Genomic DNA, 287,180 nt, shown 5'->3' on the forward strand with positions numbered 1-287,180 from the left:
GTTCACTTGCTCTCCACTTGCGCAAGTGAACAGGGAGGAATACACGTGAATTTGTTCACTTGCCATTCAAGTGTAATTCGTCACTTCTAGCTTGGCCCTACTATGGCAGTTTCATTAATCTGAAGAGGGCCTTCTGCAGGTGCCACTCTTCAAATAGGCAAAATCAACAGTTGCCCATACAGGGGCTTTCTCCATTGTGCCCTCCATCTTATCCTTCCTGATCTAGTTAGGAAGGCACCCAGCCTCCTGGCTATAGGTGAGCTATGCAAAACCGAATTATTTAGAAGGGCTTTTTTAACACAGATAATTAGGACTGAACTGTAAGGAACAGTTCAAAGAAATGCTTTGATAAAGAGAGAGAGTCTACAGAATATACGGCTGTGCACTGTGTGCTGTTCTCCTGTATTATGTCATGCCAAATTGCTTATTTTTTCCCCAGCATTGCTTCAACTCTGTATCAGATTTCTTCTTGTTTTTAGATCTCCGCAATCAGTGCCCTGTTGTATTGCTTATCGAATGCCCCAGCTGTCGAGTGTATTGAATGACACCTGAGTCTCAGTGGGAAAGGCCAACTATAAATAACATAAATGAATGAATAACGAAAGAAACGGCTCAGATGATAGGGCGCGTTGTCATACACGCTTGGAGCGACTTTGGGGGTGGCAACTCCAAAGGAAGGGCACAAAGCACAACCGTGGGACATTGAGCACAAACAGCCATGGGAGAGAACAGTATAAATGTAGAAGACAACGCGGAAAAAAACAGGGCGATGCATGCAATAAATACCGCCTTAGATTACAGTCCCGCTCCTTTATAAAAGCCTCCTCCCGAGCTGTTCCGTTATAGTACCATTCTAACCTGTGCCCGCCTAAATGTTTCTGTTTCGCACATCCTGAGGAACAATAGAAAAGTTGAAGCCTTCCCGACCTCCTCAGGCAGGCTGTTCCATAAGGTGGGGGCTGCAACAGAGGGTGTGCATGAACAGGGTGTTGGTGACATGATGTGCACGAACAGGCAGGGTGACATCCTCAGGAGGCTTTGCTCTGGTGAGTGAAGCTGTCGTGCCAGAGCACAGTGGGAGAGGCGGTCCTTCAGATACACGGTTCCAAGGCCATGAAGGGCTTTGTGGATGATGATCGGTACCTTTAATTGAAGCTGGTAATTGTTCAGTAACCAATGAGGACCAGGTTTTCACAGATAATTCTGGTGCTTTGCACTCTTTTCAGTCTGGTTTCAGGCCGGGCTATGGGACAGAGGCAATTCTGGTGGTGTTCGTTGACGACCTCTCTCCAAATGTAGACGAAGGCCATGTTTCTTTGTTGCTCCTCCTGGATCTCTCTGTAGCCTTTGACACAGCAGCTCATGCCATCCTGTTGAGTTGTTTGGAGGGAGAAGTATATATCAGGAGATGTGCCTTGGACTGGGTTAAATTGTTCTGCATAGAGCAGGTTCAAAGGGTTGCTGTTGAAGACTAGCTGTCTTCAGGGTGGGAATTATCTTGTGGGTTTCCACAGAATGCAATTTTCTTCCCCGTGTTACTCAGCATCTATGTAAAGTGTTTAAAAGAAATCGTTCGTAGCTTTGGAACTAGATGTCATCAACATGTGGATGACGCCCAACTAGACAGACAGACAGACAGACAGACAGAGCGACTGCGGAATGGGTGTGATGTTCATGTTCCACCAAGCTCCCAACAACTTCAGTTGGAGTTTCTGAGTTGACTTTAGGGACAGACCCACATGAGTACATTGCAGTAGTCTAGCCTCGAGGTTACAGTGACAAGAATCCCTGTGGATTCTTAAGTAAGCAAAACACACTCATTTTACAGGGAAGGTGACAAGTGAGACAGAGAGAGAAATGTTTTAGATCGGACACCTAAATTGGCTTGAAATAAGATACTTGTCAGCTAAGGCTTGTTATTTCAGATTAATAACAGCAGGTGTTCTAGGCTACATCTTGATAATCACTACTCTAAGCAAGCTTTCAGGCTAAATTTAGAACTGCCCATAATTAAAAAGTAATAAATCTGGTACTTATTCGACGACGCTAATGAGCCGTCATGTTAAGAACAGTCTTGAACTTTTGGGCGCAATGTCTGACCAGCCACTGAACCTTAAACAGATTATGAAACTGCCTAAAAATATATGGATTAACAAGCACACAAGTGATTTAAATCAAGAATATGCTACGGGGCTAGGGCTAGGGCTGACTCCAACAGGCCACTTTCAGGTGGGGATTGGAGTTCTCCCAGAAGCACAACTGATCTCCGGGGTACAGACATCAATCCCCCTGGAGGAAATGCAGCTTCAGAGACTGGACTCTCTGACATCACATCCTTCTGAGGCCCCTCCCCTCTCCAAACCCTGCTCTCCACCCCCAAATCTCCAGGAATTTCCCAACTCAGAGCTGGCAACCCTACATCCATTATCTGGAAGCATTTTCACTGTGCACAGCAAGCATAGCTTAGACCGTTCTACAATTACTCTCTTGAAACATTTTTGACAGAATGCCACACTACATTTACAGCTATGTGGTTACTTCTCCAGGAAAATATGGGCTCTGCTCCTGTCTTACAAGACAGTATATATGCAAAGGTCCCATTGCCTAAGAGCCAAGTTAGAAGTGACGAATTACACTTGAAGGGCAAGTGAACAGACTCACGTGTATTCCTCCCTGTTCACTTGCATTCCACTTGCACTCCACTTGATCACAAGTGAACAGGGAGGAATACACACGAGTCTGTTCTCTTGCCATTCAAGTGTAATTCGTCACTCCTAGCTTGTCCCTAAGTAAATCTCCCCCTGTTGTTTGGGGTTGATTGGGCCATTACTACATGATCGAGTGGAGTGCAAGTGGAGTGCAAGTGAACAGGGAGGAATACACGCGAGTCTGTTCACTTGCCATTCAAGTGTAATTTGTCACTTCTAGCTTGGCCCTAAGCCACGCAGGGAGATAAGAATGCAGGCAGGCACAGCTGCGGTTGCTAGAATGGGCTGGGAATGGTGGTTGCCAAGTGATGCAAGCAGGTGAACAGGGCTGTGTCAGCCACTGGGCTCTGTCAGGTTTACCAGGGTAACAAGAGAAGCAGCTGAGGTGAAGAGATCTGGATTTCTAGCAAGCCTGGCAAGGCTAAGCCCCAGTCCATTTGAAGAGTAATCTGGGTCCAGAAACCTGAGCAAACACTGATTGCTCTTTTCTGAAAGTCAACTGGGTAAGGACAAGCCAGTTCCCTCATAACAGTGATGCCCCCATCACAGCCCTGGTTTCCCTGAGGAAGCTCTGTGCAGGAGCACATCAGAGTCCAGCTTGGTGCCACGGTGTTGCCCAAGTGCCACAAAGTCACACTGCTCCCTTGAAGACTCCGTGGGGCAGGCCACCAGTCTCCCCAGCTTCCCACGGCCATTCTATTCCACACAGCGTTCTTCTGTCGACACACCACTGCCTAAGATTAGGGTTCTTGTCTCCAACAGGAGCGCAGGGTACAAGGTGTCAGGCTATGGATGACAGGCTATGGCAGATTGACCCCTGTACCCTCACAGCAAGAATCCAGGTTCTTGGTTGGAAGGTTTTATTCAGGAATCAGATCATTTCCACAGATATGTCCATAGGATTACTCAGAAGCAAGGTAAGCAACTAAGCAGTAAGAACAGGTTGACAGGAATGACAACATGTGGGAAAATAATAATTCTTCACGAACACATTTACTCCTCCCCGCTCCCATCGGTAAAACAGGACTTTTGGCACAAACCCGTCCTGAGAACGTTTCACATATTTCTGCTATCAAGTCTAGACACTGAGAAAGCAGGAGATCAAAGCTGAAACCTAGTAATTCATGGGAGCGAGCAGTGTACGAGGTCAGAAGCACTGAGAGCTTCCACAGTCGTTAGATAAGACACCTGCAGCTTCATTAAGCCTGTGAAAGCAAAGCAGCTATGGCACTGGCAATATGACATCAAGTTATAGCATGAAATATTGGTTCAGAACAACAGGTCAGCATCAAATAATGGCATGGATGGGGCACAGACATGACACAAGGAAAGGAGGACTCACCATTTGGCTGGTCAACGTGCTCTGCTGGCGGGGAGGCTCCCTTCTGGCTCCAGCTGGGGGTGGGGAATCAAGGAGGCAAGCTAGGGTGCAGGACTGCTCCTGTTTTGCCGCATGGAGACAAGAGACGGACGCCTTCGCCTGCACAGAGAGGAAACGGAATCAGGTGGGCGGGGCCACTTGAACACGTGACTACTTTGCAGAGCTGCCAGAATGCCGTTCCGGTGTGTTCCAGCAGAAAAAAAGCCCTACCTGTAGCAATCTGGGTGCTCTGTGAGATCTCAGAAGGGCTCCCACACAGATCTCAGAAACACCCCTGGTTTTCCTCTCCCCTCCTGCTCAACTGCCGCACTCCCCTCCAAAGTTCCACCTTCCACATCCATGGCAACATGGGCCTGCAGTGATGCCCCCTCCCTGACCCCTCACATCCGGGTATCTCTTCCTGCATCAGCCACAAAACAGCAGCTCCTGGGCAGCTATTTCAAGTGAATGAAGGCCAGGGAGGAACAATCCTAACTGCGTTCTGGGACTGGAGTTCCTTACAATCCCTCTCTCCTACCAGCCTCAGGCGCTTGGGACGAGCACGGAGAAGACTGACAGTGACAGAGCCTAAAAGAACAAGTTTTCCAGATGGGTCCACCAGATAGGGACTGATCAACCATATGTGGAAAATATATGTGCCACCGAAACCTCACTGGTCTGGATTTGAGAATCGCATAATAATATAATAACCATTGATTTATATACTGCCCTACTGGACAACTTAATGCCCACTCAGAGCGGTTTACAAAGTGTGTTATTATCCTCACAACAATCACCCTGTGAGAGCTCTGAGAGAGCTGCGAGAGAGCTGTGATTGACTCAAGGTCACCCAGCTGGCTTCAAGCGAAGGAGTGGGGAATCAAACCTGGATCTCCATATTAGAGTCCTGCTGCTCTTAACCACTACACCAAATGGGCCATCAGGAAGAATGCTCTGCTTGGCTAGCGGCAGGCCTGGCCCGTGTCTCTGAAGCCTTGGGTGCAGCTGAGCTTAAGGACTAGACCAGCCACTTCATTCTCACTCTGCTCACACCCGCAGAACGCCTGGCCTGCTGCTCAAGAGCACGTGAACATTTTAACGCTCACCCCTGTCTTTCTGAACAAGGATGTGCTTCCCAAGAGACTTGAGGCTGCTGTCTCACCTTCTATTTTAAGTGCATTTGTGTTTTTTTTCCTCTGCAGAACAACTGCTGCATCAGGGTGGAAGTGGCTATGTATGGAAACCTATTCTGGCTGCCTCAGCGTCTTCAGGTAATTGCTTTCTGTAGGAAGGAACCACTGGGCCGGGGAGCCTCAGCATCTTTTGGAGCCACCGGCCTTGTTTTGATCAGCAGGTGGAGATCAAAGAGGGATGGAAAATGGATGTAAATGCCAGCAACGTAACAGATGCACTTATGAATTGGTGTTCAGTATCGCTGACGTGGAGTGCCTGCACTTCCTCGGCAGAGGCCGTCTTTGCTCCGTAGGGGTGAGAGAGGGAGAACAGCTTCCTGTTTTTCCCTAAGCTTCATCCATGTGCAGGGCCGGATCTAGGGTTCCCGACGCCCGGGACAACCCAAGTCTGGCCGCCCTTGTGCGTGCCCGCAGCGCGCATGCGCTGCTGGTGCTGCATGATGACGTCACTTCATGATGTTATCACGCAGGGTGGGCGTGCCGCTAGCGGAGCGGCGGCAGCGCCAGTGGCTGGGACGCCACCCACACCACTCGCTTGCCCCGCTGAGGGGGTGGCCAGCTTGCCGCGCGCTCCCTGTCCTGCGGGGAAGGTGAATGGTGCGGGCGGCCTCCCAGCCCTCCATGCCACCCACTTGCCCAGCAGGACAGGGAGCGCGCAGCAAGCTGGCTGCCCCCTCAGCCAGGCAGGTGAATGGCACGGAGATCTGGGAGGCCACCTGCGCCATTCGCTTGCCCCTCAGGACAGGGAGCGCGCGGCAAGCCGGCCGCCCCCTCAGCGGGGCAGGCGAGTGGCACAGGCGGCCTCCCTGGTGGCTGGCAGCTGTGCCCGGCATCCGCTCTTTGGCGGTGCTGGGGGCAGACTACCCCCCTGCCCCCCCTTGATCCGGCCCTGTCCATGTGGAGATGTTAGTTTATCTTTTCATAGCTGAACTGTTGTAGCAGAACTACCTTCTTTAAGTTAGTATCTAGGATGCCTAGAAGAATTTCCTTCCTTTTGTATACAGAAGCTGGCCTTGGAAAGGGGAGCATTGCACCCGTGAGTTTTGGTTGCAAACATGTCTTCTAGCCCAGCACTAGCAGTGTGCTTATGCTCAGGGCATGAGAAATCAGTCTTTCTAAATCCTCACTCCCTTAACTACCTGTACAGCAGTTAGTAAAAATTGTGCAATGAAGCAGGATGGTAAATTTTTAAATTGTCAGTGGCCCTAGCCTTGACCCCGAAGCCTGATATTGTATAGTCAGAAGTGTATTTCGTGTTTTGTCATTGTTCCAAGATGGATGTCCAGAATGAAGGTGTTCCAGAGCACAAAAGCTCTTGGGGCTTCTGGTAAGCTGGTTAGGCAACGAGCTGTGAAGGATTCCGGTAGGCCTCATGTTGGCTTCTTCAATTCAATTCAAATACCTTTAATGGCATATATGTTGGCTTCTTTGTTTCTTGTGAATAAAGTTACATTATGTTTACATAAAAAAGTCCTCAGCATGTTTCTGAGGGATTGCAGCATCTCACAGATGCCGGTACAGCACCCGTGCTGCTAGTCCACCACCGACAACGACAACGACGACAATGACAACAATTTATATACTGCCCTTCAGGACAACTTAACGCCCACTCAGAGCGGTTTACGAAATATGCCATTATTATCCCCACAACAATCACCCTGTGCGGGCCCTGCACGGCAGAGATGTTCCACCGGGCATATGGCTGAGGCCAGTCTCACATCCATCTGCTAAGCCTCCCTACAGGTCTCCTGTTAAGGGGGGGCTATATAGTTATTTCACCCCTCCTTGAGGAGTCACTGTTTGACCAGAACAACCGAGGCCCCCTCTCTTACGTGGTTCTGGCAGGGATGAACAGAATGAGCCGCAATCTTGGGAAACTGTAGCTTCTGTAGAATGAAGATGTGGTTTGTATTGGTTTCTATTGTTTTTCATGCACTTATATTTATTGTGAGGTGGGTGGGGCTGAGAGAGCTCTGAGAAGCTGTGACTGACCCCAGGTCACCCAGCTGGCTTCAAGTGGAGGAGTGGGGAATCAAACCCGGCTATCCAGATTAGAGTCCCACCGCTCTTAACCACTACACCAAACTGGTTTCCCAGAAACAAATTATGTAACAGAGACACCCCTCACCAGGTGCAGAGAGTCTAGGGATTGCAGCAGGGACCATGGCAACCCCGCTGATATCCACCGATCACAGAGTGCCATGCCACCAACACTCCCATGAATGGCATAGAGAGATGCAGACAACTGACAGTGACTGGTGTGATCACAGCTCTCTGATGTCTGGCAGCCACCAACCAATAAGGACTGCACCAAGACTGTGAAGCCAGGGGACACAACACCATCTTCTGTTAGGAGCACCATGGTCTGACTGGTGGGAGGGAGCCCTACAACCAGGGCTTTTTTTTCAGCGGGAACGCCGTGGGTCGGAATTCCGGCACCTCTTGAAAATGGTCACATGGCCGGTGGCCCCGCCTCCTGATCTGCAGACAGAGGGGAGTTGAGATTACCCTCCATGCCAGTGGCGCGGAGGGCAATCTCAACTCCCCTCTGTCTGGAGATCAGGGGGCGGGGCCACCGGCCATGTGACCATTTTCGCCGAGGGCGATTTAAACTTTAAAAAACTCCCCCCTTGTTCCTGCTGACCCAAAGTGACATCCTTGGGCGGTACTGAGTTCCACCACTGAGTTCCACTACCTCTTTTCCCAGAAAAAAAGCCCTGCCTACAATTAATGTGGTTCTTGCATCCCTAGGCAGAGGGCCGGACTTTCCTGTTTCATAGGCTGTGTAATCATAAAGGCTGTGAGCAGGGCATTGGCCGTTTCCACACTTCTTACCTTTTGCCAGCACATTGCAGAAGACAGCGTCTTCTTGTGCGATTTCAGCGTCTTCCTGACACGATTTCGCGTGCGAAGACGCTGTCTTCTACGATGTGCTGGCAAAAGGTAAGACGTGTGGAAATGGCCGTTGTTAGAAATGTGCAAGAACAATGCCTTGAGTGTTTGTAGTCGGTGCCCCCTTGATGTGCAAAGTGCCAGGGTGAGGCCAGGGTGATTTAGTTCCAAGTCACATCTACTATCATCTGAGCTATGGATGTCTTGGGTGGGCTTTACATAATGCTTGGGAGGGCTGTGATTGGCTCCAGACTTACAGTGAAATCCTAAGCAGAGTTACTCCAGTCTAAGCTTCAGCATGTGTTTGTCAAGTGCAGGGAGATGCAATGTTAGCCGGGAAGCGTAGTTTAAAAAGACAGAGCCAGCAGAGATCGCTCCTCTGAGGTTTGTTAATTTCCTCTTTGCCTCCTGGAAAGCTCTATCAGTTTCACCTCTCCAGTCTAAAACTGTGGGATCACAAAAGAGGGAGGCAACAAGGAATGGAAATGGCCTGGAGTTGTTTTCCTGAGCTGAGCTTAGACCTGGAGAGGTTATAATGAACTGAAGTTTCCCTTCTGGCATTTCACAGCCCCTTCACGCAGCTCCAGTGTATAGCAAAGCCTTTGCCCTGCTGCCGGCTCTGTCTTTTTAAACTACCCTTCCCTGCTAACATTGCATCTCCCAATACATGCTCTTCAAGTGTCAGATGTCTCATGTAGAGAGACTCTTAATTAGCTTCCTAAGGTGTGCTGGAGCTTAGGGGTGGGGGCCAATGAGTTTTCCCCTTGCATGGGCCTCTCTGGAATGCTCTGAGATACACTCCGGGGTAACCTCGTACCGCTGTTAGGGGTGAGTCTAGGGCTGGAGAAGCCTAGAAAATTCCATTTATGGCTGGCATGCTGTTTACACCAGTGCGGCTCAGCACAGAATTGCTACTGCTGCATTTCCAAGATCTCTGTGGGCCAAGCTACAAGTGACGAATGACACTTGAACGCAGTGATCACGTGGAGCGCAAGCGGAGCGCAAGCGAACAGGGAGGAATACACATGAGTCTGTTCACTTGCCGTTCAAGCGTCATTCGTCACTTGTAGCTTGGCTCTGTGATACGCTGAAGCCCTTTCAAGTCAGAGTTAGGTTTGGGCTGCTGGGATCTTTAACCTTTAACCTAAGTCAGTTCTTAAAAACATTTGCTTGAGCAAGATCACAACATAAGCAGCCTTGGTCTTCCCCAATTTTAGGTATTGTGTGCTGCAGTCTTTGATGGCCCCGTATCCTAGGAAGCAGGGAAGGAGGACCTTTTACCTGGAGTTGGCTGGGATGAGGGCTGCTGTCACAACCAATGAGAGAGGCAGAGAAGGGAGAAAGGGTGATTTGGCCAGCTTTCAACTTCCAAGCCTCTGAGCACCAAGGAGCTACCTGGACAGAAATGTTGAGCCAACAGCTCGGAGGATGTCCCATGCAAATTTCACCTTTGCTCTCCATTCACTTCGTGGCCTTGGGCAAGCCTGAATTTTCTCAGCCACGATCTGCAACAAGGGGGCCTGCTTTAGAGAGCTATCATAGGGAACACTGAGAATCTATCTATGCAACCTGTTGAACATATAAACGCTAAGTAATCACATTTTTGCTTCATTGGTTTGGTTGTCACTGGCTGGAGAACAAAGCCCACAGGGGAAAACCAACCCCCTTTTTTTTTCTTCCCAGGATAAGGAATGCATTTTCCTCTTGCATCTTCTGTTCAAGAATGACAAGGAATTCGTGAGCCACAACATGATCACAGTTTGGAATCTTGGGAATGTGGGCACTGTAGGCATAAGCCAAAGATTTGCTGGGAACCCCTGAAGGGGCAAAAACGTGCAGCAACGGGCACTGGGGGGATCCAGTCACTGACCAGGAAAATGCAGGGTGTTGTTTGGCAAGAAATGATCCAGAAGCCAAAGGATCACTTGTATGTGAACGTGCCGGATTGCTAAGATCCTTACCGGTAGATCTCCTGTTGCTGGGATGGTGTTCCAGAGGTGGGGTGGCTGTCTACTGGGCATAAGGCATAGCTGTGGAGTTGCAACTTCCTCCCTAAATTTATTCAGATTTCAACGGGCTTAGAACGGCATAACTCTGCTTAGGATTGCACTGTGGTGTGTGTGTTTGTGTGTGTGCTTATTTATGGCTATAAAGCATCCACATTCTAATTATCTCCTTAACAATATAATTGTCATTTGTGTAATATTGCTTCTTTTTCTCATTTACAATCAGTCATTCCCGTTTTTTTTAAAAAAACATGAGCATGTTCAGTCAAGAATAGATGCTCAGTATTATTTATCTGTTTTGCTAATCAGACCAACAAACGGCATAAAATTTGTTACCCCAAACTCTTCTCTAGTCCATTTTCAAATGTACTAGCTCAACTGACCTATTTTTTCTTGTAGACCGTATTAATTCCTGTAGTTCCTTCCATATCTGCGATGCGGCATTTATATTTGAATGTTTTATGTGTGATGTACGTGAATGTACATTGCAAAGCCACAACTGCCTATCACTATAATTTGTATCCCTCCGTGGATCTCAGGATGACATCTAGGAATCTCCCCTTGCCGATTTTATTCTCATCTCTGTGAAGTAGGTGAGGTTAAGAGCCAAGCTAGAAGTGACGAATTACATTTGAATGGCAAGCGAACAGACTCATGTGCATTCCTCCCTGTTGACTTGCACTCCACTTGCACTCCACTCGATCATGTGTATTCCTGTTCACGTGCACTCCACTTGCACTCCACTCAGTCACGTAGTAATGGCCCAATCAACTCCAAATAACAGGGGGAGATTTACTTAGGGCCAAGCTAGAAGTGACGAATTACAGTTGAATGGCAAGCGAACAGACTCATGTGCATTCCTCCCTGTTGACTTGCGCTCCACTTGCACTCCACTCGATCATGTGTATTCCTGTTCACGTGCACTCCACTTGCACTCCACTCAGTCACATAGTAATGGCCCAATCAACCCCAAACAACAGGGGGAGATTTACTTAGGGCCAAGCTAGAAGTGACGAATTACACTTGAACGGCAAGTGAACAGATGTGATTGAGTGGAGTGCAAGTGAAGTGCAAGTCAGCAGGAGGAATACGTGTGAGCCTGAGAGCCTCAGGGAATGTGGGTGAACCCAGGTCTCTCTGCTCCTGCTCAAAACTCTCACCAGCCCTCCACATCTGACTTAAAGCCATGATATAAATATCTGAAGCATGCAGAATGTGCTGGGCATCCAGCTCCACGCATATTGCTGTGTGTTAATGGATGCAGAACGGCCAGGGAGCAGGTGGCTGGAAGGGCTGAGTCAGCTGCCATGAGGAATCCCGGCATGGGCGCCGCTTGACAACAGTGGTTGAGCTGCCTGGTCATTTTAATGGGAGCCACAGCGCCCTGCTCCTCTGTTATGTAAAATGTTATGCAAACAAATGTGGTTTTCAGAGTCTGGATCTGTTGCCTTCCGGGTGCGATCAGCAGCGGTCCTGGAAGGGGAGGGAGTGCAGCGTTCGCAGCAGTGTCGCTGAAGCTCTGCAAGAGTGAGCAATTCTTCCACCAGACTTTGCACAGCCACTCCACCCAGCTTGAGCGGTTTGGCCAGCCCCGGTTCTGCTGTCAGCCCAGAGACAGGGAAACTCTTAGGCAAGATGGCCTAGTCAAAAAATGGAAGCAGGGCTGTAAAGGAATTCAGGTTAAGACAACCCTGGCTTGTTGTGGAATTTCAGACCGTGGCTGATTCCACACACATTGGATAATGCACTTTCAATGCACTTTATCAATCGTTTGAGGTGGATTTTTTGTTCTGCACGCAAAAAAATCCGTTCTAAATGATCTGTAAAGAGGATTGGAAGTGCATTATCCAACGTGTGCGGAATCACTCCATGACTACTGAAGAACTGTTGAGCTTCTCATTTGTGTGTAAATGTGGTCTTCAGGGCTTATCTATATTCCATTCAATACTGCAAGGGGTGGTCTCTGCTGAGAGACAGAGAAACAGACAGACCTGCTTATAGATCACATTGTTTTAAGCATTGCGCATCTTTCAGCGCATCCTTCTTTAATTTCTCCCCATGGACTGAAATTTCCTGGCCTTGCTTTGATATTTATGAAACATCCGGTCCCTGCTTGTTTGCCTCTTTTTCTACAGTGGTGGAATTTCCTATTGATGGGTTTAGTATTCAGACTGTGTGCTCAGCAAAGGACAGGAACTGGGGCGGGAGGGAGAGTCCGTGTTTTGGTCTCCTCCTCCCGCTGTCCAGACCAGGCTGGTACCCTGAGCCTTTTGTTGATTCTGCCTTTTCTGTGAGCCCCAACTATTCTGCTACCTCAGCTGTTTCCTGGCTTGAAATAAGCCACTTTTTCATGGTTAACAAAACAGCCCCGAGCAAGTAACATGTTGGTTCACAAAGGCAGTCAGTCCCCTTGTTTAGAGAGGACCAAAAAAAATCTAACTTGGGGCATTAACCCTTATGAAAAAATTGGTTGCGTGGTATTTTAAATTGAACTTCTTTCGTATCCCAGAACACAGATAATTCCTTTGAACTTGTTGACTAGTGTTGGAATTGCTGCGTTCTGTCTTTTCCTTTTGACCTGATTGATTAGGCTACCATTTTGCTAGTTAAACATAATAAATCACATACCACGTCTCTAGTCCAGGTTCCCAATATGCCTGACTCTCAGGGTTTTCTTTGGCCAAAGACCTACAGGAATATTTCTGTCAGGGCCAAGCTACAAGTGACGAATTACACTTGAATGGCAAGCGAACAGACTCACGTGTATTCCTCCCTGTTCACTTGCGCTCCACTTGCACGCCACTCGATCACGTAGTGACCAGGGAGGAATACACGTGAGTCTGTTCACTTGCCATTCAAGTGTAATTTGTCACTTCTAGCTTGGCTCTCAGACACCTCCTTTTTGACTCCTCCGTGCACATAGGATAACTGGCCTGAAAATGTTTCCTCCTTGGAACGTTGTCCCATGCGTCTTTCTCCTTTTAAATGTGTGACTGACTTCTGCTTCAAAGTTTATTAAATCATTTGTTGCGTAAGTGTGGCTGGGAGGGGTAATCGAGGGGCCCTGGGGCCTAGTTCCACGGCTAGATGCTCAGAATGCCAGCTGAGCCCCGCAAGGTGATTATACCATCTGTTTCCCATTCCATTCCTCCTGGCCCAGCGACTTGCCATCTGTTTGCTGTGGGAAAAGCTTCTTCCCTCACATGGACACTGCTATACATAGCCATAGGAAAGAGCAAGAGTCCAGTAGTGCCTATAAGACTAACATTTGTGGTAGGGTATGAACTTTCATGAATTACAGCTCACTTCTTCAAATAGCTGGTATCTGAAGAAGTGAGCTGTGACTCACAAAAGCTCATACCCTACCACAAATGTTGTCTTATAGGTGCTACTGGCCTCTTGCACTTTCCTACTGCTACAGACAAACACGGCTACCCGTCTGGCACTATACACAGGCTGTGGGAAGTTTTGTGAATGCTGTATGTGTGAGGTCAGGTCACAGCAAGACTCCAGCCCTTTTCCACAGGAGCCTGGAAAGCCTTTCCTGCCCTCTGGCTCTTTTGACAGGAATGAGAGCCAAGCTACAAGTGATGAATTACACTTGCCTGGCAAGTGAACGGACTCACGTCTATTCCTCCCTGTTCACTTGCCATTCACTTGCACTCAGTGGAGCGCAAGTGAACGGCAAGTGATCAGGGAGGAATACACGTGAGTCTGTTCACTTGCCAGGCAAATGTAATTCGTCACTTGTAGCTTGGCTCTCAGAGTCCTTCCTGGAGTGTTTGTGGCAGCCCTGTCCACTCAGCCTTCGTAACCTCTGGCGGGAGAAACCATCGACTCTTCTTGCATTGTGCTTATGAATTCTGGGTGGGAGGGCATTTAGACGGGGCAGCATTGTAGCATTTTGGCCTTGGTTACATGCCTTGTGGAGAGAGTGGGCGGCCATGTTGCTTGGTCTGTGGCTGGAGCAGCACTTCTGGTATTTTTTGTTCCAAATATGATTGTCTCTCTCTGTTCCCTTGGGCTAGCAGCCTCTGGCACAGCTGGGCCACACGATCTGCCTGTCCATCTGTTTTCTGAGTTCACATATAAAGTTTAAGCTTCTTATGACTTGTACACCCTCTGCCCCCCCCATCGCCCCACTTATTTTTGGACTGTTACTTACAGTGCAATCCTAAACCGAGTTACTCCAGTCTAAGCCCATTGCTTGTTTAGTAACTCTGCTTAGGGTTGCACAGTTAAGATAGGTAAACTTGCTTGCGGTGCCTGCTGCACTCCAATACTGAGAAACAGACTTTGGAAATGCAGCACCTTGGCAGCACAGGACCAGCCAGGCCATGTCCTGCATGGGGTGGGTTATTATTATCCAGAACAGAGGCAGGAAAAAACACACACACTTCCTTATTGTGATTTCTTTATTTGCTTCAGAGGCCGTTTTCACACTGCTGACCGGCCACAGAACATCGCGCCCAGCTTCCGGAACGATAGCGTCTTCCTGGCACGATTTTGCACGAGAACTGCAGTAAGCTGTGTGAAAACAGCCATAGCCTGCCTTTCTCGTTGAAACTCAATGTGGATTACATGGTGTAGTCAAGCCACCCTTTTAAAAAGATGATGTCCCTTCTCCTGCAGCAGTTTGATTTTGCCACTCTATTGTATGTTTCTAAGTTAATTTTGGCCGATTCCAGACGGCCCTCTGCAATCCAAAACGTTGCGCGTTGTCGCGCGTCATCGCGTGGAAAACGCGAAATATCGCGTTTTCTCGTGCGAGTTTTGCGCGAGGTCACGCAAAACTCGCGCGAGAAAACGCGATATTTCGCGTTTTCCGCGCGACGACGCGCAACAACGCGCAACGTTTCGGATTGCAGAGGGCCGTCTGGAATCGGCCATGGTATGAGAACATTCTGGTTTGAAATTTTAGTTTTGTGCATATTTGTTGTGAGTGACTCTGTTTCCACTCCTTCCATGTAGACCACAGATAATGATTTTATTTAGAATGTGTCCACACTGCAGGGAGATGCTTCTGCTAGTGGCAGCTTCAAAAGGCACCCTGACAATGTTAGATAAATACACTCATTAGCTTGGACTATGCAGAGAGCTCCATAAATGTGCACACGAGAATCCTTGGGAATTCTTCACTAAAGCCCATCCGGACACATAAGGATACCTTTTTTGCTTCCCCAGCAACATCGATTGCCACTTGCAAATGCACTGCACAGGATTTGTGCATTCAGCTAAAATAGCACTTCTCTCCTAAGAGGTATGCAAACTAGTACCGCATTCAGCTTTTTTGTCTGTCACACTTGCCTGCAGAAGAAGAGTGATGCACACCCAGAACGATTATTTGCTCACTGTAGACACACACACAGACACACACACACAGACACACACACACATCCCATATGATCCTGCAGAAACCCCTAGGTTCCTTCCTATCAGTGAATTTCCCTACCCAAGACGTTTTTCATGCGTAGGATCAAGTGAAAGATTTTACACTTATTCTCCCATTGTGGATACACATGCACTGCTAGGGAGACAGAGTACACTTGAATATAAGACCACGCAGAAAGTAAGGGCCAAACTACAAGAGACGAATGACACAGGTTGGACGCTTGTCAGCTTCCCTCAAGTTTTGTTGGGAAATGTAGGCAGCTTGGCGGAATGTTGGACAAGTGACAGTTGAGAAGTCCATTGGACAGCAGTCAGAGAGCCAAGCTGCAAGACCAGGATGCCTACATTTCCCATCAAAACTTGAGGGAAGCTGACAAGTGTCCAACCTGCGTCATTCGTCACTTGTAGCTTGGCCCTCAGTCACTTGAGCATCCCCGTGTAAGCTGTCTTGTCTAGAGAGACTCTGTGCCAATGTGTTTAAATAAAAAGAACAGAAAATATACCACGGCTCGGAGCTGCAGATTTTTGATGGCTGAAAACCATTTCGGACCTAAATACGGACCAGACCTGCCACCCTGAGGTGACACAGGAGGGTCCAGCAGCTGAGAGAATCTGGAGGGATTCTTTTCTTTCGTCTTTTGTTTTGTTAATTGCTGTGGGAGAAAGAATCTTGCAAACAGTAATGCAGTGGTGATAATTTGCAGATTATTTTCTAAGTGCCCATAGCCGTTTTCACACTGCTTACTGGCCACGGAACATCGTGCCAAGCTCCTGGAATGACAGCGTTTTCCGGGCACGATTTCGCACGAGAACAGCTGTTCTCGCACGAAATCGTGCCAGGAAGACGCTGTCATTCCGGGCGCTCGGCACAATGTTCCATGACCGGTAAGCAGTGTGAAAACGGCCCATGACTCTTGGCTGATAAATAGTATTTGATATTTCAATGGTTTAGTAAAATTAGATATAAAATTTCTGAAATCCAGATCGGTCTCCAACTGAGAAATAGTCAAATTCATTCAAACAGAAGCAAATTGGCCTTTATCTATCGGAAGCCAGTTTGGTTTACGTGTTCATAAACACGTACAAGTATATTTGCAGTTAACAAAAATTTCAACAGATTTTAATTTTGGTCAGGTCTTGGGAAGGAAAAACATTTTCATGCTCCCATGGTCATCTTCATATACTTTGCCACATAAACAGTGCAATCTTATGTACAGTTATTCCAATCTAAGCCCATTGAAATCAAAGGAGTAACTCTATAGGATTTCACGGTACAGCGCTCAAACATTTTCATCAATTTTCTTTTGAGGACAAAGTACATTTTATAGGACCGTGTTTAAGGAACATATCAAGAGATCTGAATGTTTATTCTTTCTGAATTTACAATTTACTACGTTGCTAAAGAAAAACTTGTTTACCCTGTTCCGATGTTAAAACTTGATGTCTGTGTTCTTTCCCCCGTTATATTGTAAACCATATGAAACAATATTATATGTTGTAAATTCTTTGAAACTTTAATAAAAAATAATTTTTAAAAGATTAATATTTCAGCCACTATTGGGTTGTGTCCAAGGCTCGACAACTTGAATCTCACGACAGAATCGGCAGCACCGATAAGCAGTAGCGCTGTCTATTGCATAACATTTTAGAAAACAAGACACTTTATTCCCATCTTTTTTAATTTGTTCACACAAACCTCTGTAGGAAAGCTACATCAAGTTGCTCGTAGCCTCCTGAAAAGGGCCAAAATAGTCTCTTTAACAGCTTTGGTTGCCCTTTTATATACTTTACTTTAGCGGCAGAATGTATCATTTTTCACAAAGCCCTGCACGGTGCAATGGAGTGCCTTGAAATAGCACTAACACGCAGCTGACACAAGGCAGGCCCCCAAGTGACTCCTGGTTGTGCGTGTCACACACATACCCTTATCAGTTCTCCGTCCAACGGTTACAATGAGAAAGCTGGCAGGAAAAGTGATAAGGATATGGGAATGGCTTTGGGAATCTTCGAAAGATACAACAAATTAAAGCCAGCAGGAGAAGACGAAAAGAAAGTTTGACATCACCAGCGGCATCTGGAAGCATCCGGAGTGTCTTCCCCACGCAGAAGGCAACAGGGTGAGAGACCAGTGGCCTCCATCACAGCTGCAAGAGTGAGCAAAAATCTTCTGGAGACAGCAGATGTCTTTGCAGGTCCTTCTGCTGGGGGCGGGAGAGCAATGGAAACAGCTGCACCCAACTATGTCATGTGGCATTAATACTTTGCATTCTTCCTAGCCTCCTTCTCTCCAGTTGAACGGGATCAGCCCATTCATAAATTTCGTAACCCTCAAGTCTCCTCCTTAACTCCTGTGGATTGGACCACCAAGTCCCCTCCATGCTTCGTTTATCGCAATGCATGGCCTGACTGGCTAGACTCAACTTTTTGCCCGATGGGAAGTTGGATTCCTGGCAGTGGGTGGAGTTTTGACTTGTCAGGCATGCAACAGATGAGAAGCTGGATAGAGGTGGGGTTGCTCGAGCGTTCTCTGGCCTTTTCAAATGGATGTCTGCCTTGGGCCACCTCTAACCCCACCATGATTACATTTGACTGTAAAACAAGTGGAGGGAAAACAATCCAGAGCAGCCGATTTGCGTCACTGTATTTGGGAGAGAGGAATACCTGAATTTCCAAAGATAAGACAAATGGAGAACAATTTGTGCCAAAGTCTTTCTAAAGCCTGAGAACTTGCTATATCAGGGTGGGGTGGGGGGTGGGAATCTATATTACACTACAAGCATCCAGACTAGTTTTCCTAAGTTATCCCATGTATTCAGGTTTTTTTTGCCAGCCCCCAAATGGATGGTTGAAGACCATTGGGATAAAATGGGATCCTAGAGTTAAGTGTTCACAAAACTCTTGTTGCCCTTTTTGTTGTTGTTGTTGTTGTTGTTGTTTTTAAAAAAATTGCTACAAAAAACCCCCCTCTTTGTTGCTGCCACCTCTTTCTAGAGGCTTCTGTTCAGGCATTGGTGGTTCCTTACAGAGCTGAAATCGCTGCAGCAAGAGATGTGAATGCAATGCTGGCTCCTGCAGCTCAAGCCCACTAGGGTTGCCAGCCTCCAGGTGGTGGCTGGAGATCTCCTGGAGTTACAACTGATCTCCAAGTGACAGAGATCAGTTCCCCTAGAGAAAATGGAGGATTTAGAGGGGGGACTTTATGGCATTATACTATGCAGAGGCCCCTCCCCTCCCCAAACCCCACCCTCTCCAGGCTCCACCCCCCAAATCTCCAGGAATTTCCCAACCTGGACCTGGCAACCCTAGAGCCCACAGTTTCACTGAGTCATGCCGCTCAGTTCCAAAGGGCTTGTTCATAAGTCCTGCTTCAGTTTCTGAGCGAAGAGTAACAAGGGGGGGGGAGTTGACCTGCTTTGCAGCAAGCAGCCTCTTCCCAACGGCAGCCGGAGAGAGACCGCCGGAATGTGAATTGGGGTGCCTCTTGGGCCTGCTTGCCTGGCGCTTCAGTGGTGCATCCTCTCCGCTGTCTCAGCAGATTTTGCCCGGTGCAACAAGGCGAGGAATGTTATCTGTGCAATGTTCAATGTTTTATTAAGCCTTTTTCAATGTACAGCCCTCTTGCTCCAGGCAACAGTTGGAGCAAGCACCAGCTCAGCAAAGCAGCGTGACTCAGTGGCCAGCAATGGGATTACATGAAAGGGGGGCAGGGCAGAACAGGCTGGTCCTCTTTTAGGTCACACAAACACCGGCCAGGCCAAACAAACATGGAATGAAGCAACTGACCCTCAAGCGTCCTGGAGCACTGATTGTTTGGTATTTTGCATTCGCCAAGGAGGCCTTTTTTACGTTGATCTGTAGCCTAAATTGACCTTCGTCTGAACCTGGCTTCCCAGATACTTTGTAATGTGGCCTCGTCCTTTACCTATACAGTCTAAGAGCCAGGCTACGAGTGACGCCTGACACAGGTTGGACACTTGTCAGCTTCCCTCAAGTTTTGATGGGAAATGTAGGCGTCCTGGTCTTACAGCTTGGCTCTCCATTTCATTGAAGTTTACAGAAACCTCCCCCCCCACATACTCAGCAGAGGGGAAGGGGGCGCCCGGCCTGCACTCCCCTCCTGACCGCATGTTCTCCCTCCCAAAGACTGCCGCTCTGTAAACTTCAATTAAATGGAGAGCCAAGCTGCAAGACCAGAACGCCTACATTTCCCATCAAAACTTGAGGGACGCTGACAAGTGTCCAACCTGTGTCAGGCGTCACTTGTAGCTTGGCTCTAAAAGTGCAACTTTAGCCTGTCTTTCGCCAGCCTCTTTTGTTTCAAACGTTTGAATGGCCGAGGAAGCAGAAAGCCTTGCTGAAGGCCTTGAGTTGCAACATTTTGATGGAGGTCATAAGGAAAGGAGTGCATGAGAGTACCACCCACTCACCCCTCCATTCCGGGCAGTGAGAATCTCTCACTGTAAAGGCACAGAAAAATATATGGAAGACGGATCTGAGCCCCAAAAGCAACTTCCTTTTTTTAAAGCACAGCTCTGACCAACAGCTGGTGATGGCTGCCCTGCTCGGAGCTTCCTTCATACGAAAGCAGGCCGCCACTGCTAGCCAGTGGTCCTTTCCTGTGATCCAGCGGCTTTTTCATATTGCTGAATCTCCTGGCCACGGCTATGCAAGAATCTGCACTGCTGCTGATTGGTTCCTGCTGATTTTGTCTGCCTCAAAATACACCCAGGTCATCTTCTTCGCCTGCTCCTGCCTGTGATTCTCTTGAACTGGACTGATGTCTGTGGGGAAATGCTGGAAAAACCAAGAAGGGAGCAAGCAAGCAAGATAGGGAGCGCCATTGTTAACTTCCAGGGCAAGTGGGATGCAAATGAAACATAGAATCATAGGGTTGGAAGGTACCTCCAGGTTCATCTAGTCCAACCCCCTGCACAAAATTCACAACTACCTCCCCAGTGACCCCTGCCTCATGACCAGACAATGGCAAAAAACCTCCAAGATCCCTGGCCAAACCGACCTGGAGAAAACTGCTTCTTGACCCCAAAGTGGTGATTGATATTACCTTAGGCATGTAAGAAGGGGCCATGAGAACTAAGCACTGGTGTATCCCTTCCTGCCCTCCCTCCTATGATCTGCCCAAGTTCACAGAATCAGCATTGCAATCAGACGGCCATCTAGCCTCTGCTTAAAAACCTCCAACAAATAAGAGCCCACCACCTCCCGAGGAAGCCTGTTTCACTGAGGGACCGCTTTCACTGTCAGGAAGTTCTTCCTAATGTTTAGCCGAAAACTCTTTTGATTTAATTTCAACCCATTGTTTCTGGTCTGACCTTCTGGGGAAATGGAAAACAACTCCACGCCAATGTCTATATGACAGCCCATCAAGTACTTGACGTTGGTTATCATATCACCTTTCAGTTGCTTCCTCTCCAGGCTGATTGTAAATTGATTTCCTTTCGTGTAAAAGAAGTGAGAGATTGTGAGTTCACTACTGTTCACTGCCCTTGTCACTTCCCTAATATGAGTGGCTCAGTTTCCACTGTAGTGGAAATGGATTCCAAGATATCTGAAGCTCTTCACCTGTTCAATGGAGTTACCTTGTACAGTCCAATTAAAGGGCCTCCAGCTTCGACCAAATACGATAATTTTGGACTTCGCAAAATTTAGGGAGAGCTTGTTCTTATCACAATAATCTAAGAAATGCGTCAGCATCTTTTTCATCCCGACTTTTGAGAGTGAAAGGAGTACAGCGTCATCGGCATACAACAATAAGGGGATGTGTCTTGTTTCCAATTTAGGGAAGTGGCGATTGACAGAGCTCAAAAAGGGTGCCAAATCATTTAGAAAAAGATTGGACAGTAAAGGGGCCCGAGTACAACCCCTGGCTAAATGCTCAGAAAGCAGGCAACCTCAACGCAGGAGTGTGATGCCAGTTGCGCCGCGAGTCCAAGACGTTCAGGTCCTGTCCTTGGAAGACAGCTGATGGTGGAGAGACCAGTGCTGCAATGGGGATTGGTTGTCTCCTGGGCCGTTTCCAGATGGCTTACCTTCACCCGGGACGTCATGCCTCGTTGCGGGGAAAATGCAAAATATCGCGTTTCCTCACGCGAGTTTTGCGCGACGTCCTTAGGAACCCTCCTGTAACCCCTTAACCATGGCCGTTTCCACACGTCTTATCTGCCTGTGAAACATGGCGTGAAAGACCCGTAAGACAGCGTCTTCTCACGCCAGGAAGACGCAATTTTGCACAAAACTCCCGGATAACATGGTCTTCCTGGAGCGATTTCACATGAGAAGACGCTGTCTTCCGGGTCTTTTGTGCAATGTTCCGCAGGCAGGTAAGACGTGTGGAAACGGCCCCTATTTTAGCAAGCTGGACCACCCCCCCAGCAACAATCAAAGATAACAACAACTACAAAGGGAGCACAGAACCCCCACCCAATATATGAAGCTGTGGGGGGAGAATGCAATTCTCTTTACTGTATTTTTGCAAGCTTGCTTAGTTAAGTCACGGCGTAGTTCCCCTTTCTCTTTGGGCTGGGGGTGGGGGGACCAGCAGGAGTACAGAGATGGCTGGAAGATAAGAGCTCCAGTGCTAAGTATAGAGATTAGAGAATATTTTGAGAAGAAGCAGAGACTTATGTACTATTAAATACTCTTAACAATTAAATGGCATTTTTAAAGGGAAGACTATTGTTATTTATGTAACCTCTTAGGATTCCGTTGCAAAAACCCTTCGTGGACATGAAACATGATACAGGCAAAACGAGGCATTGTAATAGCCTTTTATTCACTGCCTGATGAGAAAAGGATGGCGAATACTGTCAGTCCCGTATGAGTCTAAGGTGGGAAATATATACTTGGTTGCTCAGTTACCCACAACTTTTATTTTCTTTTAGAATCTAACTTCCCAGATAAATCTTTTGAAAATTGTCGATCTCTGAGAAATCTGCTCTTGCTACCTTCCATGCAAATGCAGAGTAAATCCTCCTGGGACCAAGAGGAAATTGCAAATACCTTGTATAACCTGTCGCTAAAATCAGCCTCATGCTGGAGGGCTGGAAAGTAGCAAATGTCAAACCCATTTTCCGCAAGGGGTTTAGAGGCGATCCAGGGAATTCCAGGTCAGTTAGCCTAACTTCTGTTCTATGTCAATTAGTAGAAACTGCCATTAAAGAGAGAATTATTAAGCACATCAAGGAACAAAGCCTGCAGAGGGAAAATCAACGCACTTGTGTAGAGAAGAATCCTGCCTCTAACCTCTTGGAGTTTTTTGAGCGGGTTAACAGCATGTGGATAAGGTTAATCCAGTATACACTAGAGAGTTGAACTTCCCGAAGGCTTTTGAAAATGTACCTCATCAAAGACTCCAGAGTAAGCTTAGCCTGCCTGGGATGAGAGAGGCCTAGTCCTCTGAAGGACTAGAAATTGCTTTAAAAACTGGAGAGTAGGAATAAATGGACATTTTTCATAACAGAGGGAAGTAAGTAGTGAGGTAACACAAGGATCAGTATCGGGGCCAATGCTGTTTAATCAATTTATTCATGATTTGGGATTGTGGTTGTAGTGGCCATTTGTAGACGATACCAGAGCTTTTTTTCTGGGAAAAGAGGTGGTGGAACTCAGTGGGTTGCCAGCACAAGGGGCAACTCTTGGTGGGAGGTGGTGTCCCTGATACCACATGTGCGTGCGGGCCAATGACGTAACTTTTGGTCAGCTGGAACAAGGGGGGAGTTTTTAAAAGTTTAAATTGCTCTCGGCAAAAATGGTCACATGGTTGGTGGCCCTGCCCCCTGATCTCCAGGCAGTGCGGAGGGCAATCTAAACTCCCCTCTGTCTGGAGATCAGGGGGTGGGGCCACCAACCATGTGACCATTTTCAAGAGGTTCTGGAACTGCGTTCCACCGCGTTCCAGCTGAAATAAAGCCCTGGATGATACCAAATTATTCAGAATGGTGAAAGCCAAGATGGATAGTGAAAAGCTAGAGGATTTCAATGTATGAGTGAGCAACAACATGGCAAATGAGGTTCAATGTTAGTAAGTGTAAGGTGATGCACATGGGAACAAAAAATTCCTAATTGAAGTATATGATGAAGGGGGTCTGAATTGGCTGATACCAAGACTGGAAGAGATCTTGGGGTTACAGTGGACAGCTTGATAAAAATGTCCACTTTGTATTGTGCAGCAGGGAAAAAGGAAAACATGGTGGGGATTACGAGGAAAGAACTGAAAATAAAATGGACAATATTATAATGCCCTTGTAGACAGTAAGTACCTTTATTGGCATAAAATAAAGTCAAACAAAAACCATATTTGAATTCATAAAATGGAAAATACAATCCAAAATCAACATCTCTCCGGAGTTTAAATCTTGTAATCTCTAGTGTTCATAGCAATCCAGAGAGATCTCACTACTGAGATGGTAATACAGGGACACTGGTCCGATGGAGGGAAACAAGCTTCACTTCTGGAAGGCTAAACTTGTTATACAAAATAGGATTAATTAGGGCTTCCCGTATTTGGATGTAAAACTCACATTGGAGCAATATGTCAGCAATTGGCTCTGGTTCCCTGTTGTTGCATGGGCAGGTTCTTTCATGGTAGGGGCAGGGCTTTTTTTCAGCAGGAACGCGGTAGAACGGAGTTCCGGAACCTCTTGAAAATGGTCACATGGGTGGTGGCCCCGCCCCCTGATCTCCAGACGGAGGGGAGTTTAGATGGCTCTCCACAATTGGCTCTGGTTCCCTGTTGTTGCATGGACAGGTTATTTCATGGCAGGGGCAGGGCTTTTTTCAGCAGGAACGCGGTAGAACGGAGTTCCGGAACCTCTTGAAAATGGTCACATGGGTGGTGGCCCCGCCCCCTGATCTCCAGACGGAGGGGAGTTTAGATGGCTCTCCACAATTGGCTCTGGTTCCCTGTTGTTGCATGGACAGGTTATTTCATGGCAGGGGCAGGGCTTTTTTCAGCAGGAACGCGGTAGAACGGAGTTCCGGAACCTCTTGAAAATGGTCACATGGGTGGTGGCCCCGCCCCCTGATCTCCAGACGGAGGGGAGTTTAGATGGCTCTCCACAATTGGCTCTGGTTCCCTGTTGTTGCATGGACAGGTTATTTCATGGCAGGGGCAGGGCTTTTTTCAGCAGGAACGCGGTAGAACGGAGTTCCGGAACCTCTTGAAAATGGTCACATGGGTGGTGGCCCCGCCCCCTGATCTCCAGATGGAGGGGAGTTTAGATGGCTCTCCACAATTGGCTCTGGTTCCCTGTTGTTGCATGGACAGGTTATTTCATGGCAGGGGCAGGGCTTTTTTCAGCAGGAACGCGGTAGAACGGAGTTCCGGAACCTCTTGAAAATGGTCACATGGGTGGTGGCCCCGCCCCCTGATCTCCAGACGGAGGGGAGTTTAGATGGCTCTCCACAATTGGCTCTGGTTCCCTGTTGTTGCATGGGCAGGTTCTTTCATGGTAGGGGCAGGGCTTTTTTTCAGCAGGAATGCGGTAGAACGGAGTTCCGGAACCTCTTGAAAATGGTCACATGGGTGGTGGCCCCGCCCCCTGATCTCCAGACGGAGGGTTTAGATGGCTCTCTTAAGATGGCTCTTAAGGTCCCATTTTAATTGTATTTTATTTTTATTATTTTAATAACTGTATTTTATGCTTGTAAGATAGATTTCTATTTTTATTGTTCTTAACTTTGTATTGTGACGGCCTTTGGCCATATACAATTAAACCTACTACTACTACTGTAGTTTTTCCAGCTCTGTAATATCCTTTTTGAGATACCGCCATCAGAACTTGTCAGTTTTCCAGGCTGTACCGTAGCTCTGTACAAGGGTATTACCCCTACCCACGGCTTTTTTTCTGGGAAAAGAGGTGGTGGAACTCAATGGGTTGCCCTCTGAGAAAATGGTCACATGTGTTTGAAAGTGCAGGGAGGTAAATGTGCTGCAAAACTGCTGTAAAGTTGCCCAAGTGCACACTGCTGGAAAATTATAACAACATGGGCTTTAAGAATGTGACACAAATGGGAATCTATCACCTGAGGGGTTTTCATAGAAGCCTGGTTTACAAGTAACCGTGAACACATGTACAATCAATGAACACTTGATTTTTAAAAAGGTATGTGATGAGTAATTTTCATGTTACACCAAATGCCTGTACAGCTCAGTCTGTGATAATACCCTCATATTTATCCCTGTACTGGTGCCTGGTTTCAGTTGCAAAGTGAACACATGTTGGCTCTTTGTGAGCAGCAGATATATACACAGGGTGTAGATATGTTCACTGTAACATGTGAACAGAACTAGAAAAGGCTAATTCACTACTGCAGTAGAAGGGAAAACTAGCTGTAATGGGACTCAGGGCCAAGCTACAAGTGACGAATGACACTTGAACGGCAAGTGGATTGAGTGGAGAGCTAGTGGAGGGCAAGTGAACAGGGAGGAATACACTTGCCATTCAAGTGTTATTCGTCACTTGTTGTTTGGCCCTAAGTTACAGGAGAGTAGATTTATTTATTTAGGAAATTTACGTATCTCCTCTCCTGAGTCCTGCTGTAGGCAGTCTACAAGTAACAACAGTTTCAGTTAAATGTTAGGAGAAACTTCCTAATAGTACAAGCATTTTGCCAACTGAACCAGTTCCTGGGGGAAAGGACTGTCCCTTGCTAAAGACTGGACAGATGCCTGTCAGGGATGCTATTTCCTGCACCGAGCAGGGAGTTCATCTGGATGGTCTATAAAGCCCTTTCCTTTTTTTTCCAGAATACTTTTGTATTAATAAGATTAAAAGCCCAATAAAAAGGGTAGAGAAAAGAGAAAGTAAAGAAAAAGGAATAGAAAGAGAGAAAAAGAGAAGAACAAAAATGAAAAAAACAAAGAAAAATAATACATATTTCATTTTCCATTTTTCTCTACAATACCTGTCATATCTTTACAAACATACTTGTAGTTTTAATACCTCCAAAATTTACCTTTTCAATACTGCCCCTCTTCTATTTATTTTTCCCAAATTTATCTTCTTAAAAATCAAATCCACAAATCATCAATTCATTTTTTCCCATCTCATGCAGAAAGTCAATAAGGGGTTTCCAGTTAACCATAAAGGTAGACAATGTTTTATCTCTGATCCGAGCTGTAAGTTTAGCCATCTCCGCTAACTCCACCATTTTCACCATCCAGTCATCCATTCAAGGCAATACTGTACTTTTCCATGTTTGTGAGCCTAGCCGCCGTTGTCATATATAGAAACAGCATACCATGTTTATTTTCCAACTGTTTGTCCATTAGTCCCCAAAAAAGGCTGCTGGTTTAAGTTGTATATTGATCTTCAAAATTTTCTGTATTCATCATATGAGTTTGTGACCAAAATTCTTTTGCATTAGGACAAGTCCACCAAACATTATTAAATATTCCTTCATGTTGCTCACATTTCCAACATTTGTTTGACATACCTTTACTCACTTTTGCTAATTTATCAGGAGATGTATACCACTGATACATCATTTTATAAAAGTTTTCTTTAAGTGTGGAACTCAAAGTGAATTTGAGCTCCTCTATAAACCCCCTTCCAAGCCTGTGGTTCTACTATCTGCGCTATGTTTGCACGAGCTCCATGTGTTCCACCGCTTAGCACATGGGCAGTACAATCCCTCGCCATGGTGGAGGCGGCCAGCTGCTATTCTAACTGTGATGCTGCCCGTTCTCTCCCAAAGGGGGAGGTTGGAGTCCAACTGAGAGCCAAGCTACAAGTAATTCGTCACTTGTAGCTTGGCTCTGAGACCAGCAGTGTACTTTGGTTTGGCTGGTTGCACGTAAATATGTCTATAGCTATGTGGTGCTGAGGAAATGCCTTCCACCTGTGGCCCAAGGCCGCCTGGCTTTACAATGTGGAAAATGAGTTCTTGAGTGAGGTTTTGGGGGAGGTTGGGGTCCAACTGAGCCCCGCAGTGCTTGTAGCCTTCCTTGTGTCATGTATGCCTGCCTGCATACCTGCCATTTAAGTGTTTTGCATTTTGTGCTGATCATAAATGTTTGCATTCTGTACACTGTGTTCATAGATCCAGAGGAGTTAGCCATGTTAGTCTGTAGTAGCAAAATCAAAAAGAGTGCAGTAGCACCTTTAAGACTAACCAAATTTATTGTAGCATAAGCTTTCGAGAATCACAGTTCTCTTTGTCAGATGCATGGAGGGCAAGAAGAAACTGGTCAGATATAGAGACACTGTGTTGATCCTCTGAGAGTGTGTAAACTGCTAACATGAAATGTACTGAGCCAGTGGGGGTTGTCTGTTATCTGTTGAAGGTATTTACTTTCACTTCTACAGTAAGTGTTCTTGGATGCAAGCTGCAGGCAGCGAGCGATGTATCTTTTCTCAGAGACTGAGATGATTTCATTCTGTACTCTGTCTAGCCTAAACTAATCAGTTCCCATGTAACTCTTTGGGGTTTTCGCGCCAGAATGTTAATGGACCCAAAGAGTGGGAAGTTTCCCTATAATGAGCACTGCTCATTTTTGAATGGCCACTTCTGGCAATTGCTACCTTTGTGCGAACACCTTGAACTGTATGGATCTTCAATAAAAGTGACTTCAACCAATGCACCTGAGCGCTTGCTGTGAGGGACTTGGGGATCTAGCAGCCAAGGACTGACACCTTGTCTCACAAACTTTATTCTTCTGACTAGTGTGATTGTGTAAGGGAGTCGGGCGAGAGGCAGGGAGCAAGATCTCTCTCCTTCACTGGGTTTGCCTGCTGGTGTTGCAAACGCAGGAGGCCAATGGAGAGGTTGCATTAGCTTGGCACACACCGAGAGATCTGTGAAGTGTTTTAAGGAACTGCACAGCAATGCCTTTTGGGGTTTTTTTGCAGCATTGTGAGCGAGGCGGGTGGGGAGAGAATTAGAATTAGTTGGCTCTGCCTACCGCTGAGTGCTCTGCCCTCTGCCCCATCAACCTCAGTGGGCCCCTGGTGTGGTGGTTGCAAGCAGGATTCAGGCTAAGTCAATGGGGAGGCCTTTGGTTTTCATTCTCTTGCATGCACTTAATTTCTTGTTGGAGAGAGAGAGAAGCTGAAAAAGCTAGTCTTTTGAAAAGTGGAGGGAGGGGAATAAGCTTCTCCTCTGATTGCTGTGGCTTAGGGCCAAGCTACAAGTGATGAATGACACTTGAACGGCAAGTGGACAGACTCACGTGTATTCCTCCCTGTTCACTTGCACTCTACGTGATCAAGTGGAGTGCAAGTGAACAGGGAGGAATACACGTGAGTCTGTCCACTTGCCGTTCAAGTGTCATTCATCACTTGTAGCTTGGCTCTGTCTGCTGTATGTGGCAAAGGGAATGATGATGTGGCTGAACTGAGCCTCGAGACTCAAGAAACGGTCTGTTCTAGTATCCATCGGGGCAGGAAGAGATGCAGGGCAGGTGAGTGACTGCATGAGACGAAAGTGCAGAATTTAGAGGCTGGAAGAGAGACAGAGAGAGAGAGGCAGACAGGCTGGTGCTCTGCCTGCATATTTTAAAATCAAGCCAAGAGTACAAAATGCCATAGGCCTCCAGTGCACTCTCCTTCAATTGCATCCAACCTGGGGAGCCCCTGGCATTGGAACAGCGGAGTGGGCACAAGACACACGTTGGCCCGTTTTGTATCTTTTGCATTTTAACGGCTTTGTTTGATTAGTTGTACACTGCCTGAAGCAGGTCTCTGGCAAGGCAGCAGATACATTTTCTAAATAAATAAACAAATAATACACTCAGCTGACAGGATGGCGCACTAGATGGACCAACTGATCTATGAAGACACCAGTCCAGCTCACACTTCCTTAACGGACACAGTGCAGTCAGGTGCCTTGAAGCCCGAAGTAGCTGGCTGGTGTTTGCTAAGGCATTTCATCAGCATCCTCTGTTAAGAATGAATAGACTCCCTCCTGCAGCTGCCCACTGGGTCTCCAGAGAGACGAGGGTCAATCTCTAGGCAGAGACAATCAGCCATAGCATCATCTCAGAGTCTATTCAGGCTGTCTACTAGTCTGATAAACACAGGAAAGCCTTTAGAGGCAAACTGCATGCATGCTTATAAGGATAACTGCTTCCTTTTAAAAAATGTAGTGTACTGTAGTGGAGGGTGATATATAGCCCCCGAGAGAGAGCGAGAGCGAGAGCGAGAGAGAGCCATGAGGATGTTGACCTGAAGGATTCCCAAGGCATCATTACCAATACAACTGTGCACCTGGAACCCCATAGAAGGAAGGCAGTTTGGGTTGTGTGAGGAAGAGAGATTTTGAGTAGGCAAATTACAAGCAGGGAAATGGCCAATTATAATCTCTTTCCTGAACTTGACCATTGGGGGTCTGCTGCCTGCCTTTGCTTTGAATTGTTTTAAAAAGTGCTTTGAATTTTCTTCATCTTCTTCGAGGCGCGGAGATTCCGATGAAAAGTAAATTGACAAAATGAAATGACATGCGTAGATGTTTGCAAACTTTCCCAGGAAATTCCACTCTGGGACAGTAAAAAGTCCAGTAGCACCTTTAAGACTAACCAACTTTATTGTAGCATAAGCTTTTGAGAGCATACATGCATCTGACAAAGAGAGCTGTGGCTCTCAGAAGCTTATGCTACAATAACGTTGGTTAGTTTTAAAGGTGCTACTGGACTCTTTTCTCTTTTGCTACTACAGACTAACACGGCTAACTCCTCTGGATCTATCACTCTGGGATAGTTATACACAAAGCCATTCTGTAGACTTTGGTTTTCTTTCACTTGGTGCTGCCTCCGATAGCGGCCAGTCTCAACAGCTCACCAGCAAACAGGACTGTGGTTCATCTCCAGCGGACATGGATATCTCCTCTGGCGTAACCTGGATTATAACCATGACATTGCGATGGTCACAGTATCTTATATTCTATAGGTTTCTTGCAATCTTCTACTCGGGAATAAATCGGAAGCTAGTTATTTATTTTTACGATATAGCAAGTTTCCCCAGCCTGCTACACCTCAAGTGACTCTATCATTATGGCATCATTTCGCCATCAAAAATTCTTGTATGCAGCCCTGCAGGATCCAACTTCTGAATCATAATTACACATAAATGATTGGATGACTGGACCTTCTCCTCTGCGTCTAAAACTCTTGGAAGTAATGACATGTGGCATTCTGGTTTTCTTGGGGTTTGAGGAAATACAGCATAAGGCATCTTGAAATGCAGCATATATTCAGTTTGTGTGGTTGCTAACAGAAAGGCTTAAATAGCTTTCTCTAGTAAGCACTGTTGGAAGAGGAGGACTCAGCAGGGTCCGGGGGACAAAGCAAAGAGTTAGAAGGATAGAGAGGTCAGGGTACTCTGTTTACTGCTTGGACGGTCCTTTGATATGTACATTGCTATTCTCAGGATTTCCTCCTCCTGACTTCCTCCCTCTCACTTCTTCTCTTCCTGGCATTGTTTCAGGCAACCTCTCTCTCCTCCTCCCTCCATCTTGGAAGCACGGATGCAGGACTTGTCCTGGCATCCATGTCCATCTTTAGGCTAGATAAGTAGTTAGGATCTGCCTCTCCTCCTTTCCTATCAGAGTATGAAGTTCCTACAATAAAGAACTCTTATTTCTTTTCTAAATATAAAACAAATATATATTTGTTGTTTTCTCTCCTGCACACACACCAGACAGCAGAACCAGCTCACAATCACCTATAATCACGCTTCCTATGCCAAATGATAGACTCTGCTAATGGCCCATACATGGAATCCTTTAGTTAAGTTTATTTTTTTATTTACTTTCAATTTTTATTCCGCCCTCCCTGCACAAAGAGGCTCAGGGCGGATTACACAGGTAAAACATTTGTAATAAAACTTACAGCTGAAAGCAATTTAAAACCAATGGTATAGTATAAATATTTTAAAAGTACAAAATTAGCAGCAATCAGTTTATCGGAAGCACTCACTCTGCCACTTAAACTGCCACTCAGGAACGAAATGGGGCAGAGATATCTCTAATTCCTCTTGAGTGACAGTCTGCCACTTTAAACTGCCGCGTAAAAATCCTGAATGATGGATGCTTCCAATAGGTATTCCCTTCTCTTCCACTATTTTAGGCTGGTGGGGGCCTAGCCCAGCCTCAACCACATGCCTGGCGGAACATCTCTGTCTTACAGGTTTGACGGAAGGATAATAAATCCTGTCAGGCCCTGGTCTCATTAGACTTAGGACCCAAGCTACCAGTGACGAATGACACTTGAACAGCAAGTGAACAGACTTGCATGCATTCCTCCCTGTTCACTTGCGCTCCACTTGCCCGCCACTCGATCATGTAGTGATTAGAGATGGGCATGAACCGGAAAAAACTCGAACCATGTGGTTCATCAAATTTCAAGAACCACGATTCACGAACCTGCCCCTGGTTTGCGAACCGGTTTGTTTGGTTCGTGAAAACGTCACAGCCAGGTCAGAAAATCATCACTTCCGAACCAGCAGAAGTTCACTTCCGGGTCAGCAGAAGGTCTGCAGGAAGTCCATCCCTTGTTGCCCAGGAAGCTGATTGATTGGCACCAGGCTGTCTGCAGTGACAAACCAAAAAACCAACTAGCCTAAAAGTTCATGGCAGTTCGTCAGAAATGGGATCTGACGAACTGTGGTTCACGAACCACGAACTGGCCGGTTCATGCTTAATTTTGGTTCATGCCCATTTCTAGTAGTGATCGCGTAGAGGGCAAGTGGAGTGCAAGTGAACAGGGAGGAATACATGTGAGTCTGTTCACTTGCCGTTCAAGTGTCATTCGTCACTTGAAGCTTGGCCCAGAGAGTTCCACCAGATTGCGGCCAGGACTGAAAAGGCCCTGGCTCTGGTCGAGGCTAGGTGGGGGCTACATACGATTTATTTATCAAGCACAAACTAAGTGCAGTAAAAGCAGCCATTTGGTTGGTTGACAAAGCTCAGCTACAAAAGCAGTTATGAATGCCTGTTCTTAACAATCATGTTTCCTTTTGCTCCCAAACCTATTTGCATCACCTCCCATTTTACTGTTGGGAATTCTTCATTATAGAAAAAGAAATTCTGGGTATCTGGGTGGCGGCCAGAGCAGGACTGCAGGCAGAGGCACAGATTGGTTGGCTCTAGTTCTTCAGAAAGGTTTGAAGGTGAAGCCCAGCATTTAGATGAAGACTTGACAAGAGAGCACAGCACAGAATATAAAGCATATAAAATAGGGCAAGAAAAAAAAAACGGCTGGGCAGAGAAAGAAACCTGGCCTTGCCTCTTGCTTGGCTAGCAATAGGGTTGTGCATGCAAAGCTTGGCCGCATTGCAACGCAAAGCTTTCTCTGGGAGTTATTCTACAATAACTACAACATTTTGCTCAATGATTATTCTTTTGAAACTTGGGAGAGGGGGCTTGCTCTGGAAAGCTTCAGTGTGCCCAGAGGACCTCGGGTGGTGAGGTAGACCGGGAAAAGCCACTGCTCTTCCAGGACAAAGTGGTGGCGTGGAAAAGACCCCAACTCACCTGGCAGGTAGGGAGCAGATCTGCCCAACCGTCACTGTGCTTCGCTGGTTATGTTGTGATCATTAAACCTGAATGCTTCATTGATACAAAAGCTATTTCTGACACCCTTGTGTGAATTCCACAGATTTAAGAACTGGCAAGACTCCTGGAAACACATCTCAATAAGAACTAGTGTTATCAATATCTTTTTAGAGCTGTTTCACTTGGTGCTCTGTTTTCAGAGGCAGCACCAGTGTCGAAGGAGGTATTAGCAGAGTTGCACCATTTCAAATCCATTCAAGTCTTAGAAGATTAGGCTTGTCCTGTAGACTGCATTTGTACTTTACATGTTGCGGCTTGTGGCTGCTTTTGCACCTGCACAGCCAGAGAGCAAAATCTTCTCCATCACCGGATAAGGCGGCAGTGCATATTTCTCAGGATTGGGGCTGGGTCGTTAAAGAGACGTCTTTGTTCAGCACTCGCAGTTCCTCCTTCCTTATGCATGTGCAGTTGGAGGCATCCTTTATGGCTGTACAGCTTTCTTTCATCCAAGAAAAAGAAGAGATTATCAACAGAATGAAAGCAGACCTGGGCAACACTGTTCTCTAGACAGAGCGATGACGCCTAATTTGGCTTTAATTGAGTCTATTACCTCGTGCAACATCTCAGATTGATCTCCAACACTGTTAATACAAAGACTATAAAATCCCCTACCAAAACTGAGGGGGAAAGCATGCGCGCGCACACACACCAGGACTCCTAGTCATAAAGAAGTCCCTCTAGCAGAAGGGCTGTCATGCCTCAGGTGGGGTGAGCCACCTTACGCTGCCACCACTCTGGGATTTAGGGTCCCTTGGGAAGGCCCAGAGTACCCTCCCAACCCTTTTGACCTCCCTAGCTTGGCCAATAAACAGGCGTGAGGACCCGGCAGAGTAACCACAAACAAAATAGTTTATTTACAAGGAGGTCAGTTAATAACAAACAAGCAAGATGCCTTAGCAACAATAGATGGGTGAAAGCAAAATAAACAAAAGGCCGTAGCACAACTGAACTCACTGTCCCTTTGTTTGCCAGGCCTATCTTCTCACCCTACCTGGATGAGGGCCTCTCCCCCTAGCAGAAACCTCCTCTGGCCTCCTCCCTGGGAGAAAGAACCCTGGCTTTCCCCCCTTGCTGGCTTATATAGCACAAGCCCCATGTTCTGATTGGCCAAAAAGGGCGCCAAAACGGCCCAAGGGCTCCTGGGAAACGTAGGCAGGCCCACTCCCACTGCTAACAGGCTTATGAGGCCTTGCTAGGCCTTCCAGGCACAGCCAGATCATGACAAGGTCTGTCACAGCAACCGGAGGCCTTGTCTGGTCATGCCATATGCAGCCAGATGGTCTACCCATTCATGGCTAGGGAAGCCATGACTGGCACCTGTCGGTGTTTTTCCTGCTTCCTTGAGTCTTAGGGATAAAAGTGACAGGAAAAGAGGGGAGCTGCTGACTGACTACCAAGGTGCTGAGCTCCATTCAGGTAGGCAAGCCACGGCTTACCTTGGCCATATGCATAGATGTCCTTATGTCTCTGGGCTTGTCACTCTCTTCCTGTGGCCGCAGAGGGAGAAAACTCAACACTTTCTTTGGGGGAATGGACCCCAATAGCATCTCTTCTCCCCAAACAAAGAGCCATTTGCAGCTTCCCACCGCTTCCTTGGACAGGGAGTAGCTTCAGGAGAGTCCTCCTGAAGACATTACCTTTATATTGCACGTGATGCTAGAGTTGTCAACCTCCAAGTGGTGTGGCTGGAGATTTTCCCGAATTACAACTGATCTCCAGGCCACAGAGATCAGTACCCCAGGAGAGAAATGATTGCTTTGGAGGGTGTACCCTATGGCATTCTACCCCACTAAGGTCCCTTCCCTCTCTAAACCCTGCCTTCTCCAGGCTCTACCTCTAAAATCTCCAGGAATTTCCCAACTTAGAGCTGGCAACCCTAGGTGATGCCCATTCAGAAGTAGCTGCCACTACTATACAAGGAAGCTTGGCTTGGAATGTCCTGACATTTTGTGATTAGCTCTGCCCCCACAACAGCCATGTTGTGATGGCATCCGCACCCTTTCTCAGCATTCCCAGAGTCCCTGCAGGCTGAAAAAAACTGGGCTCCCTGTTGGCACATCTCTTGGTTGCATTTTAATCTGGCCCTTTCTCTGAGGAGTTCAGGATGGTGTGCATGGATGCCCTTTGTCCTTGCAAGCAGGTGACAGCTCAAGTGTTAGCGGAATTGGTCTCCTTGTGAGTAATAGAGAGTGCGGGAATTAGCAGCAAGGAAGACAGCTATGCGAGAGGCGGTAACAAGGGGATCTCCGCCAATGTTCCCTCTAAGCTGTGCAATGTCGTGAGCCCCCCCCCCCAAAAATTTTGTGAGCTGAAATTTGCACAAAAATTTATTTTGTGAGCTGATTTGCATCAAAGTTTTGAAAGCGCCTTAAAAAAAAAAAGATTGCAACCTACAAACATACAAGAATACAAACATACAGTTGACCATCATGTAAAAGTTTTGAGTTTATAACCTCAACCTTATTAATATCTGAGAATTAATTTTTAAAATGTATTTTAAGCATTTTTAAAGCATGTTTTATGTGTTATTTGTAGACAGAATCAAGTCACATAAGCTGTTTTCTGGACTTGCTATGTTCAGATACAATGAAATGTTTTGGGGACTCTTTGGACTTTTCCTGCAATGATATAGGAAGGAGCAGAAAGTCCAATCTCCAGACAGACATGTCATGAAGATTGTGGCCATATTTTGAAAGGGGAGGTAAAATCTGAGTATTCCAAAAAAAATTCAGGTATCCTGAATTTTTACCAACTGTTCAAAAAAAAAAAAGAAGTAAAATCCAGCCATTGTTTTCTACTGGGGGGGAAGGTCAAAGCAAATATCCACGGCAGAGTGAAGAGTTGTTGGCCAGACTTACATTTAAAGATGAGTTTTTCACACAGTATACCTGCCCAGTTATGGACCATTGATGAATATCAGTACACGCATTCAAATTATCTTGTGAAGTGCTGAGAAAAAATAGATGGGGGAGTGAGTAAAAGCCGGATCCAGATGATTTTAAATGGATCTCCATGAATTCATATGATTTTTATATTGAAACGAAACAAAAAGGCTGTCATATTATAAATCATGTCCTAGTCTACAGACAGCAACAAAACAATCATGCATCCACCAATCAGTGGTGCTGCCACGGCAGAAAAACAAGCTAAAAAAGCACGGATCCTCATGGATCCTCTTGATTTTTATGTGGGGCCACCCAATGGGACACCCAAAATACACCATACAATACCAGATCATGTCCATATCCACAAATAGGACCAAAAAATTCAGCCATCCACCATTTCGTGGCACTGCCATGGCACAAAAACTTGGTTCAGAAGCATGGATCCTCTTGATTTTTACATGGGGCCATCCAAAATCCACTATACAGTCCCAGATCATGTCTATTGCCACAAATGGGACCCAAAAATTCAGCCATCCAACGCTTCATGGCACTGCCACGGCGTAAAAACGTGGTTCAAAAGCATGGATCCTCATGGATCCTCTTGATTTTTACATAGGGTCACCCAAAGTCCACCATACAATCCCAGACCATGTCCATTGCCACAAATAGGACCAAAAAATTCAGCCATTCACCGCTTCGTGGCACTGCCATGGCGCAAACACACGGTGGGCATGATTTGGTATTGTATGGTGGATTTTGTGTGGCCCCACATAAAAATCAAGAGGATCCATGAGGATCCATAGTTTTTATGCATGTTTTTGCACCATGGCAGTGCCACAAAGCAGTGAATGTCTGAATTTTTGGTTGCCATTTGTGGCAATGGACATGATCTGGTACCGTGTGGTGGATTTTGGGTGGGCCCATGTAAAAATCAAGAGGATCCATAAGGATCAGTGCTTTTTGAGCATGTTTTTGTGCTATGGCAGCTCCACGGATTCATGGATGTGTGATTGTTGTGTTGCTCTCTGTAGATCATGATCTAAAATATGACAGGCTTTTTGTTTTGTTTCAGTATAAAAATCATATGAACTCATGAGGATTGATGTCTCAGATTAATGTTTTTTCACCGTGGCAGCGTCAAATATTTTTGGATCTGTGTTTTTTATATTTCAATCGGTGGACCTGGCTGTGATATGTGATTTGATGTTTCATTTGTGTTTTTCCTATTTAAAAAAAACATAGGATCCATGAGGATCCGTGTGGATCCTGGTTTTACTTTCTTCCCCTAGTACCTTATGGTAACAATTCATAAATGTAATCTTTTAATATCATCGTAAGTTGACAAATATACAGTGCAATCCTAAACAGAGTAACTCCAGTCTAAGTCCAATGACCTCAATTGGCTTAGAATGGATTAACTCTTCATAGGATTGCACTGATAGTGTATGAACCATCCACCCACCACCTCTCATTTTTATGTTAAATGAGCTGTTGGCTTATATTCTTGGAGGAATGCCTCCAGCATGGACGCTGATCCACACAACTGGACTCACCAAATCAATAGAGAAGCTGCTTGGTGGCCCTCTCCTCCAGCTCCCACCGCAGCTCCCGCTGGGACTGATGAGGAGATTTCTTCACAGCAAAGAAGGCGCACGCGCAGCAAGTGCTTCTCCGGCTCCCGGCCAGCAAAAAAGCCGCGCACGCCGCTGCCTCCTCCAGCTCTGTCCCCAGCCGGCAAAGGAGCCTCATGGGAAGCACCAGCACATCCTTCTCCAACTCCCGCCGCTGGCACAGAAGCTGCGCAGGCCGCTGCTTTCTCCAGCTCTGTCCCCAGCCGCCAAAGGAGTTGCGCGAGAAGCACCGCACATGTTTCTCCGACTCCGGCCGCTGGCAAAGAAACTGCACGGGCTCCCGCCTTCTCTGGCTCCTCCCCGGCTCCTCCCAGCTCCTGCTGCTGGGACAGAGAGTCTGCTCGGCGGCAGAGAGACCACGCAGGACAGGAAGTTTGCTTGGCAGCCTGCCTTTGCTTCCAGAGCTGGGAGTCCGGGACAGAGAGGCAAAAGACAACTCTCTGTGCTCTGGGCTTCTCCCGTGTGCGCTGGCTACTAAAAATTCATGCGCCATTGCGCACGAACTCACATTCGTGGGAACGCTGATCTCCACCAACAATTTATGGGGTCCTGTCCCAAGGATGCACACGAAACCGGTGTTCTTAATTAAAGGGTAATTTTATTCAAGGAACAAATTCATACATACACATACAAGATTGCATACAAACACACAAAAGGCCTAGGAAAAGCAGTGGTGAAGGTGGAATAGATTTGAGGGATTGCAAGGTGATTATTACCTATCTGGAGAGCAGGGAAGTCTGTGGAGGGAGAGTTTCAAACGGCAGCATTCTCAGCCAGGCGAGTGAGAGGCTCAGGGTAACGTCAAGGGAGCAGCACTTTGGATCTGATAAGTGTGCACAATTTGAATGGGGCCAGGGCACTACTCTTATAGAGTGATATGTGCCCTGAGGTGGGAGAGCCCACCTAGCTGTTGGAACAAAGACTCCAATGGTCAATTCCTGGGAGTAACAAAAGGTTTGATTACCTTGATTGCTAGCTGCTGGGGCGTGTGAAAGAAAATGCAAAGTCTCTCCTGGGACTGCACTAAAGGGGCAGTTTGTTAATGGAGTCCACCGGAGCAAAGTTGATGAATTTAGTTGGGGAATGTACCTTCCCAGGAATGAATTATAAATACTTATGAATGCCAATTGATTTGTTCCTCAATCATGGGCAGGAGATCTCATCACGAAAGGAGGGCAAGGAAAGTGTTAAGTGGGGTGACTCTGCAGGACCTTTGTTGCTCTGGATTCCTTTTGAAGCTGGGGAGACTGTAAACTAATCACCATTAGTTGCTCTGCATTCACATGCAGCATTCCATTCATGCCTGGATCTCCTGGGCGGGACTCAGCAACTACTAGCTGGAATTTCTCCTGGCTGTAATCCAAACTGCCATTTTAATCCAGGGGTCTTGTGTTTTTATATCACAAGTAGCTTTATTAAATAGCTATGAAAGATGGCAGAGGCTGGGCCAACTGCTTACACAAGGTAAGCAGGGGGGCTCTGAAGTTATAGTATGATGGCACTCTAACCTTTAAAACATGCTGCACAGTTCCTTATGTGGCTATTGTGCCCTTCTGTGTGTTGATGGAACTGCTCTCCCACACCAGCTGACCCTGTGCCAGTTGCGACGGCTATCCTTGCTTTCTCCCCCCTTATGTCCCACCACTTGTTTCAGTAGAATTGGCTGGGCAGGCCTTCTGCTTTCAGTGCTGCAGGCCTCTGTACTAGTAGGACTCACCCGTGCTTCATCCATAGCATTTATTTTTGGCTTGGAGGCTGTCAGAAGGTTTTTGAATTCAAGCATTCCTGAAATGTGAAATCCAAAAAGCTATTTAAAGCCATGATGCAAGGGGAGACGCAGTATATTTTTAGCAGCGTCGCTGTTTAGCCCGGCAGAAACAGTTACCTCTACTTTGGCTACACAGGCTGGAAATCAGACTTGGGGAGGGAGGCGGATAGGGAGGGGGACTGGTTGGTGAAGTGACGCTGCTGACATCTCCTTGTCCTCCCTCCCTGGTTTACTAAAGTGAAGTCACGCCGTGGAATTAACGGCAGGACCCTGGTGCTGTCATGATCCCATTTTTGTTGACTTTCTCTTTCCCCTCCATTTTATTGTTGAAACCAGCTCAGTTATCTAATACAAGGGGGGGAGGGGCGAGCCAACAGGGCACCAGCTAGGCAGAGGGCAGAGCTAGAGAACAGAGAAGAAGGGCAGGCCTGGTACATGCCTGAGTCTGCCTGCTGTTCTTGCCTCTTGCTTCACTTCTGTTTCTGTCAGCCTTTCTCCCTTTCTCTACTAGTTCCAGTGAACCTGCACAAACCTGCACTGCCATCAAATATGAATTAAAGCCCCAGAAGATCTCTACTGTCTCTAGCTTTTATCATATGCCCTTTCAATCATTCCCCACCCACCCCCCATCTTCAAGAAGTATCGTATTACTTGTACAGACATTTGTGAACATTTTCTTTTGGGCCAATATGTACTACCTGTCCATGTTAAATCCCTGCAAATACAATTCCACTGGGAATCTAAAGACCCAGTTTGCATATCCCACTCCTAATTTATTTCATAAATAAGATATTTTACTTTCAGCATCATCTTAGTCTCTCTACACGAGAAACTACAAGAGGACGCTCAAGTGAAGTGAGACACAATGTTAGCCAGGAAGCGTTGTTTAAAAAGACGGCGCCCAAAGCTCAGTCAGTTTCACTTTTCTAGAGCCTGCAGATGTCCCTCCTGAGAGGGTTTGTTATTTATTTCCTCTTTGCTGCCCCAAAGGATAGGTGAAATTGACAGAGCCTTGGCTCTGTCTTTTTAAACTACGCTTCCTGGCTAACATTGCGTCTCCCTTCACCTGAGAGTTCTCATGTAAGAGGTCTCGTGTAGAGAGACCCGTGGTCCCTCCCTGTGGCTGACATTTGCTCAAAGCCCATTTCCCATCAAAACTTGAGGGAAGCTGACAAGTGTCCAACCTGTGCCTTTTGTCACTTGTAGCTTGGCTCTCAGTCCATCTGTGTTGTTTGTGAGGACATTTGGAGGAAGTCCAGATCGATGCTTTTATTTGGTCTATGTGGCCTCTTGTTTCTTAATGTGTTGCTGTATGTTGTTGTTTTCTGAGCTTATCCAGAGGAGCTCGGTATTCTCGATTTATAACTTGTAATTAGGAGGGGAAAGGCAGGGTAAAAATATTTGAACAGCTACAGTGACTGCGGTCCACCTAGCTGCTCTGCTGCGCCCTCTCCTTGCTTGGCTCTGACCTCACTGCAAGCTACATCACAGACAGGTCTCTGAGCCACATGACACAGAGCTCCCACCCATCACAGGCATGCAGGAACAGGGCCGCTCCCTCAAGGCAGCTTTCAGAGGCACAGGAAACCTGCCTGAACAAGGGAATTGACAACCCCATTTCTGTGCCTTGGATCCAGACCCCTGGTTCTGATCTTGTATGGAATATTTCACAGCTGTGTCCCTGTTCAATAGATAAGAGTCATCCCCTCTCTATACTGCCTTGGTTAGGCCACACCTGGAGTATTGTGTGCAGTTCTGGAGGCCTCACTTCAAAAAGGATGTGGACAAAATCGAGAGGGTGCAGAGGAGAGCGACAAGAATGATCAGGGGTCTGGAGACTGAGCCCTACGAGGAAAGGCTGAGGGCCTTGGGAATGTTTAGTTTGGAGAAGAGGAGGTTGAGGGAGGACATGATTGCTCTCTTTAAATATTTGAAAGGCTGTCATTTGGAGGAGGGCAAAGAGCTGTTCCAGTTGGCAGCAGAGGGTAGGACGCGAAGCAATAGGCTAAAACTACATGCACAAAGGTACCGGCTGGATATTAGGAAAAACTTTTTCGCGGTCAGAGTAGTTCAAAAGTGGAATCAGCTGCCTAGGGAGGTGGTGATCTCCCCTTCACTGGCAGTTTTCAAGAAGAGGCTGGATGAATACTTGTCAGAGATGCTTTAGGCTGATCCTGCACTGGGCAGGGGGTTGGACTAGATGGTCTGTATGGCCCCTTCCAACTCTATGATTCTATGAGTTCCCACTTCAGCCAAATGGAATTTTATCTTTAAAGCCAAATGGAATTTTATCTTTAGAGCCAGTTTGGTGTAGTGGTTAAGAGCGGCAGGACTCTAATCTGGAGAGCCAGGTTTGATTCCTCACTCCTCCACTTGAAGCTAGCTGGGTGATCTTGGGTCAGTCACAGCTCTCTCAGAGCTCTCTCATCCCCACCCACCTCACAGGGTGTTGTGGGGATAATAATAACATACTTTTTAAACTGCTCTGAGTGGGTGTTAAGTCATCCTGAAGGGCAGTATATAAATCGAATGTTGTTGTTGTTGTTGTTATTTATCTATCATGGTTTGAAGCAAGGTAACATCATTCTAGAGCCTCTATTTATAGATGAAAATGAAATCCTGCCATAGTTGACTGATGGCAACCCCTGGTGAGATTTTCACGGCAAGAGACTAAGAGAGGTGGTTTGCCATTGCCTGCCTCTGCAACCCAGGTCTTTGTTGGAGGTCTCCCATCCAATTACTAACCAAGGCTGACCCTGTTTAGCTTCTGAGATCCAATGAGATTGGGCTCACCTGGGCTATCCAGGTCAGGGCAAAATGAAACGCTGCCCTCAAGTCACAGTTGACTTATGATGACCCCTGCTTAGGTTTTCAAGACAAGACACTGTTACACAGAGCTGTGCACCTTTGCCCCGACCCAATTTGAAACAAAGGAATGAGACCAAACAAGGGCTGGAAAAGTTGGTGTATATATTGCAATATAGAGAACATGACCTCATAGCAGGCCTCCATGTGTTCTAGTAAGACAAAGAAATACCTGATCTTTTATACCCTTTGCTTACATCACTAAGAGAATCACTTCACAGTGGTTAATTATTGGTTCTCACATACACTTGACCACCTATATACCCACTGGTTAGTTTTGTTCACTTCACACAATTATTCTCGTGAGATTTCTGCAAGCATTGGCTTCCAATACTCTAGTTTTCTTTAAATCTAATGTAGATGCTACATGTAGTTTGCACATCCTCAGTCATAATTCAGAAGTTTTTGTCCTCCGTGTGCCCAAGTGCTAATGAGGAATTTCCATGATGAATCACTGCCATAACCGACACAAAAGCTGTTGCTGTTGTTATTCAGTGTGAAGGCCTGGCTCTGGTGAGATGTTTTGAGATGCATCCATTTTGCTAATCTATCCGGACAGTGGAATGCAAGCAGAAAATATTATGAACTCGTCATTAGAGCCCTGACATATTGATGTGGCACTTGCACCTGCCTGTGGGGCTTTCCAGAAAATGCTCTTGAATGTGGCTGACAGTGAGGTGGTGCTTATTTTCAGCCATGAGCCGGAGCAGGGCTTGTCAGCAGCCTGGCCCGGCCATTCAGGCAGGGCGACACACAGCGTGCAGGAGGGGCTAAGTGTCACCACGATCGTCACTTTCACCAGCTCCATTCTCATCCCTTAGGTAAAGGTAGTCCCCTGTGCAAGCACCGAGTCATTACTGACCCATGGGGGGACGTCACATCATGACGTTTTCTTGGCAGACTTTTAACGGGGTGGTTTGCCATTGCCTTCCCCAGTCATCTACACTTTACCCCCAGGAAACTGGGTACTAATTTTACCGACCTCGGAAGGATGGAAGGCTGAGTCAACCTTGAGCCGGCTACCTGAACCCAGCTTCCGCCGGGATCGAACTCAGGTCGTGAGCAGAGCTTGGACTGCAGTACTGCAGCGTACCACTCTGAGTCAGGGGGCTCTCATCCCTTATTTACAACCAAAACCTAGTGGGAAAATGGTCTGAGCTGTAGTTGAGTCTAGGTGAGCGCAGGATGGCTTTGCACCAGTGGAATTTATGTACACCTGAGTTGCTATGCTAGCCCTTCTAGATTTGGCCACGTGCAGATACTCCATGGCAGGCCTCACAGGGTCTCTTTGGATCTTCTCCCTCCATCACTTGCCTTCAATTGTCTGAAACAGAGCTAAACTACAAGAGACGAATTACATGAGGACGCTCACATGAGGGAGTCACAATGTTGGCTGGGAAGCTGAGTTTTAAAAGAGATCGGAAGGCTTTGTCACTTTCCCTTCTCTACTGAGGCTCTGTCAATTTCACCTAAGGCTAAGAGGAAATAAACCCTCTGAAGAGCCAGCTTTGCTGGCTCTGTAGAGAGGGGAAATTGACAAAGCCTTCCGATCTCTTTTAAAACTCAGCTTCCCAGCTAACATCGTGAATCCCTTCATGTGCGCGTCCTCGTGTAATTTGCCTCTTGTAGCTTAGCTCTGTGATTTCTGACCTTTTTGAATATGATACCTTTTTAATGTAAAAAAAAAATTACAAAAAAATTTCCACTCTATTCCACACAGCTCAGAGTTTTTCTGTCCTCATGCGGTCCTGGCTCCTACCTGGTGGGACTCTCTGTCTGTTGATACATGGGCCTGCCCAGGCCTTCTGTCTTTTTGACGGGCCTGCAAGATGGAGATGTTCCCCAGGCATATGGTTGAGGCCACTCCTATGTTATCCGGTGAGTCTCCCTTCCAGTCTCCTGTCGAGAGGGGGCCAGAATGTCATCTTGGTCTCTATATAAACAAACTTGAACCTGCCCCTCCATCCCTCTCCCCTCCCCCCCTTCCAGGTGTATTAGGGGCAGGGGATTGCTGTTGGTGAAGACCCCCAACTTGGTGACTGTGCTCTGTAATTTTATGGTTGTATATTTTAAATGTTGATTTTAAATTGTAAATTTATGCTTGATGTAACCCACCCTGAGCCCATTTGTGGGGAGGGTGGAATACAAATCAAATAAAACATAGACAAACAAACAAACATGCCACTGCCTAGGATTAGGGTTGTTGTCTCCAGTGCAATCTGGGTGCTCTGTGAGATCTCAGAAGGGCTCCACACAGATCATAGCGCCAAGCTAGAAGTGACGAATTACACTTGAAGGGCAAGTGAACAGATGCACATGTATTCCTCCCTGTTCACTTGCGCTCCACTTGCATTCCACTCGATCACATGGAGTGCAAGTGCAAGTGGAGTGCAAGTGGATTGCAAGTGGAAGGCAAGTGAACAGGGAGGAATACACATGCATCTGTTCACTTGCCTGTCCCAATGCAGACTCACACTGGCAGCAGGCAAGGGAAAACTCCCAAGTTGTCCAAGCAGGGCAGCACTCAGTTCCAAGGTTCAGGCACCAATTGGGCACACTCACAGCTTCAAGTCCAAAGGAGGATTCCAGAAACACATCCACAGGAACAGGCCAAGGTCAGGGACAAGATAGTCAGTTCCAAACACAGCAGCAAGGTCAGGAGTAAGCAGACTCGTTGCTTCCACACAGCCACTCCCTCTTCGGCTGCTTTTAACCCTCACAGTGCTCAGCTGCCTGTGCTACAGCAAGCACCAGCCGGCTGTCTCAGTCCTGCTCCTGCGAGCACTCATCACCACTAATGATGCTGGGCCGGTGCTGTGCTGCTAGCCTGGCACTGAGCCTTCTGGCTTGGAGGGCTCTTCTAGCCCTCCTCTGGCAGCGCTCCCAAGGCTCTGGTGATGAAGGGGGAGAGCTGGCCTGCCCCTGGCTTTCTGTTGCCAGCCCAGGGCTGGGAAGCTGAGGAACCGATGTGCTGGGACCTGGCTGTGGATCAATATCTGAGCCTTCGGGGCCTGCCTCCTCCTGCAGTGCCTCTGCCACTGGCTGTGGATCTGGGTCAGGTTCACCAGCTGCCTCTTCCTCAGAAGAGTCCTCTGAGTCTCTCTGCTCCGCTGGGCCAGGTTGGTCCATGACATTGCCCTTCAAGTGTAATTCGTCACTTCTAGCTTGGCCCTCAGAAACACCCCTGGTTTTCCTTTCCCCTCCTGCACAACTGCTGCACCCCCTCCCAAGTCTCACCTTCCGCATCCATGGCAACAGTCGCCTGCAGTGATGCTCCCTCTCTTGACCCCTCGCGTGCAGGTGCCTCTTCCTGCATCAGCCACATCCATATCTGTCGCGTTCTCTTTGCGAGGCCTGTTGGAGAAGAACTTCCTGAGGGTTGGTTTGTATCCTGCCTTATAAGGGTCTGAAAAGACAAGCATTGGCAATATGCTCTTTCCATGTTGGTTGCTCGCACGTAGTTCCTTTTCACCTATGTGCCCTTTGCTGTGCTCTCCCAAAGTTCCCTGGATTTGGGGGACAGAGGGGCAGTCTGTGAGGGTTCCCTGTCTGGGGTTTACATTCTAATATTGCTGTCCTGCAGTCAATTGCAGGGATATTCAGAGTCCTATACTTTGGTCGAATCCACATTCACCCATTACCCGCATGTTTATCGAATATCTTCCGTTTGCCTCCAATCTGCGATTTTTTCCTCTTTGTTCACATTCCTGCTTCCAATCTGTCTTTCTCGTGAATTTCTCTGGTCACACGGCAGCTCGAAAACTGCTTTTTTGGGCGGGACCTTTTTTCCCGCCCATTTTTTAAAAAAATTTTTGAGCGCACTTTTCCGTTATTTCGATCTTGCCTTATAAAGAAACATCATTGAAGATAATGATGCCTCTCTTTCCCCCACTGATAGCACAGATGGCTCTCTCCCATTTCCTTTTTGGAAATTTGGAAGCACGTGGGAAGCTTTCGTGGGCATTTCCTATGCAGGACAGTTCAGTGCCTGAATTTTACTGAAGTTTCACTTTCTTGGAGTGTCATTATGTTCCCAATAGTCACTGGCCGAATCCGCATTCACCCCACACCCGCATTTTCCGCTTTTGAGGGAGGGAACAAATCTTCCCGCCTTTTAACAAAATTTTTTCCTGGTATATGCCAAGGTAGTACATAGAAAAGGTACGTCAACCTAGGAACTAAAAACATTTTAACCATAGCATTCCTTGTACTAATTGAATCTTTCCTCCTCCCCCAAACTCTCATTTTATCTTGAATTCCACTCCAAATTCTTTTAAAATTATATTCAAATATTTTTTATCATTCCTAGGAATATTAACCCCTAAATTTTTCACCATTTTGTTTGCTATAGGAATCCCCAAGGTTTTGGAAGCTGCTAATTGTATTTTTGGTTTAACATTAAAACACATCATTGAAGATCCCGCCTTTTTTTTAAAATTACTTTTCTGTTATTTCGATCTTGCCTTATAAGGATATTGTATTTCCTTATAAGGATATTGTAATTTCGATATTACAGTAATATAAAATAAAAAAAATAAAAAACAGTTAAAAAGGAAGTTTCGCGAGTCCTTTCTGAGGATGGATTCACCCCAAAATGATTTTTCAAACTACCAGATTTGATTCAGAAACAGCATAATCAATAAATCCAATGCTGTGAAGTCAAAAACAGTCTTTTGCAGACTACGGGGCACTTGCAAGTTGAATCAGCCAATAGGAACTCTCGGAACGGCCGGAGAGACAGGAAGGGGGGTGGTTTTTAAAAAAACCGCGTGAATTGCGCATTGGCCCGTTCACGGCCACCGTGAAACTCCCGTTGAAAACCTGTGACCACATATTCGGGAGAAATGCGAATGAAATGCGTCTGTTTAATGAGGTAATGTGACCGGCACTCGGGATTGCGTGGGGAATGCGGGGAACATGCGACTTAGAATGAGTAATGTGGATTCGCCCTTTGTCATGATTGCGGAAGAGGTGGTGGGACGTTTAGTTTTGACTCTCCGTTGTGTTCAATGGGATGGAAGACAACCTTGTTTGCCGGTTTGGTGTAGTGGTTAAGAGCTGCAGGACTCTAATCTGGAGAACTGGATTTAATTCTCCTCTCTGCTTGAAGCCAGCTAGGCGACAGCTCTCTCAGAGCTTTCTCAGGCGCACCCACCTCACAAGGTGATTGTAGTGGGGATAATAACATAGTTTGTAAACTGCTCTGAGTGGGCATTAAGTTGTCCTGAAGAGCAGTATATAAATAGAATGTTGTTGTTGTTTGAACATTGTGCCGCTTTTAGGACATGTAGGACACACACAAACTTGTCCCAATTTTAGTAGTGAGCAGCAGCCCTCAGCACACCTGAGAGACATTTATGCAATGTAGAATATAGGTAATTTATAGTATAAAATAAGTATGAACCACATTTGAATCCTGTTTTTTTGACCTAACTTTCCTGATACCGGCCCTTTTCACACTACTTACTGGCTTCCGAAACATGGCGAAATGTAGTGCAAAAAACACGGAAGATAGCGTCTTCTTGCAAGAATTTTGCACAACATCACGCAAAACTTGCTATCTTCCGCGTTTTTTGCGCTACATTTTGCAATGTTTTGGAAGCCAGTAAGTAGTGTGAAAAGGGCCACTGTTTCTTGAAGCCTGAAATGTTAGCACAAAATTGCCTGTTTCACTGAAGGGCACAGTCCTGAGTAGTAGAAAGAATTTATTTATTGCCCCTAAACTAGCCCTGTAATGGCTCCTCTGGAAAAGATAAATGCGCCATCTCCTGTCACATATGAGTTTGCTTGGAAATGCAAATGTGGCCAGATCAAACCACTTGTTGCAAAGAATGCATAGGAGATTTCCTCCTACAGGAACCTATATCAGCAAATGAGACAGATTTACAATGGCTGTTATGTTAAAGCATAAGAATGGCTGAACAATTAGTTTTGAGTACAGGGCACATCCATGACAAGATCGGTCTTATTGTTACAATGGTGGCAAGGGAAGAATTATCCGTTCCTTGATTTGGTAAACAACCGTTTCTAATGATAATTAAAGGATGGACGGCCCCTAAAAGAGTGACCACCAACAGATGATCGCCAAGTCGTATGTACGCTTTACCTGTCGAACCAACTATTCACTGAATGTATAATTTTTGGCTAATGAACCAAGGCGATCAAAGTTGAGGCACAGGCCTGGAGAGCCCTGAAGAAGGCTTGGGACTGAGGGGTTTTGAAATTCATTGTATCCCTTTCCTTCCTTTTATTCGAATAAAACGAAATGAACCTTCTCATTGGACTCCCAGAGTGCTCCCTTAAGAATCTGGCCAAGGGAGCACTACTGTCCACATGCAGAGGAGTTAGCCGTGTTAGTCTGAGGAAGCAAAATAGTAACAAGTCCAGTAGCACCTTTAAGACTAACCAACTTTACTGTAGTATAAGCTTTCGAGAATCACAGTTCTCTTCATCACATGCATCTGACAAAGAGAACTGTGGTTCTCGAAAGCTTATGCTACAATAAAGTTGGTTAGTCTTAAAGGTGCTACTGGACTCTTTTTGATTTTGCTACTGTCCACAGGATTTGTGGAACAGACACAATTCTCTGGAGCTTCAAATATCAGGGCAGACCCTTATAAAGCAGTCCCCCCTTGATATGCTCCCAATGCTGGCTGCTCTTGCATTGTTGCCGTTACACCAGAGGAGGGTTTACAGTGGTGCAATGAGGCCAGTGTGACACCAGCATCATTCCCCAGCACAGAGACGTCTTTCAGATGTGCTGGTGCAAGGGGGACAGCCAGTATTCCACAGCTCTGAAGCCCGCGCAAGTGGCTTGGGCAGTAAATCTGGTTGATATATTTCAAAACAAGAAGAAGACTTAAAGAGCGTGGCAAGCTTTTCCCCCTTAAAAAACTAAACAAAACTCCTCTGCCTCTCATTTGTTCTTATTTGGGAAAAATAAGCTTGATAGACAGATTCACTTGCTGAATGCCTGCAGTGATGCTGGTCAGTGAAAACTGCCGTTGTTTCTGTGTTTCTGTATGGGGGAAGCAGTTAGGCTCTTTATGCCCTGCAGGTTGCTCACTTCAGCTATTGTCAAGAGAGTGCTTGGGAGCGCCAGTCCCTCCAGGTTAGCCACAGAGGCTTTTCTGGCTCCCTGTCCTCTAGCAAGGGGGCAGGGCGAGCTGCTAAGGACTGAGCGGTCCTGCTTATAGATATTACATTGGTCTCTCTGTCTTGTTCCTCGCTGCTGCAAAAATGCTTTGCTCCACCACAAGGCTTCTGTGTAATCCAAAAGCTTGCTCCTAACACTTTAAATACCTCCGACATGTCACTTTATCGGCTCTTATTTGCATTAACTGATCACCTCTCTTCTCTTTGTTCAGCCCCACCCTCCTACTCAGATTTTACACCATTCCTGTTGCTGTGAAATGCAAACCTTCATTGTTCTCCATCCCACCTCCACCCCTAGGAAGGCTAAAGGAAAGGGGCAACACATTCAGTTCTGCCACCTGGTGGCTCAGTTGGAGGAGACTGAAAAGGAGAGAATAAAAGGACTCAGCAGATACCCCTCTTATCACAAAAACATGGGGGGAAATGCCTGTTCTTGGCAGGGGGTGAGGGGAGATAAATACCAGGCTTTCATAGCCATGTCCAATAGTTTCTACTGGCTGTCCATGGGGCAGCCTGCAAAGAAAGAGCCCAAATATATTTAACACAGATTGGGTGTATTTCAAGCCATCCCCATTCCTGTCTGTGATTATGGCCGTTCCTGACACCTCTGAGGAAGGGGCAATACAGGGTAATAAGGATAATAAGGATGCCTGATAGCCTGGAAGCACAGCTATAAAACATTAGCAGTCAGATTACTGACTCAACCCACATGTTCGCTGCTTCTCCTGGCATGCCTCTTATATATTTAAAAAGCTTCACAACAAACAAACATTGCATTTTGCTACTCTTGAACCTTTATGTCAGGAAGCTGAAGTGATGGGAAAAGCTGTGCCTGTTGAATTTGAGCCTTGGAAGTGGCTGTTAAAAGCACAGGCGCCTTGTCAGGGGAGGTGTAGCAATCTACTTGCTTCTCCTCCCTCCACATGCAACTCAGAATAAATGGACATTTGTGTCTTCAATTCCCCCATATCCCACCTGGCTGTACTGAAAGTCTTCCCAAGAGTTTAATTTAAAAAGTCCTTTTCATTGTGTCAGACAGGGCTTTTTTTCTGGGAAAAGAGGTGGTGGAACTCAGTGGGTTGCCAGCACAGGGGGCAACTTTCGGTGGGAGGTGGTGCCCCTGGTACCACATGTGCGTGCACAAAGTGCGTGCATGCTCCCAGGGCCAATGATGTCACTTTGGGTCAGCTGGAACAAGGGGGGAGTTTTTAAAAGTTTAAATTGCCCTTGGCGAAAATGGTCACATGGCTGGTGGCCCCACCCCCTGATCTCCAGACAGAGGGGAGTTTAGATTGCCCTCTGCACCGCCAGCAGTGTGGAGGGCAACCTAAACTCCCCTCTGTCTGGAGATCAGGGGGTGGGGCCACCAGCCATGTGACCATTTTCAAGAGGTTCCGGAACTGCGTTCCACTGTGTTCCAGTTGAAAAAAAGCCCTGGTGTCAGCATTTGGCATGCAAGGGTTCTTCTACTTTCTAGGGCAAAACATTTCACTGTTAGATCACAAAGGGAATAATTGGTGCAGACCCTCACTATCCGTACTGAATATATTTGAAGGCTGGCTGAGAAACTGAGCATGCCAAGACCTTGTAGGCTCTTTCATCCAGTGGGAATTCTCTCTGTAGCCTTATTTTAAACTTACATTTGGTATCAAAGGGTCTAGGATCCAGCAACCATTGAAAAAAATCCACATTTCAAATATGCTCATTTAAAGTCAAAGTCAGTCCTTGTACTAACTTTTCTCTGTTACTGAAAATAATTTCCAGGGTATACATATGGTCAGATCTTCAAAATATTGTGAAGCCAGCAGCTTATTTAACATCTTTAGAAATAAATAGATTCAGAAGAGTGTTCACCAATAGCAAGGGGTTTGGCCCTTCCTTCTTCAGTATTGGAAGGCAGATGTAACCAAATTCCTTATCTGGAAAGGCTTTGCTCCTGTCTGCTAAGAGAGGTGGAAATTGTAGAGCACATGTTCTTTAACTGCCCATATTATAAGGAAGCACGTGATGAGATGATCACACCATTATTCGGTAAAATCTCTGGTCTCACTGATAAAGTTAAACTCTATTATCTCCTATCTGATAAGAACGCTGAGATTACTCATCAAGTAGCCAGAGTCTCGGAAATATAGTGTACTGTAACTAGGTCCTAATTTTAAATTGTTTTATTTGCTCCATTGTATGCCTTGAATTTCTTCAGTGTAAACACGTTAAATGATTAAATGGTCAAATGATTATAAACAGGGCTCATTTCGAGGGGGAACGCACAGGAACCCAAAGAGGTCACATGACAGGTGGCCCTGCTCACCTGGCTCTCAGCCATTTTGGGCCTGTTTCGGCTTGGATTGGGGCCAAAACAGTCTGGATTGGGCCTCTGACAGGTGGTAGATCACTCTCCCGCTCAGCAGCAACCCAATCCTGACCATTTTGGGCCCCTTTTCAGCCATTTTCAGCCCCTTTTTGCCATTTTGGGCCCAATTTCAGCCCTGAATGGCCAGGATTGGGTCCAAAACAGTGAGGGTAGGTGATGTCAGGGGGTGTGGCATATGCAAATCAGTTATGCTAATGACACACTTCCAGTGCTGTCAAGGGGCATGGCATATGCCAATGAGTTATGCTAATGAATTCCTCCCATTCTTTTTCTATGAAATGACCCCTGATTATAAATAAATTGAGTGAATGAATGAAATTCCAGGGTATATCAACATCTTAAGTTTACTTCTTTTTTAACAGGTCAAAGATACAATTTTTTTGTATTCTAAATGACACGTCTGGTTGCAGCTTAAAAACCAACGCAATTTTAAAAGACTACAGCACAGTGGGTTGAGGTGTATTGTCCCCCGCCCTCCCCGCAGTCTCTTTATCCCAGGTGTCAACTGAAAACATTGTATCCCAGTCAAAATCACTCAACTTTATCTTTTAAGATTTTAAAAAAATTAAAATCAGTCTAATCGTTCTTGAAATGATTAAATGTGAAAGTATCACAATGCTACAAAAAGAAAGAATATTTTAAAGGATAAAACACAGTTTCTAATATTCTCGCGGATGTGCTCTCAGATACCAGAGTACCCAACCACAAATACTCTATTGCTATAAGAAGAAGTGAGCTGCGGATCACAAAAGCTCATACCCTACCACTAATTTTATTACTTATAGGTGCACAAGGAAAAAAGGGGAAACCCCCATGGTACACAATAAACAACCTTTCTAGACTCTGAACGAACGCTGTAGCTGGAGTGTGATTATTGTTTGTATCAGTGTATATATTGTATCTCCTGGTCATCATAATTCTTTTTCTATTGATTCTCTATTTATTAATATTTGTATATGATATTTAAGATATTTATTAATTGTTTTTGGAGGACCTTTGCACATTAACACTTTTGCACTTTATGAAACAAGTTTGTTCAGAGTCTAGAAAAGTTGTTTATTGTGTACCACGGTGGGTTTCCCCTTTTTGCTTGTGCTTCTGTGCTGTGGTAACTTCTCATTGCATAGTTCCGTCTCAGAGATGCTACTGGACTCTTGCTCTTTTCCACTGCTACAGACAGACTAACACAGCTTACCCAAGTTAAGGTTGACTTTATAAGGCATATAAGCCTGCGGTATCTGGGCCTTCTGGCATGAAGGGCCCTAAAACATTTCGTTCTGATTATCTGAAAGTTTTCCTGTTGCCATTTCTGGAAAGAAAAGGGGTGGTAGTGTATTGATTAACCAGATGAAAACTCAGGTCGGGTTGTCAGGAATAGCTGGGGAATTTCCTGGCTATTTGGAGGTGGTGCCTTGGGAGGGTTATGTGTAGGGTAGCTGGAGATCTCCCGGAATTACAGCTGATCTCCAGGTGACAGAGATCAGTTCACCTGGAGAAAATGGCTGCTTTGGAGGGTGGACTCTATATTATACCATTCTGAGGCCCCTCCCCTCCCAAACCCCACCCTCTCCAGGCTCCACCCCCCAAATCTCCAGGAATTTCCCAGCCTGGACCTGGCAACCCTAGTTGCGTGTGTGTGTTTTTAAAAATTGTATTTATTTCAACTTAAAGGTTACAATACCAATAACAACAATATATACACAGTAGTTTCCACTTATATTTATACACAGTACGCTTCTGTATATTGTAGTGAAATCTAAACGTAGCTTTTCAAGAGATCTTGATTAAAATGAATTCCATATGTTCTTATATATCAAATTGGGTGTTGCATTTCATTTTCTGTTACAAATAAAAGGCATCCACTTTTTGTGAAAATGTATGTTCATTCTGTTGTTTGTTGAAGGCTCTCTGTAATTTTGTCAATAATTACCCTGGTCCCAAATTTTAGAGAACCAACATTCTATACTTGGAGTATATTTTGCATTCCAGTTGGTCAAAATTACATTCTTAGCTTGAAATAAGATCTTTTCTTGTGGCAGGAATATTTAAATCCTGTCATAATTCCAAGAATATAATTTGTGGTTGTAGAGGAATTTCATCCTGTAATTTGTTGTATATTCTTTATGATTTCCTTCCAAAAAGCAACTATCTTGCGGCAGTTCCACCAACAATGTACGTATGTGGATATCTCTCCAAATTCTCTCCAACAATATGGACAGTATTTTTTTTGTGGTAAGAGCCAGTCTATGGGGGGTATAATGCCAAGGAGTTAAATTTTTAAATGTTTGTAATCTAGTGCTAATAACTGGTGAGTTGTAAAGTTTTGAGGAGAATGAGACCCAATTTTTCAATGTGTTATACCCCAATTCTGTTCCCATTTTATTGTATAGTTTGGGTTTTTTCTTATTTTCTATTTGTAAAATAATATTATACATTTTGGAGATAAGGCCTTTCCTATTCATAGAGAGTTCTAATATATTTTCAAACTCTGTTTTATCTCCTTTCAAAATTGTTGAAAGATGTGTTTGATTTGCCATATGCAAAATTTGCAAATATTTAAACCATGGAATAGGTTGTGAAGTTTTGTTTTCTAATTCGCCCTTTGTCATTAGTTTTGAATCCGATGAAATGTCTACCAATCGTGTAAGGCTTAATTTCTTCCAAAAATTAGCTCTATGGTTTGTTTTCCCTAGAGGAAATGGATCCTGTAATGTAAAAGTAGAGAATCTCGAGATTTTAGGGAGGGTTGTGTTTGAGGAAGGGAGGGAGCTGAGAGGCAACGTGATGCCTTTTGAAGCTGTTATTTCCTCCAGGGGAGCAGGCCTCTGTAGTGTGGAGATGAGTTTTACCTGTCAGAGAATGCCAGGAGGTTGGTAACCTTGGAGGTTGGTAACCCAAGACCCAAGTCTTAGATGATTACATAAAATATTTGTAGACCATGTTTAACATACATAACATACATAAAAGTCAAAGTCAGTTTAGTACTAGCCCTCAATTGATCTCAGGCCCTGCTTCTGTTCACAGCATTCCAATGTGTGCCAAGGGGCGATAAGATCCAAGGGGCAAGCACTTACCTGGGTTGGTTCCCTTTGAAGGAAAAAGAGTGCTGGAACATCTGCTTTATTTACAATATACAGACACAGCACATAACAACAACAACAACATTCGATTTATATACTGCCCTTCAGGACACCTTAACACCCACTCAGAGTGGTTTACAAAGTAAACAACAATCACCCTGTGAGGTGGGTGGGGCTGAGAGAGCTCCGAGAGAGCTGTGACTGACCCAAGGTCACCCGGCTGGCTACAAGTGGAGGAGGGGGAAATCAAACCCGGTTCTCCAGATTAGAGTCCTGCTGCTTTTAACCACTACACCCAACTGGTTCAGTGGAGGTTCAGAGGAGAGAGAGAGAGAGAGGCAGAGGGAGAGAAATGGTCCCAGGAAGGACTCCTAGAGCCTCTCCAGTCACTTCTAGTGTGGCCCTTGCTCCCCTGCTTCCTCCTAAAACCGTGACCTCCTGCAACACCTGCAGCCAGCAGGGCATCAGGGAACAGGCTTGGCGCAAGCAGAGCCCCTGACGCAGGTTGGCACCCCATGTCAACCATCTTCTCTGCACACGGAGCTCAAGTGAGCAAGAGGAGGCTGTTGACATGAATTATCACCTTGTCATCTCAAGTGAGGAAAAAGCCAGAGAACACTTGAGCTGCTGGAATAATTTTGCACAGCCGCTTAGCAGGTCTTCTGTGATCCATTTCAGGGCTATTTTGATCCCCGCCGTTTCCCTGGCCAGCCGTGAGGCAGCAGGCGCTCAGTAGCGGCCACGGATAGGTCTCCACAAACATTTCTGTGCAGTGACTTAATGGATTACAAGAAAGGCAACCAATCTGCAAGTAACAAAACAACTATATTACATTTTGCTATGAATTTAAATGTGTCACAAAAGCAGTTGTAACAAACAAACCCAGGCCTGAATCACTGTTCTTCGTACAGTTGATCTGCTGTGCCTTCAGAAGTCCTTACAAGGGCCGTTGTTTTGCTCCATGTCAGCATTCCTTCCTCTTGCTGACGCTCTCTGCTCCTCTTCTCCTCTCTTGTCTTCCGCTCCAGTTATCCCCGACCAGCTGCCCACTCTCTTCCCCCCACATTCTGTGTCTCCTTCATGTGCTCTGTGTAACCTCTTTCCCTCTCTGGCTGGCTTGCAAAGATTCCCGTTGTTCTTCAGCAGGATCTGAAGGGCACGTGGACATCTGCTGTTGAGTCATCTACCTGGGCAAAAAGATGGTTGTTACTGGAATCAGGATGTTGCAGCATTCAGAGGGGCAAACAGCCACTGGCCTTGCACTTCATATTGGGGAACAGCTCCCAAGAAGTGACTGGCAAAGCCATTCCAGGCAGTTCCGCCCTGGATCCAGTGACTCAAATAGCACCTGGGAGCAAAGCCACTTCAAACATTGCATAGTTTTCCCAACTGGACCTCGTATCCAGGGAGGGAAAAGAAAATGTGTGTAAGATGCAGGGCTTTTTTTCAGCGGGAATGCGTTGGAATGGAGTTCCGGCACCTCTTAAAAATGGTCACATGGCCGGCGGCCCCACCCCCTGATCTCCAGACAGGGGAGTTTAGATTGCCCTCCACGCCACCGAGCTCCCCTCTGTCTGGAGATCAGGGGGCGGGGCCGCCGGCCATGTAACCATTTTCACCTCAGGCAATTTAAACTTTAAAAATCTCCCCCCTTGTTCCAGCTGACCCAAAGTGACGTCATTGTGCGGTCCCGAGTTCCACCACTGAGTTCCATCACCTCTTTTCCCAGAAAAAAAAAGCCCTGGTAAGATGTATTCACTTCGTGAGCTTTTCATGATGTCAGGACATGATGTGAGAAGCTGCACGGCACCTCAGCTCAGAATCTTCAAGCAACAAATAGGTGTGTTGAATATAGGAACTTAAGAAGAGCCCTGCTGGACCAGATCAGCAACCCATCTAATTCAGCATCCTGTCTCACCCAGTAGTCAACCAATTACTCTGGAGGGACAGCAACAGGACAGAGAGGACAAGGCCTTCTCCTGATGCCGCCTCATGGCACTGCCATTCAAAGGTTGACTGCCTCTGGATATGGAGGTGCCCCTAATTTACCATGACCAGTAGCTTTTCATGGATTCATTTTTCCATAAATCTGTCTAATCCTCTTTCAAAGCCATCTGTGCTTGTGGCCTTCACTGAATCCACCAGCAGCGAATTCCACAACTGAATTACTCCTTGAGTAAAGAAGTATTTCCTTTCATCTGTCCTGGATCTATTGCTGATCAACTACATCGGGTGCCCCCAAGTTCTAATATTATAGGAGAACACCTCTATCCGTTTCCTCTGCCCCATGCATAACTTTATTTTTTGTTCTTTTTTTATTAATTTTTTATTTGAAAGTAAAGAAAAACAATAAACAACAAAGACAATAAACAATGGATAAAATAATATAAGCAAGATATATAACAATACACAAAAACAATAAAAACAGAATATATAACAGCCTAATAGTAAAGAGCCTAGTAGCACCTTTAAGACTAACCAACTTTACTGTAGCATAAGCTTTCGAGAACCACAGCTCTCTGTTAGATTGCATCTGACAAAGAGAGCTGTGGTTCTCAAAATTTTATACTACGGTAAAGTTGGTTAGTCTTAAAGGTGTTACTGGAATCTTTACTATTTTGCTACTACAGACTAACACGGCTAACTCCTCTGGATCTATAACAGCCTAGTACACTACAAAACTATTTCTCCTCTCCATCCCCTTACTTACATACACTCCATATTTATAATCGAAGTTTTAAAATGTTAATTTTACAGTTGGTCTACTTTACTAATAACTATTCTTAATTTTTCTTCATTTTAAGCTACGTAGTCAAAAAAGACTTTCCATTTTTTCTGAAATTCTAAGATTGGTCTATTATGTATATATGAAGTTAATTTGGTCATGGATGCATATTCAGATGGTGCAAATAATCTTGACAGACACACTCGATATGGGAAGTATATTGGCATAATTTTCCTCAAACCGAAAACAAACATTAATGCCCCCTCCATTTTCCAGACAATTCCTAGACGTTACCATGGTGATTCATGACTTAGCCACATTTACCAGGTGAAACAAAATTAATTGACACAATTTCCCAGACATTCTTCAATCCTGTTTAAAGAAGGTAGACCTGGGTCAGTGAAGGGAAACGACAAAGACTACAAATAAATATTCCCCACCTTTCTTTGACCCCGAAGGTGATTTGGTCACTCTCAAGGGATCAGGGATGAATTCCAACCCTGTAGTAGTAAGTTGTAAATTTTATTATGGTCGATGACCGGATTCAAGCTTTTAAAACAAAACATAACTTTATCTGGTATACAATATAAAGGTTAAAAGAAACTTCAGTTAAAATTATACTCTGTACATAATGTCAGCTTCTCGTATTTGGAGATTACTCCCCCGCCCCTTCCATGTTATTTTTTTCCATACAGAGACTTAAAGGGCACTGAAATCCTGTGAAGGCATTCTGTTCTGTATGTTACCCATACTTGCTGCTAGTTGCCATTGGCCTAAATATCACACTGCAAAAAACAGCACCTGTAGTATTAGCTGCCAATGTTTCCCCATGTCACTTCCTGCATAATGTAGATATGAGACCTGAACACTGCCAGCATTTTTAACGGCAGAACAGATCAGAGGTGAATGGGGGTGGCATTTCTGCTGTTCCCGTCTTCAGCACAAAATGGACCATACAGGCTTTAATCAAGGAAGCACATGTACGTTTCCCTTTATCCTACACTACGCTGATCCCAGGTCTAGAGCAGTACAACCTGGGTCACCTTGCATCCCGGGACTTACAAAGGCCACTGTCAAAGGAGAAAAGAGCAAGAGTCCAGTAGCACCTATAAGACTAATAAAATTAGTGGTAGATTATGCGCTTTCGTGAGCCACAGCTCACTTCTTCAGATACCTGAAGAAGATATTTCAGTTATCTGAAGAAGTGAGCTGTGGCTTACAAAAGCTCATATTCTGCTACTAATTTTGTTAGTCTTATAGGCGCCACTGGACTCTTGCTCTTTTCCACTGCTACAGACAGACTAACATGGCTACCCATCTTGATCTGTCAAAGGGGGACATTCAAGCGAAGATGGGATCTGGAAATTCAGGCAAGGTGAACGCTTCATCTCAGGAAGACGGGATGAAGAAAGGCCAAACCTTTGCCCCTTCAGCCTTCTTTTTGTATTGATATAAAGACAGCTAAGTGTCAAGAAACCACCCTAGAAGAAATTCCTTCCATCCACAAAATACCCTTACGGTTCCAACTGTTGGTAAACTACTGCATCCACAAACACACATCCTCTGCCTCTCCATTCAGCTTCTGATACATAATTTTCTTCTGTGTTCCTGATACTACTGAATACCAAGATCTCTCTCTCCCTTTCCCTCTCCTGCTCCCACTCCGGATCTCTCTCCTGGCTCTCCCTCTCTCCTTGCTTTCGCTCTCCCTCTCCTCCCTCTCCCACTCCTGCACTCTCTCCTCCCTCCCTCTCCTACTCTGGATCTCTCTCCTCACTCTCGCTGTCTCCTTGCTTTCACTCTCCCTCTCCCACTCCTGCACTCTCTCCTCCCTCCCTCTCCTACTCCAGATCTCTCTCCTCACTCTCACTCTCTCCTTGCTTTCGCTCTCCCTCTCCTCCCTTTCCCACTCCCACTCCCTCTCCCTCTCCTCCCTCTCCCACTCCTGCACTCTCTCCTCCCTCCCTCTCCTACTCTGGATCTCTCTCCTGGTTCTTGCTCTCTCCTTGCTTTCGGTCTCCCTCTCCTCTCTTTCCCGCTCCCTCTCCCTCTCCCACTCCTGCACTCTCTCCTCCCTCCCTCTCCTACTCCGGATCTCTCTCCTCACTCTCGCTGTCTCCTTGCTTTCACTCTCCCTCTCCTCCCTTTCCCACTCCCACTCCCTCTCCCTCTCCTCCCTCTCCCACTCCTGCACTCTCTCCTCCCTCCCTCTCATACTCTGGATCTCTCTCCTCGCTCTCTCGCTCTCCTCGCTCTCCCTTTCCTCCCTTTCCCAATCCTGCTCCCACTCCCTCTCCTGCTCCTGTTCCCTCTCCTCCCTCTCCCATTCCCAATTTCATTCCTCCCTCTTCTCGCTTTCCCACTCCTGCTCTCCCACCTTCTCCTCCCTCTCCCTCTCTTCCCTCTCCCTCTCCCCACTGTCCCTTTCCCCCTCCATCTAGCGATTCAAAAGGAAATCCAAACATTGCAGTTTCTGTCTAATAAAAATCTATATAGCCTTTGCACTAGGAATTGGCACAGAAGCTTTTATTTATACTTGACATTCCATAAGTGGGTTGATTAAACCTCCATATGTTGAGATTTGCTTCCAGCATTAGAAAGGGAATGTGCAAGTTCCATAGCTTGGGAATCTGGACAAATTCCAGAACCCAGTTCTGAGACACAAAAATGCTGGGGGTGGGATTTAAACTCTGAGGGGAAAATGGACAAGGAAGAATCGTGTTGAGCCTGCGCCATAACAAGCAGCAATCATAGAGACCTGTTCATTTTGCCTGCACCTGAGAGATCAAGAATCATATTGAACAAACACGCATAGGATAAAGGTGCAATAGATGCTTGGGAGGCACCGAAGCCTGGGCTGTAGACAAAGCAGGCCTTTATCCAGGAGCGTTTAAGAGCTGGAGCTCCGTCTCTGCAGAAGTTCACCCAGTGCTGAATGTACAAGTCTGCAGCACCCACGTTTGCTTTCTTCCCAGACATTTAGATCTCCTTTCCCCATGAAGGGATATGTGTGCTTGTTTGTGTGTGTAGTGCTCAGAGGGGTTTGTGTGCCTGTTTGTGTGTGCAGTGCTCAGAGGTGTTTGTGTGTGTATGCCTGTTTGTGTGTGCAGTGCTCAGAGGTGTGTTCATGCGCCTGCTCATGTGTGCAGTGCTCAGAAGTGTGTGCGCACACCTGTTTGTGTGTGCAGTGCTCAGAGATGTGTGCGTGCACCTGTTGGTGTGTGCAGTGCTCAGAGGTGTGTGCGTGCGTGGAGGGGGGGGCTATGTAATGTTACCCCTGTCGTCACTGTGAGTAATTAAATGGCTGCCACGTATTGGCTCCAGATTCCTGGACTGTCAGTAGAAATCTCTGGCCAAGCCAGTGCGGAGCCAGAGGGCGAATGGAGCCCGAGGGGCTCTAAGTGAAGCCAAGTCCTGCAACTCCAGGCGTTCTTTTGTGTCTCCGAGGAAAGGCCCTTCGGCTTTCCCAAGGAGCCCAAACACACACACACAACAGGCAGGACACGTGCAGCTGGAGCTGGGAATGGCACCCATTCCCGTCCAATTCCAGGGAGTGTGTAGGAAGCCGAGGATGCAAAGGGGCGGCGGTGCCCTGCGGTACCCTACGGCAGCCTGCCTGCTGCCCAGGTCTGGCTACCGAGGCTTCTGCCACCGGCGCCGCCCAGTGGAAGGGTCGCCCGCTCCTCGGCGGCAGGCATTCCGGGCACTGGCCGGCGAGGCGGCCCCGGGAGCAGGGGGGGCAGGCCGGCCGGCCCGGTCCGTGCCGCGGCCGCCGGCTGCGCTCCTCGAGGGGTGGCGCGGATGGCGCGCCCCTGCCAGCGCGCCCTGACCCCGCCAGGCGGCGCCGAGCGCCCGTCGGGGCTGCGGTTCGGCACGACGCCCATTGGCCCCGGCTGGCGTGGCGCGGCCGGCCGGCTGCTGGGCGCTGCTGTCCGCGGTGCTGAACGCGGGTCGGCGTGCCGCTGTCCGCGGTGCTGATCACATGACGCTCGGCGGCGGCTGAAGCGCGGGGCTGGCGGCAGCGGGCGCGGCGGCGGCGGCGGAGCGATGAGGAGGCGCCAGCCGGCCTGAGCGCCGCGGCGGCGGGCATGCGAGAGGCAGGGCGGCGCGGGGGGCGCCCGGCTGCGGCGGCGCGGCGGCGCGGGATGCGGCAGCTGCTCCTCGGGCTGTGAGCGCGGCCCCGCCGGCCCCTCCGCCCGGCCCGGCCCGGCGCCATGCAGAAGGGGATGCGGCTGAACGACGGGCACGCCGTCTACCTGGGGCTGCTGGCCAAGAAGGACGGCGCCCGGCGCGGCTACCTGAGCAAGCGGAGCTCGGACAACACCAAATGGCACCCCAAGTGGTTCGCCCTGCTGCAGAACATGCTCTTCTACTTCGAGAGCGACTCCAGCTCCAGGCCGGCCGGCCTCTACCTGCTCGAGGGCTGCGTGTGCGACCGGGCGCCCTCGCCCAAGCCCAAGGACCCCCTCGAGAAGCAGGTGGGGCGGGCGGCCGCGGGGGGCAGAGGCGGCCGTCAGGGGGCAGCTGGGGCTCCCGCCGCTCTTCGCGATCTCTCTCCGGCTGCCTCTTTCTGCACGGACCGGGAGGGGCGCGGGGACCACCCAAGCGCCTGGCTGCTGCGGGTGATGCCCGCGGTGGGATTTCTGTCTTTGCTTGTGGCAACCCTCGTTGCTTTCTTTCCCCTCTAGAGGCACAGGAAGCCCCCCTCCCCCGTCCCCAGCTTTCCGAGTTCTGCAGCCACGGCAGCCCCCACCCCACTCACCCCTATTTCTGGATCTAGCACTAGATCATGCGGATCCAGCAGAAGGATCCTCTTTTCAGCGCCTCTCCCCACCCTTCCCAAAGAACCTGCTCAGGCCAATAAATGAATTAAACTGAGCAGGAGATTTTGGGGGGCTTGTTGCTACATTAGGGGTAATCAGCCGTATTAATTAGGTGGCTGGTTGGAACACAACAGCGCCCCCAGTGGAGAAACATTGGAGGCTTCTGCAGCAACCTGCCCTCCTTCCCTACAACTTGATAGCTGCACAGGAGGTGACGTTTATGTTGACCCAGGTGGGCACTTTTGCACTCAATCCCAGAACCTTCTGTGGAAAATCCAAAGCCACTGGGGATGCATTTGAGAAGGCCTACAGAGCTTTGGGAGATGAACTGACACCTTGGCAGGGCCCAGGAGCAATGATTTGATTGTAGCGATGAGGGATGTGATCCTTTAGTGACCTGGTAGGTTTTTAAATACAGAGAGGCCTCCTTAGAGTAATGCAAGGACAGCATTGCTTGCTGTCGAACTAGTGGACTCTGCTTCCTGGAGAGGGTACAGAAGAGCATTGCCCAGTCTTCCACAGGGTGATTGCTGACCCTGCTTGGACTACAGCCGGGATTTTCAAGTACAAGGGCAGGTTTTTCCAGAGAGGTGCTTCTGCCTGATCCAGTTGTTGTGTTGCGTGTAAAACAGTAAAGAGTCCAGTAGCCCCTTTAAGACTAACCCACTTTATTGTAGCATACGCTTTCGAGAGCCACAGCTCTCTTCATCAGATGCATCTTAAAGGTGCTACTGGACTCTTTACTATTTTGCTACTACAGACTAACACGGCTAACTGCTCTGGATCTGTGTTGTGCGTGCATCCAGTTTTGCAGCTGCTATCAGTTTTATTAATGCCTAGGCTGGCATTTCAAAAGCGGTTTTTGAGGCACCTTCTTGTGCAATTCTTCAGTCACAGAGAACTCTCCCTTCACTTGCATTTTTAGCAGTATTATTCAGCATTCATTGAGTTTTCACAGCATTTCCCATAAATCGCACGCCATTTCTCAGTAAACTGCCTCTGTCCTGTAAAGGGCCTCTCCCTATCGGTCCAGAGAATGGCCCCAAGACGTGTGATGCTGGACCTGAGCCGTGCCAGTCCTGGGCCAATATGCCAGGTGCTCTGGAGGGAGAGTGTGGTACAGTGTTAACAAATATTGCGGAATGGGAGGCTGAGATTTTAGGTGTTTGGTTTGCCACAAAAAGAGTTTGGACCCCTTGTGGTTTTCTTGAGGAAGAGGTTGGGCCTCTCTTCTCAAACTTCTCCAATGGGATTCCTAACAATCTTGCTTTTCCTGGGTGGCTGCTGTGTGGATAGCCTTTGCTTTGTTGACCGTGAAGCCGCGCAGCGTCTGGAGCCAGAGGATTTTTACGAGTAAATGATAGGCAGAAATCTTGCTCTTTTGTGGGCCTGATGAAGACCCATATCAGAGCGGTTGGTGGAAGAGAGCATGGCTCAGTGATTGAAGAACATGTGATTCATGCGAAGAAGCACATCTAGCTTGCCAGATAGTCAGTGGTGGTCGAGAAGTCCTTCTCTTCCTGAGACCCTGGAAGCTGTCAGTCAAACTGAACAAAACTGAAGATGATAGACCAATCTGCAAATGGCAGTTAGTGATGTGTGTGTGTGAGATTCCAGAGTGTGTGATTGAGGCTGGATTGAGGTTCTGGAACTTATTGGCCATCCTTCTGTCATCCATGGGTACCTGAATCCTGGCTGACCTCTATCAGTTGAACGTGCTGGAGGAAAGAGCCTTAGCCTACAGCATCTCTTCCTCAGCTAGCCTGAGAGGTGGATTAGCATTCAGAAATATCTTTTGCCTGTTTCTGATTAATGTGGCTGCTCATCTAAGTTAACTGCCTTCAGTCACATCTAATGGAGCCCCAACAAGTGATGTGTTTATTGTTGCAGTCATATTTTTTAAAAAAGTATTTAAAATATGCCCTGACCTGGATAGCCCAGGTGAGCCTGATCTTCTCAGATCTCAGAAGCTAAGCAGGGTCAGCCTTGGTTGGTTAGTTATTGGATGGGAGGCCTCCAACAAAGACCAGGGTTGCAGAGGCAGGCAACCTCTGTTAGTCTCTTGCCATGAAAACCCCAACCGGGGGTTGCCGTAAGTCAGCTATGACTTGAGGGTGCTCTCCGCCATTTAAGATATAGTTTGTTGCTGAATCTCCTAGAAAGATGGATAAGCTTGGAATTGGCTGTGGGCATTCAGAAGGGAACTCAGAGTAGCATTACATTTTTGTCAAGACAGGAGGCCTTGGATATTAATTCATGCATTTCATATCCAGATCTGTGAGAAGATAAAATGTTCTGGTGCTTCAAACAAAAAAAAATGCCTTCTGGTTGTATTTTGTTCAGATTTTACCACCACCACCCTCTTAACCTGAAATGAGAAATGTTCAGTGTGATGCTCTAACTTCTAGCAGACCAGTTATGTGAACAAGGAAGTGTTTTCCCCCTCCCTCTTTGAGCATGAGCAGCAGCACAGATCTCCACGGAGGATTTGAGACTGCTTGACTGCAGGCATACCTGTCATTCCCACAGCAGTGCTAAGCTGCTGATATAAAAGCGCGTGCGCACTGAGAAGCATATGAGAGCAGTTAACCCTCCAGGCCCCCAGAGGAGAAGGAATGCTGCATGCAGCAAAGGGGGAGGAATAGATGAGGGTTCCAGCCCCCATCCCAAATGTGCCAATAAGAGATTTTTTACTTGATTATCATTCTGCAAAAACTCCTTTAGCCAACCAAAAGGCCCATTTTCATTGTTTTGAAGAAAAAGGACTCGTTTTTGTCCCAAGCATTCATTGTCAGAAAAAAGTGACCTTTTGTATTTTCAAAGGAGTTAGCTGTGTTAGTCTGTAGTTGCAAAACAGTGAAGAGTCCAGTAGCACCTTTAAGACTATCCAACTTTACTGTAGCATAAGCTTTCAAGAACCACAACTCTCTTCATCAGATGCTCTGATGAAGACAGCTGTGGTTCTCGAAAGCTTATGCTACAATAAAGTTAGTTAGTCTTAAAGGTGCTGCTGGTCTCGTTACTTTTATATTTTCTTTCATAAAGCCTGGGCTATGGAACTTTCCCTAAGACAGTAACAAACATCTAAGTCGCTTGTACCGACATGATGGGAAGTCTTGTTCAAGACCTGGCTGCCCAGAAGTGTCCTTTCATCGGTAACTTCCACCCAGCCCAGTCTGCTTGATTTGTTTGTGGTTCTTAGTCTTTGAGGAAAAGCAATAATTGCTTTCCACCAGAATGCAGAATGTATATATGATCTTTGGAGGCTGTGTATAAAATTGATCACTGGAGCAGCGTAATATGAGGGAGGTAGAGAAGCAGGCAAAGGGCCTGGAAGGAGAAGAGCTTTAGATGTCTTTACCCAGCTGTAGCGCAGTGGTTAAGTGGTTTGGCTGCGAATCAGCACTCTGCTGGTTCGAATCCCACTATTGCTATGAGCTCAGTAGGTGGCCTTGGGCAAGCCCCTCCTCTCAGCCCCAACTCCCCAGCTGCATTGTGGGGATAATAATAACACTAACTTGTTCACTGCTCTGGGCAAGGCACTAATCTGTCTAGAAGAGCGGTATATAAGCACAGTGATGATGATGATGATGATGTCAGAGGAGGCTTGGGAGGACCAGATTACAAGGTGTCATTGTACTCTGTGCAGCTTGCAAGCTAAGGAGACTCCAAGAGAGCAGGGAAGACGTGTGGTGACTGGCCAGAGCAGGTTTGGGAGGCCAATGAAAAGCTGCAAAGGAACATTTTGGTTGACACCTGACTCTATGGACCTTAGAGGGGCGAGTGCACAGTGTGCTGTTGTAGAGTGTGTGCTCTTGTACCTGAAGCCCTGTGGAGCCCTCCTCGCCTCCTTTGACTTGAAAGGGCGTCATGCAGCAAACTGGTTCCAGTGACTGGCCAGATCTCTAGAGTAGACAACTGGCCGCTCTTCTGACTAGCAGGGGGCTGATCTGTTTTACAGACAATGTGCCCCTTTGGGGCTTCCCTGTGCTTTGTTGGGGGATCAGCATAAGCCAAGCAAGGCATACAGTGGATGGTTCTCTCCAGGACTGGCGATGTACAAAATGCTGCGCACACAGAAGCGCCTCCCCCCTCTGCCCCAGAGCGCCATCTCCGGAGCTCCCACTGGCCCTGGGCCTCCCAGTGCTCTGTGTGTATGTGTGCATGCTGTGCTTCCTTGGTTCCCTTTCTTGCTGGGTTCTGCACGTGGGTAGCAACAGTATGGTGACAGGGGAGCGTCCTTGGAGCTATTGCCTCGGTGGTCTGCTTCCCTTGATGGAGCACTGTTGGCACCCTGCCCGATGATTGGGGAGTTTTGGGGGACTCTGGTGCAATTGCCATGCCCTCTGCACCTTGGAATAGGGTCTCTTTTGTACCTATTTGCCTGCTGCTGAGCAAACAGAGGCAGTGCCAGCGCCTGGGGCTGACAACAGGGTGGCTACTTCCTACTGTGCATTGTCTCAAAAATTATTCCTTTCAAGCTGCCTTCTTAGGGAATGGAGAGGGGAAGAGAGACAGGGTCACAGTAGCTTCTCACTGCAGGAAATAAAGGAGCTTGGCGGGGGGGGGGCATGGACAAGTTTGTATGAAAAAACAGCCAAAGGGTTAAGCAGCTCCTCTTGACCCAGCCTTTACCTGTCCTTGTGTGGCTTTGAAAGAAAGCTGCTCGTTTTATGAAAAACAGCTGCTGTAGCACAGTGGTGAAGTGGTTCGGCTGTGAATCAGCACTCTACTGGTTCGAATCCCACTGCTGCCATGAGCTCAGTGGGTGGCCTTGGGGAAGCCACTCCTCTCCGCTCCAGCTCCCCAGCTGCCTTGTAGGGATAATAATATCACTAAATTGTTGACCACTCTAGATGGGGCACTAATCTGTCTAGAAGAGTGGTATATAAGCGCTGTTGTTGTTGTTGTTGTTGTTGTTGTTGTTGTTGTTGTTGTTGTTGTTGTTGTTACTGTTGAAGAGCTGTGGTGGGCTGCTGGCTTATCCTGAGTTGTGGCACAGCTTAGAGGCAGCACCGGAGACTAAGGAGAACATGACTTCTTTATGGGAATGTTTCCAATGACACCAGAGTTGTAGCAGGTGTAAAATAATACTGGGTGCTGTAGCACAGCGGTTAAGTGGTTTGGCTGCGTATCAGCACTCTACAGGTTCGAATCCCACTACTGCTATGAGCTCAGTAGGTGGCCTTGGGCAAGCCACGCCTCTCAGCCCCAGCTCCCCAGCTGGATTGTGGGGATAATAATAACACAAACTTGTTCACCACTCTGAGTGGAGCACTAATCTGTCTAGAAGAGTGGCATATAAGCACAGTTGTTGTTGTTGTTGTTGTTGTTGTTGTTGTTGTTGTGATGATGATGATGATGGGTAGGGGATAGGCTGGGGAAGTTTAGGATGCCAACGAAGCCCCACTCCCCCCACCCAAATGTGTGCCAAATGCTGCCTAATTCTATACAGGCATTGGGGTTATACCAGTATAGTGCTGGCATTGGCACCAGTATATCTTCAGCTATGTTGGCATCTCTCTGAGTTACGCTGGCATCACAGCCACAGGGTTTAGCCAGTATTATTTCTCCCATTCGGAGAAAGGGCTTAGAATTGCACCGTTAAACAACTATCTACACAAGGCCTCCGGGGTGTTTTGGACTCCCCACTGAGCCTGGCAGCGTAATTACAGTTGTTGGTACACAGGCACCTGGTGAAAAGGGAGAAAGGCATCTTGGGGCATTCTGGCCTGGGGATCAAACTGGGTGTGTTCCAGCTTTCCTAGGCTGCCGTGTGCAAGCCCCTGCGTCTCTGCATCTTTCTGGCTGGTTTGCCATCCCTACCAGCATTGCATTCCACGTAGCAAGGGAAATAAATGGCTGTTGGGATGGGGGGAAGGGGCAACAGGGCCTAGCCTAGTGGCTGCTTGGGAAAACGAATGGCCAGCAGGACGTCTTCCCTGCTTCTCCATGGCTTTGAAGAGTGCCATCCTGTATCTGCTGGTCCCAGCCACTGCCAGAAATCAATTTAACTGAGAACAGAGGCCAGAGGGACAATGGATGGGTGGAGCGACCTGTCTCCTTATTTATTTTCCAAGTTATTCAATTCAGGCTCTGGCCTTAGAGAACATTGCTTGTTTCCTAGGAGACTGAAGGAAAGGAGAGCAAGTGAACCGCACCAAAAAAAAAAAACCATTCTGCTGGGCTAGAAACCTCCTTGATGAAAATTAACACAAATGCAGTAAATGCCAAGGGAAGCTAAAAATAGCTTGCGAGCTGAGCCCCTTTCTGCTTCTGTCTGTGTCCGCCTGCAGTTCTGCATGTACAAATGCTCACAGGCCTGTAATTCCCTGGATCCCTTCTGGACCCCTTTTAAAAAAAGATCATGACATTTGACACTCTCCAGGTCTCCCAGAGGCCAATTTGGGCGATGTTACATATATGGTTAGTGAGTCAACCATTTCATATTTGGTGTCAGGGATGAACGGAGGAGTCCTGCTTGGAGCACGAGGATGCCGCGATCATGGGCCCCACGGAGGTCAAAGCCTTCCAGACCCTATAGTCTGTGGGTCCTCTGTCTTCCAGGGGCCATCGGAGGATATACCTCCCTCTGGGAGGCCAGAAGCCCGGGTGGGCCCTGCCATGAGCAGAAACCACATCAAAGACTGGGACAGCTGAGGAACCCACCCAGGAGAGGCAGCAGTTTTGCTAAGGACCCCCTCTTCAGTCACCCCAGAACCTCATGAGTAGAGGTGGTGGAAAGCCCAGGGGGAGATTTAAGTCTGACAGCAGAGTGCATGGCTAGCCACCCAGGGCCTACGCTATGAGGCCTCACCTTGAGTCTTTACAGCCCTGCTGTGAGTGCTTGCAGACATCAGGCCGGAGCTATAACTGTAGGCAGGGGTCATTTTGTAGAAAAAGAGCTGGAGGAACTCATTAGCATAACTCATTAGCATATGCCACACCCCTTGACAGCACCAGAAGTGTGTCATTGGCATAACTGGTTTGCACATGCCACACCCCCTGACCTCACCTATCCTGGCTGTTTTGGACCCAATTCTGGCCACTCAGGGCTGAAATTGGGCCCAAAATGGCAAAAAGGGGCTGAAAATGGCCAAAAAGGGGCCCAAAACGGTCAAGATCGGGCCGCTGCTGATTGGGAGAGTGACCCACCACCCGTCAGAGGCCCAATCTGGGCCGTTTCGGCCCCAATCCAGGCTGAAGCGGGCCCAAAATGGCCGAGAGTCAGGTGGGCGGGGCCACCTGTCATGTGACCTCTTTGGGGATCTGCTGGAACTGCATTCCTGCACGTTCCCCCTCGAAATGAGCCCTGACTGTAGGCACTCCCTCCTATTATTAGCCTCAATTCAACCATGGTGTTGTGGGAGCAACCGTTCCGATAGTGCTCGCTAGGCCTTCCTTGACTGTGCTTGTGCGACTGCCCACCCCTTGGTGCAAACGGAGCTTTTGTGTTCCTTAAGAACCCTTAGATTTATGTTGTCTGAACCTTCAGACTTTCTTGTCTCTGTTTTCCTAGTAGTTGTACAGTGCAATCCTAAGTAGAGTTACTCCAGTCTAAGCCCATTGATGTCAAAGGGCTTAGACTGGGTTAACTTAGAACTTCAACTCAAATTTGATCCAGTTCTTCAGACACCCTTCCCAAAAACAGCACCTCTAAAGTAACGAAAGTAGCAGAGTTTGATATTAGCGCATTGGAAATAAGTAGATAGACTTCTGTGGTTTTAGCTCTAGAAAAAGACTTTTTACTACACATCAGGGAAAAGAGTACATTTGGTAAGAAAATGTACTAACTAGCTACATCTTGATGGCTGGAGAGAAAGACTGAGATAGACTTAGAACTGAAACTGAACTGAACAAAGAGCAATAAAACCTTAGTATATGTTGCTAGTTAACTGCCCTCCAATAAACTGGATCATCCAACAGACAATCCTAGATTCCTTCATTCAGACTAAAAACTCCCCTTTCTATGGTGGGAACATTACTCAAGGCCTAAGTGGTCCTATGCTAACTAGCTATCTGACTAAACAGAATAACAATTTAACTTTTTCATGACTGAACGTAGGACGCTTGCAAAATCGACAGTACCTCTAGCATGGGTACGGGCCCCGCAGTCTTTCCACTGTGGATACAGAGGCAAAGGATTCATTAAGTTTTTCTGTCAATCTTTTCAATCTAGTCTTTTCAATCCTTGGTCATCCAAAGGCCTGAATGCTTCACTCGCTGATATATTTGAAGAAATGCTTATAATTTGTCGTGATGTTTTTTAGCCATCTGCTCCTCAAGTTCTCTTTTTGCTCACCTCATTATCAACTTACATTTGTTTTGCCAGGACTTGGTTCCTTTCTGTTTACATCAAACATGGAAACGTTCCACTATTTAAAAGAAACATTTTTGCCTTTTATGGCTTCCTTGACTTGAGTCATTAATGACGCATGGAGCCGTGATTCTAGGCTTTCCTGATTTGAGGCGTGCATTCTATCTGGGTCTCAGTTAGTATAGTTTTAATAGTTTCCAAGGTATCCTGGGTCCTGACCTGAGTCCAGGTGAATCTGATCTCATCGGATTTCATTGGGTTAGTAATCGGACGGGAGGCCTCCAAGGAAGACAAGGGCTGCAAAGGAAAACCACCTGTTACTCTTTTGCCATGAAAACCCCACTAGGGGTTGCCTTACGTATTATGTAAGCAAGCACCGAGTCATTACTGACCCATGGGGGGACGTCGCATCATGACGTTTTCTTGGCAGACTTTTGTTACAGGGTGGTTTGCCATTGCCTTCCCCAGGAAGGCCCAGGAAACTGGGTACTCATTTTAGCAACCTTGGAAGGATGGAAGGCTGAGTCAACCTTGAGCAGGCTATTTGAACCTGGCTTCCACCAGGATCAAACTCAGGTCGTGAGCAGAGCTTGGGCTGCAGTACTGCAGCTTACCACTCTGCGCCATGGGGTACCTACTTGCCTTACATATTACCTGTTGCTTTAAATAGGTACTCATATGTACTACCTGTGCTTCATGCTGTCTAATGTCAGTCCTAGAATTGCTTATGTTCTGTTTCAGCATTTCTTTAGCTCTGTATTGGATTCTTGCTAATGCTGTCTTTGTAAACTTGTATTTGTTTACCCTATGGCATCATTTATGGAAATGTCCTTGACATTATATGGAAATATCCTTGATATTGTATAGAAATACTGATTGTACTAATCTCACACTACGTAATCCACCTTGAGTCTCTGTGAGACTGGAGGACTATAAATGATACAAACAAACAAACAAACACTGATTTGAGGGTAGGATTTCATTTGCCTTGACCTGGATAGCCCAAGAGAATCTAATCTTGTCAGATGTCAGAAGCTAAGCAGGGTCGGCCTTGGTTAGTAATTGGATGGGAGACCTCCAGTGAAGACCAGGGTTGTAGAGGCAGGCAATGGCAAACCCCCTCTGTTAGTCTCCTACCATGAAAACCCCACCAGGGGTCGATGTAAGTCAGCTATGACTTGACAGCACTCTCCACCACCGCCGCCAGGTATCCTGGAGAGATTTGACTCTTAATTCTTCCTTTTGACTTACCTCATTTGTGCAAAGTTCCTATTTTGAAACCAAAATTGATTGTTTTGGCCACTGAGGGCAACTTTGGCCAATACCACTGTTCCCAGCAGGTGCAACAAAATTTACATCTCACACCAGGTCTTGAGCCCCACTCCTAACTAAGTCCAGAGTCGCTGCATTTGCACGACAACTTGTCACAATGAAGTTTGTAAAGTTGGCATGAAATGAGCGCAATCAGTGTGAGAGTACTCAGACTCCTCGTATCACAACGTTCTCCTCTTTGGTCACTTCCCTTGTTTCCCTCTCCATCTTGAGATCTGCCACATGGTTTTCATTAGGAGTGGGTGGGTGATACTGCACTCTTGCTTTTAAGTAATCCCTAGGGCCAGATAGCTTCACCCATAGTGATTATGTGGGGGAATTTCTTCCCCTGATGTTTTCCAGCTTATTTAACTCTGGTAGTGGAGAGTGCCCTCAAGTCATATCAGACTTATGGAGACCCCTAGTGGGGTTTTCATGGCAAGAGACTACCAGAGGTGCCTGGCCATTGCCTGTCTCTGCAACCCTGGTCTTCCTTGGAGGTCTCCCATCCAGTTACTAACCAAGGCCAACCCTGCTTAGCTTCATGAGATCTGATGAGATCAGGCTCTCCTGGGCTATCCAGGTCAGGGCTATTTAACTCTATGCTGGATTTATTATGGATTTAATACTCCAACATGCCCCTGCCTGTTCTGCCAACAGAACTCACACCCAGGGATAGTTTTTCTCCCTTTCACCAGGTTTCTGAAACGCCCACTAAATTTATCCAGCTGTCTGAGCACAGAAGAGATTCCCTGCAGAAAGGGCTCGTGTGGTTTCCCCATTGCTGGAGCAGCTGCAGATAAAGTACAGCGGCACTGAGATTTCCCCAGAGCAGGTTCCACTGCAGTTCCCCCAGCAGCAGCCCTCCTGGCCACCAGGGCTTTTCATTTTAAAGAAGTTGACACTCGAATATTGTGATTTCGATATAACAATATGCCACTATTTGTACCAAGTTGTGTGAATGCCCAACTTTCAGTTTTTTAAAAAAAAGACTCTAGCCCCTTCTGTTGTGGAGTTATACCTTTCCCCTTATATCTCTGCAAAGGCATGGGCCAGAGGCTTACTTATTTTTTTAAAAAAAATAAAAGCTGGGACTTCAGAGGATCGGTAACACACAGTGGCACAATCTTATATTGATATAAAAATACTCTAGTGCTGATTTTAAAAAAAAAATCCTCCTGGATGTAAGGGGAAGGAAATGGCCACAAAGTTAGAGGAAATGGCTGCCATGTGGGCAGGAAAATCCTCATTTCCTCTCCGCACAGTAGCTCTCCAGGCTTTACTGCAATCTTTCCAAAACTTTGGAATAAACCAGGATTGAGAAAGATTATAAAAAAAACTGGGGAAATGCCAGGAGGTGCATAGTAGCATGGGAAAGCAGAGAAAAACATCTATGTCCCTGCAGCATTAAACCTGGAGCACATAACCTGTGTAGAGATAGCAAAAAGCACCTGTAGGCAGGCCAAATGGTATGAGTTCAAGGTGCTAGTGGCTGAAGACATGAAGGTACCTGAGACCCAATCGGACCCTTGGTCCATCAAGGTCAGTGTTGTCTGCTCAGGCTGGCAACAGCTCTCCAGTCTCTCAGGCAGAGGTCTTTCCTTTTAGGTGAAGATGCCAGGACTGAATCTGGGACCTTTTATGTGCAAAGCAGGTGCTCCAGTGGAGAGTTCAGTAGAGCGCCCTGGTCTTGCATCCTCTGTACCCACATGGCCGCATGCTAGGCTGAGGGAGGGGGGAGGGAGTGACTGCTGACTTCATTGGCCATATAACATCTGGCCAGAGGCTGGGTCCAAAGGTAGAGAGCCAGAGAGGTGTTTGAAGTTGCTGACTCTGGCCTGGCTCCAAAACATTTCAACTCCAAGTTGGTCTGTGCTTCTACTACGTGCCTCAGAAATGCTCGGATGGACTGACACCCATCCATCAAGAGTTGTTGAATCAGCTAGAATTCAGCTGAGCAACCTGATGAGAGGGAGGGCAGGAAGGGTTACATCCGTGTTTGGTTCTCGTGGCCCCTTCTTACATGCCCAGGTTAATGCCGATCGCCACCTTGGGGCCAGGAAGCAATTTTCCCTAGGCCAGTTTGGCTAGGGATCCTGGAGGTGTTTTGCCACCTTCTGGGCATGGAGCAGGGGGTCACTGGGTGTGTGTATGGGGGAGGGATTTGTGAATTTCTTGCATTGTGCAGGGGGTTGGACTAGATGACCCTAGAGGTCCCTTCCAACCCTCTGATTCTCTGATCATATTTACGCTCTCTCAGTCTCCACTTTGCTCAATGATGAGCTGTTCCAGTGGGAGAATTACAGGGTTTGGTTTCATTTGGCTGAGAGAGACGTATGGCCAATACACCAACTGGAGGCCAAGAAGCCGCCTTGTGTGGCAGCCGGTCTGCTGTCCCACCTCAGTACCCCAGAGGGTCCCTGACCCTTGCAGGGCTTTGCTTCAGCCAACCCAGCAGGGTCTCTAGTTGGTCTCCCTCTCTTTCCCAAGGTCAAACCACCATTTCTTCCCATTCACATGCACACACACTGCCTCTGCCCCTCAACTAACACCGTCTTTAAGCTCTGCTGGGTAGTGGAGTGATGTTATCATGAGACCATCTCTAATAATTGAATGCCCATAGAGGAAGCATCCACAACCCCAGAGAAACAGGAACAATCTTTAAACTGGAGGGCTCCCAGAAGGCGTGTGTTTCAGTCAAATCATGGCGATACACACAGTCTCAAGAAGTCAGATGGCAAATTCCCAATGCAATCTTTCCCCTTATTTTTACAGCACTATTTTACTGTCAACTTTAACCATGAGAACCAGAAAAGCCTGGAGCTGAGGACAGAAGATTCCAAGGACTGCGATGAGTGGGTGGCAGCCATCAGCCATGCAAGGTAGCTCCTCCGGGCAAGGCCTTCTTCCACCCCACCCCCAGCTCCTGGTAACAAAAATACCGTCATGAGTTCTGAAGGGTGGGGTGGAGGACGGGGAAATCGGAAATGGATCATTCTTGCCTTAAGAAGCAAACTTAGACACTTGAAAAAAAGGTTAAAAGGACCCTGCAACCTTCAAGGTGTTTGGTTTGCAGGGCAGTAGGCCTTCCTTCCAGAGGCAGATTCCTGGAAGGTAGCAGGACAGGAGGGCCAGTGCGTACGGTTGCCAACCTCTAGGTAGTAGCTGGAGAGCACCCGGAATTACAATGGATCTCCAGGCCAGAGAGATCAGTTCCCCTGGAGAAAATGGCTGCTTTGAATGGTGAACTCCATAGCATTATACCCTGCTGAGGCCCCTCCCTCTCTAGGCTCCACCCCCCCCAATCTCCAGGAATTTCCCAACCTCGTGCTGGCAACCCTCCAGGCAGGAGGATAATACCCAAGGATGGAAGTAGGGAAGAAAACAGAAGGGGGGAGAGCTGCAGCTGGAGCTGGAGCAACTTCTAGGCTCCCTTGACGGTTGTGTTTCAATGTCGTTATTTGATCTTATTTCTCTTTCTTTCACCATTCTGTTCCTTCCCCGAAAAATGCTCTTTTATCACGGACTAAACTGAAAGAGGATGTTTTTCTCTCCCTCCTCGTTCACAGGTGATACCTGGAGGTTTGGGTTCTTTGACGAAAACTGGGATGTGGTGCATGATAAAGTACCTGAACAAAGCCCAAAGTCAGCTTTGATACACTTCAGACATTTGAAAATTCTGAGCTTTGCTCCTAGCGCCCAGTTGCATATTCTGGCACTGAAAGGGATAAAATGGGACCTTAGGTTTCTCCTTCTGTGGGTTTAGATCCCCAGATTGGCAGAAAGCATATGGGACATTGAAAGAGCAACTCCAAGCAAATCTATTCAAAATCCTAGGTTTATTTATACTTAAGTGTTCTTGGTAGGGTTGCCAACTCCAGGTGGGGAAATTCCTGGAGATTTGGGAGGTGGATCCTGTGGGAAACCCTCAGCAAGGTATAATGCCAACTCTCCAAAGCAGCCATTTTCTTCAGGGGAACTGATCTCTGTTGTCTGGAGATCAGTTGGGATTCTGGGAGATCGCCAGGCCCCATCTGGAAGTTGGCAACCATAGTTCTTAGGAGGGCACTGTCCATGTATCACAGATGGGATCACGGCGATTAATTGCATCTGGGTCAATTGTGATTCCTGTTGCATGCTAAAAATTGCATGTATCATGTGCTCAAAGCTAATGGTGAACGGTCTCTAAAGGTATAGAATGTGGGCTGCTCTTCTTCAGAGTATCATTCGAGGGTGGGATGTTAGGGCCAAGCTACAAGTGATGAAAACACTTGAACGGCAAGTGAACAGACTCGCATGCATTCCTCCCTGTTCACTACGTGATCGAGTGGAAGGCAAGTGGAGCGCAAGTGAACAGGGAGGAATACATGCGAGTCTGTTCACTTGCCGTTCAAGTGTTTTCGTCACTTGTAGCTTGCCCCTTAGACAGTCAGATTCAAACAATCCCATTAGCTATAATTTCATTGGCTGGCATTGCACTGGGCTCTTAGCCTACGCGAATAACTTGAGACAGGAACTGAAAAGTCATCTCTTAAAATAAATAAGGGAAATGGTGTTGGCAGTGTGTTTATTAAAATAAATTTTGAAGTAAGAAATTCCAGCATGACTGACTGAATGTATGAAGCTGCCTGATCTAGCAGAGCTTTAGAATAGCTCGTCTGGACAGGTCCTCTTGGTGGAAATCTTACCCAATCGTGGAGCTGGAGCGCCATTCCTTCAGTTCCTATGAGCTAAGAAATGCAAGTCTCAAAATGTACACTGACTTGTGACATTGTGGACTAGAGTCCTACGTTAGTCTGATGCCTGATATGAAAGCTGGGTCTGCAGCAATGTGGGAAGGTGAAAAAAAATGGCAAAGGGTGGGTTTAAAGACCATGATATACAATGGATATAGCCGGTTACATTTCTATGCAAAATTCTTGGGCTGTGATCACTATGCCTCAGTTTCCCAACCAAGTACTGCAGAACCCCCCAGGTTTCTGCAGCATATTGTGAGAGGTTCCTCAGGAAACTGGAGTAAATAAATAAATTGAAATACTGTGAAAAATTCCAAATATCCCTTGAAATGTTGCAGTTATTAAGGTTATATAAGCTGATATCTGTCTGTCTCTAGCTAGCTAGAGATAGATCTCTCTGACTCTCGCTAAACAGGCAGGCAGGCAGGCAGGCAGGCAGGCAGGCAGGCAGGCAGGCAGGCAGGCAGGCAGATAGATAGATAGATAGATAGATAGATAGATAGATAGATAGATAGATAGATAGATAGATAGATAGATAGATAGATAGATAGATAGATAGCAGCTCTTTTCAAATACATTTTCTTGACAACAATTTAGCAGTAATTGAATTGCACTCCCTGCCACCAACTTTTTCTCCTGCAAATGTTTTCATAGGTAGGAATTCCTCAGGGTTTGAAAAATTAATTTAGGGGTTCCTCCAGGGGAAAAAGGTTGGGAAACACTAGTCTAGGCTACATGACAGAAGGAACGTTTCTGAACACCTGTGGCTATCTCCCTGCAGTGGGCCTTAAAACAGCCATCAGGGCTTGGAGGAGGTATCCCCTGGCTGAACAGAGTGGGCAGGTGAAAGTAAAAGACAGCACTTTAAGATGCTGGATGGAGTAGGCGGCGTCTGCCTGGAGATGGCACAGACTCTTTCTCTTTAGGGCTCTGATGGGGGAAAGTGGAGTTGCTAACCTGTGGTGGTGCTGGGGAGCTCTTTGCCTGCTGCTGTATATTTGCAAAATATAGGGGCAAAAATGTTGTAAGGCTACAAAAGAGAGCCAGTTTAGTGTACTGGTTAAGAAGAGCAGCAGGACTCTAATCTGGAGAGCTGGGCTTGATTCCCCACTCCTCCACTTGAAGCCAGCTGGGTGACCTTGGGTCAGTCACAGCTCTCCGGAGCTCTCTCAGCCCCACCCACCATGCAGGGTGATTGTTGTGAAGATAATAATAACACACTTTGTAAACCACTCTGAGTGGGCATTAAGTTATCCTGGAGGGACAACACATGTTGTTGTTGTTATAACAATTTGTCAGATAAGTGACTTCTGTATTAAAATACCATAAACGATACCTCATGGATAACATGGCTCTTTAACTCTGCTGGTCACAATTCCCCCCTCTCTGTTTTTTCTGTTTGTGTGTGTATATATATTTCTTCCACTTCATTCATCTGACCAAAATGGGTTCTATCCAGGGCTTTTTTTCTGGGAAAAGAGGTGGTGGAACTCAGTGGGTTGCTTAGGAGAAAATGGTCACATGGCTGGTGGCCCCGCCCCCTGATCTCCAGACAGAGGGGAATTTAGATTGCCCTCTGCACCGCCGAGTGGCACGGAGGGCAATCTCAACTCCCCTCTGTCTGGAGATCAGGGGGCGGGGCCACCAGCCATGTGACCATTTTCAAGAGGTTCCGGAATTCCATTCCACCACATTCCTGCTGAAAAAAACTCCTGGTTCTATCTCACAAAAGCTTCTGCTTGGATAAACCTCTTGGTCTTTAACAAGCCACAACCTGTTTTTAAACTGCAGCATGGCTTGCCCCATGGAATTTATAGGACCTGGCTAATTGCATCTGGTGGGGGTGTCATATGCCTGTGTCCTGACCCAGTTAGCTCAGGTGAGCCTGATCTTATCAGATCTCAGAAGCTAAGCAGGGTCGGCCTTGATTAGTAATTGGACGGGAGACCTCCAACAAAGACCAGGGTTGCAGAGGCAGGCAACGGCACCTCTGTGAGTCTCTTGCCATGAAAACCCCACCAGGGGTCGCCGTAAGTCAGCTATGACTTGAGGGCACTCTCTACCACAATTGCATGTGGTGGGGGTGTCATAAGCCCACCTTCAGGGGGATGCCAAGCAGGCAGGCAGGATGATGGGTCAGGAGACAAAGTTTAATTGTTGTATTTGTAAAACAGTTATAGGACTCTTGCTACAGAGCATGAAGCGTTAATGCAGAAGTACCTCCATTTACTTCAGATTGTGGAAACCGAGAAAACGGTTGCCAAGCAACTTAGGCAGCAAATTGAAGATGGAGAAATAGAGACGGAGCGTCTGAAATCTGAGGTAACGGAGCCCTGCCCACCAAATCTGCCGATATTTTAAAGTGCAAAAGAGCTTTGTGGATGGTTTGTTTCAGGCCCCTTATCCCCGTATCCGTAGGCAAAACCACATTCTTCTGAGCTGGTAGTTTTGTGCCAGAAGATGTTTCACGTTGGCATCATGCAAATGGAGAACACCAAAAAGATGCCTGATTGAGCCGCTGATTTGGCACCTGGATAAAAATGTAATGGGAAACTTCTTAGGGTATATTCACACATAGCAGCCCAACACTTAACATCTCACAGTCACAGTGGAACGTGTTGGCAATCATTATGTCTGATATAAATCTCTAGAATTTGAAATTCAATATAACAGTCCTTGGAAGATGGGCATGCATAAGAAGTCAATGTTTAAAATGTTGTAATAGCTGCCAGTAGGAGGGCAGAATGGGGTTTTCTCAAGCTAAACAAATGATAGCCAAAGATAGGAAAGGAGCTTTATTGCCCGTGCCTAGAAGATTTCCGTTTAGAAAGTTAGCACAGAAGGGTGGTGCAGCTGGGCGCGAGGAAGTGGCGCAGCCGGAGTGAGTTCTGTTGTGCCCCAAGTTTCAGCCAGGGAGCCCCAATGTCATGATGTCAGAGACGCAGTGGAAAGGAGCCCCGTTTAAAAACAGTGAGCCCTCTAAGCCAGGAATGATACCCACAGCCCGATGCCAGAATTATGCAGACCCACAAAACGTTTTATGTTGGGGGGAAATCAGTGAGGTATCCTCAAACACACATCCTGCCACGCTATCACTCTGCTGGGGGTTCATCCTTTATCCTTGCTGTTTAAAAGAAGGAGGGATAGATTTTTTTCTCTCATAAAATTGGAATGCTGCTTGAGTTCAATTATTTTCTCAGTGTAATGTCTTCATTTTGCTTATTTTCTCTCTGTCCTACTACTGGCAATATGCACTTTGCTTTATTTTACATAGCTATAAGCATACGCATCTATTTTGGGGATGGGAGGAAATGCCTTGATAATCAGAATGTTTACCCACCACACACACACACACACAGAATGAGAGAGAGGGAGGGAGGGAGAGAGAGAGTCCTTTATATTGTGATGGGCATTGTGCCTGATGGGATACATGCTGAGACCCCCACATTCCCGCCCCCCCCCTCCAATAGATTCTGAATTTCTGAATTGGCTTCACTCTTTTCTGGATTGCACTTCACTTTGTTGCCCCTCGTCCTGTCCATTTCCACCTCCTAGCATGTGCTATCTCACCTGACTCAACCAAAAAAACAGAAACGGAGTAGAATGGCCCCTGCATGTATATTTATTTTTTTAATTTATTTATGTCATTTATAGCCCACCCTTCTCACTGAGATTCAAGGCGGATTACACTGTGCGAGATTAGTACAATCAATATCAGGAACATTTCCATAAACAATGCCATAGGGTAAATAGATACAAGTTCACAAAGACACAAGCATTAGCAGGAATCCAGTACAACATAGTGGTGAAGTCTACGGTTCCTAACTCATTAGCGGATCATCTGCGATCCCCTCCCTACGGCCCTCCTATCTGAGTAAAAAGCCTTTTTGAGTAATTCGGTTTTGCATTGCTGATGACCCTTCTGATCTGAGCTCTGGGGACAACTTTCCTTAGAAGCTTCAAGCAGATGTTAAAGTTCATGGAGTGCAGAAGAGATCCCTGTGAACCATGGCATAGACTTTTATTTTTATTTATTTTATCATATTTGTATTCCGCCCTCCCCGCAAGCAGGCTCAGGGCTTGTTTAGAAGACCACAATTTCAGATCTGGAAAAATCCAGAAGGTTGATTCTGCACCTTGAGGCCCTGCCTAGATAAGCTCTTTCTCCATTGGCCACCACCCCAATAGACCAAAAAGCTCTCTGTACTCAATCTTGAATAACGGAGAGGAGAAAAGCAAACTGGAAGCGTAAGCATGTCAACCTCACTCAAGTTTCTTGCCACTGATGCCAAGTTGCAGAGAGTGAGGAATGGTGAAGCCTAAAACAGGGCTTGCCCTTAAGAGATCTTCAGGACTGTCTTGGCCAAGGAGCAAGGAGGTTTTGGAGTTTCATGGAACTTCTCATCAAGCAGAATTTTCTGAAATGCAGAAGTCCCTCCTACCTCCACTTAAACAGCTCCACTAAAAGATATAATTCTACGCCCTCGCATTTCTTGTGTTCTGAGAAGCAACACAACAAAGCAGCCACTGTCAACAGCTTTCTAATCTAACATGGAAGGAAGTGGAACTCCCTTTCCAGGAGGAAATCAGATTTATTAGTGGTATGAAGCGGAATCTATACCTCAAAGGTTCAGAACACATTCCTGATGCTGAAACTCCAAGGACCAGATTCTGCCACAGACTGACAGTCAACCCACATTGCTTGTGCAAAGAGCATTCCATTTGCTTTGATGTTAGGCTCTAAGACTGCTGCCTTGATCCCAAGATATAGGAAATGCAAAGGGTGTAGAATTTTCCCTTCCACTATTATCCTGCCCTGATGTTGGTTGGTTGGTTGGCCATAGGCTAGCCCCAGTTTCTTTACGTATTTGTTTTCTGTGTTCCAAGATCGCTGCTTTGCTGAAAGAGAATGAGCGCATCCAGTCCAACCAGACAAATGTCCCCAGCGACGATGACAGTGACATCAAGAAGATCAAAAAGGTGGGCTGTAGCATTTTGGAGACCTTAGAGGAAAGCCAGGGCATGCTAAATGGTCCTTTTGACTCAAAGGTCACCGGGGCACAGACGTGCGTTGGCATTCATTCTCTGACTCACAGCAACGGTGGGTCAATTCTTGAAATCCTCAGGGAAGTTCTAGAAAACTGTAAGGAGGAAAGGGGAAGGTTGTAGCAAAACCTTGGCTGATCTCTCTGGGGAGGAGAATCTTTTCACCTGGGAAAGACAGTGGCTATTTTCACACGTCTTACCGGCTGCGCAAAATCGCACAAAACTCCTGGAACGACGGCGTCCTGGCGAGATTTCCCATCATGACTTCAGTTTGTAGCGCGTTTTGCGAAGTCATGACGGGAAATCGCACCAGGAAGACGCTGTCGTCCCGGGAGTTTTGCGCGATTTTGCGCAGCCGGTAAGATGTGTGAAAATGGCCAGTCTCTTGCCCCCTTGACAAAAGACTGCACATCCCTGATTCATGATGTACTTCAGTCCTTTCTATTTTCTTTCTTCATTTGTTTGTATACGTTGTACTCTACTTTAGTGCACACGTGAACATTTTCAACAACTAAACTAAGTAGTCTGTGTGTGGGAGTACCACCATAAAATCATGCATGATCATTGTTTAAAATCAACTCAGCTACAAATTCATTAGGGGATCTACCTTACAAGGTTGTCCTGTTGCAAGAATTATAAATGCATTATTGGCGAAGTGCTTTGAACACTGAAAGCACCATATCGAATCCAAATTAAACCCTATACAGTAGATGAATTTTAATAGGCGCTAGACAGGTGTTCATGTTTATTTATTTACTTAATTTATGCCCCACTTCTCTCCTCAGTGGGAACCCAAAGTTGCACACAACATTCCCCCTTTCTTCATTTTATCCCCACAACAATGTGTGAGGTGTGTTACGCAGCGTGTGTGTGACTGAACAAAGGTCAACCGGTGAACTTCCATGGTGGAGAGGGGATTCAGACCTCATTCTCCCTGATCCTGGCCCAACACTTAATTCCTACGCCCCTCCGGTTCTCATATCCTATTGCCTTTTTCATTGGTCACTGTCAGGGCTGACTTTAATTCTATTGACAGGAGAGTAAAAGTCAGTCCACAACAGGACAGTTTTGTTAAATATATAATTTTATTTACAATTGCCCTGAAATGGTAACATTTAAGAAAAGACTGAATCATAGAATCTTAGAATCATAGTGTTGGAAGGGACCTCCAGGGTCATCTAGTCCAGCCCCCTGCACAATGCAGGAAATTCACAACTACCTCTCCTCCTCACACCCCCAGTGACCCCTGCTCCATGCCAGAAGATGGCAAAACACCATCAGGATCCCGAGCCTAACTGGCCTAGAGAAAAGTGCTACCTGACCCCAAGGTGGTGATCGGCTTTCCCCTGGGCATGTAAGAAGGGGCCACAAGAACTAAGCACGGGTGTAACCCTTCCTGCCCTCCCCCTCTTGATCTGCCTAGATTCACAGAATAAGCATTGCTGTCAGATGGCCGTCTAGCCTCTGCTTTAAAACCTCCAAAGGAGAGGCATATTCTTTATTTTCTTTTGTAATGGAAAAATTTAGTCTTCAAAATTCGTTTAAAAATATTAAGCATAGAGGCAAAAGATACCTTTCAGCCTCAACTGGGGCAGTCCATGCAAGGGTGGGGGCCTTGGCTGAGGGAGACACCGTCCCAGTCTGATGGAATTTTGTGGAGGTGGGTGGTGTCGCCCCCAAGTTTTTGCTGTGCGCCCATGCGCTGTGAGCCTCCTTCTCTGCCAACAGGTCCAGAGCTTTTTGCGTGGCTGGCTGTGTAGGAGGAAATGGAAGACCATCATCCAGGACTACATCCGCTCCCCCCACGCAGACAGCATGCGGAAGAGGAACCAAGTGGTCTTCAGTATGCTGGAAGCTGAGGCGGAGTACGTGCAGCAGCTCCACATCCTGGTGAACAATTTCCTGCGCCCGCTGAGGATGGCGGCAAGCTCCAAAAAGCCACCCATCACCCACGATGACGTCAGCAGCATCTTTCTGAACAGGTGAGCGGGCACCAGTCCCAGCTATGGCTCCCTGGAAAGGAGCAGCTCCTCGAGAAGGGGCCCGTGTAGAGAAGGAGAACTTGGGCTTCGCCCCTTCTGTATGCTTGTCAAAGTAATGAAAACCGAGAGGTGTAACCAGGGCTTTTTTCTAGGAAAAGAGGCGATGGAACTCAGTGGGTTGCCAGCACAGGGGGCAACTCCTGGCAGGAGGTGGTGCCCCTGGTACCACATACGCATGCGCAAAGTGTGTGCATGTTCCCAGGACTGCACAATGACATCACTTGGGGTCAGCTAGAACAAGGGGGGAGTTTTTTAAAGTTTAAATCGCCCTCAGCGGAAATGGTCACATGGCCAGTGGCCCCGCCCCCTGATCTCCAGACAGAGGGGAGTTTAGATCGCCCTCCAAGCCATGTGACCATTTTCAAGAGGTGCCGGAACTCCATCCCACTGCGTTCCAGCTGAAAAAAAGCCCTGGGTGTAACCATGTATGAGCAAGTTCCATTCAGTGCACAGCCTGTGATGCCAGTCGCAAGTAGGTGCTGATTGTTTGGAGAGCGGTTCAGATGTGCCCACTTAGGGCAACAGACCTGCTTTCCCCTACTCTTGGAAAGCGCTGCACTGGTTGTCAGACTCATCCAAACTGCTTGCTTTGGTCTCTGTTTTTCAAAATGGAGCCTGTTGCTATTAGACTCTGCTAGTGTGTGCAACAGCACCGATCATCTTAAACTTGAACAAATCATGAGTGTACGCTTCCACAGTGTAAATAGACAGTGCAAGATGGTTTGGTCACCCGTTACAGGGCTTTCCCCCCCCATAGCTTCACCCCATATGTCTGCCACTGCACCCAGTTTTTAAAAGTACATAGTTAAAAGGCAAACATTAGTTTTGAATTAAGTTTTAGTTTAATACTTAAGTGTCCTCCTATAACTCCTATGAAGAGTTATTTCAGTCTAAGCCTACTGAAATCAATGGGCTTAGACTGGAGCAACTCTGCTTACGATTGTACTGCAAGTGTCACTGAATGTCCTTACGGCCGTTCATTATTGTACTCTGCTCAGTGAATGTTCTAGCTGTCAAATATATTGAGAGCTGTAGCACAGTGCTTAAGTGGTTTGGCTGCGAATCAGCATTTTACTGATTCGAATCCCACTACTGCCATTATTATTGTTGTTGTTGTTGTTGTTGTTGTTGTTAGCTTCAATTTATATTCCACCCTCCCCACACCAGCAGGCTCAGGGCGGATTACACTGCGTAAACATTTCAATAAAACATTACATTTCAACCACAATAAATACAGTATAAATATTTTAAAAAATTACAAAATTACAAGATTACAAATGAGCTCAGTAGTAGGTCAGCCACTCCTCTCAGCCCCAGCTCCCCAGCTGTATTGTGGGGATAATAATAACACTAACTTGTTCATCACTCTAGTTGGGTCACTAGAAGAGCGGTATATAACTGCAGTTGTTGTTGTTGTTTTGTATTTTCACTTCCACTGTTGTAACCTGCTTTGGATTTCAGTTAGAAAGCAGATGATAAATAACAACAACGACGTTTAACAAGGTGTTATAAGGAGGGTGGTGGTTACCTATCAAGGCAAAATCGAGCAATCTTCTATAACTGGCTTTGAGACTGGGGGTCCCAGGCAGTGCTCTTCAGATGTCACCCCGTGGGGCTAATTATTCATCACCTGTCTGTGCAGTTTGCCATCAGCCACGAGATCCAAAGACCTTGAGGCTTTTAAAAAGTGAAGATTCGCTGACTCCTCACCATACAATGGTCTTCTGCACGTGTGCAAGCTGGATCAATCTTATCTTCCTCCCATAAGCCAAACAGGAGTGCAGTTTTATTCCTGGCTGATCTGGGATCACACAGCATCAGGGCTTTTTTTCAGCAGGAACGCGGTGGAACGGAGTTCTGGCACATCTTGAAAATGGTCACATGGCTGGTGGCCCCACCCCCTGATCTCCAGACAGAGGGGAGTTTAGATTGCCCTCTGCGCCGCCCAGCGGCGCAGAGGGCAATCTAAACTCCCCTCTGTCTGGAGATCAGGGGGTGGGGCCACCAGCCATGTGACCATTTTCTCCGAGGGCAACCCACTGAGTTCCACCACCTCTTTTCCCAGAAAAAAAGCCCTGCACAGCATCAATGATGAAGCAGAGGAAATAGGGACGCTGGCACATGAATCTCTCAAGAGGTGGGTTGCAGGTTACGTGAACGACCAGCACTGATATGTCTGACCAGCACTAGAGGTCAATGCTCCATCTTGCAATCTTGTTGATATGCATGGAGGTGGAATTTGAGACCATGTGGGCAGGCAATCAAATGAGTACCAAGGGACAGAGAGATGCGTGGAACCACAAATACACAGGGATTTTGTAATGATGAGTCCTCTGAAAAGCTTCCTGCCTCTCTCTGCTGTTATCTTCCAGTCCCCAGAGACACTGAAATACTAGTCCTATCCAACATCCTCCTCCAGTCACAAGCCAATGCTAATAAAAGTCACCCAACATCTGGCCAGCTCCAAAGTAGCCACAAAAAGCTTATACAGGATATCAGATGCACAGAACTGGGTCAAAAGCCCCCTTTTTTGTTAAAATGATGATAAATTTAACAATGAATGTTTTCCACTTTGCAGAATTAGATTTTTCCCGAGGAACAAATTCCTATGAAAATGGGGGATTAGACATGGCAGCCCATTAGTTTGCTGATTCCAGTTTCATTTGTTTTTTTTTGTTTGTTACTTTTCCAGCGAAACGATTATGTTTCTGCACCAGATCTTTTACCAGGGCTTGAAAGCACGCATCTCTAGCTGGCCCACCTTGGTGCTGGGTGAGTAAGCACTTGATGTGTGTTTCCCAATATTCCTGAGAGATAAAAAAGCATCTGACAAAATGGGTGGTGACTCCTGTAAGCTGCAATCACAATGAATGGTCAAGTCTTTAAGGTGCCACAAGGTTCTTCGTTATTCTGGCTGCAGCAGATGGGCGGCCTCATCTGAATACTCTAATGCCCGCACAAACCAGGCACCTGCGGGCAGTGGGCATTCTCATTGCTAGAACAGCTGAGGGAGGGGGATTTGGGGGGCAGTGTACAAAGCAGGACTGGGGAGGAGGTGTGGCTGCTTGTGCCTCAGTGCCCTTTCTGTGCACTCCCTGCCAACATGTGTTCTAAGCATGCCTGATATGAAGTCAGAGAGACACAGCCCCGAATCACACAGCTGAGCTATGGGTGTCCCGGCTGGGATTTATATATTGTTTAGGAGGGCCATGGTTATCTCCAGAGTTAATGGGCGTCCTAAACTGTGCCGTGGCCTGAGGCTGTGTCAAGAGGCCAGACTGGGGCATTTGCATTCTCATTCTGCATAAAAATCTTCTTTGGAGGTTTTAAAGCAGAGGCTAGATGGCCATCTGACATGCCATGTTCACATGCTGATTCTGTAGGAACCTAGGCAGATGAGAGGGAGGGCAGGAAGAGTTACATCAGTGCTTAGTTCTCGCGGCCCTTCTTACATGCCCAGGGTAAGGCCGATTGCCAGTTTGGGGTCAGGAAGCAATTTTCTCCAGGTCAGTTTGGTTAGGGATCCTGAAGGTGTTTTGCCATCTTCTGGGCATGGAGCAGGCATCACTGGGTGTCTTTGGAGTGTGTATGTGTGGAGATAGTTGTGAATTTCTTGACTTGTGCAGGGGGTTGGACTAGATGACCCTGGAGATCCCTTCCATGATTCTATGTGATTAGGTTATTTTTTAAAAGATACAGTGTGGGTGACACTGGCATAAAGTACTAGGCACTGGGGACGGCTACGCCCAGCTCTAACATGGCTTGCCCTGATGCCAAAGCCCAAGTTACACTGGTCTGGTGTTGGCATGGTGCTGGTACTGCTTTGTACCAGCATATCTCCAGATATACTGTTGTATCTGCAGGATATGCCCTGGCATTCTTCCATTCTGCCAGCCGGACTAGGCCTTACTCAGGCTGCTAAGCCACTCAAAAGTCACTGGACAGTGCCCTAGAGCAGCTACTCCTCTGGAATGCCTGATTAAGGCAAAGACAACACACACCGCCCCCCGTCAATGTCCCTGTCTTCTGTTCCAGAGGAGTTAGCCGTGTTAGTCTGTAGTAGCAAAATCAAAAAGAGTCCAGTAGCACCTTTAAGACTAACCAATTTTATTGTAGCATAAGCTTTCGAGAATCAAGTTCTCTTCGTCAGATGCATGATCCAAACTGGTCAATGAGATAATCTAGGGGAGAATAGAACATGATGCCATGCTTTGATCCTGGTTCTGTCCAGACCAGGCTTCTTGGGCCTTTAATAACTTCAGGCACAATTTCTCTTTTCACCAAGAGGTGGAAGCTAATGTTCAAGCTGGTGCTGGAGGCCAGCCAGAATGAGAACCGAGTCTGAGTCAAGCAGGCATGGACTGTCTCTGTGTTGTAGGGACTACAGAGTCCAGCTGGAGAGAAGTTCACTTGAGCCACCAGCTGCTCGATAGACAGGCCACGTGCATGCACAGAGACGACATGCAGGGGCAGCCGATCCTCCTCTGGCAGCATGGAGAACCCTTGCATCTCCCTGTCAAAAGCTCAGAGGCCGCTCTTCATGTAGCTTTCTTTGATTCTTGTCTTCTGCCGTGCCCCCTGGATGGTTGACCGTAATGGCCAGCTTGTCCTGAGTGAAAGGAGAGACCTCAGGTGCATTTGTCCCCCAACCTGGCCAGAGCTGCTTCAGCCCCCTGCCTCTTTACTTGCAGCTGATCTGTTCGATATCCTGCTGCCGATGCTCAACATCTACCAGGAGTTTGTCCGGAACCACCAGTACAGCTTGCAGATTCTGGCGCACTGCAAACAAAACCGGGATTTTGACAAGCTACTGAAGCACTACGAGGCAAAGCCAGACTGCGAGGAGAGGACGCTGGAAACCTTTTTGACATACCCCATGTTCCAGGTGAGAGGAGGATCCCGCTGCCAAGATGGCATCAGGGTGCCACGGACAGCAGGGTGCCCGAGATGTTTTGCCATCCTGCGGGCACATGCAGGAACCTGTTGACGCAAGGAAGGAAATCTGCAGGCGTGGGCTGAGTGTGTGAGGGTGTCCTGATGCCGTTTTGTCTTGCATCCTAACCCAGATCCCCAGGTACATCTTGACACTTCATGAGCTCTTGGCACACACGCCCCATGAACACGTGGAGAGGAACAGCCTGGATTATGCAAAGTCCAAGTTGGAAGAGCTTTCCAGGTTAGAATAGTCAACTTCTGTTTCTTTACAGTGTGCATCTGGGGGGCCGGGGACATGCAGCTTTTGAAGAACCCACTCCAATTGACAGTGAATTGTTCCTCTGGTGCTCTTGGTCAAACAACAGTCTGTTAAGCAGCTTGCAATGGCACAGGAGTAGACATGGGCACGAATGGGGGGGAAATTACGAACACCCTGTTCGTTGTTCATTGCCTTCCACGAACAACAAACAACAAACAGTAACGAACATGTCCCCTTAACGAACATGTTCAGTGTTCGTTTGTGGCCCTTTAAAGATCCCTTTAAACCAGGGGTCATTTCGTAGAAAAAGAGCTGGAGGAACTCATTAGCATAACTCATTAGCATATGCCACGTCCCTTGACATTGCTGGAAGTGTGTCATTGGCATAACTGATTTGCATATGCCACACCCCCTGACATCATCTATCCTGGCTGTTTTGGACCCAATCCTGGCCATTCAGGGCCGAAATTGGGCCCATAATGGCAAAAAGGGGCTGAAAATGGCCAAAAAGGGGCCCAAAGTGGTCAGGATCAGACTGCTGCTGAGTGGGAGAGTGATCCACCACCCGTCAGAGGCCCGATCTGGGCTGAAACAGGCCCAAAATGGCCGAGAGTCAGGTGGGCGGGGCCACCTGACATGTGACCTCTTTGGGGAACTGCTGGAACTGCATTCCTGCGCATTCCCCCTCGAAATGAGCCCTGCTCAGGGGGGGATTCCCCATTGCCACCTGCTAGCAGATAGGTTAAAGGGCCCTTTCCTGCCACATGCAAGGGACAGGGCCCTTTAAAACTGCTGTTGCCAGGGGAATTGATTGAAAGGCACCAGACTTGAAAGGCTTGATGAACGGCTGCCGAACGCAATGAACAAGGCTTGCGACGACCACCTGTTCATTTGGAATGGGGACTCACAAACGGCTTGTTCGCTAACAGATGAACAGTTTGTGGGTTTTTTTCCATTCATATTGCTGTTCGTGCCCATGTCTACTCAGGAGTTAGGCCAGAACAAGAGAGCTGGCAAGCACTGGCATAAGGTTGCACCAGAGTTAGCAGCATGGCTGGGGTTGGGAAGCCACCCCACTAACATTCTCCAGACTCCACCCATTTGTATGGCAGTGCCAGAGTTACACTAGCCCAGTGTTGGTGCAACCACTGTGCAGTTTTGCACTAGTAGTGTATCTCCAGATATACGGATGTATCTCCAATATGCTGGTGTATCATTGAGATATGACAGCATAAGTTTTAGACACCATAGGATTTAGAGGCAGGGTATCCTATGTTAGATGACCCATCAATGGACCATTATCTGGGTAGAGTATGACCATCTCACCAGGGGATGTTCTGCTAATACACTCTTCTTTGCTCCTGCAGAATAATGCATGATGAAGTGAGCGAGACAGAAAACATCCGGAAGAACTTGGCTATTGAACGGATGATTATAGAAGGATGCGAAATCCTCTTGGACACCAGTCAGACATTTGTAAGACAAGGTAGCCTGTTTAGGTGGGCCCCCAGAGAACATATCCCTCACAAGGCCTTTCCTGAGCCTGTGTCTAAGATTCATAGCACACTGCAGTCCGGTTGAGTCTTATTTCCAGTTGGAGAGCAGTTACCCCTGACGCTCTGCACTTCTGCCTTAGTCTGGGGGTACCTGAAGAGGAAGGAGGGCCCAGATTACACCAGCAAAGCTTGATGTTTCTTCTCCTACAGGCTCCCTCATTCAAGTGCCCATGTCTGAGAAGGGGAAGATCACCCGGGGACGCTTGGGCTCCCTCTCCCTGAGGAAGGAGGGCGAGAGGCAGTGCTTCCTGTTTTCCAAGCACTTGATCATCTGCACTAGAGGCTCTGGGGGGAAGCTACACTTAACAAAGGTGAGTGAGAGGAAACTGTGCCACTCTGATGCGGAGCAATGATACTGGAATGTGCAGTACATCACACGCCAGAACAGGTGCTCTGACAAAGTGTACACATGTATGCCTTGGATAGGTGTTGTTTGTGCAAGCGCTGCAGGACATGGAAATCACACACACATGTACGCACATGAACATGCCTTAGACTAAATTAGACCATTGGTCCATCAAGGTGAGTATCTAAGTGGGGGTCTTTCCACATCATCTCCTACCTTGTCCTTCTAACTGCATGACAAAGCAGGTGCTCTCCCCTGCACTATGACCCCTTCCCCTACCAAACTACCATAAAGTGCTACAAGTACAGCATTTTGAGTGCATTGATTCCTATGTGGCCCCAGGAGGTTAAAGGTACACTTCTTGTGTGGAACCAGGGAGAAGTCCTAGAAGACAGAGATCATCTAGTCAGCCCCCCATGCTCAAGGCAGGAAAGTGCAGCAACAGCATCTAGGACAGATGGCCACCCAGCCTCTGCTTAAAGACTTCCTTTCCTTTCCTTAAAAGTTCATTGATTCATAAATCTTGAGCAGCAGAAAATACTTATTCCTTGTTTTTTGGATGCAAGAGCTAAAAACTGAGATATATTTTGCAATCGCTAAGACGAATTTAGGATCCTTCCTTATCACTAAGCAAAAGAGCCAGCGTTTCTGGAGTATAAGGGGACAGTTGGTTAATTAAAGGCTTAATATAACGATCCCTTATATTTTCGAAAAACCTACATTTGAGCAGGGCGTGAAAGGGTGTATTGATCCTATTAAGGCTACAAGGGCAAATTCTGTCCAAATAGGGCCTATTCAAAAATCTCCCCTGTAAAACCATTGTGGGTATAATATTCAGACTTGCAAACAAGAAATCTTTGCAGTGTCACGAGATGGTAAGATAGTAGTTTGGTGTAGTGGTTAAGAGTGACAGGACTCTAACCTGGAGAACCGGGTTTGATTCCCCACTCCTCCACTTGAAGCCAGCTGAGTGACCTTGGGTTAGTCACAGCTCTCTCAGAGCTCTCTCAGCCCTACCCACCTCACAGGGGGATTGATGTGAGGATAATAACAACACACTTTGTAAACCGCTCTGAGTGGGTGTTTTGTCTTGAAGGGCGGTATATAAATTGAATGTTGTTATTATATAGTGGGGTATTGATTTTGGGAAACTTAAAGACTTCCAGCAAAAAAGAGCCCACAGCACTCCCAAGCCGTAACATGCTACTCTTGAGCCCTAGATTGCACTGCTGTTTGACACTTACTTGTGGAAGGGCAGTTTGAGAACGTTACTTCTCATTTCTGCTATATGATTATTTCCCAAGAAATGTATCAAGGTCTGCTTTCAAACGCTGTGCATGTTCTTATTAGACACCAATCACAACAAATCTGTAGGCTTTTTCTGAGTTATCTGTAAAGGCCTCTGTACTCTGGGGGTGAACCAGAGGAAGCTTCGGTGCCCTGGAGGAAGTCAGGCTTCCCTTTGAGGTCTCCTGTTTTGGGTTTCTAAAGCAAATCACGGCCGACAGATAAGGTTGCAGACTTCATCACTGGTGAATAACCGAAGAGATGAGCTGCACGTCAGATGCCTTTACATTTAATTTGATGCTTGGTCCATATCATGACATTTAATTGTTTTAAGCAAACAAGGCCTGCGTCTTATTGAACTTTGTACTCTGCTATAGGCTGAAAATTACAGGTTCCAAATGAGAGCTGCTTTTCTTTTGGAGGATGCAGGGGGTGGGAACGGCATCCAGAGCATAATCTTGAGCCTTTGTTTCTCTTTCAGAATGGTGGCGTCATCTCCCTCATAGACTGCACTCTGGTGGAAGACATGGAGAACGCGGAGGAGGAGAGTAGGTCTCAACCAGTGCTTAGTAGTCCACATACGAGATCCGCCCCCCACGCAGCATGCACCCTTTAGCTGATGGCCCCTGGGCCACTTCGGAGCCACCTGGCTCCTCTCTGTCTCTGTCTTCTCCTTTCCAAGCACCTTCACCCAAATACTTTTCTCTGCTGGTGCTGGTAGCAGCATACCAGTCACCACGTTTCTTTACAATTTTGCAAATGCCTACAGTTGTGTATAGGATCCTAAGGAAACGGTGTGACCAGCAGCTGTTGCAAATAGCGCACACTTTAATTCAAACCAATGTCTGAATAACAACAACGACAACATTTGATTTATATACCGCCCTTCAGGACAACTTAATACCCACTCAGAGTGGTTTACAAAGTACGTTATTATTATCCCCACAACAAAACACCCTGTGGGGTGAGTGGGGCTGAGAGAGCTCTGAGAAGCTGTGACTGACCCAAGGTCTCCCAGCTGGCTTCAAGTGGAGGAGCGGGGAATCAAACCCGGTTCTCCAGATTAGAGTCCTGCCGCTCTAAACCACTACACCAAACTGGCTGAAGTTCATGTAAATTTAAATTCAAGACGGCCAGTCACTGATAGTCTCTGAACAGATACTGAAATTGAATTTACCGAAGTTGTGGAGGTTTTGCACCCCTGTGGCTTCATCCATCACTCATCTCAAAAAAGTTGCTGTTCCAGAGTCAAGGCCAAAGCGTTTGCCCAAGTTGCCTCCCAACTGCTGGGCTAGCATCCAAGATGCCCTCTTGGCCTTCTTCTCCCCCCACCACCATGGCTCTGAACCCCGCCCTCTTCTTTCCCTGATTCCCATTCCTTTCATCTCTCTCTTATCATTCGTAAAGCAAAAGGGCAAGACATGGACCATCTTGATTTCAAGATCATGGTGGAACCCAAGGACAGCCCATCATACACCGTCATCCTTGTGGCATCTTCCCGGCAAGAAAAGGCTGCGTGGACCAGCGACATCAGCCAGGTAAGGAAGAGTCAGCATCTGAGCAGTAGCAAAACAACAAAGAGTCCAGTAGCACCTTTAAGACTAACCAACTTTATTATAGCATAAGCTTTCGCAAGCCACAGAGCTCTTCGTCAGATGCATCGTCAGATGCATCTGATGAAGAGAGCTGTGGTTCTTGAAAGCTTAGGCTACAATAAAGTTGCATCTGATGAAGAGAGCTGTGATTCTCAAAAGCTTATGCTACCATAAAGTTGCATCTGACGAAGAGAGTTGTGGCTCTCGAAAGCTTATGCTACAATAAAGTTGCATCTGACAAAGAGAGCTGTGGTTCTCGAAAGCTTATGCTACAATAAAGTTGCATCTGACAAAGAGAGCTGTGGCTCTCAAAAGCTTATGTTACAATAAAGTTGCATCTGACGAAGAGAGTTGTGGCTCTCGAAAGCTTGTGCTACCATAAAGTTGCATCTGACAAAGAGAGTTGTGGCTCTCGAAAGCTTAGGCTACAATAAAGTTGCATCTGACAAAGAGAGCTGTGGTTCTTGAAAGCTTATGTTACAATAAAGTTGCATCTGATGAAGAGAGCTGTGATTCTCAAAAGCTTATGCTACCATAAAGTTGCATCTGACGAAGAGAGTTGTGGCTCTCGAAAGCTTATGCTACAATAAAGTTGCATCTGACAAAGAGAGCTGTGGTTCTCGAAAGCTTATGCTACAATAAAGTTGCATCTGACAAAGAGAGCTGTGGCTCTCAAAAGCTTATGTTACAATAAAGTTGCATCTGACGAAGAGAGTTGTGGCTCTCGAAAGCTTATGCTACCATAAAGTTGCATCTGACAAAGAGAGTTGTGGCCCTCGAAAGCTTAGGCTACAATAAAGTTGCATCTGACAAAGAGAGCTGTGGTTCTTGAAAGCTTATGTTACAATAAAGTTGCATCTGATGAGAGCTGTGGTTCTCAAAAGTTTATGCTACAATAAAGTTGGTTAGTCTTAAAAGTGCTACTGGACTCTTTGCTATTTTGCTACTGCAGACTAACACGGCTAACGCCTCTGCATCTGAGCGGTGGGAACTGACGGGTCATGTGACTGCCCTTCAAGTCCACTCAAGCTAGGAACTATTAGTACTATTAGTACTATTGAGAAGCCAACTTGAGTAAACTGAAGGATATTCTCACAATAACGGTTTGGGGAGGGGACGGTTAGTTTCAGAACAGAAACAAAATTTGCCCAAGAATAAAAACATGAGTGACCTTTCCAGAGATTAAGCCGGCACAGGCTGATGTCTACAGGAAGACTCCCAAGAAATCCTTTGGAAAAATATGCACAGAATTGTGCTGTGGATGAATGTCTTCTTTATTCGATGTCCTGTGGCTTTCATGCTGCAAAAACCTGTTCCTTGTGTGTTTCAGTGTGTGGATAACATTCGGTGCAATGGCCTCATGATGAACGCGTTTGAAGAAAATTCAAAAGTCACCGTTCCCCAGATGATCAAGTAAGCACTCCTCTAGAGTGAGGTTGCAAGTACTGAGAAAGAGCTGGCGTGGTGGAGCGTGCCTCTGAGAAGGCTGAGGCCAGGGGATCGCTTGAGCTCAGGAGTTCGGGGCAGCAGTGGCCTAACCCTGTGCAAATCAGAGGTCTCACTAAGTTCGGCATCAGTAACTGAGAATGTGCACAGATGCTTTGACATTATCACATGGGAGCGCTCTTCCCCATCTTGCGTGCCGGTGAAGTCCCCTGAAATCTCAGGGGATTCTTTGCAGCCGAAGGTCTACCAGCAGATCTGCTATGCCAGGCTTAGCCAGGTTGTCAGAGAAGTCCTCTGCAGGTGGAGCCTAAAACAGTCTCATTCAGCCGCATGCAGATTAGCTGCCAAGGGCATCATATCCCGTCTGTGCTGTCTCCCCAGGTCTGACACCAGCTTGTACTGCGATGACGTCGACATCCGATTCAGCAAAACGATGAACTCTTGCAAAGTCCTCCAGATCCGCTATGCCAGTGTGGAGCGGCTTCTGGAGAGGCTGACTGACTTGAGGTTCCTCAGCATAGACTTCCTCAACACCTTCCTGCACTCTTACCGGGTCTTCACCTCTGCTATGATTGTCTTGGACAAGCTGATCACCATCTACAAGAAGCCAATCAGTGCCATTCCGGCAAGGTGAGCCCGTGGAGTCTTCTCCACTGCCCTGTTAGGAGGGGATGCATTGTGAAGTCGGGACTAGAGATGGGCACGAACCAAAATACGAACCAAAATTAAGCACGAACCAGGCTGGTTCGTGGTTCGCAAACTGCGGTTCGTCAGATCCCATTTCTGACAAACCGCCACGAACTTTAGGTTGGTTCATTTGGTTCGTTTTTTGGTTCATGACTGCAGACAGCCTGGTGCCAATCAATCAGTTTCCTAGGCAACAGGGGATGGACTTCCTGCAGGCCTTCTGCTGGCCCGGAAGTGACCTTCTGCTGGCCCGGAAGTGGTGATTTTCTGACCCGGATGTGACGTTTTCACGAACCAAATGAACCAGTTCGCAAACCAGGGGCAGGTTCGTGAAAGTTTGTGGTTCATGAAATTTGATGAACCACGAACCGCATGGTTCAGTTTTTTCCCAGTTCGTGCCCATCTCTAGTCAGGACAGGTGAGCACAATGAGGCAGGAAGTTTGAGGATTCTGGCTATTGATGCAGGAACAGAGGTGGCAAGCTGCCCCCTGACCTCATCAATCACCCTCTTTCAGCCAGTCATTGACCACTGGCTTTCAACTTCAACCATAACCTTAACTGAGCCAGAGCGACTGGCCTGATTCTCAGTAACTGCCTAGAAAGCAACCGTGCCCAGCAAAGGACTGCGTTTTTTGCTGCAAAACCCAGATATGTATGACTGGTGAGTGTGTCCGTAGGAGGGGACTGGGTGGAAATTGCCAATGACCAAATCGTTGCCAGGAGACTTGTAGTGGCAGTGGACCATTGGTCAGGCATGGCCAGCCCACCACCTCGGCTCGATCCCATTGTCCAGAAAGGTGCAGGGCAGTTCCTAGTTTTTGCTCACTCCAGAAGAGCCTGGAGGCAAGACAGCTTTGCCCATTGGTGCTGAAAGAGAGACAGGATGAGAGGAAATGTTCGAAGCAGTAACGGGACATCTGGTTTTCTTTCCCCCCAAGATCACTGGAGCTGTTGTTCGCAAGCAGTCAGAACACCAAGCTCCTCTATGGGGAGCCTCCCAAGTCTCCGCGTGCCAACCGCAAGTTCTCCTCTCCACCCCCTCTTTCCATCACCAAGTCCTCTTCTCCCAGCCGAAGGAGGAAGCTGTCCCTGAACATTCCCATCATCACTGGGGGGAAGGCCTTGGACTTGGCTGCCCTCAGCTGCTCCTCCAATGGCTATGCAAGCATGTACTCCTCCATGTCCCCCTTCAGCAAAACCACCCTGGACATTAACAAGCTCTATGTGTCCGGCAATTATTCCAACAAGCTGCCGGATGAAGGGGAAGGGCCTGCCGAGAAGCCCGAAGAAGCGCTTCAGAACAAGCCCGGTGAGTGTTTTCTGCTCCAAGGAGGCTCCTTTTCAGAGGGAATCAGAGCAGAACTTCTTTTCTGGGGCTCAGAGCAGATGGCTAAAGCCCAATTATCCCTCAAGGGCTGTGGAGAGTCCGGCATGCGCTCTACAGGATCAGTCTTTGGGTTTGGAAGGGACTTGGAGCAGATGGGGAAAGGCTGCCGGGGAAGCCCAATTATTCCTCTAGGATGAGGAGCCAAGTGGCATGGTCGTTAATCCAAGAGCGAGTCTGGACAGCCATGTCCGAATCCGTTTTCTTGAGCCTCTCTTCATTCTTGCCTCATTTGAATTGCTGCTTTTTGTTTCCAGGCGCCGAGGCGTCTGTCCGAGAGGAGTCTGACACTGATCAGAACCAGAGCGACGAAGCCGAAACGGAGACTTCGCCAACCAAATCACCGACGACTCCTAAATTGGTCAGAGGCAAAAACAGCTCAGGTAATGTGAATGCAAAACCCGCAAGTTTGCAACGTTTCAAGTATTCTAAATGTCTGCGTTGCTGATTTGATACTTATTTACCGGAATAAAACCATTACTGTGGTTGTTGTGGGTTTTCCGGGCTGTATAGCCGTGGTCTTGGCATTGTAGTTCCTGATGTTTCGCCAGCAGCTGTGGCTGGCATCTTCAGAGGTGTAGCACCAAAAGACAGAGATCTCTCAGTGAGATGTTAAATATCTTTAAATATCAACAGACTGAGAGATCTCTGTCTTTTGGTGCTACACCTCTGAAGATGCCATGCCAAGACCACGGCAATACAGCCCGGAAAACCCACAACAACCATCGTTCTCCGGCCGTGAAAGCCTTCAACAATACATCGAAAACCATTACTGTTGCTGTTGCATAACTGGATTTTGTAACTTTTGATCTTTGCTGTATGTTGGAGGCAGGGGTAGGCATCCAATACCTCCAACTTTTAAAAAAACCATCCTCCGTTGTATCACAGAGTACTATCTGTCTTGCGAGGGGAGCCTCCCTTTGAAAACAGACACGTGGAAACTAATAATCGCTTTCTGTCTATTTCAAAGTAACTCTTTAATCGCTAAACCACAGAGCTGAATAGAAATTACTTTTCTGCTTCTTGGCCTGTTCCTTACAAGCTGACAGGCCTCTGACTAAAGAGAAGCCAAAAAGTTTTTTTTTTAATTTTCTAAGAATCAGATGAAAACCAGCCAATAATCACTCAATGTTGTCTTTTAAGACTTTTATTTAAAATCAAATTTATCTTGAAATAGTCAAATATACAAAGATCACAAAGATACAAAAGATATCAAAGATATCAGAAGCAGATATGCATACATGTCATGTTCCTTTATTTTAGATCTAAAAGATAAAATACACTAAGGTTAGTTAGAGAGGGGGGGCTCCTCTGAAGGATTTTATATGGGAAGGTATTGATGTGTTTCCTTGTCCTTGCACAGAATTCCCTTTGTTCTCATATAACAATGGAGTTGTTATGACCTCTTGCCGAGAACTGGACAACAGCCGCAGCGGCCTCTCAGCTGCTTCTGCTTTTGCGATTGCAACAGCTGGGGCCAATGAGGGCACTCCAACCAAAGAGAAGTACAGGCGAATGTCGCTAGCAAGCACAGGTGAGTGGCAGGCCTGAGCAAAGGGCCAGGCTCCAGTCAAGGCAGATGTTCCAACACTGGGGCAGGGGGGATGGGAGGACTCAGGCTAAAAGCACAAGCAAACCATATTCCAAAGCAAGCAATGCCCAACTCAGGCACTGCCAAGACTTCCAGTGTCAAACTTCAGATAAGGCCAGGTAGGATAGAACTGAGCCTTGAGTGTTCTCTGGCAGAACAACATGCTGCCTTCGAAGCCCACACCCAATTGCAACAGGGCCTCATGCTACGGTGCAGGAGGCCAGGCCACTGGAAATCCTTGTCTGAGGCCTGTCTACTCCCAGGGCCTGACAGCAAGAGAACTGAAGCTGCTCTCTCACTGCTTTTGCCCTCCATTCTGGCTTCTTTTGTGGAAAGAGCAAGCGCTGGATATTTGTTAAGTCCTTTGCAATATGCAGGTCGGTGGACGGGGTGTGTGAGTGCAGCAAGCACAGCCCTGGTCTCCAAGAGAAGCCAGGTTCACCTTCAGAATCCCACAAGCATAAAACATATCCAGCTTCTCCCAAGCAAGACTCAGAAGTTGAAGTACCAAACTAGACGTTCGCTTTTTAAAAACGGTTGAGTCCAAGTTTTCCAGACCCAACTTGGGTTCCCTGCAGCCACATAGCAGCTGCAGAGAATGGCTTTTTAAAAATAAAGGCAAGCCTCAACGGGCTCTGAAACCTGCCACGGGGGGAGGAAGGGCTCCTTCCCCTCTCACCCAGCCCTTTTCCATGCCAAAACAGAGTTGGGGAGGAGTTATTTCCCAGCTTTTGCTGCTCCGCATGCACAGAATGTTCCACCCCTTCTCCAGTGTTGTGCTCCAAAGGCTCCACCCCTCCCGCAACGGCAGTGTTCCCAGCCCAAAGGGCTCTGCTTTATTTTTCAATAGCCATTCCCTAGAGCTGCTGTGTGGCTGCAGGGAACCAGACCCAATTCTTTTTAAAAAGCAAAGGTCTTGTTTGGTTCAAACTCATCTTTCTACCCAGAAGAAAAAACCAGGAGCAGAAAGTACTGTAGCAGTTAGATCCGAGCAGGGGAACTTCAGTGTCCCAACAGTGCCACCAATTGGCCCAGCAAGGGATATCTTATGCCCAGTCGCTCGTTCCACTGACGGCTCTTGTTCCTCCTCGATCTTGTGGCCTGCTTTGAATTCATTCTCAGTCAAGTCTGTGGCCAGTGCTCGCCGCAGCTGCACTTCAGAATTGACCTGGGAAGCCATACACCTCCATATCTTCATGGAAGGGGAGGGGAAGAATCTTACACCAACTTTGCAGCTTTGAGGCCAGCATGGCCCCTGCTGTCTCCTTGGCTCTTCTTTCAGGCTTTCCTCCTGACCAGAGGAACGGTGACAAAGAGTTTGTGATTCGCAGGGCCGCCACCAACAGGGTGTTGAACGTCCTCCGCCATTGGGTCTCCAAGCACTCCCAGGTACTGCCAGGCAGCCTTTTGCACTGGAACTGCGCTCCAGAGAGCCTGGGGGGGGGGCTGTTGGGTGTAGAATGGTCTGACCTAGTCTGAGACACAGCACAGCACAGCTTCTTGTTCGGTGGGAGGAGAAAACTCCAATACTCAGAGACTGGGTATTTGTCTTTCTTTTAAGTTTTCGTACCGCACACACTCAGCCACGTTTGTGGCTGTTGAAATGGAGAATAGGCCTGTGTGGCACGTCCTAAGCATGTTTGCTCAGAAGTAAGTCCCACTGAGTCCAATAGAACTTCTCCCACAGGGTTGCAGCCACAAGAATGCTCTTGTAGTGTCTGCTGCTGCGAGGGCCCCATTTCGCAGAGCACTTCCTCCTCTGTTGCTTGCTGCTTGGCTAAGGGACAAGAAGGCCCCCTCCTCATGACTTCCTGGGCAGGATCAGTTTGGGACACGTTTGTCCCAGTGCTAAGGGGCCCCTTTTGCTCAGGGCTCCTTGCTTTCCCAGGCTCTTCAGCTGCTATTTCTCTGCTGAGAGATTTCTATTGGTTTGCGGTAGAATATTTAACATTTTTGCTGAATCTAGTTTAATGTAAAACACCTTGAGCCTAGGAAAGGAAATATTTTAAACTAGCAACAGAGTCCATTGTAATAAATACAACGGGCTCCAGCAACAGGGCCTTGGCCCCACAGCCACTGTGGAGATGGTGGGAAGGCTGCGTGGTGGAGGTGGGGCTCCCCCACACTGCGCCTCTCTGCCAGCTCTGTGGCCCCTCAGAAGCCTGCTGCCGACAACTCTCCCTTTATCCTGGCACAGGTGCATCCACAGGGCTGCAGTGTGCCTGTACCAGGATAAAAAGTGAGTCGTCGCCAATACGGCTCGGGTTTTATGAATAGGATAAACAAAGCCCTCCTTCTGCCACCCAGGGAGGGTTCTTCACAGGCTGCCTCTGGTATCCAAGGCATAAAACTTGTTCCCACCTCTGGAACAGGCTGTCAGAGCTGTGGCTAGATAATGTCCTTACTCCAGACTACCTTCTGCAATCAGACAACAGTCCATTGTTTCCAAAAGGTTTTTACTGAAGAATTAGTTCATTATAGTCCACTGGCCTGAATACAATATTCAGGATGGTACATATGCATTGTTACCAATGACAGGCAAAGCATGAGGTACAAAGTAACAGATCCCAGCAAGCCCAACCTCCCCCCATAGTTCTCAAAACAGTCCCCTTTGAAGCTAGGAAAGCGAAAGTCTCTCAAGGCCGGTTCTTGGTGGAACAGCGGTAGCCAAAACAATCCTTCTCTGTGAGATAGCTGCCTGGGAACCTTGGCACCTGTGAAGAAAGCACTTAAACACTGAAAGGATTAAAGATGGAGTCGGTTAGGCAAGAATATACATGAGAGCAGTCTGAACCTGACATTCTGCCCCCTCTAAGATGCTCCCCCCCCCAGGTTTATGTGGGTAGCGAGAATGGAACGCCTTAACTAATCTAGGAGCATGAACATGTACAGCATTCGCCCATTCATCAAACCCAGAGTCAAAGTCTTTCCACCGGATAAGATAAAACAGCTGGTTTCTTTTCACTTTAGAGTCCAAAATTTGCTGTACTTCGTAATGGGTTTGATCATCAATTAAAGTTGGGATAGGAGGGGCACGGATGTGCCATTGGTCTGCAGGAGGGGTTCTTTTCAACAGACTAATGTGAAAAGTATTGTGTACGTGGCGCAAATTCTTTGGCAACTGTAAGGCAACAGTCACTTTGTTGATCACCTTAGTAACAGGAAAAGGTCCAAGAAATTTTAATGCGAGCTTACGGCTGGTTTGAGTCACTTTCAAATTCTTTGTGGAGAGATAGACAAGATCACCTGGTTGTAAATCCCAATCAGCCGCACGGTGACGGTCGGCGTATTTTTTGTAATCCTCTTTGGCTTTGTCGAGATGTTTCTTAATTTGAGTCCATTGTTGAGCAGCTTCCCCCCACCATTCTGTTACGTCTCTGGAAGCCGTCGTAGGAGGGGGGAGCGCTTCAAACGGGAAGGGTTTGAAGTGGAAGCCATAAACGACTTTGAAGGGAGTTTCTCCTCTGGAGGCGTGCACACTGTTATTATAAGAGAATTCTGCTAGAGGGAGCAAATCGACCCAATTATCTTGTTGGAAGTTAATATAACAGCGAAGAAACTGCTCCAGGATTTGATTAGTTTTTTCCGACTGTCCGTCGGTTTGAGGATGATGGCTTGAACTTAAACCTTGTTCAATATTTAGCTTTTGTAAAAGCTCCCGCCAGAAGTTGGCAACGAACTGTCCGCCGCGATCCGAAATCACCTTAGATGGAAAAGAATGTAATTTTACAATGTGTTTCAGGAAAATATCCGCCAGTTTTCTAGCTGAAGGTATAGTGGTGCAAGGTATAAAGTGTGCTTGCTTGGAGAATAAATCCACTACTACCAGAATGCAGTTGTGCCCTTTGGAGGGGGGTAAATCAGTGATAAAGTCCATGGAAATTACTTCCCACGGTCTGCTTGGTGTTTCTAACGGTTGTAATAATCCGGGAGGTTTGCCTTTGCGGGATTTGGCACTGAGGCATATGGGGCATATGGGATTTATTAAGTTATAAGAGGGGCTTATGAAGTTACTCCCTGACTCCTAAACTTCTTGCGCACTACTGACACAGACACATGTATGAATCTGTGTGTGTTTCGGGCAGGATTTTGAAACTAATGAAGAGCTGAAATGTAAAGTGATCAGCTTTCTGGAAGAAGTGATCCATGACCCAGAACTCCTGACTCAAGAGAGGAAAGCTGCTGCAAACATCATAAGGCAAGTCATTAGACCATGGAAGGTCATGATGGCAGGGGGCTGGCACCTGATTGGAAACTCACGCCCCCCCCAATCCTATTTGCTGACATCTGCATATTTTTTTGCTGCATAAGGCTGAAAGTCAGAGACCCAAGGTGGGGAATTACCTGCCCCAGCCCCAGTTTCCCACTCCCAAAGTAGTGAAAAGAAACAGGAAAAAAGGCCTTCATATAGTGACGTTCTAGGAATTTCTCCTAGTCTTAGAAACAAGGGCCATCTTTTCCCACGCAAACCTACCTAGACATTTCTTGGGATGTCCCCTACATGTAACTCCATTGATATGGTTTATTCAGCAGTAGCCCTGACCTGGATAGCCCAGGTGAGCCTGATCTCATCAGATTTCAGAAGCTAAGCAGGGTCAGCCTTGGTTAGTAATTGGATGGGAGACCTCTAATGAAGACCAGGGTTGCAGAGGCAGGCAATGGCAAACCACCTTTTGCCATGAAATTCCCACTGGGGGTCACCATAAGTCAGCTATGACTTGAGGGCATTCTCCCCCACCAGCAACAATATTGTGGAACTTGCTTAGCCTTTAGAGAAGTAATAAGTCTGAAGGAACATGAAGCAGCAACTTTGTTGAAGCTAATCAGGTCTGTGTCCGCTCAGTGGCTGGATGGAGACCTCCCAGCAAGTTTATTAGACCTGCCTTGAACTTCACAATGGAGCTGAGACCAGATATAAACGTAATGAATATCAGTAAGATGGAGAATACAGGGACGCACCCAGTATGTAGTTATCTGCTGGTATTTCTTCTAAGGTTTGCACTGTGCTGCAATGCTCTGTTTTTATTTGACCTGCTCATGATCTCTCTGTTATAATTTTGATTGTTTTGTTGCATTGCAGTTGGCTTTTTAGACATTTGTAAGCCACGGTAGGTAGCTGGCTCAAGGTTGACTCAGCCTTCCATCCTTCCGAGGTCGGTAAAATGAGTACCCAGTTTCCTGGGGGTAAAGTGTAGATGACTGGGGAAGGCAATGGCAAACCACCCCGTAAAAAGTCTGCCAAGAAAACGTCGTGATGCGACGTCCCCCACATTGGTCAGAAATGACTCGGTGCTTGCACAGGGGACTACCTTTACCTTTACCTAAGCCGCAGTTAAGGTTCCAACAAAAGAAAAGTATTAATTATAACTAATAGAAGTTAAAAAGCACTCACACCTTCACAAAATTGTGAAACACGAGACAACTGAAAAATGCTAATCCAGTCTTGAGTGGAATTTGAGGCTGAAGGGGCTAACTAAATTGTGCCACCCAGAAGGTCAGAGACAGATACAACGAAACAGAAATGTCAGGCTTTTCTTTCCCAGTCCAGAAGAGATTAGCTGGGAATCCCAATGGCTTCATATACTGATCGTGCCCTGCCTGTATTTTGTGCACCCAGGACTTTGACTCAAGAGGACCCTGGAGACAATCAGATAACGCTGGAAGAGATTGTGCAATTGGTAAATGAATGAATGAATGAATGAATTTATTGTATATGGCCATAGGCCCTCACAATCCAAAACCATCAAAAAGCAAAAAAAAAAATACAAGAATACAGATATAATTACATACATATAAATAAAATTACTATAAAATGCTTTTTGCCTAAAATGTAAACGTTAACATTAAAACCAAATAATTTCTAGCAGCTTATAAGACAATCTATATCAGGTGTTTACTCTCCTGGTTGCCTCATTTGCCCTTATTTTCCTAGCAGCCCGGGGCATTGAGGGCCATCCTGTTCGAGATAAAAGGGTCTGTATCTGAAAGTATAAAATTTAGTTTATCAAAATCAGACAGAAGATGGAGACCAGCTAAAATATTCGCGAGAAATTTTCCCTTTGGTTCCTGGTACAGGGGACGCAATTGGTAAATGCCTCCCACCCACCTTTCTAATCTTTCTCCTGAAGATGACAGCTAAGGGCTGGGTTTCCTTTTCCATTTGTCCTGTCCAGAGTTCCTTTTATTTCACAGCAAACATCTTGCTAATTGTCCATGATCGGAGCCTTCCCGAGGGCTGGCTGAGCCAACAGCCCCATAATGTGGTCGTGACATCAGCACTGTGTATCTGGTACGCCACACACTCCTAGCAGAGGCACAGAAAGACAAGCGTCCCTCTGAGCAACACAGTGTACAGCAACACCTGCAAAGTCCAGGCGGGAGGGAGATTGCCAATACGCACACTCATGCAGCCAACAAGCTGATCACACCCTTATAGTAGCCATGCATGGCCAGAGCTAATCTGCACACGGCCTCCCTGATGCTTCCCTGATGTCTCCACGCCCACCTTGCAAAGCAGAACCTGAAACATCCAAGGCAGTGCCCCCCCACCACGCCTCTGTCACCACAGCACAGACAGTCGGAGCTCTGCAGGTGGACAGTTCATATCCCCTTATGCTGCACAGGCTAAAGGTTAATGGCTGCCCTTTTGTCAAGAAGTCAAGGGGGTTGGTGAAGAAGGAGCAGGGAAGGGCAAACCTCTCACTTGGGGGAGAAAGAAAGAAGCCCCTAGGAGAAGCCCAGACTGCCAGGCAAGGTTTCAGATCCCAATGGGAAAACAATGACCTACACGGTGGGGGGGGGGGGAGGCAGTGGAGGAAGAGACCCCAGGGCAGGCAAGGAAGAGAAAGAGCTTTGAGATGGGGGATGCTGGCCCTTGGCAACTCCCAGGAAACTGGAGGCAGGGGAGAAATGTATCAAAACTGCTTCCCACAACACTGCAGCGGCAGTTCTGGCTGTGTGCTGGAAGTGCTCTCATTGCTTAGAGTTTCAGGGGAATCCTAAAGCGTCCTGTAATTCATTGATGTCGCTTCATTTCTCCCCCCCCCCCGCCCCTTTACCCTGCTGCCCTATTAAGCAGTGGCAGGGGACGTAGGCTGAAGATGGGCAACCTGGCCGCTGGTGGAGAAAGAGACCCCAGGGCAAGCAAGGAAACCAGCCTGCAAGCAGGGCCTGGAAGCCAAATGCTCACAGCACAGAGTGCCAGCCTGACTGCCAGCCTCCGTCCCCGTTTTCTGCACGGGGGCATCCTTGCTGGCGACTGTTGTGGGAGGCAGAGTTGTTGAAGTAATACCCAAAGCACGTTTTTGAGAGGGGAAGGGAATGGTCGTTGAGCAGCCCCCGCGGCAGACTCCCCCTCTTCTAGTTTACCTGTGTGGGGTGCATTGGCCTTGCACCACCTTGCCTCACCCCCATTGGGCAGCGTGGCATCCCCTTCGGTGTCTGTGTCTTGCAATGGAGAAAGTGTCCTAATCCCTTCGTAGGATATTAGTTCATTGCAGGTTTTGCTGCTATCCTAAGCTGTACCAGTGAAGGGGGGTGAGAGCTGGGAGCACTTGCTTGTTTCCCCTTTGTGTGTGCCTCTGTGGGTTGATGTGAGCTACGCAAAGATTCAGCAGCAGAGTATAGCACTGGAATGAGGGGTATGCTCAGACTTGGACAGGCTTAGGACCAGGGCTTTTTTTCAGCGGGAACATGGTGGAACGGAGTTCCAGCACCTCTTAAAAATGGTCACGTGTCTGGTGGCCCCGCCCCCTGATCTCCAGACAGAGGGGAGTTTGGATTGCCCTGCGTGCTGTTGGAGCGGCGCAGAGGGCAATCTAAATTCCTCTCTGTCTGGAGATCAGGGGGCAGGGCCACCAGACATGTGACCATTTTCGCCAAGGGCGATTTAAACTTTAAAAAACTCCCCCCCCCTTATTCCAAAGTGATGTCATTGGGCGGTCTTGAGTTCCACCACTGCGTTCCACCACCTCTTTCCCCAGAAAAACAGCCCTGCTTAGGACTATACCCTGCTCTGCCCATGACATGTCCCAGACCTCGCCCAGTTTGGGGTGGGCACTGCAATTGCACTGGCTGGTGGGGCTTGTCACATCTTCAGGATATGATGGCATATCTCCAGATTATGCCAACGTAGGATTTAGTTGCCATCACTCACACTCAACCTAACCTACCTCGCAGGGTTCTTATGCGGATAAAATAAAAGAGAGCCCGCTTGAGGTCAACATTGGGAAGGAAGGCTGTGTATAAATGGAGTATTTGTTTGGTTATGCCCGCCCTTTGCTATAATAAAAAACGACACATTTGGATGAACGCCAGTCTTGAACCATGTTTTCATTTATTTATTTCATTTATTTTTTAAATTTATTTGTTAAATCTATAGCCCATTCTCCTCGCCAGCAGGCTCAGAGTGGGTAACATCAAGCAATAAAATCACATTAAAACACAATAAAAACATACAATTCGGTGCAAGAAATCAGTGCAGCAACTCTACACAGCAGCCCATATTACCAACCCAGCTCAACCCAGTGTATCCCGTGGGGTGGGGGATGGTATACAACATTAGGTGAGTCGGTGGACAACCAGGGACTCAACTGGTCAGTAAGGGGGGCATTTTGGACAAAAGGCCTCTGTCTTTTTTTTAGTTGTCTCCCCTGAAGTTTCAGGGGGACGGTTCCGTTAAACATCCTCTCTGTTTTCCTCTGTAGGCAGAGGGAGTCCAGGCAGAACCTTTCGAAAATCACTCCGCTCTGGAAATAGCTGAACAGCTCACCTTGCTGGATCACTTGGTCTTCAAGAAGATCCCCTACGAGTAAGTAATCAAGGTCTCCCTGCATATTGATGGGACTTGTGAGCCCTTTGCCAGTGTCGTGGAAATCACTGATGTGGTTTTTGCATCCCGTTCGTATGAAAACTTGGGCACCGACACCCACAGGCACAACTTCTTCCCCCACTGTCCTGCGGTTTATAGACACGAATAAAGCCCATATTCTCCTTCCCAAAAGGGCCCTTGTAAAGTATCAACCCATACAGCAGTAGGACAGATATGAAAGGGAAACCCGCAGGTGGGACAGAGTTGATCCATACCTTTCTTATTTGCAGAGAGTTTTTTGGGCAAGGGTGGATGAAGGTTGAAAAGAATGAGCGGACTCCATACATCATGAAGAACAGCAAGCACTTCAATGACGTGAGTTTGGGCACGGTGCCGTTGGAGGTGGGGGGTGGGGGGTCAGCAGCAGAGGGGGCTGCTTGCAGTTTGGAGCGAAGGAACCACAGTGCAGGACATCAGAGGACCCACTTTTGTTCAGTTCTGCCTAGGACTGCATCTTGGGTTGCCAGCTGCCTGGAGAAAAAAATGTCCTGTCCTTTTAATGGAGGCTTAATGGGACCTTGTTCACCAGGTGATGCTATTTCTTATCTCCGTGCTATCTTCAGCTTCTCGATTACATTAAGCCTTTATTCAAGGGACAGAACATTTTTCTCCAGGCCTTTATTATTATTTTATTTATTTATTTTAGACTTTTATTCTGCCCTCCCCGCCGACGGGCTCAGGGCGGATTACAGCAGTTTAAAAACACATCATATAATTTATGCACCATAAAAATGGTAAAAACATTTTTTTAAAATATCCAACAGCACAGCATACGAGACAATATAATAGCTCAATGGCAGCCTCAATAGGCGCTAATTAAAAAGCTGGATGGTGGACAGCCCTAAAAGGGAGGGTTCAGATCTTTCACTTCTCCTCTTTTCGGCCGGCGGAGGCCTAGCCCAGCCGCAACCATATTCCTGGTGGAACATCTCTGTCTTGCAGGCCTGGCAAAATGATAGCAAATCCTGCCAGGCTCTGGTCTCACTAGACAGAGAGTTCTACCAGGCTGGAGCCAGGACTGAAAAAGCCCTAGCTCTGGTTGAGGTCAGGCGGGCCTCCCTGGGGCCAGGGACCACCAATAGTTGTTTCTCTCCTGACTGAAGTGTCCTCTGGGGCACATATGGGGAGAAGCGGTCCTGCAGATATGCTGGGCTTTATAGGTTAATACCAAAACCTTGAATCTAATTCGATAATCCACTGGCAGCCAATGCGTCTGGTGCAATATAGGTGTTATATGTGCTCCACTTGGCACTCCCATAATGACACACGCCGCTGCATTTTGAACCAGTTGTAATCTCCGGATCAGACTCAAGGGAAGCCCCGCGTAGAGCGAGTTGGTAACCCTGTTGGGTAACCCTATTTACTTCTCTCTTCATACAGTTCTGAGAGCTGTGGAAGAAATGCAGTTAAAAGCTGGCCTTGGCAGGATTTCAAGGCCTCCTTGAAATCAGAGAGCAAGCTGAAGGGCACTGGTGTGTGTTCGGTAAACACAAAACTGGTCAAAGCAGTCTTAACACTGCTAGTCTATTGTTCACATTATTTTAATTGAGCGGCAGAGATTGCTGTTTAATGTCCAGTAGGTGGCAGCAGCGGAGGTCTGATGGATTCCCCAGTCAATCTCTGCACTGCAGGGCTCTTCCACGAACGAGCCTTGGGGAAATTTCTGTGCAGCAAAGTCATTTCATGAGTGCCATTTCTGCAAGGGGTTTCCTTTCTGGAAAATCTACAATGGATTACCACCTCTTCTGACACCATGCTTCAGGTCTCCGTGGTGATCCCCTCCCAAAGAAATTTCCTCCAAGAGGCCAAATGTTACACTGGAAGTTTACCTGGGGACTATCCTAACCTGGAAAGGTTAGGACCAGGGCTTTTTTTCAGCTGGAAAGTGGTGGAACGGAGTTCCGGAACCTCTTGAAAATGGTCACATGGCTGGTGGCCCCGCCCCCAGATCTCCAGACAGAGGGGAGTTGAGATTGCGCGGAGGGCAATCTAAACTCTCCTCTGTCTGGAGATCAGGGGGCGGGGCCACCAGCCATGTGACCATTTTCCCCGAGGGTGATTTAAACTTTTAAAAACTCCCCCCTTGTTCCAGCTGACCCAAAGTGACGTCATTGGCCCTGGGAGCATGTGTGAACTTTGCGCGTGCACGTGCACTCCCCCCAGGAGTTGCCCCCTGTGCTGGCAACCCACTGAGTTCCACCACCTCTTTCCCCAGAAAAAAAGCTCTGGTTAGGATTGCTCTTTTTGTATATCACCACACGCTTCTTGACACTTTGATCACTGAGATGTTGAAGGTGGTGATGATACAAAACTGTGGGGTAGGAGCTGCTGGTCATCACGAAAGCCTCCTCTTCTCTTCTGGGCTGGAAATTCTCTAGGAGGTGCTGTCACCCTTGAATGGCCTTTAGAATCTGGGAAGCTTTGTCTGGCATCTGCTGTGACTCCTTCTCCCCCCTCCCCGACTCCCTGCAGATCAGCAACCTGATCGTCTCTGAAATCCTGCGCAATGAAGATGTCACCGCGAGGGTGAGCACCCTGGAGAAATGGGTGGCCGTGGCTGACATCTGTCGCTGCCTACACAACTACAACGCCGTTCTCGAGATCACGGCCGCTTTCAACCGCAGCGCCATCTTCCGCTTGAAGAAGACTTGGATGAAAGTCTCCAAGCAGGTGCGGGCTGAAGGGCTCAGTCATGACTGTGGTTTAGCTTCAGACTTCTATAAAGGCACATGGCTATTTTATAACCTGCCTTGAGTCCTTAATTTGAGGACAACTGGATATATATTTGTGAGCATGTGTGTCTCTGTATATAATCCTCCTTGGTGTGTGATCTCCTTTGAATACAATCAGTGCTTTTGCATACTTCTGCGTTTTGCTGTTACCGCACAGTCCTTCCTGAAAGAAGAACTGATACTTGACATTCTCGCTGCAAATAGCTGCCGCACTCAAAGATGGTTGTAGCTGCTGCATACTTTCTTCCTTCCTGACACAAAACATGGAAGTGAAACCAGACCAGCTGCAGTTGACACTCAGTCTGACCATGAGGCTGAAGTTATAACATCCAATTTATATACAGCCCTTCAGGACAACTTAATGCCACATTCAGAGCAGATTACAAACTGTGTTATTATTATCCTCAGGACAATCACCCTGTGAGGTGGGTGGGGCTGAGAGAGCTCTGAAAGAGCTGTGAGTGACCCAAGGTCACCTAGCTGGCTTCAAGTCAGGGCCAGATCTACGTTTGTGGGCACCCAGGGCAACCGAAGACCGGCCATGCGCGCGCGCGCAGTGTGCACGTGCTCCCAGCACTGAGTGATGATGTCACGGAAGTGACATCATCATGCAGGGCGGCGCATGCCACCCCATGGCAAGCTGGCTGTCTTGGTGCGCTGTGGAGCTGGCGGCAGCAGCACGAGTGGCTGGGAGGCCGCCTGCGCCATTCACCTGCCCCGCAGGACAGGGGGCGGCCAGCTTGCCGTGCCCCCCCTGTCCTGTGGGGCAGGCGAATGGTGCAGGCAGCCTCCCAGCCACCCGCGCTGCCTTTTACCTGCCCCACAGGACAGGGGGGGCACGGCAAGCACACACCCTGTCCTGCCACCCGCGCGCTCCCAGGGCTGGCAGCTGCTCCTGGTGCCCCCTCTTTGGCGGCGCCGGGGGCAGACTACCCCCCTTCCCCTCCCCCCCGTTGGTCCAGTCCTGCTTCAAGTGGAGGAGTGGAGAATCAAACTCGGTTGCTGCCATGCTTGATTCTCCCCACCCCCACCCTCAATATTGGATTGATACCCGCACATTTATTCCAAAAATAAGGAAGTGCTTTACCCCCACTAGAAACAAAATGATAAAGATAAATTATGCTGGAAATCATTTTGTGGGATGTTTATGATGGAATTAGAAAACGAAACAGTGCGGGATAGGCCAAAGATCAAGCAATAGAGACAGATTATGGGGCACTGTGGAAAGTCAGGGTATACATATTTTAAATAAACAGGTAATATGGTGCTACATGTTGAAGTGCTTTGTGGAGAAGCCTTTTCAGTTCTCTTCCAGACCGCTCTGGGAAGGTCATGAGCAGCGCAGAAGTATCATAGTGTGGACGGGAGATCGGCCAAAGCCTGAAAGAAATTTCCTGCTCAGTAGAAACCTCTGAGGTCCCTCTTTACACATGGCCCGCAGCCAGCGTTTCTCACCTCAGGCCCACCTGGTTTTGAATTTCAGTGGTGGTTGAATGCTTCGAGGCAGGTTGCTTCATTCCCCTCCAGGGCAGCAGGTTTTGATAAACTGGCACGACTAATCTCGGATGAAATTTCCCCCCTCTCCCAGTTACTGTTCAGCACAAGTAATTCCAAATGAAATCTTTGAATTTGCCAGCTCTGTAAATGGACTGCATTGATGACAATAACTGTTTGATTTCAAAGGGACAGGTTTCCTGACTGTATCTCATTAACAGCACACTAAACAAAGGAGAAAATTCCTAAGAGACCTCCAATACAATAATGAAGATTGTCTCCGTATAAATAAATACAATTTATTTATGTATTTACTCGGAGAAAATGGCATAGAGAGTCACCATTGCCTCACATAAAAAGACCAGGAATAATGGAGCAGTAGAATTGTTGGCTTGAAAAAGCAACTGCGAAACGGGCTGTCTAAAGAGCTGGCGCACCCGTTGCCAACTGCCCAGGAGATTTGGGAATTTTTCCTCCTGGAGCATACTCACTCATCGTTGGATGTCAGCGGAAATCCTGCCTAAAAACAGAAGAACATATTATTGAAATCAACAGATGATTGATACTTTTGTGACAATTGACTAATAATGCGATTTCTCCAAAGGCTCTGGTTGTGATATGAACAAACCATTGCTCAGTTGTAGTAGAAGGATATTACCTTATTATATATGTTTTGACCAAAATATTGCTATACTTGGTTTGACCTATAAATTGTATTTATTTATACTGAGACCATCTTCATTATTGCATTAGTGGTCTCTTAGGAATTTCCTCCTTTGTTTAGTGTGTATTGGGGACCACTTTCCCTCATCGTTATTATACTTTCTCATTAACAGCATTCAGAAGCTGCTCGGAGTCCTTGCTGCGAGCATCCTCGGTTCTCCTGCCTCTCGCTGGTAAAATAACCCCTTTTCTTTTCTAGACCAAAGCTTTGATTGACAAGCTGCAGCGACTGGTGTCTTCAGAAGGTCGGTTTAAGAATCTGAGGGAAGCCCTAAAAAAGTAAGTTTGCGCTGCTGATCCTCTGTGGCGGAAAACAAGGGGGTCCTGCCGGACAACTGCTGCCCACCTGCCGGGGAAGCTCGGCATCCCCCCTCTCACATCTGGGGCTGTGCATGTCTATGGGGATTCTGGGGTAGTTGCCAGAAACCAGCCTTTTAAACACAGTTGGGCTATGCTGGATCCAGAAATGTTGGTTACCATGCTGATTTTGAGATTTAGGGCTTAGGAAAACTGGCTGATAAAGCTGGAATGTTGTTCTTTTCCATATATATTATATCCACATAGGGCTGGCAACTTGGGAAATCCCTGGATATTTGGGGGTGGTGCCAGGTAAGGGCAGAATTTGGAGAGGGGAGGAAACTCAAGAAGGTATAATTCCATAGAGTCTGCCCTCCAAAGCTGCCTTTTCCTCCAAGAGAACTGACCTGTGCAGAGCAGTTATAATTCTGGGAGAACTCTAGGCTTCACTTGAAGGTTGGGCAGAACATGACAACATCTTGATAACCAAAATTTGGTTCAGATGTTTTAAATTAATGGTTATTTCGGCCACAATCTTATACACACTTACCTAGGAGCAAGCCCTGTTGAACTAATTGGAATTTACTTGTAGGAAGACTTGTTTAGAAATGCATTGTTGGTTACCTAACTATGATAGTCAATAATATTTAACTACATATTTCAAAAGGATGGATATCATTTCATAATATATGGTCCATTGGATAGTTCCAGGATATTTGACCATATCTGTGTTATATACAAATGCCCACGTATGTGTATAGAGGCAGCATTTTGTCGTACAGGTGAGAGTGAACCTTGACCTTGATGGTCCAGGCTATCCCAATCTCATTGGGTCTTGGAAGTAAAGCAGGGTTGGCCTTGGTTAGTAGTCGGATGGGAGACCAACAAGGAAGTCCAGAAAGGCAGAGGCAGCAATGGCAATCTACCTGTCTGCCTCTTGTCTTGAAAACCTCTTGAGGGATCATCATAGGTTGGCTGCGACTCGACAACACTTTACAGACAGATAAGGGAATCCATAAAGCAAACTTCTGCTCAATTATAGGCAAGGCAGGAATCAAAAGACGCACACCTTCCTATGGTGCGGCATTGTAACGGTATTACGTCTAGCAACAGAAAGGTCAAGCTCGTTCCACGAGGCAGGCCACTGCCTGAGCTATGGACAGGCATTGTGAGTGGGTACAGTGCTAGCAGAATGCATCCTAAAGCCTGTGGATACAGTGACTGGTGCCATCATACCACCAAAGACACATTTATACGCAGGGCTTTTTTTCTGGGAAAAGAGGCGGTGGAACTCAGTGGTGGAACTCAAGACTGCACAATGATGTCACTTAGGGTCAGCTGGAACAAGGGGGGAGTTTTTAAAAGTTTAAATTGCCCTTGGCGAAAATGGTCACATGGCCAGTGGCTCCACCCCCTGATCTTCAGACAGAGGGGAATTTAGCTAGTGGCGCAGAGGGCAATCTAAACTCCCCTCTGTCTGGAGATCAGGGAGCAGGGCCACCGGCCATGTGACCATTTTTAAGAGGTGCCGGAACTCCGTTCCACTGCGTTCCAGCTGAAAAAAAGCCCTGTTTATACGTTATACAACCAATAGCACTGACATTCTCAGCAAGACACTAAATGAAAAAATATACTCCACACAATGTAGATGGCAGCGAGGACTAGCACCAGATGTCATGCTTGGTAGTCTCCTCGACAAGCACTGAATGCACCTGCTGCTTAGAAGAATTGTGCCCTGCCAACATTTTTCCAGCCAAGAAGAATCAGTCGTATTGGTGGCACCGGTGGACCAGATTGTGTTCCTGTGACAATTAGAGAGTGTGAGACATGCACGAGCAACTTAGTATTTATTGTCCATATTCAGCAACCAGTGAAGAGGCCCAGGAGAACCATGTTCACTCAGTCCTAAGGATCTAGGATGAGATCCCTTGGTTATTTGCCTGTTATTCTCGTCCTAGCTCTGAAGTTGGATGTACTGGTGAAGTGATATCTGGCTGTATCTTTGGGCCATGGAGGAATGTACAGTGATAACTGTAGGTCATGCGCTGATTTCTAAAATGATGGCACTGAAATTGGCTGTCCAAGATTACCAGGACAAAATGATGTCTTGGAAAGCACATGGACGGATCTGGCTTAGCAGAGCCATAGGTTGAAGGTGGATTATTTGGACAAGGTACAACTGAGCAAACGTCGTCTGGGAAGGGGTACAGCAAAGCTATGAGGACTCTCAAGCTCATGAGGCAAGCTCTAGAGTCCCTGCTGGCACCAAGACGCGATGAGACCAAGAGCTGCTGCTGAACTCAATTCTGAGCAGACTGTTGAACTGAATAATTGCTTGAACTGGCTTGGAATAAGAAGCTATTGCCAGAATATGTGGCAACAAAATCAGAAGAGAACTTAAACAGCAGATTTAATAATAAGAACATAAGAACATAAGAGAAGCCATGTTGGATCAGGCCAATGGCCCATCTAGTCTGTGTCACACTGTGGCCAAAAACCCAGGTGTCCTCAGGAGGTCTGCCAGTGGGGGACACTAGAAGCCCTCCCACTGATGGCCCCCCGCCCCAAACACCAAGAATACAGAGCATCACTGCCCTAGACAGAGAGTTCCATCTATACCTTGTGGCTAATAGCCACTGATGGACCTCCGCTCCATGTGTTTATCCAATCCCCTCTTGAAGCTGCCTATGCTTGAAGCTGCCACCACCTCCTGTATAAGAACATAAGAGAAGCCAAGATAGTAATAATAACATAATAACATTTGATTTATATACCACCCTTTAGGACAACTTAATGCCTCACTCAGAGCGGTTTACAAAGTGTATTATTATTATCCTCATGACAATCACCCTGTGAGGTGGGTGGGGCTGAGAGAGCTCTGAGAGAGCTGTGACTGACCCAAGGAACTCATTAGCATAACTCATTAGCACAACTCATTAGCATATGCCACACCCCTTGCCATCACCGGAAGTGTGCCATTAGCATAACTGATTTGCATATGCCACACCCCCTGACATCACCTATCCTGGCTGTTTTGGACCCAATCCTAGCTATTCAGGGCCGAAATTGGGCCAAAAATGGCAAAAAGGGGCTGAAAATGGCCAGAAAGGGGCTCAAAATCGTCAGAATTGGGCCGCTGCTGAGCGGGAGAGTGACCCACCACCCATCAGAGGCCTGATCCTGGCTGTTTTGGGACCAATCCTGGCTGTTTTAGGCCTGATCCTGGACATTTCGGGCCAAATCCAGGCCGAAACGGGCCCAAAATGGCCAAAAATCAGGTGGGTGGGGCCACCTGACATGTAACCTTTTTGGAGAACTACCAGAACTGCGTTCCTGTGCGTTCCCCCTCAAAATGAGCCCTGATGTCAAGTCAGTTATCCAGTTGATCATTCCGAATCATGAACTTATGCCCTTTACCTACATCCACTGGTGGCACAAATGGCATACTTTGAAAGGGGAGTTCTCAACCAAGATGGCGTTGAGTTAGAAGTTTCAGTCACAACTTTCCGCAAGTTTTAATCTTATTTTACTCTATTTTTAACTTCCTATTTATTCAACTCTTTTTTATCAGGTATTTGATTATAGCTGCCTTCTTAATCAGTAGCTTCAGTCAGTCTTGAACTTCAAAGAGAGAGTGGAATTTACCTTGAACCTCCTACGTAATGATATTTTTTTTTTAAAAACTGAGAAAGTGGAGTCACTAAATTATAAGCAGTTAATCTACCAAAGAAACTTCTGCCAAATATATTATAGTGTTTTCTCGACAATAACGAGAAGTTACTTTGAAAGGGGAACAAGCCTGTGCTGTCAGAGGTACTTACTGTGTTTTGTCTATCCCGTGGATCTGGATCTCCAATTTCAATTGGCGAGTGCCATTATAGATTGGCAAACACACATAGTTGTTCTTGCTGAATTTCCCAATGCAGTGACTGTGGGTGACATATTTGTCAGATCAGTACTGCAATTCAGATCAAGATCAAAGGGTAGACTGATTGTAAAGAGAACAATTTTCAATTGTTCTCTGTGAAGGCAACACTAGAGCATGACTAACCACATCCAATGAAATGTCAAGAAAACACCGCCCAGATCTCATGGCTTTGAATATTACCTGATCTTTCAAGGTTTTTGTCTAAGGAACTACTTTCCCATCTAGCCACAACAAAATTGTTGTTACTGGTGGGTTTTCGGATGCTATAGAAGTGAAGTCATCAGAAAGGACAGCTGACGTAACTCCTCTCAGGTCAAGCGGAGGCAGGCGCATGGTTGGCATTGCATGTTACAGAGAACCAATTCAATGCAGTGGTGGTAGCAGCCAGAGACATTGATGCAGCTGGTGTCTCATTTTCATGGTGCAAGTTGTAGAAGCCTCTGAATTATTTATTTATTTATTTGATTTATAGTCTGCTTTTCCTGCAAGCTGGCTCAGAGTGGATTCACAACATATAAATACGTGGTAAAAACATATAATAATGCAAATCAGTTGCAAAAGTCATGAAAGAGGTGGAGTGCATGCACTCCATCTCTTTCATTACTTTTGCAACTGATTTGTATTTACATGGCCCTCACTCCCTGCACACTCTTCCCCCGTCCCTCACCACCTATATATCTCTGGCCAGTGTCTTCATACCCTCCATGCATCTGACGAAGAGAACTGTGGTTCTCGAAAGCTTATGCTACAGTAAAGTTGGTTAGTCTTAAAGGTGATATTGGACTCTTTACTATTTTGCAACTACAGACTAACACAGCTAACTCCTCTGGATCTATAAACGTATAATTAAAAAAATGGTAGCAACCTTACGATTAAAATACTGCACTAAAAGCGTCCCAGGTGGCTCACATTGCACCCCACATCTCAAAAACATCCCCAAGGTCTGTGGGCAGGATGGCTGAGATTTAATAAGTACATGTCGGGGATGTCTCCCTGCCACTGAGATTTTGGGGACATCACCAAAAAGCCATGTACTATAAAATGAACAATTCAGCAAGCTACCAAAAGATTTAGCAACAGCACTGCTACCCTTTCACGCATGGACTGGGCTAGTCCTACATATCAAACTACACCAACTCTCTCTTTGGAAACTATCATGTACTTGATAATTTGGGAGGAGAGCTGGCAGATTACATCAGCCAAAACGTTTGTATGCAGAATATGCAATGAGAAGGAAACTGAGACTTAATTGATACCGTACAACATCCTTTGTTTTCCAGAATGGGGAAACTGGAAGCATTGCTATGAAGAAGCAAAGCTTTTCATTTCCCCTTAAGGTGCATACACAATCAAGCCATGATCTGCTGATCATGTCAGTCCAGGGTTTTCAGTGCCACCAAACATGGATCGGAAACCCTACAAATCAGGTCTGTGTCCTGTTCTGGGGTTGGAGTCCCATTTATGCTGCATGTTTGGAAATAATCTTGTGCTCAGGTCAAGTATATCTGAGATGTGTCAAAACCTGGACTATAGTGTATGCCAGTATGTCGTGCAATTGACATGCTGTTCTCCAGTACACATGCACGAATGTAATTTACATCAAAATGCCGATCACCATTAATGTGAAAGTAAAGGTTGCTACCATTAAAGGAAAGTACCCAGTTTCTTGCTTTACTTGGTGGAACTCATTGTGTATGAAAGTTCTAATGTTGCATTTTGATTTTATAGCACATATTTTGTTATCAGGGTTGCCAACCTCCAGGTGAGGCTTAGAGTTCTTCCAGAATTACAACTGATCTCCAGACTCTATAAATGATTTCCTTTGGATAACATGGCAGCCTCAGAAGGCAATCTCTATGGTATACTATAGATTCTAGGTGGAACCCCCCCCCCAACTCCCCCTTCCCCAGCCACTGTCACCAAATCTCCAGGAATTTCTCAGGTTGGAATGGGCAACCTTGGCTGTTTTCACACTGCTTTACCGGCCACGGAACTTCATGCCAAGCTCCTGGAACTACAGCGTCTTTCTGGCATGATTTCACATGAGAATGGTAGTTCTCGCATGAAATCGCTGTCGTTTCGGAAGCTTGGCACAATGTTCCGTGGCTGGTAAAGCAGTGTGAAAACGGCCCTTATTTGTTGTCCTACTTACATTTACACGATACAGAAATTAAACAACTAAATTTTTGAAATAAAAAGAGTATAGACAGAGAGTGCATGATGAACATGAAAAAACGGTTCCCAAGTTTTTCCCAAATGCCACTTGATGCATTTTCAAGGCCTTTTCTTTTTGAAATCTGTCTAGAAGCCACTTGCCAGCTTTCCCTTCTGGTAAGGTGCGATTTACCGCATTTTCACCCAACAGCTGCGCATCCAAATGTAGGACATTTAGGGCAGGGCATTCAGTTCACTTTGGACGGAAAACTGTTCTGACTCAAGGCAAAAAAAGAGGCTACTTGGAATATATGCAGCTGGTTGCCCGCTCTTCTCAAGCCGCAAGGATCTTTGCACCAGTTTAAGAAGAATATTGTTCATTAAGCTGCTGAAGTGAGAAAAAGCTTGCAGGCATTCCCATCAGAGAGCCCGACTGAATATCTGCTGTGGCTCGGGACTTCCATACCTGCTATGACAACCAGGGGGCTGTCCTAACATGTTGCCACACACGTGGTGTTTTCTGCCAGGTGATCTGGGAAGGATGTCTGCCGTCCCTGTGTGATTGATCAATCACTGGCGGTGTGTGTGTTAGAATTCTCTAAAGAGGTGGAGGAGGCAGTCAAGTTGCTTTGGCCTGAAGGCTGATCAGTCTAGAGTAGAGGGTGGCCTCTGTGTTTGACCCTTGAGCTGATCATAACTAGAGGGCGGGGAGGGGGAGGGAACACTTTCAGGAAGGAATTGCAAAGGTCTGAGATCAGATGGCCTTGAAAGGAAGAAGCAGGGGGCTGCTAGAGCTCCTCTTTGGAAGGGAGGTCACTTTATCAGTCTAGTAATGCTGATTATCTGGCTCCTTTTTAGTCTGGTGTTGGGGAAATCAGCACAGAATAGATCAGACCAAGATTGATAACACCGTTTATGCTGGGGGAATTCTTAAATTCCTCCATGTACCAATATGAGGTTCCCCACTTCTTGGTCTGAGAAAGACCAAGACTTCAAATCTAGTGATCTCAGAAGTAAAGTTTATTTTCCAAGAAACTTGATACGCAAGACAAATAGCAAAAGTGTATACCAGAATTTGGTAACATCCACTTTTATACTTTTCAAAAAGGGAAGACAAAAGCAAACCCTTTTGTTTACAGAACAAGAAATTATTACATGAATGTGTCAACAGTCAACTGAATATATAAACAATCAAATTATTTATTTATTATTTTATTTTACTTGTTTCGATTTCTATTCCGCCCTCCCCACATTGGCAGGCTCAGGGCGGTTTATATTTATACACATAAAAAGTTACAGTTAAAACACAATACAATAAAAATATTTAATTTAATAAGAGTTACATGATGTTCAGATATGATGGACTGACAGGTTAAGTACATATCTGCTTGGGGTCAAATACTATAAACAAAATCCGAAGACATCCTAAGTGATATCTAGACATGTCTGAGAAAGGATATACCCAAGACTGAGAGAAAAGGGCAATAAGGGAAAACATCTGAGCCCTTATTCACTCAAGGATTAATATGCTTGCTAAGTTCAATTTGGCCTTTACCTCGTACTGACTAAGCACAGGAAGAAGAGAGTAAAATGAGACGAAATAATAAACATAAAGTGTGTGTGAATGCATGCGGATGTGATACACTTTAGTTACTCCAGAGGATTGCAAAGATGGAAGATATATAGAAAGAGCACGGTATCCCAACATTTCCTAACATCTGGTTTTTGACTAAACCCATGCCGGAAACCACATTAAGGGACTGCATGGGCATGCACTTGTTTTAACATGATCCTGGCAGTCAGACATCGGCTGAAGGAAACTACTACTTCTTAAAAAAATTAAAAGCGCAAACAAGCTTAGAACGGCACTGCAGGAGGAGGAAAGGCTCCTGCTCAGGGCTGTATTAACCCATGACCGGGCCCCCAGGCTTTCAGGTATTTCGGGCCCCCTCTGGCACTTCAATCTTTCACCCCACTACAGCTGACAGCCTGACCCTGGTACGGTAGGTACTAGACCGCAGTACATGGCCCTGTATCCATTTTGAAGGTCTCCTGAAGAATTCTATTCACAATGTTTTTTATATTTTTATTGCACCAGTAAACCTCTTCAGGAAAGCACATTTTGGGGGGTATAATTCTTCAATACTGTAATATTTTGAAGTGAATAATTTTTTTATTATTTGTTAAAATATGTAATTCATGGATAATTGTTTTAATATAAGAGACAATTTGTTTCACTTCAAGAGGGAAGCAGTTAATTATCTTATTGATAGAGGTTATATAAGAGAATCAATTGTAATTTATGTGCGGGTGTGCCTCAGCAAAAAAAAAAAAAAAATAACGGGTCCCTAATCCCTGTGGGGCCCCTAGGCTTTGGCCTAATCAGCCTTATGAATAATATGGCCCTGGCCTAGGCTTTGGCCTAGTCAGCCTTATGAATAATATGGCCCTGGCCTAGGCTTTGGCCTAATCAGCCTTATGAATAATATGGCCCTGGCCTAGGCTTTGGCCTAATCAGCCTTATGAATATTATGGCCCTGGCCTAGGCTTTGGCCTAGTCAGCCTTATGAATAATATGGTCCTGGCCTAGGCTTTGGCCTAGTCAGCCTTATGAATAATATGGCCCTGGCCTAGGCTTTGGCCTAGTCAGCCTTATGAATAATACGGCCCTGGCCTAGGCTTTGGCCTAGTCAGCCTTATGAATAACATGGCCCTGCTCCTGCTCTCCCCTGAATGCCGTTTTCTTGCCTGAGAATGGTGTGTGAGGGGAGTTATGTCATTACTAACCTGGGCTTCTTTTGTCCCTCTCAGTTGTGACCCACCCTGCGTCCCTTATCTTGGCATGTATCTCACCGACTTGGCATTCATCGAGGAAGGCACACCTAATTACACCGAGGATGGCCTGGTGAACTTCTCCAAAATGAGGATGGTGAGTATTCCAGCACAGTCTGCGTTTTAACAGAGGAGGAACTGCCCAGAAAGCTTTATGAACACAACTGTTGTAGAGTTGCAGCCCTTCCTTTCTGAAGTGTTGAAGGTGCCCGGTTTATTTATTTTATTTAGGAGATTTGATGCTGCCTCTCTGGAGTCCTGTGGGAGGTAGCTTCACAGCCTTTTATCCCAGTAGCACCTTTAAGACTAACCAACTTTATTGAGGCGTAAGCTTTCGAGAACCACAGTTCTCTTCTTCAGATGCATGTGACAAAGAGAACTGTGGTTCTCGAAAGCTTACGCCTCAATAAAGTCGGTTAGTCTTAAAGATGCTACTGGACTTTTTAACTAGTTTGGAACTACAGACTAACACGGCTAATTCCTCTGATTCTATTCCCAGGAGTGCTCATTTGTTTTCTCTCTGAACAGATTTCCCACATCATTCGGGAGATCAGACAGTTTCAGCAAACCGCGTACAAAATAGAGCATCAGGCAAAGGTACGTTCCGTGGGGATACTTCTGAGTCCAGGTAAATGTCTCCATCTTACATGAGACTCCAAGCTACACATGACAACTCCTTGTGAAAGATTTGAGTAAAAAGAATGGTTGAAGCTTGGTGAAAATAGCTGGAGTCACATGGGCAGCCCAGTGCTAAGATCCCAACCGCAAGATGCCTCAGCACGTGTCCGTCAAGTATAGGGAGATGCAATGTTAACTGGGAAGCATAGTTTAAAAAGACAGAGCCCACTGAGATCGCTCCTCAGAGGATGTGTTAATTTCTTCTTTGCCTCCCAGAAGGCTATGTCAATTTCACCTCCCCAGTCTAAAACTGTGGGGGATCGCAACCAGAGGGCAACAAGGAATGGAAATGGGCTGGAGCTGCCCTCCAGAGCCAGGCTTGGACTCAGAGAGGTTATAATGGGCTGAAGTTTCCCTTCTGACATTTCACAGCCCCTTTGCACATCTCCAGTGTATAGCAAAGCCTTTGCCCTGCCTTTGACTCTGTCTTTTTAAACTACCCTTCCCGGCTAACATTAAATCTCTTGACATGTGTTCTTCACGTGTCAGATGTCTCATGTAGACAGACTCCAAGTCATTGATGCCAGCAGGGCACAGGCATTCTTGTGCCTTCAAGAAGGAGCAGAGAATTTTAACAATCCTGCCTCACACCATTACTTGCAGAGTGGTGTACTAAAAATGCCACTATGTCAGGCAGAGAGAGACAACCATCCAGTGTATGCTGATATGGCTATGCCCTTCCATTGTCATACAGCCACTGCCTGTATACACAAGGGAAGGAACCAAGGCAATACAACACCCTCCTCTGGAAGCAGGAGCTTGGCAGGCCCAGCAGGAGCCCTGGCATGACCTTATTAAAGGGAGCTCTGCAGGCATAGCTTTGATTGGCCCCCTGCAAGTTTCACAAGGCACAAAACACAAGGAAGGATACATGGCCATGCATCAATGTGCTTTTGTGGCTTAATCAACAGAGACCATCCTGGGGGGCTGCTCCTGCCCAAGGTTCAAGTCTAGGGGCAGGGGGGGGTGCATTATACCGGGAAAAGGGAGAATGGATGCTGAGGCAAGAAAAGAATGCTCATCTGCACCTTTGCAGTGGGCAATGCATGCAACTTCCTAACAGCACACTCGAGAATGGAGCCCATGTGGCCGTGGGCTGAGGTCCTACTATGAGAGATGCAGACAAGAAAGTAAAAGAGAGATGCCAAAGCCCCCCCCCCCCACTGCCTTGGCGGAAAGGCCCCTGGTGTAAGCCTGGTGTCTTAAGCAGCCGTGAGCCCCAAGAGAAGTGGCAGGGATGCCTTCTCCTCCTGCATTTGGCCACTGGTTGTGCTATAGGCTCCGAAATGGGAATGGAGGCCATCCAGGCCTCTCCTCAAAGGGAGAGCCACGGTGCTTTTGTGGGGTCTGCAACTCCACCCTCTACCTTGAGAGAGCCGTTTTGGTGTATTGGTTAAGAACGGCAGGACTCTAATCTGGAGAGCCAGGTTTGATTCCCCACTCCCCCGCTTGAAGCCAGCTGGGTGACCTTGGGTCAGTCACAGCTCTCTCAGCCCCACCCACCTCACAGGGTGATAGTTGTGAGGATATTAATAACACACTTTGTAAACCGCTCTGAGTGTGGCATTAAGTTGTCCTGAAGGGTGGTATAAATTGAATGTTGTCATCATCATCATCAGCTCCTTCTGATATGGAGATGCAAACAGCTCCTTGCATCTCCATATCAGAAGGAGCTGTTTGCATCTACTCCGCCCTCCCCTCTCCTCCTCTATATCTGACCAGTTTCTTTTTGCCCTCCATGCACCTGACGAAGAGAACTATGATTCTCGAAAGCTTATGCTACAATAAAGTTGGTTAGTCTTAAAGGTGCTACTGGACTCTTTTTGATTTTGCTACTACAGACTAACACGGCTAACTCCTCTGGATCTATGATCATTATTACTGAGTCTGCTCCTCTGGGCTTAGGGTTTAGTTGTGCTCTTCAGGCACTGGGGATACAGCGGCACCATGAGACATCTCATTGTTTGCGGCACAAAATGTTGTAGCCTGAGGATCTTGTGTGTCTGTACCCCTGTGTGGGGGTCCTTAGTTCCGGTGAGGAAACATTGCTAATGATGTCTCTGCGTGGACGTTGTTTCTCTTCCAGGTCACCCAGTACCTCCTAGACCAAACCTTTGTGATGGATGAGGAGAGTCTTTACGAGGCGTCTCTCCAGATAGAGCCCAAGCTGCCTACCTGAGCCAAGCGCAGCCGCCTGTAGATCTTCCCGTGCACACCTTAGATCACGTTGTACATAGCCACTGTTTGTCTCTTTTGAACACCCCTTGATTGACTTCCTACTAAGTGCTTCTCCAAGATGGAAAGGAAAAAGAACTCCCGCTCCTGCTCCCTTTTTGTTCTTGGAACTTAACTAGCGATCCTTGCGTTTTCCCGAGGAGTCTGGAATAGACCACTTTGTCGGTTGCAGTCCTGGTTTATATTCAGCAATGTTCTCTTTGTCATTGATTCTTTGTGGGCGGGGGTGGGGTGAGGGAGGGATTAAGGGGGTGGCAGCAGGAAAACCCCACTAGTGCACATGGCACATCACGTCATGCTCCTCTTTCCACTGAGGAATTGTGGCTTTTCTTGGGCTTTGCAATCTGGACATTTTGTTAATGGTACAATGAACACACCTATTCCAAGTCAAGCCATTTTGAACTGTCGCTGCGTGAGTCCCACACCACCCATTAAACAAATAGCAAATCGGGGAGGAAACAGCAACGCTACTAACTCTTTCCTTCAGCAGGGAACCCATGAAGGCTGGTTTCAGGGAGGCTGTGGGGGAACCTTGCTGTATCGCTGGTTGTTGCCACCAAGAAGTCATGTAGCCTGTGGCTGGCTTGAAGAAGGGCTCCCTCCATTGCCTAAAAGCAAGGGTGACAAAGGTGTCCTTCCCCTAAGAGACAAGGAGGGAGATTTTGGGGTCCAGAGAGTGGAGAGACAAACCAGACGCCAGACCTGCAGGCAGGTATGCTCTTAGTTATGCTCCCTGAAGAAATCTGTCTGCTATCAAGTGTGGGGAAGGTGGCATTTGGACACCTGCCTTAGGCATCACAATGTTGCGAGCCAGCCCCGAGAGGAGACAAACTTGGTCTCTTTGAGTATTCCCACTGCATCACACCTTTGGGCAGCTTCTGTCAACATGCTCTGTCTGTAACCTAGTGACACTTCTTAGTACTATAATGTAGAATTAGAGGCGGGGGGGAGGAATGTTTTTATTACATGTACTGTAATCCTGTCTAACCGCTTGTTAGCAGGAATATAGTAATGTAGTGCTTATTCTGTGAATATTATCATGTATTTTTTACACTGTACAGTATATAGACCCAGGAGAACTCTCAAGTGGCAGGCATGCTCCACGGCAACTCAACCCAGAAAACTTTTGCTGTAAGCAATACCCAGCGGTATGAGAATTCTATTTCAAGACCTCAAGTATTTCAACTTACAGCTTGTTTGGGAAAAGAAAAAATTTCCATTTTTGTAAAAATATATGTTTCCTGATTACCTCTTGCTAATAAATCTATTTTATCTCAGGGTAAATAATGGCTTGGCAAATGTGTATCGTCCTGGATGCACTCCATCACTAGGGAGAAGCTGTGGCTCAGTCGAGCATCTGCTTTGCAGCCACAAGGTCCTAGGTTCAATCCCCGGCATCTCCAGTTAAAAAAAAGAATCAGGTTGTAGGCGATGTGAAAGAGCGCTGCCTGAGACCCCCACCCCCACCCCGGACAGCTGCTGCCAGTCTGAGTAGACTTCGATGGACCAAAGGTTTGATTCAGTAAAAGGCTATTTTGTGGTGGTGGAGAGTGCCCTCAAGTCATAGCTGACTTATGGCGACCCCTGGTGGGGTTTTCACAGCAAGAGACTCTCAGAGGTGGCTTGCCATTGCCTGCGTCTTCAACCCTGTTCTTTTTTGGAGGTCTTGCATTCAATTATTAACCAAGGCCGACCCTGCTTAGCTTCTGAGATCTGACGAGATCAGGCTCACCTAGGCTATCCAGAGCCAGGCTGCTCATGTCGCATGGCCTATTTATTAGAAAGTCTTGCAAAAGTATGAAGGAAAACAGTGAAAACAGAACTTGTGTGTGCTAAATCTGCCTTAGACACAGTGGCCTAAAACCACAAAGAAAACAAAATACCTCTCTCGATCCGATCAGGCCAAACTTAAACCAGCATTCAGCTCCTACTGTCTTCCAGCTTTCCCTCCTCCCCCCCCCAGCTCTAGGCAACCAGGACCAAAACTTCTTGTACATTTCCTCTCATATGTCCACAACAAAAAGGGCTGGATACTTTTTTAAAAATAGAAGCTGCAGATAAAGGGGATGACCTGATTCTGAGAGGTCATTGTCCCTGTATGGTCTGAAGCTCCAGACCTGTATTGCTCGGCTTGCATCAGGTACTTACAACCAGGCAGCTTCTTCCCATTCTCATCTAGCAAATCTTACAGCTATTACTGAACTCTTAAAGCATTGAGGAAAAGAGCTGAAGAAGGTGGAGGATGCAAAAGGTGCCAGAAGCATTGCATGCCATGTCAGGTGATCTTTATTTATTGTATTTATATTTACTATATTTATAGTCCACCTTTCTCATTGTGTGAATACTTACTGGGAGGCCAAGGAAGCCATTCTCTGAATGTTCCAGATAAGCAAACAGTTCTCAACAGAGATTTCTGTATCCTCTGATCTCAGGAAGCCACAGGCCTGGCTTCATTACACTGTTTAGTACTAGTTATAGCCAGAAGAAAGGAGCCCCGTGGCGCAGAGTGGTAAGCGGCAGTACTGCAGCCCAAGCTCTGCTCACGACCTGAGTTCAATCCTGGCAGAAGCTGGGTTCAGGTAGCTGGCTCAAGGTCGGTAAAACGAGTACCCAGTTTCCTGGGGGTAAAGTGTAGATGAATAGGGAAGGCAAAGGCAAGCCACCCCGTAACAAAGTCTACCAAGAAAACATCGTGATGCAATGTCCCCCCATGGGTCAGTAATAACTCGGTGCTTGCCCAGGGGACTACCTTTACGTTTTACCTATAGCCAGAAGAATCTTCCACTTTATTTTTGGTCAAGAACTGTTTCTGATTGTGTGACCAGGGTAGGGTGATAGTGACCAAAGCAGCCCACAGAGCAGAATATTTTATTCAAAACATTTTAATTCTGCATTTCCACCCAATTTAGGCAGAGAACAATAAAACCATCTTTTAAAAGACATTAATATAAAACAATAAATGCAAATAAAACAAACAACACAAACATCTGTGCACCTATGAGGTCAGGGAAGCATGGCCCATGCTTGCCACTCTGGGGAGCACATGCTACCTTGCTCTGTGATGTTAGGGTCTTAGGATAAGGCTGCTTGCCTGGAGTTTACCTGGGAGGAAAGCCATAAAGGGGCAATACACAGAGTCTGGCTCCACTTCCTCCCTGGAGGAAGAAATTAAGTCTCTTTACACGATATCTTACACTGGAATGTTCAAGTGACTTGCTCTCTGTGTGGCCTTATATTCAAGATCTTTCACTTGAGCCTCCCTGTGTAAAACGTCTCGTGTAGATACTCTCTGAAGACTGCGCATAGCAACTGGGCACCTGAGGGCAGTCCGAATGTCTGCCGTTGCATCGCGGGAGCGAAGATCGGGGCCTTTGCTTTCCCGGGGGGAGGTCTGGCTGTTCTGGCAGGCAGCCCTCTGGCTCACGAGGCTTCTATAGCCCAGTCCGCGCCACTGGTTAGTCCGGAGATGGAGAGATCAGCCTCCGCCCGCCCCCGCCGCTGTTCCTGCCTTGCAGGGCCTTTCCTTTCCAAACCGGCCTCCTCTCCCCTGCACGGCCGACGGAAAAACGGTCCGCAGCTGCTGCGAGTCGCGTTGGCAAAGGCGGGACTCCTCCCTTGCTACGCTCCTCGCCCAGCGCGCAAGGTTTAACCTGCTCGAGGGACCGGCAAATCCCCGGCCGGGCGGGCGGGGCTCTCAGCGGGCGCCGACGCAGCCTCCCCCTCCGTCCCAGCCTGGGCGGATGCGGCCGGCGGAGCTCGCAGCCAAGGCGGCCGCACGCGGGCCCGCCCCTGGACCCCTTACGTGGAGCCCCGGCATCCGGGCCGCGGGCGCGGCTCCTGCCCCTCGGCCGCCCCGCCCAGGCGCCCAGCTGCGCTCATGTGACTCGCGGCGCCGCTCCCTGCCCGGCCAGAGCCCGCGACCTTCGCCCGGCCGTCGAGTCCCCTCTTGAGCCCCGGCAAGATGCGGCCCTGGGCGCAGCTCCTGCTGCTGGCGGCGGCCTCCTCCGCGCTGGCCCTGGGCCTCGGCGGGCACCACGGTACGCTCGCGGCTCTCCAGGCTGCCCTTCTGGCCCGCCGGCCCCCCTCCTGCACGCCCGGATCCCGGGACGAGGGAGGTGCTGGCGCCGCAGATCCGACGCCCGGAGGCAGGTGACTGGCTGTGCTCCGCCTGGCCGGCCGCCCTTCGCCCGGGCACCTCCGTTGGCTCCGGCGCAGCTCTTCGCCCGCAGCTCCCTTGGCACAGCTGCTTGCCTGGCAGCTGGGCTCGGCGCTGGGTGGCCGCTGCCGGGGAGAAGCAGCCGCGAGGGACAGAAGCGAATCCCCGGGCGGGGCGGACAGCTCAGACGGCTGTGCAGACCCGACGCCCCGTTTATTTCCCGCCCATCGGTCGGTCGCCCTCCCTCGGGCCCGCTTGCGAGCTCCGGCAGCCCCGTCCGGGCCCCCTTCCCCGAGCGCGGTGGGGAGAGGCGGGTTAAAACTCCGGACGCCCCGTCGCTTGCAAAGGTCTGACGTTTTGCTTTCTCTTTCCCAACAGAAGAGCTGCTCTTTAAGTCGTGGATGTATCAGGTAAAGCCCTGCGGCTCTTTCACAGACCAGCCTCTGCTTCCCAGTAGCCGAGTGGCTCGGGTTGCCCTCGGCATTCGGGCCTGGCCTGGCCTGCCCTCCCCTGCCCCTGTGCTTCTAGGGGCTTTCCTGATGGGCCTGGGGTGATGGGCGGTGCTCCTGGGCCTGGCTGGTGACCCGCCCCCAGCCAGGCAAAATCAAAATGAAACCCTGCCCTCAAGTTGACTTATGGCGACCCCTGGTGGGGATCTCATGGCAAGGGACTAACCGAGGTGGTCTGTCATTGCATCTCTGCATAGCAACCCTGGTTTTCTTTGGAGGGCTGCCATCCAATTAATAACCAAAGCTGAGCCTGCTTAGCTGACAAGATCAGCCTCTCCTGGGCTGTCCAGCCCTGGGCTGTAAATGAAATCCTGCCCTTAAGTCGTAGCTGACTTATGGCGACCCGTGGTGGGGTTTTCATGGCAAGAGATTTACAGAGGTGGTTTGCCATTGCCTGCCTCTTCACAGCCCTGGTCTTTGCTGGCGGTCTCCCATTCAATTACTAACCAAGGCTGACCCTGCTTAGCTTCTGAGATCTGACCAGATCAGGCTCACCTGGGCTATCCAGGTCAAAATGAAATCCTGCCATCAAGTCATAGCTGACCTATGCTGACCCCTGGTGGGGGTTTCATGGCAAGAGACTGAGGTGGTTCATCATTGCTTGGAATACAGAGTGTTCTTTTCCATCCAGGGTAGGGAGTGCGTAATGCTTAAATAGACCTGGAGCTACAACGCCCAAGCATCTAACTACTTGCCACTGTGATATCTGGGGGTGTGGTTGTGTTTGGCTGCCTCATGGAATTGCTGTGTATCACTGTGAGCATAAGCCCAATACTCCCCTTCGTATATTAGCTGCCGTGCTTAAGCAGATGACAAGTCCTGGATTGGCTCTGCTCCCACTCCGGGTTCCAGGACCAAGTTCCGTTACTGAAACCAGTGGTTTTGATCAGATGCATTTCAGTCGCATGGAGGGCATTGAGGGGGTGGCTGAAGACTTTTTGAGAGGGAAGCAGTGTTTTTCTTCAAAGCGTGCTTCCGCTTTCTGTGCCTGCACTTTCTTCCCCTCTCCACAGAACAACAAACAGTACGACGTAGCAGAGGAGTACCAGCGACGGTTTCAGATCTTTGTGAGCAACAAGCAAAAGATCGACAGGCACAATGCCGGCAATCACACCTTTCAAAGTAGGGAGTCTTCGCTTTTTTAAAAAAAAAAATGGGAACACCTGTAATTTCATAGGCTCTGGCAGCTTTTGACTCTCGTCTCTGTCCTTTCTTTAGTGGGCCTGAATCAGTTTGCAGACATGACATTTGATGAATTCCGAAAGAAGTATCTCTGGCACGAGCCTCAGGTGAATGCATTTATTTATGTCATTTATAGTCCACTTTTTTCACTTGAAACCTACAGGCCTCTTAGTGATGCACCCCGGAGCTATTCCTGAGCCTCTCCTCTCTCAGAGGCCTGGTCTACTGGGGCAGCAGCATGATCTGGCACAATACTGAGGGGACAGACTGAATGGTGCTACTTCTGACTGCAGGGACGGGATTACATTGTTTCTTCCAAGTGGAAAACTAGCACAGCATGCAAGTCTCCCTGGTGTGATTTCTTTCTTTGCAGAAAGGGAACATTAAAAAAATCTGACTCTCCACTTGCAATCTCAGGCAGCACGCCCCCTCGGCCACCTCTGGATTCTCTCACTTTGTTCTGCTGTATCTCTAGACGAAGCTTAAGACAAGGCTAAACCGAAGCCTTCATAATAACCGAAGCCTTCATAACCGAAGCCTTCATAATCATAATAACAACATTCGATTTATATACTGCTCTTCGGGATACTTAACACCCGCTCAGAGCAGTTCACAAAGCATTATTTATTTATTTAATTCAGTTTCTATTCTGCTCTCCCCGCAAGTGGGCTCAGAGCAGATCACAGCATTTAAAATGTACAATAAGTAGAATAAAATTTTGCAACAATATAAATATCAACAACATAATTTCTAAAAACAGCCACGCGCATATTGCCCCCCCCCCCCCGCTAAATTACCTGTGGGGCAGGGTGACAGTTGTAGATGGTTACAGAAGGCCAGGGGGGCATGCACTCCCTTCATGGCAGGAGGCCATGAAGGCTCAGTTACTCCGAGGACAACCCGTAAGGGCCAGTACTAGGATCCTTGAGTTGCAGGCCACAAGAGAGCAGCTCACCGGTGTCAAGATTTGAACCCCGGACTTCAGCAACTTCCACTGCACCAGCGTAGCTCAGGCTCCTAAGCCAAACAGAGGACCAGCTCCAGGGCCCTTTCCCTATTTGTAGGCCTTGGTGTTTGCCTTCCTTGGGTGCACTTGCGGCTTTTTGAAAGGCTGTCTTGTCCCTTGCAGAACTGTTCGGCCACCAAGAGCAATTTCGTGGGCAGGGCTGGGTGGCGCCCAACAGCTATTGACTGGAGGAAGAAAGGCAACTACGTGACGCCAGTCAAGAATCAGGTAATGAGGCCCATGCATTGAGCATGCCGGAGGTCTTTTAATTCAGCACTAGCAAATCTAAAAACGACAGCCCTGCACTGAGAACTTTGCAGTGCCTGCTGTTCAACCACCTCTGCAGTTCATTTGTACTCTTGAAAGGTCTTGCTCGTTTTTCTCTGGTCTGTAGCTTGGATCAGTGAAATGTGTACAAAATCCTTTCTCGATAAGAAATTGAAAAGTCATCCAAACAAGCAAATACCTTTTTGAGGGCCAAGGAGCACTTTGCTACTGTGGTCACTGTTGAGTCCTTTTGCCTCTGAAGGACCTTAAGATGAACACAAAGCAAAACCTCCAAGTGGCCTCATTACTAGCCTTTTCACTTCCTGCCCCTTCTTCCCTCTTCCTTCCTGTCAGGGTCCCTGTGGTAGCTGCTGGACGTTCTCAACCACTGGGTGCTTAGAGTCTGCCATTGCCATAGCAACAGGGAAGCTACTGAACCTGGTAAGGCCTCCCTTTGCTCTAGTTCCTTATGCAAGTCTATTAATGTCTAGACAAGAAGTGCAAGTGTAGGGCTGGGGGTAAGAGACCAAATTATCTCTTCAGAGTGTGGGGTGGGTGGACAAGTGTGCAGCAGGATAGATGGCCAGAGAGGGCAACTACAGTTGTATGTTGGTTGTTGTGGATTTTCCGGGCTGTATAGCAGTGGTCTTGGCATTGTAGTTCCTGATGTTTTGCCAGCAGCTGTGACTGGCATCTTCAGAAGTGTAGCACCAAAAGACAGAGATCTCTCAGTGTCACAGTGTGGAGAAGATGTGGGCAGGTAATTTATATCTACTCAGGAAGGTGGGTTTGGGCTGAGTCATCCTGTAAGATTTTCCCAGGGTGTGGAATGCTAATGAAGGGAGGCTTCACTGTATCCTGAGGAGGTTCTTTTGCAAATGGATTGGTGCTTGATATGCTAATCTTCTCTGCAGGGCTATTGTAGGGTGTAGAGTATTTTGTTAGCCTGGTGTTTTTCAGGACTGGAAACCATGCTGTATTCATTCTTAAAGTCTCTTCTTTCCTGTTGAAATTGTGCTTATGCTTATGAATTTCAATGGCTTCCCTGTGCAATCTGACGAAGTAGTTGGAAGTGTTGTCCAGTATGTTAGTGTCCTGGAATAGGATACTGTGTCCTGTTTGAGTTAGGCTATGTTCAGCCACTGCTGATTTTTCCAGATGGCCAAGTCTGCAGTTATCTTTTCCACACTGTGACACTGAGAGATCTCTGTCTTTTGGTGCTACACCTCTGCAGATGCCAGTCACAGCTGCTGGCGAAACGTCAGGAACTACAATGCCAAGACCACGGCTATACAGCCTGGAAAATCCACAACAACCATCGTTCTCTGGCCGTGAAAGCCTTCAACAATATACAGTTGTATGTTAGTTGAAAGCAACACAGTGTGCAAGGGCCTGTCACATTGTGCATTTGCCACAAGAACATCCTGCAGTGAATAAAGCAAGGGCTTTTGATGTGGCTCATTTAGACTCTCCAAGAGCCTCTGATTTGTCACAGCAAAAGCTAGGTTTCCAAAAGAGAAAAGGCATTGACAAATTAGTAAAGGAGGCTTTGGAAGGGATAGACTTTCCTTCATTCTTCAGCTGCAGGCCAGTTTCCTAATGATCAGATTAGAAGGAACAATTATGTGGCTTAAGAGAGTGCTGGGTTTCCAAGGAGAGCAAATCAAAGTGATAGGGGGCTTATTCACCAGTTATTTGTCCAAAGTGTTTCCTCTTCCCCCTCCCTCCAGGCTGAACAGCAGCTGGTTGACTGTGCTCAGGAATTCAACAACCATGGCTGTAGTGGGTGAGTGGTACTTTCTGACATGGCAGTTTGGAGGCCATTCCTCTCCTTGGTCTCTTCCCTTGTTAATGATGCCCCCCACCACCACAACTTCAGCATTCTCCCCTCCCCAGTCGCAAGAGGTTTTCTGTTTTTTGGTTTTTCCTCATCCAGTGGCCTCCCCAGCCAGGCTTTCGAATACATCCGATACAACCAAGGGCTCATGGGTGAGGACACATACCCGTATCGGGCCAAGGTAGGGCTGCTGTGACGGAGAGGGGCCCGTCGGGCACGTCGTGGAGTTGGCTGTGACAGGTTTGCCTTGTCTTGCCCACAGAACGGTACTTGCAAGTTCCAGCCCAAGGAGGCCATTGCCTTTGTCAAAGACGTTGTCAACATCACAGTGGTGAGTGCCGCCTCCATCTCCCTGGCGTGCTCTGCTCCCTGTAAAGACGGAGCAGCTCTTGACTCAGGCCTGTGTGCCTGCCCAGGCTTCCCACTGCATCTTTGGCTCTTGCTCTGTCAGACCCCCAGAGCTTCCACTTTCCTAATGCCTCTGCCCTTCCACCTGGATGGCCTTCTCTGGTCACCCTCCCTCCTTCTACTCCAGAGTGCCCCAGGGCCAGCTCTTTTGCTTCTTCCCTGGCCATGTTCCTGCTTTCGTTAAAACAAAGCTGCACACTCCCTACTGGAAGGCACAGCTATGGTGCTTCATTTAGGAAAGATGCTGGTGTTCTACCCTGTATGCTAGATGTGTGAGGGCTCAGCTGCCCACTAGGGAAGGAAGCCGATTTTGCCCACTCAGCACAACTGTCTTCTCAGGATCATAGAAAACAGGTTCCAGTTCGAAGCAGCTTGGCCTTGCATTCATGCCTGCAGCGCCATGCATGCTAACATCTGAGATGTCTCTTTCCAGAATGACGAAGAAAGCATGGTGGACGCTGTGGGGAACTACAATCCTGTAAGCTTTGCCTTTGAAGTGACAGGGGACTTCATGCTTTATGCAAAGGGGGTTTACTCCAGGTGAGTCCCTTGAGATCCTATGGGCAACTTCATCCATTATACCAAGGTGACTGCACCAGAGGTTTGAGCCATTTGACTCTTGCTCCCGGAAAAGGAAGAATAGCGGGAATATCTGGGAAGTTAAGATATGTGCATGATCTTATTTTAGTCATCACCTCAGGGTAAGTACAACCACCGACAAACAACTTTCCATGGGCTTGTTTCTCAAATCAGGCTGCAGTCCTGCTCTGCAAGCTCTTCTGGCTCTTATGGTTGTCTGCCCCCATTTACTGCCTCCTCTGTAGACAGGAGACGTGAGCACCTGAAGCTGCTGCAACTTTTTTGTCCAAACTTCCTGGTTCTTGATTTACAGAAGTAGATGGGCTGAATGGGAGGCTATAACATGCTGTATTTATATAACAATTCCTAGGTATACTCTTAGTTATGCAAGTGGATTTTTAAAGAAAGGGTTCCTGTTTTGCACATATGAAATTGGGGGAAAGGATAAGAAAAATGCCCAAAGGTTAACTTTTTATGTTAAAAAAGGGAATTAAGCAAACTTCAGCAAGTGCACACTATCACATCATGGCAAAAGGAAAAAACCTCTTTAAGTACAGCAATATGTAACTCATTAAAAAGAAGATTCATGAAAAACCTGCAAGTATTTAAAAGTGCAGTCCTAATGCTAGGCTGTAAACTAAGCTATGTACCAGTGGAAACAGAGCTATGCCAGCAGTGTATCTCCTGTAATGCCAGTGTAAACCTGGCTGTGCCAGTGGAGGGGCCAGAACTACCAACTAAGTCTGCAGCCAGTTACAGTCCCCCAAAGTACTATAGAAACCCCAGCCAGGACACCCTCACACCCATGACAGTGGATGTGACGTGAGGCAACACTTCTCTGGCTTTACATTTAGAATGTACGCAGTTGTGTACACTTACAGCAAGGGACTTTAGTGATAAGAAATCTAGAGAAACGGAGCTCTGTACAGTGCCAAGCCTTCCTTGGCAGCCTTCCCTGCCATCTGGTGAGTGGTGGTGCTGTGTTCTCTGTTTCTTGGAACTGGGCCTTTCGCTCTACAGAGAAAAGAGGGTATGAAACTTTCTCTGCAGAGAAAGGGCATGCGCTGTGTGTCAGGATTCCAGTTCAGAGGGCCGGAGCATGGGGCTGCTGCACCTCCTTAATCCTTTAGACAAAAGCCTCAGTAGTTGGGGAAGGAAGGGGGTTCTGTCTCACCTTAGCCCCTCTCTCCTGTTATTGTTAAATAGAGGTTGAGCTCTTTGGCTATCCTGCTTCCTTGCCTTTTAAAGGACATCCTCTGGTCAGGGCAATGCTGGACTCATTTAAAGCCCAATGCAAGGGGGTGTGGCCTGGGTTCCTACCTTCCTGAGCCTCTCTCTCTCTTCTGCTACCCTAGAGGGCCTGACCTGAGACAGGTGGGGATGCTGCTGGCCTTACATACACTCTGTACATACATACAGAGTGCCAGCCCTTCCTTGCTTACTCTTGGGCAGGGTTTCCACTGGGGGATCACTGTAGTTGCTTCAGCTGCTGTTGGGGCCTCTGCTGTTCAGCCAGGAACCTCTACTGCTCAGATAAAGTTGGGGTGAGGCTCCTGATCGCAGACACTGTGCCTGCCCTGCCGTTCAGAGCTTAAGATAGTGCTGCAGCTTTTTCAAAGTGTACAGAAATGCTGACTGTTGTGAAATCTGAAACGCTTGGAGCAAAAGCAAAGGAAAGCAACAGTTCCTTGAAGGAAAGGGGTACAGCTCTGGGGACTCCCCCCCCCCCCCCGTCACCAGCCACATAGGAAACGTGAGGAAGCCTTACCCCTGTGTAAAGACTCTAACCTTTACCACAGACCAGCACACAGGGCAGGGGGGAAATCACATCAACTATTATACTAGTACAGTCTGCAAAGCTCCCAGGTGGTTGGAAAACTTTACCTCTTGGTAAAGCTGTTTGTCTGAATTCAAGCTTTGCATTAAGGGTATCAATGGTTATCCTAAGAAGTGTGGATTTGTATCCTAGCTACTACAACAAAAATCCTGTTTTTTGTTTACAGCAAAAGCTGTCACAAGACTCCAGACAAAGTGAATCATGCTGTTCTGGCTGTGGGCTACGGGGAAGAGAATGGCCTTCCCTACTGGACTGTCAAAAACTCCTGGGGCAAAATGTGGGGCATAGATGGGTAAGAGGTTCCCTTCTTCTCTCCCCTCCTGCCTTGACTCAGTGGCTTATTCAGAGTTAGTTGGTTGTGCTCTGAAGAAGGGAGCTTTGACTCTGGAAAACTTAGAACCTTGAAAAAAATCTGTTATTTAAGCTGCCACTGGTCTCATCCTGCTGGCACCACCTAGTGGCTCATGTCAAGACTAATCCAGTGGGGTAGCTGTGTTTATCTTAGCAAGCAAAACAGAGGTCCCAGGCACCTTAAAGACAAATATCTATTCCAGCATGAGCTCTTGTGAGTCAGAACTCACTTCTTCAGCTACGGTGGGAAGGAAGAAAATCATTTACCTTCTGAAGTCTCTTCCCACTGTAGCTGAAGAAGTCGGCTCTTCTGCAGCTGCAGACACTCATGCTGCAATAAATGTTGGTCATCTTTAAGGTGCCCGCTGGACTTCTGATCTGTCTTGCCAAGAGCTGTGTGTCAAATACCACCCCCAGAATGGCTGCTGGTGGCCCTCACTGGCAGCTCTCTTTTCAGATCAGAAACATTTTGAGCAGTATTGGGCCAGAACCACAAATAAGATCCTCAAAGCAGTGAACATTAAAAAAAATGTAAATCGATTTAAAAAACACCTTAAACGGTATAGAGACACACACGTCTTAACACGAACACACACATATTTACTCTGTATCACAATCATTTTCTAACACCTCACTGCATGCAGCTGCTCCTAGACTGTGTTGCAAAGAGCAAAATAACCTTGCTGGCCTTTCAACTAGAAGCTCACAGAGAAGACTTGCAGCTGCAGCACTTCCTAGTCGGGGTTGATAGAGGGCTGTTCTTGTATCCTACCTCTTCCATAGGGCTGAAGTCCTTTTGGCTGCCCCCCCCCCCCCGGGTACATCCAATTCCCTATCGTCTGAGACAGGGAAGCTGCCAAGCTGTGAGCTTCATGGTCTTTGATCTAGGGCTTCTTCATGCCTTCTGGGGTCTCTGCTCTTTGCTTGGGGGGGGGCACAAATTTACCAGCTTACAGCTGAAAGAGGAGTTCTTGCTTGCCAGGCGCAGAGCTGCAAACAGAATTTGACTGCTGGGCAACTCCAGTTGCGGCTGCCGCCGTCTTTCAATATATATGCTTTATATATATTTGTTATATATGACCCAAGACAACTCTTAAGAGTCTGGTCAGTTCAGTATCTCTGCTGAGTACTGACCATGCACATTTTAAAATGGTGGCAGGTGCTCTTCAAAAGGGATGACGGAGTGGGCCAGAAATAACACATCAGGAATGTAAAGCCTGGGGCATGTGTGGGTAACAGTGATGGTTATGGACATGGAATTTTTCTGGAGCTTAACCATCATCCCTTCCTTGCTGACAATAAAAAGGGGTTAGTGACTAGGTGGCCATATTATAAGGCAAAGCGAGTATCCCCTCCAGGTTGAAGGTTTGGGGCACCATTAAGGACCACAGTGCTGTGTCAGTATTGGATGTGGGAGACAATTGGGTAAAAAAAATGTAAGTTACTTTTAACCACGTTCAACCTGCAATCAATTATCTGTAGAAAGTCACTTTCCAACATGAGGGTGCACCTGAGTGAACAGTATCCCCCCCCCCCCACTGCGAAACTGGCACGGCAGGAGTCCCATCTCCCTGCTGAAAAGTCCTTTAGCATGGTTGCCTCTTGCCAAGGATATGGGCAGCCAAGATCAGGACTAAGATTGGCACTGGGAGCCCAACATCTGCCTTTGCCCTAAACCAACATGTTGTCCAGTTAGATAAAGAATTGTTTTTCTTATTCTCCTTAGCAAAAAGAAAATTAACAGTGAGGGAGCATTTACAGTTTGGGTAGCCATTCGAGGCACCTCTGGCTACCAGAAACCCATCCCCTACTTGCCCCACCAAAAACACAAGCTTTGGGACTCATGGAAAATCTTTTTGTAGCTTGTAGGATTAAGTCTTTGCTCTGCACTCTCCACCTCTGATGGTGCTGTGGCTGTGCCCCCTCCTCGTTAGTATGATTTTGCTATCTTGTGATGTCATCCTTTGCCTCTAGTAATCAGTAAAGGATGACTGGGTGGGAGACTGAGGAATATTTTTTTGGGTAAATAGGACCAGGTCTGCATTTCTGGGATACCTAGGGTCAGGATAAGAGCCGGTGCTGTTTAGTGGTGTGTTGGACTGGGATCCGGGAGACCCAGGTTTAAATCACCACTCTACCATAGAGGCTTGCCCGTACACACTCTCCACTTAACCTACCTCACAGGGTTGTTGTATGGATACAATGGAGTTGAGACTACATTGGGTCCCTACTGGGGGGTAAAAAGAAAATAAATTTGGGGAGACACAGAGTGGGGTGGAACGAACAGCACCAGAGGAGAAAAATTGAAGAGTCCAGTAGCACCTTTAAGACTAACCAACTTTACTGCAGCATAAGCTTTCGAGAATCACAGTTCTCTTCGTCAGATGCATCCTGATGTCCTCTGCATCAGAGGAGAGGCTGTTGCATGAGTCTGGAGCCAGCACATTTTCTGGGTTAGGAATAGGAATCCCTCTTGCTGGAACCCACCCAATGCATATGCTGGTCTTTGCTTTTAGGTACTTCAACATCGAACGGGGCAGCAACATGTGCGGGCTGGCCGCCTGCGCCTCTTACCCCGTCCCCCTCGTGTAAGCCTCTGGAGAAGGAGTGGCTGTGCTGCGGGCCGAAGAGGAAAGACCTGAGAAGCAGAGAGGGCTGAACCTAGCCCGGGGAGGCGCGCCGAGGCAGGCCCCTTCCAGCCCCCCTCAGGCCCTGCTCCTGCCGCTCCGAACTGCCTGCCCGCCCCCCTGTCACCGCGGGCTGCTTTTTGCTTCCCCCGAGCCCTGTCAGGCCGGGGACTGGAACTTTGCCCCCCGCCCCCCACGGGCTGCCTGAACTAGCGTTGCCAACCTCCAGGTGGTATCTGGAGATCTCCCGGAATTATCACTGATCTCCAGAGATGGGTTCCCCTGGAGAAAATGCCTACTCTGAAATGGGGACTCTGTGGTAGTCTACCCTGCGGAGGCCTCGCCCCTCCCTCAAATCCCACCTTCCCCAGCCTGTACCACTGAAAGCGCCAGGGATTTCTCAACCCAGCGCTGGCAGCCCAAGGACGCCCGGCCTGCCGTCCCGGCGCTGAAGGGATGGTCGGGCTGGAGCAGACGGCCCCCTCACAATGGCTCTCTGTGGCCCCAACGGGACCCTGCCCTCCAGCGGCTCCGGCCCGGCCCGCGCTTCCAGGAGAGCTCGCCCGGTTACCTCAGTCTCGGGTCTCCCCTCAGGGCGGGCCTCCTTTGCCGCCTCCTGCACGCGGGGTGGGGGGGGCGCTTGGTTCTTTTCTCACAATAAAGTTCTTTTCTCACAAACCTTTTCACGGCAATCGTTACTGCGCAGGCTCGGAGGGGGCGGGGGGAGGAAACGGCCGTCGTGCCCCGCCCCCTGAAGGGCGGTTCGGTGCGTCACTTCCCGCCGGAGCCGCCCGCCGCCAATCGGCAGAGCGCGGTCTGAGGAGGCGCCAAATGCGAACGGGGCGCCATGGCGGGCGGCGTTCCGCTCAACAACCTCCGCGAGCAGCTGGAGCGCCACGCCGCCAAGGGCGCCCTGGGCCAGCCGGCGGCCCCCAAGCGCAGGCCCGGGTAAGCGGCTCGCGGAGGGGCGGGCGGCGGAGGGGCGCCCTGGGGCTCCCGGTGCCAAAGCGGTCTCTCTCGCCGGCAGGGGCTTCGTCTTCAAGAAGACCGAGGCGGCGCTCGGAGGAGGTGCTCCCGGCAGCGGTCGACGCGCGTCGCCCGGCCCGCAGTTCCTGCCCGCGGACGACCTGGAGGATTTCGTGCCCCAGAAGCCCCGGAGAGGCGCCAGCCAGACCCCGCCGGCCGCCAGCTCCTCCGAGGCCCTGAGCGGGCGGGCCTCCTCCCTGGACGCCGCCTGTCAGCGCCCCGCGGGGCGTCGAGAGGGGCGGCGCGGCGAAGCTGCGGGAGGTGAACGGCGCTTCTCGGCTGAGTCTGTCAACGGGGAGGGCGGGACGCGGGCCTGGCGCGCCTCCCTGAGGGCGAGGCTCGTTCTGGGGCTCCCGCCAAGGCGGGCAAACGCTGGCGTTAGCAGAGAGGACGGGGAGGAATGGCTCCCCCCGCAACCCCCTTTTTACCCCCTTCTTCAAGGGCAGGTCCTTCCCTTATTGCCCGTCAGGTACGGCTGACACTCCCCCACCCCAGCCAGGCGCTGAAAACCGCCACGCTGCCGGCCAGGCCGGAGACGAGCCTGACCCTTTTAATTTCGACTTGGGCAGAGAGTTCCGCCTTCACTCAAGCCCTGACCCTCCAGCCCCTGGGTTCATTTTGGGGTGTACTCGTGCCTCACTGAGAAATCCAGACGGCGCTTGAATAAAAATATATATTTTTTTAGCTTTTAGAGAGTGTTTGCAAAAGCATAGATGCAGAGGAGTTAGCCGTGTTAGTGTGTAGTAGCAAAATCAAAGAGTCCAGTCGCACCTTTAAGACTAACCAACTTAAGCTTTGAGAATCTGACAAAGAGAACTGTGATTCTCGAAAGCTTATGCTACAATAAAGTTGGTTAGTCTTAAAGGTGCTACTGGACTCTTTGATTTTGCAAAAGCAGCAAGCACTCAAACAACAATGGTGTTGCTCTCAGCTTCACTGACACACTTGAACCCGCTCACCACATTAAGGTGTGTATCCATGAGGGGCAGGCAACAGGTACAGAAAGCAAATAACCAAGCTGTCACTAAACTAAAATTCTATCTAAAACTCTTAAGAGCTGACTGACTAAAGCTTCTCTGGTTGACATCCAATAGCTGTTCATCTTAACCCATCTGGTAGCGAGTGGGCCCTCACCACGCTGAGTTGGTGCAGCATGGAGGTAAATAATAACATTCAATTTATATACCGCCCTTCAGGACAACACCCACTCAGAGTGGCTTACAAAGTGTGCTATTATTATCCACACAACAATTGCCCTGTGAGGTGGGTGGGGCTGAGAGAACTCCGAGAAGCTGTGAGTGACCCAAGGTCGCCCAGCTGACTTCAAGCGGGGAAGTGGGGAATCAAACCCAGTTCTTCAGATTAGAGTCCTGCCGCTCTTAACCAGTACACCAAACTGGCTACACCATACTGAAGAACAGAGAATGGTGGTAGGTAAGGTGTACTCAGATGCCAATTTTTCAAATCCCTGAGCACATCACCAGTCAACATGGGAGCCAATCAGGTACAGAAACTAATTGCCATTACTGCTGTGAGAACATTCAGGGAGGATAGCTGCTGGGACTCTCTGAGGCTTGTCTTCAAGGTTGTTCACTAGAAACTCAGATTACTTGCAGGTATTGTTGATTAGTGGAAGCAGCATTTTTCAGCTAGGTCTGGGGCTTGCAAACACTTAATACATTAAGTCTCACTGAACCACTGTTCAGCCATTCTTGCTGGAATCCTGTCTGCTGGGTCTAACTTCCAGACAGATAAGTTAGGCACCTATTGGGTGTCTTAGCAAGCTCTGCCTGTGCTAGGTCTTTTGTACAGTGATGCTAAATAAATAACGAAGTATACTGGCATTGCAAAGAGTCTCCTTGATGCCGATCCCAATAACTCAAGGAGGTCAGTGGAGTTGGGTGGATGGGTGAGGGCCTGGAAAACCAAACTGGGTCTAAGAGGTGTTATTGGTTCATGGAGAAGCTGCCCAGGGACTAGAGTTAGCCTGTCTGGTGGTGGTAGCACTTTCTCTGAAGGAGCAGGTTTGTAGTTTAGCAAAAAAAACCCCTGATGTTTAAAATCAAGCTCTTTAGATGGGGTCGTGTGAGGATTTGGTGCTAGATGATAACAGGCTTCTGTATTTATTGATGCAGGTGCTCAAAGTCAGTGCTTGTGTTTTGGGGAACGGGGACCAACAGTGGAGAGTTATAACCTTTGAAAAAATAGAATCCAGTAAAGTCCAAATGTCACTCAAAAACGCATGTATGAAACATACTTCTTTTTGCAGGCTGAGAGCAGAAGGCAGCATTTGGTAGTTCGGTTAAGCTTGGTTGTTTTTAGTTCAGTTCAATTAAAGATAGGTCTTGACCCCTTTCTAATTTTGTAAAAATTTTCTAACATCAGACTTGAGGAACAGTTCTGATGACCTCAGAAGCGTGTGCTCTGTTTTGGGTCATTACGGTTGGCCCTAATATAAAAGTATGATGGACATCTTGTATTTTGCTGAGTTTTGTGTGGGTCAGTATGATCCCCCCCCCCCAATTAATAGTCTGACTTTATTTTAAGACTGTTCTGATTATTATTATACGTACCTGATTTTTGGTTTTTGTTGTGTGCCGATTGTGTTAAAGCACAGAATGGTTTTGGCTCCAGTGGAGGCAAGGAACCGGATGAAGAACTGGATGATGAAGTAGTGTGCATTGAGCTTGATGATGATGATGATGAAGAAGACATCATCCCTCCATCCCCAGTGAAAGAAATTCCTTCTTTCTCATCTGCTTTAAAAAATGATCGGTATGTCATATCCAATAAACTTGTTTCTTCCTGAATCATGCACAAAAGTCGAGCAGAACATTTCTCAGGTCCTTTCTTGCAGAAGCAATTCAGTTTGGCCTGTCTTCTCATGGATTTGTAATGTGTTTTGTCAGTGAATTGTCGGAAAAACAGGACAAAAAGGATAATAGAAAACAGGTTTTCTGGGTCATGTAGACAACAGTGTTGGTTTCAGAATCTGAGTATTGGGGGGTTTGAAGCCAAAACTTTTTTTCTCTACAGTGTGCTTATCTGGAGTTCTTAATGACTTAATATTCGTGTCGTTTTTTCAGAGAATCTCTTGAGAAAACAGCTGAAGGCATGAAAAACAGCTCACCAGACTCTGGTTTTGAAAGCTGCTGTTCCATTGAAAGGCAGGAAGGTAAAGCTTACATATGGAATTACAGTTTAAAAAGACCTAATGTAGTACCTTCTACTCTTTGAAGAACTTTGGAACATGTTAGTTTTAAGTCAAAGACCACATACAGTACAATTGCCACATGGCAAGTTACCTTTTGGAATTCCACTCACCCTAGTCAGGGTATTATCCTAAAGTATGTTCCTTCAGTGTACTCCTTGACCACCGTATCCTTAAGATTGCTTGCCCTCTTAAAAGTAAACAGAGGGTTGAACTTGCATCTGGGAATATCAGACAAAAGGTACCCATGTTTTTCTATTATATTTCTCACATCAGTGAAAGAGCAATCATAGGTCAACGGGATGACCAATTCTGTCTGTGTCGTTATTGGGAATCCTAGGTGTTAATAAAGATATTCTGGGTGTTCTTTGCCTTATGAAAGGCTTGTTTGAGAACTTCAGAGGAGTAACTTCTGTCCTTTAACTGCTATCACGTTTGGTTCTTTTCTTTTGAAGAATACTTGCTTGCCTATGTTCTTCAAATTTGGACTGAGTCAAAATTGGCTAAATCTCTCTGGGCTTGTTTGTAGAACTAGATATAATTCCTTCTCAACATTCATTGCCTGGCCGTTGTCCTTCATAGCTGAAATTCAGTCCTGTAAAACTGCCTGTACCTGCCTCTTCTTGGTCTGTCCACCTCCATAGATTTGCCAGGTACTTTTTGCACAAGGCTTATGTGATTCTCTGCAAACAACTTGTAGAGAAGGGCTTTCCAGAATGCCAACGAAATACAGAACAGTTATGGCAACATCCTTCAGAAATATATTCAAGTTATTGGGATTTTAGCAAGTGTCCTACATTCTGTCATGAAAGAGTTAAATTGCTATTTTATTTGTTAAGTAGCTAGTTAGCATAGGACCAGTTATCTGTCGAGTAAAAGTTCCCGCCATAGAAAGGGGAGTCTTTTGTCTTAATGAAGGGCTCTAGGATTGTCTATTGGATGATCCAGTTTATTGGGGGCAATTGACTAGCAGCATATACTAAGGTTTTATTGCTCTTTGTCCACTGCAGCTGCCACTCTCTAATGCTCTCTTGGAGATTTAAGTTAACCATCACGATGTAGACAGTTAGCTGGTCTTTATTTTTAACCAATGCACCCTTTTCCCTGACATGTAGTAAAAGCATTTTCTAGAGCTAAAACCACAGAAGTCTGTCTACTTATTTCCAGTGCACTAATATTAAACTCTGCAACTCTTTAAATCTCCCAGCACAAGTCCTACTGAAGCATACGGGCATGTTAAGGATTATAGGTTAGAGCGTCAGCATCAAGTGGGGGATTGCTTGCAGCTAACATGGCATAACTTTATGATGTTTCAGATATGTTCTCGCCATCTGAGAATATTCTGTATCGCTTGATGGAAGGAATCTGTGACCTGGTGGATTCCATCCCAGAAAGGGAGCTAAAATTTCTGACTTGTGGGAAGGAGCTTCTTCAGAAGAGAGACTGCAGGTTGGAGGCTTCAGTCATTCAGAATGTTGTTAATATACGTGCGTGTTCTCTGTGGCGTAAGCACACTTGGGATCTGTTGGCGTCTACTAAACTGAAGCGATCAAAGAAATAATATTCGCAAGGCTTTAGCCCAACTTGAAATATTGCTTGTGCCTGAACTCACTCTTGTATTCCTGAATAAAAGCAGTGTAAAGCTGAAGAGCAAGTTGTTAGAGTGGCGCAAAGAAATTTCTAGCGATTATGAATGGCTGGCTGCTTTCCTTCCCTCCCTGGAGCCACAGGTGTCTATCCTCATTGTGGGTACCCTCAGACCAGCATTTTTCTGTCTCTGTTCCTGTACTTAGCCTTCCACATTCCTCAATCCTGTTCACTGACTGCACTTGTGGCCTTGGATTTTGGTGTGTTTATAGTTTTTTAGCTAAGTTAACCAGGTCAAATGGCTGCCTGAATGATATGGTGTAGACTCAACATGTGTTTTTGGTTTTTTTAAAGAGGGGAATGGCAATGGAGAAGCAGGGACTGGGCAATGGCTTCAGCAAGGCCCAAGTGAGAAACTGTCCGGAATGGATGCAGGAGCCTGCAACTTGCTAGTGAGACAAAATCCATTCAGAAGAAGCATAAAAGTATCAAGGGACAGGCTCTGGATTGGCTTAAGTTGTTTCTTAAGGGCTCGACTCAAAAGGGTTGCCATTGGATACCAGTTGTCATCAGTGTGTAGTTCCTAGAGGTGCAATCCTGTCCCCCATGATATTCAATCATTATGTAAAATCCTTAGGAAAAATTCATGGTTTTGGGGTAGGTTGTCATCAATATGTTGATGACACCCAGCTCTGTATATCTGTCCAAATAGCCTGGAAGTATGGTAGAGGTGTTGAGCCACTGCCTGACTGCTGTGGTCAAATGGCTAGGAGTGAACAAATTGAAACTGAACCCAGACAAGACAGCAGTTGGGAAGGCTGAGCACTTGAAGGACACTGTACTTCCCCCTTTCAGTGGAGTTCAGTTGACCATTGCTGATTCAGTTAAGAGCCTAGGGGTTATATTGGATTCAGCATTACTACTAGAGATGCAAGTTAATGCAGCTGCAAAAAATGCTTGGCCCACTACCTTGACTTGATTGACATGGCCGTCTGGATCCATGTTGAGACTATTGGTCGTCTCCGAGGCTCCAGTTGGTACAGAATGCTGCAGCTTGGCTAGTATCAGGAGCTAGCTGGAGCGTGCCCATTGTACCCACTCTGCAATCATGCCACTGGCTGCCCATTGGTTATCAACTTAATTCAAGGTATTGGCTATTCCATACAAAGCCCTGCGTGGTCTTGGGCCCTCTTATCTACAAGGCTGCCTCTCCTACTCTGCTCCATCGTGGCAGCTTTGCGCATTTGCTCAAGGCCTTCTGGAGGCGCCACCCTGCGAATGGGCAGAATCAACACATGCATTTCCGGTTCTGGTCCCCTCCTTGTGGAATGGCTGGGTTGAGGAGGTCAGGAGTGCTGTCAGGCTATCATTTTTCATGCTTTATGCCTTGTTCTGGATTGCTGTAATCCTATATAGATTGCATTGATTTACACTGTTTAATTTGTCTTGAGTCTCAGTGAGGAAGGTAAACTAAAGTAAATAAATAAAAAAAGAGCAATTGATGACATGTTAACAAAGCAGAAAAGAGTCCAGTAGCACCTTTAAGACTAACCAACTTTACTGTAGCATAAGCTTTCGAGAACCACAGTTCTCTTCGTCAGATGCATATGCCCTCATGTGCCAACAATGTCCATTTGCTCTGTATATTGGGCAAACCAGCCAACCTCTGCGCAAAAGAATAAATAGCAACATCCAGAAACCAGTGGGAGAACGCTTCGGTCTACCAGGACATTCCATCAAGGACTTAACGGTCACCGTAGTGCAACAGAAACCTTTCACAAACAAAATCCAATGGGAAGCTGCTGTTGGAATTCAAATGTAAATTTGACTCAGTCAGACTTGAACTGAATAGAGACTATGAATGGTTATCTCATTATCAGAAGTAACTGATCCCATTATCGGAAGCTACTGATTGCATCTACTCCCCCATCCCATCCCTCACCACCTATATATCTGACCAGTTTCTTCATACCCTCCATGCATCTGACGAACAGAGCTGTGGTTCTCGAAAGCTTATGCTACAGTAAAGTTGGTTAGTCTTAAACAGGGCTTTTTTTCAGGAAGAATGGAGTTCCGGAACCTCTTGAAAATGGTCACATGGCTGGTGGCCCCGCCCCCTGATCTCCAGACAGAGGGGAGTTGAGATTGCCCTCGGCCGAGGGCAATCTCAACTCCCCTCTGTCTGGAGATCAGGGGGCGGGGCCACCAGCCATGTGACCATTTTCTCTGAGGGCAACCCGCTGAGTTCCACCACCTCTTTTCCCAGAAAAAAAGCCCTGGTCTTAAAGGTGCTACTGGACTCTTTTCTATTTTGCTACTACAGACGAACACGGCTAACTCCTCTGGATCTGTTAACAAAGTGTGTTCCTTCTTTACAGAAGAAAACTATTAAATACTGAAAACAGTGGAAAGAACACCAATATCTCTCCAGCCATAAAACACCAAACATCTTTGCGATATGACAGCTCTCGGTACGATGATGTGACTCTTCATCTGAGAAATGATTACGCCGTTGCCCCCCGAATAAGCTCTGTCTGTGATGGTAAACTTTTCTCCAGATCACCGCTTGCTGTTGAGTACCCACGCAAATATCATTCAACTCCCTTGACGGCGACAACTCAAGACCCGGATGAGGCTGAAATATTAAGTTTTTCAGAGAGTTCTGTTTTGAACAGTGACGTCTCAGGAAATGCAGAAATTTCTTTTCCTAGGAGGGGTGTCCAGGAACAAACGTCGCTCAGGGATGAGAGAGACGAACGCTGGCTGAGTTCCAAAATTAATCTTGATGCTTTAAGGGGCCAAAACAAACCCTACTTGGCTAAAAGCAGCTTTGGAAGTAGGAGGAGCTCAGTAACTGCAGACCTGGATTTTGATGTTGATGATTTTGATGACTTGGGTGATGAGTTGGACGATATGCTAAATAACTCAGTGGCTGAACAACAGCCGACGGGGCTCTCCCAACACGTTCAGGAAGATCATCCTGCCAAACCCCTTCCAGGAAAAATCTCCCATCCTGCCAATGGAAATGGCCGTCTTTCAGATCCTTCTTTTCCCCGACCAAACTGCTTCATGCCTGTCAAGAGCTGCTCAGGTGAACTGTGCTCATTCTTCTATCGTTGATCATGGCTTCCTGGGCCCCAGAAGGTGGGAGGGAGTGTGGCACTGATCTCTCTGTCCTTCGGTTGGAGGTACTCGCCAGCTGTTGTGTTACCCAGAGTCCCAGTTTGGAGTGTGTATGTATGTATGGTGGGGGCTTGTGACAGAATAGGGATTCTGCTGACATGTTACCCAAACAGTCTCCCTGCCTGAACTGATGAAGGCAGCCTCAGAGTCTCTATATGAGCCAATTTGGTGTAGTGCTTAAGAGTGGCGGGACTCTAATCTGGAGAACTGGGTTTGATTCCCCACTCCTCCACTTGAAACCAGCGGAGTGACCTTGGGCTAGTCACAGCTCTCTCAGAGCTCTCTCAGCCCCGCCCACCTCACAGGGTGATTATTGTTGTGGAGATTATAATAACATACTTTGTAAACTGCTCTGAGTGGGCTTTAAGTTGTCATGACGGGCAGTATATAAATCAAATGTTGTTATTTTACATGGCTATGCTCAAGTGTAGGAAGATGTAATGTTTGCATGGAAGCATAGTTTTAAAAGATAGAGCTGGTGGAGATTGCTCCACAGAGGGTTTGTTATTTTCATCTTTGCCTCCCTGAAGGCTCTGTCAGAAGATGAATTTAACAAACCCTCTGAGGGGCAATCTCCACCAGCTCCGTCTTTTTAAACTACGCTTCCCAGCTAACATTAAGTCTCCCTACACTTGAGCGTCCCCATTTAAGATGTCTCATGTAGAGAAACTCTCAGATTGGGTGTTGAAGACCCTGAGGTTTGCTGTCCTCGAGGACTTCAGTGTTTGTGCCAAGGCTGCCCTGAGCTGATGGGAGTTGCTCAGGACTTGAGGGTAGTTTGGCTTGTTAATGTTTCCAGAACATTCTGGTTCCTACGAATATAGCGGATAGTCATAGGCTTGATTCAGCTTTTTCTGGGGACAGAATACATGGCATGGTGAAGGGGGAGTTTTGCTCTCACCCTTCTCATGCGCTGACCATGTCCTGATGAGGTTCAGACTTAGGGGCAATGGGACACTTTAAAAGGGTGGTTAAGACAGTCCACCTCCGGAGGCTGATGGATCCAGAATATTCCTGAAGTCTCCTAAGGATTTTCTGGTCAGCAAGGCTTTCGCTCCTATCACAGTCCTGATCCACCTCTGGAATGTGGAGAAGGCCCCGAGTGGAGGACGAAGGACACAGTCAGCCTGTCCTGAAGAAGGCTGCAGTGTTTCTGAATGAGGAGCAGGTTCATAGCTTGGAGGCCTGTCCAAACGTGAGGTGTGGCTTGGCACACGGGCACATACCTGTTGTTGCCTTTGAGAGGCTTTACTGGTGGTGAATTTTGCCTTGAGAGGAACCAGAATTCCAACCCTAGGATGTTGTCTGTATTTTTAGATGACTCTGGGGTCATTTGGATATGAGTCCAGTGGCACCTTAGAGACCAACAAGATTTTCAGAGTGTAAGCTTTTGAGAGTCAGTGAGACCCTTAGTTGTGCTTTAAAAGCATTTGCATAAATGTTTTCATTCTCTCTAACATGGTGTGTTTAGCTGATCCTAAATAACCACAGTAAAAGAGGTCAGGCATTCTAACTGATCTCACGTTGCATGCTAGTTGATCTCAACTTGCTGTCCCATCTAGCTTGGGCCTGAGTTTGCCCTGTTTGGGATAAAAAGGAAGAAATGTCAAATGGCCTCTCCTAGTTGCAGCTTCCTTCTGAATGCTTTCACAGGTCTGCAGCTTACGATTGCAGAGCCAAATGTATTACTAATTAATCATTTAAAACATTTCTGTGCCACTTTTCCATCCAAGTAGGGTCCCCAAGACAGCTTACTGTGGAACCAAGTAGAGTTCTTTTTAAAAGGAGCATCAAATCTTTAAAACATATTGGAGGGGTCTGCAGGATGGTGGAATAGCCAGTATGAGAATGCGTGTGCTCCCAGGACTGCACAATGACATCACTTTGGGTCAGCTGGAACAAGGGGGAAGCTTTTAAAAGTTTAAATCGCCCTTGGCAAAAATGGTCACATGGCTGGTGGCCCCGCCCCCTGATCTCCAGACAGAGGGGAGTTTAGATTGCCCTCTGCGCCAAGCAGCACGGAGGGCAACCTCAACTCCCTTCTGCCTGAAGATCGGGGGGCGGGGCTGCCGGCCATGTGACCATTTTCAAGAGGTGCCGTCCACTGTGTTCCAGCTGAAAAAAAGCCCTGGTTATCAGTCATGTTTAATATCAGCATATCAACAACATTTAACAACATTCGATTTATATACCGCCCTTCAGGACAACTTAATGCCCACTCAGAGCAGTTTACAAAGTGTTATTATTACCCCACAACAATCACCCTGTGAGGTGGATGGGGCTGAGAGAGCTCCAGAGAACTGTGACTCGCCCAAGGTCACCCAGCTGGCTTTCGTGGAGGAGTGGGGAATCAAACCCGGCTCTCCAGATTAGAGTCCCGTGCTCTTAACCACTACACCAATCAGTAATCAGTCATGTTTAATAACATGGCGCTTTGAGTATAGAAGGTTGCTGACTCCTGGGCTTAGAGGGTGAGGCACAGCAGGTAGGAACAGTAAGACTTTTGGGTGGTAAAGACATCCAGTTGTTCAGGATTCTTGTAACTGTTGGAGATAAATGAGAGAAGATTGGTAGCCTGTCTTATGTGTTGTGAGGCAGGGCTCCTCCAACCTTTTTGAACCTATGGGTTCATTTGGAATTTTTGGAGAATGTGGTGAGCTCTACAGCAAAATGACTGCCACAGGAGTCAGAGTCAGTCACAGAGTGGTGGGAAGTGAAATGATGCATAATTCTTAATTTCTCTCTAGCTTCCTACGTTAACATGTTTTTATTTTTATAAGGGCAGGGGGTGGCTGTTCTTAAGTAACTTATTTCTTTGAAATTTGTATAGGAGGTGATTTCTCACCCAAAAAATAAAAACAGAAACCTGTATAAAAATGAGTGATCTAGAAAGGTCTTTGTCACCTCATCCCATGGTCTTACACGAGCAACCCGATTGTCAGGCAAAAAGGGCAACAGTTACAGCCCTAATTGAATCGTGTGGATAAATGAAGGAAAGACCGAGGAGGAGGAGACCATGGAAAAACACGCGAGACGGCCACCCGCCATCTTAACTGACTAGCCTGTGGCTGCTATTGCAGCCATCTGGGAAAACCCTTTTCTTTGAGTGAAGGCAGCCAAACACAGACTTTTCTGAAAAACATGGTGGGTGCCAGGGAAGCGCCACGTTGGGGAAACGCAAAATCCATGTTATTTTGTTCAATCTTGTAACAAGCCTTTCTTGTCTCTTAGCCCCACTGGTCAAAACGCCACCTAGAAATGCAGTGTTGGAACGCTTCAAAGGCTTAGCGTTTCCCCATTCTAATGAAATGATGAAGGTATTTCACAAAAAATTTGGTCTTCATCACTTCCGAACAAATCAGTTGGAGGCCATCAATGCTGCTCTGCTGAATGAAGATTGTTTCATCTTGATGCCTACAGGTATGTGTAGGTGCCCGGTGAAAATGGGGGTGAGGGCAAGGAAGCAGGCGCTCCAGTTTGCTCTCAGGGGAAGCTTGGAATGGGGGGGGGGGTGGTTCTTGCAAATGGAGTTTATACATCTGAGAGCCAAGTTACAAGTAACGCCTGACACAGGTTGGACACTTGTCAGCTTCCCTCAAGTTTTGATGGGAAATGTAGGCATCCTGGTTTTACAGCTTGGCTCTCCATTACAGCTGCAAGACCAGGACGCCTACATTTCCCATCAAAACTTGAGGGAAGCTGACAAGTGTCCAACCTGTGTCACGCGTCACTTGTAGCTTGGCTCTGAGGTGGTGGTGACATGCTGTGACTTACGCAGTTTGAAATCCAGTGCCAGTATCTTGTTTGTTATTGTATAATGTGTAGCACAAGACAGATAGCAAAGTTTGGGGTTGTGATACTGGGAGAGTCAGAAATCCAACACTGGGCCAGGAATGAATTACGTCTACTTCAGAAACATAATACAAATAAGATACTCAAGATATCATAAGAAAGAATGCATTCCCATGAAAAATTAACCAAACATGTTCTTTTACAAGTTTTTCAGATAATATTTCAGATAATATTTCAGTCAAAATGTGTTTGATATGAAAGACCAAACACATTTTGACTGAGCAGTTGGCTTTAGTGATGGCTAAGACACAAATACTATATTCCTTTATATCTCAATAACATAAACACAATTTCAGTACCTTACTGGGCTTTTGAACTATATCCCTTCAGTAATTCTTTACAGATAAAGTGAAGAATAAATGCTTTTAAACCTTTTTCATTTCCATATTTAACAATTATTTTAAAAATCCAGTCTGATGTTTACCAGTCATAACATACTATTTCTAATGAATACCAAAGAGAAATTAATTTGTAAGCTGCTGGAGAATAGGAATGCAAAAATGAACCGTTTTAAAAAGCTATTTTTTTGATACTGTAAAAAAGATAATTATAAAGTCATGGTGGCAGGTGCTAGCGTTCACAGAATGCCTTGCATTATCTGGTTAATTGCTGCACTGATTTATCATTAGCTGCGTAAATGACTATTAGGGATGATATCTTTAGAATTTTTGTTAAGATAATTTCTACGTTTAAATGCAGTGTTGTATTGTGGCCTGCATGCCAACCTCCCGCTTTCGTGGCTGAGGAGAAGTCTTGCGGGAAATCTAATGTGAAATCGGTTATTGAAACAGCGTTAAGGAGAGTTTCCGCCTTGATTAAGCTTTGCGGTCCATGCTTCAAATCATCTCTGTTTTTCTGCCTGACACAGGAGGTGGCAAGAGCTTATGCTATCAGCTGCCCGCCTGCGTTTCTTCGGGAGTCACCATTGTGATCTCCCCCTTGAGGTCACTGATAGTTGATCAAGTTCAGAAGCTGACGTCCATGGCCGTGAGTTCAAGCCCAGACTGTGCCGTTTTCTCTTCTGCCAGTGTGTGTCTGTTCTGCTCTTGGCGATTTATCTTCATAACATTGTGCACCTTCTTCTCATTAAAGACATATTTGGCCAGCACGATTTGAATTCAAATTAATCCAACAGACTTAGACTAAACTGGCTTGATGCCATTGGGAATTCAGACTGAAAACTGAGGATAGCTTCCATAAGCTGGGCAAGGAGCAGGGGTCATTTCGTAGAAAAAGAGCTGGAGGAACTGATGAGCATATGCTACGCCTCCTGCCATCACCGGAAGTGGTATAACTGATTTGCATATGCCACACCCCCTGACATCACCTATTCTGGCTGTTTTGGACCCCATCTTGGCCATTCAGGGCCGAAATTGGGCGCGAAATGGCAAAAAGGGGCTGAAAATGGCTGAAAAGGGGCCCAAAATGGTAAGGATTGGGCCTCTGATGAGCGGGAGAGTGATCCACCACCTATCAGAGGCCCGATCCAGGCCATTTTGGCCCCAATCCAGGCCAAAACAGGCCTAAAATGGCCGAGAGTCAGGTGGGTGGGGCCACCTGACATGTGACCTCTTTGGGGAACTACCGGAACTGTGTTCCTGTGCGTTCCCCCTCGAAATGAGCCCTCGCTAGAAGTGTCCCTTGATCGCCTCCCAGGTATAGCCCTGGTTAGGTATTTCCTGGTCTTTCATTGCTGAGTTTAAGTGCAGAGCACCATGGGAAAAGGAGGAGCACATGTGCTGAGAATAGAGCTACAGAATATAGCACCACCTGTTTTGGGATCTGTTTGCAGTTTTTGGAATGTAAAGTGAATGGGCATCCTTTATTAAAGGTGATCGTGTTTGACAGACACTTCATTTGCTGCTTTCTCTGCCTTGTAGATTCCAGCTACTTACCTGACGGGTGATAGGACAGATGCTGAGGCATCCAGAATCTACATGCAGCTGTCAAAGAAGGATCCCGTCACAAAGCTGCTCTATGTCACTCCAGAGAAGGTTTGTATAGGGCCGGAAAGCCACCCAGTTAAGGACGCTAGCAAACTCTGGATGTTGTCTGCCAAGCGCATGAAGCAACAAGATTGACAAGAACCAGCTCTCCCCCCTGCTTAACCATGAGGTGGCATGAGCAGGTCACGCTGTGTCTCAACCACATTTGGGGCAGTTGTGGGTAAACTAGATAAGATCTGTGGAACACTCTTTGTGTTCTCAAAGGTGCCATAAAAATAAATAAATGCGTATGTTATGTGCTAATAAATACTGAGGACAACTTAGCCGTAAAGTGTCTCATCTATATCATTCGTAGGTCTCTCTGAGTGGTCGCCTGATGTCTGTCCTGGAGAATCTGTATGAGCGGCAGCTGTTGGCCCGCTTTGTGATTGACGAGGCGCACTGTGTCAGTCAGGTGATTCTTGTTTGCTTCTTGAAAATGTCATAGACTGCTGAGACAGTTAAACTCTTGTATTTAACTCGATCAAGATGGGTAGTCGTGTTAGTCTGTCTGTAGCAGTAGAAAAGAGCAAGCTTCCAGTAGCACCTATAGGACTTGCAAAATTTGCCATAGGGTATGAACTTTCATGAGTCACGGCTTGTATCTGAAGAAGTGAGCTATGACTCACAAAAGCTCATACCCTACCCCAAAGTTCGTTAAGTTTTATAGGTGCTACTGGACTCTTGCTCTTTTCTATTCTTATATTTAACTGTGAGCGAACACCACCTTCTTTTACTCAACAAGTAATGAAATGGTGGAATTCACTGCTAATAGAGATAGTGATGGCAACAAGCACAGATGGTAGTAAAAGGTAGTAAGACAGATTCATGGAGAAGAGGGCCATGAGTGGCTACTAACCATGTCCATCAGTGGCTACTGCCATATTCAGAGGCAGTTGCCTCTGACACCCAGTGCTAGGAGGCAATGGGTTGCTCAGTTGGCCCTCAGTGCCCTGTTTCTTAGCCCTTCAGGGCAACTGGTTGGCTACAGAATGAAACGGGATGTGAGCTAGGTGGACCATCACTAGTCTGATCCAGCAGAGATCTGATGTTCTTATGCCTTCTGTGTTGCCTTCCAACCAGTGGGGCCATGACTTTCGCCCAGACTACAAGCGACTGAACATGCTTCGCAAAAAGTTCTGCTCCGTCCCTATGATGGCCCTTACGGCGACTGCCAACCCCAGGGTGCAAAAGGACATCCTCAATCAGCTGGAGATGCGTCAGCCGCAAGTGTAAGTTTGATCTGGAGGTGGCAAATTGTGATGAAAGCAGATCCCTTCCTTAGATGTTTTGGAGGGGGAACGAAGGGAACCGACTCAATGTCCTCGTGTCATAGCATATCTGACTGGCTGTATGACGCAAAGCTTTCTGGCGGTTTACTGGCTGGCAATACGAAGCAGGTTAGAAGCAGCAGAGACCACACCAAGTAAGGTGAACTATTTACAGGTTTAGTCACAGAGATATATACATATGTACAGTCCAATAGCCTATACAATTCAGAGTGGCAAAGTGCTTCGCCAGACTCTGATACCTATGCAGGCACACAATACACAGTACTCATCATACATTTATACATACTCACATCCAATCAGCATGTACCTGTGCACTCAGCACTTTCGGCTGATGCAACCTTGGATGATCACATGACTCAACTGTCACTTAGATTAGTATGATCGGACAATGCTGGATCTTGCCAGAGTTACTTTCACACTCTGACACTGTATAGATACTCTTCATAAACGCGCTGCATTTTAAAATTGGATTTCCGGTGAACTTTTCTAGGTTTAGTATGAGCTTCAACAGGCACAACTTGAAATATGATGTTTTGCCCAAAAAGCCAAAAAGTATCGCTTTGGACTGTTTACAGTGGATCGGAAAATACCACCCATGTGAGTCGACTCCTCGTGTTTCCCCTGTTTGTGTTTAGTCTGGTAAAACGACTTTTTAAATCCATCTTTTCAGTAAATAGAGGAACTTACAGACAAGACGATGCTGAATCTTGTCTCGCTGAGGACGCCCAAGGGATTATTGCATTGGGACTCTGGAAATCGGCGGCATATGTGCTCCGAGTAATAAAATAATGTTAATTATCAAGCTAGTTACCGGCTCTCAAGGCCTGTTCCGTAACCTGACACTAGGCTCATAAATAAAACAAACACAAGGTGTGGGATGGTACGTGTGCACGCACATGTTGTTGCCTTTGAGAGACTTTATTGGTGGTAGACCTTTAACGGAGGAACCAGTACCACTATCCTAATATGCATTCTCTCTTTTAAGATGACTCTGGGATAATCTACTGCCTGTCGCGGCACGAGTGCGATTCGGTTGCCAGTGTCTTGCAGAAGGCAGGTGTGCTTGCACTTGCGTATCATGCTGGTCTCCCTGACAACACCAGGGATCTTGTGCAGAAGAAGTGGATTAACCAGGATGGATGTCAGGTAAAAGGCTTAAAAAGATACAGAGCAAAGGTCAATCCCCCGTCCCCTCCGGTGAGAGGAAGTTTGAGGCACAAAAGGAGCTGGGATTGGTCTAAGGCCAGTGACTGAATATGTAATATGTTGGCTCTGTGGAATGGCCAGTGTTTAATGATGGAAAAGGTTTCAATTGGTGGTGAACGTACTGAGCATGTAGCAAACTTTGACACAAAAGCCAGGAGCAGAGAGCACCTGCAAAGGCAAGGTGAGAAATACCCGTGACTTAGAGGCCATTAACTCAGCCATGTTTGGACCAGTCTTGTGGGAAACATGCAATAGCTGTTGAACTTCCTTGGTGTGCCAGATTCTCTGTGGCTTGGGTTTCTACGAGTGCCGCTGTTACGCCTTCGTCCTCCTTGTTAAGAGCTTCTGTGAAGCAGGATGCAGTGGCGACGGATACTGCGGGGTTGTTATACCATGTGTGGCAGTGACACCTTTCTTGCCTTCTGTTGCATTGGGGTCTTTTTTATGCCACTCTAGGTGATATGCGCCACCATTGCTTTCGGCATGGGGATTGATAAGCCAGATGTGCGCTTTGTCATCCACGCCTCTCTCCCTAAATCCATTGAAGGCTACTATCAGGAGTCGGGCCGGGCTGGGCGCGATGGCGAAATGTCCCACTGCCTGCTTTTTTACAGCTATAGTGATGTCACCAGACTGCGGAGGCTTATTCTGAGTAAGTGTCTGAGTGACAGATCTCGGGGCAAAACCCACGAAACCGTTGCTTTGAAATTTAGGGGGAGAGCCAAGCACTTTTAAGTGCAAACATAGAAAAATTGCTATTCTGTGATTAACTGCAGGGCTGTTTTTCTGGGAAAAGAGGTGGTGGAACTCAGGACCGCACAATGATGTCACTTTGGGTCAGCTGGAAGAAGGGGGGAGTTTTTTAAAGTTTAAATCGCCCTCGGCGAAAATGGTCACATGGCTGGTGGCCCCGCCCCCTGATCTCCAGACAGAGGGGAGTTTAGATTGTCCTCCGCGCTGCTGCATGGAGGGCAATCTAAACTCCCCTCTGTCTGGAGATCAGGGGGTGGGGCCACCAGACATGTGACCATTTTTAAGAGGTGTGGGAACTCCGTTCCACCGCATTCCCCCTGAAAAAAAGCCCTGATTAACTGTAATTCACTTTACGCGGGGCTGTCCTTGAAGACCGCTCAGAATCTTCAGCTAGTGCTAAATATGACCATTTGTTGTCTTACTTGAGTGACCCACTGTGGACATGTTGCACTGCTTCCCTTTAAAAGTTTGCATGGCCTGAGGGCCACCTCTCCCTATGTGGACAGATAAGCCAGCGACACTCTTCTAAGCAGGTTCTGTCTGTCCCTTCATACCAACTGGTACACACTACTGTGGGAGATGTACTGCACTGAGCTGCTTGCCACCCATCTCTTAGCTGACATCTGCCATCTTCCAACTTCTCCTCAACTGGGTGTCCCCCCAGTTCCTTCTCATTTGGTAGGGCCAGCCCTGGATGGGTCACCATAAATTTGGACTTGTGGGTCATGATACCAAAATGATTGGGAACAAGTTGATTCAAAGAGCCATCTAACCCATATCAGCGTATATAATATGTTGAGGCCCAGGTGCAGAGACTGTCTGAGAAAGACAAGAATGTCTGACTCCACAGAATTGGAGATATAACTCAAAGATGGGTGTATGGGATGTATTGGTAGAGGGCCAAAAAATATTCATATGTATGAGAAATTTATAATCACTAATTTCCCATAGACTTTTAGATAAAAAGTAGCAAGAATGATCTAACTATATTTTTATATACATTTAATAAGATATTTCAAATATAGAGAACCTTGTCTGATGTTTGAAGTTATAAGATAATTAGTTAGTCAAGAATATGAACCCTTATCAGAGATAGTTATTGTTAGATGGTTCTGAAACCATATAAATATGAGAACCTGAATCGATTGGGGGCTTCTTCCTATGAATTCCTTGCCTGTGACCTGCTTATCTTTGGGTAAGATACTTTCTTGGGACTCATATAATTGCTATCCTGTAATGTTCTATGTAGTTATAATGGATGGTATGATTTTCTGTTGATTGAGGTGATAGTAAGAATGCTGAATAATCATGTTTTACTAATACAGGCTTAGAATACCAACAACATTCGATTTATATACCGCTCTTCAGGACAACTTAATGCCCACTCATAGTGGTTTACAAAGTATGTTATTATTATCCCCACAACAAACACCTTGTGGGGTGGGTGGGGCTGAGAGAGCTCTGAGAGAGCTGTGACTAACCCAAGGTCTCCCAGCTGGCTTCAGGTGGAGGAGTGGGGAATCGAACCCGGTTCTCCAGATTAGAGTCCCGCACTCTTAACCACTACACTAAACTCTCAATGGAATGGAAGCTGAGATTCTGTAATAGTGTTATTTATGTACTATACCCAGTAACGAAACTAAATTGTTATTTGTAGTGAACCTCTTGCCAAGAGTTAAATAATTTGGTATAGAAAAGTTAACTAGACTCTTAAGGATTCGTAAGTGCACGCCTATACCTGAATCAAGCCTAACCAGAGTCATCCAGGACATTGACTGATTGCTATGCCAGGCGTTTTTCCTCTTTTTGTGTTTGTAGCAGGATTAGAAAGCCTTTTATTTTCAGCATCCTTCAGTTTGCCCTGATATCCTGGAGCCAGTTTGCAGGGAAGAAGTTTCCCACATGCCGCAGGTGAGCTAGCATACAAACTGGAGCTTGATTCAACTAGGAAGCCTTCAGTTGCGCTCCATGCTCAAGGGAAAGAGTGTTCAGGCACGGTTGTCAGCAGAGTTTGTGCCTGTAACTGAAAGCCAGAAGCTTGTAGTGTGTTGGCGTGCAGTCATCCGATTGTGTGTGTGTTTGCATATTATTGACTTGAAGCAAGCGTCTGTTCTGTCCTATAATCTCCCACTCCCCGCACTGCCTGTCCTACAACAAGTAAAGGGGACCATTCTTTGTATTTCAGTGGAAAAAGATCGGAACAGTCATTCTCAACAGACTCATTTCAACAATCTCTACAGTATGGTTCATTACTGTGAGAATGTAATGGAGTGCCGGAGACTGCAGCTGCTAGCCTACTTCGGGGAAACCGACTTTAATTCTAAGTATTGTAAGCAACATCCTGAAGTAAGTTGCGACAACTGCTGCAAAAAACAGGTAAGCAAATTCTTTTCTCACGTTTTATGAAAGGCAGTGTCTCAGAACCATTTTAATACATTTCTTAGACTGGCTAGTCAGGCACGATTGCGGACCGGATGAAATAAATCCAACTTGCAGGTGATATCTGTCAAATCATAGAATCATAGAGTTGGAAGGGGCCATATAGACCATCTAGTCCAACCCTCTGCCCAATGCAGGATTAGCCTAAAGCATCCCTGACAAAGATTCATCCAGCCTCTTCTTGAAAACTGCCAGTGACGGGGAGCTCACCACCTCCCTAGGCAGCTGATTCCACCTTTGAACTACTCTGACCGTGAAAAAGTTCTTCCTAATATCCAGCCGGTATCTTTGTGCATGTAATTTAAGCCCATTGCTTCGGGTCTTACCCTCTGCTGCCAACTGGAACAGCTCCTTGCCCTCCTCCAAATGACAGCCTTTCGAATATTTAAAGAGAGCAATCATGTCCCCCCTCAACCTCCTCTTCTCCAAACTCAACATTCCCAAGGCCCTCAGCCTTTCCTCGTAGGGCTCAGTCTCCAGACCCCTGATCATCCTCGTCACTCTCCTCTGCACCCTCTCGATTTTGTCCACATCCTTTTTTGTCCACATCCACATCCCTCTCCACCCTCTCGATTTTGTCCACATCCACATGCCCACATCCACATCCAAATCTTGAATGTATACCTAGTGAGACTATCAGATGTTGCATGTAAATTCCAAATTGGAGTAAAATTATGCATGGTGTATAGTGGCTAGAGTATTGGACCTAGGATACCCAGGTTCACACCTCTCCTCTGCTTTGGAAGCTTGCTGGGTGACCTTGGGCCAGTCTCACACTCTCAGCCTAACTGACCTCACAATGTTGGGAGGATTAATTGGAGGAGAGGAGAACTATGTAAGCCCCTTTGGGGTCCCCACTGGGGAGGAAGGCGAGATAATTTTGTTTAGTTATTTACAGGGCTTTTTTTCAGCTGGAATGCAGGGGAACGGAGTTCCGGAACCTCTTGAAAATGGTCACATGGCTGGTGGCCCCGCCCCCTGATCTCCAGGCAGAGGGGAGTTTAGATTGCCCTCCGCGCCATGGCGCGGAGGGCAATCTCAACTCCCCTCTGTCTGGAGATCAGGGGGTGGGGCCACCAGCCATGTGATCATTTTCTCCGAGGGCAACCCACTGAGTTCCACCACCTCTTTCCCCAGAAAAAAGCCCTGGTTATTTACATTATTTATAGTCTGTTTTTCTCAGTGAATATTACATAGAATGAGTCTCAGAACTCAGAAAATGTTCCTTGTGTGAGGCCATTTGTGAAACAAGAAAAAAATTGTTATAGAGCAACCAACAATAACATAATGATAAAACCACATTAAAACACATAGCACCTGCATTGTATACAAGTTAGCGTCTCAGCTATTAGTCACAGCTCTAGCTCATACTTTCTTAGCTGCTAAGGCAAATTGCGCCAGTTTATAAGAAGTTCTGTCACCTGGTTAGAAAGCCCTCCCGAATAATTCAGTTTTGCATCGTTTGCAAACAGCCAGGAGAGTGGGGGCTTCCCTGACCTCTTCAGATAGGCCGTTCCATAAGGTCGGGACTCCCACAGAGAAAGCACATGTGTGCGCAGCTGTTGATTTTGCCCAACTGCCTCGCCCTTACAGAAACTTCCCAGTTTATACAACATCCAATACTAGAGCAAGATTTGGGTTTAGTAGCGCCTTAAAGACCAACTAGATTTCCAGGGGATGAGCTTTCAAACGTCAGAGCTCATACTCTGGAAATCTAGTAGGTCTTTAAGGTGCTACTGGACCGAAATCTTTTCTGGTAAAGAGTCTGGCAGTCTGGTTGATAGTACCTATCCTTTTCCTGAAGCATCGAATAAGTCAGTTGGCATGGAATATGTCAATACAATCAACGGCTGGACATCCAGTGAAAAATGCAACAGGGTAAGGATAGCAGAAATCCAATGCAGAGCTGGAAAACGGTGCTGAAACAAAACCAGCAGAAATCCAATATAGTGCTGAAATAACCATGCTGAAGCACAGCATGAGCAGATTGATACCCACATATTAAACGTAGAATTATCCAATAGGAGTATACTTACAGCAACAGACAGTACACATAGTATAGTCTACAGACCCTGTCCCTGCACCAATGCATCTCTGAACCATTTCCTTACGGCACAGCCCTATTACCTTTGTAAGAAGTCCTCCTGAAGAATTCAGTTTTGCACACTTTGTGGAAAGCCAGGAGAGTGGGAGCTTTCCTGATATCTTCAGGCAGGCCGTTCCATAGGGTGGTGCCGTTATTGAGATATATAAACAAAGTAAAATATATAAAATAAAAAGTTAATTTGCATATCTTGTATTTCTCATGTTGCTGTTCTAAAAAATCAGTGAAGCATAAGAAAAACATTCTTCTATTTACAGCAGTGTGAATCAAAAGGACGTTGAATTTATCAGTCAATAGTTCAGTGTAGTGAAACACTTTTCTCATCAGCATTGTTTTTATTAGGATTATAAATTGAAGAATGTGACTGAAGAAGTCAAAAACATCATTAGGTTTGTTCAACACCATTGTGGTGAAAAGGGAGCCAGAAGTATCACGAGAAATGTGGGAAGATACACGCTAAATATGATGATTGACATTTTCTTAGGTAAGTTCAAATACGCATTGGTGACTAGGCATATTTGCCGTAGGACGCCAGGAGGGCCTTTCTCTCTGAGAACCAGCTGTGACGCCCTTGCCTGGTTATCCATGTATTATCTCTGAATCATATCTGCGGTCAGTGGAAGATGGGCTCTCTTCACTATGATTGTGTCCCACTCCTAGCAAAGATGATTCATAATTCAGAAGAGGCCTAATTTCAACCTCATCAATATGTTTTTATTTTATCTAATGAAAAACCAGGTCCTAAAGCAGTGACTCTAAGTAACACAACTAGAGCTGTTGCATGTTCTCTGTCCCCAGGTATTGTGTTCTGCTTCAGACAGGAGTGGGCGTCTGCGGAGTATTGCTGTCTGAATAATGAAAGCCAGCTGGCAAGGCACGGTTCCTAGGCGAGATAACAAAGTCCTTAAATCAAGCACATCAACAAAGGCAGGCCGGGGTCCATAGTTAGGGAAGCAATCCGATAGCGCAGGCAACATGGCAGTAGTTCAGGGAACTCGTTGAAGCCACGCTAAAGGGCCCCTCCCTCCTGCTCTTATGCTCTGTGGGTGTTGCATCGGCTGCTTCAGCACAGCTGCTTCTGGTCTCCTGGGGAGGCCCCTCCTTCCACTGGAAAGGCTGGCCCGTTCAGAGCTCGGAGGCTTGCTGACCTACGTCGAGTCTGCAAGTCTCCTCATTGCCTGCACCAACGTTGCTCTCGTGGGCCTGGGGAACCCGGAGGAGACAGGGAAGCTGGCTGATGGCACTGGGTGGGGAGGGGAAGGTTCCTGGTCCTCTGGCTGAGATTCCCTGTCTGAAAGTTCAGCTGTGGCCGGCTGGTGGGTAACAGACTGTTCCTCCTCCGGGGAATCAAAGCTGTCTGCCAGTTTTGGCTGTTCCAGCTGCTCCTCCTCCGAGGAATCAGAGCTGTCAGCAAGCCCTGGCTGTACCATGAGACATTGTACATTTTGTTGGGTTGCTGAACTACTTAGTCCTCAGAGTCTCCATATGGTGATGGGTATCCTGGAAGTGTGTTCCCGTTGTTTTCAGACTATATTGGTCAGCAAACATTACATGTCTGATTTTTGAAAGGTGGACATACAGAGAACTAGTCTGAAGTATTTGTTTTCGAGGTTCATCTTCTTCTCTATACCACTATTTTAATGGAATTTTATTTAATAAAAAGTCAAACACAATACAGCTACACAAAACTATCCCCCCCCCCAAAAAAAAACCCAGAAAAGAAAAACTTGTTGAATAGTTTGTTCTTGAATAGAAACCTCTTATAGACATTTTACATGAAATAGATAATAATGAGTTGATGATTTGTGGACTAAGAAATTTGGACTTTAGAAAAAAGAAAGCTTTTATTTTTAACACAGAGTAAGAAAATTTGAAAATGATACTTATATTTCTCACGGAGAAAATTGGAAGCCTTCTGGTTTATTTAGTTTTTCTATACTACCGTTTTGGAAGGCGGTGAAGATTATGATCCAGGGTTGAGGGCCATTTTTTCTCTCTCTCTGTCAACAAGACGTTAACTCTCTCCCTCTTTCTGGATAGGTACAAAAAGTGCCAAGATTCAGTCAGGCATATTCGGAAAAGGAGCTGCTTACTCCCGCCATAATGCTGAGCGACTGTTTAGAAAGCTGGTCTTGGACAAGATTCTGGATGAAGAACTGTATATCACGGCAAACGACCAAGCAGTAGCCTATGTCCAGATAGGGGAGAAAGCACCGGCGGTACTGAATGGCTCTTTGCAGGTATGCCTGCCCACCTAAGCTACATTCTCCTCTCCAGTACAGGTTATGAGTTTGCAGCCACAGAGGTTCGGGCAGAGAAATAACATCAAATTAGAAAAAAACTGTGTGAAGAGAAGTCTCTACAGAGAGAAGGGTTGTGTGTACCTGCTAGCTGTCTTACTCCACTCCCCCTTTTTCTTTCAATATCGAGCTTTAGAAGAGGCGTTGAGTAATTACTCTTTGTTCGTTTTGCATTGCTCAGAAATAATTTGCCTTTGTCCAGGTGGAGTTCTGTGAAACGGACAGTGCCAGCAGCATTCGCAAGCAGCGAGTTTCAGCAGCCGGCGTATCCAAGCGGGAAGAGACGGTTAAGAAATGCCTCTTGGAACTCACGGACGTTTGCAAAAATCTTGGGAAACTGTATGATGTCCATTACTTCAACATTTTGAGCACCGCTACCCTTAAAAGAATAGCAGGTAAAGTTAATCTCTGAAACCGTATTGCAGGGATCACTGTGTTCGTCTTTGTACTGTGGTGTAGTCAAGTAGACATGTGTGCGCTAAACACATGTCCAGGTGAATAAGGCCAGTTTTGCAATTGGGTCCAAAACGGGAAGGAGGGGAAGCCAAGACCTTTGTTCCTCTCCTGTCAGAAGGAGGTACAGATTTAAGTTCTTACACCTGTCTTGGGTAAGGGATGATGGCCATAAAATCTAAGGAATCATTTAACAAAGGGAGAAAGGTTGACAAGCTGGAAGAGATCGCTGAGACCTGGAATTCTGAAACAGTTTTAATGAAGAGGAGATATAAAACACACACTCTCAGAATAATATCAAGCCCATAAATAGCAGTGAATACTAGAAAGTCAGCAGTAAATGCAGGGCTTTTTTTCAGCTGGAACGCGGTGGAATGGAGTTCCGGCACCTCTTGAAAATGGTCACATGGCTGGTGGCCCCGCCCCCTGATCTCCAGACAGAGGGGAGTTGAGACTGCCCTCCGCGCCGCTCCAGTGGCGCGGAGGGCAATCTCAACTCCCCTCTGTCTGGAGATCAGGGGGCGGGGCCACCAGCCATGTGACCATTTTCGCCGAGGGCAATTTAAACTTTAAAAAACTCCCCCCTTGTTCCAGCTGACCCAAAGTGACATCATTGTGTGGTCCTGTGCTGGAAACCCACTGAGTTCCACCACCTCTTTTCCCAGGAAGAAAGCCCTGAGTAAATGTAAATATTCCAAACACTCTCACATGCTGGTGCAATGTGGGGGTTAGAGGTGAAAAGAGGCTCAGAAAGCAGAAGGGCCTACATGCCGGGAGTTCCAGCACGCGGAACTCACACAGTCTGTAAATAGCCTTTACACTGGGTGAAAAGTAGCCCGAGGAAGATGAATCAGCTGCTGGAAATCTCAGGCCTCAGTGTCCAAGTTGCTTTCCCAACTTGAAATTATCCCTCATGAGGAGGTGAACGAGATGGGCTGTGCAGTAAATGTGAGTAATGCCCAAGCCCTTGACTGCTAACCAGATGTTTGTGCCACCTTCATCACCACATCTGCAGGCGACGTCTCTGCCTACCTGTTCCTCTACGCATTGTTAGATGCCAGCAGAGATGTTGGCTGCCATATGCTCCTTGTCCATCACCTGGACGTGGAGTGGAGCCTTGCAGCAACTGGCCTGGCGAGACCTCTTAGCCTCTCTAATGCTGGTAGCCCCACCCCGAAGGTCCTCAATTGCCACTAATGCATAGTTAGCGAGAGGTACACATGCTGTGCATTTGAGCTGGTCCAAAGGTCCGATGCGAAGTGCACAGTTTTCCCCACAGCTCGGGACAACTGTGCCTTATAAAGGGCAGGGATTATGTTTCAGATCATGGTGGCGCAAGTGGGGATCTTGTACCAGGGGTATAAATCACAGAGCAGCTAGAGGAAGCCGACATCTTCCACTGTGCTGAAGGGTCTTCTTGGTGAGGTTAACAGCAGTTATCTCACCAATAAGGCACATGGCTTTCTTGATTGTCTGAGCCCAAGTCCTATGAGGAAGGGTTGAAGGAGCTGGGTATGTTTAACCTGGAGAGGAGACAACTGAGAGGCGATATGAGAGCCCTGTCCGGGTATTTTAAGGGCTGTCACACTGAGGATGGAGCAGAGTTGATTTCTGTCGCCCCAGAAGCTCGGACCAGAAACAATGTGTTAAAACTAAAGCAAAAGAGTTTTCATCTAAATGTTGGGAAGAGCTTCCTGACAGAGTGGTTCCTCAGTAGAACAGGCTTCCTCGGGAGGTGGTGGGCTCTCCTTCCTTGGAGATATTTAAGGCTAGATGGCCACCCGACAGCAATGATGATTCTATGACTCAGTATGAATGTATGCAGACCGGGAGAGGGAGGGCAGGAAGGGATGAGTCGGTGCTGGGCTGTCATGGCCCCTTCTTACATGCCCAGGGTAACACTGACTGCCACTCTAGGGTCAGGAAGGAATTTTCCTCCAGGCCAGATGGCTGGAGATCCTGGAGGTTTTTTGCCTTTTTTGCCTCGTCCAGCGTTGGACTAGATGCCCCTTGCGGTCCCTTCTGGCTCTATGATCCTGTGTTTCTAACATGGCATGGGCTGTGCTTTGGTTTTGCGGGAGTACATAGGAGGGCTTTTAGCTATGCAGGTTTGCTTGCTATAAACTCTCATAAACTCTCTCTTGGATGTTTAGCCTTCTCTTAGCAAACTAGCAGGTGGCAGAGCTTGTTTTTGTTTCTTATGTAGGCATTTCATACCCAAACTCCTGATACCAGAACAGGAGATTTCCTGCGTGTTTACAGCAAGCTGTGAAATGTCCCCTGCCTAAAACGAGAGGGAGAGTCTTTGCATGAGATCGGCGTTGGAGGAAAACAAGGAGGTGCATATCTGAAATTCAAAGTCTCTTCCTATGTTTTCAGAGACATTGTCTTCAGACCCAGCTGTTCTGCTTCAGATTGATGGTGTTACAGAGGACAAACTAGAAAAGTATGGAGCGGAAATAATTGAAGTGATGCAGAAATACTCTGAATGGACACTGCCAGGTATTGTTGTTTGAAACCTCTTGTGTTCATACATGGATCGGGAAACACCACTGGTTTGGGCAGCCACAGAGTTTTTGTTCTGAACTGAGACTCTGAGTGAATTCTGTACAGATGTCACTTTATCCTGAAATTTGGAATGGGCACCTGTTTCTATGAAAGGAGCCGTTTTGTGCATATAGCTGCCCGTGTGGCTTCTTGTCTTGGCTGTAGCCATGCAGATGCCATCTCTAAAGTGTGACTTGAAGACTTGTCCCCCTTCCAGGGCAGCAGGCTCTCTTTCTTTGTACAGAAATACTATCCATAGTGGTCAGAGTTGCAAGACAACCTTTGTGTTTGGCTGTTGCATGCAGTATTAGTGTGCTTGGGTATTTTTCTACAGTAGAAGAGGAGCCAGCTCTGGGCGTGGATGTTGAAAGAGATCACAATAATGATGAGGCAACAACATGCACAACATCTGGTTATTTCCACAATGGAGCCAACGTGGGAAGGAAGAGAAAAAAGCCACAATTCTTCAGAGAATCCAAAAAGAAGAAAACGGGCCCCAGAGGCTATCAGGCTCATTCTAAACGGTACTTTTTTTTGGTTCTTCACAAAGTTTGCATAAGTGGTTAGTTTGCTACTGATAGGAATAAAGCCCACCCCCACCCCCGCAGCGCTAATTAAGAAAATTTCAATTACTTAATTTCCCTGTAGGAAAACGTGAGAGTGCGCACTGGCACAGAATCAGCACATGGTCGCTTTAATTTTAAACTAAGTTTCAAACTGTTTGGAAGACCCTGTTGCCGGCTTAGCCGGTTTGACTCCAATAGGGCAGAATATGGCCTTTGGATCCAACCGTCTCTGTTTACCAGGCCTTGCTGAAGGTCACGTGTCGCCTTTCATAACAGTAAAAGTGATGAGTTTCTTGCCATCCTTGTGGGCAGGCTGTTGTCTGCCCCCCCCCCTGCCCCAACATTAAAGCATGAACAGCTTGTCTACATGTAAGGTGGAAGTGTGCTTTAATGGGTTCATGCCGGTTGAAGGAGACCAGAGTTCAAAGGCCCCTCTTGAGACGGAAGCTCGCTGGATGTTTATAGCTCAGTCAACCTCTCATGGTTGTTGTAGGAATACAGTGGGGGCGGGGGGAGGCAACTATGCGTGCTGCCCTGAGCTGCTGGGAGGGAGGAAAGATGGTGTAAGGGAGAGATGGCAAGGCTACAGTCACTTTCATCCCAGCATGCTGCCTGTGTGCCTCTTGAGGCCATTGATGGGTGTCGCTTTTCCCTTTAACTATCTAGGAAGTCAGCCAGCTCCAAAGTTCCAAGCATGACTGGAGGAATTCACAAGAGACCGGGAATTATGGCTCCACCCAAGCCTCAAAGCAGGCAATACCTGAAACCGTCGTACTCTTTTGTATAATGTCCCGCAAGCCCTCTTCATTTGTACGTACAATACTTTACGCCCGTTAGAATTTTGATCCGATGTGTATTTTCTTCTATAGTACTCTTGTTTAAACAGTTTTAAATACATTTATTTGTGCTTTATTTTGATCGACTTCTAGTAAAGGCAATCGTGCGGCATCCTGCGTTTAAAATCCTTTGTTGGCACAGGTGGGCAAAATGCATTGTCGTGGCTATTTTACTTTATTTTAGAAAAGAGCTCTAAGAAAGCCTAGTACATACTAAAATGAGACAACTGTCCTAAAACTAGGCTCAAACTTTACAAAAGTTAAGGTATAGGGTCTGAGTATTGACCCATGTGGGCATGTTATATTTCTATAAGTTACCGAAGTAGAGTTGATGTTTTTAGCTGCTGCAGGCTGGGAACGCCTCCTTACCTTTGCCCCCAATACAGGTATGCTTGGAGGCTCATTTCTGGTGATTTATGGTCACAATGCTATCCCATAATTTCTTTAATTTCAGAGCATGTTAATTTATGTCCTTTATATTCTACGGTCTGGTCATTGTTTTCTAACAGTCAGCCACAAGGTGGCATTGTACAATACAAACCTTACCATAAGGAACTCTGTTCCTTTTTTTAACTTCTAGAATAAAATGTTTGAATGTTTGTTGAATTTGTGGGGCTTCTATGGCTATCAGATATACGCCATCATTTTATTTGATTACTGAAATATGTAGCTGTGTGGACGACTAGTGAGATTAATTACTATAACAAATATATCACCACCAATATGTAAATCTTAATGTCCTTTGGAACGCATGCAACATACAACCAGCTACACCATCTTCATGAATTTTGTACATTTAAGAGGTCACTCTGACACTGTGTCTAATGTTGGAGCTGAATTAATTAAGGATATTAATTATCATTATCCCTTAAAAATCCCCCTTTGACAGATATCCTTCATCACTGATTGCTTCCAAAATTAGTTCAATTTAAACACCAGCATATGTAGCAGTGGTGGTATATGAAGAAACTGTACAGCAAGCAGTTGTTTTTGGAGAATCTGTTTACTCAACTACCTTTACCTTAAATAGCCCTGACCTGAATAGCCCAATAATGAGTTAGGAAGATAGGAATTGTGAAATTGGCTACACAAAATAAACTAGAAGTTTTAAATCATGAGCAGTCTTTAATTGGCCTCAAACAAATATTTTCTGAATTGATCTTTGCAAGGAGGAGTATATTTCATGCAATGGAATTTGTAAAATATAGTGGTGGGAGGGCGGGACCCACAGTAGCAGCACATTTAGTTTCAAAAGTAAAATGAACGTTACCTACAAGTTGCCTGATAGATTGCATGTTCAATTCCTGAGTAATGCTCAGGCAGGCTTAAACCAAAGCATGTCTCAGTACCGAAAAGTACTTCTTAGCAGGAGAACAAATAGATGAGTGAGTGTAATATTGCTGGTGTCTCAAGTGCCATTCCACCTTATTACAGAAAAAACAGTTCCTTTGTTATGTGGTGGTGGAGAGTGCTCTCAAGTCATCGCTGCCTTATGGCAACCCCTGCTGGGGTTTACGAGACAAGAGACCAACAGAGGTGGTTTGCCATTGCCTGTCTCTGCAATCCAGGTCTTCGTTGGAGGTCTCCCATCCAATTATTAATCAAGGCCAACCCTGCTTAGCTTCTGAGATCTGACGAGATCAGGCTCACCTGGGCTATCCAGGTTAGGGTCCTTTCTATGCGCACAAAGCGTATTTGAGGCTAGTGTAAAACTGCTGTCAGTGCCAAGACAGATCCACAGACACACAGTGTTTTTCTGTCACAAAACAGCAGCAACACACAGGGGTCTGTCTGCAGTTGAGTGAAGATTTTTTCATCAGCTGGAAGAATTGTTCTATCTCAGCATTCTCAGGCCAATTGCCTGCAGTTTCTCAACACCTGTTTTAATTTAACTTCTAGAATCTGTGTGCTCTGCTATGTCTTGGGAGAGAAGAATGAAGGTACTCTAATGACACCCGCAAAGGATATTCATAGTATGATCACAGGCAGATCAACCTTCCCGGCTTGCCTGGTGCCACTCTAATTATGATTGTAGCATCAGAATTTGTTCAGGAGAGGCAGAACTACACAGCGCCTAATGGCTGGTTTTGTTGCATGTGTACTTATAGGAATTCAATTGCACGCCTGCCTAATCTAGTATTATCAGCTGGCAGAGTGCAACCACAATTGGGTGAGGCGTTTTTTAAAACGTTAAGGCAGTGTTTCAGGTCCTTTATACAAAAAGATGACACGTTACAAAAACAGGAGGAGTGTGCACCATCAAGTTGCAGGTGACCCGCTGTGACCCCATCCAGGAGATGCTCACATGTGCTGTGTCCTAATTAGTGTAGTTCTACTCAGACAGCAAGAGCTGCAATTTTCCAATGAATAGAAGGATGCCGTTGTGAGTTATTGAAAGATTTTGCTATTGAAAGCAAACAGAAGTACGGCCCTGTGAATTGGTGTGCCCACCCTTGCACAACGATTGAGTGCTGCGTGTGTCCTTGTATGTTGGGGTTGGGGGATGTATGCACACGTGCAAAAAACAAAGTCCTACATTTTCACACGCTGTCCACAAAACTGTATTGGAATAAATCATCACAATAAGGATCAATTTACATTCCAAACAGGAACTTTACATATATCTTTCACCCACATTTCTGTGAAATAATTATGTGGTTGAAGGGGAAGTCCTTATAGAGATTGGAAGAAATGGTTTCTAAAACAGAACATCCATAATCAGTGGCAGTCTATAAGTTCAGCTGGTGGGAGAGAACTGCCACCCCTCTTATGAGCGTACCCATCTACTCCGGTCATTTTGGAGATCCTTGTTTCAGGATGTCCTTGTAATTTGAGGCTAAATTGGTAGCAATCTGAGAAAAGGGTCTTCTCAGTCATGGTGCTGAAAACTTTGGATTCCCCTCTCTTCCTCTGTCATTGCTTTCTGCTAGTGAAACAATTTTTTTTTGTTTCGGTGTATCTCAGTAAATACTAATTGGCTTTCCTCCTTGGTTGTATGTGTGTTTGTTTGGGGCAGTGTCATGATCCTAGGCTTGTAGGCCTCAAGGAAGCCCGAGGCTTTGGAGTACAGCTGCCAGTCCCCTAGTGGGAGCGAGGGATGCCCCGTTCTCAGCCTGCGCCCCCCCCCGCCAGCTGCCGTCCACCTGGCTGGCAAGAGGGAAAGGCATGGGGAATGGGCCCGGGAGGCAAACTACCTCTTGGGCAAGCCAGCAGTGGGTGTGTTCTTGGCAGGACGCAATGGCATCACTTCCAGGAGGGACATCATCACGCTAGCCGCAGGAATGCTCTCGCGTTTTGCTGCACAAAGTATGGGAGCATTTCCATGGACGTCACTCCTGGAAGCATGCACAAAGTTCTTCAAAGTGGTGACGGCCAGGTCCCCTCCCCCTTGGCCGGGAGGGCAAAGGGGACCTGGCAACTGCCTTAGAGTAAATTTCCTACAAACCAGGCTGCCAATTCCCTTCCAAGCCTACATTTCCCAAGATCCTTTGCAGATTTAGGACCGGAGTAAGGGAAATTGGAGGGAAAAGGAAGGCCAATTGGCACTAAGGAGGTTGGCCATGGGAGAAATAGAATAAGCGCTCCCCCCCCCCCTTACTGGCAAGAGAGGATCCCTCAGTCAAGGAGGGTGGGTTCGACCCAAGAAAGGCCAGGCACTGTAGGGACCAGTCAGGTAGCCGCATTAGGAGGCTTCGTTGTTTTCTTGCCAACTCCTTTAAGTGTAATTTTGTCCTATTTGTTGCAAATGTATCCTGTTAAAACGGTTTCTCACAAATGTTTCTTTTCCCACCTGTTTAGTGATTACCCATGTTTAATAAAGCAGTTTGTTGTATTTTATCTGGATTCTCACACCTCAAGCGCCACTGCTCACCTGGCAGCGCCCTCACCAAAACAGGGCGCTGTTAGGAAGGGTGAAGGAAAATGGAGGGGAGGAGTGCCCTCTTTAGTTGAATTCCCAGACCAGAGTGGCAGTAGCCAGTAGTAAGGGCTGCTAAAGGGAGGCGGGGGTGGGTGGGTCCCAAGGATCTCTGGGAAGGGATGCTCATAGCAACTAAAGTCTGCTGAGATTGAATCCCTTGAAGACGGAGGTCCTGCATGTGGGTCTAGGGTCCATGGGTGCGGGACTCCAGCTCCCTGCTCTCGACGGAGCGCCACTTACGCCGGTGTCGAGAGTGAGGAGCCTGGGGGTGGTCCTGGAGGCTTCCTTGTCTATGGAGGCACAGGTCGCAGCGGTTGTCAGATCCTCTTTGTTCTACCTAAGACAGGCTCGACAACTTGTCCCCTACCTATCGACCCATGACCTTACAACAGTGATCCAGGCAACGGTCCACCTCCAGATTAGACTACTGCAACTCGCTCTACGCAGGGCTTCCCTTGGGCTTGATCTGGAAACTACAGCTGGTTCAGAATGCAGCTGCACGGGTGGTTGCCAGAGCACCAGTTATGGCTCATGTAACACCTATCCTCCGTCAGCTGCACTGGTTACCGGTTGAGTACCGGGTCTGGTTCAAGGTTTTGGTGTTGACCTATAAAGCCCTATGCGGACTGGGCCCAGCATACCTTCGGGACCGCCTCTCCCCATATGTTCCCCGGAGGTCGCTTCAATCGGCCACTAAGAACTTGCTGATGGTCCCTGGCCCCAGGGAGGTCCGCCTGGCCTCTACCAGAGCCAGGGCCTTCTCAGTTCTGGCTCCGACCTGGTGGAACTCTCTGTCTGAGGAAACTAGGGCCCGGCAGGATTTGTTATCTTTCCACCGGGCCTGCAAGACGGAGATGTTCCACCAGGCATTTGGTGGGGGCTGGGCTGTCCTCTCGCCGGCCATACCACTGAAGACCTTCCACCATCCATGCAGGAAAATGCTGTATTTTAATATTTTATACCCGCCAATTTTAATTGTTTTGGTATGATGTTTTAATGTTTTTATAATGTTTTTACTGTTTTAATCTGTTGTTAAACCGCCCTGAGCCCGTCTGACGGGGAGGGCGGTCTAGAAATGTGATTGATTAAATAAAAACCCTCACGTGACCCTTCTCACCCACAAGAGGGAAAGTGGTATAAAAACATTTTAAATGCATAAATAATCAAGGCTTGAAAGCTCAGCTGCATTTTGACATGCATCATTAGAAAACCTTGCCTAGAAGCTCCATGTTCCACAACAGTGTATCCAGTTGGTTGGAGACCTTATAGGTACATGACAGCATTATTCAGTACATGAACAGCTAGATGCAACAGCTTGATTTTCCACATTGTATATTCATATTTTCATGTTTCATTTTGTGTCCTCCATTCCTCTTTTAAAAAATCTGCAGAACAGCAACACATAATGTGACATATTGCTAAAAAATATTGTTTGCATACACAGCTGTTGTGCTTGTGCTGAAACATCGGTCTGACAATAAATTAATTCCACACATTTTTTTATGGCTCAAACAACTTAGGCTCTGTCCATGAATGTGAATTTGTGCTACTAGTAGCTTGCGTAGATGACTCTGTATTTCCCATTTTGTTCTTTCTCCATTGATTGAAACGTATTAATTTAGGGTTTGTTGTTTAGGAAACACACATGCAACCAAAACGCACAGAAGTGTGCCTCGAGGCACTTTCCGTTGTGCAACGTAAGCATAGGGGAGCAAAGCCATGGACTCATTTTCACAGAGCAAGCCAGAGAATGGCGTCTTGTTCTTCTGCGGCACTCATCTGGAGATATGGAGATACTGTGCATGAAGAGGAACAATCAAACGGCAGACAAATTGGAGTGTGGAGAAGATGCACCTTGCCCAGTACAGGCCCTCTCTGTGAGGAATCGTTGCACCTCTTGTCACGAAAAGGAACCTGCTGCCGAAGAAAGAACTGGTCCCACTGAAATCTATTCCTGCCGGGATTGACCCTCAACATACCTTAGGCCACATGACCCTTACTGCACCACACCCAGGATGGGTCCCACTTTGGAGGTGTTCCCCAAACCAGCCATTTCTTCTTCCTTTGGGTCAGGGGGCATGTCACTAGTCACTCCCCTGCCCCCCCCCTTGCTTAGCAGTCTGTTCTCGGGGCCAGAATTTTCTCTTTTACTACATTTGTGAAGCTGCAAAGCACCCATCAGCTTATACCCCAGGGTAGGTTCCTACTGCTTTCTACCTTTTGGATTGGACCTTGGGTCTAAACAACTGGGGAGCTGCAGCCACCTTTGCTTTCTTTCTGGTTCCCGGACCTCCACTGGAGAGGAGTAATGCACTTTTGTGTGCGCCATCAAGTCGCCTCTGACCTATGGTAACCTTATGAATGAAAGACCTCCAAAATATCCTATCTTTAACAGACTTGCTCAGATCCTGCAAACTGGAGGACGTGGCTTCTTTTCTTGAGTCCTGCCATCTCGTTTTAGGTCTTCCTCTTTTCCTGCTGCCTTCTATTTTTCCTAGCATTATTGACTTTTCTAGGGAGTCTTGTCCTCTCATAAAGTGACCAAACTACGCGAACCTCAATCTGATCGTTTTCGCTTCTAGGGAGAATTCAGGCTTGCTGTGATCTAGTGCCCGCTTGGCTTTTTGGCCGTCCACGGTATCCGCAAAACGCAGTTTAATAGAACAGACCAGAGCAGCGTAGCGTCCTACGACGCTCATTGACTTCAACGGCCAGTTTGGGGATTTTTTAGCCACCGGATGTTGCATTTTTTAAAAACGCCGTAATCCGCCTTGAGTGCGTCTCCGCGCGAGAGAGGCGGGCTACACGCCAGGCCCGCGGAGAGTCGCCGCAGCCGCAGCCGCAAGCCCGCCGCTCCCCAAGCGAGCCCTGCCGGCGGCGGCGCCCTCCGCCGAGTCCCCTCGGGGCGCCCCCAGCTCGGGGCGCCGCGGCTGGAGCTGGGCAGGGCGCGCGGCCGCGGCCCGAGGGGGGCTCCAGGGGGCGGGCGCCTCAGGCGCGAGCGCGGGGCGGGGCGGGGCGCGCTTGGCGGGAAGCGCGGAGGCGGAGCCAGCGGGAAGCAGACGCTGAAGCGCAGCGGCCATGGAGTGCCGGCCGGCGCGGGACGGCTCCCTCGCCGCTCCAGAGGTAAGGCCGGGGGAAGGGCCCCGGCGGCGCCTCCCGCTCCTCTGCCCCCCCGTCGGTTCGGCTGCCTCCGCCGGGGGTGGCCGGGGCGCCGCCTCTCCTGCGACCGGGCGGCGCTGCGCTGCGCTTCGCCCCGGGGCGTCCGGCGGCGCCTCCGCGAGTCTCCCAAGTTTGTCGCCTTGGTGCGTCCGGGGCCGCTCGCTTCGGAGCCTGGAGGCGGCCCCGTCGAGTCCCGCCGCCGCTCTGGAGCCCTCTTCGGCGGCGCCCCTTGGCCAATTCGCGCCGGCTTCGGGCCGGAATTGGGGCGGCCACCCGACGGCGCCCGCTGGGCATGCGCCGCCCGTGCTTTAGGCTTTGCTAAGTCGGCTTCGGGGCGCTCTTTCAGCGGCCGCCTTTGCACGTGCGGGTGGGCGAGCGCGCGTTGGGGCCGCCTCGCTGGCAGCCCGCCGCGGGCCCGGTTCTGCCTCCTTGTGCCGCCAGGTGGCGTTTTGAGGAAGGGCCGCGTTCGGCTAAAGAGTCATGCCTGTTACCAGTTTTAAGTCATTGGGGTGCCAAGGCAAGGGGAACCATTGGCTGTTCCACACACGTTGAATAATGCAATTTCAGTACACTTTAGAAATCCTTTGGAAGTGTGTTTTTTGTTTCACACACGAAAATCCAGTTCCAAATGATCACTAGAGAGCATTGAAAGTGCGTTATCCAACCTGTGTGGAAGCAGCCACTGTGTGGACGCTCCGTTTCTGGAGTGGATGCAGTGGAAGGAATACAGAAAACACTAATAAGAGGCATTACTGAATTAGAGACATGAATTAAAATATGGCATATTGTTGTTGCAACTTGCAGAGCTGGGAACAATTTACAGGCAGTTAAAGGCAATGGCAAACCACCCCGTAAAAAGTCTGCCAAGAAAACGTCGTGGTGCAACGTCCCCCCCCCCCCACGTTGGTCAGTAATGACTCGTTGCTTGCCCAGGGGACGACCTTAACCTTTTTAATGGCTCCTTGTAAAGAGCATTTTCTTCCCCCCTCCCCCTTTTGCAGGCCAGAACAGCCAAGGAAAACCTGAAGCCGTCTCTGCCAGAAAGCCTGGTGCCAAGCAAGAATTTGATTAAGCAAGTAAGAATTGTTCTCACTCCTGTGTCTGCGGCTGTTACTGAAAGAGAAAGCAGCAACAAGCGCTGGCACCAGAAGTCTTTGTTTGAGTACTTTGCCAACTGTGAAGAGAATTCAGGTGAAGGATCCAAAGTCCCGAAGGCATCAAGCCGGCAAACCCAGAAGAAGCTGGCCATCTCTCCAGTGTCTCCTGCTTCAGTTGTTGGAGGCTTTCTTGTGGAATCTCCCCTGCGTTCCAGGCCCGGCAGCGACATGGAGCTCGACGGGAGTGATGTGGACGCCTCGTGTGTGGTGAGGGCAGCATTGACTTAAGTTGGCTGCTTAGGAATTGCTCGAAAAGCCAAGCTTAACACTTTCATTCTTTCCAATGTTTCTTTTAGGAGGATGAATCGACACAGCTATCAGCTTACGAAAGAAAGAGACTGAAAAATGTAACAGAAAATGCTAAATTCTTTGCTTCTTTAAAGCTGTTTGAGGTATGTTGTTTTGTTCAATATTGCTGTTACTGATATTTATATGCTACCTTTCCTTGTGGCTCAAGGCAGCTTACAAGTCATAATTAAAGCATTGGGACTTAAAACGCATAGAATAAAACCCCAGATACCCACTTCACCCCACCCCAAAGCAGAAAGTAGAGGTTGGCTGATTCCGCACACGTTGGATAATGTACTTTCAATGCACTTTATCAATCGTTTGAGGTGGATTTTTTATTCTGCACACAAAAAAATCCATTCCAAATGATCTATAAAGAGGATTGGAAGTGCATTATTCAGTGTGTGCGGAATCACTCCTTGTCCTCCCATAGACATTGCTAGCTAAGAAATCTCTCTTTGGCTGTGCTATACACTGTGTAACCAGTGTATAGTGTAACAGTGTACAATTATTTAACCAACTGTACAACTCTGCTATAGTGCAGAGCACAGAGAGAGTGATGTTGGAATTTTCTTCTCTCCTGGTCACTTTAATAGGTTAATATCTCTGCTGTGGTTTGCCTTCAGTACACCTAAAAAACCATAATCTCAGTAAGTAAATATTGGTGGGTTTAAATATTCATGCCCGCTTTTCTCTCCAAAGGACCCAAAGCAACTTAAAACACGAAGGAGTGCGTGCAATATATACCAACCAAAATAGAGGTCTTTCCCCCTTTCTCTATGGTGACTGAAAAAGCATGTTACAAAAGAGACTGTTACAAACAAAATTCTTTCTGAATTTAAAACAGTATTTAAAATTTTTGTACTTTCTAACTGCAGAACCACCTGAAATCTGTGACACAGAGTGATTCCGCACACGTTGGATAATGCACTTCTAATCCTCTTTATAGATCATTTGGAACGGATCTTTTTGTGTGCGGAACAAAAAATCCACCTCAAACGATTGATAAAGTGCATTGAAAGTAATGTGTGCGGAATCAGTCACAGTGACAGAAAGTTTAATTTTTAGGACGAGGCTTGAATTTGCTGAATCTGAAACAAGAAAAATTATGAATTGGACAAATCTTAGAAGAACATGCCTAATTTCTATAAACTTCTCTCTTTTTTAAAGTCGGCTACAAGACTTCGTAAAACGACAACCAAAACTCATCCTCATAAAGTAAAAAGGTAAAAATACACATAACCTTCAGCGTGGTTAGAGTTTTGTTATGTCCCCCCCCCCCCCCCCCGCAAAAAAGGTATAAATCTGCTTGGGATGGCAGCATAGATCTACCTAGCTAGTTATTACTGAAACCTTTTCAATGTGAATTTTTTTCACCTAGAAGGTTTTCCTGACCCCCCCAGCCTGCTGATCTTTGACTTTAGATGCGGTCTGCTCACCTTGTAAAGAGTATAATGAAAGTGACTCCTCCAAGTCACTGTCTCTTTGATGGTTAAAGTGCCGTGGAATTTAAGGTTAAATTGCCTGAAGGGGAGGGAAGCCATGGCAACATCCTTGACATTCAGAAGAGCAAAACCTGTAACGGTTCTAAGAGAAGGCTCACATTCAAAGCAACAGCAAAGGCAGAGTGAAAATAACTCGGAACTAAGTCATTGTGTTCTCTGCACGGCACATCTAGCTATATTTTTTCCTTCATACTGAATTGCACCGGTCACTGGAGGCCCTGAACAGGTGCATGGAGGTGGTATTGGGATGGATGAGGGCCAATAAACTGATGCATAGTCTGAGGAAGATTGTGGTGCTGTTGGTTGATGTCAAGGGATGCATCTTTCTTGAAAACTTCTGGGTTCTGGCCTACAGTTGGAAGCTCAGGTCTCCTCTGCGGCCCACCTCTGTGATCCATTGGCTGGAAACTGAGCCTAAAATAGAGGATTCCAGCTAAAATGGCTGGACATTGGTTCAATGTACTACGCACTGGCAGGCCTGGGCCTGGCTGAAACATCCCGTCTTTGTTAATGAACAACACCTGCAAGCTGTCTTTGAGCCTTTAGTCAATGACCTTGAAGACCAAGAGTTCTAGCAGCTGTCTACCCTGAACGTTCTGATAACCAATTCGTTGCTGTGCCCTGATCCGTTTCCCTGTTGTTGGTGACTTGCTCGGGGGTTAGAAAAGAAGGCTATTGAATACATGGGAGGAGGAAGGAGGGGCAGGGAGACGGAAGGACCCAACCGTCTCTATTCCTCACCTTGTCAAGCCTCCGTGCTGCACTAACTTGGCATTGAAGTTAGTGTGGCTGTTTGCAGCGCCTGAAGTGGGAGGCTGGGGGACTTGCACGTTACATCCATGCTCTAGTTAGATGACTGTGAAGTGTTCTATATGGAGATGCCTTTGAAAGCAGTCCAGATGCTTCAGTCGGTTCAAAATACAGCAGCCAGGTTACTGTCCAGGGTTGGTTATGGGGATCATACCACTCTTGGTGCTAAAAGAACCGCACTGGCTGATTGACTGTTTCTGGGCACAAATTCAAAATACTGGTCCTAAATGTCTTCTGGCTAGGCTACTTGAAGGACTGCCTCCTCCCATACTGTCCTGCCTGCTGGTTAACATCCTCTTTCCAACCTTGTGCTCCTGCCCGTGGAGGTGAGGCATTCACCAACCAGAGACAGCTTTCTCAGCTGTGGTCCCTTGCCTCTGGAATGCCTTCTCTCTTGAGCAGAGATCCAGAGGAGTTAGCCGTGTTGGTCTGTAGTTGTGACATAGTAGAGAGTCCAGTAGCACCTTTAAGACTAACCAACTTTATTGTAGCATAAGCTTTCGAGAACCACAGCTCTGCTAGATCTGATGAAGAGAGCTGTGGTTCTCGAAAGCTTATGCTACAGCAAAGTTGGTTCGTCTTAAAGGTGCTACTGGACTCTCTACTATCCCCCCTTGAGATTTGTCTGCTGGGCCAAAATATATCTTTTGACCCTGGCTTTTAATTGAAGGGTTCCATCTTTTACAGCAGTTCTTACTGTCTGCTTCTAGCCTGAGAGCAGTTTTATGACTATCATTTTAGGCAGCTGCCTGAATATTGTTTTGTACTGTTTGTATAGCCCTGGCTTATTTTTATGGCTTGTCTATTAATTATTCTGTTCTGTATATGATTTTATTATGTTGTTTTTCTTAGCAACCTTGAGACAGGCTTTGCAGAGGTGGCATGTCAATGTTCTAAAAAAGTAAATATATCTAAAACTCAGTGGGTATGTAGCACATGAAAGTCAAAGGTCAGCAGCCATCCACTGCATACTATATTTTTTTAAAAAGTAAATATAAGAGCAGTTTCTGATTTTAAAATCCAACATGGCAGCAGGGGTCATTTCGTAGAAAAAGAGCTGGAGGGACTCATTAGCATAACTCATTAGCATATGCCACACCTCTTGCCATCACCGGAAGTGTGACATCATAACTGATTTGCATATGCCACACCCCCTCACATCACCTATCCTGGCTGTTTTGGACCCAATCCTGACCATTCAGGGCCGAAATTGGGCCCCAAAAGGGGCTGAAAATGGCTGAAAAGGGGCCCAAAATGGTCAGGATCGGGCTGCTGCTGAGTGGGAGAGTGATCCACCACCTGTCAGAGGCCCGATCTGGGCCGTTTCGGCCCCAATCCAGGCTGAAAGGGCTCAAAATGGGAACTGCCGGAACTGAGGAAGCCAACCTCTTTGGGGAACTGACGGAACTGCGTTCCTGCGCATTCCCCCTCTAAATGAGCCCTGCATGGCAGTATGTATTCATTAGCATCTTAATTAAATATTTCCACTGTGTTTTTATTAATGAAATCTTGTGTGCTGTCAAAGCTTGCCAGATTGCAGTTTGGAGTCCCTGCTTTTCTCCTTTTGCAGTAGGAGGGCAGGTGGGTTAACTCTGCCAGCTGCTCAGCCGAGGGTGGCCACCCTCTCTTAGAGAAGCATCCCCTCCCAGGTCTTGGCTGTTTCTTCCAAGTAAGGAAGGCAGGATTCGAGTTGATTCTGTGATGCCTCACAACCAGCCCTTCTTTGTGGGTGGTTTGCCTTGGGGTTTCTACCTTTCCTTCGCCTTGTTCGCCGGTGTTTTAGTTAGAAGGGAGCTAGGCGAGCAGCGCCATACATGGCTGGCACCTGCCTACCTCAAGCTAGCTGGCAGTATGCCACGCCTCATCTTTTATTGCCCTCCTCCTTCCTCTAGGTATTGGAAGGTCATGTGCGCTTTGGTGCATGCAATACTCAGATTTAGGGAATGGTTCCTTTACCAGCTTGACACCGAGTCTCAAGGGTTGCAGTGATGCATGCAGCAGGAGAGAGATGCAGAGGAGCTGGGCATGGGCAAGGGGGTCATCATGATGTGAACTTGAGAGGCAGTGTGGTGTAGTGGTTACAGCATCAGACGAGGATTTGGGTGAGCCAGGTTCAAACCCCGCTCTGCCATGGAAGCTTGCTGGGTGATCTTGGGCCAGATTACGGTTGACTGGCTGCTGCTGGCAACCCCCAGGAGCAGTTAGAAGTTGGGACCGGTATACTGCGCCAGCATGCTGACATCGCTTCTAATGAAAACTGAAAGTGACTTCACGGGATTTGCAAAAAAACTATGGTAAAGGGATTTCGTTTTCGCGAGAAGAGATTTCAGCCTGCCAGAGGGGTGTGCACCCCCTATCTCATGGATGGGGGAGGCACATGCTCTTAGCCTAACCTACCTCACAAGGTTGTTGTGAGGCTAAAATAGAGGAGAGGAGAATTATGTTAGCCGCTTTGGGTCTCCATTGGGAAGAAAGGCAGGGTATAAACAAACTCAATAAAATAATCTTGGCAGCATCTTTCTCCATTGTCCCACCAGCATAGTGGAGGAAGAAGAGGGGGCACTGTGGCTCGTGCTTCTTTATGGAGGGGAAAGTGTTAAAGATGTAGCTGCAAAACTGATCAAAAAGTGAGGAAGCCCGCTTCTTTGAAAGAGAAAGAGGCTTTACCCCTCCACTTGAGGTATGGGCTCCTTACCTTCTCCCATGGCCATACTGGAGGGTGCTGGAAGCGTACTTGGTGGCCTGGCTGCAGGATATAGTCCTCAGCAACACGGAGGCCTTGCGCCCATCACCTGCCCTGGCTCGGAAGAGGAGCTTCCAGTTTCCACTTGCTTGAAATGCTCTTAAAATTCATGATGGAAATCTGGAGGTGCCGGTCCTGAAATCTGTGACTCGCAGGGCTTCAAGGAGCGCCTGTTGGAGTCGGAGGAGGCCTGCTGTTTCTTAAGAGGGCAACACTCTTAGCAGATGCTTTGATGGAAACCCTTCCAATGCTCTTCCCTAAAGGTGTTCATCTCCCCAAACTGGAAGGGACAGAGGTGTACATTGCTGATCTCTCCGCCTCAAAGGCCCAGCAGTTAAGTGCTGCAGCGCTGTTCCTAACAGCCTCCTGCGGGGAACAGCAGTGCTTTTCCCTGAAATCTCTTGGAAGAGCCAGCCAGGGCCAAGCGAAGCAGCCATCTGGCATAGAGGCTTCATTTTTTTTTCTCTCTCGCAACATCATTAATAAATGTGAGTAGATGAATCAATAACTGCCTTAATGTTCGTAATTGCGGTTCCCAAAGATGGGCAGGAAATTCAAATTACTCTAGAGGCAGCCAAAATAAACCCTTGCTGCGTTTGGCTAAGTATGCCTTATTCCAGCTGACAGTTCAAAACTCGTTTCCCCATCCTGGATAATGGTGTATTTCTTGCTGCCCTGGGGTGGGGGGGCTTTCTTTACTTACAGACAGCCCCCTAACCTGAAATAACCTCATCTACAACAATGGGCCCCCCCAACGGAGGCACAGGCTCAGGGGCTAAATCCTGCAGCAAACTCGGGGTCCAAATTCGTTCAAGGAACAGGACCTCTGGACCCAGTAAGATCAACGCTGTTATGCTGGGCTCATTTACTTGCTTGTTCTCCACTATCATAGATGCCATCAGGTGTCAACAATGCCTTTCTGTTTTCAGCACTGGACAAACCCGTCAGTCCATATGCAAAAGAATTCATGGTCACAAAACTTGCATTAAAAATTGCAATATTCACAAGCTGGTGGAGAACTTTTTAGTGTTCCAGCGTGTTCTGTTGCACATTGATTGGAGAAGTGTGACTTTTTAAAATCTACAACAGAACACCCTGGCACAAGAACTTCAAGAGGAAACTGGAACATGAAACTGCTGGATTAGAATTTATTGTGAAGGTTCATTCTCTTCCCTCCCCCAAACAAAGATGTAGACATTATGGTGGTTCTTCCAAACACTGGGTTAGATCCAGCTAGATTTTTTCTACTGGTGAAAAGGGGAAGAGGGGTCCAGACTGCCTGAGAAAGATCAGGGAGTGCTGGGTGTGGAAGTAGGCTTGCCAGCCTCCAGGTGATAGCTGGAGATCTCCTGGAATTGCACCTGATCTCCAGGCAACAGACCAATTCCCCTGGATAAAATGGCTGCTCTGAAAGGTGAATTCTATGGCATTATACCCCACTGAGGCCCCTCCCCCAAACCCCACCCTTTTCAGGCTCTGACCCCCAAATCTCTAGGAGTTCCCCAACCTGGACCTGGCAACCCTATGTGGAAGGCAAGAGGCAGTCAGATGGGTTGTAGTCAGAATTCACCAAGAATGGTCTTGCTTCCTTGTTTTGGAACACTGTTACTTGTTCTTAGAGTCTCCCAAACTGGTGGAGGATATTGAAGTTGGCCGGCCCTCAGACGAACAGTTATTCTTTTCCTGTCTGCTGTTTTCCAGCTTGAGCAGACAGGCTTTTCACAAGAAGTCCAGCTTTCCTATCTGAGGCCGTGGGTGAAGTTACACTGCCTTTCTTCCTCATCCACCCTCAGTCCCTGCCTATCATAGCCAGCAGAACTCCTAGTTGGAGGGAACCACTGAGGGAACTTGTTTAGTTATTTAGTTCACTTATACCCTGCCTTTCTCCTCAGTGGGGACCCGAGGAAGCTTACAGCCAGGGCTCATTTCGAGGGGGAACGCACAGGAGCGCAGTTCCGGCAGTTTCCCAAAGAGATCACATGTCAGGTGGCCCCACCCACCTGACTTGGCCATTTTGGGCCTGTTTCGGCCTGGATTGGGGCCAAAATGGTCCGGTTCAGGCCTCACTCTCCCGCTCAGTGTGGATCACTCTCCTGCTCAGCAGCGGCCTGATCCTGACCATTTTGGGCCCCTTTTCGGCCCCTTTCAGCCCCTTCTTGCCATTTTGGGCCCAATTTTGGCCCTGAATGGCCAGGACTGGGTCCAAAACAGCCAGGATAGGTGATATCAGGGGGTGTGGCACACACAAATCAGCTATGCTAATGACACCTCCAGTGATGTCAAGGGGTGTGGCATATGCTAATGAGTTATGCTAATGAGTTCCTCCAGCTCTTTTTCTACCAAATGACCCCTGCTTACAGCGCTCTCTCCTGCATTTTATGCTCACAAAAAATACCAGTGATGTAGGTTAGATTGATTGTGTGTGATTCGCCCAGGATTACCAGCAAGCTTCTGTGGCAGAGTTGGGATTTGAACTTGGGTCTCCCAGATCCTGGTCCAACACACTATTATACCACACTGGCTCTCACTGAGGTGAGAGGTTCAGCAACTGCATATGAATCTACTGTCTCAGGACATTTGAAGGGCTAACAGCTTTTGTTTGTATTGTACAAGAAATACAGTGTCAGTGGGAGGTGATAGAAGACCAAAATGAGGTCAATAGGTTGTCAGCAGATCGAGGAGAATGTCGGCTATAGCTGTATTGGTGTGGATGTGAGAGATCTGAAGTTGAGGCCAAGGTCCTAGCGGTGAATTTATTCTCTCTCTGTAGGGCTAAGCATGCCAAGGCAGAAACGGAGACGACGCTTCGAAGGTCCATGCGTTTGCAGCGAGTAGATCCTCCGGAAGCTTCCCTCATTGAGAAGCAAATCCTGTCAGAATCTTCTATTGAAAAGCATGTAAGATGGCAGAGGCAAACAGGAAGTGTTTCAGCTTTTTAAAATATTTATCCTACAGCCGCAAGAGTAGCAGTGCTTGATAAGGCAGCTCAGTTTTTCATGTTTTATCATTTTACAGCTATATACTTCGCTGTAAAATCAGGATGATAAAATTTGGCATGGGGAGGGTTGTAACCTGTCACACTTCAGAATACCAGCCTGAGCACTACAGCTGGAGCCCAGGGAAATGGTGGTGCGCCCATTGTTCGGAATACTGTGCACGCTTCTGGATACTTGACTTCAGAAACATCTGGAAAAGGAGAGGGAAAGGACAGCTAAATGATCAGGAGTAGAGATGGACACAAACCGGGAAAATAGTGGCTTGTTGCGGTCCGTGGTTCGTTGCATTTCACGAAGCACGATAAACTTGCCCAGTTTGCGAACTGGTTCGTTTGGTTCCTACATACGTCACTTCCGGGCCTGCAGAAGGTCTGCAGAAAGCCTATCCCTCCCCCCCATTGCCTGGTTAACAGATTGATCAGCACCAGGCTGTCTGCAGTGAGAAACCGAAAAACGAACCAAATGAACTGCTCTAAAAATCATAGCGGTTCATCAGAAATGAGCTCCAACAAACTGCCAGTTCGCAAACCAAAAACCGGCCCCGTTCATGATAAACCTTAGTTCGTATTTCGGTTCGTGCCCATCTTTAATCGGGAGCAATTTCTTTACCAAAAATGCAACACAATTTGAAGTTTTTATTAAGAAAGAACAGGGATAAAATAGAAGTTTATAAAATTCTGCATGGTGTTTTTTGCCTTCCTCATAATACTAAAACTCAGTGTCCCCCAATGCTGCCAGTAGATTCAAGTCAGATAAATGGAAATACTGCTTGGCGTAACAGAGGATGCCAGCCACTGGGGTTATGACCCGCATGTAGGTTTTCCAGATGCATCTGGTTTGGAAACAAGATACTGGATATGGATGACCATTTGTTCTGATCCAGCAAGACTGCTCTTGAGTCCACTGTTTCCTTTTTTAGCAAACATAGTTCTCTTCAGGCGAGTGTTAAGAATCACTCTTTTCAGAAGTTACTGAGTTGCCTCAAAGGAATGTGGAGGAATTAAGCGGCTCCACTGGCTGGTTTTAAGTGGGCAAGTACTGACACACAGAGCAAGCGTATAATAACTGTCTTTGCTGTTTACTCTTTTAAAAGCCCGTCTTGCCCCCTGATCCCATTCAGATGATATCTGCAGCCCCGGATCAGAGAATGGAAGAATTTCTGAGCGAGTGGACAAAAATAAGTCAGGTACTGTTAGATCTCATTGGTTAAAACTATAGAGAACAGAAGAATTTAATTCAGCGATTGTATAATAAAACTTTTCCCAACTCATTATATAGGTCAAGAACAACCAGACTGAGATGCCTCTGTGTAACTTGGAAAGGTACCTTTGAAAAACTACTTTCTGACTTCTTCTCTCTTTTTTTTTTTTTTTTGAGTGGGAAGTTGTTTTGTTTTATGGCAGCTCACATGTTGCTTGTCTTGGCCTAGTTACAAAGGTAGTCTGCGTAACATGGTCCTTAGAGAAGATGCTGTTGCGAAAGTGGTCGAAACCCGGATTTTCTCGGTGGCTGTCCATCCGTCTGAAAGCAGCACTTTGGTGGCAGCTGGAGACAAGTGGGGGCACGTTGGCCTTTGGAATTTGGTGAGTGGCTTGTTATCCTCTGGAGGGGGCGTATTCTGATCAAGGAGGGGGTGCTGTTGCTGCTTGCTGCTGTCCTATTTGCTGAACACTTGAGAGAAAGAAGTATGTGACGCTGCACCTTTTTGTACTTTCCAGGATCACCCTTTAGAAGATGGGGTGCACGCCTTTCTTCCCCATACCCAGCCAGTTAGCTGCCTGCATTTTTCTCCTGCAAACCCTGCCCATCTTCTCTCCCTGAGCTACGACGGTACTTTGCGGTGTGGAGATGTCACTCGAGCAGTCTTCGACGAGGTAAAGAGGGTTTCAGTGTGGCCTTTGCAGGGCGGAGTAAAATGGCTGCCTTGGTGTGACTTCTGCTAAATACAAAGACTTCCTTCTTCTAATGAAAGACTGGCAAGAAATCTTAGGGGGTATATTCTTGTCTAGGGGGTCTTACGAATTAAGAACGTCTGTGGTTAACATACTTTATTGTAGAAAAACCTAAAACGTGATCAGTAGAGGTTTATGTTCTTGAAAATATGCAGCAAATCTTTCCCAGTCCAGAGAACAAGCAAGTTGGAAATGTTCTTTCTCCTTGTTCTTGAATGTCCTTTGCTCGTGCTGTGTGTCATCTGTTTCCTGAAACTACATTTCAGGTGCATCTCAGTTTGGGATGGAAAAATCAGGGTTATTAATTCCTTTGCATTTGAAAAACTTTCTTCATGGCTACAGTGTCTGTAAGACAGAGAAAAGAGGGTGGAGGGAAGACTATGCTACTGTGGAGTTTAGGGCAGCCTCTCTTCCTACTGTGAAACATCAGCATACAAACAGAACTAATATTAGCAACAGTAATTTAGACTAAACGGATGGTATGCGTGGCCACAGTGAAATTTCTTTCTCTTCCTAGGTGTACAGGAATGGGGAGTTTGGCCTTTCCTCATTTGACTTCTTGGCAAGTGATGCCTCCACATTGGTAGTTGGGATATGGGACGGAGATGTGGAAGTTGTGGACACCAGGACTCCAGGAACATCCTGTGAGCTTTCTGCAGATCTGAATTCAATGGTGAGAACTGTCCATGTTCACCCGATCGACAGGCAGTATTTCATTGCTGCTGGAGCGAGGTCAGTAAAAAGCATGAAATGAACAAAAATAATAAAATATTGCTTAACAATGTATGTGTTTATGTTGACTCTTTCAGTTCCGTGCTGTCAACCAAATGGGGGCTGTACTGTACTAGCTGTACTGCTTAAAATATACAGATAATGTGTACCAGCAGCTCTGAATGGGCAGCTGTGACGGAGTGGGCTTTTAAGTGAAAGGTTTACTAAATGCAGCACCCAGAGAGTGAAAGGGAAAGGTTAAAATACTACCTAAAGGGAGAATGATTGACAGGCTGCTCCCCCGCTCCCGCCCCCCCCCCCCGGTGATTGGCCAGTGAGAAGATAATAATGGGTGCTGATAGAACTGTTAGGGGAGTTGAAGTTTGGAGTCTGACAAGGCGGGTCAGACTAGTAACCCTCTGTATGAGGAAAAAATTGCCCTAACTGGGACTGCTTTAAGTTGACAAAGTACTAAAGTGTGAAACTACTGAAGTGTGAAAGCCCGCAGTAATTTATACAGACAAGATAGAACTAGGGGCGTGTTGTTGGCAGAGGAAGTGGATAGAGAAAGGAGACTCCCCTTCAGCCAAGAGATCAGGATTATATCTTTTGGAGAAGAATGCCCAGTGTTTAAAAAGGGGGCTCTGAGGAGGGCCTTGGGTCTAGTGTAAAGGGGAAAGAGTGCTGTATTGAAGTCAGAACACCTAAGCTGTAAAGTGAAATCTGTGAAGGAACCTTATTAAAGTAACCCAAGTCTGAAACTACCAACCTCTCGCTTTTAAGATCTGTAACCACTGAAACTAAGCTTTAAGAAGATTATTGTGCCTAATGCTTGTGAATTATTCAGTTCTACAATCAAAATTTACCTCAGCTTTTCTTACCCTGCCTACCTGTATACCAACTCTGCCTGTTTATTAAACCTGCTGTTTCCTTCTGAACTTTACTCAGCCTTTAGTGCCATTTCATTTAAAGAAGATGTGGACTCTTGCTTCTCCCCTACCAAATATTTGGGCTAGGATATAAGCCAGAGATACGCCCAACCACAGCAAGCGATCTTGACTGTTTGGAGGGAAAATCTGCTTCACAGTGGGGGAGTGAGTGGGGCTTACGTCATAGTATAGCGTAGCATTATAAGGCCTCTGAGCACAATAAGAGAGGTTTACAGGAAAACACCTTTACCTGGGTGCTAAAAATAATAATAGGAAGGGGAGGTCTACAATCAGAGTGCCACCACGCAAAAGACGCTGTTTTTTGTGACCAGTCTACCTCACTATGGGGACGCATGAAGCAAGGTTTCTGGAGGTTATCTTGAGTGAGCATGGATCAACATGACCAAGTCACATTTCTCAAGAAAGGTGCTGCATTCCACAGAGGGTGCAGAGATGCCCCTCAGCAGGCACAGTCTGGAAAGCATTTCCCAAGCTGGGGGGTGGGGGAAATGCAGCAGTGCCCCAAACAGGTGAATTCTTCAGTCCCAGATTGGCTCCGTTAGGAGCCAGAGAAGGAGAACGACAGTTGTGTGTGAGTCTTAGTGCGTTTTTCCTTTTAATTCCATCGGGGTGTTGAGCGGAATAGAGGACACGATGGAGTCTTGTGGCAACCCATAGTGCAGGTTCCAGGGACTCAAGTGCTCAACATGAAGCAGGAATGCCTAGTGGTTGATGCCCCCCCCAACCCATTTCAGCCTACCAGCTCAAAAGGATGCTGTGGTAGGGGAAGACACCAAGAGGCCCATGCAAATCAACAGGACAATGCTCTCCCGATCTCTCTCCTGGCATAGGTCACCCATCACTGCAACAAGGGCCCTGTCCATCCCAAGCCATACCTGAAGCTGGATTGAAACAGCCCCAAACAATCTCATTCAGAAAAGCTTGTGCTGTCCTTTAAGAATTCAAGGTTCAGAAATTGGAGCAGAGTAACTCAGAATTCACTAAAGTCCAAGACTTGGTCATTTTCTAAATTTAGGTTGATGCTGCATCCCAAAACATGCCAGGGCTTTGTGTAAGACTCCTTGACTTGAAACAGTTTTTTATGTAGAGGAGTTAGCCGTGTTAGTCTGTAGTAGCAAAATCAAATGCATTTGACAAAGAGAACTGTGATTCTCGAAAGCTTATGCTACAATAAAGTTGGTTAGTCTTAAAGGTGCTACTGGACTCTCTTTGAGTTTTTTTATCTGTAGCTTTTTAAAAACTTCACTTCCTCTCAAGAATATATATATATATATATATATATATATATATATATATATATATATATATATATATATATATATATATGTAAATGAATGAATGAATGAATGAATGAATGAAATGGCAGCCTTCCAAAAATACCAAGGTGGTTTCCAGCTTTATAATTTAAAGAAAAAACTGTTTAATATATCGTCGAAGGCTTTCACGGCCGGAGAACGATGGTTGTTGTGGATTTTCCGGGCTGTATCGCCGTAGCCTTGGCATTGTAGTTCCTGACGTTTCGCCTTCAGCTGTGACGATGCCAGTCACAGCTGCTGGCGAAACGTCAGGAACTACAATGCCAAGACCACGGTGATACAGCCCGGAAAATCCACAACAACCCAAAAACTGTTTAGTTTAGCTGGTTGCAGATTTGGGCAGGGCACTCTCCAAGGGCTTAAATGCTTTCCAGAGGGCAAGTCAGTTGCTTTCTAGCCTGCTGAAATCTCTGCAATTTGTGTTGCAGGAATGTTGGCGTTTATGATGTTCGGCACCTGAAGAAAAGTGGCAGTCAGCCTGTGGTCTCTCTCACAGGGCATTCAAAAACTGTCGCTTCAGCCTATTTTTCCCCCGTTACTGGCAACCGGGTAGTGACGACTTGTGCTGATGATACTTTGAGGTATAAAAGAGAGTCTGGAAAGGAAGTTACGTTTATATTGCGTTCCACGTTTACACGGTGCAAAACTTAAAAATCCTAGCTGTCACAGCTAACCAGGAAAGATCTTCAGGGTTGTAGTGGATCTATCTGAGGAAGTAGCATGTGGCTGTGGTGGGAACAGGCTAACCCCAAATAAGTTGCAAATAGAGCTGCCAGTGACAAGTTGCCCCTTACGTGTTATCTGTGGTACAACCACGTTTGAATTTGTGTGTCCAGTTTCAATTCCCAAGGGGCAGTCCAGTTAGTTTGCTGTAGTAAAAATAAGAGTGTTGCGGCATCTGAAAGACTAGCTACATTTCTTTCAGCATAAATGTTACTAAGTTAGACCGCACTCCATCAGATTCATGGAGTGTGCGGTCAATTTTCAAACACCTTTATAACCAAATTTACAAACCAGGGGTGGAGCATTTAGCCTGGTTGGGGACAGGGGTGGGAGGCAAAGGGATTCTGGGCTTGGCGCTTGCAGCCCGGAACCCGCAGTAGTCAGTTTGATGAACCGACTTGTGTTCTTGTAATGTAGACTCTCCTCCCCTCAAACACGCACACACTTTGGGCCCCGCTGGTGAAAAAAGAAGCCAGTGGTGTATTGGTTAGTGTCACACTAGGATCTGGTAGACCCAAGTCCAAATCCACACTATGCTATGGAAGCTCACTAGGTAACCTGGGACCAGTTACTCAGTTAAAACCCACTTTATAGGGGGTGGTTGTGAGGATAACACAGTGGAAGGCAAAATTATATAAGCCGCTTTGGGTCTCTCTTAGATAAGAGCTGTATAAAAACAGGATATAAATATATTGTGAATTTGTAATGATAATTGTACATTTGTAATGATAATTCTCTATTTAGGTTTTTTTTTTTTTTTGGTAACCGATTTGTGCTTCTGTTTCAGGATTTTTGGCACCAATTGTTTATCTTCAATGGCTCCCCTTCTTACAACTATCAGGTGAGTTAAGTCAGGAGAGCCTATTGGCATCGTTATTTGCTGAAGGCACAGCTGGAATTTGTCGCTTCCGACATGCAGTGATGCTGGACCGGTTAGGTTGGTCTGCCCTCAAAAGAGCCAGTCAGTTTCTGGAGTGCTCTGAAGGGTTTTAAGAGTTTCGATGGTAGCTCTCGTGAAGCCTGGAATGACAGATGGTTAGCGTTGATAGACTTGTCTCCCAGTGGCCTTTCCCACTCTCAAATAAGCTCACAGTCTTGTGGTTTAGCAGGAAGTTAGTGTGAATGAAGAGGGTTGGGAGACATCCTGAAAGTTGTTGGTTGAAGATGGGGACTAAATCAGAGGGAAAAAAGTGTGCCGTGCAGCTTATTTGCATGTCTATAAGGAGATGGGGGTGAAGGCTTTTTCTGCCGCAGCTGTGTCCAGGTCAATCATTTGTGGCTCATAGCACCCAGATCTCACCCTTCTGCAGATACCGATTTGCTGTTTAGCTGTGATGATGCTGTGAGACTTTTTGCTGAGCCTTCTCTCGGACAATGCCAAAATGAAGGTGAATGTTGTGCCAGAGGTGTCAGAAGTGCCTCCTTTGTCAGGGTTCTCGTTTCAGATTGATCCCAAGGGTAGGATTTTTGCTGTGAAAGCCACTGTTAGATCTTTTCTCTTTCTGGCTTGCAAAATCGGACCAAGAAAAGGTGTTGGGACCCATAATAAAATTATGAACTCTTTATTGCAAGAAGGGATTTTTCCATGCTCTTGAAGGATTACTAGATGGAGCCTTTAAAAAAACCTCACTGGATAAGGAGGGTGGGACCAATTTAAAAACTGTTACCAGCTTGTCGTTTTGGGGGACAGTGATAGTGGTGGCAGAGCAATTGCAAGTATTCCTAGGTGACGTATCTGCCCTGCAGGCGACTACAGATGTGGGTTTTGGAGTGAAACAGCTGTATTTATAGCTTGCTAAAGGCAATTGGTCTTCGCTGCTCCTATTGACATGGTGACTTTTGACCTTGTTGATCCTCCACTTTGTGACATAACTTGGAATACAGAGTCGGTATTAAGAGGAGTGCCCTTTCATAATTCCTTTTTTTAATCCAAATACAGAGAATTTATGGAGCCCCGTGACGCAGAGCGGTAAGCGGCAGTACTGCAGCCCAAGCTCTGCTCACGACCTGAGTTCGATCCCAGCGGAAGCTGGGTTCAGGTAGCCGGCTCAAGGTGGACTCAGCCTTCCATCCTTCCGAGGTTGGTAAAATGAGTACCCAGTTTCCTGGGGGTAAAGTGTAGATGACTGGGGAAGGCAATGGCAAACCATCCTGTAACAAAAGTCTGCCAAGAAAACGTGATGTGACGTCCCCCCATGGGTCAGTAATGACTCGGTGCTTACACAGGGGACTACCTTGACCTTTTTTACAGAGAACTTCCATAAGTTCCTTTACCTTTTTTACAGAGAACTTCCATTGGTGTGGGAACTGCTCCATGAAGGAGCACAAAGGGCAGGGCTGTCTCCGGTACTCTTTCAATATTTAATTGGGCTGCTGAATGAGGGTTAACTGAATGGTCCTTTCCCCAGGTCTGGTCAACAGATGTGGTCTGGGAGGTCAGTGCTTGGGGCTGCAGTGTACAGAGAGGGGGGGCTTTGCCCTACTCCCCAACACACATCGTATTCCTCACCTTAAAACATCACTGGATAGCTCTTATTTATCGCATTACTGAACTTTAAGGTGTTCAGAAACGCTACATACTATGTTTTCCTGCTAGGGAAAGCACCTGCTCCCTACAGCTGTTCCAAATTGGGGTGGGAGGACGTTAATCTGAACTGGGGCTGTGTGTGCTGTGGAAGCCTGGAAGTCCCAAGTAGGGTTGTGTGCCCCCCCCCAATCTTTTTTTTTTTTTTTTTGCCAAAGATGAGGGAAAAAATCAGAATTCTGAGTGATTTTCCCATAGAAAACAATGGCTGAATTTACCATTTTTCCCCCAGAAAATTTGGTAAAAAATCGGGATATCTAATTTTTTTTATTTAGAATACCCAGATTTTACCGAAACAGCCCAAATTCGGCACTTTAATCCAAATTGCACGCCCCTATTCCCAAGCTTTCCACCTGTCACCTAGACCCTGGGATGTACCTGGGAAAAGGGTAAAATGGCCTGAGATGGACCAGGGGGTTGGGGTTGGAGGTAATCAACTTGCTGACGGTGCCCAACTCTTCTTTCCTTGGTCTGTGCCCCTGGATGCTACTGCCTTTGTCTTGAACTGTGGGCCTGTGGCTGTACTTTGGACAGAAGGTGAAATGTAATCTAGATCAGACTGAGGAGATGGCAGTTGGGAAGGCTGAATTACTTGAGAGGAACAACCTACAGATAGATAGATAGATAGATAGATAGATAGATAGATAGATAGATAGATAGATAGATAGATAGATAGATAGATAGATAGATAGATAGATAGATAGATAGATAGATAGATAGATAGATAGATAGATAGATAGATAGATAGATAGATAGATAGATAGATAGATAAAGACAAGTGTCCTGACTGACCCATCAACACCCAGCCGAAACCCCTGGACCTAGAAACCTGAAATTGGGGGAGAACATTCCTTTCATGATGTAAACACCCACTAAGAAGGGATTTTAAGAAATTTGCCCCTAAGGGGGTAAAAAGGGGTCAAACGTGTTTTCCCAAAGAGATACAGTTTCCCTGTGTGGCTGGCAGGCACCACCTGCTTCCGCCCGCGCTCACTGCCAGCTAGGCCACTCTTCCCTGATTGGGCCAGCCTTTCAAGGTCATTTGCATATGCAGGATGATTGGGGCTCACAACATTCCACACCTCACCCCGCCCCCAACAGTTGCAAGTTGCAACACAGATCATTTGCGTATGCGGCCTAATTGGTCCTCGCCTCCCACATTCTAAACAGTCTGCAGTTGCTACTGGGAGTAATTGAATGTGTTCTGAAGTAAAATGCCCCACCTAGTCTTCCTCAAAAAGTTCCCTAAGGTTGCCAATCTCCCTGTGGGGACCGGCTTTCCTGTGTGGCTGGCAGGCTCCTGCCTGCTTGCATCCTCCTCCCTCTGGTCAGCTGTGGAACTCTTGTTTTGAGGTAAAAATCAGGTTAAGGAAACTGCAGACCGTTGAACAAAGATGGCACAGTTTGTGGTTCGTGGGGTTTAAATATCCCTTTCCAGCCGCTTAGCAGCGGCAGGGAAAGGGGCATTTAACAGTTTAAAGGGCCCTTTCCTGCCTTGCAAGCAGTAGGTGCCTTTAAACTATCAGGTGGGGGGGATCCCCCCTCGCTGCCTGCCAGCTGGTAGTTTAAAGGGACCTGCCGGTGGCAGGGCCCTTTAAACTGCCCAAACCCCAGCCCCCAGCCCTGCCCCACACTTACCTTCCCCTGCGGTGTGGCGTCCTCCCTCTCCAGTGAGGGGCAGGAAGGCCATTTTCGGCCTCCTCCTCCCCTGTGCAGGCCCGCAGAGGGACGGAGGAGGCCAAAAACGGCCTTGCTGCCCCTCAAATGGCCACCGCGGGCCGCAGGAGTCCTCAAGGTGTGGGGCTGGAGGGTGGGCTGGGGTTTGTGGGCCGTTTAAAGGGCCTTACTGCTTGCAAGCGGCAGGTCCCTTTAAACTATCAGCTGGCAGACAGCAGGGGGGATCCCCCCTTTGCCGCCTGCCTGCTGATAGTTTAAAGGGACCTGCCGCTTGCAAGCTGCAGGAAAAGTTGAAATGGCCATTTCCTTGGGGAAATGGCCATTTCAACTGTCCCTTTCCCAGTACAACCCAAACGAACCCAAACCAGTAACCAGTTCATTGAGGTTCGTAGAAAGGAGCTTCCACGATCCGTGGTTTGCGAACCACGAACTGGCCTGGTTCGTGCATTTTTTTGGGTCGTCATTGGATTCGTGTCCACCTCTAGTCTTGAGTCTGTTCTTTTTGATGTTGGCAGGATATGCACACTCTGTGCTGTGATGGTTTTAAATTTGGTGGAAAGGAATCCCAGAGCAGAGACGACAGCTGATAAAGACCAAAATATTTGATTGTAAATCCATCTTTAGAGGGCATGTGAGCGATGAATTGTCACGTTTTTGTACCAGTGGAGTTTTCTGAGCTGTCCTTAAAAGACTGTAATCCTAAAGAGAACAAGAAAATGAGTGTTGAATCACAAATAATTTGTTCTGCTTTTCTTGCGTAGGCATGACAACAACACAGGCCGCTGGTTGACAAGGTTCAGAGCTGTATGGGACCCAAAACGGGACGACTGCTTTGTGGTGGGAAGCATGTCTCGACCCAGAGAAATCCAGGCCTTCCATGCCTCTGGAGAGCTGGTGCATTCTTTCTCCAACGAAGACTACCTTGGTTCCGTCTGTTCTATCAATGTCTGGCACCCTACTAGGTATATTGTAGTTGGTGGCAATAGTAGTGGCCGCCTCCATGTTTTCAAAGAGTGAAAGCTGTCTGTTACAACCCCACCTTTTCTAGCAAAGAACCATGTATGGTTCACGCGTTACTTTTTTTTTTTTACTTGTTTTCTGTCTTAAAGCAAATTAAGTTTATTTGGAATAAAATATATGCAATTCAGTCTTAAAATGATGTGGATTATGAATAACAAGAACATTTAGCCTTGGCATTCCAATATATACAAACTCGTTTGATTTATTCCATCTTTTCAAAGTGGCTTAGAAACCTGTACATGGAATGAAATATTTCACACAGTATTCTACGATAGGAAGCTGCTTTAAGTGAGCTTTATTTTTTTTTCACCCACTCACCTGAAAGTAAGAATGCTGGTGACATCTGCAAGTCGCAAGATCCAAACCAGGGTGGAATTTTCTGCCGTGTGATTCTAAACAGCACCTCTTCCCCCTGCAGAATGGTGTCTGCAATCGGTGCTGGCCAAGCCACTGGCATATTCTTGTCAACAGCTTTAAAACACACAAAATGCTTGCAAACTATGCAGACTCACATTGTGGGGCAACTGCTTTGCCCCTCCCTCCCTAATGAAGCCAGAATCAATGGAACGAATGGTGGCTGCGGTTAGTTTAGAACTTGTTGTGGGGTTTGTTCATTGAGCTGACATGAGGCCCGCGGTGGAAGCCGTGTCCTCTCAAGGCACTTCTCTTGGAAAAGCCCTTTCCCACGACTGCCATCCTAGTCAAAATACTCGACACAGATCATTTTCATAATATTTAAATATTTATTTCAATTTAAAAATACTTTTATGGCACCAATGATTTTATGCTAACTACATGATGAATATGTAGAAAACGTACACTGTTTTTGAAGGAAAGAATGTAACATACAGCATTTGGCACATAGAAGGTTAACATCTATATTATGAAAACGAAAATTCACATTTTTCAGGTACTTGACCTTCTACTGCTTAAAAAGGCAGCACGCTAAACTAGGCCGTACTAAGAGGGTTGTTTCCACTGATAACAGCAACCGATGGAAATCACCACAGTTTCTACACGCGAGACCTGGAACAACTCGGTAGTGAAACATGAGACAAAGACTCTACTTTTTCAGTTGCCAGCTGGAGAATTCGCAGGGTAAAAAGCTTAGCAAAAAACAGGGCACAGTACATCGGGAAGTTCTCCTGGGCAAGCCGCTTTAAACTGAACGGGAGCCCGGCAAGAGAACTTCCCTCCTGCGTTTGTGTCCGGAATGACTAAAAGAGAAACAGCTGTCCAAAGCCATTGCCACTGTCAGTACTCAAGGGTTGCCCTTTTTGAAAATGTTTATTATACAAAAGTTTATAAACCTAATTGGACACGTTTGTGGCATGAGGAAAACATCAACAATTAAAAACTGAAACACTGCATCTTTATAACGATGATGGAGAACGTTAAATTAAGACTTCTCACTCACTGCATAGAAGCATCGTTTACTACAGACTGAGGTAGGAACATGACACTAGAAATTAATTGTTGGCTGTGTTGCATAAAACAGTATCTGTTCTTGTAAAATCTCTCCCTTTAGTCATCTGGCAGGCATTCCAAAGGTTTAATGTATCTTGTAAAATCATTAATATGCTGAAAGCCAGACCTGTCTCAGCTCTTGGGCCGTGTGGTCCAGCAGTTGCACTTAATGGCCAAGTGTGAGATACCTGTGTTCAAATTCCAGGGCATCGTCCTTTCTCATGTCCCGTGTGTGTGCCCCAGCTGAGTCTTTTACCAATACTTGGTGTATTGCTAATTGTGTGATTGTGCTCTTTTTCCAAACAATAAATGACCAGCTGGGGCCAGTGCACAAATAAATGTGGAAAGGAAACCAGGGCTGGAGACCCACAGGTCTCGCAAACTCTGTGGGGCTCCGGAATGGGGAAGGTGTGTGTTCATGCTGAAATTATGTTCAGAGACAAGATAATGAAACCAGCCTTTTGAAGGTTTTTTTATTAAGAGTTCTAGATGACTTGAAATCTCTCCCTGAGATGAAATAAACCTCATGCTCATCTGAGTCCATTCTCTTGTTTACACTGAAGCACATACACAATTTTTATTGCTCCCTTTATAAATGAGCGGCTCTTTAACACTTCTAGACTATCTCTATTGCAAGACCATTTTTCTAAAAAAAATCCTGTATTCCCTCCAGCTGGAGGCAGAGCAGAGTAGGGTTTTTACTCCTTCCCATTTTAAAATTACCACTGCTTCTCCCTACCCTTCTGAAGGGCACCTGAGAACCCTGCCTGCCTTCCTCCAGAAACTAGTCCAGGCTAGAAACATAATCCCTTTCGTTGACCCACCTCATGTATATTCATCCACTTCATAAAGTTAAAAAAAAAGACTTTGCTCATTGACAAAATAGTATCTTGTTAAAATATAAGTTGCAGCAAGTTTGTTCTATAGTACAAAAACAAGTACAGCTTTCTGAAGGAAAATGTCTTTTCAAGGAACTCGTATGTGAACGCTACTCCCTACACACGTGAGATTTTGATCCAATACATACAGTTACAATCCCCATGTATTATCTCTTGCTGTATTTAGGGACTTAACTGGTCAATGAAAATGTCTGAATTGCTGGGCTCCTAAAGGTCAGGAAGGAGAAATTCAAAAACAACAAGTTCTAATAATAAAATAAATAAAAATAAAATAAAATAAAAAGTTCTAATAATAAAAGGGTTTACACTGCAGCAGGATCATGCCTGCTCCCAACTTGCAAAGAATTGAAACGCTGGCTGATCGTGCTGTGTTGCCAACAGCTGTCTCCCCCCCCTAAATTTTCCCCCCAAATTACTGCAAGGGTGATGCTTCAGAAGTTCTGAACAGCAAGATTGCCCTCTCTTCCGATGAATATATGCATAAGGTGGTCGTGCTATGCACAGTGGCAGTTTTAATAAAATAATAGTCCCTTTGATATTGAATTTACAACTTGGTAGCACCATTGCAAAGAACTCCTGCATAAAGACAACAGCTGTCCTCTTGACCTAGGGGGTGCTAGCTGGAGGCTGGCGTCTAATGCGATTATCGGTCATAATAAAATAAACTTTTTTTTTAACTCGAAATTTCTGAAGTGAGCACATCTACGAAAGCTAAAAATTAAACTCGAAGGTTGCAGAATAATTCTGAAAGCGGAGCTGTTGAAGAAAGTTGCAGGAAAACCTGGGCAGAAATGAGAATTGTTTGCATCTGGCAGGAGTCTATCCCTTCCTTCTGCTCGGAACCAATACTGTCCCCCCGGCCGCAGGGTGCTTTGAGGCATGAAAGGAGGCCTTATGTTATGTGCCGATGGTGCCACGAGGCGTCCCATTGTCTGGGGAGGGCTAGCAGGGGCTCTTCTGCAATCCACCTGGCTAGTTACTAGGAAGAGGAGGCCTCCCCTCCCTTCAGCTGTCAATGAGGAGGCTGAGCAGGAAGCGGATTTTGCAGGCAAACCATCGCCTGAGGGGACAAAAGTATTGATAATGGAATTGTTCAAACTCGGGGGTTTGGCGAATATCATGGAAAAAGGCAACATCAAGGTCAGACTCAGTAAGGACGATGAGGAGGAGGAGCAAAACAAAAAGGAGCCCAACTGTCACAAGGAGCAAACGGAGGACACTTAAAACAAACTTATTCACCTGTTCGGCTTGTGCTCGGCCCCGGCGGCCTGTGCCCTGACACAAGGCCCGGAGCTCCCCTCCCAACTCCTGGGCCTCGGCCGCAGTGGGGGTGTTGGCTTCAGACTCCCTCTCTTCCTCGATGCTGCAGGGCGCCCCGTTGATCTGCCTGGAAAGCAGCATTAGCTCCAGGCTGTGCTCCGCCACCGGCGTGGGGAGAACGCTGTCAGACGGACTGTAGATCTCGTCGGAGATGATCGCCACTCGCTCACTGCTATCCACCCTGCCGCTTTCCGAACGGGACAGAAAGGCGTCGCTGTGTGAGGCAGAGCGCACAGGGGTCGAGTGGGCGCTGTCCCGCAAAGACTCGAGGCCTGCACAAAGGGAGAAAGGCCTCACTCAGAGGAGAAGTATTCAAAAATCCAACCAAGCTCTTGCTCCTTCATAAGCTGTCTGTTCTCTGGCTTGGAACACCCCTTCACCTTAGGGCAGCAACAGCTAAATGGGCCCTAGCAAGGCTCCATGGGGGGCGGGGGGGGGGAGCAGCAGGTGCAGTTTTTTCCTGATGGCTGGTTCACCTGTAACCAAGCCCACTGCAAGGACCTCTGAGAGCTACATTCAGGGTGCTCCCCACTGCAAGCCTTTCAGGCTAGTAGAGACTCCATTCCAATTGGGACCACTGTGTGCAGGGAGAAGGGGGCTTAAGCCGGTTCCTGGGGCCTTTTTCCCAACCTGAAACAGCCCCAGGGATCCACTATTGTCGGTTTACCCCATAGGGTAAGTAGCAGCTCCAGGGGGCCATTTCGGTTGAGAAAACTGGAGGGGAGACCCTTCTTATGCCCTGATCTGATTTGGGCCCCCACATGCATGGACTGAAGTTGCCAACAGGATGCACCTTTGATCAAGAGCCCTTGAGGTTGCCGTAAGGTCTTTGTTAGGTGTGAATTCACCACTGGTTTATAAAAGATGCTAGAAAAGGAATATGAACTAACTGCAGTGGGGCATTTGGAGATGTAGCACAGAGCACCGGCAAAACTCTTGGGCAGGCCTATAGCCAGCCAACAACCTGGATTTCCACCAGTAGCTTTTAAGACGGCCATGCTGCAAATAATCCCAAATTTTGTAAACAGTCAGTAGCCCTGAAGCAGCGTCGCTTTCATTTTCTCATTGTGGTCTTGCCACAGGAGACTGCAGTACTCATGTTTTATACGCCATCACGGTTGGAAAGGGACTCTTTGGCGGGTGTGCCATCCCTAAAAGGGGGAGGAGTCATTCTGCAGTGCATGCTCATTTTAAGAGCCCAAATCTCAGAGGATTGGAAGCTAGGCATCTGTTCCTCCAATGGAGCCGCTTTCCAGTGTCTCAAGAGGAAAGTGCTGTTAGTGGAAAAGATGCAGAAGGATCTAGGCCAGAGGCTTTATCTCTTGACTTGTGCATGACTGGCCATCTTTTGCAAGCATGCTGTGCCCTGAAATATGCACTAATGTAGTAATTCTGTGTAGAACTGGCCAAGGTACCCCCTCTAAACTAACTCGGAGACTCCAGTTAGTGCAGAATGCTGTGGCATAGTTATTGAGAGTTAGGAGAAGAAAGAATATTATTCCCATTCTACAATCACTCCACTGGCTCCCTATCAGTTACTGGGCTTAATTTTATTTTTTTTAAACATTCAATTTATATACTGCCCTTCAGGACAATTTAACGCCACTCAGAGCGGTTTGCAAAGTGTGTTGTTATTGTCTACAAAGTGTGTTATTATTATCCTCACGACTATCACCCTCTGAGGTGGGTGGGGCTGAGAGAGCTGTGACTGACCCAAGATCACCCAGCTGGCTTCAAGCAGAGGAGCGGGGAATCAAACTGTTCTCCAGATTAGAGTCCTGCCGCTCCTAACCACTACACCAAACTGGCTATCACATACAAACCATTTCACGGCCTTAGTGTGCCATATCTATGGGACAACCTCTCTATCTTCTGCCACAGCAGCTTCGCTCATTTGTATAGCTTTTGCAGTTGCCACCTTACACATGGGCAAAAACAATAGCTGTCCATATACATGATGCCCCCCCCACCTTATGGATCGGCCCACCTGAAGAGATCAGAAAAGCTCCCTCTCTCCTGGCTTTCTGCAAACTATGCAAAACTGAATTATTCAAGAGGGCTTTTTACTCAGATAGGAGGGATGTAATGCCAGAAAGTGGTCTCAGAGGGATGCATCAGCAGAGGTCAGGGACCATGGACTTTACTATGTGCTACCGTGTGCTATCTGTTGCTTTAGGTATGATCCTACCAGGTAGTTCTATGTTTACTTAATATGTCGATCTTAGAAGAGCTTATATTCTGTTTCAGCATTTCCTCAACTCTTTTGTAGATTTCTGCTCGTTTTAAATCTTTGCAAATTTGCATTTATATACCCTATTGCGTTGTTTATTGAAATGTCCTTGAAACTTGACTGTACTAACACACTGTGTAATCCACCTTGAGTCTCAGAGAGAAAGGCAGTCTATGAAGACCGTAAATAAGTAAAAGCTGCATGGGATGCGGGCAGCTGAAAACCTTGGCTTCCCACAAGCTCTTCAATGTTGCTTCTTCTTGATGCAGCCACAAGAGGGGGCTGTTGCACACTGTACACAAAGGAAGGATTCTGTATTTGGCCAGTATCTGTACCATGCATCTGACGAAGAGAACTTGATTCTCGAAAGCTTATGCTACAATAAAATTGGTTAGTCTTAAAGGTGCTACTGGACTCTTTTTGATTTTGCTACCACAGACTAACACGGCTAACTCCTCTGCAACAAAGGAAGGAACTGTAATTTTACTACCTTTTAAAAAAAATAACAGAACTCAGAAAGCATAGAAAAGAGCTCGAGAACTAGCTAATCTTTTGTACTGCATTCAATGAAGGACTTCAGTCTCAATCAAAGCAGCAAAACACAATGGAGACTGCAGGCCAAGGATCCCCCTCCATTTTATCGTACCACTTTTTAGGTGCTGTAGGTGGCAAGAGAGCCCTGCAAAGATGCATACAGGACTGAAAGCTCACCTTCCATGATGGAGATGTGCACAGCTCTCCTTCGAGTCCGAGGAACACTGCTGAGCCGGGGCCCATGAGTAATGGAGGGACAGCTGCGGCTGGGAACCAGTCCAGCCCTATGCAAAGGAAAAAGTGGACAAAATCGGCCTCGGAAACGATGTAAAAACTTCTTTCCCCGTAGATTACTAAACACAACTAGAAACTGAGTCTGAGCAGAAAGTTTTGGTGTGATGGTAAACAATACTGCCCCAGTAAATTTAGCAGCTGCCAATCAATCATGCAGTGCTGCAAGTGCCACAAAATGCCTCCTGACAGATGAGCCTGCACGTTGTCCATGAAGCTCTGCTGAGCCTTACCTGTGTATTTCTGGAGGCTCCCTCTTTATCTTGGCGCTGGACTCCATCACTTCTTTTGCAACTCGGCCACTGAAAGTGGTGGGAGAAGAGAGTAACAGGAGAGGAAAATATTTTGCTCTACCCCACAACTCTATCCACGGCCTGTTCTTCCCATAAAACCCCTGCTGGCATGAGGCAGACAAACTGTTCTTCCTGACAGGTGTGGAAATCTAGCAGAAAGCACATATCCTCTCTAGCCGTGCATAACAGTGCTTAGGGGGCAAGTTGCCACGCTCTGCTATATCTCCTTTCCCAACTTCATAATTTGCTAAGTTCTCTTTTTAAAATGAGGCCAATATATCGATGAATTTTTAGGCTTCTTGAATGTGTGGGTTTGCTTAGGCCTGTTTTCAAATCAACAGAAAGGTCTGTTTTTCACACGGACAAATTCAGTACAAATACTCAGTCATGGCCTAAGTTATATCGAGATAGAGTCCTTAGAGGCAGTTGCTCTGGACAAGGCTGGGCAAAAGTTGAAATGAATGAGAGAGCAGTGAAAATGCTCTACTTTTTGTTAGTTGTTTGAATTATTACTTGAGTATTTTAAATTGATTATGGTAGAATTAGACAAGCAAGCCAAAGAATATAGGTTTCAAGAATTAATTTCAGTATTAATGTAGGGTTGATTAAATAGTTTAAAGAGAGTTAACAGCTAGCGATAACGGTTCATGAAAAGTACAGGTGAAGGGCCAAGAGGATTAAAGACAGTTTCAGAAACAAGTAAAAAGCTGGGAAAGGAACCTCATCTAGTTTTGAAAGTAAGGGTCAAGCTAAAGGACATGCCAGGTGATGGTTGAAACCCTTGTCTGGTGATGCGATTTTAACTGGGAACTGTAGTTTTCAAAGACAGAGCCTCATGGGCTCACTGAGGGAGGGGAGGGATTCTGGCTCCCTTCCCACCCAAGTTGCTTGCCCGTCTCCCTCTCCCTCCTACACTCTGGGTAGTAGCAGGGGCATATTATCGCCACCTTCCCCCTGGCTTCACTCCCCCCCCTGGAGAATACAGCCACCCAGAACTCAGGGGAAGGGAGCGAAAGGAGATGGAAAATGGTGGAATCTGTTGACGCTCAGAAACGCAACTGTCTTCTTTGTTACTCTGTATGCTGTTGGTTAGCCTTGCAATTTTCCATTTTGCCCCAGTGTATGAGTACAGAAATAGCATGGATGACACAGAATGAAAGTAACCAGAAATCCTCCTGTCACTTGGCTTTATTCTGGCGTACAGGGAAGCAGGATGTGGCCCAACAATTGTCTGTTTATCCCATTCCTGAATTTCTAAGAAGCAGCAAGAACACTTTGTTAGAAAATGGAAAGGCAAAAACGTTGAATTCTGGAAAGAAAACAGGGCCACCTTGAATAAACAAATCTCCTTCTATCCAGACCTCCTTCAGCATTATCTGACACCTAACACAATTAAATCACTGCCTTTCAAGTCATCCAGAGGAAGCATCCAAGAATATAGCTAGTAAGTGCTACTTACGGTCATTATTTACCTGTATCGGAACCGACTCCCTTTGAAAAAGAGATTGCTGCTAGATACGGTGCGGACTTGGCTCGACTTTTCCAATCTGAAACAAGAGACAGATCTTGGCTTGAAGGCCCTGATGAGACGTCTTATTTGACTGCTGCTCAGATTCTTAGGCTGCTGCAGAATATCACTTGGCTTCTGAGAGCCAAAATACAAGTGACGAATGACACTTGAACGGCAAGTGAACAGACTCATGTGTATTCCTCCCTGTTCACTTGCATTCCACTTGCACTCCACTCGATCATAATGTGGTCAAGTGGAGCACAAGTGAATGGCAAGTGAACAGGGAGGAATACATGTGAGCAGGGCTTTTTTTCTGGGAAAAGAGGTGGTGGAACTCAGTGGGTTGCCCTCAGTGTAAATGGTCACATGGCTGGTGGCCCCGCCCCCTGATCTCCAGACAAAGGGGAGTTTAGATCACCCTCCTCACCAGTGGCGCGGAGGGCGATCTAAACTCCCCTGTCTGGAGATCAGGGGGCGGGGCCACTGGCCATGTGACCATTTTCAAGAGATTCCAGAACTCCGTTCCACCGTGTCCCAGCTGAAAAAAAGCCCTGCATGCGAGTCTGTTCACTTGCCATTCAAGTGTAATTCGTCACTTGTAGTTTGGCTCTGAAAGCACTGATAGCAGTTGCTGGCAAAATATTCTGAAAATGGTGTACCAACTACCTCTGGGGAGAGTTTTCTCTGAGGGTCAGAAGCCCCTCCCATCCTACCCACTTAAATCTCTGAAGCCAATAAATGCTAGTTGCTAGAGATGTAACATTTCCAGAAATCTTGAAGCTATGGATGAACAAGATTGTCCAGGAAGAAAAGACATTTGAGAAGAAACTGAAATACATACCTTTTTAAAGTTTTCTGTCATTTCTAAACAAATGTGACCTCTTTAAGAACATAAAATGCAGTCTATATAATCCAGCACACAAAACTGTGTTGTTTCCTTTACTTAAACTTTAACATGATACTTTTATTCAAACAGGTAATTACTGTTAACACTAGAGATGGAGCAGCAAACTCCACCCAAAGGTATCTCAACATAACTTAGTTTGGGCCAGCTGGGAAAAATGGGGGGATTAAAAACAGAAACGATCAATATTGTAAAAGGAAGCTTTTCATATCACCTGGATTTAAAAGTCGATGTTCATACAGCAATAGACAGTGCCCAACAATGCAGTTCAAGATTTAAAGGTGCTAAAGTTTTCTTTAAAGGGGTGCAACAATTTTAAAGAAAAATTGGAGTGCCTTTAAGTCTTTGGGACTGCGTGACTGGATACAGGCCAGAGCTAAAACTTGCAAAGCCTGTTTATCAAAGAGACCATGAGATTATAATGTGTTCTTATATACCACTCTTCTAGACAGATTAGTGCCCCGCTCAGAGTGGTGAACAAAGTAAGTTATTAGTTTCCCCACAATACAGCTGGGGAGCTGGGGATGAGCTAATCCAAGGCCACCCGGTGAGCTCAAGGCGGTAGCAGGATTTGAACCAGTAGAGTGCTGATTCACAACCCAACCACTTAATCACTATGTACAGCAGTGCCCTTATTATACATGTCACAGCAACATTCTAAACACTACGCCCTCCTGTCACTCTCATTTTTATTTACATGGACTTCATAGAACTGACGGGGTTTGTGGACTGAAAAAAGCTTCCCTGCTCTTTCACAATAGTGTGATCCTTGATATACGTATATTTTGAAATAAGAGACCAGTTTCATGTGCTGTAGGAGATGGAGGAATCTGAATTAGGAACAAGGAGGGCTTAAGAGCTGTGCACATCTATAGTTCTATAGAAACTATAATGATCTATATGTTGGCTTACATCAACACAAGTTAGGTAAGACGACACCTTGGAACTATTATCAGAATACAGAATATAGAAAATATAATGATCTATATGTTGGCTTATATCATAAGTTAGGTAAGATGAAGCCTTGGAACTATTATCAGAATTATATAAACAGTTGTTGAGTCTGTTTCTGTCACCTTTAATTTTTTAAAATTTTTATTTTCTTAAAATTAATACAAGTGGGACACCCACAAGAAACTTGCAGGGGCCACCTCGTTTCCTCTGCCATTCCCTCTTTCCCTTCCCTCTTCCTACTTCCTTCTTTCCCCATCGACCAGCCCACCTACCTTTACGGCCCCTCCTTCATCTTCGGCATTCCCTACCCCTGACACCCTCTGCCTGGGAAAAGTAGTTGCGCGGTTTGGCAGGCAGGCCCAGCTCTGTGGTGGCTACTGGTGGGCTGGGTGGAGTTGGGCGGTGGCCAAGTTGTTTGGGAAGTGAGTTTCTAGTATTTGCCTTTGGGACAGTCCCCAGGAAGTCCTCCTTCATCAGGGGGCCATGACAGTTGGGGAGGCAGAGGGGACCTTTTCCAGGGCTGTTCCAGCCTTCTAGTCTATTCCTGCTTCCCACCCACCCCATGGATTTGCTTTACAAAAACCCAGGCTTGGAAGTCTTGGTAAGATTGCTGTGGTTGCCTAGCAACCCCCAACAGCCACCTGAAAGTTCGGTAGGCAATATTTTTTTAAAGCTAAAAGTGCTGTTTCTGCTGTTTTGGCAAGTTTTAACCCCCCAATGTATTTTTTTTAGATTTTTCTGGAACTCTCTTCTGGTTACTAGAGAAATCCGGAACCTCTTGCACGGAGGGCAATCTCAACTCCCCTCTGTCTGGAGATCAGGGGGCGGGGCCACCAGCCATGGGACCGTTTTCTCCGAGGGCAACCCACTGAGTTCCACCACCTCTTTCCCCAGAAAAAAAAGCCCTGTACAGATGTAATGATGAATTCATTCATGGCTGCAAAAATTTGTATGGCAATGCTTCAGAGGAAAAGAAAACACTATTTGGCCTTGGTTATATATTAAAAAAAATCTAGATCGTTGTGCTTCTAACCTAGCAAAGGAATTGCAGAAGAGGGAAAACTGGGACCGGATGAAGAAACAGACTGAGATTCAGGGGCAAAAAGGCAGCAGAGAAACGTTTTAAACACATACTGGCATAACACAGTTTCTGATAATGTTTCCTCTTATGGAGTCCTTTCTGTGTTTTCTATAGTAAAAATAAAACAGAAAAACCCAGGGGGGAAAAATAAAGGATTTGAGGGATGCCAAAAAAGTACTATAAGACAATACTGTTTAAAACATGCCATTATTCTACAAAAGAAAATCTTTCAAAAGATTGAAAAAAAATTTAAGTTATTGGAAAGAAACAGGAAAACACACATGCACAGCCCTGGTTTCAATTTATCTTCCTATCTCTAGGTTATAGCACAGAATGTTTTTGTTCCCTTCTCAGGAGAGATGTTAGTTTTCCTCATTGCTTTCCGAGTCAGACCAAATGTGGTGCAGTGGTCAGACTGCCTGACTAGGATCTGGGAGACCCAGGTTCGAATCCCCACTCTGCCATGGAAGCTGGTTGGGTGACCTTGGGCTGGTCCCATTCAGCCTAACCTACCTCACAGAGTGTTTACTACAAGAAAATTGGGAAATTTTTCCTTGTGGAAAGGATGAGATTATAATGTGATGCAGGGAAAAATAATCTTTAGTAACAACAACATTCAATTTATATACCACCCTTCAGGACAACTTAATGCCCACTCAAAGCGGTTTACAAAGTATGTCATTATTATCCCCACAACAAAACACTCTGTGAGGTAGGTGGGGCTGACAGAGCTCCTAGAAGCTGTGAGTAGCCCAAGGTCATCCAGCTGGCTTCAGGTGGAGGAGTGGGGAATCAAACCCGGCTCTCCAGATTAGAGTCCCACGCTCTTAACCACTACACCAAACTGGCTCTAAGGAACGCAAGTCACTTGCTTGGTCTATGCGCCCATGTTACTAAAGAGTAAGTACTCATCCTCTACTGGCACAGTTTGCAAGGAGGGGAAGAGAAGGGCCGATTCCACACGGCTTACCTGAAGCCGGGACGTTGCGGAACATTGCGGATCAGGCCGGAAAAAATGCGGAAGATCGCTTTTTTTGCGCAACGTCGCGCAAGTTTTACACGAGAAAACGCAATCTTCCGCGTTTTTCCCGGCATGATCTGCAATGTTCCGCAATGTCCCCGCTTCAGGTAAGCCATGTGGAATCGGCCGCCCTCCCTATCCCTAACCACTCTGCCCCATTTCTTTTACTTCATCAGCCAGATACTGAGGTGAAGAGAACCTTAAACTGCTTTGGAAAAGTAAAAAGGCAAAACATGGATGCACCCCGCACATACACACACACAAAAACACACAAGGATGCATACCGAGTGTAAGAAACTCTCATGATACTTGAAATCAGGACCTATCAGAAGGCCCTTCTGCGATTGCTCATCAGAAAAAGTACTTAAGAAAGAGAGGAGGGAGCAGTCGGACCCCCTTCCATTCTCCAGTTCAAAAAAAGCTTAATCTTCTCGGAGAACGCTTGTGTTGAAAAGTGGTATGTAAATATTCTGGGCCGGTGGTAGAGAGTGCCATCAGGTCATAGCTGACTTATGGCGACCCCTGACAGGGTTTTCATGGCAAGAGACTAACAAAGGTACTTCAACTAGGCCAAATTTGGAAACATATCAAAGGTCTTTCCAATAATTTTGGCTCCCAGTGATGGACTCTCTCTCTGAACAAGAAGCAATTACAGCAAATCCATACTTTTGAGATCTGATTTTTTTTGAGGTCCGGGAATTCCCTTTTTACTCAGATAGGAGGGAAGTATTGTAGGGAGGGGGTGTCAGATGCTTCGCTAATGAGTTAGGGACCGTAAGACCTCACCACTATGTTGCCTTGCACATTATTTGTTGCTCTGAATATGTACTCCTATATACTACGTGTGCTTCATGTTATCTAATGTCAGTCCTAGAATTGATTATGTTCTGTTCCAGCAATTCTTCAACTCTGTATTGGATCCTTGCTAATGCGATGTCTTTGTAAAATCCTAGGCCATTGTTTATGGAAATGTCCTTGATACTGATTGTGCTGATCTCACACTATGTAATCCACTTGGGTCTCAGTGAGAAAGGCGGGCTATAAATGACACCAATCAATCAATCAATCAATCAATCAATCAATCAATCAATCAATCAATCAATCAATCAATCAATCAATCAATCAATCAATCAATGCCTGTCTAATGTCTATTCAGCAATGATGATAGTCTGAAGGGATTCCAGTAGGTCGTCCGGGTCACCTATTTTGTCATGGTCAGTCTTTGTATTGAGCAGGTATTAATGTTGACACCATGTTGTACAATTTTTATTAATAAATTTTTTTGGCCCTTTGAAAACATGAAAAAATAAAAAAGGTGGTTTCCCACTGCCTTCCTCTGCAACTCTGTCTTCTTTGGAAGTCTCCCATCCAATTTCTAACCAAGGTTGACTTTGCTTAGTCTCTGAGAACTGACGAGATCAGGCTCACCTGGGCTATCCAGGTCAGGGCTATTCTAGCTCTAGAAAGGGCTTATTATGGTGGTGAGCAGCTTTATAATGCAGAAGAGAATATGGGGCATTTGGACTGTGATACAATCCTGGCAGACACTTTTGCTATGAGTGCAGCATCGTGTTTCTGAACAGGTTCTGCCCAGCCCCTGCAATGCACAAAAGGCTGAAGGAATCCGCCTGGCATTCCAGCAGCATGAGCCACTCAGAGGCAGTCCAGCACTTCTCGGGTAGGCTCCCTGGCTGACATCGAAGCTTGTTTGCTTTTTTTATTACCTACCTGCCGGTGAAATCCAGAATCTTTTTAAAAGAGCGCTCTCTCATAAGGCCCTGGGGCCCACAGGCAGCTTGATGGCGCTTAGCCTCCGCTTCAGTGGATCCATAAAGCAGCAATTGGCCAATTCACCACCAGAAAGAGAGACTCAAGATTTGTAAAGCAATACAGCTGCATTTCTTGTTAAGGATCTGGCTGCAGCATGCTCCGTCTCTCGGCTTGAAAGAGGAAAGGCTGGCATTGCATTTTCTAAGCCAACTACCGAACAACTAGAAAGAACTCTCAATGCAATCTCAATAACACTTTCCTGGGAGTAAGCGCCATTGAAAAGACTAGAATGGATTCTGAGTAGACCTGCTTCGGAGCACTCTAAACACTATTTTTGAACAGCCAGGCTGGTCCACTGAAAGATATGACCGTAGTTACTGAAAAGGAAGACCACCCTGAATGTTATACGACCGTATTTACTGAAAAGGAAGACCACCCTGAATGTTATACACTCCCAAATACACAAGATTCAACACAGCTGTAACCTGCATGTGGATGTAAGATGCCCCCACCTTTTGCAGGAGAGTGGCGTACCTGTGAAAAAAACTAATCTTGCATTTGAGCAAACACTTACTGTATCTATACTGAGAGTCTCTACACAAAATACCTGAGCAATTGTTCATCAAGTGTCGGAAGACACAATGTTAGCTGGGAAGCATAGTTTTAAAAAGACAAGAGCTGGTGGAGATCATTCCAGAGGAGATGGATTCTCTCACAGCCCTCTGTTGCTTCTGGCATCTCCCCTTCTGGAGCCTTTGCGGTGCCGAGGCTAGGTTAATTCAAAGTTTTAAGCAAGCAAGGACAGCAGAGTAAAAGCTCCAGAAGGGGACACAGTCCAGCACACCAGAGACAGCAGATAGCTGTGAGAGAATCCGTCCTCTGTGTAAATTCCTTTGGCCTTTGTGGTTTAGTGCAGGGGTCAGCCACAGGACTCTCAACCCACATTTGGCACTCATGAGTTGCCACTGGCAGTCGTTTGGAGAGAGGGCCAAACTAGAGGGCCAAACTAGCCAGTTTGGTGGTGTGGTGAAGAGCACGGGACTCTAATCTGGAGAGCTGGGTTTGATTCCCCACTCCTCCACTTGAAGCCAGCTGGGTGACCTTGGGCTAGTCACGGCTCTCTGGAGCTCTTTCAGCCCCACCCACCTCACAGGATGTTTGTTGTGGGGTAATAATAGCATACTTTGTAAACCGCTCTGAGTGGGCATTAAGTTGTCCTGAAGGGCGGTATATAAATCGAATGTTGTTGTTGTTGTTATAGATGTGACCAGGTCCACAGCGTGGCAGGCTGAGATGCTCTCATTCTCCCGCCTCCCTGCCCCTATGCCTTATCTAGTGCGAAATCCCCCCTGCAACTGTTTTAGAACTTGAAAGGTACTCAAGTGCACCGCACTGCAGGTCTGATCAGGATTAGTGCCTCATGGCAGTTTAAAATGACTTTAAAATGGCAGCTGCACCCTCAGGAAAGTCACAAGGATATGGCCACATCTAGTTTGGCCCAGAGAAGAGAGTCAGGCGCTGGGACTGCATTCCACTCTCAGTTCTTGATTGCCGAGAAAGACCGGTGCTGACTTAGTGGGCCGGTTCCTTTCCTGATCTTTGCAGGCACAGAAAGGAGGGAGAGACCTCGATTCTAAGCCAACCCACTCCTGGCTCAGGTTGACAGTCACACCCTGCATTGCGGGCTGTTTGCCCACAGACAGTGAAGACCCGGGGGTGGGGGGGAGACTGTTTTATGCTTACTTATAAAAGGCTTGATTTTCAATCCCACATTTCCAGAGATGCTTGCAGGCTTCAGGAGTCGGAGCAAAATATGTCAGAACGATTTTCTTTTCCTACCAAAATCCCAGAAAAAACAACAATGTAAAGTTAATTCATATGTTTGGTTCTCGATCAGTGCCCCTGTCAAGTTAGTTTTAAAAGCAGGTCTTCCTAACATTATACAGATGCAGCCAGGACAACACAAAAGTCTACAAGCTAAAGGGCTTTGGGTGTGGGGTAATTTTTTTTTTGGTGCATCATATACTGGACAAAACCCAGCAGCCGTCTGGCTCTTTGAGTCTCTCTAGGCAAAATATTTTAACAGGGATGCTCAAGTGACTGGTTCTATGTGACCTTATATTCAAGTGTACTCTGGGCCAAGCTAGACGTGACGAATTATATTTGAATGGCAAGTGAACAGACTCACGTGTATTCCTCCCTGTTCACTTGCATTCCACTTGCACTCCACTAGATCACTAGTGAAGTGGAATGCAAGTGAACAGGGAGGAATACACGTGAGTCTGTTCACTTGCCATTCAAGTATAATTCAGCACTTCTAGCTTGGCTCTCTGTCTCCCTAGCAGTGCATGTACATCCACAATGGAAGAACAAGCGTCAGACCTTTCACTTGAGCGTCCCTGTATAAGATGTCTTGTGTAGATAGACTCTCAACCAGAATGGTTGGTGCAACTTTTATTCATGTGTGGTAAGAAGTTATTGGAAGTGTAAACTGCTGTCATGGATGGCCTCTTCCTTTGTGGCCTCTTCCACAACCAGACCATGTCAGAATTCAGCTCTGCACCGGACCACAGCATCTTCATTAAATTTCCAAGTGTGCCTCACCCCAAAGCTATTCCACCTCTGCCTCTATGATGACCAGAAGAGCAGTTTTGTAGCCTTTTGTAGACTGAATTTCTTGTATGTGTCTGTGGACTAAAATGGATGGATAGGGGGGTAACCAAACTCTAAGTGGGGTACCCGCAAGCCAAGCTGGGCCTCTCCTCATGGGTGGTGGGCCCCTAGGAAGTACTAGAGCCCTGCTGGAATGCTGCTGCTCCTAAATACGCCCCCATTTTGGAAGAGCGGCAAAAGGAGGGACTTCCACAAGCACAATGCACTCACCTCTTTCTGACTTACGTATAAATAGAACGTCTTGCCTTCAAATTTCATTTTTGTCACTTCGTTCCTACAAGCACAAAAACACACACACAACGCTTCCATAAATGGGGAGGTCCCCACAGCCCGGTGCCCACCGCACAGCATTACAAATGCAGAGCCCACACACAGAGTGGAATTTGTTCCAGCAAGATGCAGAAATTTAAACGAATTATTTGCATGAAACGCAAAGTTAAGAACAAAATGTTTTCAGGACAGAAGTTGCAGGAGTTTCATGTTCAACATTTGCAGTCCGCCCAAAGTGTCACGTGGGGAGAGAAGACAACTCTGGGTCTCCCAGAAAGTGTGGCGGAGTTGGGGCGAGGGAATCCAAGTGGCGGGGGGCGGGGGAGTCCAGGAGCCCCCAGGAAAACTCAGCTTATAACACAGGTGCATTATCTGGATGAGAATATTGAATGGGAGATAACACACTTAGCTGATGAGGCCAAAATCCGAGATAGCAAAGGATGAGCACCAAGTCCGGGGAAATCTTTCGGATGACTGTGCCAATCAACATGGACAATGCAGACAAATGTACAAAATAATACGTTTGGGGGCAACAAACTAAATATTGAGAGTACAGATTACATGGAACAGTCATGCAGCGTACTGACCGGGAAGGGGGTTTAGGGATTACTGTAGAAAAATCCTTGGAGCGTCAGCCCAGTGTGTGGCTGCAGTAAAAAAGGGAAACAGGAGACTGGCGTACATCAACAGCGGGATACAATACAAAGCAAGAGAAGTGACAGCATAAGAGTACAGCGCATGGACCGGATCGCAGCTCTGTGGATGCTGGAGAGGACAGGCAGGTGCCTCTGGCGGAAATACCACCAAAAGCCCTAACAACTTTTCCAAAAAGGAGGTCTGTTCTGCGGTGGGGCAATGGGAGTGGAGCTAATCCAGCAAGAGTCCACACCGGGGTTTGTGGACAGGATTCTCGGAGCAGTCGGAAGCATCACGGAAGATGCTTTCTCGTCAGGGAGAGGGAACCCCATCTCAGGGGAGGGGAAATACAGACTGGGACGTTGTGTTGCTGGAAGTGGCCAGTTGGGTTTGGAGTCAAGGGAAAAGGAGGAACCAGGCCCAACAGGGGTTCGGTCCAAGGACCAGAGCTGAATGCAGGAGGCTCTGGACAGGACCGGTGATCTGGAAGGACCTACAGGGCAGAGAAAAGCGGCAGTGGGGGGGGGGCCCTTTCAGGACAGCACCCGTTTACTACTCTGCCTGGTTCTCTGACTTGGGGGCAAGGAGCAGCTTCTGCTTTTGGGATACTGGAAATCAAGGTGAAAAGAACGCAAACGTCCAAGAAGGGCAGCTCAGGAGGTGGCTGCCAGCTGTCTGTACAATGCCCTGCGGGTGTTCAATTGAATGCAAATCAGGTGGACAGCCACATGCGGCATGATTCTTGGGGCAAACCATCATTATTTTTCTCACCTGCCAATATCCCCCCCCCCCCCCCGCAGGAATTAACTCCCTACAGCTGAGCTTGCTGATCTGCAATTGGAGGTGAAAGAATATGAAGTTCTTTATGGTGGTTGAGGCAGATGAATTGCCCAACTGGCCTCTCCCAGCCAGGGGGGGTGGGGGCGGGGAGGAGAGATATGCCACGACCTATAGCTAGTTAATCCTAACCCTCCTGCCCCACGTACCTTGAGGATATTTTGAGATGTGGGGTGCGATGTGAACGCCTTAGATGTTTTAGCTCAGTATTTTAGCGCAGTTTTATATGATTACTACCAATGTTTTATCATATGTTATTATTATATGTTGTGAATTCACTCTGAGCCCGCTTGCAGGGAGAGCGGACTATAAAATAAATAAATAAATGTATGGCACGGATGGGTTCCCACTTATGGGTCCTACCCCTGTGTTCCACCCTCTCGAGGGAAGTGATGCCTAACGCCTCTCCTGGAAAGCCTCCGGGGACAGAGAGATGGTTGTTCGGTTGACTTCCGATTGCCACGAAAGCAGCGGTTTGGAGAATGTTCTGGCAGGGCCCAGGGCAGCAGCATTGCCTGTCTCTTCTGTGTGAGAAATGCTTTTTGAGTGCTTGAAAGTATAAGGAGGCCCAGACCAATCCAGTTTGTTGTTCAGTTACTTCTGTTCTTCTCATGTGCCAGAGGCCCAGCAGGTTTTCTTTAAAAGCTGAGAGGGTGAAGTTCCCACCGCGGATAGCCCGGATCCTGTCTGAATCAGGCTGGGAGATCAGCACAAGGCAAACTTCTCTGCACGTGCCCAAAGGTTTTCAAAGCAGACCTGCCATAAATGGAGGGGGGGCCTTCATCCCAGAGAACATGTGAGGCACAGACCCTCGCTCGTCGGGTTGTAGCTCCTTTTCTTGCTGTAAAGCCTAGTTCTATTGCGTTAATCTTTGGCTATCTTATGCTGCCTGAATGCTCTGCTTTAATATCCAGTAATTCATGACGCTCAATTAAAAAGGTGGACTTCAAAGAAAGTAAAGTCATAGCTGTGTGTGCATACATGAACAGCTTCTCTGCACACACACTGAGTGACGAGAATCCTTTGATAGCTTGGGAAAGGTGCAGGGGCTCTCCTCTGCTTCCTACGCAGGTGCCTTTCTTCTCTCCTTCCCACCTGGCATCACCACCTGCCCACCCTCGCCTGCCGGCTGCAGGGAAACCTCTCCAGGATGCTCTGGCCCTCATCCCAACAGCTAGGCTGGCCCAGCTGTCACACTTTCTTTCCTTGCTCAAATCAGCCACTCCCATCAATCAGATTTCCATGCTCATTTTTGCAGTGTGGAGTCCCCCTCTCTGACTTTTCAAGGGAAGGGGGGCTACATTTCAAAAACATGGACAAGGAGTGTTGAATGACTGGGGGTGGTGGGGGTGCGTGCTCCACTGGTGTTTCCTGTCCCCAACTCTCTTTTTCAGCGTCCCACAGTCCTGGCTTAGCCAAAGCCACAGCCTTCTTTTCCCACGACGTCACCCACTTCCAATTCAATGGGTCCCATGCTGCCACCTGTGTGTTAAAAGTGGGTCTTGGGACAGAAAAAGCTGAAGAGCAGTGTTTTAGAAAAGAGCAAGGGTCCAGTAGCACCTATAAGACTAACAAAATTTGCGGTAGGGTAGGAGCTTTCGTGAGTCCCAGCTCATTTCTTCAGTATCTGCTTCAGTACGAAAACTCATACCTGACCACCCATTTTCTTAGTCTTATAGGTGCGAATGGATTCTTGATATCTGAAGAAGTGAGCTGTCATGAAAACTCATACTCTACTACAAATCTGCTTAGTCTTATAGGTGCTACTGGATTCTTGCTCTTTTCTACTGCTACAGACAGATTGGCACTGTTTTAGAATCTGGACCTCTCTTCGGGAAGGGGCAGTCGTTGTTCCAGATCCTATGGAAGTCCAGGCTACAACTACCATCATTTCTCTGGTATCTGTTCCTCCACTGGTCCCTCAGCCAATTCCAGGGCTTCTGAGGTTTCAGCTCTGAAGTTGGCCTCTAAGCAGTGGAATATACACTTCTGCAGTGCCATCAGCCAATCAGCAGCCAATGCGCAGCAGACACTCCAAAATAAGCACACAGTGGCCGAGAACATCAAGCCATGGAGAAGCCCTGCTGTTCCTCTTTGTCCAATGACCCCAGCCACGTGTGGGTCCCAGGGCAGCTGCCCCACTTGCCTATTGGCAAAGACCATCTCTGCTCAAATACCACCTGAACAGGCTTTGCATTGCTCTGAAGTCCCATTCCCACTGGCTGCACTTCTCAAGGGAACATAAACTGCGGTAATCTACAACCTCTGCATAATAAGTCAGAGAAATAATATATCTATAACTAGCTCGAGGTGCTGGAAGACTGCAGAGCTCTGGCTTCCTTCATTTCTTCCCCTCAGGGAAGCAGATGATTCATATCATTACAGACAATAGAGCTGCTAAATAGATCGAGAAGCAGATGGTGGCCGTATCTGGAGCTGTTCATACGTCTGCCAGAGGTCCCTACCTAGCACAGATGAATGAGCCAAGAGGTCATAGTTGAGGCCATGCCTGTAGCAGGTCACATAAACTTCCTAATGGACACGACAGACCCCTCCCGTCATCAGGTAAAATGGCTGGGCAGCGTCCTCGGAAATCCTGGTTTCAGATCTGTGTGCCCCATCTATGCATCACCCCCTACCACAGATGTCTTTGGATGCACAAATAGCTAGTGAGAAGGGGCATGACTTGTTGTGGAGCTGAAAATTCAGATGTTAGGACAAATATGCAGACAACAGGAAAGGGGGGGGTGGCTTAGGAAGCTATTCCTGACACCTGCTTAATTGGAAATGTGTTAATTGGATTAAAAAAGCATTCTAGTGGTATTCTTCATAGGCATACTTATATGTTGGATTTCTTATTCAATAGGGCTGCACTGGAAAATAAAAAGTACAAGTGTTGTGTATTCATGATTTTAATCGATGTTATTCTTATGTAATTTCTTAAGCTCTGTAAGGCTCAGCAGCTGGTCAGGGAAAGCACAGGACCTGACAGTCAACCTGCGAGTTCATTAGTTTAGCTGAAGAAATAGCAGTTTTATTGCCCTTTAATTGCAAACAAGGGCTAATTTCAGCCTTATAACAATGCTTTGAGATTTTAATGTTATCAAGATGTATTTTAGTCCGCCTGTTACTTATCTTTATAATTACTTTGGGAACCAATTGTTTTACTTAGAGGGAAATTGTGTAAAAGTTAGGAAGATTTATTTCTATTTTTACCTGTCATCTTCTTAAGAATTGTCATGGATGGAGCTAATCGGACTTTCTGCTGGCGGCAGAGAAGATCTTATCTTGGGAAAGTATATCTTGTGCACCAGGCAGGGCTTTTTTTCAGCCGGAACGCAGTAGAACGGAGTTCCGGCACCTCTTGAAAATGGTCACATGGCCGGTGGCCCCGCCCCCTGATCTCCAGACAGAGGGGAGTCTAGATTGCCCTCCACACAGCTCCAGTGACGTGGAGGGCAATCTAAACTCCCCTCTGTCTGGAGATCAGGGGGCAGGGCCACCAGCCATGTGACCATTTTCACCAAGGGCGATTTAAACTTATAAAAAACTCTCCCCTTGTTCCAGCTGACCCAAAGTGACATCATTGCGCGGTCCTGAGTTCCACCACTGAGTTCCACCACCTCTTTTCCCAGAAAAAAAGCCCTGGGGCCAGGCTTCCCACTTTACATAGCATTCTGCCAATCAGCGTAAAACCTGATTTGCCTTAATCTTAATCAGCAAAATTTGAGTCCAGTGTGGCACCTTAGAGACCAACAAGATTTTCAGAGTCAAAGTTCCTTTCTTCAAACCGTGCTGTTCAGCTGCAGACCAACACAAGTACCTACCTGAAACTTAATCTCAAAGAAACTGTAATCTTACATATTTAGTTAAGTTTTGAGATATGGTAAAACCTGATTTTTATTGCATGCATTTATTTCTGTATTGGTAGGATGAATTAGCACATGTTTATATTTATCAAGTTCTTGCTTAATAAAAAGAGCGATGCTTTATTTTAAATAAAACCATTAAATCAAAGAGTTCTCGGTTTGTTTTGATGACGGGCCGCTAACATTTCATTATGCCGCACGAAGTAAGTTTCTCTCAGAGCAACATTTCAGAGACTATGGCAATTTTCTTGCCCTCTTTTTAAAGACAATTTTTGGAATTCCTGGTGCATCTCCTGTGCTTTTGGTATCCTTTCCTTCTAAGGCTTAGGAAGCAGCAGTCAGACCTTGCCTTTCTCCCCCAGGTGATTTCTGATTTCCACTGCAACAAAACGGTAGTGCTCTCCCTGTTCTCCGCTTGGGTCTGAGACGTAACGGGGGAATTGGCTCTTTATGCTATCGATACTAGCAGAACGCACTGCTCAAAGAGGGGCATGTGCCACCTTGTGCTATGGGCAGCTTTGAAAGGAACTCTGGTTTTTCACACAGGCTCTCATATTGCCTGGTTTCAATGCTCTACTGTGACAAAAGATAAGGTAACCCTGACTAGCAGAGACCAAGGGCCAGTCTACCAGAGAGCCACTGAGTGATTCCGCACATGTTGGATAATGCACTTCCAATCCACTTTATAGATCGTTTGGAATGGATTTTTTTGTGTGCAGAACAAAAAATCCACCTCAAATGATTGATAAAGTGCACTGAAAGTGCATTATCCAACGTGTGCGGAATCAGCCGATGTCATGTCTGTGTATAGCCACGCCATGATGGTTTGGTTGTTATGTCACTGATGCCACAGTATATTGCAGTTACAATGCTTTAATGCTAACCTGATGTTTTCTCTCCTTAGTTGTGTTCTTTCCATGTTATAATTGTTACTTTTCCGGACCCAGGATGGGCCTCTCATGTTATCTCACAGAACTATGCGTCTCCTAGCTAGAGACGACCTTGGAGTCTCCAGACGCCAGCTTTTGCTACTTTGCCCAGACGCTGGGAACCTATTATTGTGTACTCACTATTTAGCCGTAACTATAAAGGGTTCCCACGGGGTCCATGTAAACCTGCGCGCCAAAACCTTAACAGTTGCTGGAGCGCAGGAAAATCAAGTATAACGTAGACTTTTTGTTTTGCCTTGTCACTTCTACCAAGCTCCGTGATAGAGTTCAGACCTGAACTGTAAAGATCCTAATAAAAGCTTTTCTACTGGAATCAATGCGTGTTCACTGGAGAGGGGCTGAGGGATCCACCTGGCCGGAACTGACAGCCACAGCCGTCTCCTCCTCTGGCGATGCCAGGTCAGACGCAGCCTTTGGGTCAGCAGTCCTCCACAGCCTCCCTTGCACAAAGACATCGTCAACGCCCTCTGCTCTTGCACGATGTGGGGATCACTCAGAGACCCCACAGAATGCGAACTGGTGCCCTCTAAGTGTTCATCTGCACCTGCCTACCTCCCCTTGCAGGAAAGCGCTCTCTGCCCTCTGCATGAGAGCATGAGAACTCTTCCCTCTGGAGGGATGGCACGAGAGTTCCCATGACACTTCCCCTGCTGGCACTCTAGAGCACTTGCTGGGGAACAATCCAGGCACACGTACAATCTCTTGTGCCCCTGTATAGTTGACTACTTGAAGTGCATCTGCTGCACCTGAGCAACCTCGTTTGCTGAACGTCATAACGCAAACCTGCAGCATTCTGAGAATGCATCCATTTTTCAAAAAAAAAGTATTTGTAATTTTTTAAAAAATAAACAGCTCTTTACATCTCCGCTGTTGTGATAAAAGTAAAAGTGCCATGTAATCATGTATCCAGTTTGCTTTGCCCATTTACTGGGGATGTGTTCAGAGAGAGCAAGGGGTGCGCGAGGCTGCGTAGCTCTGGCCGAGGAAGGTAGGAAAGCAGTTGCGCGTGGGAAGGAACGAGCTCTGAGACAAGAAGCTTTCCCGCACAATCACTACCACCCACATTGGTGGTGGAGACTGCTTTCAAATCATGGCTGATTTATGGAGATCCCTGGCAGGGTTTTCATGGCAAGAGACTAACAGAGGTGGTTTGCCATTGCCTGCCTCTGCAATCCTGGAGGTCTCCCATCCAATTACTGACCAAGGCTGACCTGCTTAGCTACTGAGATATGATGAGATCAGGCTCACTTGGGCTATCCAGGGCAGGGCACCACCCACATTAGGAACCTCAAATTCAATGGGGCCAGATGATGCTGATGGGACTGTATTGCATGGAGCCTGGAGCCTCCCCCCCTCCTGCCCTCCCAGTCTGATGCATCATACAGCACATAACCGGGAGTTCAAGAAACTGCAGGATGCTCTACAGCCAGGATTCCATCATCCTGCCGACCCTTCAGGCCCAGAGTCCTTGGGCAACTCTGTGTTCGAAAATCCATTTTGCACCCATGTGACAGGAAAGAGGGATGGAGAAACAGGGAAGCAGCAGCAGCAGGTGACCAGGAAGGCGCCACTCCAGCTCCCAAGGGACTCCTGACCAGGCGGGACGTGTGTGCGCATTGAGGAAAAGCTGTGGAGTTGGGCAGAGACTGAGAGATCTGCTCACTCCCATCTCTTTGCTTGCAAAGGCCAGCCGTGGGGCAAGCGCAAAGGGCAAGGCAGGGGTGCCCAGCCAATGGCCAGGGAAGTCAGGAGATGCGGTGGGCTGCGGATCTCCTGCGTCAGAGGGCAGAAGGCTCCCCCCCAAATGCACACTGGAGAAGAACGACTTTTCAGGGCAGGAGGACTCACCATTTGATGAAGTGCACTCGCTTGTTTCCCTGCAGAACCACAAACCCAAAGGGAGTGAATGCCAGAAACGCAGCATTTCCAGACACGTCCTGCAACACAGCGAGAGCTTTGCGTCAAAGCGAGCGACCAGAGTGGGCCGGGCGACCTCCGCTCTCTACGCCCGCATTATACTGATTGACCGGAGGGCAAAGGAGAGGATGGAGGCGCCTTAAGTGTAAAGATGCACTTTTTCTCTGAACAGATTTGCAGAGGCAACCAGCTGCACGCATAGATCCCATCTCTCCATGAAAGCTGCCGCAAGTTCTGCAGGCCACACTGGAGATCTAAAATCCATCTCTTGCTGGATATTTTGTGATAGTACTTCTATCTGCTTCTCTCCCCGTTGGTACCCGTAATTCTCCCCTCTGCCCATTTTATCCACACAAACATCAGGTTAGATGGAGAGACAGTGACAATCAAGTGTGTCGGGCAGCATGGGAATCTGAGCACAGGTGTCCCAGTCTGACACTCCAACCGCAACAGCCCTCCTGGACACCTCTTAGGATGTCTTTATTGTGTGATTTATCACCTTATTGTGCAGAGTTGATTTTTTTACCTACATGAACTGCTTTGGATAATATTTTTTGAAGCAGCAATATACATATTTCCTAAATACATTACAACTTAGACATCTCAACTGGAGCAGAATACTTTCTGTCTGGGTTGGGAGGACAGACTCCTATCCCTGGGAGGCTCAATGGCTTCCAATCTGGTTTAATACACGGTGCTAATACTACCTTTCAGAGCCTGCTTCACACCTGTAGGGCCACTCCTTCCTCTCTGAGCCCAGTCAGCTCAGCAATCTATATTGGAGACAGGCTCCCCCAGCCATAGGGCCATCTGCCTTCTGGACTCAGCTCCCCATAGATATCAGTCATGCAGCTTTGTCACTGAGTTTTCATAATAGAAAAGAGTCTAGTAGCACCTTTAAGACTAACCAACTTAGAAAGGTCTTACAGCCTTTATCAAAACTCATAGATCCAGAAGAGTTAGCTGTGTTAGTCTGTAGTAGCAAAATAGAAAAGAATCCAGTAGCACCTTTAAGACTAACCAACTTTACTGTAACATAAGCTTTCGAGAACCACAGTTCACTTCGTCAGATGCATGAACTGTGGTTCTCGAAAGCTTATGCTACAGTAAAGTTGGTTAGTCTTAAAGGTGCTACTGGATTCTTTTCTATTTTGCTACTACGGACTAACACAGCTAACTCTTCTGGATCTATGAGTTTTCATAAAGGCTGTAAGACCTTTCTTTCTAAAAAAAAACAAAACTTTGAATCTACAAGGGGAGTGCTGTCATGTTTATGGCATGCCTTTTTGGCTTGCTGTTGTGTCATCAAAGCTTTCCCTTGGTAGTTAAAGGGGATTACCAATAAGAACTATTGAGCCAGTCTTGAAAGGCTGTTGTAGAGAAGTTGGAGGCAGAAGGAAAGGAGGATAATTTAAATGGAATGCATCTCTTAGAAATCTCAATTGTATTTTGACTGTACATTCCGAACAACTGGGCGTTGCAACTGCAATTTAAAGTTCTTCACAAATCAGGTCTGAAAAAAGAAGGGAGACCAAAGGGGAAAACACTAGAATGATATGGTCTGCCATGCTTTGTTAAAACTGTGATAACAAATCATAGGCATTCCAGACCAAACAGGAATCTGAGCTAATAGAGAACACTTGAATGTATTACCCTTTTTGTGAGGCTTCTGGCCAGAGGCTTACTCCAATGGGTTCTGATTCATTAACAAGACACTCAACTAATATCTGCGCCTCGTCCTCTGCCAACAGTCCTCAGCGGCATTTTACTTTGTGCCAAATGCACAGAAACCACCACTGCTGCCAGTGATTCAAGTCCGAGAGCAACCCCTCTCCAGCACACAAGTGCTTTTGCAGCCCCTGTGGGCATGCAGCATCCCTTACAGAAATTTCATTCTAGAGCAGCAGCTGAGGGTGCAGCTCTGGGAACCACAAACTATGGTGGCTGATGTTTGGAAAGCCCCGTGGGGGACAAGCAACGAGCTCTGCAAATGACAGGCTCATATCCATTCAGAACCAGATTTAACGAAGTACATGCAAACCCTTCTTTGCCCTTTGGTAAACTGAACCAGCCCTCTTAGAGTTGCCAATTCTAGCTTTAAGACTGAAAGGAAGGGGAGATGAGGACTCCAGCAGACAGCCTAGTGGAAGACACAGGGCAGCCGATGGCTCTGTCTTCAGTCAATGATCCTAAAACTGATTCAGTTGATGGAGCTGACCAAAGAGCAAGAAGAAAAAAAACCAACTAACAACATACTGATTAACAGGTCCAATTGCCCCAGGAAACTGCACGAAAGGTGCAGTGCGCCAACTTGCACACTGCTGAACCCGGACATATTGGACTGTACTGGGGGGGGGAATCCAGGAGGAACAGGACCCATGTGACCAAGACTGGAAGCTTGAGCACAGCTGAGGGCAGCTTGGGACACTCACAGGACTCGGCTGAGAAAAGGTCCGAGAAACAAAGTACCAAATGTGGCTAGATCCAACACAGCCGTCAAATAAGGGAATTCCAAGCCAACCATCAAGCCTGGGTGTGGCAACACCTCACCTGGAGCCTTCTTGGCCCAGCCAGAAGTCTGAAGGGGTTTGGCTGCCTGCATGCTCACCCGGCAAGTGCCAGCGCAGCCCCTGCTTCTACCCTGGGCCTGTAAAGCATGAATTGCCCAAGTAGAATACACCATAGCTACAGAACTGCAATATGCAAACGCCTTAAAACACAACAGCAACACACTGCTTTAGTGGGAAGCGCAGCTATGTACCTTGCAGGGGTGTGGGTCAACTCCATACGTCTCCAAGGTCTGAGCTTTCCTTAAAAAGTTTAACTCGGACATAGCTGGTGTCTGACCACTGGAAGAAAATGAGGACAAGCACGGTCATCACGAGGGAGGGAGACATTTGCAGGCTGCATTTACTGTTTGGCAATGCAAGGTGGGAACAGAGACCAAGAGTGTAAAAAACCATCTCCAGCTGTTCCTATTACAGAGAAACCATACCTGTTGGATTTCTGCCTATCATGCAATACAACTGCACAGACATGGAGCCGGTTTCCAGAAAAGCTGGCACCCCTGGGCAGCCCACAACTGTTTTGATTCCAGGCACTTCCCTGGCTTGCTAGGTTTCTCTGCTCAGGAATGTCCACGGTCTGTCTAACCGTGGGCCGAAGAGGCAGGCTCAACATGACGTCACCTGAGCTCTGTTTTGTGGATCTCTGCAATTTTCCTTTCCAGTTTTTCTGAATGTTTGGGGAAAAACTGGAACTTGGAGCTGTAACCTTCCGGGTGCTTTCCAGGGTCGTAGTTACCAATCTCCGCTAAAGGAAAAGACAGGCAAGAAAGAGCAATGAACATTCTATAGGTTGGGTGAGTGCATTTACTTATTTTGAAAATGTGTGCACTCGAGGTGCAGGCAAGGGCGCCTCCTTGTCCCTTCCATACAATGGTCCAGAGAGCCCCACACTGTCTGCTCAGTCTGGGGGTGGCCCTTTCCTTTCCTACAATCCAGGATCTGCCTTAACTGGCAGCTGCAAAACCAGATTAAGCCTTTCTCATTCTGGTCCTAAAATGAGAAAATTGCACAATTGTCAATTTTAGCTATGAGTGTGCCTGTGTAGAGCGACGACCAAAAGGCCACTGATCTGGCCACGGCTGCAGGTGCCCTCAGTCCAAATGGACAGATGGTAGAAAGGTTGTGCCCAGCACAGCTTAGATGGTGCCCTCCATTCAAAATCCTGCTCGAAAAGCCTGGGCAATCTGGACACAGGAGTCCTGCACGCTGGGCTGGTGCAGGATCTGTTGTAGCCAAAACGTCCCCAAAGCAAAATTTTTCACCTGGTCAAGAGACGTTACCTTGAAGGATATAGCCAGCCAAAAGAGCGGCATCGGAGGTCTTGCACAGAAGGCGGCCATGATAGAGGTCTCTTTTGATCTGCAAGAAGACAAGATACCTGAAGAGAGAACCACATCGAGAAAGGGGGTTAGTGCTTCGCGGGACACTGAAACCAGACACGCAGCTTCATCAAGGAACTTGGAGCAGATCCCTTCCCCCCACATGCTCTGTTGACAGGAGATGAGAGACGGCCTGCTTTGCCCCAGGGCTCCTGCTAGGCATTCCCCACAGCGATCAATGTGAGCTTCGCTGCATCCTTTAACACACCGTCTGTCCCCTTTGTACTCTCTTGTCAACATATTCCCTTGAGATGAGAGGATGGGCCGTTTCCCCCTGGGAGTCCTCATCCGAGTGCCTGAGCAACGTTTAGCGGGTTCCGCTGAAATAACTGACCAGTTAATTCTTAAAGAATGAATTAATCGCAGATTAAAATAAAGAGCTTTAATTTGGCTCTAGGCTTATCTCCGCTTGATATTCAGTCGAGTTGTTGCACTTTGAACTTTTATCTCTTTACCCAAAGAATTTAGATGGCTTTTCAGAAAATGGATGGCTTGTGTCTTGGGTAGGAAAAAAAGATAGTCGCTGTTAAATAATCTCAACCCAACACCCGTGCAACAGCAGCCAGGGTCAAGCAGGGCTTCTACACTGGGCCGCTTTGTTTTGGTCGTTCTTTTTCCATAACCGGCTGCAACAAGAACTAAAACGGCAGTTCCACACAGCACTATATTCCCATGTCTCCACAAGCAAGATCCTGTTACGTATGTTCTTGGAAGTAGGTCCTATTTGGCAAAGGCACTGCTTTTGCCTGCCACCGTCTCTTTCAAAACTTTCCCCCCTGAAAATGCTAGGAAGTATGGGCTGTCAGTGACGTTGTCTGGATTCCCCATGAGAAGCCAATGAACGAACAATATCCCTTCCCGACTCAATGGCTAGTGCGCAAAGTAATTTGACTCTCACTACTAGGTTCACTTTGCCGCCTCTCCTGCAGCTCCACCCGCTGCTTCCGTCTACGGCGCTCTCTGGGTGAAGCTGGGGGTTTGGGTGTCCCTGGCAGTGCTTCACCAGTGGTGGTGGAACTGGAGGGCAGTGGTGCTGCTGGCTCAGCTCCTGACTGACGGCTTTGGGTAACTGCTGGCTGGGCTTCACCAGTGGTGATGGGGCTGAAGGGTGTTGGGGCTTCTGGCTCAGCTGCTGGCCGTGGATTCTGATCTGCCAGCAGCTGTTCCTCCTGATTATCGGATTCAGCTGCATCGGGGCTGGCTTGGCTGCTTACACAAGGCTCCTCTTCGCCCGAGGAGTCCTCACCTTCACTGAACCCCATGACACCTATCATTTTACAACTCTCCTATGGATCAACCAAGCCTTTTCTCATGAGATTATCCTTTTATGGCCAGCTCATTGATAAAGGAGAAGGAGCCCTTCTTACCTAGTGATTTCCTCTTTCAGAGCAGCAGGATCCGTGGGGTAGAACTTGACGCGGAAGCACATGGTGAAGGGAGGCTGTGCTGCAGGAGAGAACCACAGCACCCCATCAGCCAGGGACTCAAGAGGCTCAAGCAGCCGAGGCTCAAGCCAGTGTCCAGAAAGGCCCAACAGACACCAGGCAGTTCTCTCTCTCCCCCCGCACACACCCAAATCCTATTTAGCGAATTCAGACTTCAACACATGCATAGGAATGGATGGACAACCGTGCCTGCCATTTTGCAAACCCTCAGATGCTGAGGGCTGTTTTCAAGGGGGAGTTTTGATCTCTGCAAAGCAAAGATTAGCTTGAACCGGGCTGGTCATTCAATGCCAGAAGAAAAGCCAGCAGGAAACTGAAACCAGAAGCGAGCCTTTTGGAACGGAGAGGGCAAAGCATGGCACCTCACATAGGCACAGGACAGTGATCTCCAATGTGGCACCCATGGGACTGAGGGCTCCCGCCAATGCGTTTTGGTGCCCACTCAATGCCCAGCTCCCTTGGCTCACACACCTTCCTCATCCCTTTTCAAATTCCCTTCTTTCTTTGCCCTCCTTAACCTGTTCACATTCCCTCCTTTTCTACTCTTTCATTTATTACCATCCATATTCCTCCTTTCCCCTGGTGTGCTAAAGATGATGGGAGGAGAGGGAGGTTGCACTGGAAGTGATGGGACTGGCAGTGGGGCCACAAGCCAACCTTCCGCCACAGAGCGTAGCTGCGGCTGAAGTAGTAACAGGCGCTGGAGCTCACAGCTTGGCTCCAGTTGTCATCACGGGGGTGCGCCTTAAACGACTCCAGTTTACCAGCAGAAAGAAAGGGGGATAGCCCCTCACCACCACTAGGAGATGTGAAAATAAATACGTGAAGAGCCCAGATGAGGAGAATGGAGGGTTTACAATGCTTTCGTCTCAGGTATAGATACCCAAATACCTTCACATACACACCACAGGTTTCGATTCCACAGTATTGGCTTCAGCTGGATTCCCTACCAGAGTTCCAATTCTTCAAAGACCTGTGGATGATACCTAAGATACCGCCCACCACCGTTTATTTCAGTTGAACAAATATTAGTAAGCTCTGGTGACTATACTACTGCTTGAAGTTTTTTTTTATTCCCTTCAGCAACTAAAATCTTCCACTACTTCCCGTTCATTTAACTGAAATATTATTTTAAAATGTGTGGGAAAGGAATGGGAAAAATTCAACAACCACATTCCCCCAAATGTGTGGTGGTGGAGAGTGCCCTCAAGTCATAATTGACTTATGGCGACCCCTAGTGGGGTTTTCATGGCAAGAGACTAACAAAGGTACTTCGACTAGGCTAAATTTGGAAACATATCAAAGGTCTTTCTAATAATTTTCAGAGGTGGTTTGCCATTGCCTGCCTTTGCAGCCCTGGTCTTTGTTGGAGGTCTCCCATCCAAGTACTAACCAAGGCCGACTCTGCTTAGCTTCTGAGATCTGACGAGATGAGGCTCACCTGGGCTATCCAGATCAGGGCTCTCCCAAATGTAAGCTCAAATTTATTGAAAGAGTGGATTTCCCATGCCCCTCCCTCACAGTAACCATGTTATTACACGGCCCATCATTTCTCTTAACAAGGTTGATAATCCCTGAAACAGAGAGAAAAACAACACGCATGCAAGCAATTGGGTCCTACTTACATCGCAGCTGCTTCACCACAGACTTTGTGAACTCCAACCAGTGCTGAAAGAAGTAAAGAACAGAGATGGATGGAAGTAAAGAACAGAGACGGAGCCGAATGTCAGCTAAGAGATAAACAGGTTTCGCTTACCGTAACTGTTGTTCATCTAGGTCTTCCGTGCAGGCACACATGGGACTGCGCACGCGCAGGCCTGCCGATACCGGAGATTTTTATAGCTCAAAGCCACCAGGGGGCGCTCTCGCCTTCCACCGCGCATGCGCGGCCATTTTCCCGCCTAAATGGACTATAGAAGGCGGAGCGCCCCACACATACCCTCAGTTCCCCTTTCGCCGCCGTACTACTTTCAATTATACTATACAGCGGGGAAGGAGGGAGGGCATGTGTGCCTGCACGGAAGACCTAGATGAACAACAGTTACGGTAAGCGAAACCTGTTTTTCATCCACGGTCTTCCTGTGCAGTCCCACATGGGAGATTATAAAGCTTAATACCTGGGTGGAGGTGCCACAGAAAAGTCACTCAAAAATAGAATGCAACACTGCGGTGCCCACTGCAGTCTCCTTCCGGTCCAGAACGTCCAGCGCATAATGCTTGATAAAGGTATCCGCTGAAGCCCACGTCGCCGCTCTACAGATGTCATGCAGAGGAACACCTCTCAGCAGAGCCGCAGATGACGCCAAGGACCTAGTGGAATGGGCATGCACCTCCAAAGGACAAGGTAAATGAGCAGAATCATAACATGTTAAAACTGTTTGAACAACCCATCTCGCAATAGACTGAGATGTCGCTTTCTTTCCCCTCTTTTGCCCTGCAAAACAGACAAACAAATTAGAATCCAAACGAAAAGGCTTGGTACGATCCAAGTAAAAGAGAAGAGCCCTGCGCACGTCCAACGAATGGAGGGCCCTCTCCGCATCAGAAGACTGCATCGGGAAAAAAACAGGTAAGGCAATGTCCTGAGACAAATGAAACTGAGACACCACTTTAGGTAAAAAGTCAACTTTAGTCCGTAAGACCACCTTGTCCGCATGAAACTTCAAATAGGGGGGTTCTGACGAAAGCGCAGCCAATTCCCCCACCCTTCTGGCTGAAGTGATCGCCACCAAAAAAGCCACCTTCAAAGTAAGGTAGCGTAAAGGACAGGTAGCTAGAGGTTCAAAAGGTTTAGACATCAATTTAGTCAATACTAGCGGTAAAGACCATTGAGGGACAATAGCCCGAACAGGGGGGTACAAATTATTCAGTCCTCTGAGAAACAATTTCGAAGTGTAGTGTGAGAAGACTGATTTCCTATCTATAGGAGGATGGAATGCCGAAATTGCTGCCAAATATACTTTAACAGAACTATTGGCTAAACCCCCTAATTTAATCTCCCAAAGGAATTCCAAAACCTCAGGCAAAGAGGAAGAGAAAGGGTCCAAATTCCGGCTGCGGCACCACCCAGAAAAGCGTTCCCATTTGAACGCATAGGACTGTCTCGTGGAAAGGCGTCTAGCATTCAACAAAACATGAGCTACAGCTTCAGAAAACCCCGATTGTGAATTATCAGCCACGCCGTCAGTTTGAGTCGTTGAATGTCGTGATGCAAAACCCCGTGCCAGGACAGAAGGTCTGGAACGAGTGGCAATCTGATCGACTGCGACTGCAATCGAAGGAGAGTGTGAAACCAAGGTTGTCTCGGCCAAAAAGGGGCTATCAGTATGACCGTCGCCCCCTCCCCTTGGATTTTGCTCAGAACCCTGGCCAACAGGGGGAATGGGGGAAATGCATAACACAGAGGACCCGACCACTCGACTTGAAATGCATCCCCATCGGACCCGGGGCCTAGACCCCCCCTGGAGCAATAGCGATGGGCCTTGCGATTGTCCAGTGTGGCAAAGAGGTCCAGTTCCGGGAAACCCCACATCGAGAAGATCGGAACGAGGTACTTGTCCCGAAGAGACCATTCGTGAACATCCCGGTGTAGTCTGCTCAGCTGATCTGCTTGGAGATTCTCCACCCCCGGGATGTGTACCGCTCTCAGCCAAACCGAGTTCTGTATGGCCCAAGTCCACAGCTTCATCGCCTCGGTACAAAGGGTCGCCGATGCCGTGCCACCCTGTTTGTTGACATAAAACATTGCAGTCGTGTTGTCCGTCAACACTTGCACTGATTTGTTGCGCACGGTATCTGAAAAGGAGATCAGTGCATTTGAAATAGCCCTAAGCTCAAGGAGATTAATATGTTCCGAGCGTTCGGCCTGAGACCATGTGCCGTGAGCAAAGGCACCCTCACAGTGAGCTCCCCAACCCAACAGGGAAGCATCAGTGGTTATGGACAAGTGAGTTTGACGATAGCCAAACTCCACACCCTTAAATAGATTCGCATCTGCCAACCACCATTCTAACGAGGCCACCACCCGTCGAGGGACTGATAAACGCTTGTTCTGGGAATCAGAGTTGGGAGAAAAACTGGCATTAAACCACATTTGTAATGGTCGCATGAACAGCCTGGCAAACGGAACCACAGCCGTAGTAGAGGCCAAACAACCCAAGAGAGTCTGGATAAAATGAGCTGATTGAAAACGGCAGCGCTGCAGCCGAAGGACCATGCCCTTAATCCTGGCCGCCCTGTCTGAGGGCAGGAAGCCAGCATTCTTGATCCCATCCAAGACTACTCCTATAAATTGTACAGACCGTACTGGGGTCAATTTTGACTTTTTCTGATTAACGAAAAGACCTAACCTAAGACATAAATCCAAAGTCAGGGACACTTGGGTAAACACGTCATCAGCAGAACTTCCAACCAGGAGCCAATCATCCAGGTACGGGAAGATTCGACAGCCCTGCAACCTCAGATGGGCCACCACCACAGCTATACACTTCGTAAAGACCCTAGGAGCAGTAGCTAAACCAAAGGGTAAAACCCGGTACTGGTAAATTTTACCATCATAAGTAAAACGTAAATATTTCTTGTGTTCAGGAAAAATGGAGATATGGAAATAAGCGTCCTTCAAATCAAGGACAGCAAACCAGGAGTGCCTAGGTAAAAGGGTCAGAACCATTTGTAAAGTGACCATTTTAAACTTTCGAATTTTTATAAGTTTATTAAGGGCCCGTAGGTCTAAAATGGGTCGAAGACCACCATCTTTCTTTTCCACCAGAAACAGGTTAGAGTAAAAACCGAAGGGGGCAGGATCACAGGGCACCTCTTCAATTGCACCCTTCTGAATCAGGGTGGCCAATTCAGTTAAGATCTCCGTATGAGGAGGTCCGGAAGAAAAGACAGGGAGACTCAGGTAAGGTAAACTCACAAACTCAACTTTATAACCATACTGAACAATATCAGAAACCCAAACATCGGAACCGATGGACAGCCACTCCCTCCAGTAAGCATGTAGCCTGAACCCAAACATAGGCTCAGGTCCCTGTAATTGTCAGAATTGCTTCTGGGCGTGGGGGGCGTCCTTAGCCTGTTGATGCTGAGAACCAGGCTTGGGACGGTGACCTTGTCTGCGCCTGGAAAAGGATTGTTGAGGGCTCTGGTAACTCCTCTGAGACTGGTACGAATACCCCTGATAAGGCTGGTACCGATATGATCTGCCCCGCTGAGAAGGTCTGAAGTAAGGTCTGGCGGGATGCTGAGGAGCCTGGTGCAGAACACCATAGGACCGTGCTGTGAGACGATCCGTTCTCTTTTTCGACAGGTATTCATCTGTCTTCTCAGAAAAAAGGAGTGTCCCTTCAAAAGGTAAGTCCTCTACTTTGTTCCTCGTCTCAGGCGGGAGAGCAGTCGTGCGGAGCCACGCAAATCGCCGCAAAACCACTGCAGAGAGCAAGGAACGTGCAGACGTATCGGACAAACTCCTGCTCGTATTAATCTGGTGCCTCGAGAGGCGGGTGGCCTCCTCCTGGATGACACGCAGGAGGGTCCGCTGGTCTTCAGGGAGTTTGGGAAGGAAAGCAGCCACTTTCTTCCACAGGAAGAGCTGGTAAGCCGACATCATAGCCGCATAGTTAGCCACCTTGATGGCAAAAGCAGCAGAGGTGTACAATTTCCTCCCTAGAGTATCAATCTTTCTACTGTCCTTGTCAGTAGGAGCCGACATGGAACCTTGTTTGCCCCTTGCCTGCATCTCCTCAGTGACTAAGGAGGAAGGAGGTGGATGGACAGCCAAGAACGGATGGTTTTCATCCTTTGTACGATAAAGGCCTTCCACTTTTCGGTTAGTGGCGGGGATAGAAGCAGGCTTAGCATTGAGCTTCTTCCACAACTCAACAAAACCATCGATCAGCGGAAAGGCTACGGAAGGAGTGGAACCCGAGTAGATATGCTGGTAGATCTTATCAGTAAATTTCGACTCCGTAGAGGTCGTTTCCAAATCCAGTGCTTTAGCCATTCGCTGAAGCAATTCATTATAGGCTCTGAAGTCGTCCGTCGGCGAAGGTTCTTCCGCTGGGCCAAGTTCAGCATCAGGCGAATCCGAAGGAGGGGACTCATAACCCCTTGGTCGGTTCCGATGGTAATCAACCTCAGAAAGGTGCGGTGTTCCATGCGAGTCGCCATAGGATCGGATCCGAAAGGAAGGAGACATCGAGTCCCCTCGAAAAGAGCGGTCCGATCGGAGCGGACTATCCCCCCTGTAGTAGGAGGCCGCCCGGCCCTCACTGCTGTATCGCTCCCTCGATCGGCTCCGAGTCGGGTACGGGCTGTATCTACGGCCCGATCCACTTCGATAACTCCGACCCGATCTGATGGACCCGGATTCATGGGAGGTCGATCGCGGGCGTCCCGTAGGGGTCGGGGGTTTCTCTACCGGAACCGGGTCCTCTTGGGAAGAGGTCAAGACCGGAACCGGGTCGGGATCCTTGCGCCTCTTTTCCGGTGGGTCGGAACCGAGCGCACCCGAAGGGGCCGGTAGCGGAGAGGAAAGTAACTGCTCCAGAACCGCCTTGTCCCTTTTGGAAGAATGTTTTCTCTTCTTCTTCTTCTGCTTGTCAGAGTCGGACGGAGCGGATGGTTCTCCCGTTGTCTCCGAAGCGACTGCACCCTGAGACAGTGGAGGCGTCGGTCGTGACACCGAAGGTGTCCGGCTCCGAGACGCAGCTCGATCCAAGGCTGGTGCAGCAGATGAAGTCGAGGGCGGTCGGCTCCGAGGGAGCTTCGGAACCGATGGTGCTGGTTCCGACGCGCTCCGAACCGAGGAGGACGAGCGATCTCTCGGTCTCGACTCCGAATGACTCGGGGAAGGTAAGGCGCGAGGGGTCCTCGAGCTCACGGTTTCGGCCGGCCGAGGAGTGGATCCGGGCGCAGCAGATGGAGGTGCCTTCGCCGGAGGGTCCACAACAGACATGGCACGTTGCCACAGCGAGGCGTGCAAACGGTCCGCCCTCTCCGCCCTGGCCTTCGAAGTAAAGGCACGGCAATGTTTACAGGCCTGGGTATTATGGGTTTCCCCGAGGCAATAAAGGCAATTAGAATGGCCGTCTGACCTGGTCATCTTTCGATTACAGGAGACGCATCGCTTGAACAAAGCAGTATCCGACATCGCAAACGAGTAGAAGAGCTAAAAACCTCATCTATCGGCGGCGAAAAGGAAACTGAGGGTATGTGTGGGGCGCTCCGCCTTCTATAGTCCATTTAGGCGGGAAAATGGCCGCGCATGCGCGGTGGAAGGCGAGAGCGCCCCCTGGTGGCTTTGAGCTATAAAAATCTCCGGTATCGGCAGGCCTGCGCGTGCGCAGTCCCATGTGGGACTGCACAGGAAGACCGTGGATGAACTTAGGGTTAAGCAAGGAATTACTCTGGACCAATCCACAGGGCCAAACCAGATGTAACACCAGCAGGTTTTTGTAACGTGTCCCAAACCGGGATTTTTGAAATGAAAATCAGTTGGAAGAGAGGGCACATTTGGGGGTGGGGACAGAACACTTAACTCTTTTCTCATGGCCGAATTCTTCACCTCAAAACCAGCCCCCGTTCTGCTTTTCCATCAGAATAAAACACATGGGCAGCCACATCTATTCTCACAGATAGAAAAAGCAGACGGTGGAAGCTGGGGAGGCGAACGACCTGTGAAGAAAAACATTTCCGTCCCACCTGCTGTTCCTCTGACCAAATCTGCAGCGCCTTCCTGCTGATTTTTACTTTTCTATGCAGGCAAACTGTTTCTCAAGCTCCAGCCTCTCTGGGCACTAGATCCATCAGCCAGGCTGAGGCTATATGGTGATCATTAATGGAAACTCACCCTCTGCTTGTCTGGATCTACAAAGCGGATCCCGAAGTAGTCTTTTTCCAGAAGGTTTAGATGGTGGCAAAGAAGGTCGAAGAGATACTGGCCTTTGGCATCTCTCTGCAAAACAAGGAAATGGCACTGGCAGTGGCAAGAGATCAGGAAATCGCACACAGCACCGACGAGGGAGCTATGCCCGGACTATAGGCATGGGGAACCTTTTCCCCTGATGTGTCCTGCAGTCCCTCTGGGCCAAGAAGGAGTCAGCCCCAGAAAATTAACAATGCATTTCATCCTCTGCAGGGTTAGGGAAGGATAACTGCTTATACTACAACTGTCAAAGTTGTATATTTATTAATTTAATTTAATTTCTAGTCCACTCCCCCGCCAAGCAGGCTCAGAGCAGATACTCAGCATATAAATACATATAATAAAAACATCATAAAATATTGGTGGCAATCATATAGTACTGAGACTGGGCCTCCACAGACAGGTAGGTGCCGGGGCCAAAAAAAGCCCTGGCCCTGGCCCTGGCTCAGGCAAGGCAAACCTCCCTAGGGCCAGAGGTTACCAGTTGCTGATCAAAGCAGCCTCTGGGGAATACAGGGTGAGAGAGAGTCCTGCAGATACGTTGGTCCCCATCCACTAAGGGCCTTGGATGAGCAAGCAAGCGAGATGGGTGGGTGGGAGTGGTGGGGAGCTGCGTTCAGCTGTCGCTGCCGCGGACGAGCCAGCCAGCGTCGCCCACCCCCCTCTGCAGCCAGCGACTGGCAGGTTGACCCACTGCCCCATTCTCCACTCTGCCTGGACCTGCATGATGTGCTGCCTTGTCTCCCCCGTACATGCTTCAGCCAGCCCCGGCGCCCTCCCAGAAGGGCGCCCTCCCAGCCCTGCACCTTCCCGGGCACTGGAGAAGAAGTCTGGAGGGAACTGCCATGGTTCCCTCCTTTCCCACCCACCCATCTCGCTCGCTCATCCAGCAGGCAGAGTGTGGCTGGGGAGCTCTGCGGTGCCGGCAAGGCAAGGCCCCGGAGCGCTCGCCCCTCTGCTTGAAGGAAAGCGGAAGGCGGCAGGCGCAGGGCAGGCAAAGCCAGCGCAGGGTGGGCAGCAGTCAGATGAGACACCTCACTACATTTCATGTCAAAACTTGCAGGAAAACGGACACGTGCCGTTTTTGTGTCTGGAGTCTCGTCTAGTTTGACTGTCAGCTGCATATGACTGTCAGTCCCTGCGGTGGACTCATGTGAAGTGTAACATGTCATCTGGCCCTCAGACTGTTCTTAGCACATGGCCCACCGCAGCACAGCTTCCGCCCGAGTCCAGTTTCTGAGGACTGAGCAACAGGAGACAGCAGTAAACTTGCCTGTGTGGGGTGATGGCGAGAGGCCCATTTGTTAACAACAAAAAAGGCTTTCTACCTTCAGAGTCTCTCTCTCCTGATAGCAGATTTCCTCTAGAAATGAGCCTGGTTGGGGAAAACGCATCTGTGGGAAGAGCTGACAAGCAGACAGGTGTTCAGCTCCCCTGAGCACAGGCCTCTTTTTGAGCCAACCTCTTTCCCAATAACATTGCCAACCTAGGCTCAAGCAAACCAGTCTCCTGCCAGGGCACACAGGTCAAGCCGTGCCAGGCTGCAGCAGAACACTAGATGGGGCTTTCACAAAACAAAAGGGAGGGAGGTTTCAGTGCTTGCTGTCTTGCTGCATGATGCACCACGCTATCCCAGGCAAGCCATGGGTCACCCTGGCTGTTTTACAAGAAACAGCCAGGGTCCGTGACACCACTGCAGCGGAACGCCATCAGGAGCGCCAGGAGGCACTTCCGCCACAACTTCCTCTGCTGCCCAGATGGGGCTGGTGCTAGGGACACCGATCCTTCATGCAGTCCCCAGCTAGCCCTGCACAACGCAGAGGAGCACAAGCGAAACAAGGTTATATTCTTTTCTTCCTGCATTCACACGCTTTCTAAAATCTGAACAGGTTGGTGGCTCTCTCAAACGTAAAGTAAGCCAACTGGCATCACACACCCAGAAAGTGAGATGCATTCCCACTGCTGGGGCTGAAGTTTTGGAGATGTGCAAATGAACTTCTCGAGAAGAAAAATGTCAGTTACATCCAGCTGTTGTCCACGTTTCTATCTTGCCCTCCCTTAAAGGAGCTCTGGGTAGCATACACAGCTCTCCCCTCCTCCCCTTTCTTATCCTCACAACAACCCTGCAAGGAAAGTTAATCTGGGGGAGAGACCCCGGGTCACCCAGTCAGCTTCATGGCTGACGTAGGACTTGAACCCATGTCTCCTTGGTCTCACTCTAATCACAATACTCTGGAAAATTATAGCAAACTATGTAGCACCCAAGCAATCTGGCACACAGGGAAGAGATTCAGACAAATATTCCAGAGAAATGTATTGTACTAAGGAAGCCTAGAATGTCTTTATAAAAAGGAAGTAAAGAGTCTGGTAGCACCTTTAAGACTAACCAACTTTATTGTAGCATAAGCTTTCGAGAATCACAGCTCTCTTCATCAGATGCATAATTCTACATGCAAACTGGGCATGCACGATGCAACATTTGCAAATCTGATCCGAAGGGATTTTGTAATTAATTCAGATTCCTGAAAGCTGAATTCAGCTCATCATTGCTGCTACTTTTAATTACAATTTTACTTTCCTGACAAGCCTACACTCTATCCAGTGGCCTTTTCCAGCAACATCACGGCTCTTTGACATTCTCTGACATTCTCTGACTCTTTCGGGGAGACACAGCTGCTTTGAATCTCACGAATGTTAGAAGGGGGGGGTATAAGAAGACTGCTCAGGTCTCTGTCCATAAACCTGACCATTTTCGACACTCTTGAGCGCGACAAAAATCTCGGTGTTCATCCAAGCCTCTCCATTGCTGACCTGCGGTTTGATGCCTTGAAGGGATACAGACACATTTACACAGATTGGTCCTATTCTGGCTTCTGAATGCACGGGGGTTCTGGGGGCATCTGAAAATCTCTTGCCTTAGAGTCTGCGAGTTTGGGTGGAGGACCACCCATAATTCTCTTTCTTAAGAATGTTATAAAATATGCACCTGAACAGCAGGGTGTGATTTTCTTTGCTTTGTTCCTTCATGCATTTCTTGTTCACACCTGACACCCACCCACCCACCCCCGCCCCTCTGCCAGGCTCAGGAGTCTGTTTGCTTCTATTCTTTTGCTGGACGATTGCTCTATTGTCAAATCCGCCCACCTACCCGTGGCTTGTAACATCTCTGTTTACATGCGTCAGTCCCTTCACGGGAAATTGACTGATGGCGCGGTTGGAGAGGCTTTGTTTGAACAAGATCCCTATTTTCTTTCCTGACACTTGATACAGAATCTCGGGGCTGCCTGATCAATCAGAGATTAAGCTGTGAATCACCACCATGTTTGTGCTTCATGGATCAGCAAGTCCTTCGTGGGGAACTGGGAGCATGTGCGGCCCTTTTGCTTGTTTGCAAGGTAGCATCTCTGCTGTAGTTTGGCAATGCGGGCACTCTGCCAGGTGTCACGTTGGCAGCCATTTGGGACACATGGTAACATCTCAGGGCCAGATAAAATCCTTGCAATACTCCAAGACAGAACTTCAGCCTTAACCAATCAGGCAAGTGGGGTTTGGGGGGGGGCAGGATTATCTTTAGGAGCACTTCCTAAAAAGTCAGGGAAAAGATTCTTCAGGAAGAGGAGCTTTTGAGCCCGCCACCCCGTAAAATGGAACGAAGAATTCTGTCAGAGTTCTTATATCCTGGCATGGTATCAATTTAACAATAACTTTACATGCAAACAGCAGAAGCCAGGCCTGGATGATGCAATATTTGCAAATCTGACCAGAAGGGATGTTGGAAATAATTCCGATTCCTGAAAGATGAATTCAGCTCATCATTGCCGCCACTTTTAATTGCAATTTTACTTTGCTGACAAGCAAATGCTACTGCAGTCCCAGGAACCCATTGCAACAGTATTGGTTATTCCCTTAAAAAAAAAACCAGTTGATCCCATGTATAGTTTGAATTTAAAACAATAAAGAATTATATTTTACTGGGAAAACATAAGAAAGTATTGCATAGTGAAAGAAATAATGACTTAGCTAACAGACCACAGGTTCTCAGTCCATAGATTGAAAAACAACAACTGACCCCTTTTTTTCCAAACAGAAAACAGCGTCCAGGAAAATGCAAATAGCCAGCGTTTAAACCAGCCAATGAACAGGTCAAATGCCCCCTCATTATATTAACTCAACCCTCAGCTTTCTCAAGCAACCTTACGTCTATTTCTACTTAGTTGCAACTTCATTAGATAACTTCCTTTTTGTTAACAACAATGGTTTAACTCTATAATAACTGAAGTGTTGTTAACTTGCAACCTCTAACAAACAGGAGCATTTCCAAATTTCTGCAATCTTTATCCTATGGTATTGTTTACCGAATGTCCCAGACAACGTTCATGTTGACTTATACTATTAATCTGCCTTGAATCTTGGTGAGAAAGGCAGACTATAAGTAACATAAAAATTTAAAAAATTAGTTGAAGCAAACAGCAATAACTCATCTTCACTCTCCTCCTCAATTCTGCCTCTATTTTGGTGCCAAGCTACAAGTGATGCCTGACACAGGTTGGACACTTGTCAGCTTCCCTCAAGTTTTGATGGGAAATGTAGGCACCCTGGTCTTGCAGCTTGGCTCTCCAACTGCTGTTCAACGGACTTTTCAACTGTCACTTGTCCAGCATTCCGCCAAGCGGCCTACATTTCCCGTCAAAACTTGAGGGAAGCTGGCAAGTGTCCAACCTGTGTCATTTGTCACTTGTAGTTTGGCCCATAGTCTTCAAGGGATTTATAGCAGACAAGCGTTGTGTTCTCATGGATGCCTATACGATGCTTTCATTTGTATCTCCCAGACATGGAGAAACTATGACTGAACAAGTTAAACAGCTTCCTGACAACTGGACAAATACGAGTAAAGTGTAGCAAACCAAATGCTAATACGCACAAAAGTGCTCTCCCTTTGATCTCCCTAACTTGAATTAAACATGTCTTAATCATGAAGAATATGTTCTTTAGGGAATTAACATCACAATCTATACAGATCATAACTGTGATCATTACGAGATTAAGAGGTCTGAGTGTTGTTCTGATCTTATAAAAAGGAGATTTTTATCTGTCTCTATTATTTGGTTGATCTTTTAAGACGGGTCTTAAATAATTTGCAAAGTGGAAACCCTCAAGCAAACCAGGTTGCTTTGCAACCACCCTCTCATTTCAAAGCTCCATAGAAAGCTGTCACGTGCTCTCTCACTCCAAACCTGCTAAGTCAAACATGTGGCAAGACTTTTTTGCGCAAGATATCTGCAGGCAACACCCTGAAGAGCGAGCTAATGGTGCCCTTGAGCACCTGCAAAGCAGCCTGCTACACCTGTACCCTAGGAGCCTTGCTCAACCTGCAGATCCAAGCTCGAAACAGAACGAGGGATTCCCTTAACAGAGCCTCTCGTCATTATTAAAAGGTGTCATGGGTATGACCAGGTCATAAGGCAACAGTTGCTGGACTTCAGCAAAAGAATCACAGTGGGTGTTTCTGCAAACCAAAAACAGATCTGGTTGAGGTCAAAGTGCAGAAGGGTCTGAGAACAGCAAGAATGTCCAACTTCACAGAAGCAGAATTCAAAGATGAGGTATATTGGTTGAAGGCCAAAAAATATTCATACGTGTAAGAAACTTGCAATCACTATTTTTAAACAGACTATGTCATGATAAAAAATGGCAAGAATGAAAACAAGTTTTATATATTTCAAGTACAGATAACGTTATATGGTGTTTGGGGTTAGATAATGAGTAAGCCAAGAATGTACAGCTTTATCAAGTGGGACAGCTAGCTATTGTTAGGAGATAATTTTAAAAACCTATTAAGATGGGAAGCTGAAGTGATTGAGAGTTTCTTCTCAGAAGGGTCTCCTTGCTTGGGAACTGCTTATCTTTGGGTAAGATACTTTTAAGGACCCATGAAATTGCTCTCCTTTAATTATCTATGTAACTTTAATGGACGGGATAATTTTCTGCTGAGTTAGTTAATGTGGTACTTTTACACGTGTTGGATAATGCAGTTTCAATGTACTTTAGCAATGGTTTGCAAGTGGATTTTCCTGTTTCACACAGGAAAACCCAGATGCAAACGATCGCTAAAGTACATTTTAAGTACACTGAAAGGGCATTATCCAACTTGTGTGAAAGCAGCCTAGCTGTGTTTTAATATAAGTTTGAAACGGAAGCAGAGAGAACCTCTTGCCAGGAATTAAATGACCTGACGTAAGATAGCTGACTAGGTGCCTACAGCTTCTAAAGTGCATGCCTATATCCGAATCAGGCTTCACCAGTGTTATCCAGAACAAAGCATCTCCAAAATCCCAGTCTGAAAACACTTAATGGTTGTAACATGTCTTGCAAACCTCTTGCAATTTACCTTTCAAAAGATACCTTCAGTTTTGTTCAGCTGGCTCTCTAGATACTGTAATCCTTTCTTCCTGAAGAAAGGTTCTGTGATGCTCTGAAGTCTGCTCACTCTGAGGCCAACTCACACTGATACAATAAAAGGGACCCACTGCACCACTTTCAGAGAGGAGCCCATTCCAGTCAGTTCTATTCCACTGGTCCCAAGGAAGCAGCTGCTCTAAATGGCCGCTTGGTCAGACATTGCTCCATCCCATTCTTGTGTCTAAGGAAGGGTTTTCCTCCAGAAACCAAGCTGGGGCTTCAGGAGCTAGCAAGCCCTGCCTCCTGGCAAGCGGAAGCATTCACTTGCAGAAGCTACTCCTGGCTGCTTCTGACATCCGGAAGAAGAGCAAGGCCCTCCCCAAAATGCTGTTGTACATCCATGGCTTTTTTCCAGCGGGAACGCAGTGGAACGGAGTTCCGGCACCTCTTAGAAATGGTCACATGGCCGGTGGCCCCACCCTCTGATCTCCAGACAGAGGGGAGCCGCCGAATGGTGCGGAGGGCAATCTAAACTCCCCTCTGTCTGGAGATCAGGGGGCGGGGCCACCAGCCATGTGACCATTTTCGCTGAGGACAATTTAAACTTTAAAAAACTCCCCTCTTGTTCCAGCTGACCCAAAGTGATGCCATTGTGCGGTCCTGAGTTCCACCACTGAGTTCCACCACCTCTTTGTCCAGAAAAAAAGCCCTGTGTACATCCACATGCCACATTCTGCTTCCAATCCCACTGCTTAAGAGAACACCAGCAGCGCACACAGAGGCTTCTAGCTTCCAAAGTATCCCTTTGAGGTGTGTGACAGGAATAGTGTTATCAGTCCAGAGATGTGCCACACAAATTCAGATTCTCTCTTTCCTGGTCGACAATCATTGTTACTACGTCTCTGAAAGATCTTCTGCAGCATCTCTTAAGAGTGAGAAAAGACTGTGAGATTCAGCTTGTAACTTCCATGTTAGTGAGTACAGGATAAAATTTCCACTGTACCGGTTACGTGCACCGAGAATTACATTAATATTCCTAGCTCAATTGTTCTTTGCAAAAATATTAATGAGATATTGGCTGGTGTCACAGTGATATTTATATAATTGCTTTTCATAACCGCCAGCTGCTGGCAACAGGAGAAAGAGACTGCTTTATCAGTCTTCCATGAGCTAATAGCCCTTCCTTCCCTTGACAGCCCTGAAAAAGGCAGGCTCAAATCACCAAAGTAGTATGCAGAAATACTGGCTAGAAGCAGAGCTGGCAATGCCCTCTTCCCCAACTGCAAGATTCCTTCTTCCTGAAGCTTGTTACCAAAATGATTTCTTCTAACAGAGTGGTTTGAACCGTTGCCTTGACCTCTCTGTTCTCTGCCTCAGACAATCTAAAAGCAAATTGTTTGCCCATGGAGCAAAGCGATCCCCACACATGGTTACTTTTCTAATGCATTAAAAGCCTTTATATTCTGTGCCCCAGTCATAAGATGGGTCTGCTTACAAGCCAGCGGGTCCAACAGGGGAATGACCAAGCCAGCCGCTGAAAGTATCGTAGCTTCAAGCAAGAGTGGAGTGTGGAAGTCCTTGCGGATAGAGTACCTTGGCTTTCTCCCTCTTCGTTCCCAGACAAAGTCAAAAAGCTCTCCTCCAATAGAGATGGCCTGTGAAGTTGATCTTGGAAGGGCTGTAGATGTTCCAAGGGACCTAAAGTGCAGATCCTTCCTCCAGTCAGGAAACTGCTTCACGTCTCGCATCTGAAGAAGAGAACTGTGATTCTCAAAAGCTTATACTTTCGAGCAGGTGCATCTGATGAAGAGAGCTGTGATTCTCGAAAGCTTATGCTTTCGAGCAGATGCAACTGATGAAGAGAGCTGTGATTCTCGAAAGCTTATGCTACAGTAAAGTTGGTTAGTCTTAAAGGTGCTACTGGACTCTTTTCGATTTTGCTACTACAGACTAACACCTCCTCTGGATCTAAGTCTCTATGCAATTCCTTTGCCCTAAAAACATTGCTGCAGGTGCGAGGTGACTGGTTAACTGTTAAGAGATAGTCCTGCTAGACTTAAGGATCTATGAGGTTGTGGACAAGATGACCCTTTCCCAAATGCAGGGAGGGAGAAAGCGAATGAATGAGAGAAGAAAAAGCAGCAAGAAACACTTCTCACCACTCACAGAATTCTAGAACACACAACACTCAGAGCTAAACCACACAAGATGAATTACATGAGAAGGCGCAAGTGAAGGGAGGCGCAATGATAGCTGGGAAACATCGTTTGAATTTCACCTCTCTCTACAGAGCTGGCAAAGATTGCTCCTCGGAGAGTTTGTTAATTTCACCTCTCTAGAGAGCCAGCGAAGATTGCTCCTCAGAGGATTTATTAATTTCACCTCTCTAGAGAGCCAGCAAAGATCGCTCCTCAGAGGCTTTGTTAATAATTGGAGGAGGCAAAGAGGAAATTAACAAACCCTCTGAGAATCTTTGCAGACTTGGTAGAGAGGTGAAATTAACAAACTCTGAGAAGCCACCTTTGCAGGCTCTGTACAGAGAGGTGAGATTCAAACGACGCTTCCCAGCTACCATTGCGTCTCCCTTCAACTGAGCATCCTTGTGTAGTTCGTCTCACGTAGTTTAGCTCTCAGATGGCATCCAGGGAAAGCACTACCTGGACTTTGAGTTAATGACCTGTGGTGTTTTTGTAATATTTGCTTTATTTACAAATATTTATTCACAAACTTTAAGTGTAATCCTGTCTAGGATATATACATTTTGAGGCTAACCCCATTTCCTCTGTAATCCTCATTCTTGTTAACTGACATTTTAATCCCTCATGTCAAGGTTGATCATGAGAGATCTTTTTTTTTTGTTTATATAAACCCTCTGGAGGAGAAGATACTTACGAGAAATGAGCCTCAAGTGCCTCTTAGTCACTTAAGCCCTGAAGCAAAGTCTTTATCTCTTTAAAATTTAATTCATTCACTGGCTTCCCATTGCCTTTCATCTACTTCTATCTAACCCTCTCCATGCATTCAGCAGTTCCAATTTTGGTTCCTACTATTTTTTTCCTGTTCAGTATGTTTCCAATCCTTCACTATATTTTTGCACTCCTTAATCATTTGAAAACGGGGTGGCCTGAAGGCCGTCAAAAGCCCAAGTGAATCTGTCACCATTTCCTGCTCTTTGCATGCCACATTCCAAAGTCTGCAGCCCAGATTGTTGGGTGGTCCACGGCAACTCCTTCTCACAGTCACAACTGAACTCCAGAAGGCAGGACTGGGTTAGAGGGAGAACAGCCTCTCGCTCAATAAGAAAGCTTTACAGAGACCCACAAGATAGCATGTCTTCTATGAAAAGAGCAATTGCTGTTTGACATCCTAAAATCTCGAAGGAAAATGAGGCAACCAGCCTGAAGCAAGCTATGACATGCTATACAAAGAAAAAACAAACAAACTGGAATCACCGTGTAAAAAAATCAAAAAGCAAACAATAGTGTGATTTATGGCTACTATATTATATCATAAAATTACATATAGTCCAAACATATTACATAAATGACAGAAAGGTATCACAACGAATAATGTGATCTTGTATCACATATTTAGAAAAGTCCAATTCTTGTGATATTATAAAACAGCTTCTGTAATACGTTGTAGTAAGATGAGCTGACAAGCATCTAGATGTAAGCCCATTTATAGATGAGCATCTAGATATACGCCTGTATGAAGAAAACAAAGATCAGACACCAGTCTTGTTTGCACCCAGCCTATGGTGGCAACCTCTTTTCTGCTCCGCACATGAAAACACTCCATAGTGAGTTCCAAAAGAGAACAAGTTCAAGACACATGTATCAGAATGAACCATGGATCAAATCTGTCAAATGAGCAAGGATTCTGCAAGATGGATTCCCCTTGCTTACAGTGATAGCTGAGCTTCTACGAAACAATCAGGGAAGGGGAAGCAAAGCACCAATTCTGCCCTCAAGCACTTTGACAAGAGATCCATCAAAGAGGCACCACCCCTTCTATCTATCTTGTGTAATCTACTGATTACTTTTTTTCTGGCTTACATAGCAGGAGATGCAAAACCATATAAATCCGAGGTCCTAGTCTGCTTCTATTCCAAGCAGTTATGAAATGTTTTTTTTATCTTGCTTTCTTCCTCTTCATCAAAGTTCTTCAGAACAGGAGATGGGAAAGCCTAGGGAAATGTGGGAGGAAATGGGGAGGGGTCCAAAATGGTCGGCAAACTTTGTAGGACGAATGTTAAAACAAAACTAGCAAATAAAACAGCTGGTGCGTTTTGAGAGCTTGTACAAAAGCCCCAGCGTACTTCTGGATTTTCATTAGTTGCCAAAGGTAGATTATTATTTATTGATATTGCCGCTATTGTTTTTGAGCTGTTTTAACATTGTTATGGTTTTAACAGAGCTGGTAGATTTATAGCACAATCCTAAGCAGTTACTCCAGTCTAAACTCATTGATTTCAGTGGGCTTAGACTGGAGTAACTGTTTAGGATTGCACCATTAGTGTTCTAGTGTTCTAGTTTTATAGGGATTGCTTACCAATTTTGATGGTTAAACAACACCTCCTGCACTGTGGTTGAGCAACGGCATATAAATATTTCAAATGAATACATAAATAAAACGTCTTGTCAAAACACTTGCAACTAGTGGTAAAGTCAACATGAAAAGTCGGTGGGTTTTATGGTAGTCAGTTTTCCAGAGCTGTGAATGTTATTCAACAGGGGATGGACAAGAGAGTGTTAACAAGACCTATGGTATGCTCAGAGAATTTGCACAGCTCATTCATAACACCGGAAACAGGAAAACTTTTATTGCTGGAGTCAGATCATACTGAACCATGGAAGCGATCTGTTTTAATTGTTAATCAGCCTGCATTCTTCTCCCTTATAATAAAATATTTCTCTGCACAGGTGGCAGTTGCTGCTGTAACAGAAAGCCTTGTGAATCCTGAACAGCAAGTGTACAGTGAGGCATCGTCGATTCCATCTAATTTTTAAAAGTGCAGTTATGCGTATGTTCCAAGACTAAGCAAGAACCTCAACATACGAAGGGTTCAAAACCAAGAGGAACACATTTTGAGGCTAACCTCATTTCCTCTCCATGCCACAGGCACTCAAGGCTCTAACCATTTTTCCAACTGCTGTTTATGTGCTTACATAGAGGAGTAACCCCAACCCAAAATGTAAGCTAGATTGCAAAATCATAAAGCACAATTTTGGCCCCAGCCTGCTTCCCCTCGAGCCATCCTGTCTTCGTCCACAGGTGAATAGGGGCGACAGGAAGATGGATTAAGAGACAGAAAAAGATGGAGGTTTTTAGCCAGAGCTAGCAGAGACCTTACAAAAGTGCAACCTTACAAAAGTGGGGTGGGGGAATCTTCTGCCTGAAATGGGAACTCATTGCAGTGTTCCAGTTACAATCCATGCCGCTGCTGGCCCTGGGAATACTAACTGCAAGCAGCAGAGGGAAGGGCCAAGGGTTCCCCTCCCTTTGCCATCCTTGCTTGGTAACTGAAATTATTAATTTCCAGGGAGGGGCTGTGATGTATGTGTGTATGCCTTTAAGTGAGCCCAAGGGCCAGCCCTCAATGTTCTGTTTTGTATTGATGTAATGCAATTTGTTGTGCAACTTTTGGTAATTGCCTTGGACATATTCATAGAATCATAGGGTTGGAAGAGACCTCTAGAGTCATCTAGTCCAGCCCCCTGCACAATGCAGGACATTCACAAATACCTCCCCCCACGCACACACACCCAGTGACCTTTACCACCCAGAAGATGACAAAAGAAAAAATTAGAGGTTGCTAATAGATATTTTAACCTATGAAAGGTTTTCAGATTAATTCTAAAGTTCTTTGCTTTCCAAATAATACTGGATTAGTTGTGATACTCTGGCATGGCAAACCTACTGCCGTTATTAACTGTCCCAACAATCCCTGCAACAACACTTCACCCAGCAACACCCACTTCACTTCTTTACCCGTAATTGCCCTCTGAGTCGCTAGTTATTAACTGCCCTGCAATTGAATGTTTGAGAACATGTGTCACCAACAACTGTTAACGTGATCAAAAAATATCTGCCTCTAAGTAACATCTACATAATTAATTTTATTTGGCTTGCACCATGCGGGTAGAGCACATACACTGCTGTAATGCAAGAAGATAGTGCCATGTTTACACCAGTAGGAGTTACTGAAGAACAGGCAGGAACTTGTAAATGTTGGTTTTCAGCAGCCAGATCAGCCGAGGACACTGTAAGCGACTGCAGCCCGGCTAGAGGGAAACATACTCCTTGCAGGATGGCGTGTGGCATTAGCCCCGCTCACATTTTCCACCCCCTGAAGGGGGAAGAGGGGTCAGGGTTGCTGGAAAAGGCAGGAAACTGAATACTCCTTTGAAGCAAATGCACTCAGGCTCAACATGCCTGCAGTTCAACTGTGGGCAAAAAATAACAACCAAAGCAGTTCAAATAAAAACGCACATTAATACACATTAATTTGTTCTTTGTCCCAGCAGGTTCAACCACACTTCCAAGAAAGCGCCACAATTTCTTCCTTTGCAGGCACAACCTGGGTTTGTGCATGGCAGGACCACAATCCTGCCTCTTTTCATTAGCAGAGTGCGGAACGTTTGGTGCTCGATCCTTCCTCCTCTCCCTTGATCACATTTCCTCGCAAAAATAATGACACTCTTAGCAAAGGGCATTTGCTGAAGTGAGAAATAGAGCAAAGCTTCCGGCTCGCTCTCCTGATTCAAAAGGACAATAAGCTCTAATTAGCATAGCCCTATTTCCCAGCATAATCTCCCAAGCCGTTTCTGTGAATATTTAACGCTTTTGCTTCCTTTCCATCTTGCAGCAATTAACAGAATTTACAATTTTAAAATATCTGTGTGCGGCAGCTACCGCACATATCTGCTATGCCCTGTAAGTGGTTTCTCGCAGTTTGGCAGGTCAGCCTTAGTCAACAGAGGAGGCAAGATACAGACTCATTGGCCTGCAAAGGAAAACTATCAAGAGGGTCCATGTATCAATTTGCAGGCTCCCATGGGACCAACTGCGGTATGTGCAAGCTGAAAAGCATCAGTCATGTGTGCACAGCAGCAAGGATACAGCTAATTTTTGTTTCTCTCCACCATCTGTTTGGCCCATTTGGCCCTCAAACTTCTCTAAGCATGGCAAATTGCAACCAGTTTCTCCAAAATTCTCTTTGCAGCTGTCAAGGCAGATAAAACAGACAAGATGGCATCTATTAACAAACTATTCTGATTTTCTTGCAATCTCTAGCTCTGATTCCTCTGTCCTGCCTTCTGCTTGACTGATTTGCTCTGACCTCAAAATGCAGGTATGTCATGACCCCTGTGGCAGCAATTAGTTCTCCAGCATCCCAGAAGCACTTTAGACCCTCAATTTAGGATTAACATCCACCTAGACTATACTGGTAATATCGACATGCCCTCGCCTTTGGAACATCACTTTGTGTGTGCAGATCCTTGTAAGCCACGAAACTTTAGAGTAGTGATTTCCAACACACTGCCTGTGAGCACCAGGGCAACTGCCAATGTATTTCCTGGCTCCAGCTTGCTATTTGCCTCTTTGGGATCAAATCCAAATAGAACGGGGGGGACGGACAGGGAACTAGGGGCTCCTTCCTATCAAAGCACTGAATCCTCCCAACAAATGATCCTTTTGGCTGGCCATCAACACAAACTATATAATGCCTGTGGCCTCGGCAATCTCTCCCTGTGGTCACATAAGAAGGAAACTTTCCCCTTTCATTGTAAAAGGAGACCAAACACAGAATCTCTTGGCAAGGAGCCAATTGTGGATTCCCTCCTTGGTTCAAGAGATGCTTTGGAGCACCTGCCTTTATGCCTATATGGACAAACTGTTAACGCTATCAAATGTATATATAAATGGGGTAAATTATAGTTCTGTATAAAAGTAATGTTTACTATTAAGAAAATCCAAGTTTGGGACCTGCAAGGATTTGCAAAGGGCACCTAATTTTCTATCCACCACTATTTCCTCTTTCCCTTCTCTGAAAGCCCCCCCCCCCCGACTCTCCCCTTTTCCTGCTTCCCACCCACCCGCCATCCCACCTTTATTTTCAGCCTTTCCTACTCCTGGCACCCTCTCCCCACGAAAAGCCTGGCTGAGTTGCTCAGTGGCTGGCAGCACAGGTCTGGGCCCAGTTGCATGGTGGTCTCCAGTGACAGGCTGGGCCCAGTGGCCACCAGCGGGCCCTACTTCCTTCTCTCTTTTCCACCCGTGAGCCAACCGACTGTTCTCTGCACCCATGCCTTCAGCTTTCTCACCTTCCCTTCCCAACATATTGGCCAAATTGTATGGTGGTTGCTGCAAGGCTGAGTTATCCAGCAGCCACCACCTAGGCTGATTTGGGTGGGTGAAAAGTTTTCAGCAGCTGCCACTAGGCCTGCCCCTGATGGCTCCTTCTAAGGGGACATGACAATTTTCGGGGGAAGGAGAACCTTTTCCAGGGCTGTTTCTGCCTCCCAGTCCACTCCTGCTCTCTCTTCCAGGGTTTGCTTTACAGAAACCAAGGCATGTAAGACTTGGCAATATTGTTGAGGTTACCTAGAAACCTCCAACAGCCACTGAGAGTTCAGTGGGCATTCCTTTCTTAAAGCTACAGGAATTGTTTCTATGATTTGGGCGAGTTTTATTCCCCCAATGTCTTTTATTAAGATTTCAGATTTTTCTGCAACCATAGGGGCTTCCTTCAGGTTTGCAGAGAAATCCACCGCAACCTGTCCCTGACTCCATTTTGTAGCTATGTCGATCATATCTTTTATGGCACGGTACAGAAAAAGATGTATTGATAAAGTTGAGAAGTAAGTGAAGTGATTTTACTTCTGTGAGAGAAGTAAAGAATGTTGATATTTGGGCAGCCAGCCAAGGAACAGAGCAGATACCTACTGACTGTAGCCAAGTGAGTAGTTCTCTCTCTGAGGTTTTCAGTGAGCACTTCTTATATTTGTATGAGACAGGATTCAAATTGTACCACTTCTGACTGATCTAATTTTTGATTGCCTAGCTAGCAGTCAATTTAGCCACTTCCACCGCCCTGTAGCTTAGAAACAATGAGATAAGGGAATAAGAAATACTGAAGTTTAAATGGTTGAAAGGCCTGGTCACAGTTAGACTGCTAAGCGAGAGTCCGTCAAGGATCTTGAAGAGGAAAGTCCAACCAACAATTGTGATGGAGGCAACATAAAGAAGTGAAGAAGACAGCAGCAGAAGAGAAGCCATGTGAAAGAAGAGCCCTGGGAGGGGAAACTGATAGGAAAATGCCAAATTGGAGAAAAGTACCCTGGGCCTTTGGTTCTTCTTATTCCTCAGTCTCAATCTCTGTCTATTCTATGCCTAATAGACGGGTTTGCATCGGGACCGCAGGATGTGGCATCCAGACAGGAATGGGGGAGCATGGGGGACACTGCAGATTTGGACGGCCTGGGGCGTCAGCAGTGGCTGAACATAGCCTAACTCAAACAGGGCACAGTATCTTATTCCAGGACACTAAAATACTGGGCAACACTTCCAACTACTTTGTCAGACTGCACAGGGAAGCCATTGAAATTCACAAGCATAAGCAAAACTTCAACAGGAAAGAAGAAACCTTAAGAATGAACAGATCATGGTTTCCAGTTCTGAAAAACACCAGGCTAACAAAACACTCTATACCCGACAATAGCCCTGCAGAGAAGATTAACACATCAAGCACCAATCCATATGCAAAAGAACCTCCTCAGGATACAGTGGAGCCTCCCGCCATTAGCATTCCACACCCTGGGAAACTCTTACAGGATGACTCAGCTCAACCCCACCCCTCCTGAGTAGATACAAATGACCTGCCAACATCTTTTCCACACTGTGACACTGAGAGATCTCTGTCTTTTGGTGCTACACCTCTGAAGATGCCAGCCACAGCTGCTGGCGAAACGTCAGGAACTACAATGCCAAGACCACGGCAATACGGCCCGGAAAACCCACAACAACTAAAAATCAAACAATCAAACTAATTTTTTTTTAATGTTTTACCTTTAATGATAAATGGTGGCAGAAGAAAACAACGTAATATATAGAAATACATGAGATGCCATTTGCATCGGAGAGGTAATGTGGCCAAGGGGTAGCAAACGGTAATAAAGTACACACACGCCCCACACCCCCAGTCTGGAGTGGCTGCCCATTCAAAAGCAGATGGCTTCTTAATTGCTGGAGGATGCCTGTCTTGGAACCTCCCAACATTTTGTGAATGGCAGCCACTTTGCGGTACTGGCCACTACCTTGTTTCAAATTCCAAAAGTGCCTGAAGGCTCAACAAGGTTGCCCCCCCACCTAACCACCTCCCAAGATACAATCCAAGAGAAACCTCCCACAAATAGACATATAGTAAAGAGTCCAGTAGCACCTTTAAGACTAACCAACGTTATTGTAGCATAAGCTTTCGAGAGCCACAACTCTCTTCGTCAGATGCACGATGCATTATGCCTCTTTTTGTCAGATGCACAATGCATCTGACGAAGAGAGCTGTGGCTCTCGAAAGCTTATGCTGCAATAAAGTTGGTTAGTCTTAAAGGTGCTACTGGACTCTTTACTATTTTGCTACTAGAGACTAACATGGCTAACTCCTCTGGATCTACATTTTTGAACAACACATTTTAAATTAAGACTCCGGAGCTCGTTCCGAAACAATGAGATTAAGCTTTCTTTTGTGCAGCTGCCACTGGAGGGTGTTAGAAACTACATTGCATACTAAAACAGTACGTGCCTCGCTGTTTTTAAAAATCCACATTCTCTCTCTGCAGCCATTACAACATTGGCTCTCAGGACGTATCGCTTTCTTAGATTTCTGAAACTGTGGACAGCTCCACTCAGCGTCTGCTACAAAGCAAGCAATTACTCCGCAGGGACTGTCCTCTTCTTGCTGCCTTCTTAGGGCTATTTCTCATGTTACAATTTAATTCTCATAATTCTCGTGTGACTTTTTGCATACAGGTATGCATATCAGAGTAGAAAAATCCACAGCTCTCCTGTCAAATATGGGCCACCTGTATGTATTTGATGGGCAAAGCAAATTCCAGATCAGACATCTTCTCACCTTCCCTCAGCACTCCCAAATGATTAAATGATTAAAATCAGAAAAATGAAATGCAGCTAGAGAAGAAAGACTGGAAGCACAGAGCCAGGAAAACGGCAAAGAGGCAAACTATCCCCAGAGGAAGATCAAAAAGCAAAGCGAGAGCAAACTCTGGCTCGAAAACATGTCTAAATGTGAATGGAACCTGGCAGCCTCGGAAAGGCCGAGTTCTGCCTTCACACGACCAATACAAGGACCAGATAGCTCACCAGACCTCTTAGGAAGAGGTCATCAGGAGCTTTAACACGATAACCAACTGTAAAATGCTGAATAAATCTCCTTGCTTTCTTCAGGCTTCGCTGCGAATCTTTTAAAAGGGCCAAGGGAATGTATGCACCACAGCAAAAGGATTAGAAGGAAAGAAAAATTAGCTTAAGTAGCAGAAGAACGGAAAACAGTACCCCTAAGCAGTTAATTGATATAAAATCGAGATGTTCCAGGAGTAGCACGGCTGAGAGCTTCCTTTGCTCTGGAGGAGAAAGCCCTGGAGACATATGACATCTTTATAAAAATCAAGTTATTTTCAAGTATCCAAGTACAGCTCAAGTGGGGGCAAACAGGCAGACCTCCCCTGACCCCAAGAAACCAAAGCAACCACATCTCCAGTCAACTTATGGCTTTATTGCTTTCTCTCTCTTGCTTCCAAACTGCAAACTACCGTTCACTTACTTATCTTAATCACTGATATCCCCTGCTCTCAAATACTACTTGGTTTGCAAAGTCTAGAATGAATTTTTTTAGCAGTCAAGCGAGCCTTTATTGGCATATATAAAATATAAAATTTTAAATACAGAGACTCCATACAAAATGAGATTAAAATACAGATAGGAGCAGGGCAACAGTGCAGCAAAACCAGTACAGAATATTACTTGTCAAGGAGTATGAATTTTTTTTTAAAAAAACACACAAACACTCACATGCGTATACCTAACTCCCTCCCCTTTCAGTAAGGGGAGCAGGTGCCACCTTCTCCCAGCTCATTCCAAACACGTAACTATCAGGAGAGCATCTCCTGACAATCAGCACTCATCCACTCCATCTCGGACCATTACACGCAACAAAGGAACAGCTGGCCAGCACCCATAACAACATTCTAAGCAAACCTGGGGAAATGGAACTTGCTATTCAAAAGAATGTCTCAGATTTATGGAGCAGAAATTAGAGCCGAACCACAAGTGACAAAAGGCACAGATTGGGCACTTGTCAGCTTCCCTCAAGTTTTGATGGGAAACGTAGGCGTCCTGGTCTCGCAGCTTGGCTCTCCGACTGCTGTCCAATGGACTTTTCAACTGTCACTTGTCCAACATTCCGCCAAGCTGCCTACATTTCCCATCAAAACTTGCGGGAAGCTGACAAGTGTCCAATCTGTGCCTTTTGTCACTTGCGGTTCTGCTGTTAGAAGTGCTGGAAATTCCAGCAGTTGCATTACTGCTAACCCTATAAATGAAATAACTATAAAGACACTTCCACAGAGATGTCTGCTATTGGCTTGGACTATGAAGCCAATCAAAGATGATAGAAACAAGGAAAATGGAAGAGGAAGATTTGAGTCCAATAGCATCTAAAGGATCAATGAGATTTTTCAGGGTATAAGCTTTCAAGAGTCAAGCGCCCTTCATCAGGTACAGGGAGGGATGGAGATTCCTAGGTTCTTATATCTCAGGGATCTCCATTCTTACTTGTATCTGACAAAGGGAACTTGACTATGGAAAACTTATACCCTGGAAAATCTTGTTTGTTTGTTTTTTGGTGCTATTGGACTTAATCTTTGATTTTTCTAGTGCAGACCAACATGGCTACCCACCTGAAACTATCTTCAAGGAAGACAGAACATCCCAGAAGGCCTGAAATTTTAAGGCAGCCAAGACATGAATTAATCCAGGCAAGAAACCATGAGTGTGCACACAACTTTTCCAGCCACTGAAATCAAAAGCCAAACAAGCAAGAAGAAATAATGGAAGGGAAAGGAAAAGAAAGGCAAAATTTCAACACTGCTTCTGTTAAGCCTGCTAAATCAATGGACAGATCCTGTGAAGAACTGACACGTTACAGGGGAGAAAGCCAGCCTGAGGGAGGCTGCTAACATCAAAGAGAAGGGCAGGAAGAGGAGGAAAAGCTTCTTGTTTTACCAAGAAATGCAGGAAGGAGACAGATCAAAGTTCACAGACACATGGATTCAGTGATTTTCAGGGCGCCATTCATTGCTCCGGTAGGTGGTGGTTTGCTTCTTGAAATAATGCCTAAATATGCGCACAGAAACTATGGCCCCTACACAGGCCCATTCACTTTGCTATATTATGAAAGGGGGAAGCCATCTTGAGATTACAAAGGAGTGCACATAGTCAGAGCACGGGTGTGCAAGATTATTTCCCTGCAAAAAGAGATAGGTGTCCATTAGCAGAAAATGTTGACTCTAGCATGTGCAAAATCCATTTTTAAAGTAAAATGTGAAGGAGGAAAGGTGGTCCAATAGCAACTGCAATAAAGTTAGTAGCAGTATAATTTTTGCACCTACACTGAAATAAATTATAAATCAGGAAAGGAGGACATAGAAGTATGTGTGGATGACATAAGGTGTGAATGGACAATTGAGGCACAAATCAGCTGGTATAGAGATATGCGTCAAGCATCCTGTCCACCTCAACTAGACGTCTTCTTTCAACCACATCAATTCCACTTAGCTCTGCTTAGAAAGTTCTGCCTTTGGCACCTTTCCCAGATGGCCCAGACAGGGAAATTCTGTTAGGTCCGGGAGGGAGGAGGGCTCTTGGCTAATCCAAGGAAACGTGCTCCCAGTTCAAAAGCTGGGGTGATCAGGAACAAGTTCTGAGAGGCAGTAATGATGATGATGACGATGATAACATTCAATTTATATACTACCCTTCAGGACAACTTAATGCCCACTCAGAGCGGTTTACAAAGTATGTCATTATTATCCCCACAACAAAACACCCTGTGAGGTGGGTGGGGCTGAGAGAGCTCCAGAGAGCCGGGACTAGCCCAAGGTCACCCAGCTGGCTTCAAGCGGAGGAGGGGGGAATTAAACCCAGCTCTCCAGATTAGAGTCCCACGGTCTTAACCACTACACCAAACTGGCTCTCCAGAGGAGTTAGCCGTGTTAGTCTATAGTAGCAAAATAGTAAAGAGTCCAGTAGCACCTTGTAAGACTAACCACCTTTACTGTAGCACAAGTTTTCGAGAACCACAGTTCTGACAAAGAGAACTATGGTTCTCAAAAGCTTATGCTACAGTAAAGGTGGTTAGTCTTACAAGGTGCTACTGGACTCTTTACTGAGAGGCAGTGAGACCTTCTGCTTTGTAAGAAGGCAAGAGATGGCATGCACACACGTACATACGAGAGAGATTTATTGTGCCACAAAGAAAGAGACAAGGTAAACACCTGGATTTTACTCAGGCACACATGCACACCATTATTGACAGAAACATGGCTAGTGTTAGCCTTAAAGCCACAGTACAGAAAGAGGGGAGCTGCAACAGTTCAAGCTGGGTGCCCCAAAGGAAGAAGAGGGACCCTGGACACAGGGCTGCTCTCTTATAACCCCCTTTCCTGTGTCTTCTGCCATTCTTCCCTCAGATTGGCCCCTGTCTCTAGGGAGGATTTTGCTAAGTCCAGGGCATAGTGTTACTTTTGATACTAATAGATAAGGAAACCAAGGCCTCCTTGTTCTTCCTGTGTGTCTGGGTGTCATGTAGACTCACTGAGGCCTTGGAGCCATAAACTGTGTTCAAGTTCCTGTTCAGGAACTCAAGCTGCCAGCCGTGGCCTCGAGGAATTGATAAACACCCTCTGAGCCCACATTCCAACCCCCCCCCCATCCTCTTGAGCTGTCTCTTATTAACAGCAGAGAAGCATGGGAGAGAGGGAAAATGGCTGACGTTTGGCTCAGATCCGTGTGCCTGGATTCTGGTTCAAACGTCCTTTACAATTCCATGGAACAACAGCATTTGAGTCCAGTGGCACCTTAGAGACGAACAAGATTTTCTGAGTCAGAGCTCCCTTCTTCAGAAGGCATTTGAAGAAGGGAGCTGTGACACTCAAAAGCTTATACTCTGAAAATCTTGTTGGTCTCAAAGGTGCCACTGGACTTGAATCTTCGTGTTCTACTGCAGACCAACAGGGCTACCCCCATAAAAGTAATTCCACAGAAGGCCTTTGAAGCACGAAGGATATACTGGCACCTTCTTCTAAGTGACTGCAGGCTGGGTTATTTTGTCTTATAAGGTCCTTTCAGAAGGTAATCGGAATGCCTTCCAGTACTGGTATTTCTAATCAGCTGAAAGGGACCAGTGTCCACCCAGACAGAGCTAAAGCACCCTAAGGCATAGGCAGAATGCCAAGGACACATGCTTATTAGGAGGAAAAATAGGAGCCAGGTGTATTTCATCTACATTAGCAAACCAAAAGATGCAAACTTGCTGACATCTGAGACCCAAACTACATGAGACGCCCAGCACATGTTCTACGCATGTCAGGTTCCTGCAAGTTTCCCTGGGTAGTATAGCTGGGCCCCCGCCCCTGCGCTCCCGGAGGAAAACCCAAGCGGGCTTTACACAACATTCCTCTTTTAAGTAAAATCGCTTACCATCAAGGAGTCAAGCATATGGCTGCAGCATTAAGTTGGCTTGTAAATATGGAAGGGGGGGAGACCTGCTTTCCAGTATGGGAGAAAGCCATCCACTTCACTCTTGCTCTCTTGCAAAAATCCACTTCGCCAGGGGTCATTTCGCAGAAAAAGAGCTGGAGGAACTCATTAGCATATGCCACACCCTTTGCCACCACCAGAAGTGTGTCATTAGCATAACTGATTTGCATATGCCACACCCCCTGACATCACCTATCCTGCCTGTTTTGGATCCAATCCTGGCCATTCAGGGCAGAAATTGGGCCCAAAATGGCAAAAAGGGGCTGAAAATGGCCAAAAAGGGGCCCAAAATGGTCAGGATCGGGCCGTTGCTGAGTGGGAGAGTAATCCACCACCCGTCAGAGGCCCGATCCAGGCCGTTTCGGCCCCAATCCAGGCTGAAACAGGCTCCAAATGGCCGAGAGTCAGGTGGGTGGGGCCACCTGACATGTGACCTCTTTGGGGAACTGAAGGAACTGTGTTCCTGCGCATTCCCCCTCGAAATGAGCCCTTCGCTTCACTCAGATTTTCCTTTATGGTAAGCAGGTTTCCTTAAAGAGGAACATTGTTTAAAGTCTGCTCAGATTTTCCTCCGGGAGTGCGTGGACGGGGCCCAACTTCATTACCCAGGGAAACTTGCTGGAACCCAACACTTGTCGAACATGTGCCGGGCGTCTCATGTAGTTTGGCTCTTAGAGATGATCGAGTCAGGCAGGAGGACAATATGCAGGAGTTCCCAGTGAAAGGCCTCAATCCCAAAGTGTCCCATGTCATGAACTGGTTAAGGAACTTGAGGTCCAGAATGGCTCAGGGGCCTCTATTTTTTTGAGGCACTATGACAAAAAACCAAGCAGATACCAAAAGACCTCCCTAATGGAGAGACTGACTCAATCACTTTGATCTTTGGTAGCCTCTCTCCAAAGATTTTTGTACTTCCTCTTGGATGTGGAGAACACAAGAAATCTATCTGGAGGCAAACTGGAGAAATCCAGAGCGGGAGTGTCCCTGGGCAGCTCGGCCCCAGACACAAGATAAATAATTTTTTAAAATGGATAAATAAGAGTATCAGCTAATGAGATTTATAACATATTCACGACGTCAACCAAACCATTAAAGGGTTAATAAAATGCAGTAACGAATTCCTACTAGGAATATGAGGGAAAATTTAGGCTTGGAAGAAAGAGCAGCTGCAGGTCTGTCTATTGGGAGCTGAGCTACAGGTCCTACATGGTCTCACTTACAAGGGCAGGGAAGGGTTATGTATGAAAGAGATTACCAGCCCTCCTCCTCCAAAAACTCTCCCCCATCCCTGGCAGAGAGAATGAAGGAGAACTCTGAGATTGTTCCCATGGCAACAGAGCTGGGAGGATTATGAGTTTCCATGTCCCGGGGGCAGAGGGACCTGTGAGTAGAATCAGAGATAAGAGAGTTTGCCTCAGGACGGTTCTCTGACTGGAGCCTTTTCTGTGGTGTCCACACCTCTGTTTGACTCGCCTAGAGCAAGAGTGGCTGGAGGAACAAGCTGGAGATGGAACTGCTCAAGATGGGCTCTGCCTAAAACGGTGCCCCTTTCCCCTTGGCCTGGCTGCCTCGCTGTTGTCTGCCCTGGTGCCCTAGGCTAGCTCTGAGATGCTGAGTGCAGCCCCTCCTGCAAGGTGAAAGAGCCCGCCCCGTGTTCTGCTCTCCAGGCAGCCACCAGACCTGGTAGCTGCTACTGGAGGGCAGGCGTCACCACCTGAAAACGGCGGGAAAGAAGCTAATGGCATGGAGCCCTCTGCGCCACCTCTCAGCACCCTTCAAAAAAGAAAGTTTGTCTTCATCAGAAAGAGCCACACTGCCAGCACAACAGTCAAGATGTGGCAAGTGGGCTGATGAGCCACCAGCCAACATCGCTCAATAGCCTTTCTGTCTCTCTGAAGTGGCAACAAACCAGATACACACACCCCAAGCTGCTAGAAGGGACAAGAGAGGGCAGTTCTGGATTGCTCTAATCTGGCCTGCTGTGAGGCAAAAAGAAACTACAACAGAGAGAAATGAAGGAGAAAAAAGCTAGCAATATGGAGGAGTAGCTGATAGACCTTGCCCTCTCCAAGGCGAAGACCAGAACTGAGGGCGACTCCCCCCGTCTGAAGGGCCTGAAGAAATGTTGGCGTCTCCTCTGGAAGTGGATGCAGATACACCAGACTTTCTACTTCATGTCTTCTTGTTTTATCATTCTCAACTTGTGGCATAGTCTTTTTGCTCTTTGTGCCACGTCTTGTTTTATTCCTCGCAGAGAGTGAAAAATCTTCTCCAGGTATATAGGGGAGGTAATGTCTCAATTTAAAATAGGGGTCTTTCTTGATGGATGGCTGTTAAAATATTCTAAGTGCTTGGCACTTCAGGGAAGTCTTTATTTTGCCTGTAGGTTTTTAACACTTCAAACCATGCATGTGTTTCAATGCAAATATCTGCTCCCATCCGGGACTCAACAAGAACTCTTGCTGCAATGGTGACGAACTTTCACGTCCACTTTTCATTCCTCCTTGCTCCCCTTTTAAAACTTTCATTTCTTAAGATAACTCACTTTTGCATTCCAAATGCTGGGAAATATTGAACAAGAAAAGAGGTGAAGGCAAGTGAGACACATATGCAATAGGGATCCCATTTGCCCAGGGGGGGATCCCTTGTTCCCAGCCTTCGCCCCGCTCCCCCACCGTCACTCACCTTGCCAGCAGGAGAAAAGATGCAGGGAATGGGCCCAGGAGCCACTTCCTTGTTGCGTCGGGAATGACGTCATTCTTGGCGTAACAAGGAAGTGAAAGCCCTTGCACGGGGCTGAGTTGATAAAAATCACCTCTCAATCTAGTGTTGGGGGCCATTTAAGTACTCCTGATGCACGCCCCCTCCAGGGGGCCTGGCAACCCTAACATGCAAGCTCATTTGGCAGAGGTCCGTCAGCCTTTTATCTACACAAAATTTGGCAAAGTGCGAAATTCTCCTGCTGTCCTTTTCATTGCAACTGCAGACAAGGGGACAACCCCACCCACCTAGCATCCTGGACCAGTCCTGGCAAGGCCTGCCTGTGCTGTTGCATGACTCAGGGCTTGCCTCTTGCAGCTTCTCACTGGTTTTTGAATGTTGTGATTTTTTTATATCAGATTTATGACCATTCATTCTTTTGCAAAGAGACTGATCTGTTTGTCCAACACAGAAGGCTGAAAGGCATTGCTGAAACTTGACGGCAGATTATCACGTTGGAAGATGAACAAGTGAATGAGCCTGAGATGGTATAGCTAGTGTTGTTAGGTCCAGTGATTGCGTTGCTGGAGTGAATATGGGGCAGAGTTGGCATCTTGGTTCATTGTAGCCTCTGGTCCCAAAGTTCACCACAAACCAGCAGGAGAACATTTTATCTTCTGGGACATTCCATTGCTGACTTAAGAGTAGCGTTTCTCAAGCAGAGAAACTTCAAAGGAAAATTACAATGCGAGATTGCTGAAACTGAGTCTATTTACAATTTTGGAACCATGAATTCCCCAGAGCTGAATCTGGACATAGGATTTTTCTTGCATTACAGATGCTGATTTTCTGCACTTTGCACCCCTGCTCTATCAAACTAATTACAACATGTATTATAGCTAGCTTCCTGACACTTTAATTTGCAATACCCCTCCCACCCTTTGCCTGGATTATGAAGACTCCTTCCTTTTTCCAATCCTTGTGTCTGACAAAGGGAGCTTTGACTCTTGAAAGTTCATACCTTGGAAATCTAGTTGGTCTTTAAGGTGCTATTGGACTTGGATCTTGCTTTTCCATTTCATTATTACAATGTCTTCATAACTGCCAGACGAGAAACCCTCCTTCTCTTTGAATTGGCTTATAGAGAAGCTGCTCTTGGAGGGAGCAGAGCAGCAAATCTGCCTTGAGCCAAGAAGGAAGACAGACTAGAAATACGTTAATAACAAATGAATAAAATAAAGTTGGGCCATGCCCAGAGTTCTCGCAGGATCAAAAAACCCTGAAATGCAAGAGCCTTGATTCTATACAAGCGAAGCCCAACGACTATTAAAAGCAGCAGCAATCAGTGATAATGAAGTTTTCCTAGGCATGCTAGGAACTTTAACATCTGCAGTGTGGCACTATCTTAATGGACATCATGACACTATGTCAGGCTTCCTGATGAACTTTAATTCTGTTACAGGACTCCAACACAAAATAATGTTATTTACTGTCAATTCACTTGCTGCCATTAGTTACAAGCATATTTTATCAACTGCTTTGACTAGTAGGGACTTGATGATGGAGAATAAGAACATAAGAAGAGCCCTTCTGGATCAGGCCAGCGGTCCATCTAGTCCAGCATCCCGTCTCACACAGAGGCTAACCAGTTACTCTGGAGGGCCAACAAAAGGGAACAGAAGCCAAGGCCTTCTCCTGGTGTCGCCTCCTGGCTCTGATATTCAGACGTTTACTTTCTCTGAATGAGGAGATTCCCTTCAGTCACAAGGGCTAGTAGCCATGATAGGCCTATCCTTTTTGAATCTGTCTAATCTCCTTTTAAAGCTGTATGTGCATGTGTATGTGTAATTGTTATTATTAAATAAAATAATAATAATAAATTATAAATCCTCAGTCAGAGATCATACGCCAAGGAAAGGGGGGGCAGAGAGAGGCCTTGTTTGGGAATGCATCTGCCCTCCTTTCCTTGGCGTATGATCTCCGACTGAGGATTTATAATTTTTTATTATTGTTATTTAATAATAACAATAACAACATTCTATTTATATACCGCCCTTCAGGACTACTTAACACCCACTCAGAGCTGTTTACAAAGTGTGTCGTTATTATCCACACAGCAATCACCCTGTAAGGTGGGTGGGGCTGAGAGAGCTCTGAGAAGCTGTGACAGACCCAAAGTCACCCAGTTGGCTTCAAATGGAGGAGTGGGGAATCAAACCTGGCTCTCCAGATTAGAGTTCTGCCACTTTTAACCAATATACAAGGTTCTCATTTACATCATTTATACCCCACTTTTCTTCCCAATGAAGACCCAAAGAAAATTATGTCCTTCTCCTCTCCTCCATTTTATCCTCAAAACAATCCTGTGAGGTAGGTTAGGCTGAGAGTGCATGACTGATCTAAGATCACCCAGCAAGCTTCCATGACAGAGCGGGGATTCGAACCTGGGTCTCCCAGATCCTAGTCTGGTGCTCCGAGCACTACACCACACTGCAATGGCACACAAATGAAAGGTTTGATCATCTATTCCTTATGTTATTATATTATTGTAAATGTTTATACCTGGCCTCTTGGCCGAAGCAGACTTAAGGGCCTTAATTAAAGGACAAACCAATGTCGTACGTCAATAAAACAACAGAACACATCAGCTAAAAAAAACGGAAAAAAATGTAATATTCCAAAATCCTCAGAAAGTAGCAGAAAAATAGAAGAATGTCAAGCAGATGTCCTATTAAAAACCAACAATCAAAACCATACAGGAGATAAAACACAGGAGGGGGAAGAACATCCCCCACAAACCAAACAGCAATGGCTACAAAAAGCCTGAGAAAACATGCAAGTTTGAGCCCAGTGTCCAGTTTCAAATACTCCATGGCGGGCAGATGGATGCAAGCACAGACTGTCGCCCCTCTGTCTCCCTCTGCTAGGAGCCTCGCCCTTCCTTTGCTTCTTTTAGGCAACAGAGTAGGAGGTTCTTCTCTGATGGCCTGAGGAGAGATCTTTTCATGTCTTCTCCCCTCTCCCCATTATGTCCAAATGCTTCTCAATAGAAAGTTCCCCACCACCTGATTTGTAGCACTGAAAATCTCCTCAAAAATTCCCTGGAAGACTCCAGTGACTAATTCATGTAATCTCCCTAAAGACAAATGCTACAAAGGATTCTGTTTATTTCCATGATGGTGGAACAACTTGGAGAGGGGGTACTTGTGCAATCCTGAAGAGCAGTATATAAATCGAATGTTATTATTATCAATTGCAATTCATAGAGGTCTCTCACCTGCCCATCAAGGAAATGTCACACATTAATTCTTGGTGCAAAGAGTAGGGATTGAGCTAAGATGGAGTGCAGCTGAGTAAGACCACTTGATTTTCCTTACATAGGGCTGAGGTCTGTCTATGGGATCAAGGACAGGGCTAAGAAGGATATTGTTCCCCAAAACAAGCAAAAGCCTTAAAGGGCAGTGATCACTCTCAACTCTGCTGCCAACCTCAAAGCAGAGGGTGTGGAATAATAGCGAGGAGCAGGGCTTTTTTTCAGCTGGAATGCAGTAGAATGGAGTTCCGGAACCTCTTGAAAATGGTCACATGGCTGGTGGCCCCGCCCCCTGATCTCCAGACAGAGGGGAACTGAGATTGCTGTCCACGCGGCTCAGTGGCTTGGATGGCAATCTAAACTGCCCTCTGTCTGGAGATCAGGGGGCGGGGCCACCAGCCATGTGACCATTTTCTCCGAGGGCAACCCACTGAGTTCCACCACCTCTTTTCCCAGAAAAAAAGCCCTGGCAAGGAGGAAACTACTATGCAGTCAACTGTACTCGCTTCTCCAGTAGATAGAAATGTAAATGCACCACTGGAAATAGAGTGCCGTGGAGTGTGCACAGCTGATGGAGAGAGAGTCACTCTAGTAATCTTGAGCATGGCTTATTTACAACTGAGTCCTGTGATACCTGGCCCAAGAAACAGGAGTTTTCAGCGTCAAAGAAATATCTTGAAAGGAGCTTTTGATTCTCTGCTGGGAAACAAAGCCTCTTCCAGGAATGGGAAGCAATTGTTCAGCTTTCAGAAATCCCTCAGCAACACCAAGGGTGCTGGTATGGAATGGACCTCCAGTGCTTTCCCCCCCATACTTCTCACCTACAGATCAACTGCATTTGTGTAGGCAGCACTCATGTCAAATTACTTACGTTTAGTTTCTGCAATGATTCATATCTGTATTTGGTTCTATGCTTGTTTTCACATTTCTGCAATCCACGCCTCTTTGTATAGTTTGTTGGATGACCCAGCCATTGATTGTATTGACCTACGGTGGTATGCAGTGGCCTGAGGCCTCCATCACAGAGGGCAGAGAGTTGTGCCACCCAGTTCTCCCTTTTGTGTGCTCCCCCTGTCTTTCTTTCCCACAGGCCAGGAACAAGGGCAAGGAAATCCTCCAGGGGCCAGTTTGCGGGCCTAGCAGACTTGCTTCAGGATTGGGGAAAGCCATGCCCTGTTGCCTTGGCAACCGGCCCAGTTCCTTTCTCCCTGGGCATCAGTCAGAGTCATGCCGTACAGTGCCCAGTCAATGGCCCAGCTTTGCTCGGTTCCTTGGCGGTGTATTGGCTGCCACATTGACAAGGCAGGTATGATTTCGACCTGAGTTCAGTTTGCCAACTCAGAAGCCGGGTGCTCTAGTGCTTGTTTTCAGTTATCAAGCTTTACATTCCTGGGCTGGAAAGCATTATTGTTGCATGCCCGGCCTGATGGTTTTGACGCAGTAGACAAACACACACACTGCGCACTCGGCATTTCAGATAACTGCCAACAAGATAGAACAAACTTGCTAGAGAGAAATCGTATTTTGGGTACTGTTATGTGGACTGACATAGCTCCCTACACAATGATAAGAATTTTCAGACAGCTGCACAAAACACTCAGCCGCCATTTCTCAGCAAATCCAGAAAAGGGGGCGGGGGGGAGAGAAGAACAGAAGGAGAAGAAAGTTTTAGAGCTACAATGACATTAATCTTCTCTCCTGGGGACATAAGTCTGACAACTGAGACCAGGTGGGATGCTGCAGCTGAGGAGGGTAGAGTAGAGTTGCTCTTTTCATAGAAAGAACCATCCTGCACCACCTTCAACAGCTGGGACATTTATATAAGGATGGAACAATCTCTTCCCCCAAATGCTCCATGAGAGATATGAGATGGAAAATGGTCCAGTGCTTTGTTTTTCTGTAGCAAATTTTCTGTTTCTAAAAACTGTTACATAAAGTTAACAACAATGAATGGATACTGTGGAGAAATGCCCTGCACTGTAGAATGCGCCGCAATTATTCAACCATTGGGATTGCACTCTGTCTATGAGACTGAACCTGGCTGTGAGCTCGTAGCTGGCAGAAGGAAAATAGCTATAAGAGCTCTCCAGCTCTCAGTAATGCTATTGGCTCTGGCACACCTTACTGTAAAGTCATACAAAAACTGGGACTGCCAAATGTGGCTAGAAAGTTTTCTCCTCTTCAGGAAGAAGATTGAGGGTGGGGGACTCCCAAGGGGAGGATATAAATTCTCACAACACAAGAAATAAGCTCTCTTCTCTTACAGCTTTCGAGCAGGGAGTCACAAGCCATGAAAGACGAGTAAGTCTTTACCTGCGGACTCCATCTTGTCCATGTAGCAAGGGGCAATGGAAAAAGTCTCAATGTTGAGAATAAAGGTAATGGACTTTTAAATGCTGCAGCTTCAATAATTACTAGTCAATCTAGTAATTTCTAGCTCTTTAGAATAAAGAGTTTAGGGGATTGTTGCATTTTCACCTTTTCTTTGTATACTTGCTCAGCCTAGTCTCTTTAGAGTTTAGGGGATTGTTGCGTTTTCACCTTTTCTTTGTATACTTGCTCAGCCTAGTCTCTTTAGAGTTTAGGGGATTGTTGCGTTTTCACCTTTTCTTTGTATACTTGCTCAGCCTGGTGCTTGTACGGACCATGTGTAATATTTTTATTTTTGTTTATTAAACTTCTTTAGGTTTTGAATGCTCAGAGCCTGACCTCTGTAAATACACCACACCTTGCTAGCGAAAGAGGGATAAAGGGGATGGGGGGCAAGTAAGTTCATCATCCCATGAGTGTGATAGCTTGGAAGTCTGAACATCCGATAGATCATCCCCGTGCTAGCCAGTATGAACAAAGTGGGAGAGGTGTTTTAAGGCTCTGCCTAGTTGCCACCAACACAGATACAGAGCGCAAGATTTACAAATCTATCTAGCAGGAGATATGCTCAGATTTGCAGGTGACAGTGGTTACTACCCACTGAGAAGTATGGTATCCCCCAGGAGTAAGGGAAAGAGAGAACATCAACAAGGGGAGGCCACAGGGTTTTTCTGACCTCCTGGGACCCATGGGAGCAGAGCTTGAGGGTCCATTCCTTCACAGATGCCATTGCTGATACAAGCTTGACAGTTTCAAAGCTGTAGTTAATTTTTTTCTGGTGATCTCACAATACTTAGGGATAGTGAGAGTGCTCATGTATATTTTATTGATTTGTAAACCAGGAGAGGGGTTAAATTACAAATACACATAATAAGCCAAAACTTTAATTCACCAGATTGACACAACTATGGAAATAGCCAAGAATGTCCCTCAAGATAAGTGTAATAGCCATAATAACAACATAATAATAACATTTGATTTATATATATATCACCCTTCAGGACAACTTAATGCCCACTCAGAGTGGCTTGCAAAGTACGTCATTATTATCCCCGCAACAAAACACCCTGTGAGGTGGGTGGGGCTGAGAGAGCTCTGAGAGAGCTGTGACTGGCCCAAGGTCACCCAGCTGGCTTCAAGTGGAGGAATGGGGACTCAAACCCAGCTCTCCAGATTAAAGTCCCGCGCTCTTAACCACTACACCAAACTGGCTCTCCTGTCCTTACAAATAAGGACAGAAGTGCCAAGCACTGCACCCAAGAAAAGCTTTTGCTGTAAAAACATCATTTGACAGCCAGCAAAGAGCAGGTCCCCTCTCACATGGTTGGAAGGGTTACTTTAAGCCTAAGAAGAGAGCAGCTAGTGTCCAGCTATGGGAGTGTGGAATAAAATCTTGGCAATCTCCATCCAAGAATGCAGCAACGGACAATTGCGGAGGCAGGAGAAAATGCCACATCTCAGCAAGTACAACTTGTAGACGACAGCAGCACTTTCTGTCTCTTAACTGCTGCGTGAAGTATCCAATCCATGCTAATATGATCACAGGCAGCAAATCTCCCTCCTTACTATCTCTGGAGTTCTCTAATTACTTACGTTCAGGGAAGTCTCTGTCCCATGAAGGTACGGTCAGTTTTATATTAAAGCCTGAGGAACACAAAAGCCCCTGGTTTTGATACATTCTATGCTCCAAAAGGCACCAGTAACAGGAACAATTTGGAGGAACATGTTTGGCTACCCGACGGATTCAGCAAAAAAAAATTAATTTGGTTACTATGTGAACCCGTGTTTTAGGGACTTGCAGATGATACATCTGCCTTTTTAAAGTAGAAAAGTAATCTTCCGGTACATTTTCAGAAACGCTCTAGTGGGCGAAGAAAAAATAATGACAGCACATACAATTTAACAATTCATTGAGCCCAGCCTGAGCGTGACAATTACGCTCACAGTTTTGCATTAATGCTAGCAAAGATCCCGTCCTATCCCAAGCCTTTTTCCATAGGCAGTGATGTGGTCAGTACAAGCTGTTTGAAGAAACCTGCTTTAATGGTTTCTCAATCATTCTATCCATAAATTGGGAACAAAATAATTCTCAGAGCTCATACAGAGTTATTTCAAGGACAAGACAGATTGGAACGCTAACGCAGTATCTGAAGGCATAAAAATGGGTACAACATGAGCAGCAAAAGCTATTTTGTATTTGTGGCAACTCAACCCGTGCAAGCCCCCCTCCCAGCAGGGACCAGGATGCCTTGTGAATGTTCCTGCAGCAAGTGGGACAAGGTCACCCCCTCTAATTACTGCAATGCTTTTAGCAGATGATAAAATGTTTCACGAGATGACAGGGACGGCAGTGGAGCCTCCAGATCTTAAAAAAGCCATTCCAAATTATTAGCAGGGGGTTGTTTGACGATTGCTGTCTTTTGGTCATATCCAACTAGACCTTCCTTGGATAGATGGCATGAGAAAGTTTGGGAGTTTTGGAGAAAATTGTGCACAATCCCTTTTCTTGTAGCGTGCCTCATAGTGCGCAGCGGAGCAATTATGAAGAAATTTGGAATCCTGTCTTTGATTATTTGGAACTCAGAGGGATCCAAGGACAGAGAAAAGACTGTAGATTTTGATGGTTGTTGTGGATTTTCTGGGCTGTATAGCCGTGGTCTTGGCGTTGTAGTTCCTGACGTTTCGCCAGCAGCTGTGGCTGGCATCTTCAGAGGTGTAGCACCAAAAGATGCCAGCAGCTGTAGCTGGCACCTTCAGAGGTGCTACACCTCTAAAGATGCCAGCCACAGCTGCTGGCGAAACGTCAGGAACTACAATGCCAAGACCACGGCTATACAGCCCAGAAAATCCACAACAACCATCGTTCTCCAGCCGTGAAAGCCTTCGACAATACTATAGATTTTGGTTTTCTCTTTGACCGTCCTTATGTCTAGGCTAGTATGTTCTTTTACACTCTCTGGGGTCTAATTGTGTTTATATTTGTGTACTTTTTATGTTTATATATTTTTTTTAAAAGCCATTGTTCTTCTGACTCAAAGTCTGGAAGAACATAAGCCCCAGTAAGATCAGGTTTGCCAGGAAGTGCCCATCTCAATCTGGACTTTGTACAATGCCAACATGATACCGTTTTTAATCAGAGGATGGGACATAGCTCAAAGGCAGGTTCCTGTTTGCTTGCTGGCATTTTTAATACTTGAAACAACATGGGACAGATATTCAAAACTGAATCCAGAAAACTGTGAGTCTCTCAACACAAGACATCTTACATGGGGACGTTCAAGTGAAGGGGGACACAATGTCAGTCGGGAAGTGCAGTTTTAAAAGACAGAGACACAGAGAACACTCCTCAGAGGCTTTTTTAATTTCTTCTTCACATAGGGAAAGGGAGGTGAAATTGACAGAGCTTTCTGGGAGGTGAAGATGAAATGAACAAAGCCTCTGAGGAATGATCTCTGCCTGCCCTATCTTTTAAAACTATGCTTCCCGGCTAACAGTGCGTCTCCTTTCACTTGGGCATCCTCATATAAGATGTGATGCAGATGAAAAGTCAGGACTAAAAAGCGTATTTTGGGCAAGAGGGAGGACTAAGGGAGGGACGCTGTAAAGGGGAAGAAATAGAAAAAACCGGTAAAGAAGCTTACCTATTCCTCAGCAGCCTCTCCACACCACTTAGGGAGAGAGTCAAGGGCAAGGTGAGACAAACTCTTATCTTATTTCTCGGAGGCACTGCAGATCACTTTTCCTTTTCAGCTCAAAGTGGTTTCCCAAACTGAGACTATAAAATATTTACTTACTTACTTAATTCATTTATAACAATATTTGAGTCCAGTAGCACCTTAGAGACCAACAAAATGTCCAAGGTATAAACTTCTGATTCTCGAAAGCTTGTATCTTGGAAATCTTGTTGGTCTTTCAAGTGCTACTGGACTCAAATCTTGCTCTTCCACTGCAGAGCAAAATGGCTAACCCACCTGAAACTACTTCATTTATAGTTTGCCTTCCCATTGAGAGTCTCTCTACATGAGACATGTGAAGAACATGAGACATGTGACATGTGAAGAACACGTGTCAGGAGATGCAATGTTAGCCAGGAAGGGTAGTTTAAAAAGAGAGTCAGAAGCAGGGCAGAGGCTTTGCTCTACACTGAAGCTGTGTGAAGGGGTTGTGAAATTCCAGAACAGAAACTTCAGCGCATTACAACCTCTCCAGGTCCAAGCCCGGCTCTGGAAGGCAGCTCCAGCCTATTTCCATTCCTCGCTGCCCTCCGGTTGGGATCCCATGCAGTTTTAAACTGGAGAAGTGAAACTGACAGACCCTTCAGGGAGGCAATTAACAAACTCTCAGAGGAGCGATTAATGACATCCTACCCCAAAACTATACCTCACTCAGCAGTCTGACAATATTAAACATAGGAAAGAGAAGAGGAACTTGGGGCATCCCACATACCAACTCCCAAGGTGCACTTCCCTTCACTACACTGCATTAACCAAATAAGAAAAGCCCCCCCCTTCTAATGCTTCAAGTGACACAGAAAGATGAAATGACTACTACCCGTGTCAAATTCTACTTGCAAGTCCAACAGGACCAACACAGTGGTATTTCTCCTAAGCATCTGCCGGCCGGAGTAACCAGCGTGGACTCAGGCCTAAGTCCGGCTTCTAGCAAGATTGCCAAGGGTCAAGAGTAGATGTGTCAACCAAGAATGCCTGAAGATGCTCTGCCCCATCACACTCCATCACATTACCTAAAAAGAGAAGGCTTGAAACTGGCCAGTAACTAACTGGCCTTTTCCAACAAAGGCCTAATAATAGCTTCCTTTCAAGGCTTGGGGAAATTTGCCTCTGCCAAAGAATTGTTTATAATCTGGGCCAGAAGCACTCTCAAAAATTAAGAAGGGCAGGGGTCCATTTGGCATGAATGCATCTTTCACAATCCTTTCAACCTCCTTTAAGGAGACCAGTTCAAAACTGCCCACAGAAACATGACCAGACAGTACTTCCAACACCTGCTATACAACCTACACCTAAAATGAAGTCTAAATCATACCAAATCAAAGAGATTTTCCTTACAAAGAATCCAGAAAAATGCGGTGGCTTACAGTCAAACAATGTTCTGTTTTATCTTGCTGTGAATTCAAAAGCAATAATAAAAAGGGCATCTTTGTTGCTGCCACCACTGCCACAGAACCCCTGTAATGTGCTCTGTCAAGATTTGGCAGCAACCTTTCACCTCATGATGTCTAGTTTCCCTCTCTCTCTCGGCTTGTCAATAAACCAGGGAGTGCCATTCAAGGGGAGAAAGATGATGCCAGCACCTACCAGGCTGATATTCCAGATGCCTAGGCTATCAGTTGGTAACTGCCCCGTGGTGCAGAGTGGTAAGCGGCAGTACTGCAGCCCAAGCTCTGCTCACGACCTGAGTTCGATCCTGGCGGAAGCCAGGTTCAGATAGCCGGCTCAAGGCTGACTCAGCCTTCCATCCTTCCGAGGTCGGTAAAATAAGTATCCAGTTTTCTGGGAGTAAAATGTAGATGACTAGGGAAGGCAATGGCAAACCATCCTGTAACAAAAGTCTGCCAAGAAAATGTCATGTTGCGACATCCCCCCATGGGTCAGTAATGACTCGGTGCTTGCACACCTTTACCTTTTTAGGGTATCAGTTAAGCCTCCAACTCCCCATCAAGATTCTCAATATCCCTGAGAGCATCCTGGAAATCACTTGGATCCATCAGTCTCCAAGGGGGAAACCATCCTAACTGGACTCTTGATCTTACAGAGAAAAGGCAACAAGCTCAGTTGTGTTGTTGGCTGCTAATAATCCAACCATAACAAGGATTCAGTTCTTTCACCAGATCACCAAAATATGCCTGGGAGGGGGAGATGATTTCATGTATGTACCTTCCCATGTTCTGGGCCCATAACAACCTAGGAGAGCTTCTTGGTTGCCAGTCTTGAGGGCCTCAGCATGAACATAATAACAACAACAACAACATTCGATTTATATACCGCCCTTCAGGACAACTTAATGCCCACTCAGAGCAGTTTACAAAGTGTGTTATTATTATCCTCACGACAATCCCCCTGTGAGGTGGGTGGGGCTGAGAGAGCTCCAGAGAGCTGTGACTAGCCCAAGGTCACCCAGCTGGCTTCAAGTGGAGGAGTGGGGAATCAAACCTGGCTCTCCAGATTAGAGTCCCGCGCTCTTAACCACTACACGAAACTGGCAAATTCCCCAAGACAATTGTGGGAGTCTCCAAGACTAGGCCAGAGATCACCTTGGGCAACCCAGACACAGTGTTCATAGGTAAGCCACCAAGAGCCCCAACGCAAAAGATACATAGTGTAAATATCTGCACTACACAAAGGAAAGGACTTTTTGAAGATCACAGCCACACCCAATCCACATCCTTCCATTCAAGACCAATTCCCTTGGAGTCACCCAAGACATCTAATCAGGTTTTCCTAAATGCTAAAAGGTTGCCTAAATCTTCACATGGATGAGCTGGTGTAAGGATTACAGCAGCATCTTAAAGAGGTTTTGTGAGTCACAGGTCACTTCATCAGATGCAATGAACACCCACCAAAAACAGCTAAATGTATTCTGCCAGCACAAACAGTTGCCCACACAGGTGGGACATAAGAAGGGGAAGCCCCAGGAAGCTATGTGACTGACATTTAGCTGCTTTGGATGGACTCTCCAATACACCTGATGAAGTAAACTCTGACTCCTTATAGTGGAATAAATGTTGTTAATATTTAAGGTGCCACTGGACCTCTGTCTTATACAGTAAACCGTTATTAAGATCGGCAACGCCTTAACACTGAGGAAATTCCAGATGGTAAGGCTGTAGCAGCAAGAATAAAATAGGAGTCCAATGGCACTTTAGAGAATAACCAGATTTTTTTTCCAGCTCTTGTCAGATGCACAAAGTGTACTGCCACAAGGCTGACAGATTTCAATCTTTAGAAAATTTAATTTTAAAAAATCATCAGTCTTATGGAAGTACGCTTTGTGCACCTGAGGAAGTCAACTTTGACTCACACCAGCCAGAATAAATCTGGTTATTCTCTAAAGTGCCGCTGGACTCTTGTTTTTATATAACATCAAGCTGTTATGCTAGATAGGATAAGCTTCCAACTCAACGTTCCAAGTCTTGAATGCTGATACTGCAGGAGCAGTTGCTTTTTCTATTATCCAGGGTCTGCTGGATGTTTCTTATGGTGCCACACTGGAAGCCAGCAGCTGTTTCAGCTTCTCTTTGGTAAGACGAGAGGCTATGTTAAAAATTAGAAAGGAGAGAGACTCCTTTTATTCAAATATCCTGCGGCAAATTCAACGATTGCAGAAGCACTACAGGGGAGACAAAGAAATACCCCACAACCTGCACCAGTAGATAAAAGAGTGTAGAAAATTAGATGTGAAAGGAAGGAAAACATTTTTACTTTCTGCCTTAATCAAAATATCTAATTACCAAACAATAATGAGCAGACATCACTTCTTTTTTTTATGGGACGACATGCCTTCATTCCCAGAGGCAAGAAGGAATTTAGACAAGGTGTTGTAGGCAGAAGCAATAAAATTGTCAAAGCAAGAGATAAACACAGCAAAACATGGAGCAGATTGTTCAGTTATGAGCACAGCTAAAGCAGAGACTTGAAGACCTATGTGGCTCACAGCTACAGCTCTTCAGCAAGAGAAAAAAAGGGCAGGTCTTCCCTTTGCAGGGTCAGAACTATTTGGAGCTAAGCTACAAGAGGTGAAATACATGAGGAAGAGCATGCGAAGGGAGTCTCAATGTTAGCCGGGAAGCTGAGTTTTAAAAGAGATTGGAAGGCTTTGTCAATTTCCCCTCTCTACAGAGCCAGCAAAGATGCTCCTCAGGGGGTTTGTTTATTTCCTCTTTGCCTCCATAAGGCTCTGTCAGTTTCACTTCTTCTTTTAAGAGGCAAACAAGAAATAAACCTGAGCAGGGATCTCCCTGGCTCTGTAGAGAGGGAAAATTGACAAAGCCTTCTGATCTCTTTTAAAACTCAGCTTCCCGGCTAACATTGTGACTCCCTTCACCTGCTCCTCCTCGTGTAATTCGTCTCTTGTAGTTTGGCTCTCAGTCCAACCATAAATTAGACATTGAAGAGGATAAGAAAGTTTAGACTCACAGCAAAATCTCATAGGGTGACTGTGCCTCAGTCCTAACAACAAAAGCGATTTAATGGCCATGATAAACAACTACAGATATTTGAGGTTTTAGAACTATAGTTCCTACCTGAATTATAAACAAAAGACTGGTTCATGAAAATGATAAACTGCAAGCTCCATAAAGCTGCCTTGTTCAACAAAACAAAACATCTGACTGCATGAGAGTCATCTCAGAGTACCTTAAGTAATGGGTTAGTCAAATTTAAGAGGAAATGGAAACAAATTACAACAGATCAATAGATCTAAAGAGAGTCGTAGAGCAAGGCTGTTAATGATTTTGGAGGGTATTAATCCACAGGCTCGCCATAAGTCGTAAACAATTTGATGGCACTTAACACACACACATATATATGTTATATAACAGAGAGTAAAGGAGTTCTGAGGGGGGAAGATCGACAATATTAAATTTCAGAGTACTTAACTAGTTTATAAGAGCAAAGAGATTTAGAACGCTTTCTGTGAAAGTGATTCTTCTGCACTTACGACTCAAATTCCAAGGAGAAGCCAATATAGCTTTTACCCAAGCTGAGTCTTCTGATAAACTTGGAAACAAAAACGTGTGCCAGTCAAAAAAACACAGCAGTGTTCAATTCCGGCAAGGGAAAAGATTTTCCCCTGCAACATTGTTTTGGTGCTTATAAATTCCAAATGTATCAAGTTTTAGTCAGCTCGACATATCCAAAAAAAAGCCAAGAAAATTACCAAGAAAAATAAGAGTTCTGACTGAGTTTGTTAGAGTTTCTAACAAGGTACCAAAGGCAGGATAAAACTTTTAGAACACACTTGGCAGCTTTAAAGAATCAGACGCAATTTTGAGAAACTTGAAGATTTTCTCTTCAGAATTCAGACTGAGACTGGAATATGAAATAACAATAAAGGGGAAAAGTAGAGAGACAAAGCAATACAATATTAAAGGGGTGAAGCTCATTCTTTACAAGCAAAAGTTCTGAGAAATAACAGAAACCACGACAAAGGACAAACAAGATTCCATTATTACCGAGCACCTAAGAAATATGAATTGAGAGGAGTATGAAGTGCCAGAAGTGTGGAAGAAGTTGTCCAGCACAAAGATGTCCCACATACAGAACAACTTGTGACACATGTTCACAATAGATATAATTATTGTGCAGCAATGTGGACTAGCCAATATTATACAGGGATTAAACAGAAACATCAGAAACAGTAAATTCCACTTGACCCCAAACTAATTTTTTTAAACCAATGGGAGACTGTAAACATCCCTAATATACAGAAAAAGTTAATCTGTAATTTTCTGACGGCAGCCAAGTTACTGCTGGCTTCTAATTGGAAATCATCCAAAATTCCCTCCACTGATGGTTGGATAATTAAGCTATGGGATTTTTACATTCAAGAAAAGATTTCGGAAACTATTAATCAAGCACCCCTCTGCCCAAAAGAAACTAACTTTGAGTCTAAATGGTTCCCACTTTTTGAATTTTTAATTGTTAATGACATTCATCCTCCTAAACATTTATCCTTTTTTTGGTTTCCCTGAATCAATACAAACTGTATTTGGTACCAAAAGACTTGTTATTCTTATTCCTAATAATATTGTAAATATGTCAATATGTTAATGCTTTAGACTGATGAGATGACTTTGTCATATCTGCTGGTTGATTGTATAGTATTGTTGCATTGTTACGTTATTATTTGTTATCTGTTTAACTAAGCTGAATAAAATTAAAAAAAAAGAAATAGTAAATTCAAAATGCACAGGATGGTGAAACCCGTGCATTGAAGAAGTAAAAAAACGATGACCTAAAATTAAAGAGGAACATAAAAGATGGACATAAATAACTTGGTTCTCTGCATAATAGAAGTAGAGCTTTTGTTAAGATGCCAGTGCTCAAGTTGATTATGTGTATAAACTCATTTAAAATGTAAACCAAAATTACGAAGATGCTCCAGGTTAATACTTTCTATTCCCTCCTCCTCCCTAACCCACCCAACTTTGCCCTTTAAGTCTGAACAGGTTAATACTTGGATCTCCTACTGGTAATGTAATTCCAACAATCAGTTGTTGTGAGACTGAAGTATAATTCAAAGGAAAGAAGGGAACAGTAGATCTCATTGTTGTAAAAGGAATCAACATATCAGTTTTAGGATTACAAACAGGCTCAGCCCAAAGATGAACCAAAAGAGTATAGAATGTGGAGCAGGAAGGAATGGCTGACGTGAAAGATATTCAGAAGAGGAGAGGAAAACTGAACACAGGTGATAAAATAGAGTGCAAAAGCTATATGGTATTGTAATACATTCCGCAAGGAATATCTTCAGCTTTTAGGGAAAGATCAAAAGATTAACTTTATAGATTAGCAGCATTAGGGATACTAGAAAAAGCAGACAGGCACACAGAACGCATCTATTCACAGTGTAGAAAAGGGACCATTCCAGCTGCACAGCCATTTTAGTTCACAGCAGTTTTAAAAAAACTGGAATCCAGCAGCCCTTCAGAAACTAGCAAAATGTATTCCAGCAGACACTTCAGTAATCCTGAACTCACTTCCAATCAGCCTTACTGGACACATACTTCATGCACCTGAGGAAGTGAGCTCTGACTCATGAAAGCTTATACTGCTCTTGTCAACTTTCAAGGTGCCACTGGTCTCCGGTTTTATTCTGGAGCACAAAGATGACTCGCTTAATTTAGTTCCTTTAAGCATTCCTGCAAGGTTGCCTTCCCCCCCACCATCTAATCCCCAGCAAGAGTTATGCTCTGACATGCAAACATTTGGACGTGGGCTGCCCAGGCTGTGGTTTTTTCCCCCCCTGTGGTGGGTTTTAAGAAAGAGCTTGAAGATGGGTGATGGGGGTGGGTGGGCAACACACAGGAGTTGTGGGAAGGAGTTCCCAGCCTGAAGGGCAGCAAAGGAAAATGGGCAGAAGGAATCTTTTTGAAAAGACCCCGTCCCCCCACCTCCGCCAGAGAAATCAGGTCTGCATGAATTCCTTCATGAGATTTAAAGTTCGACAAGAAAGTTCAGACCCTGAGGGACTTGTCCCATCTGATCATTCAGCTCCCGCCGGCCTCAGAACTGCATCAAGAAGCCTCTTCTTTCCCAGAGAGATGCCAGATTGGCCCACTCAAAGCGAGCTATTTTTGACTCCTCCATTATGACCTAGGCACGAGGCACATCCTGCTCTGGAGGTAGGTGTCGGACTCGATTTAACTTGCCTGAAAAGAGCGATATAATTTACTGTAATAGGATCAAAAACGCCGCACCGATTTCAGCTGAAGGGCAGCCGTTCCGGCAGCCTTTCTAGCTTCAGCAGCTCGTTTCCCTGAGCCTCGGAGCCATGTCAGAATGGGTGGCCGTTGATCGGTCATGTCACTGTGTTCAAGGAGCTGCAGCTTCAATATCCCCCAAACCGCGCTCTCCCATCATCATTTCGCTTGATCCCCGCCAAATAGCTGTGAGATGCCTGGAGCACTTCATTGGCCGAGGTCTCCCTGGTAATAAGAGAGGCGGGGGCAGAGAACAGCCCCTTACACAGCCCACGTGTCACGATGCCACCCAGACTCCTTTTAGGAGAAAGGCCAAGCAAAGAATAAGCATCTGAAGGTGCTTTGTCCTGAGTGGTTTGAATAGAGATTGTTTGTTCTGTACAGAGAAGGTAGATAACTATGCCTCTATGCAGCAAAGGGAAATCTAAAACGTTACTTCCTACATAAAACAGGACTGTCAGACTTCATACGGGCCTCATCTGGGGAGGGTGCGTGTGTTTAAAGTAATGTGGTGGGCAGTGGGTTCCCAGAACACTGGCAGCCTTGGGGAGTGCCAGGACAAGATATACTCCGTAAGCCAAAAGCAAGGACTTGCCTCCAGGCAGCAATAAAAGCCAGGTCTTTGCTAAGAGGTTCCAGGGCTGGCTGGCTGGCTTGCTTCTGGTCTAAGAGCCAAGCTACAAGTGACGCCTGACACAGGTTGGACACTTGTCAGCTTCCCTCAAGTTTTGATGGGAAATGTAGGCGTCCTGGTCTTGCAGCTGTAATGGAGAGCCAAGCTGTAAAACCAGGACGCCTTCATTTCCCATCAAAACTAGAGGGAAGCTGACAAGTGTCCCACCTGTGTCAGGCATCACTTGTAGCTTGGCTCTAAGAGTTAAATCCTAAGCAGAGCTACTCCAGTCTAAGCCCATTGATTTCAATGGGCTTAGACTGGAGTACCTCTGCTTAGGATTTCACTGTATGCCCTGTTGAGACTTCGTCCTTGGAACTTCTCGCTGCTGCTAATTCACTTTTGCCTCCACTGCCCTCTGTCTTTTCTTTGCCTCAGCCTCAACAGGAGCCAGGTCTGAAACACAACTTCTGGGTGCCTTGCAGATGATAAAGTCTATAAGCTGCATATTGAAGTTCCAGCCATAGACCTAGTATGGTAAAGAATACTTGCTGAAGACCCATACTGCATTCTTGCTGGCAAGTTCTAGTTCGGCATGTCAGCCAAAACGACACGTTACATTTTTTTTAATGAGTCAGGTCCGGGGTTGCAAACTCATCTCACTTTCCCTGCAGTCTGTGGGGAACTGTTTCCAAAGAGGCAGCACAGATCAGATTCAGCGCTAGATAGCAGTGAAGGATGAGCAGGGGTTACCCGTGCCATTTTCCTATGCTGAAATGGCCCAGGGGTATGTGGTGTTTGCCCCATTTTGCACAGGCAAAACAAACTTGCACTCGGACCAAACTTGTTAAAAATGTCGCATGTGGTGTGGCCCTGTGCCACTGCTGGAAGAGGGGATGAATTAGGGGACCATTCCCTAACAGAATTACAATGCAAAGGCAATTCCTTGGTAGGAAACGTCTTGAAATAATGATATACGACAATAAGTACTCTGTGCTACATGAATTGTACATCTACAGCTGACCCACGATGTGGTGATTGTTGTGACTGAAATTAAGGGGAGTGGGCTGTGACTCCACGGTAGAGCACATGCAGAAGACACCTGGTTCAGCCCTGGGAATCGGCAATTAAAAGATCTCAAGCAGGCATTAGAAAAGACCTTCCTCTGCCTGAGATTCTGGAGAGCCATTGCTATTTAGAACAGATGCCCCGTGTTCATAAGCCAGGAATTTTTGTGGAGGAGCCTGTTTTGTCTGCCTGGCTATAACACCTCATCTTCTTTTGAAGGAGAGGAAAATAGGTTGGTGGTGCCCAACTGTGGCTTTTCTGGATCCAGTTTGCAAAAGCAGTATCTTATTTTTGCAAGTACATGATATAAGAGCTTCCAAACTTCTCTGAGCGGGTGTTAAGTTTCCTGGAGGGTGGTATATTAATTGAATGTTGTTGTTGTTGTTGTTGTTATTCACTTTCTCCTGCAGGTTCACGAAGGGCTTTGTCACACTTTTTTTGTCAGTTCTGGCCCCATACAGCTTTGATTTATCCCTGATTTCTGCACACATTTTGTTGCCTTTAGTTTTCATTGTGTTTTTTTGTTTTTCCCAGTTCTCTTTAGACTACTTTTACCCTGATTTTTTTTTTTTAAAAAGCCGATTCTGAGTTACCTTTGTTCCTTGTGCAGAATGTTTCTTTTGGTTTTGTTTGTCCTGCCCGCTCCTACCCACCTGCAGCCCACTTTCTAATGATTGGTTGTTTGTCATAGTCAAACCACTCCTCCCTCCCTCCACCTTTCTTCTCCCTCCTGTTTTTGCTTTCCTTTTAATCGTCAATCTACATTATAATGACTTAATGTTGCAATAATAGTGGGTTGCAGATTCTCTGAATTCTTCTCCCATAGCCATGCAGACGTTGCACATTCTCTGAGTTCCCAGCTTTCATTAGAAAAAAAAAAGACTCTAGCCCCTTCCATTGCAGAGATATGCCTTTTCCCTTAAATCTCTGCAAGGAAAAGGATTAGATATTTGCTTTTTTTAAAAAAAATGAAAACTGGTGATTCAGAATATCAACTGCATCTATTATGACAACATTAGGTTGTTATGTTATGAAATTGATGATTATTTTTTAATTGTAAAAATCCTCTGGAGGGGCTTAAGCGTGCACTAGAAATAAAACAAGAGGAGGGGTGCTGTGATGGCACAGCTGATGCCAAAGCACCCTCTCTTGAAAATCCTGATTTAGGGCATGTGAGGAACAAATAAACCAACTCCACAACTGTTAAAATGCAGAGGGAAGGCAGACGAGCAGAAAAACTGTGCCGAAATCAATTCCAGTGCTTATGGAGTGACTGCTAAGTAAATGAGGAATAAGTTGACTGTGCAGAAAAGCCCTAAGTCTGGGTTTATGAAAAAAGCACAACCTTCAGAGACCAGTAGGAGAACATGTCAGCATCCCAGGACACTCTGTTGGTGACCTGAAAGTCAACAGAGAACCTCAGCAACACTTTTGAAATGGAATTTCAAAATTTGAGCAAATTTGAGCAAAACCTGTAATTTCTCACCCATTACAGCATAGCAAAACCAGTGAATGGTTTCTGTATTGTTCCAGATTAGACTGAATTTTACAGAATTATATTTCACCCATTCCCTTCTTGAAACTGCTGCCTGTTTTTTCATACCTCCCACATAAAATGCCTGCATAGTGTGGAGCAGGGCTTTTTTTCTGGGAAAAGAGGTGGTGGAACTCAGTGGGTTGCCCTTGGAGAAAATGGTCACATGGCTGGTGGCCCCGCCCCCTGATCTCCAGACAGAGGGGAGTCTAGATTGCCTTCCGCGCCGCGCTGAGTGGCGCGGAGGGCAATCTAAACTCCCCGTCTGGAGATCAGGGGGCGGGGCCACCAGCCATGTGACCATTTTCAAGAGGTTCCGGAACTCCATTCCACTGCGTTCCTGCTGAAAAAAAGCCCTGGTGAGGAGCCACTCACTCCATGTGAAGAGGTCTGCAAAAACTTATGTTATTGAATAAAATAATGTTACCCCTTCAAACTCCTATTTATTTTATTCTGGGCTTCTGTTTTTCCAGCTGCCTTATGATATCTGTCCGTGCTTAAGTTTGTTATGGGTGAATTTATCATGCATTGAATTTTACATCTTTGTAAAGCTTCTTCCAGTATGGATTTGCCCTCGAGTCTATTTACTTATGACTGGCCAGAAAAGAAGATGTTTGTAAGGCTATGATGGGAGCTCAAGATACAAATCCCACCAAAGCAAGAATTAAGCAGGATCCCATGGGGCACCTCAAAGATGAAATACCTTGAAGCAGAGACTATAATAAAAACTTGTCTCTTCATCTCTGCTGCATAAGAACACACTGTGCTGGTTGCTGGCTGCTGGTTGCTTTTTCTGCAACGAACCAATGTGGTTCCCATCTGGAACGCCAGAGCAAGGAAAAGCAGGAAGGGGTCACAGTTCCTAGCACATCACCTTACTGGGTACTAAATTCTGCATTTCAGGTTTATTTTGTTGGCCGTTCAACTTAAAAATGGGAAATATTCCACATACTTTGTTTATGCCTCTGTCGGGGCATCTGGTACAGCAGTCAGCAAATTGCAATGCCAGCTAGAAATTCATCTGTAGGCATTGTAAGCTACGGAAGAAGCCACTTCATGAATACAAATTAAATTTCTCTGGAGGGAAACAGATTTGCAGCTGTATTGACTTTAGTATGCCTGCCCCACATCCAAGTTGATCGTGTCTGGAATCGTCCCACTTGGTCACGTGCACTGTCCCATAGCCATGCTAGATTTCATCTGAAACCCTGCACGAATACATCTGAACATCAAAAGGCAATTCAAAGATTAATTTTAGCCAATGTGAACACATGGCTGAAGCCCTTCCAGTCCAATTCTGTGGTCAGTGACATCTCTGGAAATGTATGCTATCTATAAACAAAAAATTGCAGAAAAGTAAAAATATGATTTTCAAACAACTGAAAAACTTTGAAAACATGTATAAAAACCAACAAACTAAACACTGACAATACATATCAAACAAAAATTTCTATTAATATATACCTATATGGTATATATTAATATACCTATATGCGCCAGTGATTATGACAGGCAAGAAAAAAACAGAAATGGAGACCAATGTAAGTCTACCACAAACCTTTTTCCTCCCACAGGTATTCCTCCCCAACCCATAAACCACTTGGATATAAAGAGTATCTTCTAACGTTGCTAAACATACCTCAGGGGTTTTAACATACTCACAAACACACACACTTGGCAACTGTTCCCATCAAAGGGACCATCCAGCTTGGCAACTAAAAAGACATCCCAGGCCTGGACCAATCAGGGCAGACAGAGAATGACAGTTGGCAAAAATAAAAAACCAAACCAATAAACCATCTCACCTAGGGAAGGCAACCACAAGAACGTAGAAGGGACTAGTTGTTAACAGCCTTCCCTCCTTTGCCCATCTTATACGTAGCAAAGCTGAGACGACCTGCTAAAACTCAGTTCCATAGATTAGAACCATTACAACTCAAAAAGAGCTAGAAGTCAGTTGCTCTTCGGCTCAATTCAGTATTCATGTCTGCCTAAAACAGCATAGAACCACACAGAAAACACAGCTCAAGACACACATTCCGTGCATTATTAATCCTACAATAGAGTTCTTCCTTTTTTTTCCAGCATGGGATGAGGATTTCTTTTTTTTTTTTAAGAAATTTTTATTGGGTGAGTAAAAATTAATATTACAGATTTTCAATTAAAACCCTCACTTCCATCTATATATAATCTTACAAACATTTTCTTCAATACTGGTACAAGTCGATATCTTCAATGTATTTTTCCACAAGTATTCCCATGCCTCCATTGTTATGTCTCTATTGCAATTTATGGCTCACTTCACCATCTGGACTTTAACAGTTTCGTCTTCTGTATACCATTTTAACAAAATCTTATAGACTTTAGAAATCTTTTTCTTGTCTTCTTGTAGTATACTTTCTTCCAATTCAGAGTTTTTCCATTTAAATCCTGATTTTAAACGATCCCTGTCATATAAGTCTTTAATCTGTCTGTATTGGAACCATCCATAGTGAGAGGATAATTTGTCTCCTGTTTTAAGTTTAATCATATTTTGCTCCATTTTCAACACCTCATTATATGACAAACATTCCTTCTCTGTTGTAAATTGTTCTCGGGTCAATAACTTCCAGTGGCACCACCCACGTCGGGATACCCTCACAGCATGGGATGAGGATTTCAATCCCATCTGATTCCAGCCTGACAGTCCGCCCCTTTGAACCCCGTTTCCATTGCGGTCAACTTCTCATGCTTTGTCACAACCATTTGTCATTCGACTTTCCCTCAAATGCAGAGAAATGTTTTCACCTAGCAAGGCACTCACCTGGATGTCAGAATGACAAGCACATGAAAGAAAGGAAGATCACAGAGTTAGAACAGCCTTCATGTCGTCATGCTGTTCTACCAGCAGAACCAAGCATCCTTCATGGATTTTTAATGAGCCTTTTCCCAACAAACAGTAAAGATCTGTTTCAGTAAGCACACATCTGCCTTGACATCACAGATGCTAATAATTCCCCAACCCCAGCTCAGCAAGAAGGAAGGTATTTGTTATAGTCTTATGGCTACGTGGTTAGGGCAAAAACATGCACGGCAGCTTTCACCGGAGGGTGAATGGCACAAGAAGAGACCCGTGAGCAGCCACCCACTGAGTGCACTGGATTGAGAGCCAGTTTGGTGCAGTGGTTAAGAGCAGCAGGACTCTAATCTGGAGTGCCAGGTTTGATTCCCCACCCCTCTGCTTGAAGCCAGCTGGGTGACTTTGGGTCAGTCACAGCTTCTCTGAGTTCTCTCAGCCCCACCCACCTCACAGGGTGATTGTCATGAGGATAATAACAACAACACACTTTGTAAACTGCTCTGAGTGGGCATTAAGTTGTCCTGAAGGGTGGTATATAAAATGTTGTTGTATTTGCCCAGAGTTCAAACATGTATTTATTGGAATATTTATATCTCACTTTTCCCTTGCAGTTCAGTTCAAGGCAGCATACAATTAAAATCATACACAATACAGTATAATCTCATTAACCTTCTCCTCAAGAAAATGCCTGCAGTTTAGACCTCATTAAAAACCCTAGCAAATAAAACAGCTTTACAGAGCTTCATAAATCAAGATGAGTAGCCGTGTTAGTCTGCAGCAGTAGAAAAGAGCAAGAATCCAGTATCACCTATAAGACTAACAAAATTTGTAGTAGAGTATGAGCTTTCGTGAGTCGCAGCTCACTTCTTCAGTGCTTCATATAAACTTCTGGCGCCCCCTCACCTTCTCAGGGAGCCCATTTCACAAGGTGGGAGCCACTATTGAAAAGGAATGTTTTAGCAGATGCGAAGCAGGCAACCCTAAAACAGGGAAGAAGAAGGGGAGCCGCACCAAAGCAAAATGAAGAAAGCAAGGCAATTGGTGCAAAGGGAAAATCTTTAATAATAGTACATTCCTTCACATACACTTTGTCAGGGGGAATCTTCCAAATTCCTTTTAGGGTCTTTCTGCTACAATGTGTTAATGGGGAAGACACTAAAAGGAACTTAATGTCCTGTGTAGGGGTCATACTATTATTAAAGATTCTTCCCTTTGCACCAATTGCCTTCCTTTCTGTGCCATTAAGCAAGGCAACAACCAGAAGGCAGCAATCATAACTGTTACAGGGGGATATATAGGGAGAAACCATCCAGATAATTGCTGCAGCAGAGTGGTTAAGTGGTCGGACTGTGAATCAGCAGCATGGAGGGCAATCTAAACTCCCCTTTGTCTGGAGATCAGGGGGCGGGGCCACCAGCCATGTGACCATTTTCAAGAGGTTCCGGAACTCTGTTCCACTGTGTTCCAGCTGAAAAAAGGCCCTGATTCTATCTTTGCAGCCCTTTCCTCAATGTGGTATGTCAAACTTCAGGCAGTTGTGTTACTTCAGACAGGGTTTTTTAAATTCTTTGATAGTATCATCTTCCAACTCTTCAGTCTTAGCCTCACGACATTGTTTTGTTTTGTTAGATATCTGTGCTGTGTGATTGAATTTGGTTTTTATATTCTGTAATCTGTCTTGAGTCTCAGTGAGAAAGGCGGGCTATAAATAAAATTAATACAATCTCACAGTATAGGACACATCTTAGACTGCAGCCCACGCATGAATCATACCAATTACCAGCTTGAATGTGCCTTTGATAAATTAAAAGATTTACAGTGAAATCCTAAATAGAGTTACTCCACACTAAGCCCATTGAAATCAATGGGTGTAGACTGGAGTAATTCTGCTTAGAATTTCATCGTTAGAGATTGTGTATCCAAAGCCCTGTGTTTTCCCTTGGCTACTAGTTTTGTCGAGTACAGTAGGCTAGCAAAACCAAGGCATTCCCTTCAACATCTCTACTTTCCATCGTTTTCTGATTGCATAATAATTCTTTTATGCTTTATTATTACATGATGGTAAGGAATAGATATATTTAAGTCCAAAATGCATCTGACAGTCAAGAGCCAGTTATAAAGGTCCCCCAAGTCTACTCCCTGCAATGACAGCATTTATCTTCTGAAGGAAAAAATTATTTCTGTATTAGCGTGACCAGCATTTATTTAGCCTTGGAAAGAAATGGAAACCTACCCGGAAAATTCCACCAGCAAAGAACAATCCAAAAAATAATTGGTCACTGCAAACTGGCTTCATCTCTGGCTCAGAGCCGAATTATTTGCGATGGTGGTGTGCAATGCATCCCTTTATTTAAACACATATCTACTTGGATCATACGAAGATGAGAATTAAGGCCTTATTTTATACAGCAAAAGAAGCAAACAGTGAGTAGAGCAGAATCGAATCCTCCCCAGACTGCCACTTACTTCCCCAAGCATTTATTGTACAATATGTAATACAGGTGTATGTGGAATATGTGGCTGTCTGAAAGGAAATCTGATTTCCCGCCCAGGGCCGGCGTGCCTATTAAGGCCAGGTAGGCGGTGGCCGCAGGCGCGGAGTGCCGGAGGGAGCGCCGGAGGAGGCGCGGCGGGCGGGAGTGCACGCCACAAAGCACCAGCCTCCTATCCCTCCCACCCCGCGCCGCCGCCGCCGCCAGCACAAGCCCCCGGCCAGGCACAGCCACCACAGGCAGGCATCTGCAGCGGCGCAGGCAACCGAGCAGGAGAGCTCGGAGGCCGCCTGCCACAGCAATTGGGCCGGCGGTGGCGCGCGTGCTCCTGTGATGACGTCACGTGTGACGTCATCACGTAGACCGGTGCGCGTGCGCACTCATGCGTGCACGGGGGCGCCCAGCCGGCCACAAGCGTGGCAGACCCTTGTGCCGCCCCTGTTCCCGCCAAAAGTCAAGAAGAGACCTTCATTCTATTCTCACTTATTATCAGGAGCTCCTGGCTTAAGTTTTGATACCTGGTTAGGCAGCCTCAGAAGAGCAGCCATGAGGGAGCTAGAAAACATCCTTAAAGATAAAGGTGTCTCTCTGGGAACCAAGATCAAGATAATCCAAACTATGGTGTTCCTCATTACTACATATGGATGTGAAAGTTGGATGGTGAAGAAAGCTGACAGGAAGAAAATAGATTCATTTGAAATGTGGTGCTAGAGGAGTTTTGTAGATACTTTGGATGGCCAAAAAGACCGATAAGTGGGTTCTAGATCAAATTAAGCCTGAATTCTCCCTAGAAGCTAAAATGACAAAACTGAGGCTATCGTACTTGGGTCACATCATGAAAAGACAAGATTCTCTGGAAAAGTCAATAATGCTAGGAAATGTGGAAGGCATCAGGAAAAGAGGAAGACCTAAAAGGAGATGGCTTGGCTCAATAAAAGAAGCCACGCCCTCCAGTTTGCAGGATCTGAGCAAGTCTGTTAAAGATAGGACATTTTGAAGGTCTCTCATTCATAGGATTGCCATAGGTCGGAGTTGTCTTGATGGCACATAACACACAATGAAAGCTGGACTGAGACCACCACACGACAATGTTGGGATTTATGACAACGTTGGAACTATGATGAACCAAGTAAGAACAGATCAGAGAAATGAAATATACAGGAGTTTACTGATGTGTTTACAATTTAAATTAATATCTAACATGAAAAATTGCACCAGAATAAAACGAAATGAAAACATTCTAAATGCAATACTTGTGTAAGATGTTCCACTCAAGAAGTTCGAGATTGGGGAATTAGAGACAGATCACAAGGG

The 287,180-nt window shown here is 46.5% G+C and overlaps 5 protein-coding genes across 9 annotated transcripts in view; 4 read left to right on the forward strand and 1 right to left on the reverse strand.

Annotated features, from left to right (window-relative positions):
• The first annotated feature begins 61,812 nt into the window (after positions 1-61,812).
• Positions 61,813-124,846, forward strand: RASGRF1 (Ras protein specific guanine nucleotide releasing factor 1). Of its 2 annotated transcripts, none has more exons than XM_055002872.1 (27): positions 61,813-62,076; positions 74,825-74,931; positions 78,960-79,107; positions 81,673-81,765; positions 83,560-83,813; positions 86,566-86,645; positions 88,565-88,758; positions 88,940-89,049; positions 90,435-90,553; positions 90,774-90,934; positions 92,738-92,804; positions 93,664-93,794; positions 95,182-95,264; positions 95,634-95,927; positions 96,924-97,294; positions 97,627-97,752; positions 98,733-98,903; positions 100,243-100,349; positions 103,046-103,158; positions 104,578-104,638; positions 107,666-107,769; positions 108,060-108,144; positions 110,302-110,499; positions 112,978-113,057; positions 121,969-122,086; positions 122,518-122,586; positions 124,754-124,846. In XM_055002872.1, exons 1-27 carry the CDS (start codon positions 61,813-61,815, stop codon positions 124,844-124,846), a joined length of 3,801 nt encoding a protein of 1,266 aa, XP_054858847.1. The 2 variants fall into 2 exon arrangements, with proteins under 2 accessions (XP_054858847.1, XP_054858848.1); XM_055002873.1 differs by having other exon boundaries at positions 95,679-95,927.
• A 3,831-nt stretch (positions 124,847-128,677) lies between these two features.
• On the forward strand, positions 128,678-140,339 carry CTSH (cathepsin H). Its single transcript, XM_055002889.1, has 12 exons — positions 128,678-128,939; positions 129,437-129,468; positions 130,581-130,689; positions 130,786-130,856; positions 131,879-131,983; positions 132,377-132,463; positions 133,753-133,808; positions 133,959-134,040; positions 134,122-134,190; positions 134,701-134,807; positions 136,850-136,975; positions 139,551-140,339. Exons 1-12 carry the CDS (start codon positions 128,864-128,866, stop codon positions 139,624-139,626), a joined length of 996 nt encoding a protein of 331 aa, XP_054858864.1. The 5' UTR covers positions 128,678-128,863; the 3' UTR covers positions 139,627-140,339.
• Positions 140,340-140,558: 219 nt separating this feature from the next.
• BLM (BLM RecQ like helicase) lies at positions 140,559-169,583 on the forward strand. Its single transcript, XM_055002609.1, has 21 exons — positions 140,559-140,609; positions 140,689-140,948; positions 143,300-143,462; positions 143,774-143,862; positions 145,215-145,347; positions 147,864-148,576; positions 151,900-152,088; positions 153,389-153,507; positions 154,401-154,514; positions 154,822-154,920; positions 155,589-155,737; positions 156,288-156,394; positions 156,783-156,943; positions 157,460-157,655; positions 159,942-160,132; positions 162,642-162,783; positions 164,340-164,539; positions 164,802-164,994; positions 167,432-167,554; positions 167,934-168,123; positions 168,832-169,583. The coding sequence occupies exons 4-21, from the start codon at positions 143,802-143,804 to the stop codon at positions 168,950-168,952; spliced, it is 3,201 nt and encodes a 1,066-aa protein (XP_054858584.1). The 5' UTR covers positions 140,559-140,609; positions 140,689-140,948; positions 143,300-143,462; positions 143,774-143,801; the 3' UTR covers positions 168,953-169,583.
• A 6,389-nt stretch (positions 169,584-175,972) lies between these two features.
• Positions 175,973-196,586, forward strand: WDR76 (WD repeat domain 76). The gene is made up of 13 exons (XM_055002798.1): positions 175,973-176,043; positions 177,081-177,443; positions 177,533-177,628; positions 178,695-178,750; positions 185,353-185,479; positions 186,672-186,764; positions 186,857-186,900; positions 187,008-187,161; positions 187,297-187,452; positions 188,048-188,262; positions 190,936-191,088; positions 192,018-192,071; positions 196,253-196,586. Exons 1-13 carry the CDS (start codon positions 175,999-176,001, stop codon positions 196,506-196,508), a joined length of 1,812 nt encoding a protein of 603 aa, XP_054858773.1. The 5' UTR covers positions 175,973-175,998; the 3' UTR covers positions 196,509-196,586.
• A 3,296-nt stretch (positions 196,587-199,882) lies between these two features.
• Positions 199,883-287,180, reverse strand: part of FRMD5 (FERM domain containing 5) — a 136,126-nt gene continuing 48,828 nt past the window's right edge. The window contains exons 2-14 of one of the 4 annotated variants that reach the window (XM_055002126.1): positions 235,181-235,285; positions 228,970-228,996; positions 227,251-227,324; positions 225,785-225,882; positions 225,126-225,249; positions 224,699-224,786; positions 221,869-221,957; positions 213,669-213,732; positions 212,529-212,620; positions 205,018-205,092; positions 203,486-203,554; positions 203,139-203,245; positions 199,883-200,469 (exon numbers count right to left, since the gene is read on the reverse strand). In XM_055002126.1, the coding sequence (XP_054858101.1) occupies positions 199,883-200,469; positions 203,139-203,245; positions 203,486-203,554; positions 205,018-205,092; positions 212,529-212,620; positions 213,669-213,732; positions 221,869-221,957; positions 224,699-224,786; positions 225,126-225,249; positions 225,785-225,882; positions 227,251-227,324; positions 228,970-228,996; positions 235,181-235,285 (1,599 nt within the window). Of the gene's footprint in view, positions 200,470-203,138; positions 203,246-203,485; positions 203,555-205,017; positions 205,093-212,528; positions 212,621-213,668; positions 213,733-221,868; positions 221,958-224,698; positions 224,787-225,125; positions 225,250-225,784; positions 225,883-227,250; positions 227,330-228,953; positions 228,997-235,180; positions 235,286-287,180 lie in introns of those variants that run through there. The other 3 variants (XM_055002125.1, XM_055002127.1, XM_055002128.1) reach the window with 3 other exon arrangements.

The sequence above is a fragment of the Eublepharis macularius genome, chromosome 18, assembly GCF_028583425.1.
Source record: "Eublepharis macularius isolate TG4126 chromosome 18, MPM_Emac_v1.0, whole genome shotgun sequence".
In the NCBI taxonomy this organism is placed as follows: Eukaryota; Metazoa; Chordata; class Lepidosauria; order Squamata; family Eublepharidae; genus Eublepharis; species Eublepharis macularius.

Coding starts and splice junctions, on each gene's coding strand:
- RASGRF1 (XM_055002872.1), top strand. CDS start 61,813: ATGCAGAAGGGGATGCGGCTGAACGACGGGCACGCCGTCTACCTGGGG. Junction 103,159..104,577: donor GCTGCTGCAAACATCATAAG/GCAAGTCATTAG, acceptor TTGTGCACCCAG/GACTTTGACTCAAGAGGACC. Junction 104,639..107,665: donor TGGAAGAGATTGTGCAATTG/GTAAATGAATGA, acceptor TTTCCTCTGTAG/GCAGAGGGAGTCCAGGCAGA.
- CTSH (XM_055002889.1), top strand. CDS start 128,864: ATGCGGCCCTGGGCGCAGCTCCTGCTGCTGGCGGCGGCCTCCTCCGCG. Junction 130,690..130,785: donor CGGCAATCACACCTTTCAAA/GTAGGGAGTCTT, acceptor TCCTTTCTTTAG/TGGGCCTGAATCAGTTTGCA. Junction 133,809..133,958: donor AACAACCATGGCTGTAGTGG/GTGAGTGGTACT, acceptor TTCCTCATCCAG/TGGCCTCCCCAGCCAGGCTT.
- BLM (XM_055002609.1), top strand. CDS start 143,802: ATGAAAAACAGCTCACCAGACTCTGGTTTTGAAAGCTGCTGTTCCATT. Junction 145,348..147,863: donor CTTCAGAAGAGAGACTGCAG/GTTGGAGGCTTC, acceptor CCTTCTTTACAG/AAGAAAACTATTAAATACTG. Junction 160,133..162,641: donor ACAACTGCTGCAAAAAACAG/GTAAGCAAATTC, acceptor TGTTTTTATTAG/GATTATAAATTGAAGAATGT.
- WDR76 (XM_055002798.1), top strand. CDS start 175,999: ATGGAGTGCCGGCCGGCGCGGGACGGCTCCCTCGCCGCTCCAGAG. Junction 177,444..177,532: donor ATGTGGACGCCTCGTGTGTG/GTGAGGGCAGCA, acceptor TGTTTCTTTTAG/GAGGATGAATCGACACAGCT. Junction 177,629..178,694: donor CTTCTTTAAAGCTGTTTGAG/GTATGTTGTTTT, acceptor TCTTTTTTAAAG/TCGGCTACAAGACTTCGTAA.